A 288,358-nucleotide genomic window follows, 5' to 3' on the forward strand; every position below is an offset into this window, starting at 1 on the left:
TTGCATTCTTTAGCACATACCTTGTCCATATAAAAGCATTTGAGTCAGCAGGAGGACACACGGGCTGATGAGGCGATGACGGTGACAGAAAAACGGGACGCGAGCGCGGCGGCACAAAATGGCGGCCGCTCGCGTCCCGCAGTGGCTGAAGAGAATATAGCGGCAAAAGAAGGTGAAAGCGGCAATTACGAAAGCCGCTTCACCTCGCAACACACGGGGTCCATGTTCCGCCGTGCGGGGATGCCGTCTGCCGGTCTCCGTAAGCAGGAAAGATACGAGATATGTAGCCAGGAGTCCCGCGTCTTCACGGAGCTCACGGAGGAAGCGCCATCACATGCCGGCGCGTAAGCCACGCCCCCCTAATGGGATCTCTTTTTGACCTCGCTAAAATAAAAACATTAGGAACAACCCCTCATGACAAACACGAAACTATTGAGATGAACTGAACTCCACACCATGATGGCTGCAATACAGCTCGGCTCCGCCACCCACCCCCCCCAAAATAACGATAAACTCTATGCAAATATTACAAATATATACAACACACCAGCAAAGTAACAGGGTAAAACATTTTATTAAACAACTATTTACATAACTATTTTATACTTTTTGATGCCCGATCCGGCTAGCTCAATCGATCGAGCATGAAACTCATGCACTCTGATGGTTCAAAGTTTTGAGGAGTGCTTGTAACACTGTCTGAAGCCTATTTGCACTTGCTTCAGCTTCACTATTGTCAAAGTAAAGTGGGGACTGTTTGAGGACGTGACTGCATTTGTGAACAATGTAATGCGGTGCCACCCTGAACCGCTTGACGGAGGCCCCCGAGGGACGGTGTGATGGCGCGGACTCGGAGGGGGCGCTTGGCTCCGGCTCCCTCCCCAAGTCGTGTTCTCCTGGTGTAGCCTGAGATCGCCCCCGACATAGGTGGCCGGCTCCCGGGATCAAGCGGAACTTTTTGCCTTTTGGTAACTCTTCCATTCTTGACCTTGTCCCACAATCCGTTTCACCTAAAGACACGCTGTAGTGGGGCGCCCCTTTACCATTTCAGTTACCATTCCGCCCGCTTTTGCTACACTGTGCCTCTTCCGCTATTCAGCTGTTTACCGCCCGCTCTTTTGACTACAGCATCTCGCTCACCATGTAGTTGAGTTGCTCCCGCTCTTGCGGTGCAGCGATAGCCGGCTGCCACAGTACTCTCAAAATGGCGGCCGGCTCTTCAGATTTGGGCGTGGTCCACTAAAATTGCCCTGCGACACCTTGGAACTCGGACGCTTGTCTGCTAGAGATTGGGCTCCATTCTCGAAAGCGTCCCCTCAGCCTTGAAGATTCTACAAAAGTCTTGGGGGCCCACGACTCCCGCAGGCTTCTGGTGGAGAGCGGCTAGCATTATTGCTCGTCGAATGGCCACGACGCAGCTACGAAATGGTGGTGCTCTCATGCTAACGCCAGCTTCAGTCTGAAACATCCAGAAACACCATAGACTACCAATTCGATCAGTTCCGGTAGCGCCCCAACGTGACCCGGTAGAGAAGAACTAGCCCTCCCCTCTTTCACTGATGGTTCTTGTTGCCTGTCCCTTCTGTTGTCATTTAACAGAACTATTTAGCCTGCTGAAAGGGGTTGTGTTCCGACCGCTGGTTGGTGGAGACATTTTGACTATATTCTAGACCTGCGTTGTCGCGTAATGCGTCATATGACGCGCCGCGTTAGCGCATCCGGAAGTGATCCGGGGCGCGACGCGCAGCGCGTAACGTAAGCATAACAGGTCATATGACTTGTTAATAAAACTTTTCATTGGTTCATTTTACTTTTCTTATTCTAATGATGCTTTCGAACATTATTTTTTCTTAAATATATGTTATAATGTTCCAGGCTAATGTACTTTCCCGGAAAATTTACAACTGTCCTGCAAGTAAAATATATTCCTTTTTCGAGAAAAAGGGCGTTTCTTTGTCCCATGACGGAGCCGTTGAGCAAAAGAGGGTCGGCCTGCTGTCTTAGTCGCCGATACGCCTGAATATCAGATTCTTATCGATCACTTTATGTTGCAGGAGTAGAAAACACAACAGCCCTTGACCATTTATCTTTACTGCGTTCCTGCGTATTATACCTTTTACCCTTCATGTAATTGGACTGCTTTATTTCACTTGCCTTTTACTGATTCGAAAACAGTGACTATTATTAAAAACTTTACCAATGTATATACTACTACCATGTTTTCTTTTAAAAACCTTTATTGTGAAAATGTCATTATACAAATACGGGCCTATAACCACGTGGGCCGGCCACGGAGCAAACTGTAATCGTATATGATGAGTAGACATTTACACTGTAGAGGAACGTAACGGGCGGGCCATTAGGTTGCAAGAACTAAAGTGTCTAACAGTTGCGGAATCGGTGGACGTTCATTTTATAATTAAAATACGACAGGGCCACTTACAATAAAATTATCTAGATATACATTTGTGGGCAAGTACCATGGGTGACGTTAATTCGAACTTTCAATAGTACAGTAATCAATAACACATCAGAACTTAATATCAATAGGGATATCGAAATATTCAATCTATTCTCGTCCCCGCCCGCCATGTGCTTCAAAACTGCATACGTATCTCGTGATATCAAGGTTGTGCAACCAGTACACAACAAGGAGTTACGAGTCCCATTTATTCCGGCGCCATTTTGGGAGAGGACGGGCAGGTCCAGGATATAGTCAAAATGTCTCTACCAACCATCGACTATGATGATGTTCATATGCTGTATTTATTAGAGTAACACTCATCTGTCCACATGAAATTAATTTGCCACAATCTAAACATGTCATTTTAATCTTTCCAAAGTTCTTCTAAATATTTGGGACCGTTTCCCTTGCCTCTGATGCTGTCAGTGCCACTTCTTTGATGAATGTACTGGCAGGTCGGGGGTTCTCCTCCAAATCTCTCTTTTATGCAGCACTATAATTAATCGGTGCCACCTCTCCATATGACGATGCATGGTATAGTTACCATAACTATATATTTTTTTCGGTTCCTCTGGAGAGTACATCGTGGCAGATGAAGCGTGTAACGTACCGGGCATTTACCTTTTTTTGCATGTAGAGGAAAGGAAAAAAAATTCGAGCGTCCGAGTTCTAAGGTGTCCCAGGGCCATTTTAGTGGACCAGGCCCAAATCCAAAGAACAGGCCGCCATTTTGAGAGTCCTCTTGCAGCCGCCTGTCGCTGTAGCATCAAGAGCGGCCAAAACTCAGCTGAATGGCAACTGAAACGGTAAAGGGGCGCCCCACTACAGCAGACGAGCCTCCACCTAGGAAGGCCCGTTCACGCCGCCTTCCCCCCCCCCCTTCGGGCACCCCACGCCGTTATTCGGAGCAGGATTGTAGGATGGCCACACCAGTACGGCAACTTGCTAGACACCACCTCGGTGCCTACCGAATCTCAGCGCCTTGTGGTGTCTTCTATTCAGAAAACATTGTTGTGCTGCCTTCGACCTATTCGCCGCAAGTGCGCACGCAACTCAGCTGCATAGCTTGCTAGACACCACCTCGGTGCTAACCGAATCTCAGCGCCTTGTGGTGTCTTCTATTCCAAAAATATTGTTGGCTGCCTTTGGCCCCATTCGCACATCGGTCTGCTACTGACGCCATCTCACAGGCCAACGGGGCGCCCCACGCCGACTTTCAGCATTGTAGGATGGCCACACCAGTGCGACAACTTACTAGACACCACCTCGGTGCCATCCGGATCTTGGCATCTCAGCGCCTTGTGGTGTCTTCTATTCAGAAAATATTGTTGCGCTGCCTTTGGCCCCATTCGCACATCGGTCCGCTACTGACGGCATCTCACAGGCCAACGGGGCGCCCCACGCCGACTTTCAGCATTGTAGGATGGCCACACCAGTGCAACTTACTAGACACCACCTCAGTGCCATCCGGATCTTGGCATCTCAGCGCCTTGTGGTGTCTTCTATTCAGAAAATATTGTTGCGCTGCCTTTGGCCCCATTCGCACATCGGTCCGCTACTGCCGCCATCTCACAGGCCAACGGGGCGCCCCACGCCGACTTTCAGCATTGTAGGATGGCCACACCAGTGCAACTTACTAGACACCACCTCGGTCCCATCCGGATCTTGGCGCGTTGTGCTACCTTCGGCCTATTCGCACATCGGTCCGCTACTGCCGCCATCTCACAGGCCAACGGGGCGCCCCACGCCGACTTTCAGCATTGTAGGATGGCCACACCAGTGCGACAACTTGCTGGACACCACCTCGGTGCCATCCGGATCTTGGCGCGTTGTGCTGCCTTCGGCCTATTCGCACATCGGTCCGCTACTGACGCCATCTCACAGGCCAACGGGGCGCCCCACGCCGACTTTCAGCATTGTAGGATGGCCACACCAGTGCAACTTACTAGACACCACCTCGGTGCCATCCGGATCTTGGCGCGTTGTGCTGCCTTCGGCCTATTCGCACATCGGTTCGCTACTGACGCCATCTCACAGGCCAACGGGGCGCCCCACGCCGACTTTCAGCATTGTAGGATGGCCACACCAGTGCGACAACTTGCTGGACACCACCTCGGTGCCATCCGGATCTTGGCGCGTTGTGCTGCCTTCGGCCTATTCGCACATCGGTCCGCTACTGACGCCGCCTCACGTGCCAACGGATTTTCTACGCTTTTTATACCCTATGCCGCATAACAGGTCATGTGACTTGTTTATAAAACTTTTCATTGGTTCATTTTACTTTTGGTTTCCTAATGATGGAAGGCTTGATCATATGACCTAAAAATAACACTTTTCATTGGATGAAAACTATTTTTTTTTCCCAAACGATGAAAGCCCCACCTTGTTTCTGGATGTTTCAGACTGAAGCTGGCGTCAGCATGAAAGCACCACCATCTCGTGGCTCCGTCGTGGTCATTCCGCGAGCAATCATGGCAGCCGCTCCCCACCGGAAGCCTACAGGAGTCGGGGGCCCCCAAGACTTTTGTAGAATCCTCAAGGCGGAGGGGACGCTTTCGAGAATGGGGTCCAAGACCTAGCAGACAAGCGTCCGATTTCCAAGGTGTCCCAGGGCCATTTCAGTGGACCAGGCCCAAAAAGGAAAGAGCCTGCCGCCATTTTGAGAGTCCTGTGACAGTCGCCTATCGCTGCACCGCAAGAGTGGGCACAACTCAGCTGAATTGCGGATTTTGACACAGTGGACCAAAAGCGGACGGAATGGCAACTGAAACGGTAAAGGGGCGCCCCACTACAGCAGACGAGGCTCCACCTGGGGAGGCCCGTTCACGCCGCCCCCCCCCCCCGGGGCGCCCCACGCCGTTATTCGGAGGGCGTCAACTCAGCTGAATTGCGGATTTTGACACAGTGGACCAAAAGCGGACGGAATGGCAACTGAAACGGTAAAGGGGCGCCCCACTACAGCAGACGAGGCTCCACCTGGAGAGGCCCGTTCACGCCGCCTCCCCCCCCCCCCCGGGGCGCCCCACGCCGTTATTCGGAGGGCAGCAACTTACTGGACATCACCTTGGTGCCATCGTTCTGCTGCCTTGGAACTATTCGCACAACAGACCGCTACTGATGACCCACCCCCCGCGACGCCCCACGCCGGATACCGAAATCAGTGCGGCACCCAGGCAACATCACCTGGGTGCCGTCCATAAATCTGGACGTTGTGCTGCCTTGGGACTATTCGCACAACCGACCGCTACTTCCTTCTTTTTCCCTAAAAATGTTTAAATGTTTTTACTGTTTTTGTTTTGTTGTATATATTTATAAGTTATTAAAGTTTTATAATCCTACTACTTTGTTGGAGTGCTATATATTTTTAATGTGACACATAATTGTAAAAACTTTGATGTACAAAGAATCTTCCGCTTCAGGCTCGGTCCCCTCCCCAATCACAATACAGGATGGTTTTCAGATAGTAGGAACGCGTGTGGTGTGACGGATCTCATCGGGTGTGGGCCTTGATCTACTATAACTCCTTTGAAGAGGGGTAATTCTTTACAGCTGGGGCCATAAACTACATCTGCAGGGCTAGCTGATAGCCTGGGACCGGCCTGGACAATCGGACACAGAGGAAGAGGAGTGTCAGAGGGTGCGGTAGTGAATAGGGCGAAAGGGAGGTGTCGGGCGGGCACAGGGTGTGATTCTCAGGGAAGAGCAGCGCAGATGGGGGGAGGTTTATTGCCCATGCATAAGACAGAGAGCGGGGGTGACCAGTGCCTGGGGGAGATGCTTGCAAGGGTGGGGAGCCATGCTAAGGATCGACAGCGTGCAGAGAGTGGGTCTGGTCAAGTCATCTAAAATGGCTGCCGTGCACGACAAAAGTGTGGCATTTGAAAAAAGGCAAGATGGCGCAGACAATGTTTTTCAACACTTCCTGATTTCCTTCGAATCGAACGTTAACAGACGTTGGGGCCTATTACCAAAGTTAAGCGATATTTATCCCTAACGATGCTTAGCAACAAATTTTTTACCGCTAAGCATCGTCAGAAATTATCGCAGATAAACCTTGCTATTATCAAGGTTTATCGCAAATGCGATAAAAAACGGCCGCAATGCATTAATATCGCTGAAAAGTCAGCGATATTCATGCATTACCGAGCTAATGCTCTTAGCCATGTTATCCACCTCCCATTGGATAACATGGCTAAGAACTGCTCAGGGCAGGTGTTCCTTTTTGGAGATATTCGCGCTTAGCGCGAATATCTCCAAAAGTTGGTAATAGGAGATAGCGATGTTAGCGACTGTTTCCAGTCGCTAACATCTTGGCATGCCCACTTTGCATGTTATTAGTGATAAATATCACTGACATGCAAAGTGGGGCCCAAGATGGTCGCTATCTCCTACTAGCGGTCGCTAACTGGTGTTAGCGACAGCTAGGTAATACGGAGATAATTTTATCTCCGCTTTCTTGGCTTTTAAAGCCAAAAAAGCGGAGATAAACCCCCTTGATAATATGCCCCGTTATCTCTCCCACACTACCGGTCCCCCTGGGCTTAAACGCCGAGATGGTAGGGACTGCATCCCATGAAGATAGGCCGAGACGTCACTCAGCAGAAAAAAAAGTTAAAAAAAAGTCTATAAACATACAATAAGTTAAAAGTCAATCATTCTTCATTCCTTGTAGTACGCTCCCCAGTCCGCTTCCCGTTACGCTAACCGGGCGCACCCCACCAAAAAAACGGGTCAGGGAGGATCTACTATGCCCCCTTATGGTCATTTTCCCCTTCGCTTTGGCCTCCTCTTGTCTCTCGATCCTACCGAGAGACAAGATGGCGGCCGCTACGGACTGTTTGGAATGTTTACAGACGCCGGAGAACCAATCAGCTTCGCTTCACAAAGCTCTGTAACGCGAAAAGTACGCGAACTGGAGCGCTGCCCGGTCCGCTGTTACAGATATATATCTTTTTTTGAACGTTAATTTCTCAAAATCCACTGGAGCACATATATTGAGACCTAGCAAAGGCACATCGGGCTACCAGTCCCTACAATTTTGCCAAGTTTCGTGCAAATCCATTCAGCCGTTCGGGCTAAAGCTAAAAGTGAGGCCAACCGCCCTATGGAAAACTCAATGTTAAAAACACGTTTTGGGACCCCCCTTTTTTCTCGGCCCCCCCTTGACGAAACCCCCCCAAATTTTTAGGGGCTACTCAGAAACAAAATGTTCCATTTTCCTGAAAATTTCAGCCAATTCCGTCCACAAACGCCAAAGTTATTAGACATAGAATTTTCAAAAATCCCATAGAGAAAAAATCCTAACTATATATGCCTACTGGCGACCGCCAACCGCCAGTAGGTAATATATATATATATATATATTCACTGAAAAAACCATAGGTTATAGACCATATATAGTTAGGAATTAGCATTTAAAAAACCTTATTTTACTCACACAAAACCATTGAAATTCCATATATAGTTAGTTGCACTAACTATATATCGCGCACCCGCAATCCACTGTTGATCATGTCACATATTACATCATTCATGACATGGTCAGTGACATCACTGATGACATCACTGATGACATCTCAAATGACATCACTGATGACAACATCCAGTGACTGTATGTTTCTGTAAAGTTAAAATATGTCTTACATATTGAAGTGAATTTCAATGGTTTTTTAATAGCAAATATCATAAGCTGTCGAATGTCAAGTACGTGGTAAGTAAAAACATTTTCGTGTTTATGCACACTGATCTGCTTTGAATGCTGCCCCCCAACCCTCATTTCTATTAGGAGTACTCTCTCTTTGCAGATAGTGAAGGGTAGTTAACGCAGGCCTTTGCCCCCGTTGTAATCCGTCGTGCCTGCTTCTCTCTCCATTTGATTGATTGTTCTCTTTGGTTCATTCTCTATTTACAAACAAGCACAGAGTCGCAATACTCTGTTTAGTCTTTGCAGATAGCGAAAAATCGTGTAAAAAAAGAAAAGGAATCGAGCAAAATCAGTAGGCCACTAATGGGATCTCTTTTTGACCTCCCTAAAATAGAAACATTAGGAACAACCTGTTGATAATACCAATGTGTATGTACATAAGCGGCGTTCATTTGTGTTCACAGTACCCCTTCTTGATTGTTTGAATCGAGCATTGAATTGTTCGAAGTTGGTTCTCTTAAGAATCTTCTCTGCCTGCAAACGAGGAAGAATAGGAATATTCTCTCTCCCTTTGCAGATAGTGAAGGTTAGGTAACGCAAACCTTTAACACGTCGTGCCTATTTCGTTCCTCATTGATTGATTGTTTCCCCAAACATTGACTGTTTGGGAATTGGTTCTTTTTGGAGGTATTCCCTGTTTGCAAATATACGTAGGAAAATCTTTGCAAATAGTGAAAGGGTACGTAATGCGGACCTTTCTCCCCCGTTGTAATCTGTCATGCCTATCTACTCCCCACTGATTGATGCACCTGTTTCACCCGGACCATTTACTAGAGATACGTCATCTGGCCCGACCAGAGAGCACCCCTAGTGAAAAGGACATATGCAATAATAACGAAGTGATCACTGTATCCTGTTAACAGAAACTTTAGCATGAAACAACCTGGAAAGAAAAGAATAGGAAAACGAAAATCAGTAGGCCACTGATGAACATAAAGTTTTATTAAACAACGAACAAAGAAACGATAACATAACGTAATGATAAAACCTATTAATGTCCTAGAAACAAGAAAACGTTAGAAATATGCCAGTGGTGAGAGACCAGAAAAACAGTAAGAGAAACCAAATCACCCCTCGCTGTCCCACCGCCTGCCACGCCAAAAAAATCGATAGACTAGGGAAAATGCAAGTCAGTAGAACATCCGCCCCCACTCTGGAAACTTCCAAGGTGGGGCAGGGTTGCGGCTACGCCCAGCCGGGAGCAGCCCATATAAGGCGGATCCTGCTGCCACGCCTCGGCCAGGAGATCCTAACGTAGGGTGTAGCCGAAGGAGAGGCCGAGGCCAGCGGGACCCGGCCAGGGGATTGCCTTTACAACGCTGAAGAGTTTCAGGGGGGGGGAATGTCTCCTCGACCCTCCCCTTCTCTCCCAGTCCGGCCGCGGTGGCCCTTGAGAGTTGCAGGTAGTCCCGCCACATGCTCTTCCGGTCCGGCCACCAACGGTCGGGGGGCCGAGGCCGACGGGATCCGGCTGCAGCCGATAAACCAAGAAACCCGTTCATGGGGCCAGAGCCAGGGGCGTCCGGCCGACATCCACCGGAAGCCCGGCCCGAAGTGGACGGGACACTTCTTCTCTCTTGAATAATGGCTGCGACAACACTGGGGGGGATGTCTTGCACATGCCTCCGACCCCCCCCCCCCTCGTCCTCATCGCCTGGTCCGGCCATAACAAATCTCAAGCGAGACGCCGTGGGGTGCACTGGGAGGGAGAGACGATGCGAACAGGCCTCTCCCGCCTCCCCAGTGGAGGCTTCCCACCTGCACCCTCAGCGCTCCAAGCGCCCGGAAAAGGGTTCTTCCACTGTGGCGATGCTGCAACGTCTCGCCCGGCAGGGTGGAGCCCGTCCGCTCATTTGACCCCGCGATCGCCAGTAGCTACCGAACTCTCAAAATGGCGGTCGACCTGGCAAGAGCGGGCCCAGCATAAAGAAATGGCCCGGTCACTGGTTGACTCCACCACCGTAGTCCTCCACGACCTTGAAGATTCTACAGGAGCCGCGGGAGTCTCCGACCCCCGCAGACACCCCCGATGGGGAATGACTGCCATGATCGCCCGTGGAGTGACGAAACTGTATCCGCGGGACGTCGGCGCTCCCATGCTGGCGCCAGCCTCACTTTGAATTACTAGAATCCTGCAGACCTCAGTTCCGGTGAAAGCACAGTGTGACCCGGTAGGAAAAATTGTTGCACCCCCTCCCCTTTTTGACTGATAGTTCAAACCACCGATCCTTTCCTTTGCCCTTTTAACGGAACTTTGGACTGCCTCCCCCTCTTTTACATTTTCTAGAGAAAACAAAACATTAACCACTACATTAGCATAGCAATTGACACCAGAACTGTTTTCAAATTGAAAACCAAGAACATCTTCAACAGAATCCTTTTTGTTTCTGCTGTGACCCTGCTATAGCACAGGCATTGTCCCCAGCAGTAATTCTGCAATGCCGGTAAGAATAGCTGTGGTGCCTACTGGACTCACTCACCCCCGCGGCGCCCCACGCCGTTATTTGCTGGGCGGCAACTTACTAGACATCACCTTCGTGACATCCAGATTTCAGCGCTTTCTGCTGCCTTGGAACTATTCGCACAACAGACCGCTACTGACAATCCACCCCCCGCGGCGCCCCACGCCGTTATTTGCTGGGCGGCAACTTACTAGACATCACTTTCGTGCCATCTAGATTTCAGCGCGTTCTGCTGCCTTGGAACTATTCGCACAACAGACTGCTACTGACGACCCACCCCCAGGCAACATCTTCTGAATTTTCATAATTTGAAAGAACTAGTAACATGTCCTCATCAGGAATTCAAAAGAAATTGCCACGGTCTCTTCGTTGTTTAAATGTTTTTACTGTTTTTGTTTTGTTGTATATATTTATATGTTATTAAAGTTTTATATTCCTACTACTTTGTTGGAGTGCTATATATTTTTAATGTGACACATAATTGTAAAAACTTTGATGTACAAAGAGTCATTCCTGGAATCTTCCGCTTCAGGCTCGGTCCCCTCCCCAATCACAATACAGGATGGTTTTCAGATAGTAGGAACACGTGTGGTGTGACGGATCTCATCGGGTGTGGGCCTAGATCTACTATAACTCCTTTGAAGAGGGGTGATTCTTTACAGCTGGAACCATAAACTACATCTGCAGGGCTAGCTGATAGCCTGGACAATCGGACACAGAGGAAGAGGAGTGTCAGAGGGTGCGGTAGTGAATAGGGCGAAAGGGAGGTGTCGGGCGGGCACAGAGTGTGATTCTCAGGGAAGAGCAGCGCAGATGGGGGGAGGTTTATTGCCCATGCATAAGACAGAGAGCGGGGGTGACCAGTGCCTGGGGAAGATGCTTGCGAGGGTGGGGAGCCATGCTACGAATCGACAGCGTGCAGAGAGTGGGTCTGGTCAAGGCATCTAAAATGGCTGCCGTGCACGACAAAAGTGTGGCATTTCAAAAAAGGCAAGATGGCGCAAACAATGTTTTTCAACACTTCCTCATTTCCTTCGAATCGAACGTTAACAGACGTTGGTGCATATTACCAAAGTTAAGCGATATTTATCGCTAACGATGCTTACCAACAAATTTTTTACCGCTAAGCATCGTCAGAAATTATCGAAGATAAACCTTGCTATTATCAAGGTTTATCGCAAATGCGATAAAAAACGGCCGCAATGCATGAATATCGCTAAAAAGTCAGCGATATTCATGCATTACCGAGCTAATGCTCTTAGCCATGTTATCCACCTCCCATTGGATAACATGGCTAAGAACTGCTCAGGGCAGGTATAACTTTTTGGAGATATTCGCGCTTAGCGCGAATATCTCCAAAAGTTGGTAATAGGAGATAGATATCTTGCATGTTGTAATGCAAATTATTGTGGTATATGGAACTCATACCATAATCTCTCAGGAAAGCAGAAACTGATCCTTTTGGGACCGCCTGAAAAGGCCTACGGGGTGAGGGGTACTCTACTTTGCCCCCTTTTCACGTTCCGAACTATTTTATTTTACTCTCTTCTGTAATTACACAAAATAGCAGCGATAAGATGCATCGGAGACACACAGTGAGAGAAAGGAGGCCGGAGATGAAGAAGAGATGTCAAATACACATTGGAGATAATATAGTGGCAGAAGGGAAGTAAATATGAGTAAACTTACCATGTAACATAAAAATGTTGCACTCTATACTATAAGTCTCATTTTATAATACAATCACTTCGCTACAACCTCATAAATTAAAAATAAAAATGAATAATGTCTCAAACAATTTTTGATTTCTAAATATAAATTTATTCTTCAGAATTTTCTAAATTTGAAAGAACTAGTAACATGTCCTCATCAGCAATTTCCTCATGAAAAGTCTGCAATGATGATTCTTGTAACTCTATGGTCTCCAAACATTCGATAAATTCGCCATCAACAGATTGATCAAAAAAATCATTCAAGTCATCTCCTCCTTGTGACAATATTTCATTATTGGTGCTGTCAATTTCAATCAATGTAGTGGAATCATTCAAGTCATCTCCTCCTTGTGACAATATTTCATTATTGGTGCTGTCAATTTCAATCAATGTAGTGGAATCATTCAAGTCATCTCCTCGTGACAATATTTCATTATTGGTGCTCTCAATTTCAATCAATGTAGTGGAATCATTCAAGTCATCTCCTCCTTGTGACAATATTTCATTATTGGTGCTGTCCATTTCAATCAATCTAATGGAATCATACAAGTCATCTCCTCCTTGTGACAATATTTCATTATTGGTGCTCTCAATTTCAATCAATGTAGTGGAATCATTCAAGTCATCTCCTCCTTGTGACAATATTTCATTATTGGTGCTGTCCATTTCAATCAATCTAATGGAATCATACAAGTCATCTCCTCCATGTGACAATATTTCATTATTGGTGCTCTCAATTTCAATCAATGTAGTGGACAATTCAAAAGAAATTGCCACGGTCTCTTCATTGTGAGCCATTTTATTTTGAAATTGCTTGCTGTAAATTGCAGAAAAAAATAATCACTTTCATTTATCGTTTTTAGTAATACATAATATAAAACTAACTTTATCAAGTATTTAGTATAACAGAAGGACTGCAAATAAATAACAGAAAACATTTTTCAAATTATCTTCAAGTGTACAACATAGTTCCCCTTACAAATTAACAACTCACCTTTTTAAAAGTAGGAGAAGTGTTAGTACTGTGTAAATCAAACACCAGAAATTCACCACCAAAAATTCCTCACAAATGTACCTCAGACAGTAGTATCACAAAATGGCTGTGGTTTCCTCTCATTTGACATATATACATAACCAATTAACTTTCATCACACACAAATACAAAACCAAAGTAACATTTTAATTGGTTCTAAATTTCAACACTTTCAAATGTGTTTTCCCCATGCAATTTTCCATAGGACATTTACATACGTCTACAGCCTGAATGGCTGAACGGAATTACACCAAACTTGGCAAAATGGTACATCAAACCTAAGAGGTCAGGAAGGATCTACTATGCCCCCTTATGGTCATTTCCCCCTTCGCTTTGGCCTCCTCTTGTCTCTCGATCCTACCGAGAGACAAGATGGCGGCCGCTACGGACTGTTTGGAATGTTGACAGACGCCGGAGAACCAATCAGCTTCGCAAAGCTCCGTAACGCGAAAAGTACGCGAAGCGGAGCGCTGTTACAGATATATATCTTTTTTTGAACGTTAATTTCTCAAAATCCACTGGAGCACATATATTGAGACCTAGCAAAGGCACATCGGGCTACCAGTCCCTAATATTTTGCCAAGTTTCGTGCAAATCCATTCAGCCGTTCGATTATTGACATTTAGATACGTCTACAGCCTGAATGGCTGAACGGAATTACACCAAACTTGGCAAAATGGTACATCAAACCTAAGAGGTCAGGGAGGATCTACTATGCCCCCTTATCGTCATTTGCCCCTTCCCTTTCGCCTCCTCTTGTCTCTCGATCCTACCGAGAGACAAGATGGCGGCCGCTACGGACTGTTTGGAATGTTGACAGACGCCGGAGAACCAATCAGCTTCGCTTCACAAAGCTCCGTTGCGCGAAAAGTACGCGAACTGGAGCGCTGCCCGGTCAGCTGTTACAGATATATATCTTTTTTTAAACGTTAATTTCTCAAAATCCACTGGAGCACATATATTGAGACCTACAAAAGGCACATCGGGCTACCAGTCCCTACAATTTTGCCAAGTTTCGTGCAAATCCATTCAGCCGTTCGGGCTAAAAGTGAGGCCAACCGCCCTATGGAAAACTCAATGTTAAAAACACGTTTTGGGACCCCCCTTTTTTCTCGACCCCCCCTGGACGAACCCCCCCCAATTTTCAGGGGCTGCTCAGAAACAAAATGTGCCATTTTCCTGAAAATTTCAGCCAATTCCGTCCACAAACGCCAAAGTTATTAGACATAGAATTTTCAAAAAACCCATAGAGAAAAAATCCTAACTATATATACCTACTGGCGACCGCCAGTAGGTAATTACCTACTCGCCAGTAGGTATATATAGTTAGGATTTTTTCTCTATGGGATTTTTGAAAATTCTATGTCTAATAACTTTGGCGTTTGTGGACGGAATTGGCTGAAATTTTCAGGAAAATGGCACATTTTGTTTCTGAGCAGCCCCTGAAAATTTTGGGGGGGTTCGTCAAGGGGGGGCAGAGAAAAAAGGGGGGTCCCAAAACGCGTTTTTCCCATGTTAATTTCCATAGGGCGGTTGGCCTCACTTTTAGCCCGAACGGCTGAATGGATTTGCACGAAACTTGGCAAAATTGTAGGGACTGGTAGCCCGATGTGCCTTTTGTAGGTCTCAATATATGTGCTCCAGTGGATTTTGAGAAATTAACGTTTAAAAAAAGATATATATCTGTAACAGCGGACCTGGCAGCGGCCCAGGACGCGTACTTTTCGCGCAACGGAGCTTTGTGAAGCGAAGCTGATTGGTTCTCCGGCGTCTGTCAACATTCCAAACAGTCCGTAGCGGCCGCCATCTTGTCTCTCGGTAGGATCGAGAGACAAGAGGAGGCCAAAGCGAAGGGGCAAATGACCATAAGGGGGAATAGTAGATCCTCGGTGACCCCCTACGTTTGATGTGGAGGTTTTAAAAGGGCCCCGCGGGGCAAAAAAAATAAAAATAATAATAATCGAACGGCTGAATGGATTTGCACGAAACTTGGCAAAATTGTAGGGACTGGTAGCCCGATGTGCCTTTGCTAGGTCTCAATATATGTGCTCTAGTGGATTTTGAGAAATTAACGTTCAAAAAAAGATATATATCTGTAACAGCGCTCCGCTTCGCGTACTTTTCGCGTTACGGAGGTTTGTGAAGCTGATTGGTTCTCCGGCGTCTGTCAACATTCCAAACAGTCCGTAACGGCCGCCATCTTGTCTCTCGGTAGGATCGAGAGACAAGAGGAGGCCAAAGCGAAGGGGCAAATGACCATAAGGGGGCATAGTAGATCCTCCCTGACCCCCTAGGTTTGATGTGGAGGCTTTGAAAGGGTCTCGCAGGGCAAAAAAAATATATACCGTTTTTTTAGTTTTTAGTTTTTTTGCGTGGAGTGCGCCCGGTTCGCGAACCGGGAAGCGGTCTGGGGAGCGTACTTTCTTGAAAATTAGTGAAAAAAGTTAGAGTAAAATAATAATTGTGAGTGATCAGATGTAGGGTAGGTCTGAGAAGAGCTTTTGGGTTTATGGTACATTTAGGTACTTATAAGTAGGTACCAATGCACAGTCTTAAATTCAGAGTGAAAACTCTGTTGCCCTCATCTGAGAAGTGAACTCCATCTGCTCTGTAGATATCTTGCATGTAGTAACGCAAGTTATTGTTGTACAGGGAGCCCATTCCATGGTCTCTCATGTAAGCTGAAACAGATTTGTTTACATGCTTCCTCGATTTCTCAATTTGTGGACAAAATTGGTTCGACCACCTCCATTTCTGTCTTTGGCATATATTTGAATATACCAAGGCAGTCTGAGGAAAAAGTGCCATCAATTGCTCAAAGGTGTCCTTTAAAAGCATTTCCAGACCTACCCCAGTCAAAGTGCCCAAATCATTACCTCCACAGTGCACAATTAACAGGTCAGGTTTTGGCAAATGCATAAAGGTTTTCACCAATGGTATCAATTGGTGACATTTTAATCCTCTGTGGCCAAACCACTTAATTTCCACATCTTGTAAATTGAGGTTAGGTAAATTCCTGTTTTCAGCGTACCTTTGAGCCCAATAGATGTAGCTATGTCCAACAATCCAGACAGAAAACATGGCGAGAGAAGGTTCTCCTGCAGTCAGATGAAGTGTGGCAATGAAATGGCAGTTGAAAAAATGAGAGTGTAAAATGAAAAAAACTGAGGAGTTTCTGTGTTAATGAAGCAGTAAGAGTGATTGGTGGATTTTGATTGCTGAAAACAGAAAGTTAGTGTGCATGGATGAGTTTGTTGAAAGATGTATTTTGAGTGGCGAAGAAAAAATCATTAAATGAAAGAATGCTCTGGATATGCAGGTGCACTGAGAGTTCAGAGTTCAATTGCAACATTGTTGTGTGAGAGGTCTTGCAAGAGGTGGTTGCTATGCAGAAAAAGCAGAGAGGGGGCAGAGGGGGGAAGGGTTTTGCTTTGAAAAAAAGTGAGGGAAGAGTTTTGATTGGGTGACATGAGAGATCTGTGTGAGGAATTACAGCATTTCTGTGCTTTTGATAGCTGCAGACTCTGGAGTGCATACCTTTTGCTCTGCTGAAGACAAATTGGTGTGTTTCTGAGACTGTTTTGAAACTCAAAGTATTTGCTAAGGTGAGAAAAAATGTCTTTAATTTAGATAGAAAATAGTGTGCTTTAAGGAGAAAATTATGAAGAAAGTTGTGTTTTTCAAATGTTGCTTTGTCTCAAGTGTTTCACAAATAGATTTTGTTTCTTTGAGAAATTGTAATTGGAGAAAATGTGAAGTATTAGTACTGACAGGGCTTTTATGTGCATAGGAGTTGTGGAGTGTTTTCAAATTATGACTTGTAAATCGTTTTTGAGAAAAAGCAATGGTTTTAATATTGATGAGAAGGACATAATGGTGTCTGCTTCTTTATAAGGTAATTGAGAGTCTCTGATGTTATTTTTCCCATTTCAATGTAAGAAGTTTGTCTGTGGAGCAAATTGCTTGTAAATATGCTCCCACCTGTGCATGGCAAATTTAGATTTTGAAAGTTTCCGTTACATAGGCATGTTAAAGGTGACTGAAATATGCTGCAAAGGCAATCAAAAAATGCTTTTATGTGTCTTAAGGACATTTTAAGTCATTTCCCCATGTGCAGTGTTTTCAAATTATGAGTTGAAAATCGTTTTTGAGGTAAAGGAATGTTTTCAAAATTTATGTGCGCCATATGACCCCAAATTTCTTTTTCAGGGGTGCAGCAGGGTGTTCTTGAGACACCCCTGCACCGTCGGAAAAATTCGTAATTTGCGATGAGGTAATTGCTAATCGCAAATTGCACCTTCATTCCTATGGGCCTCCTGCTGCATGGAAATGAATGGGTAATCTTGCTGAAATGCAAAGTCGAATCTGTATTTAAAAGGGTCTGCACCTCTGTACGGGTGTTCGCTATGTGAAGCACGAAAGTTTCACGGGCCGAACTCAAGGCCACCTCTCTCTGAGACAAAAGAGCTCTTATTCTTGCCATGCCGTTGAAATGTGCTCCCAAGGTTGGTATTTGTGGCCAGATTGAAAACTCCCTATGTTCATGTGTGGGAGGAAATAGAACATTTCTGCAGCAAATAACCCGTTCATTTACTGTTACGATAAAATGAATACTTTTAATTAACCCAGAACAATCTTCATTATTGAGCATCAAATAACTACCATTTTCCAAGAACTTGAACGTGGGGATGATAGCAGGAACTGGTGTGCCTTGCAACACGCAAGCCATATTTGGTCGGTGTTTGTTGCATGAACCGTGTAACTGTATGTGCCTACACATTAGTGAATGATCTGGCGTCTCAGTGCATTCCTCTCCATTCAGATAAAGTTCTTGATCATCTTTGAAAATCTGTATGTGTATGGAAGCGACCAGACCTCATGAAGAAAACCACTACCTAAAGGTTAATAACGACCTATTGGTATATATTTCATACAATTTGAAAACTTATATAAAGCAAAAGGTAGCGTTATTAAACCGTGGATAAGGCACGTTGCCAAAGCAGTCAACCTTTTGGATTTATACTGGAAATGTTAAAGGAAGAATTACGGAGTAGGGCCTGTAAATCTTTAATGGACAACGAGTAAAATTACTCCAACCATCATATTCCTCTAACTCCGGGATAGTAGGGGTGTTTAATTTTTTAGAAGTAGCCAATCCAAAGCATTTGGTCTGGGAAATTGTTTCATTCACAAACAACATATGATTTGGGATGAGACATGCACGGTGGAAAGCCTCAGTGCCTTGTACCTGCCAGGTTCGTGAACCCCAAACTGATGTAGATCCTGGATATTTTTACTCTGTGTTACGTTAGCATGGGCTCATTACTGGTTTAAACGCCATTTTTCCTTTTTTGTAACTTCTGCACACGATACTTAGTTGTTGCTTTAGCTTTCAGCCTACCTGCGTCAAGATCTATGCCTGCTTCAAGCAGGCGCAGGGTTTTGATGTAGCTTTGTCCTATCTGATTGTAAATGCGGCACACCGTGGGTGGCAGAGCAGTGGTGCACGTTAACTGATGCATCCCTGGGGATGTGCTAGTTAATATAAATCTGCCCCTTTACATTTAATTATGTGCAGGGGACACAGAGTAGGTGAGGTTTATCCAAGGTTAAGAAGAGATGAGTCTTGTTCAGTGAAAAATTGGAGATAGGCTTCAGTATATTATATACTTAAGTAGTGTGTTAAGTTTTTGATGACTGTTATTAATTTACTGTTGGGTAATAGTGGTTAATAACATTTTTTATTATATTTTACCACAGATTCAACTGCAGATTATTTCAAGATTTTAGGATGCCTAGCAAAGAAAGAGTAAGAAAGGCTGCAAAACGTCAAAGACAGCAGGACCATGGAATAATGCAGCAGTCCTCTAACAAAAAGATTTGTCAAGTCACCAAGAAAGCACCGGGTAAGAGTCGAAAAACAGTCATAAGAAATATGTGTAGTAAAAAAAATATTACTACAGAAAATGTTTCAGTTCAGAGAAGGAGAAAGAATTCAAATGGTAAGGAAAGGCCAATGTGAAATGTTACTGCTAGAGTAAGAGATAACTCTATGCATGAAAGTAGAAGGAAACAAGAGTTTAGGGAAATTCGTAAACGAATGTTCCGCAACAGGATAATTGGGAATTTGTTAAAAAATATTAAGAAAGGTCAGCAGAAAGTGGTTTTTTATAAGAGAAAAAAAATAGTTGAGAAAGTTATTGATCAGGCATTTGAAATTAAACGTAAGTTATTTATTTTGACAATCAATAGAATTAGGAAGCTAAACAAGGTAATTTATGATTTCAAAAGAAATAGTAGATGGAAGAGAATAGTTAATCGTAGTAATTTTTGTGAAGTTTTTTCTGGAGAATGGATGCATAGTTCAAGCTCTGAGGCATTTTTTAATGAGGAGAGTTATTTCCAGGATAATGATTTGGTGCATGCAGTTGACACCAGTGGTCGAGCTTATGAAGTGAAAGATGGTTGTCCAGTTGAACAAGAAAAACTTGTGAGAACAGAGATAGAAGAGGTGTTAGGTAATGAGGTTTTAGGGAGACGTCCTAAGGGTCCTGTGTACACCTGGAAGTGTAGTAGTATTTGCAGTGTACGACAGGATTCCATCAATTTGCTTTGTGATTTTATACGGTCATTTAGTAAGAACAGTTTGAAGCAGAAAATGAAGTTGTTGCAAGAATTAGATCCTTGCAGAGTGAGAGAAGTGATAGGTTTGCATGGTCATTCACTGGCTTGTCTTTCCAGGAGAGTATGCCAGAGTGTTTTTCATCATTTCAGGATGCTAGCAGTGCATCATAATAAAGTGAGGAAATTAGTTAGAATGTTGTATTATGCTAAGAGTCCAGCAATTATGCTTAAACAATTATGCGCTGCTCTTTTGCATGGTTCTGAAATAGATGTGAAGAATATATGTGAAGAAATTGAGTTTTGTTACTTTGGAAGTAAAGAGGAGAATGTTGAAATTGACCAAGAAGAAGAGAGTAATGTGGAAGATAGTGTACAGGTTTCCAGTACAGATAATTTCCAGAGGGAAATTGCGACGTTTGTGGTGAAATCAAGTGAGAGGCCAAATTTCACTTGTGTGTGTTGTCGACGCACTTATTATAAGAATCAGACTAAGTTAGTGGATTTATATGGAAAAAGTGAAAGGGAAAATAATAGTGAATGGAAGGATTTTACAACATACTTGATGGTAGAAAATTGTTTTGATTTGGGATTGGATCAACGTGTGTGTACTTATTGTTGTAACAAATTAAATCAAAACCAGATGCCTGCTAGAGCAGTTCATAATAATCTGGAATTGGTTGAGATTCCTTCTGAATTGAAGGATTTAAATACTTATGAATCTATTTTGATTCAAAGTATCCATCCCTTTCAGGCTATTGTAAGAATGGAGCCAAAGACAGGGAAATTGCCTCCATCAGATTTACAGAGAGGATTAAAGGGAAGAGTTGTTTATTTGCCTCTAGATTTGAAGAAAAACATTAACACAATTGGAGTAGAAAAAGTGGAAGAGGAACCTCTTGTTATCTTAGTTAATGGGGTTCCGACAAAGAATAAGAAAATATGGCAAGATTTAGTAGATGTTAGGAAAGTCAAAAGGGCAACATTGTATTTGAAAAAATATAATAAGTACTATAAAAATGTATATGTTGCAGAAGAGGAAGTAAGTGAGGAAGAGGATAACGATTTGTGTGCTGGTCAAATTGAGAAAGTAGAACCCTGTACTAGTGAAGAAATATATGAACATTATAGTGTTCATCCTTTGCATTCCAAGGAAGTCATGGGGAATGCTATTGAGTTGTTTCAAATGAAACAAGCGAAAGGGAGTCCCATTAGTGTTTGGGAGGAAAGTTTGGAAGCTCGGTGTTTCCCACAGCTTTTTCCAACAGGTCAGGGAGGAAGATATGATGAGCGACCTCATCAAATTCCTGCTTCTGAATACCGGACTTTGCGATTGTATGGAGGAGATCCTAGGTTTCGACAATGCATTCCTTATTTGTTTCATCTCCTGTTTGAAAGCGATCTGTCTGGACTGTCATATGCAGTGAACCACATCTTGAAAAGTGGTATACACATGCAAAACATCTCGGCAAGTGACTTTATGGATAAAGTCAATGTCCAAGACAGTATTTTGGATTCTCACCTGATTAATCTCATGGCGTGTCAGCGTGGTACTAATGAGTACTGGTACCGTCGTCATGGTGATTTAAAATGTATGCTAAGGAACTTAGGAACTCCCACATGGTTCCTCACTTTGAGCTGTGCTGAGTATGGCTGGGAAGACTTACTTGAATTTCTACGAGAGGCAAATGCTAACGTAGAAAACATCGAATTCAAGACACCCGGAGAACTGTGCTCTTTGGATCCAGTCAATGTATGTAGGTACTTCAATCATAGATTTGAAGGTATGATGTCTTTCATCATGAATAAGAAGAATCCACCTCTTGGAGAGGTGTTGGATTTCTTCTGGAGGAAGGAGTACCAAGCAAGAGGTGCTCCTCATATACATATGTTGCTGTGGATCAAGGATGCACCTAAATTTGGAACGGATGCAGACGACTCAGTGATGAGTTTCATAGAACAGTATTCTACGTGTGCTGTTCCAAACGCAAAGGAGAAAAAAAGCCTAAGAGAAAAAGTTCTACGTTTCCAAAGCCATCGATGTGGAAAGTACTGTCGTCGTAAATTCCGGAACAAAGACAAGTTCTACACCAAATGTCGTTTCGGCTTTCCACGATCGGTGATTTCTAAAGGAAGAGTGAACAGTTTGATGTCTTCGCTGCGACATAATGTGATGAAGAAATCACCTAAAAACACATACAATTTGAAGAGGAACGAAGAGTCTAAGTACATTAACGACTACAACCCGGTGATTTTGTCCATGTGGAATGCTAACATGGATATACAGTTTGTGGCTGATAACTGTATGGCTGTGGCTCGGTATGTGACATCTTACATCACCAAAAAAGAGAAGACAGAATTGAAGGATATGTGGGAGGACATTTCCCATGAAAAGAGCCTCAGCAAGAAGTTGTACAGTTTCAGTCTGAAGATGTTGTCGCATCGAGAAATCGGAGCTTACGAATGTTCTGACCGGTTGTCTTCAGCAAGTCTCTATGCCAAGTCCAGGAGTATCGTTTGGGCGAGTGTTGGTCTTGCTGCAACGCGTAATCGAGTTCTGAAACCTGTGCGGGAAATTGAGTATTTGGCGGAAAAGGAGCCAAACAGTACCGACATTTTGAAGAGCAACATGTTGGATACATATTATCCAAATCGAAGCAGTCACCTCGAGAATGTTTGTCTGTATGAGGTTCTGCAAAATTACATATTCAAGAGGAACATCAAAGAAGATACTGAGAAAGGAGTGTATGCTGTAATAGGAAGTGAGGGATGTCTGGTCAAGCAAAGAAAATGCCACTTGATAAACCATCGAAAATTGAGTGGCGAATCTCCTGAAAAAAAGGAGTTTTTCTATTTAGCACTTTTGCAACTTTTTAAGCCTTGGCGTGCAGAAGAGGAACTGCTTGGAGATTTCCTTTGTTACGAAGACTCATTCAATGCTGCCAAGGAGACCATAGAATGTCCTGCTTTTCCCAAATATGTAGAAATGTTGAATGTGGAAATTGAGCAGGAAGCAACGATTGCAGCCGAGATTGCCAGAGACAGTTCTCAGGACAGTCAGAGTTCTGCTTCATTGAGTCAGGATCCACTAGGAGGACCTCTTATCGAAAATGAAGCTGCCACTGCTATGAATGAAGTGGAAAGAGCCATGGCACATGCTCAGGAGGATGCGGTTAACTTAGAAGAGTTGGAAAGACAACTCAACGTTGAGCAGAGGAAAATATATGACGAACTTACCATGCAAATTGATCATGGATTAAGTCATGACAAGAAAGAGTGCTCATGTACGTCGTTGAAGCCTGTCCGACTGTACGTGAGTGGAGAAGCGGGAACTGGAAAAAGTTTCCTTATTAAAGCAATTTCATGTTATTTGCAGGAAAGGACAGAGTCATCGCTGTCTTGTGTTGTCACCGCTCCAACTGGACTGGCAGCACATAACATTAAAGGGATTACTTTACATCGTTTACTGATGCTGCCAGTGGAGCATGACAACAAATTAGAATATCACAAGCTATCTGGAGATGCTTGTTTTGAAGTTTCAAGAGTCTTGAGGAAAATGAAACTTCTTATCATTGACGAAGTAAGCATGGTTTCCAATGTCATGCTTGCCTTTGTGCATTTGAGAATGCAAGAAGTTCTCAAAACAGAGTATGATGTGTTATTTGGTGGCAAACACATCATTGTTTTCGGAGATCTTCTGCAGCTGACACCAGTGAAAGGGCAACCTGTGTTCAAAATGCTCACGCATGAAGATACCAGGAAGTGCTTAGGGAGTATTGGCAACGTCAATATATGGTTAAACTTCAATTATGCTGAACTGCATGAAAATATGCGTCAGGCAAAGGATGAAGTTTACAAGACTATTCTACAAGATGTTAGAATTGGAAAAGTGACCGAGCATGGGAAAGAAGCTTTACATGCACGATTACTGACAAATTTATATCCAGACGAAGATGTTGTGCCTGAGAATATTTTTCAGAAAGTTACTGAGAAAAAATCTGGAATATGTTTGATGCCAACTCTTGCAGAATGTGCCAAATTCAACAACAAAATGTTGCATTTAGAAAAGCAAGAGATTGTGAAATTGGAAGCTATTGACAGAGTAGAGCATATGGGATCAACAATTATTTTGTCTGAGAATCTGAAAACAAAATTGGATTCATTAGAGAAGAGTATATCTAAAACTGCGGGTTTTGAAAAGACTCTGAATGTGTGCTTGAACTGCCGTATAATTTTAAGAAGGAATTTACATGTTGAAAGAGGTCTGGTAAATGGATCAATGGGTAATGTTGTTGATTTTGTGAAATACAGAAATAGAGATGGAATTGAATTTTTAAAAATTAAATTTGATGGCATTGAGGAAGTACAGCTAATTGCTCGTTGTTCTGCTAGATTTTTGCTTGTAAAAGACTTATATGTTCGTCGTAAGCAGTTTCCTGTTTGCTTGGCATATGCGGTGACAATCCATAAATCGCAAGGTTTAAGTGTAGACTGTGCATTGGTGAATATTGGCAGTTCTGTGTTCAAGGAGGGTATGGCATATGTGGCATTGTCACGAGTTAGGACTTTATCGGGATTGTACTTGATTGAGTGTGATGTCACAAACATTTGTGCGGATCTAGATTGTGTTAAGGAATACAATAGGTTGAGAAGAGAGTATGCGCCACATTTGCCTCAGTATCCTTTGTTTGAGAAACGTGTGGTAGGCCGGAAACGAAGAAATGTGACCAATACTGGGGAGGTTGTAGCAAAAAGACGAAAAGTCGATGAACCTGAAATTATAAGCAGAAACAAAAAGGATTCTGTTGAAGATGTTGTTGGTTTTCAATTTGAAAACAGTTCTGGTGTCAACTGCTATGCTAATGTAGTGATTAATGTTTTGTTTTCTCTACAAAATGTAAAAGAAGAGATTGTGGTCAATTCTGATCAAAGATTTTGCAGTTTGTTAAATTCTGTGTTAGAGAAATGTAGCACTGATAGAACAAACATAGAAAGTGTGTCTGAAATTCGAAATCTGTTAGACAGATGTTCAGGCCAAACACAATTCTCTCAAAATAGTCAGCAAGATTGTCAGGAGTTTTTAATGTATATGCTTGATGTATTGTATGCTGAAGGTGTAGATGTAGATCATCTGTTTGGGCTTTCTTATCAATGGCAGCATGACTGCGAGAACTGTAGGGTATCAAGTAGTACTAGTGTAGACTCAGAAAGATTTATATATTTAACTTTGCCAGACAGTAAATCAGTCTCTTTTAATAAGCTAGTAAAAGCAGCTGATCACAATATGGAGTGTAGGCAATGTAAATCTGAAATGATGTCCACATTATTTATACGAACATATGGCCAGTATGTCATTTTAATGTTCCAACGATGTAGGCCTGATGGAACAAAATTGACAACTTTAATTAAAAATTTTGTGGCTTCACAGTTGTCAATATCAGGAAGGACTTTTGTAACTGTAGCAATTATATATCATGATGGTTCTTCAATAACATCAGGACATTATACAGCTTATTTAAAGTGTAGAAATGGCTGGTCATTCTGCAATGATTCTGTTTTAATTTTCAAAAAAAAATTGCCATATGACCTTAAAAACTCTTACCTGGTGTTTTTAAAACCAAAATTTTAGGGAAAGAATCTCGGGATGTGCTCTGAGGAATTTCAAGAAGTTCTCTGGCTCCTACACTATTTGGCCTTGAAGATAAGTGTAGTACAGAGACATAACTTTTTACCATAACACTGGACGTTATTGAGAAATATGTGCACTTTGAATGAGTTCAGAAAAACTATTTCTTTTCATAAGCTAATTGAAGCAGCGAATCAAAACATGGAGTAGAGGGAATGTAAGTCTGCAATGCTGTCTACTGTTTTACATTGCTTTGTGATTAAAAGTGATGTAGAGAATTAAATAATTGTACTAGTCATAAAGGTAGTGTAAGTCTGCTTCATAGTAAGCAGTATCAGTGTGATAGGAAATGTAGAACATGATTGAGCAAGAAGGGGAAGATATTACTAGTCCAGGATTGTGTAAATGATCTTCAACATTTTAATTCTGAAAGTTGTGGAAATGCGAAAAGACGGGATTGGCTAACAAGAAATCCAAGAGTTATACATGGCTCTGACAAGATTTGTCCTTGTGGAATCTTGTGGTAGAGAGCAAGAAGTCATTTATTGTATGTAACATGTTTTTGAAAACGATGGAGGTTTTCTTTCAGAAAGTGGCGGGTTGAAAGTAATAACAGCACAACAGAGTGTAAGCTGTTCATAGGACATCCTTGGCCGTCATGGAAAGTAAGTTAACTTTAAGGCGTTCTGAATTCTGATTTCTAATGTTGTATGGGTTTTTTAAACACAATCATTTTGATTGTGTTTTTTTTTCCCCGCTGTTATATGATGCTACTTTCTGCGTAGCAAATGAATCCACTGCAATGTACGCAGACTTGTTTTACTTCACGAAATCTCGTTTGTATATTTGGCACCATCTCCCTGCCCTCTGGTCCCGTTACTTCCGGTACAACAGATCTTCTGGCCATAATAGGGAGATTATCTAGGTCGTCCTGTTCCTCTTCTTCCTCTTCTTGCTGAATTATAACTTTAGCAGGTGGTCCACTCTTCCTTGGATGTGGTGGAGGTGGTGGGGAAGCACCAGCTGAAGCTAGTAAAGAAGCCATTGCTCACTGGTAACAAAGGGTCTTTCTCTCACAATGATGAAAGTCAGAGTGAGGAAAGAAGGAGGGATTTTCACCATTTGGGAAAAAAAATAGTTCTCAACCAATGAAAAGTGTTCATTTTAGATCATATGACCTAGTCTTACATCATTAGGAAACCGAAAGTGAAATGAACCAATGAAAAGTGTTATTACCAAGTCACATGACCTGCTGTGTGTATGTTACGCGCTTTGCAGGGCCTCCCGGTTTGCTTCCAGAAACCTGTGCTTTGCGACTCGGTAAGCGTACGAGTTCGCTAACGTAGCACGTCATATGACGTATCACGCGACAACGCGAAACGTCATGCGGACGGGAGGTGTCACGATGTTGTTTTCTAACGCGGCAGTTGCGGTAAAGAAACGTTTACCGGCTCGCGGTCTATTTCGCGGCATCAAGGTCAGCTAACGGGAAGCTTCCCGATTCGCGAAGCGGGAACGAAGAAAAAAATATATAAAAAAAAAAAAGTTATTAATAAACATATAAAATATATTTTGGGATTTAAAGAAGAATACATTTTACAGCTACAGATATTAGCTGTTAAAAAACCAATGAAATTCACTGAAAAAACCATAGGTTATAGACCATATATAGTTAGGAATTAGCATTTACAAAACCTTGAAAATTCACTGAAAAAACCATAGGTTATAGACCATATATAGTTAGGAATTAGCATTTAAAAAACCTTATTTTACTCACACAAAACCATTGAAATTCCATATATAGTTAGTTGCACTAACTATATATCGCGCACCCGCAATCCACTGCTGATCATGTCACATATTACATCATTCATGACATGGTCAGTGACATCACTGATGACATCACTGATGACATCTCAAATGACATCACTGATGACATCTCACTTGACATCAATGATCACATCACTGATGATATCATTCATGTGATAATACAATGCATCTCCTCACACTCTAATATAACCTCCGTTACACCCAGTGTTAAATAGAGAGTATCATTTTTGAAACCATTGACACACCAATACTAGTTACTACATACGCACTCACTGATTCCTATGTCTACACACACATTCACTCATACAATCATTCATACATACAATCACTCATCTTTACAACACTATCATATGCACTCATACACCTATACAGACACTCACACTCTGCCACTCATCCATGGAGTTACTCACACACCTAGTCAGTCCTGAAAAGAATCAATCACATTTCCATTTTCTCATCTATACAGTTAAACACAGAACACCTTACATTTTTGAAACATATACTAACACATAGTTACTCTCTTATAGAATCACTGATACAAGTACACATTGATCTGCACTGAGTCACACACCTCCCAGCCAGCCATACACACACTCAGTCTCCCATACAAATACTTGTGCAACCAATCAATAACCCATATAGCTACTTATATAGCTACTGATTAACACGTGCAGCAGCTTGCACAACAACAGACATACTGATGCACACTTTTAGACAATTTAGTCACTAACCCGTGCATTCAGTAAGACGCATTTAATCACTCACTCATACAGTCAATCACGCACCTACTAAAACCTTTATTCAGACACTTATACATCCACTCATTCTTCAATATGTAAAACATATTTAAACTTTACAGAAACACATAATCACTGGATGTTGTCATCAGTGATGTCATCAGTGATGTCACTGACCATGTCATGAATGATGTAATATGTGACATGATCAGCAGTGGATTGCAGGTGCGCGATATATAGTTAGTGCAACTAACTATATATGGAATTTCAATGGTTTTGTGTGAGTAAAATAAGTTTTTTTAAATGCTAATTCCTAACTATATATGGTCTATAACCTATGGTTTTTTCAGTGAATATATATATATATATATATTACCTACTGGCGGTCGCCAATAGGTAATATATATATATTTATATTTATATAGTTATATATAGTTAGGTCGGTAATATATATATATATATATATTACCTACTGGCGGTCGCCAGTAGGTATATATAGTTAGGATTTTTTCTCTATGGGATTTTTGAAAATTCTATGTCTAATAACTTTGGCGTTTGTGGACGGAATTGGCTGAAATTTTCAGGAAAATGGCACATTTTGTTTCTGAGCAGCCCTTGAAAATTTGGGGGAGGTTCGTCAAGGGGGGGCCGAGAAAAAAGGGGGGTCCCAAAACGTGTTTTTAACATTGAGTTTTCCATAGGGCGGTTGGCCTCACTTTTAGCCCGAACGGCTGAATGGATTTGCACGAAACTTGGCAAAATTGTAGGGACTGGTAGCCCGATGTGCCTTTTGTAGGTCTCAATATATGTGCTCCAGTGGATTTTGAGAAATTAACGTTTAAAAAAAGATATATATCTGTAACAGCGGACCGGGCAGCGTCCCAGGACGCGTACTTTGCGCGCAACGGAGCTTTGTGAAGCGAAGCTGATTGGTTCTCTGGCGTCTGTCAACATTCCAAAAAGTCCGTAGCGGCCGCCATCTTGTCTCTCGGTAGGATCGAGAGACAAGAGGAGGCCAAAACGAAGGGGGAAATGACCATAAGGGGGCATAGTAGATCCTCGCTGACCCCCTAGGTTTGATGTGGAGGTTTTAAAAGGGCCCCGCGGGGCAAAAAAAATTATAATAATAATAATCGAACGGCTGAATGGATTTGCACGAAACTTGGCAAAATATTAGGGACTGGTAGCCCGATGTGCCTTTGCTAGGTCTCAATATATGTGCTCCAGTGGATTTTGAGAAATTAACGTTCAAAAAAAGATATATATCTGTAACAGCGCTCCGCTTCGCGTAACGGAGGTTTGCGAAGCTGATTGGTCATTCTGTCACTGGGCTATAGTTGGGCTACATCTGGCTGATATTTGGGCTACATTTGTTTTTTTGTGTGTCTGGCGGCCATCTTTGGGCTACATTGGGCTACATTGGGCTTCATTGGGCTACATTGGGCTAAATTTGGGCTCCAACATATATATAGGCCAATGTAGCCCAATATATATTTTTCAAAGTTAATTTTCGTAAAAACCACTGGAGCATATATCTTGAGACATAGCAAAGGCACATCGGGCTACCAGTCCCTACAATTTTGCCAAGTTTCGTGGAAATCCATTCAGCCGTTCGAGCTAAAAGTGAGTCCAACCGCCCTATGGAAATGAAGGAAATGAATGGGTAATTTGTAATTAGCAAATAGCTAATCGCAAACTAGGAATGGTAAAGAATCGCTATTTATTCCTTAAAGTTCGCTATTTAGGAAATGCAAAAAACTTTGATGATACATATGGCGGTTCATCTCTAACAAGATAAGAAGCATAGGGATACATTTATGATGACTGGCGCATCACCAGGGATGTGTTAGTCATTCTGTGCCGCTGTTCCGTCATCTATGGTGTGCTGCATTTACAATGCGCCGCATCATGGGGCAAAAACAGCACAGATGCGTGATGTATCTGTGCCGTAAAGGTGGCGCATTGCTGGAGTTGTATCGCAAGTGTGATGAAGCTCCAGCAAGGGTCGGGGGTGCCCCTGTCGCAGGGTTTCTGTTCTCACACAGAACTGTGGACAGAGGATTGGAACCTCGGCGAATTAGGGTGTCCCAAAACTCACGTTAGTAATCAAAAACCCCTTAGCAAGCTAGGTACAGTGTCACATTGGATATAACAAACTCTCAATGTTTAGACAATCCAGAATATGAACTTATAGTACCTCAGGATACGTGGAACTCATGAACAGTCGGTCGTTATATATTTCTTAGAAACCAGAACATGGAGTTAAGAAGAACACATGTGTATTTGAAATGTTTATTTACTAATGCCGTCTTCTCAGGCGTAGTATCTTAGATAATACAAGTACACATATTATCAGTAGCAAAATTACCAGCATAGTTACTAGTACATAAAAAGCGAATGGTGATAGTATGTTAACATGCTGTAAATGAATAAGAGTTAGCAACACTTATAAGCAGCCGCGGGCCGTGGAGGGAGTTACGGTGAGGCAGGGAGGCGGGGAGGGGGAGAAGCAGGGTGGAGAATACAAGTACACATATTATCAGTAGCAAAATTACCAGCATAGTTACTAGTACATAAAAAGCGAATGGTGACAGTATGTTAACATGCTGTAAATGAATAAGAGTTAGCAACACTTATAAGCAGCCGCGGGCCGTGGAGGGAGTTACGGTGGGGCAGGGAGGCGGGGAGGGGGAGGGGCAGGGTAGAGAGGGCTCCACCCTGCTTCTCCCCCTCCCCGCCTCCCTGCCTCACCGTAACTCCCTCCACGGCCCGCGGCTGCTTATATCTCACCCTCCCTAATACACATATTATATTATTTGCTAAGAAGGTCTCTTTGTGTTGGTTTAGGGCGTGCCCATACTTTAGTGTCTTAGATTTGAAGGAATCACATCAGCATACACCAGCTCTCTCTTCATGTGAACCGCATCAACTGTTGTGTATGTGTGTTCGGCAAAGCAATATAAAACCCGCCTCATGCCCAGAATTGGCAGAAGTTGCACTTATGTTATGAGTATGAAGTCGTGGAGATCAGACCTCATAACAATTCTGTATCGTGTTGTTCTTGAAACTTTAGCACTCGCTGTACAGATATAGTTTAACAAGCAAAGCAGATAGTAGAGCAATAACATATTATTCTCATGTAAACCACGATGAACTACTAGGTGGAAAGCTAAAGCAACAACTAAGTGTCGTGTGCAGAAGTTGCAAAAAAGGAAAAATGGCGTTTAAACCGGTAATGAGCCCATGCTAACTTAACACGGTGTAAAGATATCCAGGACCTAGATGACACCTCCCCATGATCCGGAAACGAACTGAATAAGATAATAGAAGTGCCATCTCATGAGAGCAGATTGCAAGTTTATATGTGGACGGTCCGCAAGGTAAAGCATTAAAAACTAGGAAAATTTAATGCTAAAGAAAAATAAAACAGCCAAGTACTTTATCGAGTCTTAAGCCAATAGGCAAGGTAAATAATAAAAACTTGACAAATAAGTCAATGAATTGTCAATGAAATGCTAGTACTCAGCATATCAAACATGAAAAAGGTCTATGACATAACTGTGTATGCAAAATAAGCTGCAACAGCCTCCAATAGGAAGTCACCGTCTTCATCCGAAAACAGTTCAGCCATCCAATTTAAAAGCGGAAAAGAACATACGTGCTCTCCCAGCACCGGATCCTCTATCACCATCAGAGGACAGCTCGGTGGGTTTTCAAGAAAGCTCTGTTCCAAGAAAGACTGTGCTGCCGCCAGTAAATTCCAGGGACCAAGTAGTCCATGCATCAATGCCACAGCCATAATCCTTTCGCCAGGACAAACCAACTCGTGAGTAATGATAGGAGTCATCAGCTGATTAAAGTCGACGTCAGGAGAAACCGGTCCGCAGAGACACAAATCAATGGCCCAATCGAAATCACAGGTCAGGCAGTGAAATACAGGCTGGACACAGGTGAAGTAGGAGAATCGAAAAGATAATCCATATGCCGTGCTTAATATCGCCAACGGCATTGTGCCATAATATTCTAGCATGCGATTGCGGAACAGTGTCAGCAGCTGCAGGGTGGGAGGTTGCATAGGAGGGACATCCATATTTAAAAATGTAAAAAAGCACAAGAGCGTCCGCTGGTAATGCAAGTAAAAATGCCAATCCACGAAGCAGAGTGGAGAAAATAGAATGAAAGAAAGCAGGGATGACTCCAAAGATTTTCTCAAATGAAGTCACGAGACCACTGGTAACAACTTTAAAAAAGTGCGCCAGGGCCTTTGTGGAGGATGCGTTAAAGATAGTCCGAACCATCTTGCTGAAATTGAAAGGCAAATCTGAATTGAGAAGGGTCTGCACCTCTGTACGGGTGTTCGCTATGTGAAGCACGAAAGTTTCACGGGCCGAACTCAAGGCCACCTCTCTCTGAGACAAAAGAGCTCTTATTCTTGCCATGCCGTTGAAATCTCTCCCAAGGTTGGTATTTGTGGCCAGATTGAAAACTCCCTATGTTCATGTGTGGGAGGAAATAGAACATTTCTGCAGCAAATAACCCGTTCACTTACTGTTACCATAAAAGGAATACTTTTAATTAACTCAGAACAATCTTCATTATTGAGCATCAAATAACTACCATTTTCCAACAACTTGAACGTGGGGATGATAGCAGGAACTGGCGTGCCTTGCAACACGCAAGCCATATTTGGTCGGTGTTTGTTGCATGAACCGTGTAACTGTATGTGCCTACACATTAGTGAATGATCTGGCGTCTCAGTGCATTCCTCTCCATTCAGATAAACTTCTTGATCATCTTTGAAACATCTGTATGTGTATGGAAGCGACCAGACCTCATGAAGAAAAGCACTACCTAAAGGTTCATAACGACCTATTGGTATATATTTCATACAATTTGAAAACTTATATAAAGCAAAAGGCAGCGTTATTAAACCGTGGATAAGGCACGTGGTCAAAAAACCCGCAATCCTCTGCTGATGATGTCACTGAGCATGTCATGAATGATGTAATATGTGACATCATCAGCAGTGGATTACGGGTAATAGTATCTCTAGTTTACTCCCCTATAGCTGTCTTTCTTTTAACATAAGTCTCTGTTTCCTTCCCTTGTACTTACTGTTTTTGGTTCGCTTCCGATTCGCGTACCGGCGAGCGAACTGGGAAGCGAACTAAGAGAAATAGAGGTTGGCACAGTTCCAAATATTGTACCAATTTTTTTAATAACGGGGAGGTAGTTCTGAAAAGAACTTTTTTTTTTATTGTTTTTGTTGTTTTATATTTTTTTTATTATTTTTCAGAACATTTTTTTACTTTTTTTGAATTTTTCTGAACAGTTTTATATTTTTGGGGGTTTTTCTTGGAGGGGGCAATGAAAACAATTCATTGTAAAGGGCTCAACAGGAGCAACAAAACAAAAAAAAAGTATTTATTATTTTGGGCGTTTCGTACAAACTTGCATATGATAGTCAATAGCTCTGTTGATCAGAGTGATGCTTCTTTCTCCGTAGCAAATGAATCCATCGCAAAATACGCAGATGTGTTTTACTTCACCAAATCTCATTTGTATATTTGGCACCATCTCCCTGCCCTCTGGTCCCGTTACTTCCGGTACAACAGATCTTCTGGCCATAATAGGGAGATTATCTAGGTCGTTCCGAAACTGTGCAGCACTGTAGTTGTTAGGATGCCACCTAGTCATATGGCGATGCATTGTGTAGTTTCCGAAACTGTATTTTTTCTCGGTTCCTCTGGACAGTCTATCTTGACATATAAGGCAAGTTACGTATCTTGCATTTACTTTTTTCTGACCTTTGGGAATTTTAAAAAATTGCCAAATGAAGTTTTCTTTCCGGAGAGACGTCCTGGGTTCCTCAGGCAAAAACTGCCTCTCTTCGTGCTCTTCCTCCTGTTCCTCTTCTTCCTCTTCTTGCTGAATTATAACTTGAGCAGGTGGTCCACTCTTCCTTGGATGTGGTGGAGGTGGTGGGGAAGCACCAGCTGAAGCTACTAAAGAAGCCATTGCTCAGTGATCACAAAGGGTCTTTCTCTCACAATGATGAAAGTCAGAGTGAGGAAAGAAGGAGGGATTTTCATCATTTGGGAAAAACAAGAGTTCTCAACCAATCAAAAGTGTTCATTTTAGATTATATGACCTAGTCTTACATCATTAGGAAACCAAAAGTGAAATGAACCAATGAAAAGTGTTATTACCAAGTCACATGACTTGCTGTGTTTACGTTAAGCGCTTTGCAGGGCCTCCCGGTTTGCTTCCAGAAACCTGCGCTTTGCGACTCGCTTCGCGTACCAGTTCGCTAACGTAGCACGTCATATGACGTATCACGCGACAACGTGAAACGTCATGCGGACGGGAGGCGTCACGATGTTGTTTTCTAACGCGGCACTTGCGGTAAAGAAACGTTTACCGGCTCGCGGTCTATTTCGCGGCATCAAGGTCAGCTAACGGGAAGCTTCCCGATTCGCGAAGCGGGAACGAAGAAAAAAAAATATTTTAAAAACAAATTATTCATAAACATATAAAATATATTTTTGGATTTAAAGAAGAATACATTTTACAGCTACAGATATTAGCTGTTAAAAAACCAATGAAATTCACTGAAAAAACCATAGGTTATAGACCATATATAGTTAGGAATTAGCATTTACAAAACCTTGAAAATTCACTGAAAAAACCATAGGTTATAGACCATATATAGTTAGGAATTAGCATTTACAAAACCTTATTTTACTCACACAAAACCATTGAAATTCCATATATAGTTAGTTGCACTAACTATATATCGCGCACCCGCAATCCACTGCTGATGATGTCACATATTACATCATTCATGACATGGTCAGTGACATCACTGATGACATCACTGATGACATCTCAAATGACATCACTGATGACATCACTGATGACATCTCAAATGACATCACTGATGACATCATGACACACCAATACCAGTTACTACATACGCACTCACTGATTCCTACGTCTACACACACATTCACTCATTCATTTGGAGAAGTGTGGCTCAGGGGTTAGAGGCAGCAGACCCGGAAGCTGAGATCGGTCCTGGACCAGGGTTCAATTCCCCGCCTCGGCGGGTCTTGGGCTAAAAATTCCACGGACTCGATAATTCTCGCCCCGGTGCCTCCTCGACTCACGGGTTCACACTCTGCGACTCTGGGCAATAGCTTGCTTAATCTCCACAACGGCCCCTCGCGGCGGGATGCCTGACTTTCACCTTGTGGATACCCTGCTATCTCACAGGGGAATACCAGGACGGGTTCCCTAAGCAAGCGCCGGGAAACCCACAGCGGGTAGCTGTGCGCTATATAAGCTCAACTACATTTACATTTACATTTACATTTACATTTACCCATACAATGACTCATACATACAGTCACTTATTATTACAACACTATCATATGCACTCATACACCTATGCAGACAGTCACACACTGCCACTCATCCATGGAGTTACTCACACACCAAGTCAGTCCTGTAAAGAATCAATCACACTTCCATTTCTTCATCTATACAGTTAAACACAGAACACCATACTTCAGTGACATCACTGATGACATCACTAATGACATCTGAAATGACATCACTGATGACATCTCAAATGACATCACTGATGACATCATGACACACCAATACCAGTTACTACATACGCACTCACTGATTCGTACGTCTACACACACATTCACTCATTCACCCATACAATTACTCATACATACAGTCAGTTATTATTAGAACACTATCATATGCACTCATACACCTAGTCAGTCCTGTGAAGAATCAATCACACTTCGATTTCCTCATCTATAGTTAAACACAGAACACCATACTTTTCACACATATACTAACACATACTTACTCTCTTATACAATCACTGATACAAGTACACATTGATATGCACAGAGTCACACACCTCCCAGCCAGCCACACACACACTCAGTCTTCCATACATCCAGTCATTCTTCAATATGTAAAACGTATTTAAACTTTACAAAAACACACAGACACTAGATGATGTCATCAGTGATGTCATTTGAGATGTCATCAGTGATGTCATCAGTGATGTCACTGACCATGTCATGAATGATGTAATATGTGACATGATCAGCAGTGGATTGCGGGTGCGCGATATATAGTTAGTACAACTAACTATATATGGAATTTCAATGGTTTTGTGTGAGTAAAAAAAAGGTTTCTTAAGTGCTAATTCCTAACTATATATGGTCTATAACCTATAGTTTTTTCAGTGAATTTTCAAGGTTTTGTAAATGCTAATTCCTAACTATATATGGTCTATAACCTATGGTTTTTTCTGTGAATTTCAATGGTTTTTTAATAGCAAATATCAAAAGCTTTAAAATGTATTCTTCTTTAAATCAAAAAATATATTTTATATGTTTATTAATAAAAAAAAAAATTATTATTATGTTTTGGTTCGCTCCCAGTCCACGAACCGGGTAGCTTCCCGTTAGCTCAATTTGCGAACCGGTAAACGTTCCGTTTGCGCAACTTCCGCGTTAGAAATCAACATCGTGACGCGTCGCGGAAGCGCGACGTATCGCGTTGTCGCGTAATGCATCTTATGACGCGCCGCGTTAGCGCACCCGGAAGTGCTCCGGTACGCGAACCGAGGCGCGAAGCGCAGCTCCCCGGAAGCGATCCGGGGCGCGTCAAGTAAGCGCGACGTATCGTGTTGCCGCGTAATGCGTCTTATGACGCGCCGCGTTTGCGCACCCGGAAGTGCTCCGGAGCGCGAACCTAGGCACGAAGCGCAGCTCCCCGGAAGCGATCCGGGGCGCGGCCCGCAGCGCGGAACGTAAGCGTAACAGGTCATGTGACTTGTTAATAAAACTTTTTATTGGTTCATTTCACTTTTATTGGTTCATTTCACATTAACAATCAGCTCGCCGCCTTCCTCGAAACAAACAAATCACTCGACTCCTCACAGTCTGGCTTCCGAGCCAAACACAGCACCGAAACCGCCCTCATCGCAGCAACAGACGACATCCGAACACTACTGGACAACGGAGACACAGTCGCCCTTATCCTCCTTGACCTCTCCGCAGCCTTCGACACAGTCTGCCATAGCACCCTAATACAACGCCTCAGAAACATCGGAATTCAAGGAAAAGCACTGGACTGGATCATTTCGTTCCTCGCTGGAAAAACTCAGAGAGTCCGCCTCCCCCCTTTTAAGTCAGAGGCCACCGAAGTCATCTGCGGCATCCCGCAAGGATCATCACTCAGCCCCACCCTCTTCAACGTCTACATGAGCCCCCTCGCAACCATCGCACGTCAACACAACCTCAACATCATCTCCTACGCTGATGACACTCAGCTAATCCTCTCACTCACCAAAGACCCAACCACCGCCAAAACCAACCTACACGAAGGGATGAAAGAAGTAGCCGAGTGGATGAAGCACAGCCGTCTGAAATTGAACTCGGACAAAACGGAAGTCCTCATCTTAGGCTCATCCCCTTCCGCCTGGGACGACTCTTGGTGGCCAACGGCCCTAGGAAAAGCCCCCATACCGACGGACCACGCACGGAACCTGGGCATCATCCTGGACTCCACACTCTCGATGACCAGACAAGTCAACGCCGTCTCATCTTCATGTTTCAACATCCTACGCATGCTCAAAAAAACATTTCACTGGATCCCCAACGAAACAAGAAAAACGGTCACCCACGCACTGGTTACAAGCCGCCTGGACTACGGAAACACCCTTTACGCTGGTTCCACCGCAAAACTACAGAAAAAACTTAAACGCATCCAAAATGCGTCAGCCAGACTCATACTAGACATCCCCCGCACAGACCACATTTCCGCTCACCTGAAAGACCTTCACTGGCTCCCCGTCAACAAGAGAATAACCTTCCGTCTCCTCACCCACGCACACAAAGCCCTATACGAACTCGGACCGGATTGTCTCAACACGCGCCTTTCCTTTTACACCCCCACCCGCCAGCTACGTTCGTCCAACCAAGCCCTCGCCGCTGTTCCGCGCATCCACAAAGCCACCATGGGAGGAAGATCCTTCTCCTACTTAGCGGCCAAGACCTGGAATTCCCTTCCCATCCACCTCCGCCTTACTCAAAACCACCTAGCCTTCATAAAACAACTTAAAACATGGATATTCGATAAGTAAACCTCCCCCCCTCCCTCAAGCGCCTTGAGACCCAATGGGTATGTAGTGCGCTATATACATTTTTTGACTTGACTTGACTTGACTTTTGGTTTCCTAATGATGTAAAGCTAGGTCATGTGACCTAAAAATAACACTTTTCATTGGTTTAGAACTATTTTTTTTCCAAAATGATGAAAGCCCCCACCTTTTTTCTCACTCTGACTTTCAACTTTGTGAAAGGAAGACCTATTTTGCTTACTAGAAAATGGCTTCAGTAGTAGCTGCAGCTGGTGCACCCCCACCACCACCACCACCTCCTAGGAAGAGAGGACCACCTCCACAGTTCCTTCCCAACACAGAGGAGGAAGAGGACGAAGAAGAGGAAGAGGAAGTACAGCCAAGACAGTTTTTACGTGAGGAGCCCCGGATATCTGACCACAAAAATAGTTTTATTTGGCAGTTTTTTTCTTTTCCTCAAGGACAACAAAAAGTGAATGCTCGCTATGTGACATGCCTCATATGCAAAGAAGATTTATCTAGAGGCACAAATAAAAAGTATAGTTTCGGCAACTATACTATGCACCGTCATATGCAGAGGTGGCATCCACTGAATTACAGCGTGGCAGAGATGCGTGACCTCCAAGACAACCCACCAACTCCTGTGGCCAGTACATCGGCACAGGTAACTCTGTCGGGGCCTGAGGCACGGGAAACAGTGCCAAACATTCAACAGAATTTTGTGCACATGAAGATAGTGTGTCTTTATTGTGGTAACCTACTCTCATGGGCAAATATGAGTATCAATTTGATAAACAGAGCATATGAAAACCACAAGTGCTCAAAACGCCCCAAAAAATAAAAAAAATGTTTGCTCCTGTTGAGCCCTTTCTAATGCCTGTTTTTCGTTCTTTCCCCCCCAAAAAACCAAAAAAAACATAAAATTGTTCAAAAAATACAAAAAAAACAAAAATTGTTCAGAAAAATAAAAAAAATATATAAAACAACAAAAACATTAAAAAAAAGTTCTTTTCACAACTACCTCCCCTTTATAAAAAAATTGCTAGAATGTTTAGCACTCTGGCAACCTCTATTTCTTTTGGTTCGCTTCCCGGTTCGCTCCCCGGTACGCGAACCGGGAACGAACCAAACATTTTTTTTTTTTAAAAGAAGAGTAAGTATAAGAGAAGTAAACAGAGAGTAATGTTAAAAGAAAGACAGCTATAGGGACTAAACCAGAGATACTGTTTAATAGATCTATTTACCGAAGAAAAGATGGAAGAGGGTATAATTGTGAAAAACAAAATAGATAAGGAAGTGAAAGAAAAAAAGGAGAGTAGAAGAATAACAAAGAAGAGTTTCTTAGAGAATGTGAGTGAATGTTCAAAATAAGATTAAAACATGTGGAATAACACAGAGAAAACATAGAAAGCAGAAAAGAAGAAGTAACAGAAAAGGAATAATTGAAACAGCAAAGAAATGTAAATAACATAGGGGCATATTATCAACATAGGCGATAAAAGTTTTGCAGCTTTTATCGGTAGAAATGTGTCTCTAAAGCCGCTTTTGCGGCAGAAAACTGCCGCTAAAGCCGCTTTTGCAGCAGTTTTCTGCCGATAAAAGCAGCAATAATTTTATTGGCTGTGTTCATATTATGCCCCTTAGTGTGCTTCAACTACACAGAGAAAGCATAATGAACAAGTAGTGAAAGAGTGATCAGTCAGAGACACTAAGAGTAATAGAGACGGAGTGAGTGAACAAGAGTGAGGAACTATGAGAAGAGAGGGACTGAGAAAAGCAGTGGAAGGAGTAGAGTAAGTAAGTAATAGAGAAAGGAATGAGGGAAGTAGCAAAGGCAGGAAAGTGAGGGTTAAAGAAATGAAGCAGTGGAACTAATAGTAGTTAAATGTGAAAGAAATGTAACGAAAAGAGTACAAAACATTTACCTTATAATTGTCGTTACCTTAGTCACTTGTTATTTTTATACTTTCAATCTGTGAAAGAGAGAACAAACATTTGAAAAATATTAAAACATGTATTTAAAAATTAGAAAAGACAAGGGAAAAGATTGAAGGACAAACAGTTTTTCAACAACTTTGACACTTACAGAAGCCTCTGCTTCTCCAGGCCCCCTACACAGTCCTAAAAATATACATTTTAAACTAACAGTATCTTGATGCAGATGAAGTGAGGCCTATCTTGGAACATGGTGCATCTTTTGCACTGCTGTTGTCTCACAAAAGTGACGCAATGGCAGCGCAAAACAGGTGCACAATCATCATAAAACTGTTCCTAACATTTTAAATGATTGTTTCAGGATGGCAATAAGGTGTGTCCTATCCAGACGTTTGTTTCAGGTGAGGCCTACTCAGGGTTGCAGATGAAATTTAGGCTTGTTGAAGAGTACAGAGGAGATAATACATGTGCAGGCCTACCAATAAATTGAGTCATGTCCTCTGCACTCTTGAACAAAGTTCAGACCTCCTCTGTTTCCCTGGACAGGCCTAAACTTCATCTGCACAATGTGATTCGTAATGTTAGGAAACACAGGTAATGTATTTGAAAAACGTGCAATTTCTTTTGCTCATTTCACAATCACATCACTTGTGTTTCCTTTGGTTAGGTATCTCATTGTGCAGATGTAGTCCAGCATATGAAAGAGTACGCAGAAGTGCAGCACTGCATGCAACAACTTTGACACTTACTGAAGCCTCAGCTTCTGCATGCCCCCTACACAGTCCTAATTATGTACATTTTAAACTGACGGTATCTTGCTGGAAATGAACTGAGGCCTATCTTGCAACATGGTGCATCTTTTACACTGCTGCTGTGTCACAAAAGTGACGGAACAGCGGCGCAAAAGAGGCACACAGCCTTCATAAAACTGCCCTTAACATTTTAAATGATTGTTTCTAGATGCTGATAAGGTGTAGCCTATCCACAGATTTCTTTCAGGTGAGTCCTACTCAGTCAATACTTGAAGGTATTCATCATATAACAGCGGGGAAAAAAAAACACAATCAAAATGATTGTGTTTAAAAAACCCATACAACATGACAAATCAGAAATCAGAACTCCTTAAAATTAACTTACTTTCCATGACGTCGAATGATGTCCTATGAACAGCTTACACTCTGTTGTGCTGTTATTATTTTCAGCCCGCCACTTTCTGAAAGAAAACCTCCATCGTTTTGAAAAATATGTTACATACAATTAATGACTTCTCGCTCTCTACCACACGTTTCCACAAGGCCAAATCGTGTAAGAGCCATTTATAACTCTTGGAATTCTTCTAAGCAAATCCCGTCATTTTGTATTTCCGCAACTTTGAGAAAGAAAACGTTCAAGATCACTTTCACAATCCTGGACTAGTAATATCTTACCCTTCTTGCTCACTCATGTTCTACATTTCCTATGACACTGATACTGCTTACTATGAATCAGACTTACACTACCTCTATGACTACTACAATTATTTAATTCTCTATATCACTTTTAATCACAAAGCAATTTAAAACAGTACATAAAATTATATCAACCCCTAGAATCATTATAGGCCAGTTACCTACCCTAAATTCTCTTTTCTGAAAACAGAAAGTAAAAATATTTTTAAGTAAAAAGGCAACATTGTATCGTAGTCAAATGGGAATCATTTCCGAAACAGCAGCTTTTTTTACATTTTCAATAAGCTGTGTAATAAGAGGATCTTGTCAAAGGACCATCATGTCATATAATAGCTGCAGTTAGAAATGTTCTTTCTAAAATCAACGACTGTGTAGCCACAACATTTGTAATTAAAGTTGAAGACTTACTTTCATCAGGTTTATATAGTTGAAATTTTAAAATGACATGATAACCAAAAGTTTGGTCAAATAATCTAGACAGCATTGCAGACTTACATTACCTCTACTCCATGTTTTTATTGGCTGCTTGAATTAGCTTATAAAAAGAAACAGTTTTTCTGAACTCATTCAAAGTGCAGTTATTTTTCCATGACGTCAAGTGTTATGGTAAGAACGTTTGCTTTCGGAAATACTCTGTTGTCCTTTAACTAATCCGTGACCACCACTTTCTGTAAGAAAACCTTCTTTTTTTCCAGGAACTTTTTAAAACTCAAAAATAACTTTTGACTCTGTACTACACTTATCCTCAAGGCCAAATTGTGTAGGAGCCATTAGAACCTCTTGAAATTCCTCAGAGCAAATCCTGAGATTCCTTCCCTAAAATTTTGGTTTTAAAAACACCAGGTAAGAATTTTTAAGGTCAAAAGGCAATTTTTTTTTTAAAGTTAAAACAGAATCATTGCAGAATGACCAGCCATTTCTAGACTTTAAATAAGCTGTGTAATGTCCTGATGTTATTGAAGGACCGTCATGATATATAATTGCTGCAGTTACAAAAGTCCTTCCTGATATTGACAACTGTGAAGCCACAAAATTTTTAATCAAAGTTGTCAATTTTGTTCCATCAGGCCTACATCGTTGGAACATTAAAATAACATACTGGCCATATGTTCGTATAAATAATGTTGACAACATTTCAGACTTACATTGGCTACACTCCATGTTGTGATCAGCTGCTTTTACTAGCTTATTAAAGGACACTGATTTACTGTCTGGCAAAGTTAAATATATAAATTTTTCTGAGTCTACACTAGTAGTACTTGATACCCTACAGTTCTCGCAGTCATGCTGCCATTGATAAGAAAGCCCAAACAGGTGATCTACATCTACACCTTCATCATGCAATACATCAAGCATATACATTAAAAACTCCTGACAATCTTGCTGAATATTTTGAGAGAACTGTGTTTGACCTGAACATCTGTCTAACAGATTTCGAATTTCAGACAAACTTTCTATTTTTGTTCTATCAGTGCTACATTTCTCTAACACAGAATTCAACAAACTGCAAAATCTCTGATCCGAATTGACCACAATCTCTTGTTTTAAAGTTTCTAGAGAAAACAAAACATTAACCACTACATTAGCATAGCAGTTGACACCAGAACTGTTTTCAAATTGAAAACCAACAACATCTTCAACAAAATCCTTTTCCTTTCTGCTTATAATTTCTGGTTCATCGACTTTTCGTCTTTTTGCTACAACATCCCTACTATTGGTCACATTTCTTCGTTTCCGGCCTACCACACGTTTCTCAAACAAAGGATATTGAGGCAAATGTGGCGCATACTCTCTTCTTAACCTATTGTATTCCTTAACACAGTCTAGATCCGCACAAATGTTTGTGACATCACACTCAATCAAGTACAATCCCGATAAAGTTCTGACTCGTGACAATGCCACATATGCCATACCCTCCTTGAACACAGAACTGCCAATATTCACCAAAGCACTGTCTACACTTAAACCTTGCGATTTATGGATTGTCACCGCATAAGCCAAGCAAACAGGAAACTGCTTACGGCGAACATATAAGTCTTTCACAAGCAAAAACCTAGCAGAGCAACGACCAATTAGCTGTACTTCCTCAATGCCATCAAATGTAATTTTTAAAAATTCAATTTCATCCCTATTTCTGTATTTCACAAAATCAACAACATTACCCATTGATCCATTTACCAGACCTCTTTCAACATGTAAATTCCTTCTTAAAATTATACGGCAATTTAAGCACACATTCAGAGTCTTTTCAAAACCCGCAGTTTTAGATATACTCTTCTCTAATGAATCCAATTTTGATTTCAAATTCTCAGACAAAATAATTGTTGATCCCATATGCTCTACTCTGTCAATAGCTTCCAGTTTCACAATCTCTTGGTTTTCTAAATACAACATTTTGTTGTTGAAGATGGCACATTCTGCAAGAGTTGGCATCAAACATATTCCAGATTTCTTCTCAGTAATTTTCTGAAAAACATTCTCAGGCACAACGTCTTGTTCTGGATACAAATTTGACAGTAATCGTGCATGTAAAGCTTCTTTCCCATGCTCGGTCACTTTTCCAATTCTAACATCTTGTAGAATATTCTTGTAATCTTCATCCTTCACCTGACGCATATTTTCATGCAGTTCAGCATAATTGAAGTTTAACCATATATTAACGTTGCCAATGCTCCCTAGGCACTTCCTGGTATCTTCATGCGTGAGCATTTTGAACACAGGTTGTCCTTTCACTGGTGTCAGCTGCAGAAGATCACCGAAAACAATGATGTGTTTGCCACCAAATAACACATCATACTCTGTTTTGAGAACTTCTTGCATTCTCAAATGCACAAAGGCAAGCATGACATTGGAAACCATGCTTACTTCGTCAATGATAAGAAGTTTCATTTTCTTCAAGACTCTTGAAACATCACAACAAGCATCTCCAGATAACTTGTGGTATTGTAATTTGTTGTCATGCTCCACTGGCAGCATCAGTAGACGATGCAAAGTAATACCTTTAATGTTATGTGCTGCCAGTACAGTTGGAGCGGTGACAACACAAGACAGCGATGACTCAGTCTTTTTCTGCAAATAACATGAAATTGCTTTAATGAGGAAACTTTTTCCAGTTCCCGCTTCTCCACTCACGTACAGTCGGACAGGTTTCAACGACGTACATGAGCACTCTTTCTTCTCATGACTTAATCCATGATCAATTTGGTTGGTAACTTCGTCATATATTTTCCTCTGCTCAACGTTGAGTTTTCTTTCCAAGTCTTCTAAGTTAACCGCATCCTCCTGAGCATGTGCCATGGCTCTTTCCACTTCAATCATGGCAGTGGCAGCTTCATTTTCGATAACTGGTCCTCCTAGTGGATCCTGACTCAATGAAACAGAACTCTGACTGTCCTGAGAACTGTCTCTAGCAATCTCGGCTGCAATCGTTGCTTCCTGCTCGATTTCCGCATTCAACATTTCTAGATATTTGAGAAAAACAGGACATTCTATGGTCTCCTTGGCAGCATTGAAAGAGTCTTTGTAACAGAGGAAATCTCCAAGCAGTTCCTCTTCTGCGCGCCAAGGCTTGAAAAGTTGCAAAAGTGCTAAATAGAAAAACTCTTTTTTTTCAGGAGATTCGCCACTCAATTTTCGATGGTTTACCAAGTGGCATTTTCTTTGCTTGACGAGACATCCCTCACTTCCAATTACAGCATACACTCCTTTATCAATATCTTCTTTGATGTTCCTCTTGAATATGTAATTTTGTAGAACCTCATACAGACAAACATTCTCGAGGTGTCTGCTTCTATTTGGATAATATGTATCCAACATGTTGGTCTTCAAAATATCAGTACTGTTTGGCTCCTTTTCCGCCAAATACTCAATTTCCCGCACAGGTTTCAGAACTCGATTACGCGTTGCAGCAAGACCAAGACTCGCCCAAACGATACTCCTGGATTTGGCATAGAGACTTGCTGAAGACAACCGGTCAGAACATTCGTAAGCTCCGATTTCTCGATGTGACAACATCTTCAGACTGAAACTGTACAACTTCTTACTGAGGCTCTTTTCATGGGAAATGTCCTCCCACATATCCTTCAATTCTGTCTTTTCTTTTTTGGTGATGTAAGATGTCACATACCGAGCCACAGCCATACAGTTATCAGCCACGAACTGTATATCCATGTTAGCATTCCACATGGACAAAATCACTGAGTTGTAGTTGTTGATATACTTGGACTCTTCATTCCTTTTCAAATTGTATGTGTTTTTAGGTGATTTCTTCATCACATTATGTCGCAGCGAAGACATCAAACTGTTCACTCTTCCTTTAGAAATCACCGGTCATGGAGAGGCGAAACGACATTTGGTGTAGAACTTGTCCTTGTTTCTGAATTTACGACGACAGTACTTTCCGCAACGATGGCTTTGGAAGCGTAGAACTTGTTCTCTTAGGCTTTTGTCCTCCTTTGCGTTTGGAACAGCACATGTAGAATACTGTTCTATGAAACTCATCACTAAGTCTTCTGGATCTGTTCCAAATGTAGGTGCATCCTTGATCCACAGCAGCATATGTATATGAGGAGCACCTCTTGCTTGGTACTCCTTTCTCCAGAAGAAATCCAACACCTATCCAAGAGGTGGATTTCTCTTGTTCATGATGAAAGACATCATAGCTTCAAATCTATGATTGAAGTACCTGCATACATTCACTGGATCCAAAGAGCACAGTTCTCCGGGTGTCTTGAATTCGATATTTTCAATGTTTCCATTTGCCTCCCGTAGAAATTCAAGTAAGTCTTCCCAGCCATACTCGGCACAGCTGAGAGTGAGGAACCATGTGGGAGTTCCTAAGTTCCTCAGCATACATTTTAAATCACCATGACGACGGTACCAGTACTCATTAGTACCACGCTGACACGCCATGAGATTAATCAGGTGAGAATCCAAAATACTGTCTTGCACATTGACTTTATCCATAAAGTCACTTGCCGAGATGTTTTGCATATGTATACCACTTTTCAAGATGTGGTTCACTGCATATGACAGTCCAGACAGATCGCTTTCAAACAGGAGATGAAACAAATAGGGAATGCATTGTCGAAACCTAGGATCTTCTGCATACAATCGTAAAGTCCGGTATTCAGAAGCAGGAATTTGATGAGTTCGCTCATCATATCTTCCTCCTTGACCTGTTGGAAATAGCTGTGGGAAACACCGACCTTCCAAACTTTCCTCCCAAACACTAATGGGACTCCCTTTGGCTTGTTTCATTTGAAACAACTCAATAGCATTCCCCATGACTTCCTTGGAATGCAAAGGATGAACACTATAATGTTCATATATTTCTTCACTTTTAGAGGGTTCTACTTTCTCAATTTGACCAGCACACAAATCGCTATCCTCTTCTTCACTTACTTCCTCTTCTGCAACATATACATTCTTATAGTACTTATTGTTTTTTTTTCAAATACAATGTTGCCTTTTTGACTTTCCTACCATCCACTAAATCTTGCCATATTTTCTTACTCTTTGTCGGAACCCCATTAACTAAGATAACCTTAGGTTCCTCTTCCACTTTTTCTACTCCAATTGTATTATTGTTTTTCTTCAAATCTAGAGGCAAATAAACAACTCTTCCCTTTAATCCTCTCTGTAAATCTGATGGAGGCAATTTCCCTGTCTTTGGCTCCATTCTTACAATAGCCTGAAAGGGATGGATACTTTGAATCAAAATAGATTCATAAGTATTTAAATCCTTCAATTCAGAAGGAATCTCAACCAATTCCAGATTATTATGAACCGCTCTAGCAGGCATCTGGTTTTGATTTAATTTGTTACAACAATAAGTACACACACGTTGATCCAATCCCAAATCAAAACAATTTTCTACCATCAAGTATGTTGCAAAATCCTTCCATTCACTATTATTTTCCCTTTCACTTTTTGCATATAAATCCACTAACTTAGTCTGATTCTTATAATAAGTGCGTCGACAACACACACAAGTGAAATTAGGCCTCTCACTTGATTTCACCTGAAACGTGGCAATTTCCTTCCGAAAATTATCTGTACTGGAAACCTGTACACTATCTTCCACATTACCCTCTTCTTCTGGGTCAATTTCAACATTCTCCTCTTTACTTCCAAAGTAACAAAACTCAATTTCTTCACAAATATTCTTCACATCTATTTCAGAACCATGCAAAAGAGCAGTGCATAATTGTTTAAGCATAACTGCTGGACTCTTAGCATAATACAACATTCTAACTAATTTCCTCACTTTATTATGATGCACTGCTAGCATCCTGAAATGATGAAAAACACTCTGGCATACTCTCCTGGAAAGACAAGCCAGTGAATGACCATGCAAACCTGTCACTTCTCTCACTCTGCAAGGATCTAATTCTTGCAACAACTTCATTTTCTGCTTCAAACTTTTCTTATTAAATGTCCGTACAAAATCACAAAGCAAATTGATGGAATCCTGTCGCACACTGCAAATACTACTACACTTCCAGGTGTACACAGGTCCCTTAGGACATCTTCCTAAAACCTCATTACCTAACACCTCTTCTGCCTCTGTTGTCACAAGTTTTTCTTTTTCAACTGGACAACCATCTTTCACCTCATAAGCTCGACCACTGGTGTCAACTGCATGCACCAAATCATTATCCTGGAAATAACTCTCCTCATTAAAAAATGCCTCACAACTTGAACTATGCATCCATTCTCCTGAAAAAACTTCACAAAAATTACTACGATTAACTGTTCTCTTCCATCTATTATTTGTTTTGAAATCATAAATTGCCTTGTTTAGCTTCCTAATTCTATTGATTATCAAAATAAATAACTTTCGCTTAATTTCAAATGCCTGATCAATAACTTTCTCAAATTTTTTTTTCTCTTATAAAAACCACTTTCTGCTGACCTTTCTTAATATTTTTTAACAAATTGCCAATTATCCTGTTGCGGAACATTCGTCTACGAATATCCCTAAACTGATTTTTCTTTCTACTACCATGCACAGAGTTATCTCCTGCTCTAGCAGTAACATATTTGATTGGCCTTCCCTTTCCTTTTAAATTGCTTCTCTTTTTCTGGACTAAAACATTTTCTGTAGTACTACTTTTTTTTCTACAAATGTTTCTTATGAATGATTTCTTTATCTTACCCGGACCTTTCTTGGTGACTTGACAAGTTTTTATTGTAGAGGTCTGCTGCAACAATTTTTTAAGCTGCTGTCTTTGATGTTTGGTAGCCTTTCGCCTTCTGTCCTTCGAAGGCATTCTTTAATTTTGAAATGATCTGCAGTTGAATCTGTGGTAAAATATAATAAAAAATGTTATTAACCACTATTAGCAAACAGTAAATCAATAACAGTCATCAAAAATTTAACACACTACTTGTCATTTTTACATAGAATAATTTTTAGTGCATTGGCAAATTTAGTAATCACAAATAGTAGCAAAGAAATTGAATGCTTCTACATTTGACCTGTGCTGTTTTATATGTGAATCTGAACTAATTTTATGAGCATATTTGACTATTTTATTAAAGACACTACACACAACCTATTTTTGAACTTTTGTTTAATTTTAAATGAAACGGATTACATTTTTATTTTTCATTTCCAGTAACTTTTCAAAATAAATGTTTATAGTTCCATAGGCTCAAGCAGGTCAGCTTCCCATCCTATGTCATACAATTCTGACACATCGGCATCTTCATCATGTTCTTCATCATCCTCAGGATTTAAATCATCCAAGGGATCTACTTCCACTGACGTTTTAATGACAAGTTCAATGATAAGATCGAGAACAACTGATTGCTCATTATCACTCATGGTTGATGTTGTCGTTATCTTTAAAGAAAGAGAACAACAATAAGATGTTGCAGAGTAAGAGATAAATCTCAGAGACTATAGTATTAAAATTGTTTAACAAGAGTAACATTTTGCAATTATTATTTAGCCATGTCCAGCGATGCTGAGGAGGTGAGGCCTATGTCCAAGTTTTCAGTGAACAGGACTCATCTCTTCTTAATCTTCGATAAGCCTCACCAACTCTTTTTACCCTGCTCATACTTAAATGTAAAGGGGCAGATTTATGTTAACTGGCACATCCCCGGGGATGCACCAGTTAACGTGCACCGCTGCTCTGCCACCCATGATGTGCCGCATTTACCATGTGGAGCACCATTGAGCAAAAACAGCACAGATGCGTCACGCATCTGTGCCGCAAAAGCAGCACATTGCAGGAATCACGTCGTAAGCGCGACATGTCTACTGCAATGCACAGGAGGAAGCCTCACATTGCATGGTGCATCACTCCCTATGCCTGTTTCAAACAGGCGTAAGGATTTGATTCAGCAATGCTATAAAGCTGACTCAGTGAAATCTTCTAAATTTCACTGTGTTAGTTTTACAGGGCTTTCATGCAAATGAATGCCCACCCTGCAACAAAACACCTATATGAAACCTGACGCAGGTTTCATGTGGCACAGGACTTTACAGCATGACACATCTGCCTAGATGCATCAAGTTGTAAATATGTCACAACATAGCAAATCTTTTGCACCGCCACTGCATCACAAAAGTGACGCACAGTGGCGCAAAAGAGGCACACACCTATCATAAATCTGTCCCTAACATTTTAAATGATTGATTTAGGATGACGATAAGGTGTGGCCTATCCAGAGGTTTGTTTGAGGTGAGGCCTACTCAGGGTTGCAGATGAAATTTAGGCTTGTTGAAGAATACAGAGGAGATAATACATGTCCAGGCCTACCAATGAAGTGAGTCATGTCCACTTCACTCTTGAACAAAGGCCAGACCTCTTCTGTGTCCGTGGACAGGCCTAAAGCTCATCTGCACAATGTCATTCGTAAAGTTAGAAAACACAGGTGATGTAATTGAAAAATGTGCAGTTTCTTTTCCTCATTTCACAATCACATCACCTGTGTTTCCTTTGCTTAGGTATCTCATAGTGCAGATGGAGTCTAGCATATCAAAGAGTACACAGAAGTTCAGCAGTGTATACAACAATTTTGACATTTACAGAAGATTCAGCTTCTTATCTTGTTGGAGATGAAGTGAGGCCTGTCTTGCAACATGGTGCATCTTTTGCATCACTGCTGCATCGGTTTCATGTGGCACGGGACTTTACAGCATGACACATCTGCCTAGATGCATCAAGTTGTAAATATGTCACCACATAGCAAATCTTTTGCACCGCCGCTGCGTCACAAAAGTGACGCACAGTGATGCAAAAGAGGCATACACCTATCATAAATCTGTCCCTAACATTTTAAATGATTGATTCAGGATGACGATAAGGTGTGGCCTATCCAGAGGTTTGTTTAAGGTGAGGCCTACTCAGGGTTGCAGATGAAATTTACGCTTGTTGAAGAGTACAGAGGAGATAATACATGTGAAGGCCTACCAATGAAGTAAGTCATGTCCACTTCACTCTTGAACAAAGGCCAGACCTCTTCTGTGTCCGTGGACAGGCCTAAAGCTCATCTGCACAATGTCATTCGTAAAGTTAGAAAACACAGGTGATGTAATTGAAAAATGTGGAGTTTCTTTTCCTCATTTCACAATCACATCACCTGTGTTTCCTTTGCTTATGTATCTCATAGTGCAGATGGAGTCTAGCATATCAAAGAGTACACAGAAGTTCAGCAGTGTATACAACAATTTTGACATTTACAGAAGATTCAGCTTCTTATCTTGTTGGAGATGAAGTGAGGCCTGTCTTGCAACATGGTGCATCTTTTGCATCACTGCTGCATCGGTTTCATGTGGCACGGGACTTTACAGCATGACACATCTGCCTAGATGCATCAAGTTGTAAATATGTCACCACATAGCAAATCTTTTGCACCGCCGCTGCGTCACAATAGTGACGCACAGTGACGCAAAAGAGGCATACACCTATCATAAATCTGTCCCTAACATTTTAAATGATTGATTCAGGATGACGATAAGGTGTGGCCTATCCAGAGGTTTGTTTAAGGTGAGGCCTACTCAAGGTTGCAGATGAAATTTACGCTTGTTGAAGAGTACAGAGGAGATAATACATGTGAAGGCCTACCAATGAAGTAAGTCATGTCCACTTCACTCTTGAACAAAGGCCAGACCTCTTCTGTGTCCGTGGACAGGCCTAAACCTCATCTGCACAATGTCATTCGTAAACTTAGAAAACACAGGTGATGTAATTGAAAAATGTGGAGTTTCTTTTCCTCATTTCACAATCACATCACCTGTGTTTTCTTTGCTTAGGTATCTCATAGTGCAGATGGAGTCTAGCATATCAAAGAGTACACAGAAGTTCAGCAGTGTATACAACAATTTTGACATTTACAGAAGATTCAGCTTCTTATCTTGTTGGAGATGAAGTTAGGCCTGTCTTGCAACATGGTGCATCTTTTGCATCACTGCTGCATCGGTTTCATGTCGCACGGGACTTTACAGCATGACACATCTACCTAGATGCATCAAGTTGTAAATATGTCGCCACATAGCAAATCTTTTGCACCGCCGCTGCGTCACAAAAGTGACGCACAGTGACGCAAAAGAGGCATACACCTATCATAAATCTGTCCCTAACATTTTAAATGATTGATTCAGGATGACGATAAGGTGTGGCCTATCCAGAGGTTTGTTTAAGGTGAGGCCTACTCAGGGTTGCAGATTAGATTTACGCTTGTTGAAGAGTACAGAGGAGATAATACATGTGAAGGCCTACCAATGAAGTAAGTCATGTCCACTTCACTCTTGAACAAAGGCCAGACCTCTTCTGTGTCCGTGGACAGGCCTAAACCTCATCTGCACAATGTCATTCGTAAACTTAGGAAACACAGGTGATGTAATTGAAAAATGTGGAATTTCTTTTCCTCAGTTCACAATCACATCATCTGTGTTTCCTTTGCTTACGTATCTCATTGTGCAGATGGAGTGTAGCATATCAAAGACTACGCAGAAGGTGAGAACTGTATGGAACATGGTTATGTAAGTCAAATAATCAAAATCTAAATTTGCCAAGCACACATGGGGGTGTATTTACAAGGACCTTCCACCACGGGGAAATGTCTTTAATTAAAATGGGAAAAATAACATCAAAGGGACTCAAATGCCTTTTAAATATACCCCAAGCAACCTATGAAACTCTAGCACTACATATCAAGAAACCTAATTGATTTCAAAAATCATTTTTAAACACATCATCTAAATCAATTATATACCTACATTCAAGGGGAAATGACTTAAAATGGCCTAAGACACATGAAAGCGTTTTTTTAAGGCCCTTGCACCATTTTTGGGTCGCTTTTAACATGCCTATGTTAGTCAAAGAATTAAAATCTAAATTTGCCAAGCACAGATGGGGGCATATTTATAAGGACCTTGCACCACGGGGAAAGGTCTTAAATTAAAATGGGAAAAATAACATCAGAGAGACTCAAATGCCTTATAAATATGCCCCAAGCAACCTATGAAACTCTAGCACTACATATCCAGAAACCTAATTGATGTCAAAAAACGTTTTAAAACACATCATCTAAATCAATTATATACCTACATTCATCGGGAAGTGACTTAAAATGCCCTAAGACACATGAAAGCGTTTTTTTAAAGCCCTTGCTCCATTTTTGGATCACTTTTAACATGGCTATGTAAGTCAAATAATCAAGATCTAAATTTGCCAAGCACAGATGGGGGCGTATTTACAAGGACCTTGCACCACAGGGAAAGGTCTTAAATTAAAATGGGAAAAATAACATCAGAGAGACTCAAAGGCCTTATAAATATGCCCCAAGCAACCTATGAAACTCTAGCACTAAATATCCAGAAACCTAATTGATGTCAAAAAACGTTTTAAAACACATCATCTAAATCAATTATATACCTACATTCATCGGGAAGTGACTTAAAATGCCCTAAGACACATGAAAGCGTTTTTTTAAAGCCCTTGCTCCATTTTTGGATCACTTTTAACATGGCTATGTAAGTCAAATAATCAAGATCTAAATTTGCCAAGCACAGATGGGGGCGTATTTACAAGGACCTTGCACCACAGGGAAAGGTCTTAAATTAAAATGGGAAAAATAACATCAGAGAGACTCAAAGGCCATATAAATATGCCCCAAGCAACCTATGAAGCTCTAGCAGTACATATCAAGAAACCTAATTGTTTTCAAAAATCGTTTTTAAACACATCATCTAAATCAATTATATACCTACATTCAAGGGGAAATGACTTAAAATGGCCTAAGACACATGAAAGCGTTTTTTTTAAGGCCCTTGCAATATTTTTGGGTCACTTTTAACATGGCTATGTTAGTCAAAGAATTAAAATCTAAATTTGCCAAGCACAGATGGGGGCATATTTACAAGGACCTTGCACCACGGGGAAAGGTCTTAAATTAAAATGGGAAAAATTACATCAAAGGAACTCAAAAGCCTTGAAAATATGCCCCAAGCAACCTATGAAACTCTAGCAGTACATATCAAGAAACCTAATTGATTTCAAAAAACGTTTTTAAACACATCTTGTAAAGCAATTATATTCATACATTCATGGGGAAGTAAGTTAAAATACCCTAAGACACATGAAAGCATTTTTGTAAGACCCTTGCACTATTTTTGCGTCACTTTTAACATGGCTATGTAACACAAAGAAACAAAATCTATTTGTAAAACACTTGACACAAAGCAACATTTTAAATACACAACTTTCTTCATAATTTTCTCCCTAAACCATACTATTCTCTATCTAAATTAAATGAATCTTTTCTCACCTTAGCAAATACTTTATGAGTTTCAAAACAGTCTCAGAAACACACCAATTTGTCTTTAGCAGAGCAAAAGGTATGCACTCCAGAGTCTGCAGCCATAAAAAGCACAGAAAAGCTGTAATTCATCACACATATCTCTCATGTCACCCAATCAAAACTCTTCCCTCACTTTTTTCAAATCAACACCCTTCCCCCCTCTGCCCTTTCTGCCTTTTTTGCATAGCAACCACCTCCTGAAAGACCTCTGATGTTTGCAAGTTCACACAACGTTTCAATTGAACTCTGAACTCTCAGTACACCTGCATATCCAGTGCAATCTTTCATAAAATGATTTTTTCTTGACCATTCAAATTACATCTTTCAAAGAACTCATCCATGCACCCTAACTTTCTGTTTTCAGCAATCAAAATCCACCAATCACTGCTACTGCTTCATTAACACAGAAACTCCACCGTTTTTTTCATGTTAAACTCTTATTTTTTCAACTGCCATTTCATTGCCACACTTCATCTGACTGCTCCTCCTCTCACCATGTTTTCTGTCTGGATTGTTGGACATAGTTACATCTACTGGGCTCAAAGGTATGCTGATAACAGAAATTTACCTAACCTCAATTTACAAAATGTGGAAATTAAGTGGATTGGCCACAGAGGATTAAAATGTCACCAATTGATACCATTGGTGAAAACCTTTTTGCATTTGCCAATACCTGACCTGTTAATTGTGCACTGTGGAGGTAATGACTTGGGCACTTTGACTGGGGTAGGTCTGGAAATGCTTTTAAAGGACACCTTTGAGCAATTGATGGCACTTTTTCCTCAAACTGCCTTGGTATATTCAAATATATGCCAAAGACAGAAATGGAGGTGGTCGAACCAATTTTGTCCACAAATTGAGAAATCGAGGAAGCATGTAAATAAGTCTGTTTCAGCTTACATGAGAGACCATGGAATGGGCTCCATGTACAACAATAACTTGTGTTACTACATGCAAGATATCCACAGAGGAGATGGAGTTCACTTCTCAGATGAGGGGAACAGAATTTTCATCCTCAATTTAAGACTGTGCATTGCTACCTACTTGTAGGTACCTACATCAGCCACAGGACCCAAAAGCTCTTTTCAGAGCTACCCTACATCTGATCACTCACAATTATTATTTTACTCTAACTTTTTTCACTAATTTTCAACAAAGTACGCTCCCCGGAGCGCTACCCGGTACGCGCACCGGACGCTAACCGCGCGAAATTTAAAAAAAAATGTTTTTTTTCGCACATATGGGCCTCCTCAGCCACCCTCAGAAAACCTAGGGGGTCAAGATACGTCTACCGTGCCCCCTTCTACCCATTCTGAACATTATTTGCCCTCCATCTTGTATCTTAATTCGACCGAAACACAAAATGGTGGACTCCCGTAACGCTGCCGGTTCGCGTACCGGGGCGCTCACCGGGAAGCGCTCCATTAACAAAGGTGGGAAAGTAATTTACAGAAAAAACCCTGGAGACATGGTCACCAAATATAGATTAACTCATACTACATACCAATCCCTACCATTTTCACAAATTTGGTTGGAATTCCATTTAGCCATTTAGCCTGTAGACCTCTCTAAATACCCTGAGGTAAATTACTTCACAAAACACATCTGAAGTGTTGGAATTGACAACCAATTAAAATGTTACTTTCATTTTCTACTTTTTTTACCTGACATTTGATTGGTTATGTACCTGAATATATAGAAAAAAAGAGAGAGAAACACAGCCATTTTGACTACTACTTCCTGAACTACATTGCAAGATCATTTTCACTCACAACTTAAACTTGTTTTTAAAAGGTAAGATATTATTTTATAAATTTGAAAACATTTTCAGATAGTTATATACTATCCCTCTGTAAGAGTTAGACATTGAGAAAGGCTTGTTTATTATAATTATGGATTGATTTAGGTTTCTGTGGTATAATTATGAATTTACATAGGCTTTTTCACAGGCACTTTTTAATAGTACTACTTCATGCCTCAAAAGTACCTGTCAGAACTTAAACCCAACAGTGCCCTATCTCTACTGATATATTTATTTTTTATTCAAATTTCAGCACAAAAATGCAAGGAGAACAGAACGTTTCCTTTGAAATTGTCCTAGACATGAACAATGAGGAAATCATTGAACCCATTGACGTGGAATTCATGGATGAATCACGAGACCATGAACTTCTACAATGTGTAGAATCTGTGGATTATTTACTTCATTATGATGACGGTCAAATGTGGGAAGTTATGTTCACTCAACAAGAGGACATATCGGACAGTCAAATGTTAGACGTTCTATTAAATTTTGAAAAAGAATCAGAAAAATAAAATTATATTTAATATTAAAAAATTGTTTGAGTCTTTAATCATTTTTATATGTAATTCATAAACTAGTACCAAATTGATTACAATGTAAAGTCAGACTTATAGTATACTGTGCACAATTCCAAAAATACATTTATATTTAATAATCATTAATACTGCTACTTAAATAAAAAAATTAAAAAAAAACAACAAAAAGAACAATCAATAAACATACAATTTTTCAAAATATCATAGTCTATCATTCTTTTTTCCTTATAGTACGCTCCCCAGAGCGCTTCCCGGTGCGCGTACCGGGCGCTCCCCACGAAAAAAAACAAAAAAAAATTATAATTTTTTTGCCCCGCGGGGCCCTTTTAAAGCCTCCACATCAAACCTAGGGGGTCAGGGAGGATCTACTATGCCCCCTTATGGTCATTTCCCCCTTTGTTTTGGCCTCCTCTTGTCTCTCGATCCTACCGAGAGACAAGATGGCGGCCGCTCCGGACTGTTTAGAATGTTGACAGACACCGGAGAGCCAATCAGCTTCGCTTCGCGAAGTTCCGTTACGCGTCAAGTACGCGAACCGGGGCGCTGCCCGGAGCGCGCTTACAGATATATATATTTTTTTGAACGTTAATTTCTCAAAATCCACTGGAGCTTATATCTTGAGACCTAGCAAAGGCACATCGGCCTAACAGTCCCTACAATTTTGCCAAGTTTCGTGCAAATCCATTCAGCCATTCGGGCTAAAAGTGAGGCCAACCGCCCTATGGAAATTAACATGGGAAAAACGCGTTTTGGGACCCCCCTTTTTTCTCGGCCCCCCCTTGACGACCCCCCCCAAATTTTCAGTGGCTGCTCAGAAACAAAATGATCCATTTTCCTGAAAATTTCAGCCAATTCCGTCCACAAACGCCAAAGTTATTAGACATAGAATTTTCAAAAATCCCATAGAGAAAAAATCCTAACTATATATACCTACTGGCGACCGCCAGTAGGTAATATATATATATATATATATATATATATCTAAGAGCAAAGCGTCCCTGCGCTGTAGAAGGGCTCACCACATCATTCCCCACCATCCGGCTCTGTCAGCAGCACCCGGCAATCTCACTGCTATTCTCCTTAGTTTAGCATGAGTCCGACGCGTTTCGGGGCTGAAAACACCCCTTCTTCATGGACAAAAACATGAGGCATGACTTCTTCACCTGTTGTGTTTCAAATACGGTTTTTATTTGAAAGTACCGCCCTGAGTGGGTGTGGCTCACTGGATGACGTCTGCCAGGATTTCTGGTAGTTGGAGTCCCACCGGTGAAGATAAGTAAAATCCCTTGAGTAGGTCTCATGTCAACATGCGAGTGTGTCTTTAGTTTAACAACCTTGAGTAGGTATGGAGAAAGTTCCTGAGATTGCAATATTGTCTTGGGATGAGGCGCCGAACGGCAGAATGGGGTCATTCCGCCGCAGTCATCACACACATGGTCCTTTCCAATGCGTGTGATGCGGAGCTCCTTCTTCGGTCTAGGACAGACCGCAAACAATGTCTAAGAGCAAAGCGTCCCTGCGCTGTAGAAGGGCTCACCACATCATTCCCCACCATCCGGCTCTGTCAGCAGCACCCGGCAATCTCACTGCTATTCTCCTTAGTTTAGCATGAGTCCGACGCGTTTCGGGGCTGAAAACACCCCTTCTTCATGGACAAAAACATGAGGCATGACTTCTTCACCTGTTGTGTTTCAAATACGGTTTTTATTTGAAAGTACCGCCCTGAGTGGGTGTGGCTCACTGGATGACGTCTGCCAGGATTTCTGGTAGTTGGAGTCCCACCGGTGAAGATAAGTAAAATCCCTTGAGTAGGTTTCATGTCAACATGCGAGTGTGTCTTTAGTTTAACAACCTTGAGTAGGTATGGAGAAAGTTCCTGAGATTGCAATATATATATATATCCAAAACTCCAAAACACTAGCCGGTAGCACTCGCGGGCGGGTGCACGCCAAACGGGGGTGTGCCCGTTACGAAATATCGGCTCCACAAATCCAAGATCTTGTAGCAATATATGTGCAGTTAATAATGATGTATATCGTTCCAACATGGCAGCCGTTCAAGACTAAGATCTTGCAGTCCTACCTTGCTCTTGATTGTATTATGACGTCCTTTTAAGATTATGCGAGTCTATGCTTTTTGCACAACTTGACAAAGCCCCACGGCGAAACGCGTCGTTGCTGTTTAGTTCCACCACGAATAAACTGATTTGGAACTACCCCCTGCGAGTGCTGCTTTCCTTTTTGGATTTAATGTCCTTGGATTTGTGGAGCCGATATATATATATATATTTATGTTTTTCCTTTAATATCTCAAAAGGTACTGAACGGATTTACACCATTTTAGCTAAAACGCACTTTCTGGACCAAGACCTTTCTCCCTGCCAAATATGGCGTAATTCCTTTCAGCAGTTTGACCTGTAGCCTTGTCTAAAATGTCCTATGGAAAATCCATTGAGAAAACATGTTTTTACACCCACTTTTTTCTCAGTCCCTCCTTGACCAATCACCACTAAACTTTCAAGATAGGAGCTGATCAAAAAAGAGAAACGTTTGGGAAAATTTTGTAAAGAATCGTCAAGCGATGCCAAAGTTATAAGCAGATGGAGAGCTCCAGTAGGGAGTCGCACAACCCCCTCCCAACATGAGTGAAGTCCCGAGACTGCAGGGACCCCAGTGGGCACTGCAGCCCCAGCGATCCCCAGCTATTATTTTTTTAAGAAATGCCCCCGGGACCTACCCACCCCTGGGTCTCATTAAAATAAAACACGGGAACCCATGACTCCAGCACGAATTACGCAGATTTTTTAATTTTTTATTTTATTTTTGGGGCCCTGGGGGTCCTTCTGGGATTCCCTGACCCTGCCTAGGGGGTCAGGGAGTTTCTACTCTGTCCCTTCTCTTGTTTTCTATCTTTGTTTCTCTGTTTTCTAGTGACTCGCTTCTACCAAGTCACAAGATGGCTGGCAAAACCTTCTGGTTTGGAGTGTCGGCAGCCAATCACAGTGAAGCTTTAAAATTACGGAATTTATTATGAATTTCAATTTATTCGATAGTCTCACTGTAATGATTTAATAAATTTTTAAACTAAAATGTTATTTATTGTTGTATAATTGTATGGATCTAGTTTTGTATGTACTTGCTTTTATGATTTTTCTAAATGGTGAAAATCGAATAAAGCTTATTGAATTGTATGAGACTTAGGCTCCGCCCAGATATCAAAACTTTTATTTTTCAAATTTCTACTGAACGGATTTACACCATTTCTCAGTCCTTTTCTGACCCGTGTACTACCTTTGTGCCAAATTAGGGGTAAATCCGTTCAGTATTTTCAGGTGTAGCCTTGCACAAAGTTTCCTATGGAAAATTGATTTTGTTACTCTTATTTTTTTAATTTCTCAAAAATTACTGAACGGATTTACACAATTTAAAAAAAAGGTCGCTTCCTGAACCAAGCTCTACCTTTATGCCAAATTTGAGGTAATTTGAGGTAATTCTGTGCAGCAGTTCACGCTGTAGCTTGTCGCACAATTTCCTATGGAAATTAACATGGGGAAAACTCATTTTGAGACCCCGTTTTTCTCAGCCCCTGCTTGACGAATCACCCTCCAAACTTTCAAGATTGGAGCTAACCAAAAAAGTGCAACTTTTTGGAGAATTTCAGGAAGATTCGTCAAACGACGCCAAAGTTATTAGCAAATTAAAAAATGTTTTTCCTATTGAAACAAAGTTGTAACTATAACTACCTACTAGCAACTGCCAGTAGGTGATATATATAGGACCTCGTAAGGAAATCCGCCGAAAGGCAACAAGAGCAGTGGCTGCCGCCAGGGACTGTTCCCAGGTTTGGACTCGAGCAAACTTGAAAATGGTTTGCGAGGGAATCGCGCAAATAAATCATTTTGGCAGAATTCAACATCGCCCACTGAAGGGATATTACTAAGAGGCTGGCTTGACTACAGGTACCAGAAGGCTCGGTATTGCAAGGCATTGTAACACCCACTGGAGGGTAACTATGGATATTTAAATGAGCAGTTACTTGGCACCTGGAAATCCTATCGCAGCTTTGTGATGTTGGCCGTGCTCCTCCTCTGATGAAAGCCTAAGTGGGGCTGAAATACATAAGGACAATTGGAGCGTAGAAGAGCGTAGAAGAAACAAAATAAAGTTTGTAAACTAACCGCGATGTGTGCGGCTCACTTCTTTCCTCTTGGAGAGGTTTTGGTGATATATATATATATGTGTATATATGTGTATATTACCTACTGGCGGTCGCCAGTAGGTATATATAGTTAGGATTTTTTCCCTATGGGATTTTTGAAAATTCTATGTCTAATAACTTTGGCGTTTGTGGACGGAATTGGCTGAAATTTTCTGGAAAATGGAACATTTTGTTTCTGAGCAGCCACTGGAAATTTGGGGGGAGTTGGTCCAGGGGGGGCCGAGAAAAAAGGGGGGTCCCAAAACGTGTTTTTAACATTGAGTTTTCCATAGGGCGGTTAGCCTCACTTTTAGCCCGAACGGCTGAATGGATTTGCACGAAACTTGGCAAAATTGTAGGGACTGGTAGCCCGATGTGCCTTTTGTAGGTCTCAATATATGTGCTGCAGTGGATTTTGAGAAAATAACGTTCAAAAAAAGATATATATCTGTAAGCGCGGACCAGGCAGCGCCCCGGTACGCGTACTTGACGCGTAACGGAACTTCGCGTAGCGAAGTTGATTGGCTCTCCGGTGTCTGTCAACATTCTAAACAGTCCGGAGCGGCCGCCATCTTGTCTCTCGGTAGGATCGAGAGACAAGAGGAGGTCAAAAGCGAAGGGGCAAATGACCTTAAGGGGGCATAGTAGATACTCCCTGACCCCCTAGGTTTGATGTGGAGGCTTTAAAGGGGCCCCGCTAAGCTACGCGAACCGGGAAGCGTACTGGGGAGCGTATCACAATAAAAAATGAATGATAGACTTTTCAAATGCTGTATGTTAATTGATTGTTGGTTTTGTTGATTATTTTTTTTTTTTTTAAACTTTTTTTATTGTGTTTCATAATTTATTAAACTTTCTAACATTTCATTGTCAGAAATTTCATAATCATGGAATATAGATTGTAGTCTCTGAGGTTGTAAAATGTCCTCATTTGCAAGGAGGTTATCTACTGCTTGCACACATTGCAGTAGTTCTTGGTCCCATGTTTCATCCATAAATTCAATCTCATTTGGATCAATGATTTCTGTGTTGGACTCTGGAAGGACAATTTCAAATGAAATGTTTTGTTCACTTTCCATTTTTCCTGAAATTTCCATAAAAAAAATATATATTAGTAGAGGTAGGGCACTGTTGGGATTAATTTTAGATAGGCAGTTTTTATCAGAGAATTTATCTTTGGGCAGTGTATAGTATCAGAGTGGAAGTAGGAATATAAAAAAGTGTATCTAAATTTATAAGTACTACAGAGGGATAGTATATAACTAACAGAAAAAGTTTGCCATATTAACTTAAAGTGCACAATATACTTCAGTTTTAAAAATAACAACTTACCTTTAAAAAGAAGTTGAAGTTATTAATGAAAATCCAAATGAAATGTACACCAGGAAGTAGTAGTCAAAATGGCTGTGTTTCCTTCTCTTCCTTTATATATATTCGGGTAGATAACCAATCAAATGTCAGGTAAAAAAAGTTGAAAATGAAAGTAACATTTTAATTGGTTGTCAATTCCAACACTTCAGATGTGTTTTGTGAAGTTATTTACCTCACGGTATTTAGAGAGGACTACAGGCTAAATGGCTAAATGGAATTCCAATCAAATTTGTGAAAATGGTAGGGATTGGTATGTAGTATGAGCTATTCTATATTTGGTGAAATTGTCTCCAGTGGCTTTTCTGTGAACTACTTTCCCACCTTTTTTGATGGTGCGCTTCCCAGGAAGCGACCCGGTACGCGAACCGGTGAGCGCCCTGGTACGCGAACCTTAAGCGTAACGGGAGTCCACCATTTTGTGTTTCGGTCGAATTATGATACAAGATGGAGGGCAAATAATGTTCAGAATAGGTAGAAGGGGGCATGGTAGACTTATCTTGACCCCCTAGGTTTTGTGAGGGTGGCTGAGGAGGCCCATATGTGCGAAAAAAAAACATTTTTTTTAAAAATTTCGCGAGGTTAGCTCCCGGTAGCGCCCCAGGGAGCGTACTTTGTTGAAAATTAGTAAAAAAAGTTAGAGTAAAATAATAATTGTGAGTGATTAGATGTAGGGTAGCTCTGAGAAGAGCTTTTGGGTTTATGGTACATTTAGGTACTTATAAGTAGGTACCAATGCACATTTTTAAATTCAGAGTGAAAACTCTGTTGCCCTCATCTGAGAAGTGAACTCCATCTCCTCTGTAGATATCTTGCATGTAGTAACGCAAGTTATTGTTGTACAGGGAGCCCATTCCATGGTCTCTCATGTAAGCTGAAACAGATTTGTTTACATGCTTCCTCGACTTCTCAATTTGTGGACAAAATTGGTTTGACCACCTCCATTTCTGTCTTTGGCATATATTTGAATATACCAAGGCAGTCTGAGGAAAAAGTGCCATTAATTGCTCAAAGGTGTCCTTTAAAAGCATTTCCAGACCTACACCAGTCAAAGTGCCCAAGTCATTACCTCCACAGTGCACAATTAACAGGTCAGGTTTTGGCAAATGCATAAAGGTTTTCACCAATGGTATCAATTGGTGACATTTTAATCCTCTCTGGCCAAACCACTTAATTTCCACATCTTGTAAATTGAGGTTAGGTAAATTCCTGCTTTCAACGTACCTTTGAGCCCAGTGAATATAACTATGACCAACAATCCAGACAGAAAACATGGTGAGAGAAGGTTCTCCTGCAGTCAGATGAAGTGTGGCAATGAAATGGCAGTTGAAAAAATGTGAGTTTGAAATGAAAAAAACTGTGGAGTTTCTGTGTTCATGAAGTAGTAACAGTGATTGGTGGATTTTGATTGATGAAAACAGAAAGTTAGGGTGTAGAGATGTGTTCTTTGAAAGATGTATTTTGAGTGGTCAATAAAAAATCATTAAATGAAAGAAAGCACTGGATATGCAGGTGCACTGAGAGTTCAGAGTTCAATTGCAACATTGTTGTGTGAATTTGCAAACACCAGAGTTTCTCCAAGAGGTGGTTGCTATGGAAAATAGGCAGAAAGGGCAGAGGGGGAAGGGTTTTCATTTGAAAAAAAGTGAGGGAAGAGTTTTGATTGGGTGACATGAGAAATATGTGTGAAGAATTACACCATTTCTGTGCTTTTGATAGCTGCAGACTCTGGAGTGCATACCTTTTGCTCTGCTGAAGACAAATTGGTGTGTTTCTTAGACTGTTTTCAAACTCAAAGTATTTGCTAAGGTGAGAAAATATTTCTTTACTTTAGATAGAGAATAGTGTGCTTTAAGGAGAAAATTATGATTTATGTGGCGCAATTTGCTAGTAAATATGCTCTCACATGTGCATGGAAATTTTTGATTTTGAATGTTTTTGTTATATAGCCATGTTAAAAGTGACGCAACCATGCTGGAAAGCCAATCAAAAAATGCTTTCATGTGTTTTAATGACATTTTAAGTCATTTTCTGATGTGCAGTGTTTAGAAATTATGATTTGAAAATCGTTTTTGTGGAAAAGGAATTGTTTTTAAATTCATGACAAGGATATAATGGAGTATGGTTATTTATAAGGCAATTGACTGTCCTTGATTTTATTTTTCTCATTTTAGTGTAAGACCTTTCTCTGTGGCGCAAATTGCTTGTAAATATGCTCTTACATGTGCATGAAAATTTTAATTATCAATGTTTGTGTTACATAGCCATGATAAAAGTGAACCAACCATGCAGGAAAGCCAATAAAAAAACGCTTTCATGTGTTTCAATGACATTTTAAGTCATTTTCTCATGTGCAGTTTTTTGAAATTATGATCTGAAAATCGTTTTTGGGAAAAAGGAATTGTTTTTAAATTCATGAGAAGGACATAATGGTGTATGGTTCTTTATAAGGCAATTGACTGTCCCTGATGTTATTTTTCCCATTTTAATGTCAGACCTTTCTTTGTGGCGCAAATTGCTTGTAAATATGCTCCCACCTGTACATTGAAAATTTTGATTTTGAATGTTTATGTTACATAGCCATGTTAAAAGTGACCCTACCATGCAGGAAAGCCAATCAAAATACGCTTTTATGTGTCTTAAGGACAATTTAAGTAATTTTCCCATGTGTAGTGTTTTGAAGTTATGATTTGAAAATCGTTTTTGAGGTAAAGGAATGTTGTTAAAATTTATGTTCGCCATATGCCCCCAAATTTCTTTCTCAGGGTTGCAGCAGGGTGTTCTTGAGACACCCCTGCACTTTTGGAATAAATTCCTAATTTGTGATGAGCAAATTGTTAATCGCAAATTGCACCTTCATTTATATGAGCCTCCTAGCCCATGGAAATGAATGGGTAATTTGCAATTAGCAATTTTCTCATCGCAAATTTGGAATGGTAAAGAATCGCTATTTATTCCTTAAAATTCGCTTTTTTGGAAATGCAAAATAGTTATATGATACATATGGCGGTTGATGTCTAACAAGATAAGAAGCTTATGGATACATTTATGATGACTGGTGCAATGAAGTAGAAATCACTTACTTCATTGGTAGGCCTTTACAATAAATTATCTCCTCTGTATTCTTCATCAAGCATAACTTTAATCTGCAATCCTGAGTAGGCCTCACCTTAAACAAACCTCTGGATAGGCCACATCTTATTGTCATCCTGATTTAATCATTTATAATTCTAGGGACAGATTTATGATAGGTGTATACCTCTTTTGTGCCACTTAGAAAACATTGTCCATGGGGAAATGACTTAAAATGTCATTAAGACACATGAATGTTTTTTTTTTAAACGTTTGCAATTTTTTTGGGTCACTTTCAACATGGCTATGTGTCTGAAACAGTCAAAATCTAAATTTGCAATGCACTGGTGGGAGCATATTTACAAGGAATGTGCTTCATGGGGAAAGGTCTTATAATGTAATATGGGAAAAATGACATTAGAGATACTGAAATGCCTTATAGAGAAGCATACACCATTATGTCCTTGTCATAAATTTGCAAACCATTACTTTTCCCCAAAAACGATTTTCAAATTATATTTAGAAAACAGTGCACATGTGAAAATTACTTAAAATGTCAATAATTCAAAATTTGTGATTCCTTAAATGCAATGTATAAAAAAAAATATGTAAAAAATGATATTAAGGATTTGGAAACTACCACCAACTTGTAGTTTGTGGTAATTTGCGAATTCTTTTCAAAAAGCATTTTTTTTTTAAAAAAAAAAAGGTCCCATATGACGCCCATACATGCCATTAGGGCATGTAGGTGTGCCATGTGCTCCCAAATTTCTTTTTCAGGGGTGCAGCAGGGTGTTCTTGAGATACCCCTGCACGCTTGAAAAAAATCCTATTTTGTGATGAGCTAATTGCTAATCACAACTTGCAACATTAATTCCTATGAGCCTCCTAGCCTATGGAAATGAATGGGTAATTTGCAATTAGCAATTTTCTCATCGCAAATTTGGAATGGTAAAGAATCGCTATTTATTCCTTAAAATTCGCTTTTTTTGAAATGCAAAATAGTTATATGATACATATGGCGGTTGATGTCTAACAAGATAAGAAGCTTATGGATACATTTATGATGACTGGTGCAATGAAGTAGAAATCACTTACTTCATTGGTAGGCCTTTACAATAAATTATCTCCTCTGTATTCTTCATCAAGCATAACTTTAATCTGCAATCCTGAGTAGGCCTCACCTTAAACAAACCTCTGGATAGGCCACATCTTATTGTCATCCTGATTTAATCATTTATAATTCTAGGGACAGATTTATGATAGGTGTATACCTCTTTTGTGCCACTTAGAAAACATTGTCCATGGGGAAATGACTTAAAATGTCATTAAGACACATGAATGTTTTTTTTTTAAACGTTTGCAATTTTTTTGGGTCACTTTCAACATGGCTATGTGTCTGAAACAGTCAAAATCTAAATTTGCAATGCACTGGTGGGAGCATATTTACAAGGAATGTGCTTCATGGGGAAAGGTCTTATAATGTAATATGGGAAAAATGACATTAGAGATACTGAAATGCCTTATAGAGAAGCATACACCATTATGTCCTTGTCATAAATTTGCAAACCATTACTTTTCCCCAAAAACGATTTTCAAATTATATTTAGAAAACAGTGCACATGTGGAAATTACTTAAAATGTCAATAATTCAAAATTTGTGATTCCTTAAATGCAATGTATAAAAAAAAATATGTAAAAAATGATATTAAGGATTTGGAAACTACCACCAACTTGTAGTTTGTGGTAATTTGCGAATTCTTTTCAAAAAGCATTTTTTTTTAAAAAAAAAAAAGGTCCCATATGACGCCCATACATGCCATTAGGGCATGTAGGTGTGCCATGTGCTCCCAAATTTCTTTTTCAGGGGTGCAGCAGGGTGTTCTTGAGATACCCCTGCACGCTTGAAAAAAATCCTATTTTGTGATGAGCTAATTGCTAATCACAACTTGCAACATGAATTCCTATGAGCCTCCTAGCCTATGGAAATGAATGGGTAATTTGCAATTAGCAATTTGCTCATTGCAAATTAGGAATAGTAAAGAATCGCTATTTATTCCTTAAAATTTGCTATTTATAATATGTAAAATATTTTGATGATACATATGGCAGTTCATCTGTAATAAGATAAGAAGCTTAGGGATAGATTTATGATGAGTGGCGCATCCCCAGGGATGTGACAGTCATCCTGCGCCACTGTTCCGCCACCCATGGTGTGCTGCATTTACAATGCGGCGCAGCATGGGGCAAAAAAGGGACAGATGCGTGACGCATCTGTGCTGTAAAGGTGGCGCATTGCTGGAGTTGTATCGTAAGTGCGATGCAGCTCCAGCAAGGATCAGGGGTGCCCCATCTATACAATGCTGCGTCAAGACCTATGCCAGCTTCAAGCAGGCGCAGGGTTTTGAAGCAGCTTTCTCCTATCTGATTGTAAATGCGGCACACCATGGGTGGTAAAGCAGTGGTGCACATTAACTGGTGCATGCCTGGGGATGTGCCATTTAATATAAATCTGCACTTTAACATTTGAGTATGTGCAGGGGACACAGAGTCGTTGAGGCTTATCCAAGGTTAAGAACAGATGAGTCCTGTTCAGTGAAAAATTAGACATAGGCTTCACCTGCTCAGCATCGCTGGACATGGCTAAATAATAGCTGCAAAATGTTACTCTTGTTAAATAATTTTACTATTATAATCTGTGAGATTTGTCTCTTACTCTGCAACATCTCATTGTTGTTGTCTTTCTTTAAAGATAAAGACAACCTCAACATGAGCGACAATCTGCAATCAGTTGATTTTGACCTCATCATTGAACTTGTAATTGAAACATCAGTGGATGTTGATCCATTGGATGATTTAAATCCTGAGGATGAAGAAGAGCGTGATGAGGATGCAGATTTGTCCGAATTATATGATATAGGATGGGAAGCTGACCTGCTTGAGCCTTTGGAATTATAAACATTTATTTTTAAAATTTATAATCAATAAAAAGTAAAAAGGTAAACCGTTTAATTTAAAAATAAAGACACCTTCAAAAACAGGTTATGTGTAGTGTCTTCAATAAAATATTAAAATATGCTCATAAAATTAGATCAGATTCACATATAAAATAGCGTAGGTAACATAAATATAAATCTCATTTCTTTTCTGCTATTTCTGTATTGTAAATTTGCAAGGACTAAAAAATCTTCTATTTAAAATGTCAAGTAGTGTGTTATGTTTTTGATCACTATTACTGATTTACTGTTTGATAATAATGTTTAATAACATTTTTATTATATTTTTCCTCAGATTCAACTATGCCTACAAAAATAAGAGAGATGAAGGCTGCAAAACGTCAAAGACAGCAGGAGAAAAAAAAAATGCAGCAGTCCTCTAACAAAAAGATTTCTCAAGCGATGAAGAAAGCACCGGGTAAGAGCTCTAAATATTTCATAAAAAATATTTCTAATAAAAAAAATATTAGTACAGAAAATGTTTCAATCCATAACAACACAAGTAAATCAAATGGAAAGAAAAGGACAAATGAAAATGTTACTGCTAGAGCAAGAGATAAATCTGTGCATGATAGTAGAAGGAAACAACAGTTTACGGAGATTCGTAAACGAATGTTCCGTAACAGGATAATTGGCAATTTGTTAAAAAATATTAAGAAAGGTCAACAGAAATTAGTTTTTTATAGGAGAAAAAAAAAAGTTGAGAAAGTTATTGATCAGGCTTTTGAAATTAAACGTAAGTTATTTATTTTGATAATCAATAGAATTAGGAAGCTAAACAAGGCAATTTTTGATTTCAAAAGAAATAGTAGATGGAAGAGAATAGTTAATCGTAGTAATTTTTGTGAAGTTTTTTCTGGAGAATGGATACATAGTTCAAGCTGTGAGGCATTTTTTAATGAAGAGAGTTATTTCCAGGATAATGATTTGGTGCATGCAGTTGACATCAGTGGTCGTGCTTATGAAGTGAAAGATGGTTGTCCAGTTGAAAAAGAAAAACTTGTGACAACAGAGGCAGAAGAGTTGTTAGGTAATGAGGTTTTAGGAAGACGTGCTAAGGGTCCTGTGTACACCTGGAAGTGTAGTAGTATTTGCAGTGTGCGACAGGATTCCATCAATTTGCTTTGTGATTTTGTACGGTCATTTAACAAGAAAAGTTTGAAGCAGAAAATGAGGTTGTTGCAAGAATTAGATCCTTGCAGAGTGAGAGAAGTGACAGGTTTGCATGGTCATTCACTGGCTTGTCTTTCCAGGAGAGTATGCCAGAGTGTTTTTCATCATTTCAGGATGCTAGCAGTGCATCATAACAAAGTGAGGAAGTTAGTTAGACTGTTGTATTATGCTAAGAGTCCAGCAATTATGCTGAAACAATTATGCGCTGCTCTTTTGCATGGTTCTGAAATAGATGTGAGGAATATATGTGAAGAAATTGAGTTTTGTTACTTTGGAAGTAAAGAGGAGAATGTTGAAATTGAGCAAGAAATAGAGGGTCATTTGGAAGATACTGTACATGTTTCCAGTACAGATAATTTCCAGAGGGAAATTGCGACGTTTGACATGAAATCAAGTGAGAGGCCTAATTTCACTTGTGTGTGTTGTCGACGCACTTATTATAAGAATCAGACTAAGTTAGTGGATTTATATGCAAAAAGTGAAAGGGAAAATAATAGTGAATGGAAGGATTTTGCAACATACTTGATGGTAGAAAATTGTTTTGATTTGGGATTGGATCAACGTGTGTGTACTTATTGTTGTAACAAATTAAAACAAAACCAGATGCCTGCTAGAGCAGTTCATAATAATCTGGAATTGGTTGAGATTCCTTCTGAATTGAAGGATTTAAATACTTATGAATCTATTTTGATTCAAAGTATCCATCCCTTTCAGGCTATTGTAAGAATGGAGCCAAAGACAGGGAAATTGCCTCCATCAGATTTACAGAGAGGATTAAAGGGAAGAGTTGTTTATTTGCCTCTAGATTTGAAGAAAAACATTAACACAATTGGAGTAGAAAAAGTGGAAGAGGAACCTCTGGTTATCTTAGTTAATGGGGTTCCGACAAAGAATAAGAAAATATGGCAAGATTTAGTAGATGTTAGGAAAGTTAAAAAGGCAACATTGTATTTGAAAAAAAATAATAAATACTATAAGAATGTATATGTTGCAGAAGAGGAAGTAAGTGAGGAAGAGGATAGCGATTTGTGTGCTGGTCAAATTGAGAAAGTAGAACCCTCTACTAGTGAGGAAATATATGAACATTATAGTGTTCATCCTTTGCATTCAAAGGAAGTCATGGGGAATGCTATTGAGTTGTTTCAAATGAAACAAGCCAAAGGGAGTCCCATTAGTGTTTGGGAGGAAAGTTTGGAAGCTCGGTGTTTCCCACAGCTTTTTCCAACAGGTCAGGGAGGAAGATATGATGAGCGACCTCATCAAATTCCTGCTTCTGAATACCGGACTTTGCGATTGTATGCAGGAGATGCTAGGTTTCGACAATGCATTCCTTATTTGTTTCATCTCCTGTTTGAAAGCGATCTGTCTGGACTGTCATATGCAGTGAACCACATCTTGAAAAGTGGTATACACATGCAAAACATCTCGGCAAGTGATTTTATGGATAAAGTGAATGTCCAAGATAGTATTTTGGATTCTCACCTGATTAATCTCATGGCGTGTCAGCGTGGTACTAATGAGTACTGGTACCGTCGTCATGGTGATTTAAAATGTATGCTGAGGAACTTAGGTACTCCCACATGGTTCCTCACTCTGAGCTGTGCCGAGTATGGCTGGGAAGACTTACTTGAATTTCTACGAGAGGCAAATGCTAACGTAGAAAACATCGAATTCAAGACACCCGGAGAACTGTGCTCTTTGGATCCAGTCAATGTATGTAGGTACTTCAATCATAGATTTGAAGCTATGATGTCTTTCATCATGAATAAGAAGAATCCACCTCTTGGAGAGGTGTTGGATTTCTTCTGGAGAAAGGAGTACCAAGCAAGAGGTGCTCCTCATATACATATGTTGCTGTGGATCAAGGATGCACCTAAATTTGGAACGGATCCAGATGACTCAGTGATGAGTTTCATCCAACAGTATTCTACGTGTGCTGTTCCAAACGCAAAGGAGAAGAAAAGCCTAAGAGAAAAAGTTCTGCGTTTCCAAAGCCATCGATGTGGAAAGTACTGCCGTCGTAAATTCCGAAACAAGGACAAGTTCTACACTAAATGTCGTTTCGGCTTTCCACGACCGGTGATTTCTAAAGGAAGAGTAAACAGTTTGATGTCTTCGCTGCGACACAATGTCATGAAGAAATCACCTAAAAACACTTACAATTTGAAGAGGAACGAAGAGTCCAAGTACATCAACGACTACAACCCGGTGATTTTGTCCATGTGGAATGCTAACATGGATATACAGTTTGTGGCTGATAACTGTATGGCTGTGGCTCGGTATGTGACGTCTTACATCACCAAAAAAGAGAAGACAGAATTGAAGGATATGTGGGAGGACATTTCCCATGAAAAGAGCCTCAGCAAGAAGTTGTACAGTTTCAGTCTGAAGATGTTGTCGCATCGAGAAATCGGAGCGTACGAATGTTCTGACCGGTTGTCTTCAGCAAGTCTCTATGCCAAGTCCAGGAGTATCGTTTGGGCGAGTCTTGGTCTTGCTGCAACGCGTAATCGAGTTCTCAAACCTGTGCGGGAAATTGAGTATTTGGCGGAAAAGGAGCCAAACAGTACCGACATTTTGAAGACAAACATGTTGGATACATATTATCCAAATCGAAGCAGTCACCTAGAGAATGTTTGTCTGTATGAGGTTCTGCAAAATTACATGTTCAAGAGGAACATCAAAGAAGATACTGAGAAAGGAGTGTATGCTGTAATAGGAAGTGAGGGATGTCTGGTGAAGCAAAGAAAATGCCACTTGATAAACCATCGAAAATTGAGTGGCGAATCTCCTGAAAAAAAGGAGTTTTTCTATTTAGCACTTTTGCAACTTTTCAAGCCTTGGCGTGCAGAAGAGGAACTGCTTGGAGATTTCCTCTGTTATGAAGACTCTTTCAATGCCGCCAAGGAGACCATAGAATGTCCTGCTTTTCCCAAATATGTAGAAATGTTGAATGCGGAAATTGAGCAGGAAGCAACGATTGCAGCCGAGATTGCCAGAGACAGTTCTCAGGACAGTCAGAGTTCTGCTTCATTGAGTCAGGATCCACTAGGAGGACCTCTTATTGAAAATGAAGCTGCCACTGCTATGAATGAGGTGGAAAGAGCCATGGCACATGCTCAAGAGGATGCGGTTAACTTAGAAGAGTTGGAAAGGCAACTCAACGTTGAGCAGAGGAAAATATATGACGAAGTTACCATGCAAATTGATCATGGATTAAGTCATGATAAGAAAGAGTGCTCATGTACGTCGTTGAAGCCTGTCCGACTGTACGTGAGTGGAGAAGCGGGAACTGGAAAAAGTTTCCTCATTAAAGCAATTTCATGCTATTTGCAGGAAAGGACAGAGTCATCGCTGTCTTGTGTTGTCACTGCTCCAACTGGACTGGCAGCACATAATATTAAAGGGATTACTTTACATCGTTTACTGATGCTGCCAGTGGAGCATGACAACAAATTAGAATATCACAAGCTATCTGGAGATGCTTGTTTTGAAGTTTCAAGAATCTTGAGGAAAATGAAACTTCTTATCATTGATGAAGTAAGCATGGTTTCCAATGTCATGCTTGCCTTTGTGCATTTGAGGATGCAAGAAGTTCTCAAAACAGAGTATGATGTGTTATTTGGTGGCAAACACATCATTGTTTTCGGAGATCTTCTGCAGCTGACACCAGTGAAAGGGCAACCTGTGTTCAAAATGCTCACGCATGAAGATACCAGGAAGTGCCTAGGCAGCATTGGCAACGTCAATATATGGTTAAACTTCAATTATGCTGAACTGCATGAAAATATGCGTCAGGCAAAGGATGAAGTTTACAAGACTATTCTACAAGATGTTAGAATTGGAAAAGTGACCGAGCATGGGAAAGAAGCTTTACATGCACGATTACTGTCAAATTTATATCCAGAACAAGATGTTGTGCCTGAGAATATTTTTCAGAAAATTACTGAAAAGAAATCTGGAATATGTTTGATGCCAACTCTTGCAGAATGTGCCAAATTTAACAACAAAATGTTGCATTTAGAAAAGCAAGAGATTGTGAAAGTGGAAGCTATTGATAGAGTAGAGCATATGGGATCAACAATTATTTTGTCTGAGAATCTGAAATCAAAATTGGATTCATTAGAGAAGACTATATCTAAAACTGCAGGTTTTGAAAAGACTCTGAATGTGTGCTTGAACTGCCGTATAATTTTAAGAAGGAATTTACATGTTGAAAGAGGTCTGGTAAATGGATCAATGGGTAATGTTGTTGATTTTGTGAAATACAGAAATAGAGATGGAATTGAATTTTTAAAAATTAAATTTGATGGCATTGAGGAAGTACAGCTAATTGCTCGTTGTTCTGCTAGATTTTTGCTTGTAAAAGACTTATATGTTCGCCGTAAGCAGTTCCCTGTTTGCTTGGCATATGCGGTGACAATTCATAAATCGCAAGGTTTAAGTGTAGACACTGCATTGGTGAATATTGGCAGTTCTGTGTTCAAGGAGGGTATGGCATATGTGGCATTGTCACGAGTTAGAACTTTATCGGGATTGTACTTGATTGAGTGTGATGTCAGAAACATTTGTGCAGATCTAGATTGTGTTAAGGAATACAATAGGTTAAGAAGAGAGTATGCGCCACATTTGCCTCAGTTTCCTTTGTTTGAGAAACGTCTGGTAGGCCGGAAACGAAGAAATGAGAACAATACTGGGGAGGTTGTAGCAAAAAGACAAAAAGTGAATGAACCTAAAATTACAAGCAGAAACAAAGAGGATTCTGTTGAAGATGTTGTTGGTTTTCAGTTTGAAAACAGTTCTGGTGTCAACTGCTATGCTAATGTAGTAATGAATGTTTTGTTTTCTCTAAAAAATGTAAAAGAAGAGATTGTGGTCAATTCTGATCAAAGATTTTGCAGTTTGTTGAATTCTGTGTTAGAGAAATGTAGCACAGATAGAACAAAAATAGAAAGTGTGTCTGAAATTCGAAACCTGTTAGACAGATGTTCAGGGCAAACACAATTCTCTCAAAATATTCAGCAAGATTGTCAGGAGTTTTTAATGTATATGCTTGATGTATTACATGCTGAAGGTGTAGATGTAGATCAGCTGTTTGGGCTTTCTTATCAATGGCAGCATGACTGCGAGAACTGTATGGTATCAAGTACTACTAGTGTAGACTCAGAAAGATTTATATATTTAACTTTGCCAGACAGTAAATCAGTCTCCTTTAATAAGCTAGTAAAAGCTGCTAATCACAGCATGGAGTGTAGCCAATGTAAATCTGAAATGATGTCCACATTATTTATACGAACATATGGCCAGTACGTCATTTTAATGTTCCAACGATGTAGGCCTGATGGAACAAAATTGACAACTTTAATAAAAAATTTTGTAGCTTCGCAGTTGTCAATATCAGGAAGGACTTTTGTAACTACAGCAATTATATATCATGACGGCCCTTCAATATCATCAGGACATTACACAGCTTATTTAAAGTCTAGAAATGGCTGGTCATTCTGCAATGATTCTGTTTTAATTTTCAAAAAAAAATTGCCATATGACCTTAAAAACTCTTACCTGGTGTTTTTAAAACCAAAATTTTAGGAAAATAATCTCGGGATATGATCTGTGGAATTTCAAGAAGTTCTAATGGCTCCTACACAATTTGGCCTTGAGGATAAGTGTAGTTCAGAGACATAACTTCTAATCAAAGGATTGGACATCATGGAGATGTATGTGCACTTTAAATGAGTTCAGAAAAACTATTTCTTTTCATAAGCTAATTGAAGCAGCCAATCAAAACATGGAGTAGAGGGAATGTAAGTCTGCAATGCTGTCTACTGTTTTACATTGCTTTGTGATTAAAAGTGATGTAGAGAATTAAATAATTGTAGTACTCATAGAGGTAGTGTAAGTCTGCTTCATATTAAGCAGTATCAGTGTCATAGGAAATGTAGAACATGACTGACCAAGAAGGGGAAGATATTACTATTCCAGGATTGTGAAAATGATCTTCAACATTTTAATTCTGAAAGTTGCGGAAATGCCAAATGATGGGATTGGCTTACAAGAAATCCAAGAGTTATAAATATCTCTGACTAGATTTGGCCTTGTGGAAAATAGTGGTAGAGAGCAAGAAGTCATTTATTGCATGTAACGTGTTTTTAAAAACGATGGAGGTTTTCTTTCAGAAAGTGGCGGGCTGAAAGTAATAACAGCACAAAAGAGTGTAAGCTGTTCATAGGACATCCTTGGACGTCATGGAAAGTAAGTTAACTTTAAGGAGTTCTGAATTTTATTTTCTGATGTTGTATGGGTTTTTTAAACACAATCATTTTGATTGTGTTTTTTTTTCCCCGCTGTTACATGATGAATACCTTCAAGTCACTGTTTTTAGTGAATTTTGATACATTCTGAGAACAGCAAAAATAAACCATTTAACATGTATAATTAATTCTGTACTGTTTGCATTTATGATGTATATGTAGAACTGTGTAGGAGGCATGGAGAAGGTGAGTTTTCTGTAAGTGTTAAATTTATTGTATGCAGTGCTGCACTTCTACGTATTCTTTCATATGCTGGACTACATCTGCACAATGAGATACCTAAGCAAAGGAAACACAAGTGATGTGATTGTGAAATGAGCAAAATAAATTGCACATATTTCAATTACATCACCTGAGTTTCCTATCATTACGAATCACATTGTGCAGATCAAGTTTAGGTCTGTCCAGGGAAACATAGGAGGTTTCTACTTTGTTGAAGAGTGCAGTGGACATGACTCACTTCATTAGTAGACTTTCACAGATATTATCTCCTCTGTACACTTCAACAAGTGTAAATCTCATCTTGAACTCTGAGTAGGCCTCACCTCAAACAAATCTCTGGATAGGAGACATGTTATTGGCATACTGAAGCGACACTTTTCTGAAACAAGAGCAATGCAAAAGATGCACCATGTTTTAAGATAGGCCTCACTTCATCTGCATCAAGATACTGTTAGTTTAAAATGTATATCTTTAGCATTGTGTAGAGGACCTGGAGAAGCAGAAGCTTCTGTCAGTGTCAAAGTTGTTGAAAAACTATTTGTCCTTCAATATTTTCCCTTGTCTTTTGTAATTTTTAAATACATATTTTAATTTTTTTCAAATGTTGGTTCTCTCTTTCACAGATTGAAAGTATAGAAATAAAATGTGATTAATTTAACGGCAATTACAAGGTAAATAGTTGTACTCTTTTCGTTACATTTCTATCACATTCACCTACTATTAGATCCACTGCTTCACTTCTTTAATCCTCAGTTTCCTGCCTTTGCTACTTTCCTCATTCCTTTCTCTATTACCTATTTACTCAACTCCTTCCACTCTTTTTCTCAGTCCCTCTGTTCTCATAGTTCCTCAGTCTTGTTCACTCACTCCATCTCTATTACTCTTAGTGTCTGTGAATTACTTTCCCAACTTTTTTTTTTTTGGGACCGCTTCCTGGGAAGTTGCCCGGTTCGCAAACCAGCAGCGTTATGGCAGTCCACCATTTTGTGTTTCGTTCGAATCAAGATACAAGATGGAGGGCAAATAATGTTCAGAATAGGTAGAAGGGGGCACGGTAGATGTATCTTGACCCCCTTGGTTTTCTGAGGGTGGCTGAGGAGGACCATAGTTCTTCACTCTTGTTCACTCTCTCTGTTTCTATTAATGTCACTGTTTATGACTGATCACAAAAATGTTTTTTAAAAAAGAACAGTAACTATAAGGGAAGGAAATAGACAGTTATGTTAAAAGAAAGACAGCTATAGGGAGTAAACTAACGATACTGTTACCTACAATCCACTGCTGTTGATGTTACTGACCATGTCATGAATGATGTAATATGTGAAATCATCAACAGTGGATTGTAGGTAACAGTATCCTTAGTTTACTCCCTAGAGCTGTCTTTCTTTTAACATAACTGTGTATTTCCTTCCCTTATAGTTACTGTTCTTTTTTAAAAAATATTTTTTTGGTTAGCTTCCGGTACGCGTACCGGGTAGCGCTCCGGGAGCGAACTAAGAGAAATACAGGTTGGCAGAGTTCCAAATATTCTACCAATTTTTTTATAATGGGGAGTTAGTTCTGAAAAGAACTTTTTTTTTTATGTTTTTGTTGTTTTATATTTTTTTTAGTATTTTTTGAACATTTTTTTACTTTTTTTGTATTTTCTGAACGTTTTTAAAAATTTTTTGGTTTTTTGGGGGGGGGGGAAACAAAAACGATCCATTATAAAGGGCTCAACAGGAGCAAAAAAAAAAAAAGAATTTATTTTTTGGTGCGTCTTGTGCAAACATTAATATGATTTTGAATTGCTCGCAAAATCAAAGTGATGCTACTTTCTCTGTAGCAGATGAAAGCGCCACATTCCACGCACACTTGTTTTACGTGCCCAAACAACATTTGGATGTTTGCAATCACCTCCCTCGCCTCTGGTCCCGACACCTCTGGAACCACCGATCTTCTTGCCATTTGGAGGGGATTTTGTTGTTGGTCACGTAGCTGGGCAGCACTATAGTTATTTGGGTGCCACCTACTCATATGGCGATGCATAGTATGATTGCCATAACTATATTTTTTATCAGTGCCCCTTGACAATCTGTCACCGCATATGCGGCAAAACACGTAACGAGCATTCACTTTCTTTTGCCCCTCAGGAATTCTGTAGAATTGCCAGATATAATTCTCCTGTCGATTGTACCTCCTGGGCTCCTCTGGCAAAAACTCATGCTCTTCCTCCTCTTCCTCCTCTTCCTGTTCTTCCTCTTCTTGCAGAATTACTTCTGCAGGTGGTCCTCTCTTTCTTGGATTTGGTGGAGGTGGTGGGCTAGCACCAGCTGAAGCTACTAATGAAGCCATCACAAAGTCTCAATAAAGGGTCTTTCTCTCACCAAGATGAAAGTCAGAGTGATGAAAGAAGGAGGGGTTTTCATCATTTGGGAAAAACAAAAGTTCTAAACCAATGAAAAGTGTCCATTTTAGATCACATGACCTTGTATTACATCATTAGGAAACCAAAAGTGAAATGAACCAATGAAAAGTGTTATTATCGAGTCACATGACCTGCTATGTTTACATTACGCGGTCGGCGCCGCGCCGCGGATCGCTTCCGGTTCGCGTACCGCTGCGCTTCCGGGTACGCGAACGTAGCACGTAATATGACGTATTACGCGAGAACGCGAAACGTCATGCTGACGCGAAGCGTCGCGATGTTGTTTTGTAACGCGAGAGGTGCGCTAAAGGAACGTTTACCAGTTCGCGTACCGGGTCGCGCCTCCGGATTGAGCTAACGGGAAGCTAACTGGTACGCGTACTGGGAGCGAAACAAAAAAAAATTAAAAAAAAATTGTATAAAAAACATGTAAAAAATATTTTTCTTTTTAAAGAATAATACATTGTAAAGGTTTTGATATTAGCTATTAAAAAACCAATGAAATTCACTGAAAAAACCATAGGTTATAGACCATATATAGTTAGGAATTAGCATTTACAAAACCTTAAAAATTCACTGAAAAAACCATAGGTTATAGACCATATATAGTTAGGGATTAGCATTTAAAAAACCTTATTTTACTCACACAAAACCATTGAAATTCCATATATAGTTAGTTGTACTAACTATATATCACGCACCCGCAATCCACTGCTGATGATGTCACATATTACATCATTCATGACATGGTCAGTGACATCACTGATGACATCACTGATGACATCTCAAATGACATCACTGATGACATCACTGATGACATCTCAAATGACATCACTGATGACATCACTGATGACATCTCAAATGATATTACTGATGACATCACTGTTGTGATAATACGATGAACCTCTTCAGACTCTAATATAACCTTAGATACACTCAGTGTAAACACAGACTCACAGATTGTCACTCATCCATGAAGTTACACACACACCTAGACAGTCATGCAAACAATCAATCACACCTCCATTTCCTTAACTATACAGTTAAACACACCTTACTTACTTATTCAAACAAATACTAAAACATATTTACTCACTTATACAATCCTGGATACAAGTTCACAATGATCCATACAGCCACTCACACATTCACTGGCTCTTATGCACAGTTATTTATATATGTCAACTCTCACATGTACTGTATTTTACATATGTACTTAATTTGACATGTAGCACTGAGATATCTATTCACTCACCAATACAGTCATGCACACAGTCAACCGCCCATACAGCTGTTTCCAACATGCACTTTTGAACCCATACATCTATGCACAGAGTCATACACTTCCCAGCCACTCACACACACACTCAGTCTCCCATACAAATGCTTGGGCAACCAATCAATAACCTATATAGTTACTCATATAGCTACTGATCAACACATGCAGCAGTTTACAGAACAACAGACATAATGATGCACAAATTAAGACAGTTTAGTCACTAACCCATGCACTCAGTGAGACACATTTAATCACTCACTCATACAGTCAGTCACGCACCTACTAAATCCTTCATCCAGACACTTCTACATCTACTCATTCTTCAATATGTAAAACATATTTAAACTTTACAGAAACACACAGTCACTGGATGATGTCATCAGTGATGTCATCAGTGATGTCATTTGAGATGTCATCAGTGATGTCATCAGTGATGTCATTTGAGATGTCATCAGTGATGTCATCAGTGATGTCACTGACCATGTCATGAATGATGTAATATGTGACATCATCAGCAGTGGATTGCGGGTGCGTGATATATAGTTAGTACAACTAACTATATATGGAATTTCAATGGTTTTGTGTGAGTAAAATAAGGTTTTTTAAATGCTAATCCCTAACTATATATGGTCTATAACCTATGGTTTTTTCAGTGAATATATATATATATATATTTTACTGGAACTTCGTTTCTCTTGTTGCTTGCCGCAGAAGAACGAAACAGACCCAAACAGGTAGAATTTCTTAATTTATTCGATTATGTGCACCACTCCGTACGCCATGACGCGTTTCGGGCCCTGAATTCCTTGATCACAACATATATATATATTGACCCGTGAGCAAGAAGTTTAGGCTTCGAAACTCGTAGGGTTTGTTTTTCCGTGTGACAATAAATACAGCACTTGAACATCATTGGGGCCCCGGTTCTGGTCTCTTTTTTTGAAATACAGACTGTTTGTACCAGGAGTGTGTTATTTGGAGGGGGTGGCGATCCCGCTGGGAGCCCGCTGCCTAAAGTGGCTCGAGCACGCCAAACTAGTGTGTTGCATATATTACCTACTGGCGGTCGCCAGTAGGTATATATAGTTAGGATTTTTTCCCTATGGGATTTTTTAAAATTCTATGTCTAATAACTTTGGCGTTTGTGGACGGAATTGGCTGAAATTTTCAGGAAAATGGAACATTTTGTTTCTGAGCAGCCCCTGGAAATTTGGGGGGGGTTCGTCAAGGGGGGGCCGAGAAAAAAGGGGGGTCCCAAAACGTGTTTTTCCCATGTTAATTTCCATAGGGCGGTTGGCCTCACTTTTAGGCCGAACGGCTGAATGGATTTGCACGAAACTTGGCAAAATTGTAGGGACTGTTAGCCCGATGTGCCTTTGCTAGGTCTCAATATATGTGCTCCAGTGGATTTTGAGAAATTAACGTTCAAAAAAAGATATATATCTGTAAGCGCGCTCCAGGCAGCGCTCCGGTTCGCGTACTTGACGCGTAACGGAATTTCGCGTAGCGAAGCTGATTGGCTCTCCGGTGTCTGTCAACATTCTAAACAGTCCGGAGCAGCCGCCATCTTGTCTCTCGGTAGGATCGAGAGACAAGAGGAGGCCAAAACAAAGGGGGAAATGACCATAAGGGGGCATAGTAGATCCTCCCTGACCCCCTAGGTTTGATGTGGAGGCTTTAAAAGGGCCCCGCAGGGCAAAAAAAACAAAAAACATTTTTTTTGTTTTTTTGCGTGGGAAGCGCCCGGTCCGCGAACCGGGAAGCGTTCTGGGGAGCGTACTATAAGGAAAAAAGAATGATAGACTTTTCAAATACTGTATGTTAATTGATTGTTGGTTTTGTTAATTATTTTTTAATTTCTTTATTTTTTAAGCAATTATTTATTATTGTGATTGTGTTTCAAAATTTTATAACATTTCTAACATTTCACTGTCTGAAATGTTGTCATTTTCATTGAACATAGCTTGTAATCTCTGAGTGTGTAAAATGTCCTCATTTTGAAGGAGGTCATCTACTGCTTGCACACATTGCAGTAGTTCTTGGTCCCAAGTTTCATCCATAAATTCTATATAATGTGGATCAATTAATTCTTGGCTGCTCTTTTGCAGGACAATTTGAAATGAAACTTTCTGTTCGCCTTCCATGTTGCCTGAAATTTGGATTAAAAAAATATATATTAGTAGAGATAGGGCACTGTTGGGATTAATTTTGGGCAGTGTATAGTATCAGAGTGGAAGTAGGAATATAAAAAAGTGTATGTGATTTAACGTAAGTAAATTCATAATTATACAAGAGAAACCTAACTCCATCCATAACTATAACAGAGAAGTCTATCTAAATCTATAACTACTACAGAGGGATAGTATATAACTATCAGAAAAAGTTTACCATATTAACTGATAGTGCACAATATACTTCAGTTTTTAAAATAACAACTTACCTTTACAAAGAGGTTGAAGTGATTAGTGAAAATCCAATTGAAATGTACACCAGGAAGTAGTAGTCAAAATGGCTGTGTTTCCTTCTCTTCCTTTATATATATTCAGGTATATAACCAATCAAATGTCAGGTAAAAAAAGTAGAAAATGAAAGTAACATTTTCATTGGTTGTCAATTCCAACACTTCAGATGTGTTTTGTGAAGTAATTTACCTCACGGTATTTAGAGAGGTCTACAGGCTAAATGGCTAAATGGAATTTCAATCAAATTTGTGAAAATGATAGGGATTGGTATGTAGTATGAGCTAATCTATATTTGGTGAAAGTGTCTCCAGTCGTTTTTCTGTAAATTACTTTCCCACCTTTTTTGATGGAGCGCTTCCCGGGGAGCGCCCCAGTACGCGAACTGGCGAGCGCCCCGGTACGCGAACCTGAAGCGTTACAGGAGTCCACCATTTTGTGTTTCGGTCGAATTAAGATACAAGATGGAGGGCAACTAATGTTCAGAATGGGTAGAAGGGGGCACGGTAGACTTATCTTGACCCCCTAGGTTTTCTGAGGGTGGCTGAGGAGGCCCATATGTGCGGAAAAAAAAACATTTTTTTAAAAAAGTTCCCGAGGTTAGCTTCCGGTCCGCGTACCGGGTAGCGCCCCGGGGAGCATACTTTGTTGAAAATTAGTGAAAAAAGTTAGAGTAAAATAATAATTGTGAGTGATCAGATGTAGGGTAGCTCTGAGAAGAGCTTTTGGGTTTATGGTACATTTAGGTACTTATAAGTAGGTACCAATGCAGAGTCTTAAATTCAGAATGAAAACTCTGTTCCCTTCATCTGAGAAGTGAACTCCATCTCCTCTGTAGATATCTTGCATGTAGTAACGCAAGTTATTGTTGTACACGGAGCCCATTCCATGGTCTCTCATGTAAGCTGAAACAGATTTGTTTACATGCTTCCTCGACTTCTCAATTTGTGGACAAAATTGGTTCGACCACCTCCATTTCTGTCTTTGGCATATTTTGAATATACCAAGGCAGTCTGAGGAAAAAGTGCCATTAATTGCTCAAAGGTGTCCTTTAAAAGCATTTCCAGACCTACCCCAGTCAAAGTGCCCAAGTCATTACCTCCACAGTGCACAATTAACAGGTCAGGTTTTGGCAAATGCATAAAGGTTTTCACCAATGGTATCAATTGGTGACATTTTAATCCTCTGTGGCCAAACCACTTAATTTCCACAACTTGTAAATTGAGGTTAGGTAAATTTCTGTTATAAGCATACCTCTGAGCCCAGTAGATGTAACTATGTCCAACAATCCAGACAGAAAACATGGTGAGAGAAGGTTCTGCTGCAGTCAGATGAAGTGTGGCAATGAAATGGCAGTTGAAAAAATAAGAGTTTAAAATGAAAAAAACTGTGGAGTTTCTGTGTTAATGAAGCAGTAACAGTGATTGGTGGATTTTGATTGCTGAAAACAGAAAGTTAGGGTGCATGGATGAGTTCTTTGAAAGATGTATTTTGAGTGGTCAAGAAAAAATCATTAAATGAAAGATTGCACTGGATATGCAGGTGCACTGAGAGTTCAGAGTTCAATTGAAACATTGTTGTGTGAACTTGCAAACACCAGAGGTCTTCCAAGAGGTGGTTGCTATGCAAAAAAGGCAGAGAGGGCAGAGGGGGGAAGGGTTTTGATTTGAAAAAAGTGAGGGAAGAGTTTTGATTGGGTGACATGAGAGATATGTGTGAAGAATTACAGCATTTCTGTGCTTTTGATAGCTGCAGACTCTGGAGTGCATACCTTTTGCTCTGCTAAAGACAAAGTGGTGTGTTTCTGAGACTGTTTTGAAACTCATAAAGTATTTGCTAAGGTGAGAAAAGATTTATTTAATTTAGATAGAGAATAGTGTGCTTTAAGGAGAAAATTATGAAGAAAGTTGTGTTTTTAAAATGTTGCTTTGCCTCAAGTGTTTTACAAATAGATTTTGTTTCTTTGAGAAATTGTAATTGGAGAAAATGTGAAGTATTAGTACTGACAGGGTGTTTTTGTGCATAGGAGCTGTGCAGTGTTTTCAAATTATGACTTGAAAATCGTTTTTGAGGAAAAGGAATGCTTTTAACATTTATGAGAAGGACATAATGGTGTCTGCTTCTTTATAAGGCATTGGAGTGTCTGATGTTATTTTTCCCATTTAAATGTAAGACCTTTCCCCGTGGTGCAAATTCCTTGTAAATATGCTCCCACCTGTGCTTGGCAAATTTAGATTTTGAATGTTTGAGTTACATAGCCATGTTAAAAGTGACCCTAAAATGCTGCAAAGGCAATCAAAAAACGCTTCCATGTGTCTTAAGGACATTTTAAGTCATTTCCCGATGTGCAGTGTTTTCAAATTATGACTTGAAAATCGTTTTTGAGGTAAAGGAATGCTTTTAACATTTATGAGAAGGACATAATGGTGTCGGCTTCTTTATAAGGCATTGGAGTGTCTCTGATGTTATTTTTCCCATTTTAATGTAAGACCTTTCCCCGTGGTGCAAATTCCTTGTAAATATGCTCCCACCTGTGCTTGGCAAATTTAGATTTTGAATGTTTGAGTTACATAGCCATGTTAAAAGTGACCCTAAAATGCTGCAAAGGCAATCAAAAAACGCTTCCATGTGTCTTAAGGACATTTTAAGTCATTTCCCCATGTGCAGTGTTTTCAAATTATGATTTGAAAATCGTTTTTGAGGTAAAGGAATGCTTTTCACATTTATGAGAAGGACATAATGGTGTCTGCTTCTTTATAAGGCATTGGAGTGTCTCTGATGTTATTTTTCCCATTTTAATGTAAGACCTTTCCCCGTGGTGCAAATTCCTTGTAAATATGCTCCCACCTGTGCTTGGCAAATTTACATTTTGATAGTTTGAGTTACATAGCCATGTTAAAAGTGACCCAAAAATGCTGCAAAGGCAATCAAAGAACGCTTTCATGTGTCTTAAGGACATTTTAAGTCATTTCCCCATGTGCAGTGTTTTCAAATTAAGACTTGAAAATCGTTTTTGAGGAAAAGGAATGCTTTTAACATTTATGACTAGGACATAATGGTGTATGCTTCTTTATAAGGCATTTGAGTATGTCTGATGTTGTTTTTACATTTTAATGTAAGACCTTTCCCCGTGGTGCAAATTCCTTGTAAATATGCTCCCACCTGTGCTTGGCAAATTTAGATTTTGATTGCTTAAGTTACATAGCCATGTTAAAAGTGACCCAAAAATGCTGCAAAGGCTTTAAAAAAACGCTTTCATGTGTCTTAAGGACATTTTAATTCATTTCCCCATGAATGTAGGTAGGCCTCACCTTAAACAAACCTTTGGATAGGCCACACCTTATCGTCATCCTGAATTAATCATTTAAAATGCTAGGGACAGATTTATGATAGGTGTATGCCTCTTTTGCGCCACTGTGCGTCACTTTTGTGACGCAGTGGCGGTGCAAAAGGTTTGCTATGTGGCGACAAAATTACAAATTGATGCATCTAGGCAGATGTGTCATGCTGTAAAAAAAACGTGCCACATGAAACCGATGCAGCAGTGATGCAAAAGATGGACCATGTTGCAAGACAGGCCTCACTTCATCTCCAACAAGATAAGAAGCTTAGGGATAGATTTATGATGACTGGTGCATCCCCAAGGATGTGCCAGTCATCCTGCGCCGCTGTTCCGCCACCCATGGTGCGCTGCATTTACAATGCGGCGCACCATGGGGAAAAAACAGCACAGATGCGTGACGCATCTGTGCCGTAAAGGTGGCGCATTGCTGGAGCTGCATCGCAAGTGCCATGCAGCTCCAGCAAGGCTTAGGGGTGCCCCATCTCCATTTAATCTGCAACCCTGAGTAGGCCTCACCTTAAACAAACCTCTGGATAGGCCACACCTTATCGTCATCCTGAATCAATCATTTAACATGTTAGGGACAGATTTATAATAGCCGTGTGCCTCTTTTGTGCCGCTGTGCGTCACTTTTGTGACGCAGTGGCGGTGCAAAAGATTTGCTATGTGGCGACATATTTAAAAATTGATGCATCTAGGCAGATGTGTCATGCTGTAAAGTCCTGTGCCACATGAAACCTGCGTCAGTTTTCATATAGGTGTTTTGTTGCAAGGTATGCATTAATTTGCAAGAAAGCCCTGTAAAACTAACACAGTGAAATTTAGAAGATATCACTGACTCAGCTTTATAGCATTGCTGAATCAAATCATTACGCCTGTTTGAAACAGGCATAAGGAGTGATGCACCATGCAATGTGTGGCTTGCTCCTGTGCATTGCAGTAGACATGTTGCGCTTACGACGTGATTCCTGCAATGTGCTGCTTTTGCGGCACAGATGCGTGGCGCATCTGTGCTGTTTTCACTCAATGGTGCTCCACATTGTAAATGCAGCACACCATGGGTGGCAGAGCAGCGGTGCACATTAACTGGTGCATCCCTGGGAATGCGTCAGTTAACATAAATCTGCCACTTTACATTTAAGTATGAGCAGGGGACACAGAGTTGGTGAGGCTTATCCAAGGTTAAGAAGAGATGAGTCCTGTTCACTGAAAACTTGGACATAGGCCTTACCTCCTCAGCATCGCTGGTCATGGCTAAATAATAGCTGCAAAATGTTACTCTTGTTAAACAATTTTAATATTATAGTCTCTGAGATTTGTGCCTTACTCTGCAACATCTCATTGTTGTTCTCTTTCTTTAAAGATAACGACAACATCAACATGAGCGACAATCAGCAATCAGTTGATCTCGACCTCATAATTGAACTCGTAATTGAAACATCAGTGGAAGTAGATCCCTTGGATGATTTAAATCCTGAGGATGAAGAAGAACATGATGAGGATGCAGATTTGTCAGAATTGTATGACATAGGGTGGGAAGCTGACGTGCTTGAGCCTATGGAACTATAAACATTTATTTTTAAAAATTTATAATAAATGAAAAGTAAAAATGTAAACCGTTTCATTTAAAAATAAAGACACCTTCAAAAACAGGTTATGTGTAGTGTCTTCAATAAAATATTAAAATATGCTCATAAAATTAGATCAGATTCACATATAAAACAGCACAGGTAAAATTAATATGAATTCCATTTCTTTTCTGCTATTTCTGTATTCTAAATTTGCCAAGCACTAAAAATGTCAAGTAGTGTGTTAAGTTTTTGATGACTGTTATTGATTTACTGTTTGGTAATAGTGGTTAATAACATTTTTTATTATATTTTACCACAGATTCAACTGCAGATCATTTCAAGATTTCAGCATGCCAACTAAAGAAAGACTTAGAAAGGCTGCAAAACGTCAAAGACAGCAGGTAAATGATATAATGCAGCAGTCCTCTAAGAAAAAAACTTGTCAAGTCACCAAGAAAGCACCGGGTAAGAGCACAAAAACATTTATAAGAAATATTTGTAGTAAAAAAAATATTACTACAGAAAATGTTTCAGTCCAGAAAAAGAGAAGCATTTTAAACGGAAAGGAGAGGCCAATCAAAAATGTTACTGCTAGAGCAAGAGATAACTCTGTGCATGATAGTAGAAGGAAACAACAGTTTAGGGACATTCGTAAACGAATGTTCCGCAACAGAATAATTGGCAATTTGTTAAAAAATATTAAGAAAGGTCAACAGAAAGTGGTTTTTTATAAGAGAAAAAAAAAGTTGAGAAAGTTATTGATCAGGCATTTGAAATTAAACGTAAGTTATTTATTTTGATAATCAATAGAATTAGGAAGCTAAACAAGGCAATTTATGATTTCAAAAGAAATAGTAGATGGAAGAGAATAGTTAATCGTAGTAATTTTTGTGAAGTTTTTTCCGGAGAATGGATGCATAGTTCAAGTTGTGAGGCATTTTTTAATGAGGAGAGTTTTTTCCAGGATAATGATTTGGTGCATGCAGTTGACACCAGTGGTCGAGCTTATGAAGTGAAAGATGGTTGTCCAGTTGAAAAAGAAAAACTTGTGACAACAGAGACAGAAGAGGTGTTAGGTAATGAGGTTTTAGGAAGACGTCCTAAGGGTCCTGTGTACACCTGGAAGTGTAGTAGTATTTGCAGTGTGCGACAGGATTCCATCAATTTGCAATGTGATTTTGTACGGACATTTAATAAGAAAAGTTTGAAGCAGAAAATGAAGTTGTTGCAAGAATTAGATCCTTGCAGAGTAAGAGAAGTGACAGGTTTGCATGGTCATTCACTGGCTTGTCTTTCCAGGAGAGTATGCCAGAGTGTTTTTCATCATTTCAGGATGCTAGCAGTGCATCATAATAAAGTGAGGAAATTAGTTAGAATGTTGTATTATGCTAAGAGTCCAGCAATTATGCTTAAACAATTATGCGCTGCTCTTTTGCATGGTTCAGAAGTAGATGTGAAGAATATTTGTGCAGAAATTGAGTTTGGTTACTTTGGAAGTAAAGAGGAGAATGTTGAAATTGACCAAGAAGAAGAGGGTAATGTGGAAGATAGAGTACAGGTTTCCAGTACAGATAATTTTCAGAGGGAAATTGCGACATTTCAGGTGAAATCAAGTGAGAGGCCTAATTTCACTTGTGTGTGTTGTCGACGCACTTATTATAAGAATCAGACTAAGTTAGTGGATTTATATGCAAAAAGTGAAAGGGAAAATAATAGTGAATGGAAGGATTTCACAACATACTTGATGGTAGAAAATTGTTTTGATTTGGGATTGGATCAACGTGTGTGTACTTATTGTTGTAGCAAATTAAATCAAAACCAGATGCCTGCTAGAGCAGTTCATAATAATCTGGAATTGGTTGAGATTCCTTCTGAATTGAAGGATTTAAATACTTATGAATCTATTTTGATTCAAAGTATCCATCCCTTTCAGGCTATTGTAAGAATGGAGCCAAAGACAGGGAAATTGCCTCCATCAGATTTACAGAGAGGATTAAAGGGAAGAGTTGTTTATTTGCCTCTAGATTTGAAGAAAAACATTAACACAATTGGAGTAGAAAAAGTGGAAGAGGAACCTCTGGTTATCTTAGTTAATGGGGTTCCGACAAAGAATAAGAAAATATGGCAAGATTTAGTGGATGTTAGGAAAGTCAAAAAGGCAACATTGTATTTGAAAAATAATAATAAGTACTATAAGAATGTTTATGTTGCAGAAGAGGAAGTAAGTGAGGAAGAGGATAGCGATTTGTGTGCTGGTCAAATTGAGAAAGTAGAACCCTCTACTAGTGAAGAAATATATGAACATTATAGAGTTCATCCTTTGCATTCCAAGGAAGTCATGGGGAATGCTATTGAGTTGTTTCAAATGAAACAAGCCAAAGGGAGTCCCATTAGTGTTTGGGAGGAAAGTTTGGAAGCTCGGTGTTTCCCACAGCTTTTTCCAACAGGTCAGGGAGGAAGATATGATGAGCGACCTCATCAAATTCCTGCTTCTGAATACCGGACTTTGCGATTGTATGCAGGAGATGCTAGGTTTCGACAATGTATTCCCTATTTGTTTCATCTCCTGTTTGAAAGTGATCTGTCTGGACTGTCATATGCAGTGAACCACATCTTGAAAAGTGGTATACACATGCAAAACATCTCGGCAAGTGACTTTATGGATAAAGTCAATGTCCAAGACAGTATTTTGGATTCTCACCTGATTAATCTCATGGCGTGTCAGCGTGGTACTAATGAGTACTGGTACCGTCGTCATGGTGATTTAAAATGTATGCTGAGGAACTTAGGAACTCCCACATGGTTCCTCACTCTGAGCTGTGCCGAGTATGGCTGGGAAGACTTACTTGAATTTCTACGAGAGGCAAATGGAAACATCGAAAACATCGAATTCAAGACACCCGGAGAACTGTGCTCTTTGGATCCAGTCAATGTATGCCGGTACTTCAATCATAGATTTGAAGCTATGATGTCTTTCATCATGAATAAGAAGAATCCACCTCTTGGAGAGGTGTTGGATTTCTTCTGGAGAAAGGAGTACCAAGCAAGAGGCGCTCCTCACATACATATGCTGTTGTGGATCAAGGATGCACCTAAATTTGGAACAGATCCAGAAGACTCAGTGATGAGTTTCATACAACAGTATTCTACGTGTGCTGTTCCAAACGCAAAGGAGAAGAAAAGCCTAAGAGAAAAAGTTCTACGTTTCCAAAGCCATCGTTGTGGAAAGTACTGTCGTCGTAAATTCCGAAACAAGGACAAGTTCTACACCAAATGTCGTTTCGGCTTTCCACGACCGGTGATTTCTAAAGGAAGAGTAAACAGTTTGATGTCTTCGCTGCAACATAATGTGATGAAGAAATCACCTAAAAACACATACAATTTGAAGAGGAACGAAGAGTCCAAGTACATCAATGACTACAACCCAGTGATTTTGTCCATGTGGAATGCTAACATGGATATACAGTTTGTGGCTGATAACTGTATGGCTGTGGCTCGGTATGTGACATCTTACATCACCAAAAACGAGAAGACAGAATTGAAGGATATGTGGGAGGACATTTCCCATGAAAAGAGCCTCAGCAAGAAGTTGTACAGTTTCAGTCTGAAGATGTTGTCGCATCGAGAAATCGGAGCTTACGAATGTTCTGACCGGTTGTCTTCAGCAAGTCTCTATGCCAAATCCAGGAGTATCGTTTGGGCGAGTCTTGGTCTTGCTGCAACGCTTAATCGAGTTCTGAAACCTGTGCGGGAAATTGAGTATTTGGCGGAAAAGGAGCCAAACAGTACCGACATTTTGAAGAGCAACATGTTGGATACATATTATCCAAATCGAAGCAGTCACCTCGAGAATGTTTGTCTGTATGAGGTTCTTCAAAATTACATATTCAAGAGGAACATCAAAGAAGATACTGAGAAAGGAGTGTATGCTGTAATTGGAAGTGAGGGATGTCTGGTCAAGCAAAGAAAATGCCACTTGGTAAACCATCGAAAATTGAGTGGCGAATCTCCTGAAAAAAAGGAGTTTTTCTATTTAGCACTTTTGCAACTTTTCAAGCCTTGGCGTGCAGAAGAGGAACTGCTTGGAGATTTCCTCTGTTACGAAGACTCTTTCACTGCCGCCAAGGAGACCATAGAATGTCCTGCTTTTCCCAAATATGTAGAAATGTTGAATGCGGAAATCGAGCAGGAAGCAACGATTGCAGCCGAGATTGCCAGAGACAGTTCTCAGGACAGTCAGAGTTCTGCTTCATTGAGTCAGGATCCACTAGGAGGACCTGTTATTGAAAATGAGGCTGCCACTGCTATGAATGAAGTGGAAAGAGCCATGGCACATGCTCAGGAGGATGCGGTTAACTTAGAAGAGTTGGAAAGACAACTCAACGTTGAGCAGAGGAAAATATATGACGAAGTTACCATGCAAATTGATCATGGATTAAGTCATGAGAAGAAAGAGTGCTCATGTACGTCGTTGAAGCCTGTCCGACTCTACGTGAGTGGAGAAGCGGGAACTGGAAAAAGTTTCCTTATTAAAGCAATTTCATGTTATTTGCAGGAAAGGACTGAGTCATCGCTGTCTTGTGTTGTCACCGCTCCAACTGGACTGGCAGCACATAACATTAAAGGGATTACTTTACATCGTTTACTGATGCTGCCAGTGGAGCATGACAACAAATTACAATATCACAAGCTATCTGGAGATGCTTGTTGTGAAGTTTCAAGAATCTTGAGGAAAATGAAACTTCTTATCATTGACGAAGTAAGCATGGTTTCCAATGTCATGCTTGCCTTTGTGCATTTGAGAATGCAAGAAGTTCTCAAAACAGAGTATGATGTGTTATTTGATGGCAAACACATCATTGTTTTCGGAGATCTTCTGCAGCTGACACCAGTGAAAGGGCAACCTGTGTTCAAAATGCTCACGCATGAAGATACCAGGAAGTGCCTAGGGAGCATTGGCAATGTCAATATATGGTTAAACTTCAATTATGCTGAACTGCATGAAAATATGCGTCAGGCGAAGGATGAAGTTTACAAGAATATTCTACAAGATGTTAGAATTGGAAAAGTGACCGAGCATGGGAAAGAAGCTTTACATGCACGATTACTGTCAAATTTATATCCAGAACAAGATGTTGTGCCTGAGAATATTTTTCAGAAAATTACTGAGAAGAAATCTGGAATATGTTTGATGCCAACTCTTGCAGAATGTGCCATCTTCAACAGCAAAATGTTGAATTTAGAAAAGCAAGAGATTGTGAAACCGCCCGGACTCGCTCCTGACCGGTTGCTCCCTCCTTGCTCCTCTCCCAGTACTGCTGCTGCTGTCTTCTTGGGGATCTCCGCACTGCTGATTTACATCACGGTATCGCCTGCATTCTGTAATCTAGAGGCATCGCCTGCATTTGACCAATTTGCGCTGTATTTCAAATCTCATAACTCACAGTGATTGTAGCGCCGCCCGCCCTGCTTTGCATGTGTTTGTAGCGTCGCCCGCCCTGCACTGCATTTAACTATATTTGCCCACCTGGCAGCAACGTGCATTATTGTATTGTATTAATTTGCGCTGTCCCAGACGACCTACTGCCCCTGCCTCGCCTCCCCTCTGACCTCCATCTTGTTTGCTGTTGTTGTTTTCCCTGCCCCTCCTCCCCGCTACCGCCTCCCAGCTGCTGACCCTCCCACCCTCCGCCCCCTCCACCATCCATTTATGGCCAATGCCTCCACGCGCAGCGTCCACGCGCTACGGACACGCCGAAGGTGCGCCAAAGGTAAGCCCGTCTACGCCCGTCCGCGCCTGGACTGCGCCCAGCGCCAGACCCCCTGCCCCTCACGCCGCCCAGCCCCCCCGCATTACCTACGATGCCGCATCCCTCCTAGCCCTTAACTCCGGTCGCGCCCCGAACTGCGTCCAAGCCGCCCCTGGACACACCCATGGACCCTTCTCCTGCTACTCCTGCAAATTCTGCGGCACAGACAACATCACCACTACGACCACACCACAGACTCCCAACCCCAACCACCTACAATGCATCCTTCTCAACACCCGATCAGTCCACAGGCACGCCATTGACCTATGGAACCTACTAGACACCATCTCTCCAGACGTCGCCTTCCTTACGGAAACATGGATGAACGCTTCCTCCGCACCAGACATCACCATTGCCATCCCTGAAGACTATAAGATCACTCGAAAAGACCGTACCAGCCACACAGGAGGAGGAATCGCTATCGTCCATAAGAAATCAATCCGCATATCAACCAACTCTGACGCCAACCTCGCCAACTCCGAACACCTTCACTTCCAGATCCACATCGACCCCAAAACCACACTCCGAGGCACTCTCCTCTACAGGCCACCAGGACCTCGCGCAAAATTCAGTGAAGACATCACGGACTTCATCACCCCACACGCGCTCCCCTCCAAAGACTACATCCTTCTGGGAGACCTCAACTTTCACCTTGAAAAGAACAACGACCGCAACACCGCCACCCTTTTGGACAACCTCGCCAACCTCGGACTTAAACAACTGGTCACCTCCCCCACCCACATCGCAGGTCACACACTCGACCCCATCTTCACTTCCAGCAACCATGTGTCCTTCAGCCACACCACAGACCTCCTCTGGACTGACCACAGCTGCGTTCACTTCTCCTACAACAAACCAAAACCCAGCATCCACCTCCAACCCACCCTGCAAAGAAACTGGAACAAAATCACCACGGACCAAATCTCCGCTTCGCTCCTTCAAAACACGCCAGCCCTCTCCTCCAACACTAACGAAGCCGCCGCCAACCTCACCAGTTGGCTATCCAAAACCGCTGACACCCTAGCACCACTGAAAAAACGTCAAAACAAACCTGGCAGCAAGAAGGCCTCATGGTTCAACGATGATCTTAAGAAGTCCAAGAAACTCTGCCGCACCCTTGAAAAGACATGGAAAAATGACCCAGCCACCAGCACCAAGGACGCCTTCAAAAACGCCACCCGCATTCACCACCAACTAATCCGAAAAGCCAAGAAAACAGCATTCAAGGATCGACTTGACAACAACGCTCACAACAGCAAGGAACTTTTCAACATCGTCAAGGAATTTTCCAATCCCTCGGCCAACTCCAACGACATCACCCCCTCTCAAACCCTCTGCGACTCCCTAGCCTCATTTTTCCACAACAAGATTGCAGACATCCATAACAGCTTTGACAACCAACCCGGAAACCAACCCACCCTACCAATTGCTGATCACCCTCCCCCCGCGAACACCCTTAACGACTGGAACCCAATCTCCACTGAGGACACCATCCGCCTGATGAATTCCATCCACTCAGGATCCCCCACAGACCCATGTCCTCACCACATCTTCAACAAAGCAGACTCCGTCATAGCACCGCACCTCCGAGACGTCATCAACTGCTCCTTCAACTCCGCCACCTTCCCGGAAGACTGGAAACACGCTGAACTCACCGCCCTTCTGAAAAAACCCACAGTGGACCCCACCAAACTCAAAAATTACCGCCCCATCTCACTTCTTCCATTCCCGGCCAAAGTCATCGAGAAAGCTGTCAACAACCAGCTCGCCGCCTTCCTCGAAGCCAACAAATCCCTCGACCCCTCACAATCCGGATTCCGAGCAAAACACAGCACTGAGACCGCCCTCATCGCAGCTACAGACGACATTCGAACTCTACTGGATAATGGTGACACTGTCGCCCTCATCCTCCTTGACCTCTCTGCAGCATTCGACACAGTCTGCCACAAAACACTTTTACATCTTCTCAATAACATCGGAATCCAAGGAAAAGCACTTGAATGGATCACCTCGTTCCTCACCGGAAGAACCCAGAGAGTCCGTCTTCCACCATTCACGTCAGAGGCCTCTGAAGTCATCTGCGGCGTACCACAAGGATCCTCACTCAGCCCCACCCTCTTCAACGTATACATGAGCCCCCTTGCGGCCATCGCACGCCAACACAACCTCAACATCATCTCCTACGCGGATGACACGCAACTGATCCTTTCTCTCACCAATGACCCCAGCACCGCCAAAACTAACCTACACGAAGGAATGAAAGAAGTTGCCGAATGGATGAAACTAAGCCGCCTGAAACTGAACTCAGACAAAACAGAAGTCCTCATCCTAGGTACATCCTCATCTGCATGGGACGACTCCTGGTGGCCGGAAGCCCTCGGAAAAGCACCCATCCCGACAGACCACGCACGGAACCTAGGCGTCATCCTGGACTTCCTGCTTCAACATTCTTCGCATGCTCAAAAAAACATTTCGCTGGATCCCCTCCGACACAAGGAAAACAGTCACCCACGCTCTGGTCACGAGCCGACTGGACTATGGAAACACCCTCTACGCAGGTACTACCGCAAAACTCCAGAAGAAACTCCAACGAATCCAAAACGCCTCAGCCAGAATCATATTAGACATCCCACGCAACGAACACATCTCTGGTCACCTTAAAGACCTCCACTGGCTACCCGTCAATAAGAGGATCACTTTCAGACTGCTTACCCACGCACACAAATCACTCTACGACATCGGTCCAGAATGCCTCAACTCACGACTATCCTTCTACACCCCCTCCCGCCAACTACGTTCTTCCAGCCAAGCCCTCGCCACTGTACCCCGCATCAACAAGACCACCATGGGAGGCAGATCCTTTTCATACCTGGCTGCTAGAACATGGAACTCACTCCCCGCTTACCTTCGCCTTACCCAGAACCACCTAGCATTCAGAAAGCAACTTAAAACTTGGATATTTGACAAGTAATCCTCCCCCCTTCCTAAGCGCCTTGAAACCCTCTGGGTATGTAGTGCGCTATACAAATTCTCTGACTTGACTTGACTTGACTTGAAACTGGAAGCTATTGACAGAGTAGAGCATATGGGATCAACAATTATTTTGTCTGAGAATTTGAAAACAAAATTGGATTCATTAGAGAAGACTATATCTAAAACTGCAGGTTTTGAAAAGACTCTGAATGTGTGCTTGAACTGCCGTATAATTTTAAGAAGGAATTTACATGTTGAAAGAGGTCTGGTAAATGGATCAATGGGTAATGTTGTTGATTTTGTGAAATACAGAAATAGAGATGGAATTGAATTTTTAAAAATTTAATTTGATGGCATTGAGGAAGTACAGCTAATTGGTCGTTGTTCTGCTAGATTTTTGCTTGTAAAAGACTTATATGTTCGCCGTAAGCAGTTTCCTGTTTGCTTGGCATATGCGGTGACAATCCATAAATCGCAAGGTTTAAGTGTAGACAGTGCATTGGTGAATATTGGCAGTTCTGTGTTCAAGGAGGGTATGGCATATGTGGCATTGTCAAGAGTTAGAACTTTATCGGGATTGTAGTGTGATGTCACAAACATTTGTGCGGATCTAGATTGTGTTAAGGAATACAATAGGTTGAGAAGAGAGTATGCGCCACATTTGCCTCAATATCCTTTGTTTGAGAAACGTGTGGTAGGCCGGAAATGAAGAAATGTGACCAATACTGGTGAGGTTGTAGCAAAAAGACGAAAAGTCGATGAACCTGAAATTATAAGCAGAAACAAAAAGGATTCTGTTGAAGATGTTGTTGGTTTTCAATTTGAAAACAGTTCTGGTGTCAACTGCTATGCTAATGTAGTGGTTAATGTTTTGTTTTCTCTAGAAAATGTAAAAGAAGAGATTGTGGTCAATTCTGATCAAAGATTATGCAGTTTGTTAAATTCTGTGTTAGAGAAATGTAGCACTGATAGAACAAAAATAGAAAGTGTGTCTGAAATTCGAAATCTGTTAGACAGATGTTCAGGCCAAACACAATTCTCTCAAAATATTCAGCAAGATTGTCAGGAGTTTTTAATGTATATGCTTGATGTATTGCATGCTGAAGGTGTAGATGTAGATCACCTGTTTGGGCTTTCTTATCAATGGCAGCATGACTGCGAGAACTGTAGGGTATCAAGTACTACTAGTGTAGACTCAGAAAGATTTCTATATTTAACTTTGCCAGACAGTAAATCAGTCTCCTTTAATAAGCTAGTAAAAGCAGCTGATCACAACATGGAATGTAGCCAATGTAAATCTGAAATGATGTCAACCTTATTTATACGAACATATGGCCAGTATGTCATTTTGATGTTCCAACGATGTAGGTCTGATGGAACAAAATTGACAACTTTAATTAAATGTTTTGTGGCTTCACAGTTGTCAATATCAGGAAGGACTTTTGTAACTGTAGCAATTATATATCATGACGGTCCTTCAATAACATCAGGACATTACACAGCTTATTTAAAGTCTAGAAATGGCTGGTCATTCTGCAACGATTCTGTTTTAATTTTCACAAAAAAAATTGCCGTATGACCTTAAAAATTCTTACCTGGTGTTTTTAAAACCAAAGTTTTAGGGAAAGAATCTCGGGATGTGCTCTGAGGAATTTCAAGAAGTTCTAATGGCTCCTACACAATTTGGCCTTGAGGATAAGTGTAGTACAGAGACATAACTTCTTACCATAACATGGAAAAATAAGTGCACTTTGAATGAGTTCAGAAAAACTATTTCTTTTTATAAGCTAATTCAAGCAGCCAATCAAAACATGGAGTAGAGGGAATGTAAGTCTGCAATGCTGTCTACTGTTTTATATTGCTTTGTGATTAAAAGTGATGTAGAGAATTAAATAATTGTAGTAGTCATACAGGTAGTGTAAGTCTGCTTCATAGTAAGCAGTATCAGTGTCATAGGAAATGTAGAACATGAGTGAGCAAGAAGGGTAAGATATTAGTAATCCAGGATTGTGAAAATGATCTTCAACATTTTAATTCTGAAAGTTGCGGAAATACAACATGACGGGATTGGCTTACAAGAATTCCAAGAGTTATAAATGGCTCTGACATGATTTGGCCTTGTGGAAACATGTGGTAGAGAGCGAGAAGTCATTTATTGTATGTAACATATTTTTCAAAACGATGGAGGTTTTCTTTCAGAAAGTGGCGGGCTGAAAGTAATAACAGCACAACAGAGTGTAAGCTGTTCATAGGACATCCTTCGACGTCATGGAAAGTAAGTTAACTTTAAGGAGTTCTGAATTCTGATTTGTTATGTTGTATGGGTTTTTTAAACACAATCATTTTGTTTGTGTTTTTTTCCCCGCTGTTATATGATGAATACCTTCAAGTCACTGTTTTTAGTGAAATTTGATACATTCTGAGAACAGCAAAAATAAACCATTTAACATGTATAATTAATTCTGTACTGTTTGCATTTATGATGTACATGTAGAACTGTGTAGGAGGCATGGAGAAGGTGAGGCTTCTGTAAGTGTCAAAGTTGTTGCATACGGTGCTCATATTCTACGTAGTCTTTCATATGATAGACTACATTTCCACAATGAGATACCTAAGCAAAGGAAACACAGGTGATATGATTGTGGAATGAGCAAAAAAAATTGCACGTTTTTCAATTATATTACCTGTGTTTCCTAACATTACACATCACATTGTGTAGATGAGGTTTAGGCCTGTTCCTGGAGACAGAGGAGGTCTGACATTTGTTCAAGAGTGCAGTGGACATGACACACTTGGTTGGTAGGCCTGCACATGTATTATCTCCTCTGTATTCTTCAACAAACCTAAATTTCATCTGCAACTCTGAGTAGGACTTACCTGAAACAAATCTGTGGATAGGTTACACCTTATCGGCATCTTGAAACAATGATTTAAAATGTTAGGGTCAGATTTATGATGGCCGTGCGCCTCTTTTGCTCCGCTGTGGGTCACTTTTGTGTAAAAGATGCACCATGTTGCAAGATAGGTTTCAGTTCATCTCCAGCAAGATACCATCAGTTTGAAATGTATATAATTAGCACTGTGTAGGGGGCATGCAGAAGCTGAAGCTTTTGTATGTGTCAAAATTGTTGTATACACTGCTCAACTTCTGTGTACTGTTTGATATGCTAGACTCCATCTGCACTATGAGATACCTAAGCAAAGGCAACACAGGTGATGTGATTGTGAAATGAGGAAAATAAACTCCACATTTTTCAATTACATCACCTGTGTTTCCTAAGTTTACGAATGACATTGTGCAGATGAAGTTTAGGTCTGTCCACGGACACAGAAGAGGTCTGGCCTTTGTTCAAGAGTGAAGTGGACATGACTTACTTCATTAGTAGGCCTTCACATGTATTATCTCCTCTGTATTCTTCAACAAGTGTAAATTTGATCTGCAACCCTGAGTAGGCCTCACCTTAAACAAACCTCTGGATAGGCCACACCTTATCGTCATCCTGAATCAATCATTTAACATGTTAGGGACAGATTTATGATAGGTGTATGCCTCTTTTGCGCCACTGTGCGTCACTTTTGTGACGCAGTGGCGGTTGAAAAGATTTGCTATGAGGCGACAAAATTACAAAATGATGCATCTAGGCAGATGTGTCATGCTGTAAAAAAACAATGCCACATGAAACCGATGCAGCAGTGATGCAAAAGATGCACCATGTTGCAAGATAGGACTCACTTCATCTGCATCAAGATACTGTTAGTTTAAAATGTATATTTTTAGGACTGTGTAGGGGCATGGAGAAGCAGAGGCTTCTGTAAGTGTCAACGTTGTTGAAAAACTGTTTGTCCTTCAATCTTTTCCCTTGTCTTTTCTAATTTATTAAAAACATGTTTTAATATTTTTCAAATGTTTGTTCTCTCTTTCACAGATTGAAAGTATAAAAATAACAAATGACTAACTTAACGACAATTACAAGGTAAATGTTTTGTACTCTTTTCGTTACATTTCTATCACATTTAACTTCTATTAGTTTCACTGCTTCATTTCTTTAACCATCACTTTCCTGCCTATGCTACTTCCCTCATTCCTTTCTCTATTACTTAATTACTCTACTCCTTCCACTATTTTTCTTAGTCCCTCTCTTCTCATACTTCTTCCCTCTTGGTCACTCACTCTGTCTCTATTACTGTCACTGTTTCTGACTGATCAAAATGTTTTTTTTAAAAAGAACAGTAAGTATAAGGGAAGGAAACAGACAGTTATGTTAAAAGAAAGACAGCTATAGGGAGTAAACTAGGGATACTGTTACCCGCAATCCTCTGCTGATGATGTCACTGACCATGTCATGAATGATGTAATATGTGACATCATCAGCAGTGGATTGCGGGTAACAGTATCTCTAGTTTACTCCCCTATAGCTGTCTTTCTTTTAACATAACTGTCTCTTTTCTTCCCTTATACTTACTGTTCTTTTTTTTAAAAAAAATTTTGGGGTTCGCTCCCGGTTCGCGTACCGGCGAGCGAACCGGGAAGCGAACCAAGAGAAATAGAGGTTGGCAGAGTTCCAAATATTCTACCAATTTTTTTATAACGGGGAGGTAGTTCTGAAAAGAACTTTTTTTTTATTGTTTTTGTTGTTTTATATATATATATTTTTTTTTCTGAACATTTTTTTACTGTTTTTGAATTTTTCTGAACAGTTTTATATTTTTTTGGTTTTTTGGGGGGGGGAAACGAAAACGATTCATTGTAAAGGGCTCAACAGGAGCAACAAAAAAAAATTATTTATTGTGTGGGGCGTTTCGGACAAACATGATTGTCGATAGCTCTGTTGATTAACGTGATGCTACTTTCTCTGTAGCAAATGAACTGATTACAAAGTACGCAGACTTGTTTTACTTCCCCAAATCTCATTTGTATATTTGGGACCATCTCCCTCCCCTCTGGTCCCGTCACTTCCGGTACAACAGATCTTGCTCGTTACGTAACTGTGCAGCACTGTAGTTGTTTGGATGCCACCTACTCATATGGCGATGCATTGTGTAGTTTCCGTAACTGTATTTCTTCTCGGTTCCTCTGGACAGTCTATCTTGACATATAAGGCAAGTTACGTACCTTGCATTGACTTTTTTCTGGCCTCGGGGAAATTAAAAAAATTGCCAAATAAAGTTTTCTTTCAGGTGAGACCTCCTGGGCTCCTCAGGCAAAAACTGCCTCTCTTCCTGCTCTTCCTCCTCTTCCTCTTCTTCCTCTTCTTGCTGAATTATAACTTCAGCAGGTGGTCCTCTCTTCCTTGGATGTGGTGGAGGTGGTGGGGAAGCACCAGCTGAAGCTACTAATGAAGCCATTGCTCACTGGTAACAAAGGGTCTTTCTCTCACAAAGATGAAAGTCAGAGTGAGGAAAGAAGGAGGGGTTTTCATCATTTGGGAAAAACAATAGTTCTAAACCAATGAAAAGTGTTAATTTTAGATCACATGACCTAGTCTTACATCATTAGGAAACCAAAAGTGAAATGAACCAATGAAAAGTGTTATTACCAAGTCACATGACCTGCTGTGTTTACGTTACGCGCTTTGCGCCGCGTCCCGGTTCGCTTCCGGGAAGCTGCGCTTCGCGCCTCGCTTCGCGTACCGGTTTGCTTCCGGGTACGCTAACGTGGCACGTCATATGACGTATCACGCGACAACGCGGAACGTCATGCTGACGCGACGCGTCACGATGTTGTTTTCTAACGCGACAGTTGCGCAAACGGAACGTTTACCGGTTCGCGGACCGGGTCGCGGCTCCGAATTGAGCTAACGGGAAGCTAACCGGTTCGCGGACCGGGAGCGAAACAATAAAAATAATTTTAAAAAAATTGTATTAAAAACATGTAAAAAATATTTTTCGATTTAAAGAAGAATACATTGTAAAGGTTTTGATATTTGCTATTAAAAAACCATTGAAATTCACTGAAAAAACCATAGGTTATAGACCATATATAGTTAGGAATTAGCATTTACAAAACCTTGAAAATTCACTGAAAAAACCATAGGTTATAGACCATATATAGTTAGGGATTAGCATTTAAAAAACCTTATTTTACTCACACAAAACCATTGAAATTCCATATATAGTTAGTTGTACTAACTATATATCGCGCACCAGCAATCCACTGCTGATCATGTCACATATTACATCATTCATGACATGGTCAGTGACATCACTGATGACATCACTGATGACATCTCAAATGACATCACTGATGACATCACTGATGACATCTCAAATGACATGACTGATGACATCACTGATGACATCTCAAATGACATCACTGATGACATCTCATTTGACATTACTGATGACATCACTGATGACATCATTCATGTGATAATACGATGAACTTCTTCAGACTCTAAAATAACCTTAGATACACTCAGTGTAAACAGACACTCACAGACTGTCACTCATCCATGGAGTTACTCACACACCTACTCAGTCATGCAAAGAATCAATTACACGTCCATTTCCTCAACTATACAGTTATACATACCTTACTTATTCAAACATATACTAACACATATTTACTCACTTATACAATCCTGGATACAAGTTCACAATGATCCATACAGCCACTCACACATTCACTGACTCTTATGCACAGTTATTTATATATGTCAACTCTCACATGTACTGTGTTTTACATATGTACTTACTTTGACATGTAGCACTGAGATATCCATTCACTCACCAATGCACTCAGTCAACCGCCCATACAGCTGTTTCCACATGCACTTTTGAACCCATATATCTAGTGAATCAACTGCTTACACATCTATGCACAGAGTCATACACCTCCCAGCCACCCACACACACACTCAGTCTCCCATACAAATACTTGGGCAACCAATCAAAAACCCATATACTTACTCATATAGCTACTGATCAACACATGCAGCAGTTTACAGAACAACAGACATAATGATGCACAAATTAAGACAGTTTACTCACTAACCCATGCACTCAGTGACACACATTTAATCACTCACTCATACAGTCAGTCACGCACCTACTAAATCCTTCATCCAGACACTTATACATCCACTCATTCTTCAATATGTAAGACATTTGAGATGTCATCAGTGATGTCATCAGTGATGTCATTTGAGATGTCATCAGTGATGTCATCAGTGATGTCACTGACCATGTCATGAATGATGTAATATGTGACATGATCAGCAGTGGATTGCGGGTGCGCGATATATAGTTAGTACAACTAACTATATATGGAATTTCAATGGTTTTGTGTGAGTAAAATAAGGTTTTTTAAATGCTAATCCCTAACTATATATGGTCTATAACCTATGGTTTTTTCAGTGAATATATATATATATATACATATATATATATATAAATATGAGGCAGAAAACGTCTTAAATAGTCAGTTTTGACAAGACTAGACAAACCCAATACTGGAGCAAATATTCTTTTACTGCAGCCCAAACACCAAGTCCACCATGACGCATTTCAGCCCGCGAAAGGCCTTGATCACATGACATCGCTGAGAAGGCAGAGTGACCTATTTAAAGTGCTAGCGTGCTGACAGTAATGCATAAACACAGAAGACATACTTTAGTCTCATTCTTGCGGACAAAAAAAAACATAATGGTAATGTGCAATAAATATGACTGAAGAATAATTGTAAAATACAATGAGTAGCGAAGCTAAAATGCATGAGTATGATGACGCAATGTATAAAAACATGTAAAAACAATTCTCGAATGAATTCAAGAAATAAAATGATACTATATCTGTATCCTATATACATGTCTATTACATTTACTACTACTCAATAATTTATCATGCAACAGGCTCGCCTGGGAAAACTGGAGAAAACAGGGGACCAAATTGAAATTAAAACTGAACCCAATTATAAAATATTCATTCCAGCAGACCTGTTGTGTCCCATTCAAACAATCATATACATGCATTTACCAGAATATATATATATATTGTAGTGTAGTTCCTATATTCCCAATAGGCTCTGTGCATTGGAATAACATAAACGATAGTTTAGACGTAGGACAGAGGTCGACTAGGTCTCTATTGAATATGTTAGACTTAATTATGAATGCCAGCTAGCTCAGAGGTCACTAGAAACTTTCTCGAATGAACAGGAAGGAGTTAACTTTCCTGATTAAACAAGAAGGGATTCGTTTCTGACAACCGGATAAACATGACAACTTTCCTCCCCCCAGAATATGGAGTATATCTCCAGAGTCGTGTGAAAACAATAGACAGCTATTTCACTCAGTCAATCGTGCATGCTTAGTTTCACCAGGAGTGCAGAGAAATAGAGAGACGGGCGTTTTCAATAAAAGTTGTTATTTATTGAGCAGTCCTCTTTCTGATGCAAGAGAAGTGAATTGCCACAATTGCAATACTTGTCATAAATTAAAGTACGTACAGTAAAAGGAGTATTATGAAATAATACTGTAAAGGCATTGATATGGTTTCTGAGTCATATGATACTTAAAATGGACAAAATACATACAATGATAAAAGTTGACTAAACGTGCTCAACTGGTGTTTCTAAAATATGCCTACCCCGGTGTACCTGACCTAAGCCTAATATGTGGGAAGGAGTAAGTGAGTTAAGATGTTTTGCCAAGAATCTGTATCAAGAATTCTCTAAGGATTTAATCAGCTCCGTACCTTGGTTTATAGAATGAAGGAGGTCTTGTATCTCTCTCTCAGGACTCGATCTCCCAGCAACCCGCAAGGGTGACTGGAAACACTGGAGCTGGATTTCTCGGCAGGAGAAAAGACAGCGTCTCTCTCAGTGCGTCAAATGGGAGGGTCGGCTTCCTTCAGCATTCGCATCAGCTGGGCGTCGGGCAAGTAGATAGCCGCTCTGCTCCAAACCACTGTGTGTTTGCTTAAGGCAAATGCTGGTATATTTAAACCTGAAAGGTGCCGAGTTTGACGTAAGGTTGGACATAAGACGTCACTAAGAAGTTACAGTTCTTTCTGGACTCCAGGAGTTCTTGTGCAAATCAAAACAAAAGCAGGGGGAATTCCAGGGCTGCTGGAGGCTTGGTTTGTTTAAAGAACGCGTTGTACTTTCTAGGAGTCTATGGGAGTAGCCTTGCCGTATTTGGACTGCATGGGCTATGACTAAATATGTATATGATTCTTATGCCTTTATAAGGATATGATTTGTTATAACCACATAAGGGCATAAATCGGGAATATCGAATTAGGGTCCTAGATACGATTACAACAATATAAATTCACTGAAATGGTTTCAGGGGCGTTATAGTTAGCTGCACATTTCACTCGTACAAAACCTTTGAAATTCCCCCGTTATAGTTAGTACAGCTAACTATAACTTGTGCGCCCGCAATGCACTGCTGATGACATCACATTTTACGTCACTCATGACATGGTCAGTGACATCACTCATGACATCACTGATAATGTCCCTGAAACCTATGGCTTTTTCAGTGAATTTCTAAGGTTTTTTAAATGTTAATTTCTAACTTTAACTTATCTGAAACCTATGGTTTTTTTAGTGAATGTTTTATAAATGCTAGTTTCTAACTATGCCTACAGAGGTAGGACATGTGAATAAAGAAAAAAATTAAATGCATAAAGAAGCAACAGAAGTCCTCAAAGATGAAGAAAAGTACAGGAAGAATCAAGACATGTGCATAAAGAACCAACAGAGGAGCAGAAAGAGGCCTTGTTACAAAATCATCCTGTGCCCACCACTTTTTCAGAGGGGTACTGGTGTTAACTGACTCTGACTAACCAGGCCTAGAGCCAGTGGTATGCAAAAGACACGTACAATACAGTAAAAACACCTACATAAACTAGGGAACACTATGTTTAGGGGTACCCCTGTGATTAGCATGACCTCCTCTGTAAGCCCCTAGTACATAATAGGGCAGAGTGAATAAAACCACCTCTTGAAACGTGCGACAGGAGGCGTTTTCACACTGATGAAGGGATGGGGAGAGCCTGAGGTGTCATGTGTGCAAACACACCCTGTGGGCGTTTTACGTTGGGGGATCTACTAGTCCACTAGGTACCTCCAGTAAGCGCCACAGAGCTGAGTTGCAGAGATATGTAAAAAGGGGCACGGCCTAGACCACCTCTCTGTAATGCAGCGCAGTGGCGCTTACTGGAAGCAGCTGGTGGACTAGTTGGCCCCCAGGGTCCCTCTGGATAGAAGTGGAATTATTTCCCCAACTTAAAGGGCGCCACAGGGCATGTTTGCACACGTCACCTCAGGCCCCTTCCCCTCACTTCACCTCTGTGTAAACGCACCCTCTGGCCATTTTAAGTTGAGAGATTAAGTCTATGCTCGGCTGTGCATAGAGAGTGAAATGGGCTGAATCCACCCTCTGCATTTGGGGGCCATCTTGGAATGGGCAAACTGACAGTATCTCACATATCTAGTTCAGGAATTCCCCTCTTAACATCATCCATGTGCCACTGATAAAACATTACCATCGGACAATAATTCAAGTGCAGCAACAGCGTGGGCAGCTGCAATGTTTCTACCTATCTATTTAAAGGGCACATTGAGTGGCCACATCTACAGCTATGCAGCAAGTAGTGCCAGCTGCGCCATTTAGGCCTTTTACAGCTGCGCAGCAAGTAGTGCCAGCTGCATCGTTTAGGCCTTTTACAGCTGCGCAGCAAGTAGTGCCAGCTGCACTGTTTAGGCCTTTTACAGTTGCACAGCAAGTAGTGCCAGCTGCACCGTTTGGGCCATTAACAGCTTTGCAGCAAGTAGTGCCTGCTACATTGTTTAGGCCTTTTATAGCTGTGCAGCAAGTAGTACCAGCTGCACTGTTTAGGCCTTTTACAGCTGCGCAGCAAGTAGTGCCAGCTGCACAGTTTAGGCCTTTTTACAGCTGCGCAGCAAGTAGTGCCAGCTGCACTGTTTAGGCCTTTTACAGTTGCGCACCAGGTAGTGCCAGCTGCACCGTTTAGGCCATTAACAGCTGTGCAGCAAGTAGTGCCTGCTACATTGTTTAGGCCTTTTACAGCTGTGCAGCAAGTAGTACCAGCTGCACTGTTTAGGCCTTTTACAGCTGCACAGCAAGTAGTGCCAGCTGCACCGTTTAGGCCACTTTATCCGTGGGGACAGTTCTGATTGAGTTCGGACTCCAGCTGCCTTGGCAGCAGCCTTGACATTATGGATTCAGAGCATTTGAGCCCCCCTCTGAGATAGTCAGTTGGCCAGGGAGATTGCGACGTTTGTAGGGCAGCAGGCCCTTGTACGTATATGTGGTGCTAGGAAATGTTTTTCATGTAGTATGATTTATGCACCCTGTTCTGAGGTTGTCGTGCATTTTGGGATTTTGCTAGTCAGATTTTGTTCACCCAACATCTGGAATATATGTCCCCGTTATGCCCTTTTACCTCTCCTCACCACCGCTTTCCTAGTAACACCCTTCTCATATCCCCCCAACCCTATTCCGCCTCATTTTCCCAACATGAATGAATGAATGAATGAATGAATGAATGAATGAATGAATGAATGAATGTGAGTCTTATAATGCGCAAAAACTTAACCCCAAAGGGCATCAAGGCACAGGTAACAGACAGAAAATCATAAGAAAGAGAGAAGGTGATGTAGTCATAATTAATTAATTTAGTACGCCAGAGAAAAAAGCCATGTCTTCAAACGTTTATGACAAACCATGGCCACCACTCAAGTTAAGGCTGGAATTAATTGCTACAAAATCATTTATCCTCCCAACCAGACTAAAGCTGCAGTAAAACGATTGATGCATAACACTGTTGAACGCTTCCCCGACTCCCTTATTGTTGAACAATCTTACAATGGTCGTTTTGGGAGACTCAAAAATTATTTCATTTTCTTCACTCACGACACACCCCTCCATCCACCAGCTTATATAATTCCCTTAACGTCACCTACTCCTCCTCTATCCCTCATGGGAAACAACTAAAAATGTCCCCCTTTGCGAGTTTCAACGACTACCTCACTATCTCACTCTATCACAACCGTACTGTGATGATCCAAGGCAAAGACACCTGTCTCTCGCTCTTTGACCACCTCTTCCCCTCCCTACTTCCCTCCTCTGCGACCGGGTTATCCCCTGATTCTTCTTCTAGCTCCACCCATTACTCCCTTTCTCCTCCCCTGACCCCCCTACACTCCAATAGGCTGCACCCTCGAGAAGCACAGGTCGGCCCTCTTCCCTCCCCCTCCGCTGCACCCTCCTCTCTTATTCCTTCCCCCTCACAGTATGCCCCCCTTCATCACTTCAGCCTTACCACTAGCTAATAAGCTCCTCGTCCAATCTGCACCATCTCGGTACTCCAATCTCTTCTCCTCCCCCATATTCCTACCTGCCATCCCCCTTTTTAGTCCACCTCGCCTCAAACCTTCTCCCCCAGTTAACTTACCCTACGCTCCCCTCATTCCTCCCTCCCTCCTCTTCTCTACCCCCTCACCCATTGCATCTCCCCCCTTCCTCCCACTCCTCTAGCAATGCTGTGCTACCCCCTTTCCACCTTTGGTAACCCTTTCCATTTCCCTCCCTCGGGCCCAGCAGAACCACTTCTTTTCTTCAACTTCCCTTTTTCCCAACCCCCCTCACTCTTCCAGATGCCCGTTCCCTCACAGCCACCACTTATAGCTGACAGGACCTCTTCAACTACCTCCCCTCTTTTCCTCCCAAACCTCCTACTTTCCCATGACCCACACAGTCCTCCCCTCTCCTTCTACCCTACCGCCTTGATCCGCACCCATCTCCCCCTAAATATGTCCTTAATTCCTTTCCTTCTTGCAACACCAACAAAGACAACTCTTCCTTCACCTCTGATTTACCAACTCCCGCTCTCAACCTCCACCTTTCCCCACTTTTGAACCCTATACCCCAACTTTCCTCCTGTCCCGCCCAACCTCTCCCTGCCTTCCACCACCAATTCCACCCACTCCTATTTCCTTCGAGCCACCCAACCTTCCGTGCTCTGCCTTACTCTCTCTGGAAAACAAGCTAGGCTCTCTTATCACCTCCATCTCCCAGCTTGTAGCTGACATTTCACTTTTAAGCGCCAAGATTTCCACCTTTCCCTACACCTCTACTCCTTTGGAAAACCCTCACCTTCCCACGAGATGCACCTCGCCCCCTCACCCCGCTATAGCCAAGCTCAACCTGCCGTCTGCAAAGTTCGTTAACTCACACAAGCCCTTGAATGCCACCCTTCTTCAACCTGCATCTCCTAGTAACCCTACTATCTACACTATTTCGTCCATCTCTTCTGTCAGAACCAAGCATCCACCTAAACCCTCCCGAGCACCCCCTTCTAAGTACAATATCCCAATCACCCTTCAGAGCCCAAGTGCCTAGGTCACCAAAACAGTCTTTACAGAGCTGCACTGTCTACTCCACAACTGCAGATCTGCAGTAAAACACAAACTTGAAATCTCAGATACCATCACCCTTCACAATATTGACATGCTCTTCCTCACAGAGACCTGGTTCAACGATACCTCTCTATGTTTGATCTCCTATTACCCACAGGCTATTCTATATTTAGGAATGACAGTATTGACAATGTTGGGGAAGGTGTTGCAGTCATATTTAGAATCTCCCTTCAACTTAAGGCTTTTCCTATCAGCTCCTTCCACACTTTTGAATGCCTTTCTCTTGAGCTTCAAGTGCACCACCGATCACCCCTCAGATTCCATGTCATCTACCGCCCACCTTGTAGTGCCCCTGCGTTTATGGAGGAACTCACTGACTTCATCAGCGACCAATACTCACAAAGTGACCATCAGACCTTTGTGGGTGACTTCAATCTCCACTGGGGCTTACCACAAGACTCTTCTGCGAAATCGCTGGCCACCTTCCTCTCTGCAAACGTTATTATCCAACACTGCACATAATCAACACACTCTAAGGGCTTAATCCTGGACCTTGTTATTTCTAAAGCAGGCATGCTTTCTATCACTTACCCTATTTATGTAGACTTGTCTGACCACCTCCTCATCCCATTCTCTCTTCAACTATCACACTCTATAACTCTTGGCCAACCTAAGAGGGATACCTCCTAGTTCCGTGATGCTAAACATATTCATGTTGGTTCCCTCTGTGAATCAGCTTTGTTATCACTTCCAAGGCTAGACCCAAACCTAGATGTTAATGAACTCACCTCTCACTGCCTCAAAGTCCTTGCAGTCGAAATCAACAACGTTGCTCCTCTCCAAAGCAAAAAGATAAGGCCCAAGCCCTCAGCACCTTGGTTCAACAAATCCCTATATGAAGAAAAGAAGCACCTAAGATTCCTGGAGAAACAATGGAGGCAAGCGCCCGCCACCCATAATTTGGCCATGCTTCATTCAGCAAGATCCAAGTACCACAAGCACATCTTCCTTTGGGAAAGCGTTGCACTTCAGAACCCTCCTTGACTCAGCAAAAAATAGACCCAAAAAACTATTCAATCTCATCAAGATTCCTAACTGCTCTCCCCCAATCTCCAAGTTGGAGGATTCCCCAAAGAAAGCAGCGGATTACGCTATATTCTTTGACAAAAAAGTGAAATCCCTTGTGGATCAGGTCGCTCATCCTACCCCTCCAGAGGAGCGCAAATCCTTAGCCATTTGGCAGAAATTTGACCCCATCTCTGAAGATGCCCTTCTCAATTGCATCCTCGAAACAAAGCCCTCCAACCATTCTCTTGACCCCATCCCCAGTGCCATTGCCATTGACTTCTATTCCCATTCTCTTTCTTATTGAACCACTCTGGTAAACCTCTCCCTCTGTCAAGGCTCCCTTCCTGTCGCCTTCAAAACTGGACAGGTCACACTTCTGCTTAAAAAAACCACTGCTGATGCGAATGACCTCAACAACTTCTGCCCCATCACTAACCTACCCTTACTTGTGAAGATCACAGAAAGATGTGTAGCAAAACAACTCTCTCGTCATATCAAGGACAATGATCCTCTTGACAATTGTCAGTCCGGGCTTCATCCAAAACTGCAGCACTGAAACAGCCCTACTGCAAGTGGTTGATGACGCGCTGAGGATACTCGATTCGGGGGGGTCCTGTCTTCTAATTCTCCTTGACCTTTCTGCAGCCTTTGACACTGTCAATCACAACACTCTCTTCAACACTCTTTTTTTTTTTTTTTTATCCAGATTTGTATAGCGCGCGGCTGCCCCAGCCAAGGGGCGTCCCGGCGCTGCGAACTGACCAGAGTGCAAAATGAAGGTGCACAAAAGAACGGATTATTGGAAAAGATGGGTTTTGATGGCTTTCCTAAAGGCTAAAAGATCATGCATCCCCCGTATGATTACAGGCAGGCTGTTCCATAGCTTGGCAACAAGGAGGCTGAAAGAGCGTCCCCCAACTCTAGCAAGTCTGGTGCGTGGGATGGTCATTAGATGTTGTCCCTCTGAGCGGAGAGATCTGCTGGGTGTGTACTCAGACAGGAGGGGGCTCAGCAGTGGGGGGGAGGCGGTTTTAAGGATCTTGAAGGCCAAGCACAGAGCCTTAAACTGGATCCTTCTTCCCACCGGGAGCCAATGCAGTTTCCTTAAAGTTCCTGAAACAGAAGAGTGGCGAGGGAGGCCAACCAGAGCTCTGGCAGCCGCATTCTGGACTCTCTGCAGTCTGGTGATTTCGGCCAGGTTCGCTCCCAAAAGGAGAGAGCTGGCATAGTCCAGTCTTGAAAGGATCGTCGCCTGGACGATGAGCTGGCGGGTGCGGCAGTCAAAGAACTTCAGGATGGGCCTGATGTTGCGTAAAATGCCGAAGCATGTGGCGGCCACTTTCTTGGTGTGGATGGTGTATTTTAGAGCCGGGTCGATCCAGACGCCTAGATTTTTAACACAGTCTTTTGGCTTGGGGGGAGAGCCCAAAATATCAGGCCACCAGTTATCTCCCCAGGAAGCGGTGTTTTTTCCCAAGAGGAGAATCTCGGTTTTACCGGCATTTAGTTGGAGAAAGTTCGCCGTCATCCAGTTGGTGATGTCGATGAGTGTCTGTTTAAAATGACGGGCTTCCAGACCACTGTTGTTATTCAAAGCCACCACCAACTGGGTATCATCTGCATATGATACTAAAGCCGAGAATGGGCATTGAGGGCACTGTGCTTAAATGGTTTGCTTCCTTCCTCTCTGATAGATCCCAAATGATCAAAATAGCAAACAGTCTTTCATCTCCTTTGGCGGTAGGTCAAGGTGTTCCTCAAGGCTCTATACTTGCACCCACATTGTTCAATTTCTATTTAGAACTGCTGGGAAATCTCCGAAGTAAATCCGGGATCCACTATCATCTCTATGCAGATGACACTCAAATCTACCTCAAGGTTGCTTCCACTCACGATCTCGCCATCCTAAGCTCTACTCTTGACTCAATTCAAAACTGGATGTCAGCTCATCAACTGATTCTGAATCCCTCTAAAACTGAATTCCTCCTCCTCACTTTCTCCTCCCCCGGTTCAATCATGGATGAATCAGATGAATCTACTTAACAATAAACCTATCATTGTCGACAGCGCAAAATCCCTTGGTGTCATACTCAACAAAAAACTCAATCTAATCTCCCACATCAATTCCATTGCAAAGTCTGCTCGATACCAACTGCGCCTTCTTTGGGGAATTCGTCGCTTTTTCCCGGAACAAGACCTTAAAACCCTGGTGCAATCGCTGGTCTTCTCCAGACTGGACTACAGCAATTCTCTTCTTACTGGCCTCCCCAAATCCTACCTGCCCCCCCTTAAATCTGTTCTCCATTCAGCAGCTCGTTTCATTTATGGGACCAAAAGAAACGACCACATCACACCGATGTTATCCACCCTCCGCTGGCTTCCCATCGAGGCTAGAGCTATCTACAAGACTGCCTGTATCACCCACAAAGCCTTGCACTCCTCCTCTCCTCGCTACTTGGCGAATAAATTGAAACTCTCTGGAAGCTCTAGACCATCTTGTAATGCGGAAAATTTACTGCTTGAACCTCCCACTTTCAAGAAGGAAAGATCGATGGCCCAATCCTTTTCATGCAACGCAGTGAGAATCTGGAACTCACTTACGTCTCAGCTCCGGACCACCACCTCCTCCCAGGCCTTCAAAATGGACCTCAAAGTTCTCCTCCTCCAAAGACACCTCCATCTTTAAATCACGCCTTCTCTACTATCTGAAGAAAAAACTCCCATTATTGAAAATTCTATTCTACATCACTATGGAAGTGCCTTCCCAGTGTGTTCTTGTGGTTGGATTGTTTGCCATTTATTGCAGTATTATCCTTGTACCTGTGTTTGGTACTCTTTTGTAACATGCACATGCCACTTTTCTCTTGTAACACACTTTTTGCTACCTCTCACATTGGGTTTGCTCTAGATACTTGCACAAATGCCACCATTGCCTATGTAACGGTTGGTCTTGTGCTTGAGTGTCTGCCATATATTGCAGTATTATACCTCTAATTGCACTTTGTTTTCTCTTGTAACCTGCACACATGTCACTTTTTCCTCCTGTATTACACCGGTTGATACCTCATGTATTTTGTTTGCTCACAATTGTCACTTTTTCCTCATGTAACTTAACGTTTGCTTTTGTAATTTGTTCACTTGTAATTTTCTCCTCTTGTATCATTACTGCGCCTATTGTGAAGCGCTCTGACGCCTTTGGGTAAAGTCTGCGCTGTATAAAAATGCATAAATAAGGGTCCGTAGGCTCAAACTAGCTTACCAGGTACCTCCAGTAAGTGCCACAGAGCTGCGTTACAGAGAGATGTAAATAGGGGCACAACCTAGACCACCTCTCTGCAACGCCGCAGAGTGGTGCTTACTGGATGCACCTGGTGGGCTAGTTGTCCCCCAGCTGCCCTCAGGATTGATGGGGAATTATTTTCCCAACTTAAAACGTGCCACAGGGCGTGTTTGCACACGTCATCTCATGACCCGTCCCCGCCTTCACCACTGTGTAAACGTACCCTGTGGCCGTTCTAAGTTTAGAGATTAAGTCCCCTTGAATCCTAAGGGTCCCTAGGTTCAAACTGGCCCACTAGGTACCTTGAGTAAGCACCACAGTGCTGTGTTGCAGAGAAGTGTAAAAAGGGGCATGGCCTCTGAACACCTGTCAGCAACGCAGCTCCCTGGCGCATACTGGAGATTCCTTTTGGGCTAATTGGCCCTTAGGGACCCTCAGTATTGAAAGAGACTTAATTCCCCAACTTTCAACTTACCACGGGGCGAGTTTGCACAATGGTGAAGGAAGGGGGCATGGCCTGAGGTGATATGTCTGCAAACATGCCCTGTGGTGCATTTTAAGTTGGAGAATTAATTCCTCCTCAATCCTGAGGGTCCCTGGGGGCCAACTAGCCCACCAGGTACCTCCAGTATGCGCAGTAGTCTGATTTGTTCTTTACATGTATTTATGTGTGGAGCGACAGAGAATTTGTGCCATTCCTAGTTCCATTCTTGATGAAATTGGTGCTTTACATGTACTATGTTACAAAGAATTAATTGTATGCGTGTGTGACATTTGAAATCTGGATAACAACTCTAAAGGTCAGTTAGAAATGAACAAGGTGTGTTTTGTGTTCTGTAGTAGTGATTTGAGGTGATGTTTTTAATTTTGAAAGTATTTTTTTATTTCAAAGTAATATAGTGTTAGTAAAGTGTGGTGTTTGATATTGGTTATAAGATATGCATACAATCTGAGCTTTTGTTAAATAAGTACTTTATATATGTTTAGGAATTTTTTACAAAGAAGAAGTGTAGTTTGTCATCTTTATAGGACTGTATGGTTTTGAAAATGAAGTACAGCATTAATTTGGGTCTGTAATGTATTCGGGGAGATAAATTAAGTTCTGCAAATGATACTTTTTGTGGAAATAGTGGGGTGGGGGGTGGTGGTAGAAGATGTATGTGTTATTAAGTCAAAAGCGATAAAACCAAACCCAGAAATGTTATGTGGGCAGGTTGTGGTCGCATTTTTAACACTGAGAGGTAGATTTGAATATAAGTCGAGGTGGGTTGTTGTACTCTGGGGCGGTCTACAGTGTTTGGAGATTACATGGAGAGGAGATGGAGATAGGAAAAGTGATATGTTCCTTTTATATGTACACATAGTTTGAATCATGTGATCCTAGGTTGATATATAATATGAACATGGTTTCTGGTTTGCATTTGGGTATAGTTAATAGTTTTTGTAGTTTCTTACTAGTGATTATTGAAAAGGCAGATATACTAAAATATATGATAGTAAACGTATTAATTGTTGTCTGTTCTTATGGAATAGAAGTGGTTGGGGAGTGCTTCTTTAGAAGAGATGTTTTATAAATGTGTGAGATATAAAAAAGAAATGAAAATGTGCGGTATATTTTCTGTATGACTTTGTTGACATTAGAGAACTACATGTTACTTTAAGTGACACTATTTGTTCAGCTGAGTTGCTGTGCTGGATATATGTAGGTGTTGAAGTGGCCCGGGTTTTTCCGATGCTGAGCTTCACTATCCCTTTTGAGACGCTCGTCAATGTATTCATTCCATTTAATATCTTTAATATAGATACAGTAAAGGAGTGGTATATTCAAAGTTTGGGAATTAGAACTTTGTTTACTCTCCCCATCCCCTGCTATACACTCTACAGAGTGTTTAAACAACTTTCATAACATATAGATGTCTAGCTAGTAAAGGTGGTGTAGTTAAACGGGGCCCATTTATAAACCGTGCTATGGGATGGTTAATGTTTTACCCTCCAATTTGGATGTTTGAATACTTTTTGCTCATAAGTGTTCCGGCAGACACATGTTAAAATTAACGTTGTATATGGGTATAGTGGCGCTACTGGGAATGGTGGGGGTTTCTGTTTGATTTTGTACGGTTAACCAAGGGCAGGGTGGGTGTGGGGGAGGTGGTTATGTTGCTGATTGAAACACAGAATATAGTAACGTGCAGATGTCGAGCTACTATAGGTGATATGGTACCAATGGGAGCACTTATAAAGCGCCACAATAAGTTTTGCTGATGACCGTGTCGGGAGACATCTGTTGAAATTAATCCTCCGTATGGCTATAGTGGCGCTTATACGTTTGCTGGAGCTCTTTGTTTTATTGCGTAAAGTTAAGCAAGGGTGGTTGTTGAGGTGGTGTAGTGGTACTGTGACTATATATAAACCGTCTTATGGTATGGTGTATGTTTGAGTAGCAAAATTGCAGGTTTTAATAGTTTTGCTGATGAGCATTCCGACAGACACTTATTGACATTAAGTCTATGTATGGCTATAGTGGCGGTAACAGGAGTGCTGGGCATCGTTGTTTGATTTCGTAAGGTTAAGCAAGGGCTTGGGTGGGGGTGGGGAGGTGCGTATGTTGCTGATTATAAGACAGATATTTGTAACGTGGGCATGTGTAGCTAATAAAGGTAATGTAGTTTCACTGGGCCGATTTATAAACCGTGCTATGGGATGGTTTATGTTTTACCTGCCAATATGCATGTTTGAATAGTTTTTTCTGATAAGTGTTCCGGCAGACACTTGGTAAAATTAATGTCGTATATGGGTATAGTGGCGTTACTGGGATTGGTGGTGGTTTCTGTTTGATTTTGTACGGTTAACCAAGGGCGGGATGGGTTTGGGGGAGGTGGTTATGTTGCTGATTGAAACACAGAACATAGTAACGCGCAGATATTGAGCTACTGTAGGTGATATAGTACCAATGGGAGCACTTATAAAGCACTGTATGGCATGGGATATGTTTTAGTCGCAAATTTGCATGTTTTAATACGTTTTGCTGATGAGCGTGTCTGGAGACATCTGTTGAACTTAAACCTCTGTATGGCTATAGTGGTGCTTATTGCTTAAAGTTAAGCAAGGGTGGGTGTTGAGGAGGTGTAGTGGTACTGTGAAAATGTATAAACCGTCTTATGGTATGGTGTATGTTTGAGTTGCAAAATTGCATTTTTTAATAGCTTTTGCTGATGAGCGATCTGGCAGACACCTGTTGCCATTAAGTCTATGTATGGCTGTAGTGGCGGTAACAGGAGTGCTGGGGCTCGTTGTTTGATTTTGTAAGGTTAACCACATCAATGCTACAGCAATTCATCCTCTGTGCTACAGATCCTTCTTTCCCATTTGTTCATGACGAGCTCAGCTCGTCATGAGCACACAAGCAGTGTACTGCATGACAAGCTGAGCTCGTCATGAGCATGGAAGGGGTTAAGCATGGGCATGGGTGGGGGTGGAGGGGATGCGTATATTGCTGATTATAAGATGGACATTTTTAACGTGGACATGTGTAGTTAGTAAAGGTACTGTAGTTTCACTGGGCCCATTTATTAACTGTGCTATGGGATGGTTTATGTTTTACCGCCAATTTGCATGTTTGAATACTTTTTGTTGATAAGACGCATGGAGGAACCTATATCCGACACTTGCAGGTTATACATACTATTCTGCCCCTCACCAAATGTGCTCCCGCATTAATATGGCCTGGACGACAGATCGGGTTTTAGAGGGCAGTAAAATGGAGATCTGCCCAAAAGTAACTTCGGATCATAATCCCATCATACTACGGTTTAATATATTATGTCCTAAACCGGCTGCCAGGCTGTTTTCTTTTCCAAGGTACCTGCTAATAGATACCTTTTTTGTTTCTCAACTGAAGAAACATATCAAAGAATTCTTAGAACTTAACTTAGATTCAACACACCTCATTTATGTATGGGACGCATGTAAAGCGAGTATCAGAGGGTTTGCACAACAATTTATTATGAGACAAAACAAAGAACGAAAAAATGAGACTTTGGAAATGACCTCTAGAATACGAGCACTAGAAGAACACCTGGCTGAGGCTATCATACAAGAGAACTTAGGGGGACGAATTTCGAAAAACAAACCTTTACTGGAACTAAAACTAACTACCCTTCGGTCTAAAATTAAAACTTTTTTAAGAGAAAAAGTGAGCCGAAACTACACAAATACAAACAGTACCCCTACTGAAGAAAACATGCAAAGATACTTAACTAAGAATTGGTCACTAGATAGGGAACCTGACTTAATGGAACCACTTGAAGGACATTTTTTATTATCCGAAATACAAATGGCTATTTCTTCTCTCCCACAGGGGAAATCCGCTGGGGATGATACACTTCCAATGGAAATTTATAAATGCTGCAGCGAGGAAGTGCTACCTACACTTTGCTCAGTGATTAACCAAATTGGAAACACAGGCAAAATTCCTAAATCTTGGAAAACTGCTAAAATAATCTTGTTTTTAAAGAAGGGTAAATCACCTGTGGAGTGTGGGTCTTATCGGCCCATCTCCTTGATAAATGCTGATGCTAAGGTTTATTCAAAACTACTAGCCATGAGATTAGCCCCGCTAATGCCTAAATTAGTTAGTCAACACCAGCACGGCTTTGTGATGGGTAGAGACACGACAGCACATGTTAACACTGCTATTACTGCATTTGACGTTGCCAATACTAATACCTCCCCACTCGGTATGGTGCTATTAGATGCAGAAAAAGCCTTCGACCGAGTGGGGTGGGATTATCTTTGGGCTTTATTAAGGAGGATGGGCTTTGGTAAACTTTCTTACCAGGATTCAAGCCTTGTATGATTCACCCAACGCAAAAATAGGTTAAGCCAATTTAATTTCTAATAGTTTCCCGGTTTTAAGAGGCACACGTCAAGGGTGCCCCCTGTCGCCCCTTTTGTTTGTTCTCGCAATGGAGCCTTTTATTAATTCAATATTGACCCAAGAATGTATTATCCCATTTACGCATGGTAATAATTCCCTCAAAATTACTGCCTATGCAGACGATCTTGCAATTTATACAACCGATGTACCTAAAGCCATAGCTGGGATCATTAAGGAAGCTGACGAATTCGGCTTGGTTTCGGGATACAAACTAAATTTAAACAAAACACAAATCGTTGTTAACTATAAGCTCCCGGCTCCAGTTCTGGGGGTTTGCCACACTGCGAATTACTTGGGTAATAGAATAACATCCAACTTAAAAGAAATTATGACCCTTAACTATGATACTTTATTGAAGCAGACAACAGGGACCCTTAAAAAATGGCATAAGGTTCCCTTAAATTTAATAGGACGAATCAACCTTATAAAAATGAATATTCTACCAACATTTCTGTATTTGTTTAGGTCCATCCCGCTTTATGTAAACAACTTATTTTTTTTTAAACTGGATGGTATTTTAGGAAGCTACATTTGGGGCTACAAGAAAAATCGCAGAGCTTTGTCTCTTCTCAAACTAACAGCTACTAAGGGCGGCCTTGACTTCCCCGACTTTAAATTTTACTTTTACACTTCTTTCATGGGTCGGATATGCAGCCTTTTTTCTTCTAACTACCCTTATTTTTATCACCAATTTATGCTAGGAGCAAATTCTGTACAATTCATAGCTAGAACAACGACCCGAACTACTTTAAACGAGTGAAGTTTAAGACCGCGAAAGATGTAGTTCATATATGGTATACTATTATGGCTATTAATAAAACGACGTTCTTTCACCCAAAGCTAAGCATGTGGTATAACCCGGGCTTACCTCAGATTTTTAGCGATCCAATAGTTAGAATATGGGCTAATCACGGTATAAACCACCTCTCCGATTTATACGGATCATCAGGCTTTTTAACATTTGATACCTAAAGAACACCTTATAAACTACCTGTAAATGCTCTTTTCAAGTACACACAGATATGCGATTTCTTTATGAATAGAATGAAACTAAGGGAAATTTTATACTCAGAAATATGGATTCGCATTTACGGGGAAACAAACAGTGATTTAATTAGCCTGGGGTACAAATGTCTCTGTCAACCTAAACCTGATGATTGCATCAAAATCGCACAGAAGTGGACTACTACTTTAGGAATGCCCATCTCTTCAAATAACATTTCCACTTTTCTTCATAACAGTAACTCTTTAACTAATTCTTCTAGCTTAAAACTTCAATCTTACAAGACTGTATGCCAGCTATACTACACGCCGCTTCACTTCTTTAAGTGGTCAGGGACTAATGCATCACCCGAACGTATAAAATGCCCAAAATGCGACCTACTAGCAGCAGATATAGTACATATAATTTTTTTATGCCCGGCTTTGCAAACATTTTGGGAAGAAATAGAAAAAGTGCTGAAACTGAATAAATTATTCTTTGGTAAATTCTCCGCCGAGATGATACTTTTGGGAATACAACCAAATACTGCTACTTACAAGGACCTAATGTTTATTCTAATTTCTTGTGCAAGATTGATAATCACTAGGGCTTGGATCTCTGAAAAACCACCTTTAGTAACCGAATGGTGGCTTCTGGTAAACGAGATATACGATATGGAATTTTCAACTGCCAAAATTCGAGGGATTGGCTCTTTGAAGAAAGTAGATAAAATTTGGGGTAATTTGTTCTCTATTCACGAACGAATGACTTCATCTTCGCAGTACTAGTTTTGTGAATAGTTCCTATTTTTTTTTATGGTCAGAAGCGTATTTGATGCAGAAGAAACTGATGTATTTTTCTTTAATATACTGTAAATCTCTATGCCTATTTTATATTTGATTAAGTTTTCAAGGAATTCATGTATTATAATTTTCTTCTTAATTTTACTCTTGTTGTAAAATGCTTTATTTTTGAAATGTAAGTCTGCTTGTGCTGTCAATAAAAAAGTTATAAAAAAAAAAGATAAGTGTTCCGGCAGACACTTGTTAAAATTAACACTGTATATGGGTATAGTGGCGCTACTGGGAATGGTGAGGGTTTCTGTTTGATTTCGTACAGTTACCCAAGGGCGGGGTGGGTGTGGGGGAGGTGGTTATGGTGCTGATTTAAACACAGAATTTTGTAACGTGCTGATGTCGAGCTACTGAAGGTGATGTAGTACCACTGGAAGCACTTATAAAATTTGCATGTTTTAATACGCTTTGCTCATGAGTGTTCCGGCAGACACTTATTGAAATTAAGTTCCTGTATTGCTATAGTGTGTCTACTAGGTTTGGTGTGGCTCTTTCTTTGATTTTGTAAGGTTAAGGAAGGATGGGGAAGAGGATGGTGCAGTGGCAGTGTGCCCATTTATGAATCGCTTTATGGTATGGTATATGTTTTTCTGGCAAATTCCCATGTTTTAATACCTTTTGGTGATGAGTGTTCCAGCAGACAGGTAAACAAATTACACAACATTTCTGCGGATAAGAAATCTTCGTGCTGATAGACACTCTTGTACTGTGGTAGAAGGCTGATAGCATTGATGGAAAATTATGAAACTTGGTGCCATTGTAGATTTCAATGGAAGCTTATACTGTTTCTTTATTACTATGGTGTAGTTAGGGTTCTAAGTGGGAGAACAACAACTGGGGGTGCTCTAAAAGGGAGGGATAAAGCTCTTACAGGGGTGTGGGCTATGCAAGTTGGGCCGTGGTCTAAATCAAGATAAGTATCATTGTGTGCTTTAGAAAATCCCCTCCAATCATCCTACGTTCAGAAAAAAACATTCTTTAAAGGATTTCACTTCCTTCTACAACGTGGGTGACCTAGCGTGATGTCTCCAGTTCTCAGTAGTGAGCAAAATAAGAATGCGTACAGCGATGTGCAAACTCTCACTGCAGTCTAATAAAAAAGAAATTGAGTATCTTTGAGAGGGCGAAAATAGAGCACGACATAGAGAGGTTGTGAAGCTCCCTAAAAATAAGTGCGCTTATCTTAAGCATCTATGAGCGCAATAACCTATAGTAAGCACTGTGCCATTCATGCAGCCATACGCCTATATATGCATAGATACATCTGTCTCAGAACCAATCCTAAGCATCTATCAGCCCACCCATATATAGTAAGTACTGATCCATGCATTCATTCATCCTTCCATCCATCCATACATTGATACATCCATCTATGTATCTGTGCATTGATGCATCTGGCCATGCATCAACTCGTCCTTTATTCAACTATAAATTCTTATTTCCGTGCATCCTCCGCCCCGATCCTAAATACGACGTATTATACTCATCTACCCACCCTCTTAAGGCGTCAAAAAGGCTTGCAAAAAGCATTGACAGGCCGATTTTTTATAAAGATTAACAAAGCTTTGAGTTGCTCTTTGTGGAGCATACTTCACCACCCTTCTCTGTTGGTGTTTTAAACAAGGGTACATCTAGAGAAAGAAATTAATGTAAAGGAGCTTTTAAGTGTAGGACGTTAATTTAGAAACATAACGTTTTGTCGGGTTGTTTATAAGCACACTGTTCTAAAGTAGCGTGACTGACAGATACTGAATACCTGTACTTCTTACATTTGAGAAAGTATACCAGAGGGTTAATTTGGGGTGGTGAGAACCTTGAGTTCTTCCATGTGAAGCACAGTATAGGAATATAAAAGTAATTGGAAAGCTTTTATGTTCATATTAAAGAGGGGGTCTGACAACTAAGTGAGGCAGGCAAAGTGTGTGTTTTCGTAGCACTAAAACCAGACCGTGTGTAAGGTGAGAGCAGGTTCGTGCTGTAGTTGCCTGCTTGTGGTCGTTTGCAGATGCGCAACCAGAGCAAAATTTTGGGGAGCCTAATTCTTTCAGCAATAGGTAGAGTGGGGATGTAGGGGCTGTAAAAAGGGGTGAAAAAGAACAGAGTATCCTTTACAAAAAAATGTTCTATTGAAGACCTGTGAAGTACTTGGGTGCGGCTCTGTGTGTGCGCCCTGGAAGCTGTCTTCACTCAGTGAGTATATTTGCATTATGCGATAGGGCTCCGCCTGGTCTGAGCCGATGCGCTGTACTTTCAGGCAATAATCTTTCCAGGCAGTGCATAACACCTCGACCCCAGCTTCCATGAGGCTCGCAATTTTGCGTTTTAAGTAAGCTATGTGTTCTTATCTTCTCTGTACCAACAGTTTTTCTTCCTTTCACGCCATTACAAACATGCATGTTTTTATGTTTGATCTAACGCACTCACGGAGTGGTGTGAGAGCGTAGCCATCCGCACTTTTGAAACTTAATAAGTGTGGATGATTTAGGTGTTCATAGTAGGAGTACCACCTGGGAGTTAATGTATGAATGATGCAATTACACTCCTCCTGACTAGTCATGGTTCTGTAAGAGCAAGCAGACACTCACTGTTTTACTGTGTTCAGTGTTTTGTAATGCATGATGACAGACAGTTGTCCTTCTGATTATGCACACCAGTGCCGCAGAGATTTTGTGGCACGATAGGTGTGAATACCACTTGGTAGTCATTGGACAATACACGGTTATACCCACCTGGTTAAGCATGGATATTGAATAGAGGAGCTCCTTTTTTTTCCTGAGACAGCCGTTATACAATTGATTTTTTTGTGTATTTGCTGACTGTTTGTTTTTACAGATTCCTCTCTTTCAACAATTGAGAAAGGGAACACCTAACTGTAAGTAGACGGTTTGGATTCACAGTGACCAAGGTTAGGGTACACCTTAACGCGTGTAGAATGCCCTGGTCACTTCCACTGGTCCTGACGAAAACCTGGAATCTTCCTCCTAGAGGTTAAAACAAGTAGTCACTTTTTTCTATATACAGATACCGAAGGTCAATCACATCTAATACGGTATCGTTGGAGTCTTTTTATATTGTTCAGTTGCTCCAGAATATGTTATGTTATGTTATTCAAACTTATACCGCGCACAGCTGCCCCAGCAAAGGGGCATCCTGGCGCTTAACAAGGTACGCAAAACATAACACAATTAAAGCAGAGAGGAGAAAGATACAGAAGCTGCAGGCTAAATAAATAGAATAGTCTTAATGGCACGTCTGAACTGCAAGAGGTCATCCAGCGCCCGTAGGTGAGGGGGAAGATAATTCCACCATTGTGCTGCTAGCACCCGAAAGGAGCGACCACCGACTCTACTCAACCTGAAGCGCGGAACAACTGCCAAGTTTTGGCCCAAAGATCTAAGGGTTCGCAAGGGTACATATGGTACCAGCAAGTTCTCCACTATTTGAGGGGTTAAGCCCTTGAAAATCTTAAAGGCAAGGCATAGTACCTTAAATTTGATCCTCTGGCTCACAGGGAGCCAGTGAAGAGAACGCAGCATGTTGGAAACCGAGCACTGCCTTTGCAGACCTATCACCACTCTGGCTGCAGCATTTTGAGCTCGCTGCAGCCGGGTGAGTTCCGACTGATTAATTCCTGCCAAAAGCGAGCTGGCATAATCCAGCCGGGACAACACTGACGCTTGAACCACTAGTTGCCTGGTGGGTGTGTCAAAAAATTTCAGGATAGGTCTTAACCCTCTGATAATACCGTAACAGGTGGCCGCAACCTTCTTGGTGTGGCAGATGAAACTAAGGTTTGGATCAAGCCAAACCCCTAGGTTTTTTATCTCCGCTGCCGGAGAGGGGGGCACACCCAATTCAGGAGGCCACCACCGATCACCCCATAACTCCGCCTGCTTGCCGACCACCATCACCTCGGTCTTTTTGGCGTTTAACTGGAGACAGTTGGAATTCATCCAGTTAGCCACTGCCCGTAGTCCATCTCGGAACCTTGGGGCTTCCACATCAGAATCCCCACTCAGCGTGACCGCCAGCTGTGTATCGTCCGCGTATGATACCATCGTCAAGCCCCATTGCTTGACGACCACAGCCAGCCGCCTCACATACAGATTGAATAGAGTGGGACTCAACGAGGAGCCTTGTGGGACCCCCAGATCCAAAGGTGGAAAATAGACTGGCCGGGAGGGATTGCCACCTTAAAAGACCGTTCGGCAAGAAAGGAACGGAACCAGCATAGGGCAGAGTCCGTGACCCCCACTTCTTCAAGGCGTTGGAGCAAAATCCTGTGCGAGACAGTGTCGAAGGCGGCACTAAGATCTAATAATAGCAGTGCCGCCGTCCGACCCTTATCAAGCACAGAACGCAGATGTTCGACCATAGAAAGAAGGGCCGTCTCCGTGCTGTGGCCCGCACGGAAACCGTTCTGAGTGGGGTCAAGGATGTTAGCCCTAGTGAGATGGTTAGAAAGGATTCCGTTAACATGGGCCTCGGCAACTTTCGCTGCCCAAGGAAGCAACGAGACAGGTCGGTAGTTCTCAGGTTTGAGGGGATCAAGGGTAGCCTTCTTCAAGATAGGTGTAACTAAAGCCTGTTTCCACCTAACAGGGACTACCCCTGAAGACAGAGACAGGTTGATCAAGGAAAGCACCGGAGTACGGCATAGCGGTGACATATTCCTGAGCTGAGCCGGTTTCATCCGGTCTGTAGGAGATCCTGATTTAATTTTGAGGCTCAAGGTGTCAAAGGCCTCTATGGATAAGGGAGGCAGAGTGGTATGAGGCTCACGTCCTCCCAGACTACCCCGAACCTGCTCCAGGCCAGAGGAGTCCTTTGGAAATGAGCGATAAATGGCTTGAACTTTCTCCAGAAAAAAAGAGGCCAGATCCTCACAGTGGGCGTTAGAGCAGATCTCCGCCATCGTTGCCCTCTTAGCCGTCAAGGCCTTTAACACTTTAAAGATAAGTTTCGAAGGGTTCCCGCTGTTCTGAAATTCTTGGGCATAAAATGCTGCTCGTGTTCTGCAGACCGCCCTATGGTAAATTTTAATTTTAGCGAGATAGGAGGCCTTCCTTGTGGGATCGAACGATTTACGCCACACCCTCTCAGCCTGTTTACAAGCTTTTTTCAGAAGCGCTAAAGAGTTGTCATACCAAGAACTAGGCTCTTTCGTGCGACACTTGGACCGTACCAAGGGAATCAAAGAGTCGAGAGCCTGAGTAATCCACTCGCAGAAGAGATCGTATCCGCGTTCAACATCAGTGAAAGGGTCCAGCGGAGCCTCTTCCAGCAGCTGATAAAATTCCTCAAGTCTCAGTTTGCTCCAGTGTCGCCTCGGTACCATTCTATCCTTAGGAGCATAAGGAGTCTCGTGTATGGGACATAGCATTTTTACCAGCATATGGTCTGTCCAAGCGATCTGCATAGGGGATAGGGCTCTAGCTCCCTCCAAGTTGGTAAAAAAAGGATCGATAATATGCCCACCCCTATGTGTCGGAGATGTGACCAGCTGAGTAAGTTGCAAGGCCTCTAAATCAGCCAAAATACTGTTGATAGCAGGGGAAGTCGGACAGTCAAAATGGAGATTGAGGTCTCCAAGAATATTAAAATTCGCACATCCCAGAGCCTCAGTGCTGATTACGTCCGGGAGAACTGCCCTGAACGCAGAATCACAGCCTGGAGGGCGATATATCAGTATACCAGAAAAGGTAAAATGATGGCTGATTGAGATTTTAAAAAGAGCACTCTCACATCCTGGGAGTTTTAAGACCTTCCACTCACACGGGTAACATGACTTAACTGCCATTGCAATACCTCCCCCCCTAGTAACACGGTTAAGCGTGAAGATGGAATATTCAGGGGGGAAGGCCAAGTTAAGGATGGAGGTATCCGTGTCCTGCAGCCAAGTTTCAGTCAGGAAGAACACGTCCGGAGGTTCATCCTTAATGAGATCATGAACCTCCAAGTGATGTTTGACCAGTGATCTGACATTTAGGTTCCAGAGGTTGGGATCACGCTGTCCTACCGTTCTTCTTTGTGAAGCTGACAGTCCCTGAGATCGAATAAGGGTAGGAGTGTCCTAAGACCAACCTCCGCATATACAACGATACGGACCACATAACGGGTTCAATGGTGGGTGGTCGCAGTTAGTAGACCGACCTCGGATACGCAAGAGATCCTCCCCTAAGTAAGTAATAGTTGGTGACGACATGGCATGAAGACTAGGACCTAGAGTCCTGCAGCGACCCGCGCCTCCTAAGCGCTGACGGGCGCAGACGGGCAGGACTCTGGCACGACTCAGGCGCAGGGAAGGCGCTCCCGCTGCGCGTCACCGCTGCGCTCTGAGAAGTGCGACTTAAATAGGCATATCCCGCCTCGCCCAAGCGCTAGACCGCTCGTAAACCGTCCCCCAACAATGACCTCCTCGCTCCAAGATGGCGAGCGAAGATGACTATCTCCCGGGACCGGACCCGCTCAAATGGCGGTGATTTCACCAAAATTATGATGTAGGTAAGTGGGTGGGGAGGAACGCGAACACACGATTAAAAACAGGGCAAAATAGAAAGAATATAAAAGTAAATACAGAACAGGAAAATTAAAAATCTACACGCTAGCGCAGCAGCGCCGGTATAGTGCTAGTAATGTTACCTTGTCAGGGCAGAGCGTTCTAATGCAGACGCCTTAAATAGGCGAATCCCGCCTTGCCCGAGCGCTAGACCGCTCGAAAACTGTCCCCCAATAATGACCTGCTCACTCCAAGATGGAGAGCGAAGATGACTATCTCCCGGGACCGGACCCGCTCAAACGGCGGTGATTTCACTAAAATTATGATGTAGGTTAGTGGGCGGGGAGGAACGCGAACACACGATCAAAAACAGGGCAAAATAGAAAGAATATAAAAGTAAATACAGAACAGGAAAATTAAAAATCTACACGTTAGCGCAGCAGCGCCGGTATGGTGCTAGTAATGTTACCTTGTCAGGGCAGAGCGTTCTAATGCAGACGCCTTAAATAGGCGTATCCTGCCTCGCCCGAGCACTAGACCGCTCGAAAAATGTCCCCCAACAATTACCTCCTCGCTCCAAGATGGCAAGCGAAGATGACTATCTCCCGGGACCGGACCCGCTCAAACGGCGGTGATTTCACCAAAATTATGATGTAGGTAAGTGGGCGGGGAGGCCTGCGAACACACTATTAAAAACAAGGCAAAATAGAAAGAATATAAAAGTAAATACAAAACAGGAAAATTAAAAATCTACACGCTAGCGCAGCAGCGCCGGTATAGTGCTAGTAATGTTACCTTGTCATAAATAAATGAATAAATAGTTCTTATCTAGGAGATAAACCTTGCCAATTTTTTATTCAATCACCCTTTTTTTCACTCAATCAAAAAAGACCAGTTCCACTGTAATCAGGTGTCGCAGCACACTCGAACATCACTCAGCTGTTTGGGTGGTATCGCAATGATGAAGCATGTCACCAACTAGGTTGGTGAGAGAGGGGTCTTCTAAAAAAGGAGAATTTTCCTTTTTTGTGTGCTCCTCTTGTCTGACTTCAGCGACATTGCCATGTCTCTAGGGAGTACCCCTCCTAGTGTTTTGACTATACTTTTCTAAGGGGACCAGAGGTATTCCCGCTTAAATACCCTTTCTCTCTACTTTGTTCGCAATCGATGTTAGCAGTACACCATTCAGAAATGCTGAAGTTTGTAAAGAAACTGTACTATGTAAAAAGTCCTGCATTAAGTTTAAGTGAACTAAATACAAGTCTTTCATATGGTTCTTTATCAGATGTTCAAAAAAAGTGTGATGATATTGAAATGTGATATTTTGGTTCAGAAGAGAAGTTCATAGAAAGTGAAAGTTTGACAATTACAGATGTTGGAGTAATTGAGAAAGTGATTAGCACTGATCAGTTTGAAGAAGAAATTGGAAAGTTTAATGTAGTGTGCTCTGAAATACCAAACTTTGTTTGTGTTTGTTGTCAACGTACTCATTATAAAAGTCAAAGTAGGAATGTTGATTTGTATTTGAAAAGTGAAAAGGAGAACAATGGTAAGTGGGAAGAATTTGCAACCTACTTGTTTGTTGGAGGTCGATTTGAGTTAGGTAGTGATCAACGTATATGTAAATATTGTTACAACAAGTTAGAAGAGAATAAAATGCCTGCAAGAGCAGTATATAATAACTTGGAATTAGTAGCTATTCCGGAGGAGCTGGCCAAATTGAATACATATGAGTCGATTCTAATTCAATCTGTTCATCCTTTTCAAACTATAATTCGGATGGAGCCTAAAACAGGTAAACTGCCACCAACAGACTTGCAAAGAGGGCTGAAAGGAAGAATGGTGTACTTACCTTTGGATTTTAAGAAAAACATTGAAACTATTGCAGGAGAGAAAGGGGAAAATTAGGCAGTAGTTTTTTTAGTAAATGGTGTACCAACAAATATGGCAGGAATTTGTGAATGTTAATAAAGTTGAAAAGGCTACCTTATATCTTATAGATAACAATATTTATTACAAAAATGTAAATGTGGAGGAACAGGTAATATGTTTAGTAGATGAATCTGAAATTTCAAGTGGTCAAATAGAGAAACGGGACAAGTCAAGGACTGAAGAGATTTATGAACATTACACAATATGTCCTTTACATTCAAAAGAAATGCTAGGAAGTAACATTGAGTTATTTCAAATGGAAAAAGCACTGGGAACTCCAATGAGTGTATGGGAGAAAAGCTTGGAAGCTCGTTGTTTTCCACAGTTGTTTCCTACCGGAGAAGCTGGATGATATGTTGACCGACCTGGATGGATTCCAGCTTTAGAATATCGTCAACAAGATTATATTCTGAAGATCCTAGATTTTAACAGTGCATTCCATACATCTTTCACCTTTTGTTTGAAAGAGATGTGGTATCCTGGTTACCTGTCTCCAGGCAACTGGATGCCACTGCCTTGGTTCTAGAATGTTTTCTAAGAGTCAGTCGTATGCTGGCTGTGGACAAGTGTGGTCGCACCTGCCTGTTCTTCAATAAAGCTTATTTCTACAAACCTATGTTGGATCTTCACTACAATTGGCGACGTTTGGGATACGATTACTACCTTGTTCCACCATACTCCTCATCCTCAACAGGCAGACTACAGAGGAGATCGTTTTTTTCTCAATCCTCAAACTGTGGGAACCTCTTCGGAAAATTTCTACATTCTGCATTCTGCAACCTGTCTTCCTTACGTATTTTAAGGAGAAAATACGGACTTCACAAGGTACTGTGTTGATTTGTTACTTACTGTAGGCTTCAGTGACCATTGGCGTTTGAGGTGGCTGCTCGAGACTACTTTACGCTCGAGGAAACTAATGCGTGCTGTGTACACGTAGCAAGCTGCCGTGACACGTCAGTGTTATGAAGTATTGATGGTCTGACGCCAACGCGCTGTACGTGATCTTACGTGCCGCCATTTTCAATTCAAAAGACGCGTTAGTATCCGTAAGTCTGCATACTTATGTTACACGACTCTGGGTACCTACACGGTGATACGCACACCTCAGGATAACGCGTGTCACTGAGAGATCCGTACATGGCTTCATAGATCTCCCTACATGTTATGCAGCATAATTACTGTTTGAATTGAATATTTGCTGATCGGAAGGTAAAGTCTTCTGAAGAATTACTTATGGTGTGGAATTTATTTTTTATTTACATTTAATTTTGCAGACTATATTTACCTGTTACATCTTTTGGGTTTGTGGCTTAAATTCAAACTTTTCAAATAGTCGTTTCTCTACATTTCATTGGAGCGTCAGCAACATTTCACTTTGGCTCTATTACTTCATATTTACTTGCAAGACTACTACTTACTGAAATGAGCACAGCCAATTCTGGTAATACGGCTTCAGTGCCATTCCTGTCTCATCCTGGTGAGCCTGTTTTGAAGTGGCCAGAATGGAAAGACTATTTTCTTAACTATATATCAGATCTTGAAGAGGAAAGTGAGGATTCTTATTCTTCCGCACGGAAAAAAAAGTTATTGTTACATAATCTTTGTCCTGAAGGATTACGCGTTTATTACCAAATGGAAAAGAAAGTTAGAGCCAGCAGCACTGATGTGTTTTTAGAAGCGTTGGAAGATCTAGATTTACACTACCACCCTACCTTTTGTGTGGGTATTGACAGGTTTTCTTTTTTCAAAGGAAGCAAGGTCAAAATAAATCTGTAGAGGACTATGTTGCAGCACTAATTGGCGATTACTTGGAAATTGGGCAATTGCATGATGATCTCATTAGAGATCAACTTGTTATGCATTCCTCCAATTAAGGTATTCAGGAGAAACTGTGGGTTGTAGGGGATGCTCCTTTAGCTGAAGTTACTGCTCTGATAAACAAAAGCTGAAATGTCTAAAAGGTGCGCCAAAGCTGCTTTAAAGAAAGACAATGAAGTCGTGGGTAAAGTGGCATGCACCCAGAAAAGCGAGTATAAAAAAATGGATAGGCAAAGTCTTAAAGAACCTTTTAAACAAAATATGCCACAGTTTGACAAAGGTCACAGCGACAGAATGCCTACTTGTTTCAGATGTGGTAATAAAGGGCCTTGGTTCTAGAATGTATTCTAAGAGTCAGTGGTATGCTGGCTGTGGACAAGTGTGGTCGCACCTGCCTGTTCTTCAATAAAGCTTATTTCTACAAACCTACGTTGGATCTTCACTACAAGTGATCTGTCTTTTCTCTCGTATGCAGTGAATCATGTACTTAAAACTGGAGTTCATGAATCACTTCTTTCTGTGAAAGAATTTGTGGAGAAAGTTCAAGAAACAGATGAAAATTCAGAAGCACAGTTAATTAATTTGATTGCATGTCAACGTGGAACAAATTAGTATTGGTATCGTTGTCATAGAGAACTCAAGTGTATGTTACGGAACCTAGGTACAGCAACATGGTTTGTCACACTTAGCTGTGCAGCGTATGCATGGGAAGATTTGCTTGAGTTTTTAAGAGAAGCAAATTCCAATATAAAAAATGTGGATCATGTAAATGTGTGCAGATATTTTAATCATATGTTTCATGCTATGATGTCTTTTATCTGTAATAAAAAGAATCCACCTTTTGAAGCATTTACCGACTTATTTTGGAGAAAGGAGTATCAAGAAAGAGGTGCACCTCATATACATATGCTACTATGGATCAAGGATGTACCTAAATTTGGAAATTATTCTGATGAAACAGTATTGTCTTTCATCGAACAGTATGTGACATATGAGATTCTAAGAGAAGGAGGAGATAGAAGCTTGAGACAGCAAGTTTTACATTTCCAAAGTCATCGTTGTGGAAAGTATTGCAGAAGAAAATACAAGTGTAAAGGAAAAATTGACATTCAAATGTCGGTTTGGTTTTCCCCGTCCAGTAATTCCTAAAGGAAGAGTACATTTTGTTTTTCTTCTGTAAGGCACACAATAACTTGGACATCTTCAAAGAATACCTACAAATTAAAAAGAACAGAAGTGTCAAAGTATATCAATGACTACAAGCCAGTCATTTTAAAAATGTGGAATGCGAACATTGACATCCAGTATGTTGCAGATAACTCAATTGCTGTTGCATGTTATGTTACATCGTACATTACAAAATCTGAAAAAACAGTAATGAAACAAATATGGGAAGAAATTGCAGAAGAGAATAGCCTTAATAAAAAATTGTATAGCTATAGTTTGATAATGCTTTCCCACCGAGAAATTGGATTGTATGAGAAGGAAAGTTTACAGTAGTTGGATGTCATGGTTGTTTAGTAAAACATGCAAAGGGTAATCTTATAAACCACAAGACACTTAGGCCTAGATGTAGGTAAATGTGAATTACCGATTCATAAATACCGAATTTTACCGATTCATGAATAGGTAATTCAAATGTAGGTAGAAATTTGGTAACAAATACCGAATCGGTGTGATTCAGTATTTACCGATTCTGTAATTACAGAATCGGTATCTGCCATTGATTCCTATGGGCCTTGAAGCCCATAGGATTCAATGGCAGATACCGATTCGGTAATTACCGAATCGGTAAAAATACTGAATTTACAAGGGGGACAGGGTGTCACTTTGACACCCTGTTGCACCCCTGTTACTGGCTTGTGTGCCATGTGAAACACAGACATGCCCTTAGGGCATGTCTGTGTGCCACATGGCACAAGTGAACATGCACAGATGTGCATGTACACAGGAATTCGTTATTTACCATGGAATGGTATTCCATGGTAAATAACGATTCGGTAATGGCCTGTGGCACTGATTACAGTGCCACCTACATATTGATTTACAGAATCGGTAAATTTACCCATTCGGTATTTTACCAACTCTGTATATTTACTGAATCGGTAAAATTACCGATTCTGTAAATCAATGGCCCCCTACATTACAAATCCCAAATACCGGTCGGTAACAGCCGAAATCGGCCGTTACCGACCGGTAATTGCCGAGCTACATCTGGCCCCAAGTTGTGAAACTCCAGATATGAGCATATTTTACTGTTTAGAACTTCTGCAACTGTTTAAACCATGGTGTTGTGAAAGTGAATTACTTGGAGAGTTTGACTGCTACGAAGATTGTTTTAATGCTTGTAAAGATAGCATTTGATGTCCAATTTTCCCTACATATTTAAAAATGTTGAATGATGAAGTTGAACAGGAAAAGACTATTATAGCTGAAATAGCTCATGAAAGTTCTCAAGATAGTCAAAGTAGTGGTCCATGGAGTCAAGATCCTCTTGGACAACCAATGCTGGTAAATGAAGCAGCGATTGCTATGCATAAAGTCGTATTTGCAATGCAACAAGCACACAAGGAGAATATTACTTTGGAAAAGTTAGAAAAACAATTAAATGTTGAACAGAAAGAAATATATGTGCAAGTGAGAGAACAGATAGAACATGGTTTGTTGCATGAAAAAAAGAATGTATGTGTTCATCTTTTAAACCTCTTCTGATGTACATCAGTGGTCAAGCTGGGACAGGTAAAAGTGTTTTAATTAAAGTTTTGACCAGTTATCTTCGAAAAACTACTGGTTCACATTTATGTTATTTGGTAGACACTCCAACTGGATTAGCTGAACACAATGTTCCAGGAGTTACTTTGCATATATTATTGATGTTACTAATGGAGCATGACAATAAATCAGAATATAAGAAGTTGTCTGAAGAAGCTTCTTACGAAGTGTCAATAGTGCTGAAGAAAATGAAACTTTTAATTATTGACGAGGTGAGCATGGTCTCAAACTTAATGCTTGCTTTTGTACACTTAAGAATGCAACAGGTATTAAAAACAGATTACGACGTTCTCTTTGGGGGAAAACATTTAATTGTATTTGGAGATCTGCTACAACTAACCCCTGTAAAAGGAGAATCCGTTTTTAAAACTCTTCTACATGAAGACACTAAGAAATCTTTGGAAAGTATTGGAAATGTGAATCTGTGGTTACATTTTGAATATAAAGAACTCACTCAGAATATGCGACAAGCAAAAGGTGAAGATTATGCAAAATATTCTAAAAGATGTAAGAATTGGTGCTCTAAGCGAACAAGGTAAACAAGCTTTTCTACTAAAGAACTTGTTTAGAAATGAAAACTCACCAGCTGAAGTAATGTACAAGAAAATGAAAGATAAAAAGTCTATATATATATATGTATTACCTACTAGGGGTCGCCAGTAGGTAGTTATAGTTAGGACCAAGTTTCCAGAGGAAGAACATTTTTTGTTTTGCCTATAACTTTGGAGTCGTTTGATGAATCTTCATGACATTTTCCAAACTAATTCTTTGTTCATATCAGCTCCTATGTTGAAAGTTTTGGGGTGACTGGTCAAGGGGGGCCGAGAATAAAGGGGGTCCGAGAAAAAAGGGAGTCCCAAAACGTGTTTTCTCCATGCAATTTCCATTGGAAACTTTAGACAAGGCTACAGGTCAAACGGGTGAAGGGAATTACACCACATTTGGCAGGGAGAAGGGTCTTGGTGTAGAAAGCACACGTTTATTTATTTTGTGTAAATCCTTTCAGTAGTTTTGGCGAAATATCAAAATGTACAGAAATCGATATTTGGGAATTCTGCCATCTTATTGGCTGAGGCGTTATGAGCGCAAGATTGCTGCTTATTGGCTGCGAGCAGTGCGAGCGGTTGCAACTAGGAAGTGTTGGCCACCATTTTGTGATTCTGTTGAAGTGAGTAATGTAAAAAAGGGTGAAAATAGTAGGAAAGAGGAGGATAGGAGCACTGTACCCTCTGTGGGGGAGTGCAAAGCGAAGTAGTCACTTCTACTGGACTGAAAGTGCGGTGTTGTTCAGAGTGACATGGTGCTGAGATGAGATGCTGCTACACTCGGGTATGAAACTGAGAACCTTAACTGTGAGATCATTGCTGTAAAGTGATGTGCTTTGGTCTTTGTAGCATTCGTGTGCAAGTAGTGTTAGTAGGCGTTTATACAATACAGGGAGTGGGAAACAAACTACTGACCGCTACCGTGCGTTTATAGTATATTGAAAGTAAAGTGCTCATGCCTACCAATGTGAAGACTCGGTGAACAAACCGAGCTGATTGGTGTAAAGTGATGGGCTCTGGGCTCTGCAGCATTCTGGCCGCTGTATTATAACTGTGTAAGTAGTGTTAGTATGCGTTTATAGTATACAGGGAGTGGGAAGCAAACTGATCACCCCTACTGGTCTGAATGCTCGGGGATTAAACCGTTAGCCTAAATTGTGAGCCCATTGCTGTAAAGTGATGTTTTTCTGGGCGGTGTAGCATACCTTTTGGATTTGGATTTGGATAGTATTGTTTGCATGTATACACTACAGGGAGTGGGAAGCGAACTACTCACCCCTACCGGTCTCAAGACTCGTGGATAAAACAATGAGCTCATTGCTGTAAAGTCATGTGCTCTGTGTAGTATTGCAATGTAAGTCATAGTAGAATGTTAGTATGTTATGCTACTAGAATGTAAGTATGTAATGTTAGAATGTAGGGCTGTCATGAGGGGAATCTTGGGGAGTTTGTACATGGTGCGGGGACGTGCGCTGTGTGTGTGAATTGCTGATACTGATGCAGGCTAATTGCCAATCTGTCACTGAAACCTTTTAAAAATTGCTAAAATTGTAAATCGCCGTACTTGATTTTAAATCACTGCACGCCTAGGACTCACCCTGCACTCTTGCACCCTCTGATTCCTAATCCCCCGCATACTCCCCGTTCCATCGCAGGAATTAATCCCAATTGTTGTGGAGGGAGGCGCGGGAAAGACACCACTTCCGGGATAGAGGGGAGGAGCGCAGAGCCTCTGGTCTCAGACAGCATAAAAGGGCAGGCCAGTCACCTCGCGCTGTGGACATGCGCCCTGTGTGTGAATTGCTGATACTGATGCAGACTAATTGCCGATCTGTCACTGACATCTTTTAAAAATTGCTAAAATTGTAAATGGCCGTACTTGATTTTAAATCACTGCATGCCTAGGACTCACCCTGCACTCTTGCACCCTCTGATTCCTGATCCCCTGCATACTCCCCGTTCCACCACGGGAATTAATCCCGATTGTTGTGGAGGGAGGCGCGGGAAAGACACCACTTCCGGGACAGAGGGGAGGAGCGCAGAGCATCTGGTCTCAGACAGCATAAAAAGCCATGCCATTCACCACGCGCAGCGGACGCGCGCAGCGGGCGCGCCGCCGGTGCGCCGAAGGTGCGCCAAAGGCAAGCCTGTCTGCGCCCGGCCGCGCCCAGCCAGGACCAGGGGCCACAAAACCCCTGGCCGCGCACAGACCATTACCGACAGTTCTAGTTCCCTACTGGAGTTGCAAGGCACAACCTCTGCACCCTGTCTCTCCTCATGGAACCCGAATGTGAAAAATTTCATTTTCCCACATTGCGCATATCAGCCCGACCCCCGACACTCTGTCACGGCCCATCACATGCTCCTTGTAAATTGCAGGTCGCTCCCTAAACACTCCTTAGAGATCTCACTACTTCTATCGGAAGTGGAACCAGATGCGTTGTTCCTCACGGAAACGTGGTTACATGTAGGTTCTGATCCTGATATCATCCAAGCACTACCCAAAAGATATCAGATCCTTCGAGAAGATCGTCCAACCGGAAAAGGTGGAGGTCTAGCTATTATATACAAAGAATGCTATAACTGTCGCAGCTCCCCCAACCATCTGTCTAGCTGCGAAAACCTCTCTTTCTCATTAGAAATTTCCCCTACTTGTACCTTCTCAGGGATCCTCATCTACCGACCCCCCGGTTCTCCGAGCCAATTTATTAACAATCTGCTGCCCGCCATAGCCAGCGGAGCTTGCAGTCTACCTAACTACACCCTGCTAGGGGATCTTAACATCCATCTAGACGGCCCTTCAGACCATACAGCTATGGAAATGTTAAATAGCCTCGAAGCACTAGAGTTATCTCAGCGGGTACTGGATCCAACCCATTCCAGGGGACACCTTCTAGAGCTTATATTTAGCAACTGCACGGATCTCATAATAGGCACACCCACCCCCCTCCCTTGGTCCGATCACTTTCTGATCCCTTTTACCTGGATATCCTCGCTCCCGCATCCCGCCCTACCCACGGTATCTCGGAGAGACCACTAGTGGTCAAAACGTAGCCACACACAGTGGGCAGCCACTCTAGAATCCTCCACCCCCCTATACAACCCTGATCCTATCATAAGTAATGAGAATTTTAACAGATGGATCACCCAGTCTTTAGATTGCATTCTCCCAATGACAGACTTTGAACCAAAACACAGTCCAAGAAACACGCCTTGGTTCTCCCTGGACTTGCGCAACATGAAGAGGGAATGCAAAAAACTTGAAAGGAAATGGCTTACTGACTACTCATATGCAAGTAAAACTGCATATCGATCCTCCATAAAACTCTACAAAAACAATATAAAAAGTGCGCAATCTATCTTCTTTGAAAATAAAATAAACGCAGCAGCGTCAAAACCGAAAGAGATATATCAAATTGCGAAAACCCTGCTAAAATTACCAGATAAACCGCCAGATCCACACAGCGCTCAAACACGCTGTAATGACCTGGCCGAGTACTTTCACAGTAAAATTGCCACGATTTACTCTTCCTTCTCTCACGTTCCTGTCCACGCCGTCCAAACTGGTCATAAAGACAAGGGTGTTCTTCCATCAGTCTCTCTGGAAACTTTCCCAAAATTGGATCCCACCACCCTTGAAACCATTATGACCCAGGTGAAGTCTGGCTCCCCTACTGATCCAGCACCAGCCCAGTCCCTTCGGACAGTTGCCTCTTCTATTCTGCCCACCATTTTGGACCTGATTAACACCTCCCTTTCTTCAGGCATCGTACCACCGAGCTGGAAACAGGCAACGGTGAGAGCCCTCCTGAAAAAGGCTAATCTAGATCAGAAAAACCCAGGAAACTATCGTCCCATTTCCCTGTTGCCCTGGATAAGTAAAATCACGGAGAAATACGTTAATAACATCCTCACAGAGTTCCTGGAAACAAATAATCTACTGGACATCTCACAGACCGGGTTTCGTCCCATGCATGGGACAGAAACCGCGCTTCTTGCTGTGACTGAGCGAGCTAGGATGATTGCGGATCAGGGCGGTACTGCGGCCATTATTCTATTGGACCTCAGTGCCGCCTTCGACACCGTCAACCACAACATCCTTCTAAACAGGATTTCGGATCTAGGAATAACCGCCAAAGCAATTGCCTGGCTCCAATCCTTTCTATAAGACCCTCCTTCCGAGTCTGTGAGGGCAACGCCACGTCGCCCAGCAAACCACTCAGTTGTGGGGTACCCCAGGGCTCCTCCCTGAGCCCCACACTATTCAACATATATATGCGCCCCCTTGCTGAGGTCGTCCGCCCCTTGGGAGTGCAAATTATATCCTACGCCGACGACACTCAGCTGGTGGTGACATTGAACCCTCCCCTAACCCAGCCGAGTGATCTAAGGGGCTGCCTGGAAGTAGTCTTCTCCTGGATGACTCTGTCTTATTTAAAGCTAAATGCAGACAAGACGGAGTTAATGGTGCTATGCAAATCCCCTCAAAGAACTATTGACTCCATATTGCCAACTTCGCTGGGACCCGCCCCCGAAGCTAAAGACACGATCAAGAGCCTGGGAATTTGGATGGACAAGACACTCACATTCAACTACCAAGCAGTTAAACTCTCAGCTACCTGCTTTGGTATTCTCAGGCTCACCCGCAAGATTCTTCCTCTCCTCCCATTTAAAGCAAGACAGATCATGATCCAGGGCCTAATTCTCTCCCGGTTGGACTTCGGGAACGCCCTCTACCTGGTAGTCCCTCAATCGACCCTTAAAAGGCTCCAGGTGATTCAGAACTGCGCTGCCCGCACCCTCCTACGGATCCCCCATCGTCAACCCATAAAATCTGAACTTAGAGACCTTCACTGGCTACCCATCAGGGAAAGAATTGAGTTCAAAAGTATGTGCATTGCCCACCTTGCTTTCTGGAGAACAGGAGCAACTATCAGTCACCCTCTGATCACCCCCTACCATCCAAGCAGGCAGCTTAGGTCTGCGTATGCCTTCCGAGCTATAAACCCCAGGATTCGGAGAGCGAGGTATGGAGGTCGAACTTTTTCTTCTAACTCGGCAAGTCTCTGGAACTCCCTTCCCCTCTCCTTCCGTTCGGAGCCCAACCTTTTGCCTTCCTGGAAAAAGCTAAAAACCCTGCTATTCAACAGATAACCTCAGTCTCTCCCCTCACTCACACATGCCAATCCTTAGCGCTAAGACCCTCCGGGTAGCTATCGTGCTCTAAAAAAACCCCAATCAATCAATCAATTAATCAAGATGGTTGCCTTGCTGTCTGGTCCTGTTGGTGGCTGTTTAAGCTGTCTTGTTTTCACTGTAATAAATCCACTGCTGTCTGCCTCTTCAGTACATACATTTGGCGACGAGCGGGAGAAGGTAAAAAGAAGGCAGAACTCACCAATGTTTCGAGCTTGCTTGTGTTGTGCTGAAGACCCGTTTTCTTTGTGAAGCTGTTTTTACTCCTCCCAGGGTCGTCGGCTCATTGAACTATGTCATCCCACGTCTGGTAGGATTTATATTTTTAGATTTTGGCCTTCCTCTGCCTCTTCAGTAGACTCTGGTCACTGTACTACACTTGTGCAAGTGCTAGTATGCGTTTGTACTAATTCTGTAGTTATACAGTAACCAATGCATCATGGCCCTAGGGAGCGCCACGTCAAAGGCGCAGCTCATACAATGTCCTGGGATGTGCATCCGTAAGACATTTATGTTTGCTATTACAGGGCGGGACCATGGCTTTCACCCTGTGATAGCAAATCCTTGTTTGGCTAGTTGAAATGAGAGGAGGAAAACCTCCTATTGCTGCAATAAAACAGATACGGATGGTAAAAATGGAGAAAAAAAATGAAGCAGGGTCTCACCTGTTCATTTAAATGAGCCCCTTGGTGGGTAATGTTCCGGGACTAATCCTAATATTATATTGCGTGGTCTGTGCAGGACTGGGGACCTTAATCTCACATATAAATTAGGCGCGGGAGGGCACACAGACGTTTTGCAGCCTAGGGGACCACCTCCCCGGGTATTGTTTACAAATTGTTCGGGGGCCTTCGAGGCCAACTGAAGTCCGGGAATCGCCACCCTTCGGGGCTTTACTTAAATATGCTTGGTGGGCCTCACCAGTCCTCGAAGCCCTGGTGGTCCTAGGCACTGCCTTATTGTTTTGTAATCACATGGGCAGTACTCATGGTGTTGTAATAAAGTGATACATGTATAGAACCATTGCAGTTGTAGAATTCCTAAGGCTTCATTTATGTAATAGTCTGTTGGTTTATAATTGGTAGGTGCACCACAAAATTACAAATGTTTTCTCCCATAGCCTCCTATAAACAGATGATTTTCAAAATAAACTACAGACAAGTGTTGTCAGAAAAACAACACCCTTTATTAAAACAACACAAATAAATGGAAAGGCAACTTTATTTGAACAAATACAATTAAATAAGTGGCTGGGACTCCTCCGGAAGCAGGGTACAAAACCTGCAAGATAAAAATGAAACATAAGTATGTGTGCTATGTCCAAGAGAAAAAGAAAGGTAGTCAGAATGAAAGGAAGATAGTGAGAATGGGACAGAGAGGGAGGGAGTGGAAGGGAGAAGGGGAAGGAGAGCCAAAAGAACAGAGGGAGGAGGAGACAGAGCATTGGTCTACTGCACCCAGCCCTCACTATTTACCTCCTGTCACCTGTGTGTTTAGGATGCTGTGGTCCCCGAGAAAGAGTGCGGTCGAGCAAGTCCTTAAAACGAAACAGGTATGAATGAGGCCAGAGAATACATTATTAGCTACAGGAACATCGCTTGACTTTTACCTGTGCACCCAGGCTGCTGCACCCCAGCCCCTTCCCCGGCACTGTGCTCAATTGTAGTTCCTGCACACTGAGGCTTCACTGCTCACCTGCCACCATCGGTGTGTCCAACGACATGCCCGTGCAAGCTCCGACTCCGGGGTGCCTCTGTAGGGTGGCACAGCAGGTCTCCGGTCGGGGAAGGTGCCTTGATACCACAATGGAAGGCGTCAGAATGCCCAGGACATCATCACAGGGTGAGCACCCGCTCTGCCCAATTCGGCGCAACAAATTCAGTGTCTGAAAAGGAAAAAAATATATAATGGTGGAAACGTCTGAAGGTAAATGAAGGTTTATTTGAAGCTTAATAGAGAACACCAGTTGAGTGCATCCTTCCTTCTTGAAGTATGATCTACCAACTGTTAGCGGTAATCGTGGTTCACTTCAAAGAGGAGTTGGAGTGCACAAGAATACACAAGGTTAAATATTTGGATATTTGGAGGGGTATTTATAAAGCGCTGCGTTCGCTCCGAAAGGAGCATCATGGCGCTGAGTAATCCTTGAGGCCAGGTCGCAGAGGGTAAGGGGGGAGGCTAAATGGAAGCTTTGGACCATTCGTCGGGGAGATTGAAAATCCATGTTTTGAGAAGTTTTCTAAACGGTTTCTCGAGAGTCTGATGTCTTAGGTGTGTGGGCATGCTGTTCCAGGCTTTTATAGCCAGGGAGCTTAGGGTTTTACCTCCTTTAGACTTCAGGTTAAACCTGGTAGAGACCATGAGATTTTCTTGGGCAGAGCGGAGGGAACGACTCGGGTTGTAGTGTGGGAAGCGTCTAGTGAGGTAAACAGGGCCTGTTTTGTTGTAGGCCCGAAAGGCAACGATGAGAATTTTGAAAAGTATTTTATGCCAACGTTTACATATAAAGGAACAGAGTGCATGCTAGAAGCATATTTGCGCGTGTAATGCAGTGGCGCAAGCCTGTGTGCATGTACACTTAGTAATCAGCTCACTACAGTGCTCTAAAAGGCAACGCCACGTGTCTGGAGGGCAGCACTGCCCGCTGGCTCAGGCCTACAGTACAGTCCAGCAGGTCCTTAAACTGAGACAGTGATGTGACTGTGCTCAATGAGGTCAGAGATCACATCATTACGCACAGCAAAATCGCTTGTTCGCACCTGCGCAGGCAGGCTGATGCACCCCACCCTTCCCGTAGCACAAGTGTCTGTCGGGCAGCACTGCCCGCAGGCTCAGGCCTACAGTACGGTGCAGCAGGTCCTTAAAATGAGACAGATATGTGACTGTGCTCAATTACAGCCCCTGTGCACTCAGGCCCCACTGCTCACCTGCTTTCATTTTTTTGTGTCTAAACACGACTGGTAGCAGTGTTCACAATTCAGATGCAGTGTTGATTTCAGGATGGTGCACAGCTCATGGATCCCTTTCGAAACACGACGTCCAGTAGGGTTCACAATTGATGTCCAGTGTTGATTGCCAGGATGGCGTACGCCTTATGGATCCCTTTTTTTATTGCACATTGTAATATGTGAGGTGGATGCGGCCATATCACCTTAGGCAGTGTGGAAAAACTTGGACATGTGGCATTCTCGTTATCCTATTCATACATATGCAAAGTGGGCTGGGCTTGCATACGCCAGTCCAGCGTAGGGGTGTGAATAATTGTTATGGGGACCTGGGCATTGTCCAGTTCCTGCCTGGGCAGGAAGTGTACTTATGTGTGTTTCTGTTGCAGTTTTGACATCGCAGAATGGGCAGTTTACATTAATGTAGCATGTACCGGGAGGGCGGCAATTATCGCTAATGAGATGCTGTCCAAAACTTTGAATGGCCAACATCACATGTCGTCGTCAAGGTTGCTGATATGCACAGAGACGCTTGTAAGTGGTTTCCGGTATTATTGAAAGTGTTGCTATCGCACACATGTGAATGTGCTCGGATGGAGGATCAGCAGTGAGGCTACATCATACATAGTGATAACGTTCATTACATTCAAGCAATGCCTGTCAAATGCGAATCTGAATGTCTCACATATGACACACTACTATACTGGTGAAGCCTGACAACAGCATACAGCAATACAAATCTACACATTACTGTTTACTGTTTGTCACATGTGATCTAAAATGCGCACTCTGCCCGTGGCTAATGATACCCCTTTTGAGCCAACAATACCCAGGCTGAAAGGCAGCACAATAATGTGCATGCACACACACCATTGTGTAACACACATTTGTTTTCTGATGTAACGTTTGAGATGCATGCCCTTGACACATGGAAGTCTAATGAACAGACCATGAATATTGATCAAGATGATCATTGCATGTTGTCTGTAGTATAAGATATGTGTATACAACATAAAATACTTTTCAAAAAAGCTCTCTAAGCAGCAGGGGTGTGTCTCATCAAATGGGGTAGAGAGAATGGGTGGGGTCCTCTAACTGTTGCAATGGGAAATGTTATGAACTGATCAAATGCTTTTTATAAGGTAACGTGGCAATCGCATATCGAGGGCACAAGGAGGCTGCACTTGACGCGATTTTGAGAACATATATTTATCATAATAAAAGTATATTACAGTTAGAAATATATAAATGTTTAAAATATTTTAGATTATCACTCGCTCTCATATACAGTTTAAAGTTATTTAGATTTAGTTTTGAGACATAAAAAACCGAGGGAATGACGTATTCAGCGCGACACCATATGTCTATGGCATAACACAGGGCCTGGTAGTGTGCACTCGTTGCATACGCAATGCGCAGGGGCCGTGATCCCATACGTACATGATGTAATGCGTGGCTTGGTACTGCGTACCCGTCGGATACCAAAATTACAGCTGGTGCAACCTCATACGTATTTGATGTTACACGGGACGCGGTGCCACAAACCCTTCAGATACGAAATATGCATCATTTACAAGTTTAGAAATATGGCGGATAGGATTTGCATGGTGATGGAGCTTGGTACACTACTGGTATAGGAGTGCAGTTTTGTAAACAAAAAAAGATATACATATTTTTTGGGGTAGATATAAAACATTATATAATTTTTGAAGTTAAAAAAAAGAAGAATAGTAGAGTTCCAAAATATTACAACAAAAAAAGAAAAAATATAGGTTTTATAAACTTTAAAATATGAAATCAGCATTTAAAAAACCTTTGAAATTCACTGAAAAAAACATCGGTTTTACAGACGTGATAGTTAGTTTGACATTTGACTCATATAAAACCAGAGAAATTCGCCTGTTATAGTTAGTTGAGCTAACTATAACTCACGCGCCTGCAATGCATTGCTGAAGATGTCACATATTACATCACTCATGACATGGTCAGTAACATCACTGATAACATCTCAAATGACATCACTGATGACATCACTCATGACTTCATCCACGTGATAATCTGATACACATACTGATGCTCTAATATAAACTTTGATACACCCATTCTAAAATGTAGACTGCTATTTTTGAAACCATATACAGAAGAATGCCACATACTACATACCACTCACTAGTTTCTAGGTCTACACACACATCTAGTCACTTATGCATGTTGTTACTCATTAATTAATACAGGACTATAATATGCACTCATACATCTATACATGCAGTCACACTCTGCCACTCATCAAGAGAGTTACACTTATGCCTAGCCAGTAATGCAAAGAATCAATCACATACCCATTTACTCATGTATACAGTACTACACACCAACTCCATTATTTATATACATACCAGATCAATTATTTATACAGATACTAACACATATTTACTGTCTTATACAATAACTGATAGAAGCAGACACGTATTTATACACCCACTCTTCAAATAACTTAGTCTCACGTATAGTCATGTATATACTCCAGCACTCACATAAAGTGCCTTAAACATATGTAGTTAGTCACAGATATACCACTGAGACATTCATTTACTCACCAACACACTCATACACACACTAACTCACCCATACAGCCCTTTCCAGATGTACTTTTTAATCCACACAACCAGTGAATCACCCACTCAGACATCTATGCACAGACTCATATACCCCCACCCACCCACCCAGGGACCCAGGGACCCAGGGACCCATACAGATACTCAGACAACAAATCCATAACCTATATAGACACTCATATAGCTATTCAGCAACCCATGCAGTTGCTTACACACCAACTGAGGGACCAATACAGACTTGCACACAGTTTAGTCAGTACCCATGCATTCAGTAAGACACGTTCAATCACTCACTTATACAGTCAGTCACGCACCTACAAAATAATCAATGAAGGCAGTTGTAAATGCATTCATTCTTCAATACACCTTGGAATATATATATATATAAAATATATTTAAACTTTACAGAAACACACATTCACTGGATGATGTCATGAATGATGTCATGAATGATGTCATCAGTGATGTCATCAGTGATATCACTGACTATGTCATGAGTGAAGTCATATGTGATATCATCAGCAGTGCAATGCATGAGTTATAGTTAGCTCAACTAACTATAACAGGTGAATTTTCAGGCATTACATGAGTCAAATGTCCAACTAACTATAACATCCCTGAAACCTATATTTTTTTGTGAATGTCAAAGGTTTTTTAAATGCTAATTCCTATCTATAATGTCTGTAAAACCGATGTTTTTTTCAGTAAATATATATATATATATTACCTACTGGCGGTCGCCAGTAGGTAGTTATAGTTAGGATCTACTTTCCATAGGAAATCCGCAACATTCTATTGGGAATAACTTTGGCGCCGGTGGACGCATCTTCGCGAATTTCTCAAAGAAGATGGCCCTCTCTGCTCTGCTCCTACCCTAAAAGTTTGGTGGGGATTCGTCAAGCGGGGGCCTAGATAAAAGAGGGGTCCCAAAACGTGTTTTCCCCATGTTAATTTCCATAGGGCGGTTGGACTCACTTTTAGCCCAAACGGCCGAATGGATTTTCACCAAACTTGGCAAAATTGTAGGGACTGGTAGCCCGATGTGCCTTTGCTATGTCTCAAGATATGTGCTACAGTGGATTATGAGTAATTTAGGTTAAAAAAAATATATATATCTATAAGCGCGCCCCGGTAAGCGCACTGGGGCGCGTCCCAGCGCGCTACGTGAGTTTGCGAGCGGAAAGCTAATTGGCTCTCGGGTGTCTTGTCAACATTCCAAACAGTTCAGAGCGGCCGCCATCTTGTGTCTCGGTAGGATCGAGACACAAGAGGTGGCAAAAACAAAGTGGGAAATGACTAAAAGGGGGTAGGGTAGACCCCCCTGACCCCCTAGGTTTGATGTGGGGGCCATAAAAGGGCCCCGCGGGGGCAAAAAAAACCCAACAAAATTCCGATTTTCACGGGGGGAGCGCCCGGGACGCGCACCGGGAAGCGTACCGGGAGCGTACTTTGGTGAAAAACAGTGAAAAAAGTTAGAGTAAAGTAATCATTTTGAGTGATCAGAGGTAGGGTAGCCCTGAACAGAGCTTTTGGGTTCTGTGGCTGATTTAGGTACCTACAAGTAGGTTCCAATGCACAGTCTTAAATTCAGGAGGAATATTCTATTCCCCTCATCTGAGAAGTGCACACCATCTCCTCTGTAGATATCTTGCATGTTGTAACGCAATTTATTGTTGTATATTGAACCCATTCCATAGTCTCTCATGTAAGCAGAAACAGATTTATTCACATGTTTCCGTGCTTTCTCAAATTGTGGACAAAATTGGTTGGACCACTTCATTTCTGTCTTTGGCATATATTGGAATATACCAAGGCAGTTTGTGGAAAAAGTGTCATCAATTGCCCAAAGGTGTCCTTTAAAACCATTTCCAGACCTACCCCAGTCAAAGTGCCTAGGTCATTTCCACCACAGTGCAAAATTATAAGGTCAGGGTGTGGCAGATGTTGAAAGGTTTTCACCAATGGTATCAATTGATGACATCTCAATCCTCTTTGGCCAATCCACTTGATGTACACATTTGGTAAATCAAGGTTGTGAAAATTTCTGAGAGCTGCATACCTTTGAGCCCAGTGGATGTAGCTATGTCCAATAATCCAGACAGAATACATGGTGAGAGGAGGTTCTGGTGCAGTCAGATGAAGTGTAGGAATAAAATGGCAGTTGGAAAAGTAGGAGTTTGCAACAACAAAAAAACGTGGAGTTTCAGTGCTCTTGAATCACAAGCAAAGATTGGTGGATTCAGATAGTTGAAAACTGAAAGTTAGGGTGCATGGTTCTGTTCTGTGAAAGAAGTACTTTGAATGGTTAAGAAAAGTCATTTAAAGAAACATTGCACCTGATAAGCTGGTGTATTGAGAGGTCAAACATCCTTGCTGAGTTCATTTGCAACATTGTAGAATAAACTTTTAACCCTGAGAGCTCACTGAGGAGGGAGTTGCTATGGTAACAGGTAGAAAGGGCTGAGGGGGGGAAGGGTGTTGGTTTGAAAATAGAGAGGGAAGAGTTTTGATTGGTTAACATGAGGGATATGTGTGTAGAATTAGAGGTTTTCTGTGCCATTCATAGTTGCAGTGTCTGGAGTCCATACCTTTTGCTCTGCTAAAGAAATATTGGTGTGTGTATCTGACACTGTTCTCAATCTCACAAAGCATTTGTAAAGGTGAGTTATGATTAATTTAATATAGATATAGAGTTCAGATTAGGAAGCACATTGAGCTTCTTTGCTGTTGGTTTGTGTCATGGTTTTTGAAAATGCATGGTATCAATATTTGCAAGATAGAGGATTTGTATTTTGTGAAATAGTAAGTTTCTAAAATGTTATTTAAAAAACGATTTTAGGGCAAATCAATGGGTTCCAGTAGTGAAATTGAATGCTTGTACATAGGACCTGCGCTCTGTTTCTAAAATGTTATTTAAAAAACGATTTTAGGGCAAATCAATGGGTTTCAGTAGTGAAATTTAATGCTTGTACATAGGACCTGCGCTCTGTTTCTAAAATGTTATTTAAAAAACAATTTGGGGGCAAATCAATGTTTTTTATATTTTTGAGAAGGAGTAAATGTGTGTGCATGATTAAAAAAAAATATTTGAACCTTTCACAATCATGTCACCTGTGTTACCTCAGATTAGGAGGCACACCGACCTTCTTTGATGTTGGTTTGTGTCATGTTTTTTGATAATGCTTGGTATCTACATTTGCAAGATAGAGGATTTGTATTTTGTGAAATAGTGAGGTTTCAGTAGTGAAATTGAATGCTTGTACATAGGACCTGCGCTCTGTTTCTAAAATGTTATTTAAAAAACGATTTTAGGGCAAATCAATGGCTTTTACATTTTTGAGAAGGAATAAATAGTGTGTGCATGATTACATCAAAATATTTGAACCTTTCACAATCATGTCAACTGTGTTACCTCAGATTAGGAAGCACACTGACCTTCTTTGCTGTTGGTTTGTGTAATTTTTTTGATAATGCTTGGTAGGAATGTTTGGAAGAGAGAGGAAATGTACTTTGTAAAATAGTGAGGTTTCAGTAGTGAAATTGAATGCTTGTACATAGGACCCGCGCTCTGTTTCTAAAATGTTATTTAAAAAACGATTTTAGGGCAAATCAATGGCTTTTACATTTTTGAGAAGGAATAAATAGTGTGTGCATGATTAAATAAAAATATTTGAACCTTTCACAATCATGTCACCTGTGTTACCTCAGAATAGGAAGCACACTGAGCTTCTTTGCTATTGGTTTGTGTCATTTTTTTGGTAATGCTTGGTAGGAATGTTTGCAAGAGAGAGGAAATGTATTTTGTAAAATAGTGAGTTTTCAGTACTGAAATGGAATGCTTGTCCATAGGACATGTGCTCTGTTTCTAAAATGTTATTTAAAAAACGATTTTAGGGCAAATCAATGGCTTTTACATTTTTGAGAAGGAATAAATAGTGTGTGCATGATTAAATAAAAATATTTGAACATTTCACAATCATGTCACCTTTGTTACCTCAGATTAGGAAGCACACTGACCTTCTTTGCTGTTGGTTTGTGTCATTTTTTTGGTAATGCTTGGTAGGAATGTTTGCAAGAGAGAGGAAATGAATTTTGTAAAATAGTGAGGTTTCAGTAGTGAAATTGAATGCTTGTACATAGGACCTGCGCTCTGTTTCTAAAATGTTATTCAAAAAACGATTTTAGGGCAAATCAATGGGTTTGAGTAGTGAAATTGAATGCTTGTACATAGGACATGCGCTCTGTTTCTAAAATGTTATTTAAAAAACGATTTTGGGGTAAATCAATGGTTTATTTATTTTTGAGAAGGAATAAATAGTGTTTGCATGATTAAATACATATTTTTGAACCTTTCACAATTATGTCACCTGTGTTACCTCAGATTAGGAAGCAGATTGAAATTCTTTCTTGTTGGTTTCTGTCATGTTTGTTGATAATGCTTGGTATCTACATTTGCAAGATAGAGGATTTGTATTTTGTGAAATAGTGAGGTTTCAGTAGGGAAATTGAATGCGTGTACATCGGACCTGTGCTCTGTTTCTAAAATGTTATTAAAAAACGATTTTGGGGCAAATCAATGGCTTTTACATTTGTGAGAAGGAATAAATAGTGTGTGCAAGATTACATAAAAATATTTGAACCTTTCACAATCATGTAACCTGTGTTACCTCAGATTAGGAAGCACACTGACCTTCTTTGCTGTTGGTTTGTGTCATTTTTTGGTAATGCTTGGTAGGAATGTTTGCAAGAGAGAGGAAATGTATTTTGTAAAATAGTGAGGTTTCAGTAGTGAAATGGTATGCTTGTACATAGGACCTGCGCTCCGTTTCTAAAATGTTATTCAAAAGACGATTTTAGGGCAAATCAATGGCTTTTACATTTGTGAGAAGGAATAAATAGTGTGGCAAGATTACATAAAAATATTTGAACCTTTCACAATCATGTAACCTGTGTTACCTCAGATTAGGAAGCACACTGACCTTCTTTGCTGTTGGTTTGTGTCATTTTTTGGTAATGCTTGGTAGGAATGTTTGCAAGAGAGAGGAAATGTATTTTGTAAAATAGTGAGGTTTCAGTAGTGAAATGGTATGCTTGTACATAGGACCTGCGCTCCGTTTCTAAAATGTTATTCAAAAGACGATTTTAGGGCAAATCAATGGCTTTTACATTTTTGAGAAGGAATAAATAGTGTGTGCATGATTAAATAAAAATATTTGAACCTTTCACAATCATGTCACCTGTGTTACCTCAGATTAGGAAGGACACTGAGCTTCTTTGCTGTTGGTTTGTGTTATTTTTTTGGTAATGCTTGGTAGGAATGTTTGCAAGAGAGTGGAAATGTATGTTACCTGTGTTTCCTCAAATTAGGAAGTGAATTGTGCAGATGAGGTGAGGCATGTCCAGGGGTGCAAAGGAGTTGAGGCCTGTGTCCATGAGTGCAATGGAGAGGACTTACCTCCTCTGACCCTTAGACAAGCATTATCTAATCTGTACCCCTTGGACAGGCCTCAATACATTGAGTATAATTGATGGTAACAGGGTGCAGATGAGATGAGGCGTGTCCAGGGGTGTAGATGAACTGAGGCCTGTCTAATGGTGCTGATGAGTTGAGGTCTATTCAGGGTTGCGGATGAGGTGAGGATTGTCCAGGGGTGCATAGGAGGTGATGCCTGTGTTGAAGAGTGTAGTGGAAGAGAGGTCTGTCCAGGGATGGAAAGGAGGTGAGGGCTCTGTCTAAGAGTGCAGTGGGGGATAGGCTTCATGAAGTGCAGTCCAGTGCACTCTTAGACACCGGCCTCACCACCTAGGCTCCCCAGGACAGGCCTTACCTCATGTGTACAATCTGTTTACTAATCTGAGGAAACACAGGTGATATGATTGTGAAATGTGCTAATATATTTTTTTAATCATGCAGATACTATCTAATCCTTGTCAATAATGTAAAACCAATTCATGTGCCCGAAATATTTTTTTAGAATAACATTTAACAAACAGAGATAAGGTCATATGTATAAGCATTATAGTGTTTATATTGTTTACTTACTGTCATTGCTTTGTTGTTTGGTAATAGTGGTCTATAATGTGTTTTTTATTTCTTTTTGTTTACCACAGATTGAAATCAAATATGCCCTCAAGGCAGAGGAGAATGAAAGATGCTAAGCAGAAAAAAATAAAAACAGCAACGGAATTAAAGCAGTCTCCTACAACAAATACTTCAAAAAACGCGAAAAAAGCTCCTGGTAAGACAACTAAGTCTTTTTTTCGGAACATATGTAGATTAAAAAAAAAAGATAATATACATGTGAATTTACAGAAGGAGAGAGCAAATTTGAAGAGAAAGGAGAGGCCACCCAAAAATGTTACTACTGCAGCAGGAGACAATAATATGTATAGGAATAGAAGGCAAAATCAATTTAGGGACATTCGTAAACGAATGTTTCGCAATAGGGTAGTTTTAAATTTGTTAAAAAACATTAAGAAAGGTAAACAGAGAGCTGCTTTTTACAAGAAAAAGAAAAATGTAGAGAAGATTGTTGATCAAGCTTTTGAAGTTAAGAAAAAATTATTTATTTTAGTAATTAATAGAATTAGGACACTTAACAAGACAGTTGATGTTTTCAAATCAAACAGTAGATGCAAAAGAGTAATTAATCGAACTAATTTTTGTAAAGTTTTTTCTGGAGAATGGATGCATAGTTCAAGTTGTGAGCCATTTTTTAATGAGGAGAGTTACTTCCAGGAGAATGATTTGGTGCATGCAGTTGACACCAGTGGTCGAGCATATGAGGTGAAAGATGGTTGTCCGATTGAAAAAGAGAAACTTGTGTCTAGAGATGCAGAAGAGGTGTTAACTGATGAAGTTTTAGGGAGACGTACTAAGGGTCCAGTGTACACTTGGAAGTGTAGTAGTATTTGTAGTGTGCGACAGGATTCAATCGATGTGCTTCGTAATTTCTTACGTACATATAGTAAGAAAAGTCTAAAAAAGAAAATGAAGATGTTGCAAGACTTAGATCCTTGTAGAGTGAGAGAAAACACAGGTTTGCATGGACATTCACTGGCTTGTCTTTCAAGAAAAGTATGTCAGAGTGTTTTTCATCATTTTAGGATGTTAGTAGTGCATCATAACAAAATGAGGAAATTAGTGAGAAGGTTGTATTATGCAAAAAGTCCAGCACTTAAGCTTAAACAGTTAAATAGTGCTCTTTTGCATGGAACTGAATTAGACAGTGTAGAAATTGACACAGTAATACAAGGTAATGTGGAAGACAATGTACAGATTTCAAGTACAGAAAAGTTTGACCAGGAAATTACCAAGTTTAAGGAGAAATCAAGTGAAAGGCCTAATTTTACTTGTGTGTGTTGTCGACGGACTCATTATAAGATTCAGACTAGGTTAGTTGATTTATATGCAAAAAGTGAAATGAAAAATAATAGTGAATGGACGAATTTTGCAACTTATTTGTTGGTGGAGAATTCTTTTGATTTGAGTTCTGATCAGAGTATTTGTAAATATTGTTAGAATAAATTAAATGAAAACAGAATGCCTGCTAGAGCTGTTCATAATAATCTTGAGTTGGTAGACATTCCTGCTGAATTGATAGATTTAAATACATATGAATCTATTTTGATTTAATGTGTCCATCCTTTTCAGGCTATTGTTCGCATGGAGCCTAAAATAGGGAAATTGCCTCCTTCAGATTTACAGAGAGGATTAAAGGGAAGAGTTGTTTATTTGCCTCTAGATTTCAAGAAAAATATTGATACAATTGGTGTAGAAAAAGTGGAAGAGGAACCTTTAGTTATTCTAGTTAATGGGGTTCCGACAAAGAGTAAGAAAATTTGGCAAGATTTAGTGGATGTTAGGAAAGTCAAAAAGGCAACGTTGTATTTAGTCAAAAACAATGAGTACTACAAACTTGTATGTGTTGGAGCAGAGGAAATAGCTGCAGAAGAAGACAGTGATTGTTCAGGCGGCCAAATTGAAAAAGTTGATGTGTGTAGAAGTGAAGAAATATATGAACATTATACTGTTCATCCTTTGCATTCCGAAGAAGTAATGGGGAATGCAATTGAATCGTTTCAAATGAAAGCAGCAAAAGGAAGTCCCATTAGTGTATGGGAAGAAAGTTTGGAAGCTCGTTCTTTTCCACAGCTATTTCCAACAGGTCGAGGTGGACGATATGACGATCGACCACTTCAAATTCCTGCATCTGAATACCGGACTTTAAGATTATATGCTGAAGATCCAAGGTTTCGTCAATGCATTCCATATTTTTTTCATCTACTGTATGAAAGTGACTTGTCTGGGCTTTCATATGCAGTAAATCATATACTAAAAAGTGGAGCACATCTGCAATATGTTTCGGCGAGGGACTTTATGGAGAAAGTGAATCTGCAAGATAATATTTTGGAATCTCATCTAATCAATCTCATGGCATGTCAGCGTGGTACAAACGAGTATTCTTACCGTCGTCATGGGGAATTGAAATGTATGCTAAGAAACTTAGGAACTCCTACATGGTTCCTCACTCTTAGCTGTGCCGAGTATGCATGGGACGACTTACTTCAATTTATACACGAGGCAAATGCAAATATACAAAATATAGAATTCAAAACACCTGGAGAACTGTGTTCTTTGGATCCAGTGAATGTATGCAGATATTTTAATAATAGATTTGAAGCTATGATGTCTTTTATTACCAACAAAAAAATCCTCCCCTTGGAGAGGTTTTAGATTTCTTTTGGAGAAAGGAGTATCAAGCGAGAGGTGCTCCTCACATACATATGTTGTTGTGGATTAAAGATGCACCCAAATTTGGAACAGATTTGGATGAAACAGTGATGAGTTTCATTGAAGAGTATTCAACATGTGCTGTTCCGAAAACTACCGAGGAAAACAGTTTAAGGCAACAAGTTTTACGCTTTCAATCCCATCGTTGTGGGAAGTATTGTCGTCGAAAATTCAAAAACAAGGAAAAGTTCTACACAAAATGTCGTTTCGGCTTTCCACGACCAGTGATTTCTAAAGGAAGAGTAAATAATTTGATGTCTTCTCTACGACATACTGTGACGAGGAAATCACCTAAAAATACATACAATTTAAAAAGAAACAAAGAATCCAAGTACATTAACGACTACAACCCAGTGATTTTGTCCATGTGGAATGCTAACATGGATATTCAATTCGTTGCTGACAACTCTATTGCTGTGGCTCGATATGTGACGTCTTACATCACAAAAAAAGAAAAGTCAGAACTGAAGGAAATGTGGAAGGATATTTCACATGAAAAGAGTCTAAGCAAGAAATTATACAGTTACAGTCTGAAGATGTTGTCGCATCGAGAAATTGGAGCATATGAATGTTCTGATCAATTGTCATCAGCAAGTCTATATGCCAAATCTAGAACCATCCTTTGGGTGAGTCTAGGTCTTGCTGCAACACGAAACCGAGTTTTGAAATCTGTACAAGAAATAGAGTATTTGGCGGAGAAAGAACCAGAAAGTACAGATATTTTGAAGACAAACATGTTGGATACATACTATCCAAATAGAAGTCCTCACCTTGAGAAAGCTTGTCTCTTTGAAGTCCTGCAAAGCTATATTTATAAGAGGAACATCAGAGAAGATATCAATAATGGAAAATATGCTGTCATTGGATGTGAAGGATGTCTAGTGAAACAGAGAAAAGGTCATTTGATTAATCATCGAAAATTGAGTTGCAAAAATCCAGACAAAAGGGAATTTTACTATTTGGCTCTTTTGCAACTCTTTAAACCATGGCGTACAGAAGAGGAACTACTTGGAGATTTTCTCTGTTACAAAGATTCTTTTAATGCAACCAAGAATACCATAGAATGTCCTGTTTTTCCAAATTATCTGCAAATGTTGAACGAAGAAATAGAGCAAGAAGCAACAATTGCTGCAGAGATTGCTAGAGACAGTTCTCAAGACAGTCAGAGTTCTACTTCATTGAGTCAGGATCCACTAGGAGGACCAATTATTCAAAATGAGGCTGCCACTGCCATGGATGAGGTGGAAAGAGCTATGGAACAAGCTGAAGAGGATGTAATTAACCTAGAAGATTTGGTGAAACAACTAAACATTGAGCAGAAACAGATATATGACGAAGTCACAGAACAGATTGAACATGGATTCAGTAATGAGAAAAAAGAGTGCTCATATACATCATTTAAGCCTGTCCGACTGTACGTGAGTGGAGAAGCGGGAACTGGAAAAAGTTTTCTGATTAAAGCAATTGCAACTTATTTGCTGTCTTGTGTTGTAACCGCTCCAACTAGGCTGGCTGCACATACCATTAAAGGGATTACTGTACATCGTTTACTGATGCTACCAGTTGAGCATGATAATAAATTGCAATACCACAAGTTATCTGGAGATGCGTGTTCTGAAGTTTCGAGAATCCTGAAGAAAATGAAACTTCTTATCATTGATGAAGTAAGCATGGTCTCAAATCTAATGCTTGCTTTTGTGCATTTGAGAATGCAAGAAATTCTTAGAACAGACTATGATGTGTTATTTGGAGGAAAACACATTATTGTTTTTGGAGATCTACTGCAGTTGACTCCAGTGAAAGGACAACCTGTGTTTAAAATGCTCACGCATGAAGATACCAGGAAGTGCCTAGGAAGCATTGGAAACGTTAATATATGGTTAAACTTCAAATATGCAGAACTGCTTCAAAATATGCGACAGGCAAAGGATGAAGATTATATAAATATTCTACAAGAAGTAAGAATCGGAAAACTAAGTGAGCATGGGAAGGAAGCTTTACATGCACGATTAATTTCAAACTTGTATCCAAATGAAAACATTCTTCCAGAGGATATTTTTAAGAAAATTACTGACAACAAATCTGGGATATGTTTGATGCCAACTGTGAAAGAATGTTTCATGTTCAACAACAAAATGTTAAAGTTAGAAAATGAAGAGATTGTGAAACTGGAAGCTATAGATAAAATAGAGCATATGGGAGCAACAATTATTTTGTCTGAAAATTTGAAATAAAAATTGGATTCATTAGAGAAGAGTATATCTAAAACTGCTGGTTTTGAAAAGACTCTGAATGTGTGTTTAAATTGTCGTATCATTTTGAGAAGGAATTTAAATATTGAAAGAGGTCTGGTAAATGGAGCAATGGGTCATGTTGTTGATTTTGTGAATTACAGAAATAGAGATGGAATTGAATTTTTAAAAATCAAATTTGATGGCAATGAGGAAGTACAACAAATCAGTCGTTGTTCTGCTAGATTTTTGCTTGTAAAAGACTTATATGTTCGCAGAAAACAGTTTCCTGTTTGTTTGTCATATGCGGTGACAATTCATAAATCTCAAGGTTTAAGTGTAGATAGTGCTTTGGTGAACATTGGAAGTTCTGTGTTTAAAGAGGGTATGGCATATGTGGCATTATCGCGAGTCAGAACTTTATCTGGATTGTACTTGGTTGAGTGTGATGAGACAAAGATTTGTGCAGATCTAGATTGTGTTAAAGAATACAATAGGTTAAGAAGAGAGTATGCTCCACATTTGCCTCAATATCCTCTGTTTGAAAAACGTGTAGTAGGCCGAAAAAGAAGAAATGAGAATAATTGCAGTGAGGTACTAGCAAAAAGACAAAAATTAGATGAAACTGCAATTGTAAGCAGAAAGAAAAAGGATTCTGTTGAAGATGTTGTTGGATTTCAATTTGAAAACAGTTCTGGTGTCAACTGCTATGCTAATGTAGTGGTTAATATTGTTTTTTTTCTTCAAAATCTACAAGAACAGATTGTTGAAAATCGAGATCAAACATTCTGCTGTTTATTGAATTCTGTGTTTGAGAAATGTAACAGTGATAGAGCAAAAATAGAAAGTGTTTCAGAAATTCGAAATCTTTTAGACATATGTTCTGGTCAAAATCAATTTTCACAGAATATTCAGCAGGATTGTCTGGAATTTTTAATGTATATGTTTGGTGTATTAGAAGATGAAGGTGTAGATGTAGAAAATCTATTTGGCCTTTCTTATCAATGGCAGTATGACTGTGACAATTGTAGTTTATCAAGTAGTACTAGAATAGACACTGAAAGATTTATATATTTGACTTTACCAGACTGCAAATCAGTCTCTTACAATAATCTAGTTAAAGCAGCTGGTCACAATATGGTATGTACCCAATGTAAGTCTGCAATGCTGTCCACATTATTTCTACAAAGTTATGGTCACTATGTCATTTTAATGTTCCAACGATGTAGACCTGATGGAACGAAATTGACAACTTCTACTAAAAATTTTGTGGCTTCTCAGTTATCAATTTCAGGAAGAACCTTTGCAACTGTAGCTATTATTTATCATGACGGTCCATCGACAAGATCAGGGCATTACACATGCTATTTAAAATGTCAAAAAGGGTGGAAGTTGTGTAATGATACTCATTTCACTTTCAAACAACGTTCGCCTTTTGACTTAAAAAAACTCATACCTAGTGTTTTTAGAACCAAAATTTAAGTAAAGGTAATTGGCCTATGAAGACGGGAGCAGTTAATAAAAGTTAGTTTATTGTTTAAAATTATATTCTGAGTAAAATTGATCAAGATAATATAAAAAATTGAGTTGTCATGTAGGTACTGTAAGTGCATCTCATAGTAAGTGATATTAGTATCATACGAAATGTTGAACATGAGTGAGCCAGAGATGGAATTATGAACATTTAAATATTGTGAAAATGTTGTATAAGCCTTTCTTTCAGAACGTCGGGAAAACGGTAATTTCAGAGTTTGTTTTAAGAAATTTGAAAATATACTGATACATCTGACACTATTTGGCCTTGTGGAAAAGTGAAGGAATGAGCAAAGAGTCATGACTGAAAAAAAGGAGTATATGAAAATATTGAAACATATTTCAGATGTTCTTGGAGCTTTTCTTCTAGAAAGTCGATGAAATGGATTTTTTAGTGAACAGCAGAGTACTTTCCAACGAAAAGGACCTTCATGATTTACTATTTGGCCTAAAGGAAAAGTAAGTGAATCAAAGATTAGGGTACATTTGTGATTTTTAAGTTTATATGGTTTTTTTTAAAACACAATTTTTTTTAATGTGTTTTTTTTCCCGCTGTCATATGATGAGTAGTTTGAACTCACTGTTTTAAGTGAAATTCAATATATTCTGAGAACAGCAAAAATAAACTATGTAACATGTTGTACAAGTTATTCTATAGATTGTATTGTGTAATTTAAATTGTACTCCCATTGTCTCACACTCACTTTCCTTTTTGCACCCTCTTTCAGCTCTTTTTACTCACTTATAATGTCTTTCTCTCACTCTGTTTCACCCCTGTTCCTTTACTCCACTTCTTTCACAACCTCTTATTCCCATTTCAACTGTCTGCATACCCTCTCTCCCTTGCATCAGTTTTCAACTTTCAGTCTCTCTGTTTTATTTCCCTTTTCCGTGTTTTCCTTCTTTCCTGTTTTAGTAATTCCTCTTTACTCATTCAGCTCTTTTGTCGTAGTCTGTCACTATAACTCACCCACTCTCCCTGACTTATCTTTCTATGCTCTTTTCTTTTGTCCTCTTCTCTTTCTTTTTCCTTCACTACCTCTATGTCCTCAGTCCCTGGCTCTCCTTGTGTTATGCTCACTTATGTTTATCTAGTCTCTATCATTTCTCTTAATACAAATTCACTGCTCCTCTCTCACAGTTCTTCATCTCCTTTTTTTTTTACTCCGGTTCCATTACTACTTCTCATTTCCTATTATTCAGTGTCCTTCTCTTTACTTTCATCCCCGAATCACATTCTCTCTGTTCCATTGCTTTACTCCTCTTACCCTCTCTTTCCTTCTTTTGCTCCCTTACTCATTTTCCTTTCCTCACTCATTGTATTCCACTTCACTCAGTCCTTCCCTTAGTCTCTCTGTGTACTAACTTCCTCACTGCTTTTCCCTCAATCCTTCTATATTATCCTCTCTCCCTTCATCCCTTCACTCTATGACTCTCCTTCACTTACTCTCAGTTATCTTCCATTCCTCATTCTTCTAAATGCATCCTTAATTAGACTCCTTTCCCTCTCAGTCATTGTCTTTTTACTTACTCCTGTTTCCTGATTTAGTTTTACTAACTCACATTCTTTTAGTATATTTCTTACCTTCAGTTCATTTCTCTCTTCTTATCTTCCTCTCTGTCAGTGAATCTATATGCCTTACTCTTAGTAATTTGCTCTCCTTCTATTTCTTTTACCCTCTTTTTGTCCTTCTACATTACTTTATTTCCCTTTCTGTGTCTTTCACTCGTACTTCATTTCTTAATACACTGTTATGATTTTTAACCTCTTCATTTGTATCTTTTATTTTAAAATATATATTTTACTAATTATAACTTATTTTTTCTTCTCTCTTTCACAGATACAAAGTGCAGTAAAAAAATGTAATTAAAGTTACATTAATTATATGGTAAGTGTGACTAAAAAAATGTAGTTTGTCATCACCCTTTGCTTTAAACTCACTATTATTCTTATCCTCCATGTTTACTCCCCTTTCCCTAACTCCCTTTCCACATTCAACTTCTTTCATTCCCCCTGCTTTACTTCCCTTACCCTCTGTTCCCTTCCTTTGCTCCCTCACTCATTCCCTTTCCCTTAATCATTTACTTCACTCCTGTCACTCCTTCTCTCAGTCCGTCTGTCCTCACAGTTCCTCACTTCTGTTCCCTCAGTCTGTCTCTCTTACCGTCGCTGTCTCTGTCCCCTCATTCTGTCAATACTCTTTTGTCATGCTCACTCCCTACAACTCACCCACACTCCTTCACTTACCTTTCTTTGCTGCTTCACTTAATCATTTTCAGTCACTCCTTCCTTTACTCTCTCCTTTCTCTCTGTCACTCCCCATGTCTTACCCTTATTCACTTGTATCCACCCTCTTTCACCCCTCTTTACTTAGAGTCACTGCTCTTTTCTAATCCTCCCTCACTGTTTTACTATCTAATACACAGTTCCTTTGTGTTGCTCCCTCTAGCTCTCTTTCTCTTAACATCACTCTCTCTGTCCCTTTCCCTCATGCTCACTCCTTGGTGCGCGCCCCGGTACGCGTACCGGGGAGCGTACCGTTACACGTACCGTGGAGAAAAAAGAATGACAGAGTTTTTTTTAAATGTTTTTTTTTATAAATTAGAGGTAGTTCTAAAAAGAACTGTTTTTTTATTCTTTTTGTTGTTTTATATTTTTTTATTGTTTTTTTGAACATTTTTTACTTTTTTTGGCTTTTCTGAACAGTTTTATATTTTTTTTGTATTTTTTATGGGGAGGAGCAAAAAACAGGGAATTGAAAACTGCTCAACTGGAGCAAAAAAAATCTGGAAAAATTAAGGTTTCTTGGGGCATTTGTGGTTATCACCTGCAACATTGATGAGGGTAATGCTTTGCTCACCATAACTAATTGTTTTGTTACAAGATATACACACAATTTTGTATCCCCCAAACTTTGTTTGTATATTTGGAATCATCTGACTTGCCTCTGGACCCGATGAAGTGGGTTCTTTGGTTGTTGAGGTTCGGGAAGATGATTGGGGTAGGTTTCTGCAGAGTTCTCTCACCTCTGCTGCAAAATAGTTATTTGGGTGCAAACGCTGCATGTGCCGAATCATTGTATGATTCCCAAAGGAATATTTTTTGGCAGGGTTCCCCCTGGATAGCACAGCACCACAGATGAGACAAGTCACCTTTGCAGCGTTTACTTTTTTGGAACCCCTTGGGATTTTATAAAACTCCCATATGAAGTGCTCCCTAGGTTTGTATGGGGTTGTGTCTTCAGGCAGGAACTGCCTTCTCTATTCCTCCTCTTCCTCCTCCTCCTCCTCCTCCTCCTCTTCTTGACCACCAATGTGATGTTCTGGTGGTCCTTGTGGTGGTGGTGGTGGTGGTGGTGGTGGTGGGGCAGATGCTCCAGCTGCTGATAGTACTGTAGCCATATCTGTAAGCAAAAAGCAGGTCTTCCTCACTCAAAGAACAAAGTGAGAATGAGGAAAAAATCAACATTTGGAAAACAAAACTGTTCTGAACCAATGAAAAGTGTTATTTTCAAGTCACATGATCCGAGCTTTCATCATTTGGAAACCAAAACTGATCTGAACCAATGAAAAGTGTTATTTTCAGGTCACATGACCCAACGCGCTTACGCTATGCGCCCGGTGCGCTCCCGGGGGCGCGCCCCGGGGCGCACCCGGCGGCGCTTACGTTGCGCGATTGTATGCGCTCGGGCGCTTCCGGGTGCGCTTACGCCGTGTGTCATAAGACGCATCACGCGGCTACGCAATACGTCACGATGTTGTTTTCGTTCGCGGCAATAGCGCTAACGGGAAGCTCATCGGTACGCGCAACGGGACGTGTAACGCTGCGCTTACCGGTGAGCGCATCGGTACGCGCCCCGAAGCGCACCAAGGCAAAAAAAAAGGGGAAAATTTACATTAAAAAAGTATTATATAAATATGCAATATAGGATGTATTATAAAAACTATTATATATCATAGCTATAGATATTAGCTATTAAAAAACATATGAAATTCACTGAAAAAAACTTAGGTTTGAGGCCCTATATAGAGTTAGGAATTAGCATTTACAAAACCTATGAAATTCACTGAAAAAACCATAGGTTTCACACCAGTTATAGTTAGGAATTAGCATTTAAAAAACCTATTAAATTCACTGAAAAAACCATAGGTTTGACACCAGTTATAGTTAGCTGGAAATTTTACTCGCATAAAACCAATGAAATTCCCACGTTATAGTTAGTTGGACTCACTATAACTTGCGCGTGCAATGCACTGCTGATGACGTCACATATTACATCACTCATGACATGGTCTGTGACATCACTCATGACATCACTGATGACACCATCCTTGTGATAGAGTGACAGACCTCCTTTCACTGTAATGTAACCCTGGAAACACATATTCAAAAATAGAACCTAAAATTTTCAAAAAAATGGAGATACCCATACCACTTACAACAACCAATTCAATGATTCCACCATCTATATACACATCCACTCATTGACCAACAGTTCTATATAGTCACTCATACATATACTCACTCATCATATGTAGTGATACACCTATACATCCTGTTACACACCGACAGTCATCCAAAAGATACTCTCACACATACTCACACATGCAAATAAACTATTGAACATCCATTTATTTGCATATACAGCTATACACACACTACCACCTTACTTCTAAGGAAACTTACACATACTTACTCTCTTAAACAATCACTTATAGAAACACATACTTATTTAAACAGGAACTCTTACAATCCCTCACTCTCACATATACTCAGTTATATACATCAATATTCACATATATTAGATTAAATCATATGTAGTTATTGATAAAGACACAAGTGAGACAGTCATTCACTCACTAACACACACATACACACACTCATCCACCCATACAGTCCTGCACATATGCTGTCTTCAAAACACAAACAAAGAGAGAGTCAGTCATTCATGCATCTATGTGCTAAGAAATACCCCCACCAAACCATACAAACACTCATACTGATACTAAGAAAAACATCTAATAACCCATATACATACACATGTAGCTACTCACCAACCCATGCAGCCACTTATACACAAAGTGAAACACTAATACATATATTTAAATATTTAAACATGACTCTCTAATATATGTATTCACTAAGATACACTTAATAAACCAGTTAACCAATCAATTTGTTTTTTAAAAAACATCCATGTAAACACTTATTTAAACATTTATTCTTCCATCAACTTTTACATATACATATATAACACATATTTATTTTTTTCAGAAAGACACACATTCACTGGATGGTGTCATCAGTGATGTCATGAGTGATGTCACTGACCATGTCATGAGTGATGTAATATGTGACGTCATCAGCAGTGCATTGCACGTGCAAGTTATAGTGAGTCCAACTAACTATAACGTGGGAATTTCATTGGTTTTATGCAAGTAAAATTTCCAGCTAACTATAACTGGTGTCAAACCTATGGTTTTTTCAGTGAATATATATATATATGTATATATATTAAATATATGTAAACTTTACAGAAACACGCAGTCACTGTATGATGTAATCAGTGATGTCATTTGAGATGTCATCAGAGATATAACGGCCAAATTTCTCTGGTTTTGTACAAGTGAAATGTCCAACTAACTACAACGTCCCTGAAACCTGTGGTTTTAACAGTTAACTTCTAAGGTTTTTTAAATACTAATTTCTAACTTTAACTTGTATAAAAATATATGGGCACTAACACAAATCCGAATCTACGAATAATATTTAAGCTGTGCAACATGCACAGCATACCCAATTCCAAAATTGAGACACAAATGATCATAGAAACCACATCTAGGGTCTTCTTCATTGATGGATAGCAAGCCTCAAAATTCCTAAGAAGCACAATCACATTATATGGGTCGAGTAGCTTAAAGCTATAGAGCTCGTTCTAAGATGCTCTCCCCTCTCCAGGTAAGGCAACAGTCCCTCTCCCTGGTGTCAGTCCCTATCCTTAATACAAAAGGCAAAAATCACATCCCAAATGCATCACATGACCTTTTTGACCAATTAAACACCACCTTGTAGGTAACTTTCCATAAAGCAATAGTATATCCAGGTTCTTGCTCTACGACCTTGGTTCCCAGGCATTTTCAGACATGGAAGAATTTCTCCTTTATTACCAGCTGTGTTTGTTCAAAGGCATACTCTCCTCCCTATGCCTGCCTAAGTCCTAAACAAAGACATTATTTTAACTTATAGGGCCAACTTCCAGTACCTGCAACAGGGACGTGAAAGAAACCTTTGCAGAAACACTTAACTTCAATTACCACATTTATTTAGGGCAAACAGGGAGAAATTAAAGTTAGGCCTATCGAATTCAGCTAACTTTTAAAATTCAAACAAATATCAGTCATTAAGATGCACACATCAAATGAGCCTGTATATGAAATATTAATTAGTCATGAATACAATTCACACATATATAATTCACCTAAACACGTGCATTTACTACTTTAATACTTTGATTACATGAAGAAAATAGCTAACACTTCACTTACATGTTATTACAATTCACAATCTAATACATTAATGTTAATACAACAATAGATTATATGTGGATGCAGACTAACCATGATTACAAAGATGTAACTTGATATCCTGGTGGATTGAGGTGAATTGAAACTCATTTTTCATTTGGGTGAATCTGTATAAAATGATATGTAGGATCTTATATCTATTACGTTTTTGTAATCTGGGGATTTTAGTTATGGGTACTAGCTTTATTCTATTCTCTATTACTATGTGCTGGAGATAAAAAATTCAATCCATAGTCTTATGTAAATGTAAATGTAGTATACTTGTAAAGCGCACAGCTGCCCCAGCAACGGGGCGTCCCGGCGCTGTATAACTCTGGGGAACCCGTCCTGGCTTTCCCTGTGGGATGGTCCCTTGCTGGGAGTCCCCAAGGTGGAGCCAGGCATCCCTGGAATTGGTGGGGCCGTTGTGGAGATTAGGCAAGCTAATGCCCAGAGTTGCCGAGTGGAACCCCTGATTAGAGTAAGCACCGAAGCGAGAATTATCGAGTCCGCTGACCAAGGTCCACGACCCTGCCGCGTCGGGAATTGAACCCTGGTCCCAGGCTGACTTCTGCTCTTAGGCCTGCCGCCTCTAACCAGTGAGCCACACTACTCCACTAGCTGACGTAGCTGCGCGTCCACACCAATCCATAAATGAAGCCTGGAAATATTTATTAATACGGGCTAGCCGGAGCCCACCTTCTTCCAAGCTCAGCTATAGAGTTTCTAGTTTAGTGCAAGTTTTATTGCCTGTCCAGGTGAATTTATTAAAAACTTGTCCTACTTCCAAGAAGTGGCTTAGAGGAACCTTAATACGGACATTTGAGAAAATGAAAAAAAAATAACAGAAGTATCATCATTTTTAGCAGAATGGTTCTCCCAATTATAGAGAGTGGCAAACCTCGTAAATTGCTTACAATATTCTTAAATTTGATTGAAGTTGATACATAATTTAGTGAGAAAAGCTTTAAAAAGTCATGCAAAACCAAAGTACCCTGATAGCGAAAAGTACTAATTGTGCCAAAGGTATGCTTGAGCTTAAATAATCTGCTGTCAAATACAAAATTAGGTCGTCCGCAAACAACTTGAGTTTTGGTGCCCCAACTACTAGTACTTTAATTAAGAGATTCTGATGTATCAATGAAGCTATTGGTTCAATAAATAAAGCAAAAAAAAGCGGGGACATCAGACACCCTTGACGGGTGCCTCTATAAATCTTGACTGACCCAGCAGTATGCACTTTAATTATACCTTTTGCTTCTGCTTTGTCATATAATTTCTGTAACATATTGACAAAGCCCAATTGATAATTACATTTTGTTAAAATGGTAAACAAAATATCCCAATTAAATACATCAAAAAGCTTTTTTTCTGCATCAATCATGATAATTATTTGAAAAGTAATCTTTCACCTGAACTTAAAAATGCGTATTGTTAGCATGAACCCCCCTGGCAAAAAAATCACATTGATCCTCATTCACCAGCTTTTGTGCAGGTATAGTTATTCTAGCTGAAATTATTTTAGTAAACAATTTATAATCATTATTCAATAAAAGAATTTGGTGATAATACCCAGGGTTGTCAGAGATCGTGCCCTTTTTTAGGAAGCTAGCAATAACTGCTTCGGAAAAGGTTTTTGAGTCTGTCACCCCTCCAAGATCGCAGTAATCTGTGGAATGAATATTTGATAGATTTCTATAGGTAGTCCATCACTGCCACAGGCGTGTCCGCTTGGAGTGTTTTTTATTGCCCCCTGGACATATCAGAAATTGGCTACAAAATCTGAGTCTTTAGGGTACAAGAGTATAGGCAGCTTCAACGTGTTACGGAATGTATTGACCAATTTGAGAGATGTTGATACAGTGGAGTAGCCTGTTAAAATGTGACAGAAAAACCTTATCAATTTCCGCCATTTGCTGTACTACTTGACCTTTATTCTCATTGAAAATAGATGTAATGGCAGCATTATTACATCTTTTTTTTGCTGACCAGGCCAAAAATTTGTTTGCCTCATACCACTGTTGTACACATGTGCTCTGGTTAGCTATTGCCTGGAGATTATAAACATTTCTAATGCTCCGTCTAGCTTTTCCTAATCTAGCTTCAGTTGTTTGCGAGTAGACTCTTAAGTGGAGTTGGCTTGCCTGGTCTAGCTATTGTTGTTTTTGTCAGGCCATTTCCTTACTAACTTTGATGATGTAAGCATTACGAGCTATAGCTCTCCTCTAATGAAGGCCTTACAGGAATCCTAGACCGGAAGGGGTGGGTCTGATCCCACATACCACTGGGAAAAATCAATAAGAAAAGTTTGCATATTTTTAACCCAGCTCTCTTCAGTCAAAAGGGTTTCACCCAACATCCACCTAGGCTGTTCCCCTAGAATTGCCTTTATTCTAACCTAAAAAGGGTGTGTAGTAATCCAGGACTTGCCATTTTCCAATTGATGGGAAACTAAAAAAATAGATTTGTGATGCAGTATTATGTGTTTCGAGAAACAAGTGAGTTCACTTGAGTACGAATGCTGGCCTCTACATGGAGGCGAGTAGTTCAAAGTTTCAAATCATTTTCCCAAATTTATTTTCATTATTTTTTAGAAGAATAGTCTAGCCCTAAATTCTGAATAAAATTAAAATCTACTCCTAAAATACCTAGCCCATTTAATTAAATTAAGATATTGCCTACTTTTTCAAAGACCACCGTCTCATCCTATATAGGGTCGTAGTAGCTGACAAAATGGAGAACCTGTTTCTTGCTCTTGAGACTTGCCATCACCCATCTAGCTTGAAGGTCACGCAGAGTCTGGAGAAATTCCCCTTGAAAGTATCATGTAAGTAATATTTCTACACCCCTGACAGCTTCATCGGCTGAAGCCAAGAGAGCTTGATATATGAAATTGGGCAATTAAGGTGGAGACGAATGGTATTTGAAATGGGTCTCCTGTAAAAGGATAACTTGTGGCTGATTTTTCATTAGCCATTAAAGTGAAGCTTTCAATGTTGTTTAATTGTTCTCCCCATTTATATTACATGAGGCTACACATAGAGGGATAGGCTCAAGAACGTGCGATAATCATCGCCAAAATAGGCTAACGTAATTTTTCGTCTATGTCATGGGAAAATAACTCTGTGTCAACGTCGTATTCACAACACAGGGGAAACATGCAATAGTTTCCCAATAACGTGTCAAATGTCCTCGATAAAGTCACTGGGACGGTGATAAAAATCTAAACCCGAACGTGAAAAAAATTGAGATGGGCCCAACTGCGATAAAAAAATCCAGAGATAAGCAGCGCCACGCCTGCAAGTCCCAAAAGTCAGGCGGGAAAAATCATTATAAAAGTGGCAACAAAAAACAGAAACAAAACACGAACAACAGCAAAGAACCCTTGGAGGTAGCTGGGACAAGCACAGAGGACAACCGGAACCCCCCAAGCCCCAGGGAGAACCAGCCTGGGATCATCAATGGGGAGACTGTGGCAGGAGTTGAGGGACCAGACTCTGCACAACATGAGCTGAGCCAACAGCAACAGGGTGAGTAACAACAAGAGACTGGGGGGACAGGGGGAGACGGGCACAATGACACACATGCACAATTAAATATTAGCACATCTGAGGACAAACCATGCCCAAGAATCACAACTTTGACCAATAGCCCAATTTACTCATGTCTGCAACATCTCACCACTGTATAAGCACAGACGTGTAAGGCACACCGCCTGAAAGGGATAAGGGCCAGCCAAATCAGAGCTTAAGGGACAACTCACCCACAATGCAGTACACACACATAAGAATCAGAGCACCTCAACATTGACAACAATGTGGTACAAACTGCAACACTTTCACAACAGAACAGAGGACACAACTGCTGCCGCTTGTGTGCTGAAAATGGCCATGGAGAGCTTGGAGCGGATGCAGGCGGAAATAAGGTTTGCCATGGCTGCACACCAGCGAGATGTAGCTGTGATCTTCCATGCCCTGTAGATACTCTTCATGGCATTGCCACCACACAGCTTGAATGCTGCTGCTTCCACTCCATCCACAGCTCCACCCCGGAAGTGTTAGTGCCACACAGTGCAGCAGACATTCCACCACCGGACCCTGATGTGTCATTGCCACACAGTGATGCAGACAAAACACCACCACCCACATGTGAGGTGCCTGACACATCAGAGAACGAAGATGATGATGAATCTGGCTTTGTGGTAAGAATGAAGTGGTTCTATTCATTTCCGCCATATGGCAGGTTTCAGCTTGGTTCTGCCTTGGAATAACACGTTCCACTGTCCTCCACGGGGAAACAATGTAAAGTGGGGATTGCATGGCCCTGTACTGGTCCACCTTCAACACACCACTGAATGTGAATAAAACATTCTAATTCACACAGATGTGTCATGGCTATGGTCAAGTATGTAAGTATGGTGAAAGTAGGGACAGTGATTCAGCAAAAATGTACTCACTGGGTAAACCTATCAATGCACAAGTATGGCCGTGACCCAGATTCAAATCAACAAATCAACAAATCAACACTCATCACAGTTGAATACAAGTGAAAGTGCGTAGACTTTATTAGCACATGTGTGTCAGTATGGGCAAAATAAGTGACACAACATGCAGACCAATGTAGGAATATGTCAGAATGAGGAACATTGCCAAGCACCACTGACCACTCCGGGGGAGTGCCTTAACTTTCACAGGTGTGTGTTAACCTGCGTTGTTTTCCAGTCATGTATTCTGTTGGACTTGGCCCATTTTCCCCCGTTTTTGCTTTTTGCCCCCCTATTTTAGAGCGTCTCCATCATGGTAGAAAGTGGTATAGGCCATGTGTGGTATGAGACGCCCTGTTTAATGCAAAAATGTACTGTAATGGTGTGTGCACTTATTAACCCCCCATTGGAGAAATGTACCCTGGTAAAATGACGCATTTTAAATGGATGCCATGGCTGTGTGTGGTGCCACCTAACGGTAGTGGGTTAGCGGTCTAGTTGTCTGGTACGCAGCCATCCCAGAATTTGGAGGGAAAGCCTGGCACCCAGTGTGCTCTACTCCTCCCCCTGAGCCAGTTAGAACTAGTTCCCCTGAGAATTCCAGAAGCTTCTGGCGCTGACTGGTAGGTGGGGTGAGGGGCATATAAATAAAGGGGCTGTGCCACCATGTGCTAAGTCAGAGCAGGGACATGGTCGTGAGGGGACCTCCTGTCACTGGAAAACGCCACTTGGGCCTGTGTTCTTGGACCCTGCACCCATCTATCACCCCTCCACTGTCTCCAGGGCTAGTGGAAGCCCCACTGCTGGAGTTCAGTTGGCTATTCAGGTGGAGGGCCACGCTGCAGTGGAGGATGGTGAAAGCCTACTGCCCTGTTTTGATGAGTTCCCACTGACTGTTGACCTGGCCCAGTATTGCCTGCTGCTCTGCCACCCGGCCCCTGGAGGAGGAACCTTGGCCCCTAGTGCCTCGTGAGTGCTGCAAGTGAGGCATTAGATTTTCATTGCCCAGGAGGTGAGAAGCGCTGTGTAGCCCTGGATGAATGCTGCCTGCTAAGCATTTTACTGCACGATCCCACAACGCTGTGTTAAAAGAACTGCACCCACCTGCACGCAGAACTGTGCCTTCCAAGCGCTGGGCTGATCCCAGGTTGTTGGCAGCATTGCAGCTGCAAGGGGCTGCTATTGGTGCCCCACCACGTTGTACTGGTCTAGGAACTGTGGGCCCCTTTGAAGTGCTATTGACTCTGCATGCGCTGTTGTCGATCATGCCGCAGCCCGGGAGCAGGAGGAAGGAGAGTGCCGTGTCTGCATCCTGCAGGAGCCTACCTGTGTTTTGGCGCCCTTCTGCCATCCTAGATCACAGCGGCTGCCCACCCCGTGTTTGCCTGCATCAGGAGCGCTGCTACCAAGCTCACCGCCGCGGCCCAAGTGCCGCCGAAGGAGGAATCACCACCGCGGCCCTGGCGCTTGCGTGAAGATGCCCCTGCTGCTGCCTTCATCGTTGCGGCAGCCCCTGGCACCAGGAGAGGGCCGCCGTAGGGTCGCAGTAGGCCAAGCTAGGCCCCAGAGGTCCAGAACACCTGCCTCATGTGATGGGGCGCCCGGCCGCGTCATCGGCCACGCCCCCGCCCTTTGTGCGCCGTCATAGGCCGACCCGGCCGCACCCCCTCACCGGCCGCGCTGTGATTGGCGGGTGGCGTCACACCCTGCAAAAGCCGCGCACTGAGTGGTTTGAGGGCCGTTTTGTGAAATCTCTCTCTGCAGTTGCTAGGGAGAGGCACAGGGATTACCTGTGTTATTTGTCAACTCCATTCTGCCTTCGGTCTCTTGGGGAAGGTTATAGCCAGTTCTTTCCAATGGTGATGGGGATGGAGTTGAATGGTTCAATGTCTTAGATTGCTTTTCTCAATTAGTTTTTTGTCTAAGTTTCTTGCTTATGATACACTTTTTCACTGATGGATCTCTTGAAATGTGCTTCATTAAGTAATTATTTGTTCTGATGGTATATGATTCCATGGGGATGTTGAGACAGGGGAACGCCAGAGTAATCGCAAGTCAGCAGCATGCTGCATCCACAGTACACAACCTGCTTCTGCAACTGTTTGCTCTACCTCCTCTTGTGGGGAGTCCTAGCGCTCCCTCTCAAGCTGTTTCAACCCCTGGTTTCAACCCCTCCAGGTTGAATTAACCAAGCCAGATCGAATCCTCTAACCTGTTGCTGTCTTTTGACTTATCACACTATGTGGCAAGCTACATTGGCCCATCTTCCCAAGGTTGTAGCATGGAAGGAGACCCCGTTCCTTTTTCTTCTCTGAAGCAGTACAATTCATTAATTAACCCGGCAAAGCTCATCTTTTCTCTCTCTCCATGCTTAACACTGCATCCTCGTCGACCTAAGGGGATGCCTGAGCACTCCACGAAAACCCACTGGCTATTGCCCTTAACCAACACACTATCAATGAACACGCATGCACATGGAGCATGGAGTGAACCTGAGAGAAACAGTGGAAGGCAACAGACTTACCAGCAAGTCCCCTGTTCTGAGCATCAACGGTCCCCAGCTACCGCTTCTTTGTGGCCCCTCCTTGTGGCAAGCTAAACACAATGTGTCAGCCAACCAGGGGCCCTCTCAGCCCTTGACAGGGCTCACAAAATGTAGAGTCTATATTTGAACCTCACTTGTTTCTCTTATTTCTCGTAGCCCGCTTCAAGAGATCCTTTTCTTTCACTGCCGCTGCAGTTCTCAGCTACCGTGAGCAAGACCACAATGAGTGAAATGTGTTGGTAGCTTTTTGGTCAAGTATCTGTTGCCAATTTTGAAGCCGCTAGGAATGCAACCTTGTCCATTTTTCTTGAATAAATTAAAATTTCTATATAGAATGTCATAGGTTATGTAATAGATCTTTGGTACAGGCCCCCAGGTTTATCTCAAGTGTTAATTCCAAGGGCAGATGTATCACAGCTTCTCTTAAAACCAGACTGTCACCCCTGCATCATCCTTCAGGGTGCCCCAAGACATTTCACTGTCTATGAATGACAACTATTGTTTATCATCCACTGCTGGGAAAGAGACGCTGCAGGGATGGGTAAGAATGGGTGTGGCACTTCTCGTAAGTTCTCTTTCCCTCTTCAAACTTTTCCTGCTTGACTTGTTTTTTATTCTATTTTGTAGCTTTGTAGAAATGTCACATTGTGTCTTTCTTGTGCACAGTTGAATGACTCACCAAACTGCAATGAAACAATCCACACCTCAGGGCATTCCCTTTTGACACACATTTTCAAAATATCCTTTTCAGACTTCTTAATAATGCAATTTTAATTAAGTCTTTTTTTTGTAAGAAGTTTTTTTTTAAAGGGTAATAGTACCAACATGCTGGTAGTGGTCAGCAGAGACATACATGTAACAAATTAATCCTATTTCTTAATTCTGGCTAAATTAACATTTTAGTTCTCAAGTCTGAGCCTGGCAACAGGTTCAAAAATACAAATTCCTAGACCTAGGTCTCAAGATCAGGCAGATTCTCCCCTTGTTGAAAATTCCTACACTGGATTCAACTGATCTTCCCAACTTTTGTCCTGTAAACCACCTACCGCTTGTTAGAAAAACGCTTGAGGAGGCAGTTGCCCCTGCTACCAGAGAACATCAGAAAGAATAACCTAATAACCTACTTTAAAGTAACCAATCAAGATCCAAACCACACTGCGGTATTACCATCAACCATGCTCTAGGTAGTTGGCAATGGCCGCTTCCTCAACAATAAAAAAAACTTACTTTAGACCTCTTAGGAGCTTTCAAGACCGTCAACCACCCAATACTATCCCCTACCTTTAAAACTTCCAAGGGCCTGCCCAGCATGATCTTACAATGATTCATATCCTATCTCACCAACGAGTGGCAATTAATTCAGATAGGCATGTCCATATACCGGACGCTCCATATCACCTGTGGAGCCCCTTGGTCCCCATCATGCTCAACTCTTCTTTATTTTATTTTATTTTTTCACATTTTTAGAGCGCACTGTTACCCGGAGGTGTCCTGGCGCTGACTGTCTGACCATAGTGCGTGGGAGCTTAGAGCTTAGTGCGTAAAGAGCCAAGTCTTTAAAGCTCTTCTGAAAGATAAAAGGTCTGACGTCTGTCTGAGGTTTAGTGGCAGTCTGTTCCATGCTATTGCAGCGCCCAGGGAGAAGCTCCTGCCACCCCAACGCGCTTTCCTAACTCTTGGGACTGTCACCAGCGCCTGCTCAGCTGACCTTAGGGATCTTACAGGCTTGTACCAATGGAAGAGCAGCTTCATACATTGGGGTCCGAGGCCGTGCAGTGCTTTGAAGACTATTCTTTTACAAACTGGTAACCAGTGTAGCTTCACCAGATCCTGTGCTACCGAGGCAAACTTAGGGGTACCCGTAATCAGGCAAGCAGCTGCATTCTGCCGGATCTGGAGTTTGTTTAATAGACCCTGTTGGGCATTCAGCATGAGGCCGTTGCAGTAATCTAGTCGGGACAGCACCAATCCTGTTACCACGGTTTTCCTGTGTTCTTTCGCCAGGAATAACAGAACTTTACAAATGGCTTTTAGCACATAGTGCGTTGTTGAGGATAGTGCATTAATTTGTGGTTTAAAGGACATCAATTTGTCCATAAGTACGTCCAGGTTTTTAACCTTCGCCACTGGGGAGGGGGGGGTCCCCATTTCTTCTGGCCACCAACGTGGGGACCAGAAGTTGTCCTTGGAACCAAAAAAGAAGCACTTCCGTCTTTGCTGAATTGAGCTTAAGACAGTTTTGTGCCATCCAGTTGTCGACCTCTCGCATACAGCCTCTAAAACTGCCTGCCGTGCTTTCTGTTTCACCCGGAAGCAGCAACACCACAATCTGCGTGTCGTCTGCGTATGCTGTGAGATTAAAACCAAAGGAACGAATCACTGGCGCTAGGGTGGAGACATACACATTAAAAAGAGTCGGACTCAGGGAAGACCCTTGGGGAACTCTGCATGGAAGCACAAATGGACGTGATTCAAAGTCCCCTAGGGCCACCGTCTGAGTCCTGCTGGACAGGAAGGCCTGCAAGATCTTCAGTGCCTTTCCTTGAATTCCGCAGGCCCCCAACCAGTCCACCAATAACTTATGATGGACCGTGTCGAAGGCAGCGGACAAATCCAGCAGGATCAGAGCGGATCTGCCTCCTGCATCCATCACTCTTCTTATGTCTTCCGCAGACTTGATCAGATCCGATTCCGTGCTGTGCCCTGCCCGGAATCCGTGCTAAGATGGATCTAGATGTTCTCCTATCCTCAAGAAGGTACTCAGCTGCGTGTTTAGGATGCCCTCCATGATTTTGGCTGGGAGGGGTAATCTGGCAATAGGTCGATAGTTGGTCATCTCGGTTATATCCAGGTTGGATTTTTTAGAAGCCTTGGGCACCATCCTTGCAAAGAGCAACATGAAGATCCACCAGTATACTGACAACAACCAACGCTATCCCAAGATCTCCTCAGCCAATGACACACAGAGACTGAAGCCTGCCTCAAATATATATATAACTGGATATTAACCGAGTACCTAATGCTAAACCCATGACGACTCAACTCATCATCCTTTTTGGTAACAACTCCAAACATTCTCTGATACAGTCATGGATGTCTGATTTCATCCTAATGGGCTTCAAATGGCTGGCATAAGAGGACACATTCCTCAGATTTTCCTTTGACTTGAACCGTTCTCTCAAAGAACAGATTGCCGAAAGGTCTAAAACAGCCGGTCCATCCTTCTAACCATGAAAAAAGTGAAATCTTTTCTCCCAAGATGAGATTTCAAAATTACATTTTCAGAGTTTAGTCCTCTAGCACCTAGATGGAGGTAATGCCCTGCTCACTGGTATCCATGTGATCACCTTGCTCCCCTGAAAGGCATGCTTCATGCAGCAGCATGCATTAGAAAGAGGCTGAGGAAGTCTGACCACATCACTCTCATGGTAAAGGGCCTTTATTGGCTCCCCCTGCATGTCTGTATCATCTTAAATATCAGCTAAAATACTTCAAAGCCCTCTTCAACAGCACACCTATCTACCTGGCTTACAAACTAGTACTCTGGATGTCAACTCCAGCCAAGGATCTCTGATTTTGCCAGATTGAGACTAAACACAGAAGACAGAGATGACAAGAAGAAAAGCCTACTCAGCCTTGAATCAGTCAAGAGCATTTGTAAAGCACAACACGCTCATTCCCAGGGGTATCTAGATACTGCGTCTCTGTCAAATAGCCAGGTCTTGAGTTCCTTTTTGAAATATGCCAGCGAGGAATCTTTACAGAGCTGTAGAGTAAGGTCATTCCAGGTCTTGGCAGCAATGTAGGAGAAGTAGCGACCACAACTGCAGCTGTGATGTATGCTGAGAACGGTGTGCGAGGGCGAGTGAGGAGAAGCATAGATGTCTAGACGGTTGGTGGAAGTTCAGTCGATGGTTGAGGTTGGCAGGTCCCTGACCATGGAGGGCTTTTTAGGTGAGTGTGAAGATCTTGAAATACCATCTCTTCTGGATGAGGAGGCAGTGGAGGTCTCTCAGGTGGGGGGCGATATGGGTTCATTTGGTGAAGTCCAGAATGAATCTAGCTGCCGCGTTATGTATGATCTGGAGTCGTCTGAGGAGCTGAGTAGAGATACTGGTGTAGAAGGTGTTGCTGTAATCGAGTTGGATGGTGACGACTGGCTGAGTAGTGGTTGTCTGGTAAAGATCCTGTGTAGCATGCAAAGTAGGTGGAAGCAGGCAGAGTAGACTGCATTGACCTGTCATTTGATCCAACTTCTGCAGGCTACCCGCGTGGTCCCATGTGGAGGTGTTCTTCCTGAAGATTAGTACTTCAGCTTTGTCAGACTTTGGTTGGAGGCAGTTGTTTCTCATCCATCTGTCTACGCTAGTCATGGTGTTGCAAAGTTGGTTTTGATGTTGGAGGGATCCTCAGTGAGTGAGAAAATCAGCTAAGTGTCAACTGCGTATGAGATTATGTTGAGTCATGTAAATATAGAACAGAGTGGGGCTGAGGGATGATCCTTGTGGGAAGGGAGGAAGTCTGATGCTCTGTATGCATCCTGTAAGGAAGAAGGAGATCCAATTGAGGGCATCTTGCTGCATGCCTATGTTGTTGAGTATGTTGATGAGGGTGTTGTGGGAGACAGTGTTGAATGCCACAAAGTTGTTGAGGAGGATCAGCACCACAGTATTTCTGTGTCCAGGAGTGTTCTAATGTAGTCTGTGAGGGCAATCAGCACACTCTCTCTGCTCTGTTTTTCATGTAATCCTGATCGTGAGGTAACCAGTTGGTGGTTCCGTTCCAGGATTTTGGTGAGATGCTGGCTGAAGGTTTTCTCAAGAACTTTGGCTGGGTAGGAAAGCAGGATTATCAGACGATTATTTTGAGCGGGCTGGGGTCTGACATCTGTGTGTTTCCATCTGTCTGAGTGGATTGCTAAGGAGAAGGAGGTGTTAAGGATGCTGGTGAGTTACATGCAAATTTGCGAGGTTGTAGAGGTGGTCGTGACAGGGGTCGGTGGGCACCCGGAGTGGATGGAAGACTTGAAGACTGAGGTGGCCTTGGAGGTGAGCAGAGACCAGGTGGTAATGTTTTGACTGTTGTTTGCAGGTTGGTTGAGGTTGTTGGGGTTGAGGGTGGCAGGTTGGTGGGTGAAATTGTTGTAGATATTGGTGATAAGGAATCGGGACAGCAGGCAGTGCAGGGATAGTGCAGGACCAGCAGGCAGCTTAGGGGCAGGAGGGTTGGGCACAGCACCTTAAGCTGGGGTCAGATTAAAGAGTTCTCCAGGCTGTCCTGGGTGCTCTTTATGGGCACCGGGAGGCATGAAAAGTGGATGCACCCGCTGGCACCACTTCTGTGGCAGCTGGGATGTGTAGTCCAGTTGTGGGAGGGGGTCTGAGGTGCTGTCTAGTGAGGCCGTGGCTGGAGAGGAAGGGCAGTCAAGGGGCTTCCCACAAGCATCTGTAACAACATTTACGTTTACTGAAAATGCATCTCCACAAGGGAGACTAACTCAGATAGGCTGATGTCTCACCTGATCCACTAACCATAATGCATCCCTCTGTCTCCTCCCCCAAACGTAACCCCACTGGGGCTTGGCCCTGTGTAGTGTTTCATAATATTTCCAAGAGGCCTTTGTTAGTGAATCAGTCAAGGGAATTAGCATACCAGTGTCACAATAAATGCACTGTTCCATGTGTCTTTAGGAGATAAAGCATGGACAGACACATTTGTTCTATAGCAATCACTCATATTAATAGTAGTAAAAAGGGCTAAACACAGAAAGGGCCACAAGCATCTTTAATAGCCTGGTTTAACATAAATGTGCAATCCTAAAATGTTACTTGCACAGCACCAATCACCTTAATATTTTGAAATATTCATAGTTGTGTTGACTAACAGTGCATATCATTTGTTATCAATGAAAAACACAATGGAAATCAATGAACAGCTTTTGCGCATAAATAACATTGACTTGTTAACACAGGTTTAGCCGAGTGCCCTTGCATGGTTACAACCTAAAACGTCCATTCACATGGAAACAAGTGGAACATTATTTTGTACATACAAATGGAGACCATAGTTTGCAGATGTATCAAAAGGATTTACTGAAACAGAATAAGTCCATGGCCATGCAGTGCTTGTGCACACAAATAAAGAAACATGCTTGTAAATGTTGCAGCTTGATGGAGTCCAGTCATCTCAACCAAAGCCAACTCTAGAGTAGGCACAGTATTTTAATATGACAACATGCTCCCATACTTGCTTTATGTTATAATGGAGATGTGGGTGGAGTTCCCAATATGCCTTCCATTATTTGTTACCAGAAGCCCAATGAAAGTTTCATAACTTGCTTTCAGGAAGCCTGTTGCCTCTGATGGCATGGAATGTTTCAGGAGACAGTGAAATGTGGGAGGACTTGTGGCTGAAGCTTTCAATCCCTCTTCTGAATCCTGGGCACTGGAAACAAATACGGCTTATACATTGGGGTGGCAGAAATGGGTTTGTTGATTTTTACAAAGACGTTGCAATCCTTTTTTAACTCATACTGTTATTTTGGTAACCTTTTTGTCAGAATTATTTGAGTCAGGATTGTCATTCAGGTGAATTTGTAGCTGGTCATGAATTGGAGAATGGGGTTCCTGTAGGGCAGAGCTAGCAAGACAGATGCATGTTTATGACATTGTCATGCAGTGCAGTGTAGCAAGTCACCTTGTTTTGCTGCACTGTGTGACAGGGAAAAGGCAGGCATGCACCTATTTAAAAGAATACAGGGCATTCCTGCGTTTTCCCCTGCACTGGCAATGTTTTGGCTGCCTAGCGTCAATGCAGGCACCCTTGCACCATAGTACAAGGGTGGCTGTGTTGCAGGTAGGATTGTTGTTGTGCAGGAAGGGGCACTTTCCTGCACAGAAACACTCCTGAAGAGCATATTCCTCTATCTATGTGTACTGCAAAATGGAGCGCTCACAGAAAGAGGAAGTAACAAGGAGAAATCAAGATATTTCTCCTTGTTATGCCTCTCCTGCGTAGGCGGATCTTATTGGCGCATTCTCAAGTCTACCAATTTTTGTAAATCTGTTAATTCGTCAAAAACAATGGAAGCTGCGCTGGAGCCCCAATGCCCCCGCGGTCCCTGCCGGCTCCCCGCCTCCTGCAAAACCGGCATTGCTTTTGTACAAGGGGACCTACTGACATGCAGCTCCCCTAGTCCAAAAGCCATACTGAAAGAATGTTCAGAGCACCACTACAAAAGGACGTATCAAGGTCCGTAGCTCTAATGGGTCCTTTCAATTATGTTCAGCAGCATATTGTCATGAGTACAATATGACAAATGGATAATTCCATATTCTTTAGTCCAAAAATTCAAACTTGGGCAACAGCCAACACGTGTTTCCCACTGAAATGACTTTTTCAAGGCTTTTGAAATTAGTTCTAGAAGAGTTGTCACAAGGTAGTACACAAAACAATTCTTCAGTTAATAAAAGTTAGTCCAATGTGCCGTAGGTAGGGACACAACTTAGTGTAAGGATCAGTATTTTCCATCCATGGAAGAGTAGGAAATTCAAAGCCAGGACCTTGATAAGTCACTAGCACTCTCAAATAGGCGAGAAACAAGATGTCCGTCCCGATGCGAGGTCGGAGGTCCCTTCTGGTGCCTCCTGTAAGTCCTATGCAGTGGAAATCCTAAGAGCTGGTCGGAGGCCCAGACCCTTTCTCTACTACTCTGCAAACATGACTGCTAGTTAAAAAACCTTAGACATTCAACAAAAAAAAACAAAGGTTACAGGGACTTTAATAGTTAGGGTCAGATTTTACTCATAGAAAACCAGATATACAGCCGTTATGTTTACCTGAGTTCCCTGTAACTCACGCCCCCGGAATGCACTGTTTATGGCCTAACATATTACATCACTGATGACATGGTCAGTAACATCACTGATGATATCTCAAATGACATCACTGATGACATCATCCACAGCATCTCTGACAAACCCTTTCACACCCCTATAGGATCTTTTATACACCTACTGCCACTCCCACATACCCATTCACAAACCCATTCACAGAGCCATACCAGTACTTGCACACCCATTAACTGCTTTATATATCTACACACATCCACTCGCTCACCCAAACAGCCACTCTTATACCACTCACTCACTAATACCACCATTGCCATATGCACTTATACACCCATACAAATACTCACACACTGAGTGAGCACCCATAGAACTAATCAAACACCTAGACACTAACTCATACAGTCAATCACACATCCACTTACTCACCCAAACAGTTATATACACACCCACTTATTTACTCATACAAATAGTAACACATTGTCACTCACCTATACAGTCACTGACAGAAGCATGCATTCATCCATATAGCCGCTCTCATATTCACTCACTCATGCATACAGTCACCCATATACACAGACACCCATACAACCATAGAGGTAGTTAGATAACCAATCAATCACCCATATAGCTATTCACATACCGACTAACACATTCATGCTCCCACTTAGGTGGATGTCGACTGAAATACAGATACACAAAACCAGTCACTCACCCATACATTCACTGAGACACCTAATCACTCACTTATACAATTAGTCATGCACCTACTCACTCATCCATACAGTCACTCATACACCCACTGATTCACCAATACACCTTGGTATATATATTTAACTCTCATAAACGTTTTTAAAATACTCACAGTCACTGGATGATGTAATCACTGATGTCATCAGTGATGACATTAGAGATGTTATAAGTGGTGTATCTGACCATGTCATGAATGATGTAATATGTGAAGTCATAAGTAGTGCAAGTTATAGTTAACTCAGGTAACTATAACGGCTGATCTTCTCTTGTTTTATATGAATAAAATCTGAACCTAACTATAATGTCCTTGTAACCTTTGTTTTTTTTTAGTAAATATATGACATATATACTTCATGTAATAGCAAGCCTCTGGTCCTCTTTTTTTTGGTGCAGCCCCCATTCCGCCCAGGTTTATCTCAAGTGTTAATTCCAAGGGCAGATGCATCAAAGCTTCTATTAAAACCAGGCTTGACTGTCCCCCTGCATCATCCTCAATGTGACCAAGGACAGTTCACTGCCTATGAATGACAACTATTTTTTACAATCCACTGCTGGGAAAGTAACGCTGCAGGGCTGTGCAGGGATGGGTGTGGCACTTCTTGTAAGTTCTCTTTCTCTATTAAAACATTTCCTGCTTGACATGTTTTTACTGTAATTTGCATATTTGCAGAAATGCCACATTTTGTTGGTCTTGGGCACAGTTGAATGACTCACCAAACTGCAATGAAACAATCCACACTTCAGAGCGTTCCTTTTTGAGACACATTTTCAGAACATCCTTTTCATACTTCTTATTAATGCAATTTTAATAAAGTTCAGGTTTTGGTAAAAAAAAAATTTTTAGAAAGGGTAATATTACCAATGTGCTGGCAGTGTTCAGCAGAGACATACATGAAACAATTTAATTCTACTTCTTGACTCTGGCTAAAATAGCATTTTACACCCAGTTTTTAAATCTGAGCTGTCAACAGGTTCAAAAATACTAATTCCTAGCCCTAGGTCTCAAGATCAGGCATTTTCTCCCCATGCTCAAAATGTTTACACCTGATCGTACTGATCTTCCCAACCTTCAGTCTAATAAACCATCTACCATTTGTTAGAAAAACCCTTAGGAAGGCAGTTGCTAACCAGCTACCGAAGCCCATAAGCAAGAATAACCTAGTTCAAAGTAACCAATCAAGATCCAGACCATACTGCAGTATTACCATAAACATGCTCTTAGTTGTTGACAATGCCATCTTCCTAAACAATAAAAAAGCTTACCATAGTCTTGTGTGAGCTCTCTGGAGCTTTCAAGACTGTCAACCATCCAACATTGATCCTTACCATAAAAACTTCCAGGGGCTTCTCCAGCACATTCTTACAATGGTTCACATCCTATTTCACCAACCAGTGGCAATTCATTCACATAGACACTTCCAGATACTGGACTCTCCACATCACCTGTGGAGTCCTATGGGTCCCCATCGTGCTCAACCTTTCTTTAGAAGCCTTGGGCACCATCCTTGCAAAGGGCAACATCAAGATAAACCAGAATGCTGACAAACACCCAAAGCTATCTCAAGATCTCCTCAACCAACGACCTTCAGAAAGTACAACCTGCCTCAAATGCATATAAAACTGGATATCAACAAACTACCTAATGCTAAACCCATGAAGAATCAATTCATTATCCATTCGGCAACAACGCCAAATATTCTCTGATTCTGTCATGGATCTCTGATGTAACCCTGACAGGCTTCAGATTACAGCTGGCATAGCAGGCCACATCCCTCAGATTTACCTTTGAGTTGAACCGTTCACTCAAAGTACAGATTGCCAAGAGGACCAAAGCAGCCTGGTCCCTCCTCTCAACCATGAAAAATCTTTTCTCCCAAGATAAGGTTTCAAAATTACATTCCAGTGTCACGTCCTCTTGCACCGAGATGGAGGCAATGCCCTGGTCACTGGTATCGATGTGACCTCCTACTTGCTCCCCTGAAAGGCATACTTCATGAAGCAGCACAAATTAGAAAGAGGCTGACGAAGTCTGACCACATCACCCTCACTATAGAGGGCCTTTATTGGCTCCCCCTGCATGTCTGTATCATCTTAAATATCAGCTAAAATACTTAAAAGCCCCCTTCAACAGCACATCTATCTACCTGGCTTACAAACTAGTACTCAGGATGTCAACTCCAGCCAAGGATCTCTGGTTCTGCCAGTTTAGAGACTAAACACTGCAGGAAGGAGATGACAAGAAAGCAAGCCTACTCATCCTTCAATCAATCAATCAATCAACAGCATTTGTAAAGCACAACACTGTCACCCCTATGGGTATCCGAATACTGTGTCTCTGTCAAAGATCCAGGTCTTGTGTCTTTTATTTTTTTTTAAATATGCCAGCAAGGAATCCTTACGGAGCTGTAGGGGAAGGTCATTCCAGGACTTGGCAGCAAGGTAGGAGAAGGAGGGACCACCCCTGCATCTGTGATGAGAGTGTGGTAGTTCAGTCGATGATTGATATTGGCAGGTCCCAGGCCATAGAGGGCTTTCTAGGATCTTGAATTACCATCTCTTCTGGATGTGGAGCCAGTGGAGGTCTCTCAGGTGGGGGGGCGATGTGGGTTCATTTGAAGAAGTCCAGGATGAGTCTGGCTGCGGCGTTCTGTATTGTCTGGAGTCTTCTGAGGAGCTGGGTGGAGATACTGGCATAGAGGGAGTTGCCGTAGTTGAGGTGGCCGGTGACGACAGCATGAGTGGTGGTTTTCTGGTGATGAGCCTGAGAAGCATGTAAAGTGTGTGGAAGCAGGTGTAGGAGACTGAATTTACCTGTTGTTTGATAGTCAGTTGACTGTGGAGGATGTTGCTGAGGATGCGTGCATGGTCGTTCTGTGTGGGTGTAGGTCCGACTTCTGCCGGTCACCAGCGTGGTCCATTGCGGAGGTGTTCTTCCTAAAGATTTTTACTTCAACTTTGTCAGACTTGAGTTGACGGCAGTTGTTTCTCATCCATTTGGCTACGCTAGTCATGGTGTTGCAAAAGTTGGCTTCGATTTTTTAGGTACCCTCTGTGAGTGAGAGAATCATCTGAGTGTCATCTGTGTAGGTGATTATGATAAGTCTGCGGGATCTGACAATGTCTGCATGAGGGTCATGTAGATATAGAACCGAGTAGGGCTGACTGATGATCCTTGTGGTACGCCGCATATGATGTCTTTGGGGCCTGAGGGGAAGGGAAGAAGTCTGATGCAGTGTATGCATCCTGTAAGGAAGAAGAAGATCGACTTGAGGACATCTTGCTGCATGCCTATGTTGTAGAGTGTGTTGATGAGGGTGTTGTGGGAGACGGTGTTGAATGCCGCAAAGTTGTTGAGGAGGATCAGCACAATAGTTTTTCTGTGGTCAAGGAGTGTTCTAGTGTTTTCTGTGCTGGCAATCAGCGCGGTCTCAGTGCTGTGTTTGGCATGTATTAATGATTGTGAGGTACCCAGTTGGTGGTTCTGTTCCAGGAATTTCGTGAGCTATAGCAACAATATAACAATAGTAAATAGGGCTAAATTCAGAGAGGGCCACACACATCTGGCCCTCTCTTGACAGCAAGCTGAACTCTGCCAATTTCTCAAAATTCACGTCTTACTATAATGCTTTAGAATAGAAAGTGCACAATTTTAATAGCCTGACTTAACGTAAACTTGCAGTCCTAAAATGTTACTTGCACAGCACCAATCAACTTATTATATTGAAATACTCATAGTTGTATTAGCTAAGAGTGCACTTAATTTATTATAATGGAAAACACAATGAAAACCAATGAGCAACTTTTGCAGATAAATAATATTGACGTGTTAACAGAGGTTTAGCAGAGTGGCATTGAAAGGTTGCCACATAAAACATCCTTTCATATGATTGCCAGTGTGTTGGAAGTGGAGGTCCTTGTTGTTTACCTCCGCCACCCAATACTGGAGGTGTGCATCCCTGTTCGCTCGCTTCGTTAGGGTACGTAGGGGTGGGCGGAATTTTCATAGTTGCATTACACAAAATACCGCAAAATGGTAAAGAATCTCTGTGAGCTATACATAATTCCGTGAGCACGCGGATTTGCTTGTTCTGACCATTCGCAATGCATTTTTCCTGTTCGGGGATGGTATTTGCATGCTCGGGGGGAAATATCTTGTGAACTTGCCCATGTGGTCGCAGCAATCTTGTTTCAATTGTCCCACCAACTCGCGATGCATGTTTCCTGTTTGCGAACACGGATGTCCGATGGCACGTCCGAATGATGTGTTCGGGATCACGCGGCCAGCTACCAAAAACTCTTGGCGCGCGCAAATAGATAGGAAAACTCGTTGGCGAACGCAGAGATCACCACATGCACGAACACGGAATTGCAAAATTTCTGCTAATTCTACGAGCGGAGCGGAATTTACCGCCCAGGCCTATAAGTAAGGACACCGACTAAGATAGCCCTATTCACCCCCTTAGTAGCTTGGCAGGAGCAGCGAGATTCATCTCCAAGGCACGAGTGTTCAGTATATGCAACCACGCTCACAGTAACCCCATGATATCATCACAAATAGACTCCACTCAAGTATTGATAAAATTAGTATAATCTTTATATAAGCAATTATATGATATGACCATACAACACAAAGTCAACATATAAGAATGGGTATTATTCTTTCCGGTGAGTTGATAGGCTCTAATCCCAACCACCACTCCTAACCAACAGTTAAGCTTACTCCTAACCCTTTCCCAAAAGGTTAGGCCAGTCGTATTGCTAGAATCACACATGTTGCAAAAGGAAATCAATACTGCAATGCGTAACAATAGTCTCTTATACTGTGCAACAGAGAAACATTGCCATACATAGCGCCACAGTCATGTACTTTGCAATTGAAGGAACAATGCAATGCGTATCAGCACCAGTATGCCCTGTACCAGGAAGAAACAAAGCAATGCACCACGCTGAAATCCTGTATGGTACAATTAATAAATAATACACTGTTCTACGTTATACTCAGATACTGTGCATTGAAGAAATAATGCAATGTGCCACGTTACAATCAGGTAATATGTAAGGGAGAAATAACATAGTGCGTAACACATCAAGCTTAAAGTTCGTCAGGCACAAAACCAGAAAGTACTGCTCCCACTCTGGCCCCAGTACTACTCTGTCTCGGGTCAGCACTGGCCGGGATCCGAGCCAAAGCAATGGCTCGCACAGCTAACTGAAGCAGGAGGCCGAGCGAATGTCCCTCCAGGCACACAGCCAACCCCAGTTGTGGATCCACGTTACCATGGGGACGCGATCCCACTCTCCTCCCCGTCAGTGACTTGGGCCTTGATCCAGAACTCTGTCACGGGCTGCGGTGGACTCTGGTTGTCGGCTCAGTTCTTTTGTGACTGCCAGTCTGGGCCACTGCTGATTGACTCCAAGGGCCCCGATCACTTGGCCCTCACTCCGGCGATCTCAGTGCACACCGAGACCCGCCCTCAGCACTGTGGAGACTTCACTTCACTCTGATGCACACCCTCACCAGGTCCTCCTCACTAGCACCTCAGGTTGTACTTTGACACGCACAACGCGTGTCTGAGACACACCTCTTCTCTGGTGCTCACGACGATCCGGCACTCTTCACCTACGCTTGCCCCCCAACACGCACCCTGCGGGTTCATGCCTCTCCTCTTCTCCCGGTGAAGACGACATCCAGGCACTCTTCCCTAACACCCTGGCTGCACAACAGCACGCACTCCTGCACATCGGAGACTCACTTCTTCTTTTAGTGCAGTTGAGGCCTAGGCACTCTTCACCAACAGCCTGGCTGCACCATGACATGCACCCAGTGCGTCCGAGACTCACTTCTTCCTTTACTGCACATGAGGCCCAGGCGCTCTTCACCAACTCCCGGGCTGCAGCATGACACGCTCCCAGCGCATCCGAGTTTCCCTTGAAACTCCTGGTACCCAAGATCACAGGGCACAACTTGCGAAGGTCTCAGGCTAAATAGAGCACACACACCCAAACTGGGAGCAAGCTCACCTCAGGCCCTTGGGATTACAAGACACAGCACAAAGCACAGTCTTCTTCAAGCAGGGGGGGCCAGGTGCCTCCAAGCACAGTCCTAACAGCCTCTTCCTTAGTTAGAAGACCAAACTGCAGACCAGCCCCAGATCACAAAGCAAGGATTGGTCTATCCACAGCAGTCTCTTCAGCTGCTCCTTCTTTAGCAGAGGTTCCTCTTGACCACAGAATGGGTCCAAGCCTTTTCCTTCTGAATCCATTTCTGTTTTCATCCCGCGTTCATGGGTTTCAACTTTCATAGTTATACCCCTTGATGTTTTTGAAGTTTCTATGTGCTAAGGGTCCCTGACCCCTCCCTAAATCAGTTCTGGGTGTCTCCCTCCCAGTGTCAGCTCTCTCCCTTTGATACTGGGGGTCTGGACTCTTAATCACTCAGCAGGAGATGGGTCAATTGGTTTATACCACCAGCCCAGGCCTTTTCACCTCCTGGGCTTATCTTCCCCACTACCCTCCAGATGCAGGGCGGCCTGGTGCCATCTCAACCCATCCCTGGGTCAATAGCTCTCCCAGCTCCTCTCACCTTTCAATTCCTGACAGACAATCAACATTTCAGAGACACACAGAAATGCTCAGAGCACAAACTCAACCACTTTCTAAAAGAGTGGTTTATAAACACACAGGGACAACACCACCTTCCCAGAAAGAAGCATGTTGACACTGTTAGTACACACATATCAAACGTCACTTCTCCAGTATAAACTGACAGGATACCAGGCTAACAAACAAAACACCTACCCCCCCCCCCCCCATTCTGTCAGAATGGGCAGAATGGCCTTTCAGCAGTGAAAAACAAAATGGAAAGTTGTTCACTGCCAGAGCACAACACACTCCTCAGTTTCTGTTCTGCATTTTACTTACACTGCACCCTGCCCAGGGGTTACCTGCTGCCTACCACAGGGGTGCCCCATTTGTATGTAAAAGTGAAAGTCAGGCCTGACAATTGGTTGCACTTGTCAGGACTACATGCTAACTTAGCATTCTGCGTGCAGGCCCTACATTGAAGGTCTGAGTTCCCTTCTCTGCGCTCCCTTGAATTACTGGCCCTTGCACACACAGTGCACATCACTAGGGACTTTTACTAGTAAGGCAGACATACCAATCATGGCCAACCAATCACCATTACATTTTACACAGGGAACTTCTGTATGGCAAAGTACCCAAAGCATCTAAATTGGCATCTCTAGGTCAGGAAAATGGTCCAGGGGGGGAAAGCAAAAATGTTAGGGAACTTTAACCAAAAAGGTAAAATCCTACACAGTGTAACAGTATTTTTTACATGCAAGCAGAGACCATAGTTTGCGGCTGTATTAAAAGGATTTACTGAAACAGAATAAGTACATCACCAAGCAGTGCTTGCGCACACAAATAAATATGATTATAAATGCTGCAGCAAAATCCTAAACTTACTACTTTTGGTATTCACAGAAGGTATTTAGTAGACTTAAGTTAGGATTGTGTTTTAAGTTAGGATTTTGTCTTAAATTTGGATTTTGTCTTAAGTTAGGATATTGTCTTAAATTAGCATTTTGTCTTAAATTAGGATTTTGTTCTAAGTTAGGATTTTGTCTTACATTAGCATTTTGTCTTAAATTAGGATTTTGTCTTAAATTAGGATTTTGTCTTAAATTAGGACTGTGTCTTAAGTTAGGATTATGTCTTAAATTAAACTTAAGTTTAACTGAAGTTTGTCTTAAGTTTAACTTAAGACAAAATCCTAATTTAAGACAAAATCCTAACTTGGGACAAAATCCTAATTTAAGACAAAATCCTAATTTAAGACAAAATCCTAATTTCAGACAAAATCCTAATTTAGGACAAGATCCTAATTTAGGACAAACTCCTAATTTAAGACAGAATCCTTACTTAAGACTACTAAATGCCTTCTGTGAAAACCAAAAGTAGTACGTTTAGGATTTTGTCGTAAGTTAGTTCTGTGAATTGTCCCAAGTGTTTTAATATAAAAACATGCTCCCATATTTGGTTTATGTTATGATGGAGATGTCGGTGTATTTCTCAATATGCCTTCCATTGTTCGTTACCAGGAGCCCAATGGGAGTTTCATAACTTGATTTTGTGATGCCTGTTACCTCTGAAGGCATGGAATGTTTCAGGAGACAGTGAAAAGTGGGAGGCCTTTGGGGGGAAGTGTTCAGTACTTCTTCTGGATCCTGGCCACTGGGAACAAGACAGACACACACATTGGTGTGGCAGAAAGGGTTTGCTGGGTCTTAGGAAGGAGTTGCAATCCTTTTTTTACCCCATACTGTTAATTTGGTAAACTTTTTGTCAGAATTATTTGAGTCAGGATTGTTATTCAGGTGAATTTGTAGCTGGTCATGAATTGGTGAATGGAGTTCCTGTGGGGCAGAGCTAGCATGACAGATCCATGGTTATGACATTGTCACTCAGTGCAGTGTAGCAAAACACCTTGTTTTGCTGCACTGCTTGACAGGGAAAAGGTAGGAATGCACCTATTTAAAAGAATACTGGGCATTCCTGATTTGCGATGAGTTTCTTTACTCGAGATGTATGGAGCCACGCAGTACCAGGAAAACTCAGCTTGCGTGCCTTCATAAGTATTATTTTTCAGCTACGTCGTGCATGTATCACCTGTGCATGGTGGAAGCACTGCACAACTGGGATCATAAATATGGCCCATAGTATGAGGGTTTGAAGAACGAAACGAGATTCTAGAACAATTTGTTATCAGCATTATCAGAATAATGTGAGGTTGTTGGTGGTAAATTGCCTGAAGGAGTATGAGAAGAAGACATTAGATTTAAGAGACCGTGGAGTTACAGAATTATTTGTATCATGCAGACCTCCACATAATCCAGTTTAATCAGCAACTTTGTCAAGATTGGTTTAAGAAGTCATGAGAGAGGCTGGTGTGGATATCAGTGGTTTTGGAGCACATTCAGTATGGGGAAATCTGCCTCAAAAGCATTTGTGTTGTGGGGAAGTTTACAATATATTTTGAGATCTGCAGATTTGGTCAAATGAAAGTTTAATTACAAACATTTATGTTAAACCTGTGCCGAATGCAATAAATAATACCTTAGTAGGGCAATGAACTTGCATCATGATAGCCTCTATGGCTTGACTTAAAATGTAGAATTTCAACACCTTTTTGAGCAGAAAAGCTGGATGTTATTAAAGACACAGAGGTTAAGATTATCACACTACAAGTTTGATATTATGATGGGTTTTTTTTCAGGCTGAAGAGGCACTCCCGGTGGATAAGATCTAGAGGAAAAATATCAACAGATACATCTAACTGTTTAAAAAGACTCTTTAAGTGATAACCGTTCACAGTATTTACCTTCTTAAGTGTGAAGAATGATCCATTGATGTCAATAGGTTTCTCTCAGCACTCAAAAAGAAAATGCTTCTGTTTTTTAAATCAGAAGAATTTTCAATCTCCAAATCAAAGTCGGGACAAAAGGCAACAACATGTCCAGAGTTTGACTTTTTTTGTGTGGCTGTAATTCCAGAACTTAAAGAGTACTAATGCCACCGGAAAGCAAAACGCAAAGAATACCACACAAAAAATGTGGTGTTTGATGACTTTAGATGGGTGCCGAGGACATTGCTCTGCCCCCTAGGCACCAAGCATCATAGGAGAGGGGGCTCTGCAAAGGGGACAATGTCTCATTTTCTGCACCACCTTGCAAAAAGTAGAGTGGCACAGACAGAAGTAGGGTAGAATTAAATGGGTTAATGTAGAGAAGCATTGAATATAGTGGTGTATAGTACAGTGGCATAGAGTGAAGTGGAGTAGAGAAGAGTGGCGTAGAGTACAGTAGCATGGGGTGCAGTGATGTAAAGTGGCATCGAGGAAAGTGGTGTACAGTGGCATAGAGTGGCATAGAGTAGAGTGGCATACAATGGAGTGATGTAGAGTAAACCTGGGTACTGTGAAGTGGGTTAGAGTGAAGTTGTATAAAGTACAGCAGCATAGAGTAGAGTGGAACACAGCACGGTGGCATAGAGTGAAGTGGGGGAGGGGTTAGTGGAGTAGAGTAAATTGTTGTAGAGTAGTGTGGTATGGAATGGGGTGGGCTATAGTGATGTGGGGTAGACTGAAGTGGGGAGAATGATGTGGGGTAGAGTAGAGAGGCAGAGAGTAGAGTGGCAGAGAGTAGAGTGGCATAGAGTACAGTGGCATAGAGTGAAATGGGGTAGAGTAGAGTGGCATAGAATAGAGAAGTATAGAGTAGTGTAAACTACAGTGCTACAGATTAGAATAGTGTACATTAAAGTGGTGTAGAGTAAAGTGGGGTAGAGTGACATTGGGTAGAGTACAGTGGAGAGAGTAGAGTGCCATAGAATGAAGTGGGTTGAGTGAAGTAGAGTTCAGAGAAGTGTTGTAGATTAGAGTGGCATAGAGTGTAGCTTTATAGACTGAAGTGGGATAGAGTAATGTTGGGTACTGTGAAGTGGAGAACTGTAGAGTGGCGTGGAGTGAAGTGTGGTAGAGTGATGTGTGGTAGAGTACAGTTACATAGAGTGCAGTGGTGTATAGTGACTTAGAGTAGAGTGGTGTAGAGTGGTATAGAGTGGCAAAGAGTAGAGTGGTGTACAGAAGGGTGATGTAGAATAAAGTGGGTTATAGTGAAGTGGGTTAGAGTAAAGTTGGATAGAGTACAGTGGTATAAAGTGGAGTGGAAAATAATAGGGTGGCATAGAGTGAAGTGGAGGTGGGTTTAGTGGAATAGAGCACAGTGTTGTAGAGTGGTGTGGCATAGAATGAGGTTGGCTGTTGTGAAGTGGGGAGAATGAGGTAGACTGGAATAGATTAGAGTGCCATAAAGTACAGTGGTATAGAGTGAAGGGAATAGAGTAAAGTGCGGTAGAGTAAAGTGGCGTAGAGTAAAGTGGCGTAGAGTAAAGTGGCATAGAGTAGAGTAGCGCAGAGTGCAGTGGTGCAGAGTAGAATAGTGTACAGTAGAGTGGTGTTGAGTAAAGTGGGATAATTTGAAGTGGGGCAGAGTGACATTCGGTGAGTACAGTGGCATATAGTGGAGAGGCATAGCGTGAAGTAGGGTAAAGTGATGTTGGGTACTGTAAAGTGGCGGAAGAGTAGAGTGGAATAGAGTGAAGTGTGGTAGAGTAGAGTGCTTGGAGTAGAGTGGCTTAGTTTAGAGTTGCGTAAAGTGAAGTGGGTTACAGTGAAGTGGGTATAGTGCAGTAAGGTAGATTAGACTGTCAGAGCAGAGTGGAGTAGAGTAAAATTAGGTAGATTGAAGTGGTGTAGAATGAGGTGGGTTATAGTAGAGTATAGTAGAGTAGAGTGGTGTAAAGTGAGGTGGGGTTTTTGCGACATGGAGTACAGTGGTGTGGAGAAGGAGAGTGAAGCGGGGTAGAGTAGAGTGCCGTAGAGTATAGTGGCACAGAGTGAAGTGGGGTAGAGTGAGGTGGAGTAGAGTAGAGTGGCATATAGGTGAGTGGTATAGATTAGTGAGCAGTGGTAAAAATTTTGTTGTATGGAGTGGAGTGATGTAGGAGTAGCAGTAGCGGCTCGTGGTGGGAATGCTATGGGGCGGTGGGGTGGGGCGGGGGTAGAGCAGGGTGGGGGTAGTAAGCTACGGAATACAGCCCAATGGACGAAAGTAAACAAATAACTAAAACTAATTTTGTGGCACACGCTGCATCACATTTGGCTATGCTGCACGCGCAATGACATTTGTTTTATTTATTTATTTGTTTATTTACCTTAGTTCGGCTGGATGCCATAGTTTACTACCCACCACCCTGCTCCACCCCCACCCCACCTCACAGCCCTGCAGCATGCCCACCATGAGCCGCTACTCAAGAGTAGAGTAGAGTGGAGTAGCATAGAGAGGATTGGAATCCAGTGTTTTGGACTAGCATACAGTAGTGTGGCGTAGAGAAGAGTGATGAACATTAGAGGGAGATGGAGTGAAGTGGGGTGAAATGAAGTTGGGTAGAGTCATGTGGCTTAGGCCAAGGTGGCATAAAGTAGAGATGCATAAATTGAAGTGGAGTACAGTGAAATGGGGTAGAGTAAACTGGCACACAGTAGAGTGGCGTAGAGTGAAATGGTGGTGAGTGCAGATGGGTACACTGAAGTAGGGAAAAGCCATGTAAGTTAGAGAAAATTGGGGTCAAGAAGTGAGGTGTAGAGAAGAGTGGCGTAGAGTGAAGTGTGGTAGAGTGAAATGGAGTAGAGTAGAGTTGCGAAGAGTGAATTATGTTACAGTAGGGTAGCAAAGAGTGGAGTGGAGTAGGGTGTTTTCAGGTGGCCTACTGTTTTCTGGCATACAGTACAGTTGTGTAGAGTCCAGTGGGCAGAGTGAAGTGGGCTAAAGTACAGTGGTTTAAACTAGAGTTGCGTAGAGTACAGCTGTGCACACTAGATTGCAGTGACTTAGAGTGCAGTGGCTTAGAGTGGATTTCAGTGGCGTACAGCTCAGTGGCTTAGACTGCAGTGGTACAGAGTTGAATATAGTGGCATAGAGTACAGCGGTGCTGAGTACCGTGCAGAGGCATAGAGTAAAATAAAATTCAGTGGAGTGGCTTAGCATAGAGTACAGTGGAGTGGCATGCAGTACAATGATATGGGAGTGCAATGTAATAGAGTAGAGGGGCATAGACTACAGTTGCATACAGTGCACTGCCGTATAGTACTGTGTCATAGAGTGCAGTGGAAAAGAGTGTAGTGATGTAGAGTGCAGTGGTGTAGAGTATAATGGCATAGAGTATGTGGCCCACACTGCTGTGGTATATAGTTCAGTGGTATGGAGTGCAGTGGTGTAGAGTGCAGTGGCGTGCAGTGCAGAGGTGTACAGTGCAGTGGTATACAGGGAGAGAATGTGGCCTTACGGCTAGAGCTGTCAACCTCAAAGCTGGGGAATGGTGTTCGAGGCTCATCAGGGAAGCTCAACATCCTGTGATTCTGGGCAAAAAATGTATTCTCCTCGTGCCTAACAAAGTCATTGGGTCCTTCTGTAACATAACTGATGCTCATATAGAGCACTCTGATAGCTTCAAGTGAAGCTCGAGCTATATATAACCCCCCCAAAAAAGTATGTTATATATCGGCAACCCACTACTTGCATGCCGTAGCTTATTTTATTTAACATTTCTATGTACAGTGCTACATTTGAGACATCTCAAATGACATCATTGATGACACCACTGATTACATCACAGATGACATCACCCAATGAGTGTACCAGTTTGTTTTATAATTTACATAGTGGTGGGTAGCTGTCATATTACTTTTCTACCTAATTTTGTTCAGTTTGGATTTAGGTGATGTGTGTAAGTGTTTACAAATTGAATTTGTTCCTAATGCACCATAACTTTGTAGCGGTATTGAACACATTATCAATCTTTTTATTCAAGAGTAACTCTGTGTGAAGGTCACAGTTAACTTGTGATTGTTATGCTCCACACAAGTTTTTTTGGTTCTACAGAAAAAAAATTCCTACAGTAAAACTTGTACATAGTAGATATTAACTTTTGTAAGCTGCCTTGATGTATTAGAGAGAATGTTGTTAGCATGAAAATGTATGCTTTTTTTAAAATCACTTTTATAGCCATACATTATGTCAAATGCAAAAGAAACAATTGATGAACGGAATGCTGGATAATGCAAACATTCACCCCCAGTCAAAAGGATCTGTTTTTATTCCACCATTCTTTTGCTCACCACACCACCCCAGTTTGGACCCAGCCATATGCAAATCAGTCTTGACCCTGTTCCTTATGGGAATAGTCCAGCCCAAAATTGCCAAGTCAGGTCCCCCCTGGACCAGAAACAAGCATCCTGGGACCAGTTTTGTGGCTTCACCCCTCATCAGCCAGGCTCTCCATGCCACTGGAGTCCAGCTAGCCTGGCTGATGAGGGGACAACACATTATGGGGCAAGTAAGCACGGTGTGATTTTCATGCATCTATGTAGTATGGTTTGACATTTCCATTGTCTAATAGGCTTCTGATCTATGTTGGCAGACTTAGGGAAGTTGTCAGCACCTCTAAGTAGGTGCAATGAACTGATCTGGGAGCATCGCTAGCCTTAAGAACACATCAGGGTGAGTCAGATGTGTCCTCGTTCCTCACGTCACCCATTTTGTGAAGGGGGCCCACATGCTAAGGGCATCAACTCCCAAAAGACTGATAGTTGCTCTTGACAATAAGGTATATCATGGATCCATGCATCAATTGAGGGAGCCATGATAGTGCCTCAGTATATTGCGAGTCTGCGTTTAGCCAATAAAAGCATCATGGAGGGTAGGCGGCACGAGGCAGGTGGGATTTTTTTTACGTATCCCAGTAGGGCTAAGCATGGGTGGATTTTGCGAATCGGAAATCCGTGAAATTGCATATTTACGGATTCGCAATCCGCAAAATCCGCGAACTCTCGCGAATTTTGCGGATTCCTTTTTTTTTGTGTTCGCAAGTGTTTCTGCCATTTCGCGAGGGTTTTTTACCAGTTCGCAAACGCGAACTTACTTGTCGGTTAGCAACGATCGCGAACAAGTTGTTTCTACGTCTGGTTCATCACAGCACCCTCTTTTTCACCACTGCCACCCTCTGTTTCACCACTGCCACCCTCTGGCTCACCCATGCCACCCTCTGGCTCACCCATGCCATTATGGGTGGAAAAGCACACCTGCCCTGCCTCAACTGACATGAATGAATTAGGGGCTGATTAATGTGTCACTGAATTTGAACTTCCAGGCTGGCACCTGCTTCCTTATCTGTAATTGCTTTCTGTTGCAGTGTAATTTTTTTAACAGGACCTTTGTGGTATAATTGTAGCTATTCTCTGAGCCTGCTGTGAGGGTCAGAGCAGGGTCATAGAATAGTTGCAAGTAGGCAACTGAACTCTGAAGGGGCCCCTCAGGAAGCACTACAGGGAATGGTTACTAATGATAAGATTTAACTTTTGCACCTGCTGAGTGCTTTCAGTTTTGCAAAAATCCAAATATCCAGCAGCATCCACAAAAAGTAATCCTTCCAGGCAGTAGAGGGAATGGTTACTAATGATAAGATTGAACTTTTGCACCTGCTGAGTGCTTTCAGTTTTGCAAAAGTCCAAATATCCAGCAGAATCCACAAAAAGTAATCCTTCCAGGTCAAGATCCAAATCAAAGTGACCAGCACATGAAGAAAGCACTGGGAGGACCCTGCTGGACAGGAACAGGAAGTTGGAGACTGTGGGGCACTTCCTTCCTCCCACCCCCGCCCAAAATGGACTCCTTGCAAAAAAAGTGCAGGCAAATGTCAACCTGAGGAGTTATTCTGATGAAAATAATTTTTAAGGTTTATGCTGCCTGCTGGTGGATTTTTTGTATAGTATTCTAGTTGGCAAGTGCGACCAAGCAAAAAATCCGCTTCGCACGGATTTACGGATTTTCGGCAAGTTCGCGATCGTTCGCGGGTTGCGAATTTACCGAAAATCCGCAAAATCCGCGAGCGGAACGGATTTTACGCTCGTGCTTAAGTAGGGCCCTCATTGGTTTGTGCTCCAGATTTGAACTCATGTAGTATATCATAGACCCTGTCCCAGAAATTGGAGAAGTGTGGCTCAGGGGTTAGAGGCAGCAGACCCGGAAGCTGAGATCGGTCCTGGACCAGGGTTCAATCCCCTGCCTCGGCGGGGTCTTGGGCTAAAAATTCCACCGACTCGATAATTCTCGCCCCGGTGCCTCCTCGACTCACGGGTTCACACTCTGCGACTCTGGGCAATAGCTTGCCTAATCTCCACAACGGCCCCTCGCGGCGGGATGCCTGACTTTCACCTTGTGGATACCCTGCTATCTCACAGGGGAATACCAGGAAGGGTTCCCTAAGCAAGCGCCGGGAAACCCACTGCGGGTAGCTGTGCGCTATATAAGCTCAACTACATCTACATCTACAATTGACAATAGGGTGGCACTGCACGCTAGGTGCAGAAATGTAGTCTGCGGCTGTTTACATCTCCAACACTTAACTTCTGGCCGGAGACCCATTTTTAGCATCTGTAGTGGGGTGCAGTAGATGGGATGGAGGAATTTAAAATGGATTCACATTAATTTGTAGTTGGGGAAAAGGAGCTCAAGCTGGGTGCAGCAGATGTTCCATTGCTCATCAGTGAGGGGCTGGTGTAGGTCTGTGCGCCATTGGGCTTGTGCCTTGGATGTAGTCACTGCATAGGAGCATTGTGTGGTAATATAGAGGCATCTGATGAGCGTCCAGGCTGAGGGATCAGTATTCCTAATTTGGTAATATGAGAGCATGATGGACATGGAGAGGGGGCAGTCCCTCAGTGTCTCCGATGGGGCCAGGGTATAGATCTGCAAACGTGGTAAAACTGAGGCGTTGTGCTCTCTCTGTCGACCCACTGTTTTCTAAAGGGGGAGTAGGGTATTACATGTCTGTGGGATAGATGGAGCATAGAGCATGGGTAGGTTTGCCTATCTGTGCAGTCCCTCCCATGCCCATCTCAGAGATGTTACAGTATTTATTTCTCCTCTGTGGCATCAACCTGCAGTGGGGTGGGGACAACCCTATATTTTTCCACAGAAATGTGGGGTTGGGATTGAAATGGGTAGAGCCAGTAATGTAAAAACTGGGCTTGTGCACGATAAACATATAGTGTGAGGTCCGATACGCCTTGGCCTCTCTGTTTGAGTGGCAGTGTCATTACTTCCCAAGTTATACAAGGTTGTTTGCCCGCCCACGCCAGGGTCACCATAAGGGAGCGAAGCCTCTTGAAGAATGCGTGATTGAGTGGCTGGGGTAGGTTTACAAATAGATATAGGAACTTTGGCAGCACCAACATCTTCACTATGGCAATCATGCCAGCTATTGACATGGGAAGTCCAGCCCAGGTCAAGATCTTCTTTTCAAGCCAGTCTACAGCACCGCTGCAATTCATGCTCCAGAGTTCATGCATCGGGCCTGTTGCCCAAGTTGAGGGATATTCTAGTACAAAGGGGAGCCTGGCATTGGTTAGAGGAAAAAGAACTGACGGACCAAATTATGTTCACTCAGGACAGTAACTGTGTGATTTCCCTCAACACAGGTTTGAGGTTCTCCTCAGGGTTGTGTAAATAAAGGGTGAGGTCATCTGCGTAAAGTGAGACGATCAGTCCTCTAGCTGTGAACCCCAGTACTCCGGTCGTATGGTGCTGGCGCAATCCTGCCACCAGGAGTTCCATAGCTATGACGCAGAGGAGGGGAGGAAAGAGGGTAACCTTGTTGAGTGCCTCAGGTAACTGGAAATGGATCAGAAATCAGGTCATTAGTTATCAGTCTTGCAGTGGGGTTTCTGTAGAGTAAGCAGAATACATTTAGTGAATGTTGTGCCAAAGCCCATTCTGGATAGGATGGTGAACACATGATTTGCATGAGACCAACATTGCTACATAGCACACATTGATACTCATTTAATTACTTTAAGTTTATTTAAGTTTATTTATTATTAACTTACTCACTACTTTTTTCATGATCCTGTGAGAGTCTCACAAGATTGAAAATGTTTTATTAGAGGAAACATTTACACTTTCCTTCAATACAGTACTTATGCCTTATTGTCCCCATTAGTAAGATATGGGAAGAAAGTAGAGGCAGTATAACACCAGTGCTGAGTAAGGTATAAGGAGACATTGGGATGTCACTGACACCTCTCCGCAGTCTTACAACTGTGTATAGTAGACTAAGGGGAGAGGCTGACCTTTCTGTTGAGACCTTGCATGAAGGTAACCAGTGTGTAGAGTAGGGTGTAAAGAGACATTACTTCTCCACTCACACCTTTACCCAGGCTCAGCACTATGCATAGCAGGGTAGGGAAGGTACACACCCTCAAATTTAGGACCTTACTATTCCACATTAAGTGTAAGTACTGACCTCTCCGCTGCGACCTCTCTCCCAGAAAATAACCATATGTATTAGGGTGTGGGAATAAATTTGACTTTCCTGTCACAGCTCTCCCCAGGATGACAGACATATACAGTAATATGTAAGGAGACATTCTCCTCTCCACTAACACCTATATCCAGACCAAAATTGATGTGCTGTATTATGTTGGCAGGGAGTGGTCTTGTGAAGAAGTAGGAGCTCATACACAGAAACCGGCAAGCTTTATCCAGGAATGCCTCATTCAAGTTCAAAGAAGCGGAATTGTTCCAAAATAATTTGCTGAAGCCAGCAATATGAGCGTAATTCCTTTGAAGTTTCTAATGGCTTTAACAGTTATTTTGCTGCGCTAAATGCCTTTGAGTCCAGAATACAATGAATTGTGTTGAGATCTTGATTTCGCCTCCAACCTGAAGTTGTAGCACGTAGGTGTAGTGGGTTGAATCATCTCGTCATCGTCACCAATGTGAAGAAGTAGGAGCTCATACACATTTAGATAACTTCTTTATTGGGATAAAGGTAATACACGATCCCATCCACAGCAGACAGCAACTCCAACTGTCTTGTAGAATCAGCCAAGCATTACATCACTTACATTCTGCATTACATTACCTACGTTCTACATTCTGCACTAACACTCTAATGATCACAGGATAAGAATGTAAATGAGAAGGATACCACAGGGCTCTCTGCTGACACCTCTCCCTAAGCCAACGTGGGTACGCAGTGGTCTCTGGAAGGGAGTGATTAGTCCTCTAATACATCTTACCAGGGTGAGAGGTATCTGTAGTAGGAGTTGAGAAAAATGCATCTCTCTGCTCCTACCTCTTTCTATGCTGACAGGTATGCATAGTACACTGTGAAGAGGAAGTGCACTGTTTCCTGACACATCTGTCTTGCATGATAAATCTGCATAATACTTTGTGGGGATGGACTGACCCTTCTCCTGTGACCTGTGTCTTGGATGATGAATATGCAAATGACTGTATGCAAAGGGTCTTACCTCTATGGTCACAGCTACCCCCAGGATGACAGATGTCCAAGTAAGGTTTAGGGATGAAATTAACTCTATACCGAGAATTCTGTGTTGCATGGCAACTATACAGACTATAGTATGGAAACACACTGCCCGGTTAGCTGCAAAATCTCTCCAGAATAACATATGTGTAAAGTAGACCATGTGTATAGACTGTTCTCTCTGTGCATACCTCTCTTTAAAGTGATGAATGTCCATAGAAGAGTAGAATATGTAGTATCCTCTCCGTTGAAAACTGCTTCTTGCACAACTGGTGTCGATATTTGATTCTGGGGACATACTCGCCTCTCGTTCCGATATCTCCCAATGGCCACAATCCTATGTAATACTGTGTGCACAGCAGCTGACAGGAGTGCGTATTAGAGTGTGAAGATGCACTGCACACAGTGCCAAGACCTCTTTCTTGTGTCAGAAGTCTCTATACTACAGCATGGACAAGGACTGCTCTATCAGCTGACACCTTACACTTTCATGACATTTCGCCACAGAAGCATAACAAAATAATTTGCTTCTCCGTTACTAAGTCTCTGTAGGATAAAATATGTGCATAGTACCATAGAGATACATATACATGTAGAACCATATTTACAGTCCCTGAAGATGAAACTGCCAGTTTCAGTGTAAATTGCAATACTATAATAACATTGAAATTTATAATAAGTACTAAGCAAAGAAATCAAAATTAACTTAACACTTTTTTCTTACAGCAAAACAATTTAACATCAATACAAAAATACAACACCTCCATTAACAAACTATATGAACAACTAGTATACAACACAAATAATATATACAAATTTTCTCTGAAATCAATCAGCAGGCGCTAATGTCTTACCCCTTTTTGCTTCATTTGACGATGGATTTTGATTTATGTAGCACATCATTTGCAGTCTTTTAGCCACTGTAGCCTTCCAAAGAGTCTTTAGATTCCTAGTAGATCATAGCAGGCTAGGTGGTGAGTAAGTTCAGCAAAGCAGCATATCTATAAATTAAAGTTTACAAAGCCTAACTTGTGTAAAGGTAGCTTGTGCTGCTGACCTACAAAACTGTTCAGGTACTTTTTGTAGAGGTAGTTATTGCTAAAAAGCAGAATATGCCTAATTGTGTTAACAAGATTCTTTTTTGCTGCTAATGTAGGCAGGTAATTATTCCCACAGAGATAAGTTTTTATTTTCCTCCTAAAAAACACAAGATAACAGAAAAGTTAAATGTTACATACTGAATAATAATTCATACCAGTGATGCATCACTATATTATCTAAGGTTTACTACATTTTATACCCACAATCACATATTTATATTTAGTGCACCAGTAACTTGTTATTACTTTCTCCATACAAATTCCACAACTTCAACACATTTTGTTTATATTTTTTCAATTAAATTATAACATGCCATGAATTCTGCTTCCATAGTAGTTTATAAGGTAACACATTCATCTTGGCACACCTTTGCAAACACTCTCCACAGTTTTTCACTCTAGTAATGACAATTTCACCTCTAAAACATCTCATAGGTCTAAAATAAATATACAATGATGTTCATAAGAACTGTAGAGTTTATATTATTACATTCTTTGTTTTAAATACGTAAGAAACAGGACTTTGCCTACTTACAAATATATTCAGTATAAACACTAGGGGGGCCGATTCACAGAACTAATCAAGATAAAATCCTAAACGTACTACTTTTAGTGTTCACAGAAGGCATTTAGTAGTAGTAAAGGTAAGACTCCTATCTTTACTACTACTAAATTGAGACAAAATCCTAACTTTACGACTTTCGGTATTTACAAAAGGCATTTAGTAGTAGTACAGTTGTGTGTCTGTACTTTGCCGATGTGATTGTTACTTGAGCGTCTTCAACAAATAACTTTACACGGTGGAACTGCAGAGAAAACACATTTATATGATTTGTACATTACATAAGTAGCTGCTTATTTGTTTGGTGGAGATGAGATTGTTTTCCTAGGCATCAAGAACCCGTCTCCAAAATTGTTGGGAAAAGCGCAGTCGGGGCCTTTTAGTAAGCTGGCAATCATCCTGAGAAAAGTGTTGGAAAATGCTGCATTCAAGCTGGGTTTATAGGCAAGCTTATATACTTTTTGAAAGCTTGGAACACGATCTCTGGTCTCAGCAGGAGATGACAAGAAAGAACTCCCTCATCACAGAAACTACATGAGATATTGTGTTCAAGAAAAGCAAGGATGCAAATACCTCCTTCACAAAATACAGATAACTTTTCACCTTGGAAATGCTGAGAAAAAACAATTGGATGATTTTGTTCTTTACATAAAAAGTGCTTCTTTCTTTTATTGTAGGTGGGGGGGGGGGCACGCTGTTCTGGAGACCTCATCCCCGGGACTTGGCCACGTTACCTGGGAGCCTCTAGGGTATCCAGTGTGCAATGGGACTGTGGGAAGTACCTCAAGCCCCATTGGTCCCAACCAGCTCCCTGCCTCCTGCTGGAGCGGGAATTGCTTTGACAGATGGGGACCTGCTGAAAGGCAGCTTACTGTCTGTCAGAGCAATGCTTTATTCTCATTATTTGCACGCACATTTACCTGCAGCAAAACAGATGAAAACTCTGCTTTCTACAAACCGGAGCAGTTCTGACAGGAGGTAGCAGGAGCCGGCACTGGGGGGGGCGGTGGTCACCAAAGCCATAGATGGCTCCACGAGGGAGGCAGTCCAACCCCCCCATCAATTGTAGAAGTCAGCCCTGGAGAGGTGGTGGCCCCCGGGCCTGGGAGTTCATACATGATTTTAAATACCCCAAGGAGGTGGCAATCTCTGGGGCTGTGAGGGGGCCACCAGATCCCCCACATTAATTTCAGAGGTGGAAGTCCCTGGGCTTTAATAAGCCTGAGGCAGAGGCCGATGTGTCCCCCTCCTATTTTAATGTTATTCTCCTGTGACCTGGTCCACCAGAGGGTTATTTCAAATCAAGCACGGGAGGCTGCATTTTTTTTCCCTGAATTTGCGAATATCACAACACTTAAATGGTGTCACATGGAAGAGACTCAGGGGCACAGGTCCGTCCGCCACCATAGAGTAGGAGGGAACCGCCGCATGGCCTGCGGAGGTCCCTCCAGTGCAATTAGGATGTGACCGCCACCCTGGCGGTCACATCCTCTATTTTTAACATTGCGGCGGGTGCGGCTTCAAGCTGCACCCGCAGCAATGTTAAAAATGCACGCTTTGCATTTGTATGTAGAAAGTGGCAGGCACCGCGCGGTGCCTGCTGCTTTCTGCATACAAATGCAGGGGGGTACCATAGGTACCCCCCATGTGCACCCCCCACCCCCCCTTCACCTAGGGGGCCCGCAACGGGCCCCCGCAGTGAAGTTACACATGCTTTTCCACGGCGGAAAAGCCGCAGCGGAAAAGCATGTTTCTGAGCCCATCCTAATCTGGCTGACGGTGTCTGAGAGACACCGTCACCATATTAGTGCTTTTCCGCCGCGGTTGTAAGCCAACCGCGGCGGAAAAGCAGCAGACGGAAACCAGGACACACCAGCCATCCTAATGTGGCGGTGGGTCTTTGGTGGGTCCGCAGAGGATTTTCCACATCCTCCGGGCCGGCGGTGGCTTCCGCCGGCCCGGAGGATGCGGAAAATCCTCCATCATAATGAGGCCCTCAGTCTGGCATATCACACACAACATCCGGTCGAGATCAGGGGAGATTTCACATTTGTGTGACATTTACTTTTAGTGCAGTGATGCATTATTTATACTCCTGATGAGTGACGCTTGGCAAGGCAGGAGACAATTCAAGTATGTGGTGCTTGCATAGACAGCAGTTGCCAGCAACAGCTAAATATAAATCCACAAACAGCTGAAGACAAATCCCCTCAGCAAAACAGTACCTCCACACCTCTCTGGAGCATCACGTTTCAGAATGGCTAATCAATAATGCACTGAAGGAGACATTTCATCCAATATATTTATTTCATCATTTGAATGTTTTTAAAAAGCAATTATGCATCCCAGCAAGTTCTCTGCTGACAGGTGTTTGGAAATTGTAAAAGGGCGGGCTCACACCCTTAAAAGCCCCCAAAGACAGGTGCAGCCGATTGGATTAATCGAGGTCAACACGCCAATAGTGGGCACATCATTTGTTTTTTTTTGGGTTTCCCACGTCAGCAATGATTGGTTGCCTGGGGGGCAATGGGTCGCCTGGGCAGTCAACAGGGGTGGCAGAACAGCTGAAAAAGGGGCAACCTTTCCCCATCAGACACAATTCTGCCTGCCTACCTGCCCGAGGCTCACTGCCCATGATTAATGAAGAAACGTTCTTTTGCTTAGACCTCTTCAGAGCTTTGCCTGTCGCCTACTCTCCCCTAGTACAGCTCTTGCCCTCACTGGAATTTGCAGGACTGTTGCCTCTGCCTGAGGTTTCAGCTGGTGGTGGTGGCATTGCCCCCCCTATAATTTGCAGGAGGATCTGTGTGCACAGCTGGTCTAATTGTTGAATCCTCAGGTGTGAGGCTGCTGTGCATGGAAGCGAGTTAAGGTGAGGAGGCCCGAGGTAGAAGGAGGGGCACACAAGCCAGTAACTGTTTTGTTTTTTAAAGGGGTGGGCGCGAGCCAAGGCTTCACTTTTTAGGTTTCGTCTACACAGCATGTGCGCTGTGCTTGTGAAATCTGTTGTATTTAATATATCTTAAAAGGGGCTCTTATCAGTTCCTGTAACCCAATTCTGTGTTCATCCAATTAAGTGTGGAACTTTTTTTATGCGAGACTGCTTGCTGCTTGTTTAAAATTTCTGTTGTAGCACTCCATGAGAGTGCATGTTTTTGCAGGAGGTCTCCGCTCCTCTGTTCTTGCTTGTACTCACCTGCCCCACCACTATCATGTCCGGCTGCTTCCGCCCACCATCTGTCTCCATCGTAGCACTTCAAACGCCTGTATATATTGGCAGGTGTAAAATTAATATTTAAGACGAGAGACACAAGAGGCTAGTCCATGCTTCCAGTCCAGGGTCTTGGGCTCAATGTCCACGGACTCGATAATTCTCGCCTCGGTGCCTACTCTATTCATGGGTCCCACTCTGCAACTCTGGGCAAGAGCTTGCTTAATCTCCACAACGGCCTCGAAAATGCTAGGATGCCTGGCTTCACCTCGGGGGTGCCCAGTAGGGGGCATCTTACAGGGAAAGCCAGGAAGGGTTCCACAGCGGTATGCAGCACCAGGATGCCTGAAAGGTGATAGTGCGCTTTACAAGTATACACACATTTACACATTTACACACATGCTCACAGGTGGTGAAAAAGCCGTAGGCATGACAAGCCCCCGAATCGGATGCCTGTGGTCGTCCCTCCTCTACCCTTTTGACTGTTTGCTCCTAATACACACAGTCCTGTGGCTTAATCTTACAGCACCAGTGACCCTACATTTCAGAAAAAAATCAAATAAAATATAAGAGCGTGTCAGGCAAAACAATTAGCATGCCAAAGCGTCTTTAAAGTTTTTACTATTGGATGCAGTTCATGTGACCCTGATTTGGCACCTGTAAGAGAGCAATTTTTGCTCACACTTTCATTTCTTAAAATGCATTATTTCTCTACACACCCTGGACTACACCAAAGTTACCTGTGGCAACCACCCAAAGCCATAATTTACAATCATGCATAAGGCTTACAAATCTCTTTGCAGACTATTATGTCACAGCATCTGCACTGAAGATGGGTCATCCGTTTCTCCTTTTCACTTCCATTTTCTTCTCTGTTGTGGTCTAGTGCTGTGTAGGTGTTTTCTTCATCCTCTGGTATCACCTATAGGCCTAGAATTCTTTCCTAAACTGCCACATTGTCTCCAAACAAAACCTTCAGTAGGTACGACAGCCTTTGCAGGCACACACAATTCAAAGGCCAGCTCCTGCACTGTGTGTTGCTTTAGAGTTTCAGGTTCCAAACAAGCACCTCTGTTTGAGTTTGCTGGGACACATAGCAGGCAGATGGTGACATTCAGCAAACTTAAAAAAATCAGGGTGGGGAGAAAGAAGCAGTGATTACTTCAGCCTCCATGCATAGTAGTAATAAATCAAGGGAGAATGAACCATGTGTCTGGGAATGCCTGGGTCTATGAGTGCTGCACAAAGGCCCTCATACACTCTAACTAGTTTGTAGTGGTATATCTTGTGGTTGAAGTGGTTTCATCATTGGGTCCTTTTCTGCCTGAGTTTCTTGTTCTCCAGGCAGTCAACTTTCCTCCTCCTAGTTCTGAGACAGCAGTGATTATTACATGAAAATTAGCTGAAAAATGTGTGAAGTTAAAACTACCTCCTTTCTTGTAAAAAGCATTTTATTAATCAGGGTGGGGTAAGATTAAAAACAGCGACAGGAGCTGTAGTGGATGTGTAAGTGGTCCACTGCACCTCTATAGTATTGATATCGGTGGTTGACATGGTTCACTCCTTAAATGTTTCTATAGATCGGTGGAATTTCACCGGGAAAGTGGGAAAAACAGTGATAAATTAGACCGCTCTGTGGTAGGTAAGTGTAGGTCACTTCCCTATCTTCGTCACTGGGTTCGTTGACTTGATTTATGATGTTGTTATAGGTTAAGATACTACCTATAACTCAATAGTTTTTAAACTCTTGCGGGTACAGGGGAAAGCTCTTGAAGCTGCTTTTTGCGCCTCATTTGTGTAGCTTCCTACCATGATCCAGTAGTTGACATGTTCTGGGTCACGGTAGGAAGCTGCACAAAACTACACAAAGCTAGGCAGTATATGTGGGTGTTGGAGTATATAAATGACTATATGTGAGAGTGAGTGATTGTGAGAGTGGCTGTATGAATGAGTGTGTGCTTGTGTCAGTGATTGTAAAAGAGAGCAGTATGTGTTAGTATCTCTATGAATAGTTGAGGTGGTGTGTGTATAACTGTATAGGTGTGATTGATTCTTTACATGACTGACTAGGTGTGTGAGTAACTCTATGGGTGAGTGGTGGTGTGTGAGTGTCTGTATGGGTGTATGAGTACATATGAAAGCAATGTATTGATGAGTGACTGCATGTATGACTGTATGGGTGAATGAGTGGATTTGTGTGTAGACCTAGGAATCAGTGAGTTAGTATGTAGTAACTGATGTTGGTGTGTCTATGGTTTCGAAAATGGCAGTCTGTATTTTAGAGTGGGTTATATTAGAGTGTAAGGAGGTACATCAGATTATCTTGTGGATGATGTCATCAGTGATGTCATTTGAGATGTCATCAGTGATGTCACTGACCATATCATGAATGATGTAATATGTGACATCATCAGCATTGCATTGCGGGGGCACGAGAAATAGTTAACAGAACTAACTATAATGGCCGAATTTTACTGGTTTTGTCAAATGAGTCAAATGTCCTACTAACTATAATGTCCCTGAAACCTGCGTTTCTTTCAGTGAATTTCTAAAGTTTTTTAAATGCTAATTCCTAACTATAAGGACCCTGAAATCTATGGTTTTTACAGAATATTTCAAAGATTTTTGTGATATTTTGTAACTATAACATCCCAAAAATAATTTTTGTTCGTTTTTTTTATATTTTTTTTAAATTATGTAATGTTTTGTGTTTTCTAAAATATAAATATAGTTTTTGGATTTTTTTTTAGAAAAAAGTGGAGTTGTGTACCGATTGTGTACCTTTCTCGCTGGGCATTCAAATTTAAGCAGCCATATTGCTAAAGTCGTGAAGAATGCATGTTTGGTATGCGACGGGTGCGTGGTTTCCGTATGTAACGTCAGATTGTGTCAGGTGCGCGACGCCCGTAATTTGTTTTGTTTTAAAACAATATGTAATTGTAATATGTATATTAGAGCAATACATTAGCTAAACTAATTATAAAAATCATATATTTGTATTTCCAATAAAGTTATTGTTAAATACATATTGCGGAAGTCGCATTGTGTTAGCATTTGGTATGACATTTATCCATAATTTGCCAATCTTGTACAACACTGCATCAAATGCAAGGTTTTTGTGTGCTTTGGAGAGCAGTCTGTAGATGCTGTGGTTTCTGCTGCAAGGAACCACCATTGTTATGTTTGTTTTGTTGCAATGACAGTTTAATTGCAAAGTTTGATAGCTTCCTTTGTTTATTTTTCCAGTTTTAAAAAAAAGACACCAAAAAACCACACAAAATAGTTTAAAAAAAGAAAAAAACAAAGAAAAAAACAGTCCTGTACAGAAACACCTTATCTGTTTAAAAAAGAAAAATAACTACATTGTAATACCTCTGTGATTGCATGAGTACATGTGTAGAGTTTGAGGGATTGAAAGAGTGCATGGCTAGTGCGTGGATTATTGGAGGATTACATGGGCACTGCTTAGGTGATTGCATAAGTGCATGGTTAGTGCCTGGGTGATTGGAAGAGTGCATGGGTAGTGCTTGGGTGATTGAATAGTACATGGGTAGTGCCTGGGTAATTGGAGGAGTGCATGAGTAGTGCATGGGTGATTAGAGTAGTGTATAAGTAGTGCCTGGGTGATTCCATGAGTGCACGGGTAGTGCTTTGGTGATTTGAGGACTGCATAGGTACTGCTTGGGTGTGCTTTGGAGAGCATTCTGTAGATGCTGTGGTTTCTGCTGTAAGAAACCACCATTGTTATTGTTGTTGTTGTTGCAATGACAGGTTAATTGCAAGGTTTAATAGATTCCTTTGTTATTTTTCTAGTTTAAAAAAACCACCAAAAACACATAAACAAAAATTTAAAAAAATTAAAAAAGAAAAAAACAGTTCTGTTCAGAACATCTTTATCTGTTTAAAAAAGAGAAATAACTGCATGGTGATGCTGCCGTGATTGCAGGAGTACATGCGTAGAGCTTGAGTGATTGAAAGAGTGCATGGGTAGTGAGTGGGTTATTGGAGTATTGCATGGGTACTGCTTGGGGGATTGCATGAGTGCATGGGTAGTGCCTGGGTGATTGGAAGATAACATGGGTAGTGTCTTGGTAATTGGAGGCGTGTATAAGTAGTGCATGGGTGATTAGAGTAGTGTATAAGTAGTGGCTGGGTGATCCTATGAGTGCATGGGTAGTTCTTGGGTGATCCTATGAGTTCATGGGTAGTGCTTGGGTGATTTTATAAGTGCTTGGGTAGTGGCAGAGTGATTACATGAGCGATTGGGTACTAACTTGGTGTTTAGAGGATTGTATGGGTACTGCATGAATGATTGCATGGGTAATGCTTGTGTTATTCTATAAGTACATGGGTAGTGCTTAGGTGATTGGAAGAGTACATGGGTAGTGGCTGGGTAATTGGAGGAGTGCATAAGTAGTGCATGAGTGATTAGAGTAGTGCATAAGTAGTGCCTGGGTGATCCTATGAGTGCATGGGTATTTATTGGGTGATTGGAGGAGTGCATGGGTAGTGCTTGGGTGATTATATGAGTGCTTGGGTAGTGGCAGAGCGATTACATGAGCGATTGGGTACTAACTTGGTGTTTAGAGGATTGTATGGGTACTGCATTAATGATTGCATGGGTAATGCTTGTGTTATTCTATAAGTACATGGGTAGTGCTTGGGTGATTGGAAGAGTACATGGGTAGTAGCTGTGTAATTGGAGGAGTGCATAAGTAGTGCATGAGTGATTAGAGTAGTGCATAAGTAGTGCCTGGGTGATCCTATGAGTGCATGGGTATTTATTGGGTGATTGGAGGAGTGCATGGGTAGTGCTTGGGTGATTATATGAGTGCTTGGGTAGTGACAGAGTGATTACATGAGCGATTGGGTACTGACTTGGTGTTTAGAGGATTGTATGGGTACTGCATGAATGAATGATTGCATGGGTAATGCTTGTGTTATTCTATAAGTACATGGGTAGTGCTTGGGTGATTGGAAGAGTACATGGGTAGTAGCTGGGTAATTGGAGGAGTGCATAAGTAGTGCATGAGTGATTAGAGTAGTGCATGAGTAGTGCCTGGGTGATCCTATGAGTGCATGGGTATTTATTGGGTGATTGGAGGAGTGCATGGGTAGTGCTTGGGTGAATATATGAGTGCTTGGGTAGTGGCAGAGTGATTACATGAGCGATTGGGTACTAACTTGGTGTTTAGAGGATTGTATGGGTACTGCATGAATGATTGCATAGGCAATGCTTGTGTTATTCTATAAGTACATGGGTAGTGCCTGGGTTATTAGAGGAGTGCATGGGTAGTGACATGGTGATTGCTGGACTGCATGGGTATTACCTGAGTAATTTAATGTGTGAATGAGTATGTCTAGGTGATTATAATAATAATAATAACAACTCTTTATTCGGTTTATCACAAAGACAACCATAAAAGACACAATCAAAAGTACAAATCCATAAGAATACAGGTTTTAAAAAAATAAAAAAAAAGATTTCATAGACAGCGATATGCAATAAGTACAAACCGACACTTTGTAATGACATTGCATTTAAAGGTTGTTATTTTTTCATGAACACATTTCTAAAGATTTTTTCTGTGGTTCATGATGGATTTTAAAAAGTTTAAAACAAAATAGCACACTTCTTCAGACTCTAAAGATTGTAATCGGTAAAAAGCCGGTCGGCACTGTCTGAGGCCCCACCGCCTACACAGCGGAAGAATCCAAAGTTTTCTGTGGGGGTGGTAACATTTACAAAACATAATCACGTGGATATTAGATTGTGTGGATTTCCCATCACAGGGACATAAGGGCAAACTTGGTTCCCAGGCCTTGTTCGTTGGAAAAACCACCAGTCTGAAGAAAAGGTCCAGTCTGAGCCTAGTCAGCAGCATCCTCTCATATGTTTTGAGCTGCAGAGTTAAATAAGGTTGAATGCCGTATGTTATCTGGACTATATTCGCGTGGATAACTGAAGGTTTTGCAGCGTCAGATGTCAATCTCAGCGTTTCCAGATGTTGTAGAGCTAATTGCTTAAGGTCCTTTTTTGACAGGCCAACTATCGTCTCTGGTTGAAGGTAATAATTCTCAAGTCCGAGATCGATAAGAAAGTTTCTGACGTAGGAGAGCCACTTTAGACTACAGGAATGGTCAAGTGACATAGTATCAGCCAGTATTGACTGTGTTAGCGTGTTCATGTCAGATGACCAGACACGCCTCCACAGCATCAATGGCTGGATTTTGAGTAGGTCCTGCAAATATGGAATTCCCAGTTTCACGTGGGAAGCATAAGTTGAGGTGCCCTTTGGGGTGGCCAAAAGAAATCTTATGAAGGTGTTTTCAATAGTCTGTAGGGCTCTGACGTCAGTGTGACCCCACACTCCTGCTCCATAAAGGGCAATGGCCTGACACTTGGCGTTGTAAATTTTCAACAGCTCTACTGGGGCCCTCCTCCCTAGCCTCCGTGAAAATGTTTGCAGGGCCGCTATCGAGCGCTTAAATAGATGACATCTCGTTTCCACTGCCGGTTTCCATGTTAGTCTGTCGTCTACCATGATCCCAAGGTATGGATATTGTTTGGTGGTCTCTAATGCTTGGTCTTCAAGGTAGATCTTTTTGGTACCTTTCTTCGCCCCCTCCCCCCCCGTGATCATGACAAACGTTTTTTTACGTTGACCTTGAGATCCAGGCTGTTCATAAAGGTCGTGTATCTGTTTAATGAGTTCTGGAGTTCGCGCGGAGTTCGAGCCAAGATGACGGCGTCATCCGCGTAGAGTAGTGCTGGGATCAGGCGCTGCTCTACTATTGGGAGGTCCTGGGCCCCCCTCAACATCTCCCCCTCCAAGCCATTGGTATAGAGTGAGAAGAGGAAGGGGGCCAGGACACAGCCCTGCCTGACTCCCCGCTCCACTCCAAACGACGCCGTCATCTCGCCGTTTCTCCCGAAGCGGACTCTCGCCGAAGCCCCTGAATACAGCTCTCTCAAAAAATCTAACAGGGAGGGATCCACGTCCATTTGTTTTAAGACTGTCCAAAGTTTGGAGTGCGAGACGCAGTCGAACGCGGCAGACAGGTCCACATAGACCATGTATACCGTGCTCTTCTTTGCCTGCATGTACTTGCCCATTATCAGACTGAGGTTGAGTGCCTGCTCTACCGTCCCAAAACCTTCACGGAACCCGAATTGCAGGTCCGATATAATAGCTCTTTCCTCGGCCCACTGTTGAAGTCTTCCCAAGATGACCCACCCCACCACTTTGCCTAGAGAATCCAAGAGTGAGATGGGGCGGTAGCACTTCACGTCCTGGCGGTCCCCTTTCTTGAAAATGGGGACCATAATTGACCTAGTCCAAGAATCTAATAGGCCCTCACTAGCTGCAGCTACACATACTCTTGTTAAAATAGGGGCCCAAAGGTCCTGGTTAAATTTAAAAAGGTCAACTGGGATGCCATCTGGGCCGGGAGCTTTTCCTTTCTTACTTTTATCCAGGGCTGCTAAGACTTCGGAGATGTCAAAGGACAATGGAATTGGATATTGTACCTCATTATGAATATTCAATGGGGAGTCTGGACGCCCTTGGTCTTTGAAGATATTTCTAAAGTGGGCTACCCAGGTATCCTCGTCAATGGCCACCTCTATCTTAGGGGAGTTGTTGTCTGTAAGATATGGGGATCTGACCGTTCTCCAGAAGGCCTTACTATTTTTCAAGAAAGCACTCTTGTTTAGATCTTCCCAGAGTTTCTCTTTCAGTTGTTGCACTCTTAACTTACGTTCCTGGATGTATTTCTGTCTCAACAGTTGGATAAGGGCCGCATCTCTTGGTTTATTGTGAAGGGCGGATTTTAGATCAGATAAAGCTCTCGTGCATTTGTGGTCGAACCATCCTTTCTTGGTGGGGGGATTGTTTGTTGTTTTTGCCGTAAGCAGTCCCTTAATTATTTCCAAAATTTCTTTAACATTATTCAGTACCTCAGCGTTGTTTAACGTTGGATCTAGGCATTTAATTATGTTTGAATAGGCCTGGTCCACTAACTTTTTTGTGAGCTCATGCGGGTTAATCTTTTCCCATTTTATAATAAACCCATTATGTTTTGCTAATTCTAGTTTATCTTGGGGGAGCGCGTTTACTATGTCAGTGACCTTGGATTTAAATTCTGTTATATGAAGTTCCATCTTTAAAGCAGAATGATCGCTTAATAGGTTATCCATAACTTGATGGGCTTTGGCCATCGAGAGAAGTCCTGGAGACAGCAGAATATAATCCACTGTTGTGTGGTGGCCTCTGCCAACATAAATTGGGTTAAACAAATTTTTTCAAAAATTTGGGGAATTAGCGATTACTAGGTCGAAATCAGAGAGCGTGTTGTTCATTGCGGTTCCCGATTTATTGTGGACGAAGTGGGCTAAAGGTGCCTCGTGTTCGTCCACAAACCCACAGCGTTGGGAATCTATCATGGGGTATGGATGAAGATTAAAATCGCCTCCCCATAGGAGGTGGATCATTCTGGAGTGGTCCTCCCTCTGTAGTAGACTTCTTAGTCTCTCCTGCATATTACTAACAAAGGTCAAAAAATCGTTTTCAGCTAGATTATTGTACGAGTTAACTAGAATAATATTGTCTCTGTTTACAAGAGAAAGAGATAGAATCTGGCAATTAGAGTCAGTAAATAAGTTGGACACTTTTAGAGAAGGAAGGGTGTTAGCAATATATATAGTCAGTCCTCCCTTAGGTCTGCCTGATGTGCTACGGGCGGCTAGAGATGAATAGGTTTTGTAACCCAGAAGATGAAGCTCTGTCGTTATCCAAGTCTCTTGGAGACAAATTATTTCTCCTTGTTGCAAAAAGTTCAGGGCCGTAGGGTCTTCGAGCTTTGTTCGTAGACCCGCCACGTTCCAAAAAAGAAGGGGTATAATTCGAACTTTTGCTTTAGGAGTTGATGGTACTGGAGCCTGCGTCATATTATCACTACGGGGCGGGGAGTGTGGTAAGTTAGTGCTAGTATGCTCCATATCCCTTGATGGTCAATCGACCATTTCCAAGGCATTATATCTATTGGCTAATGGGATATTGTACCAGGGGTCCCATCGAGGCGGTTCTCTGTGGACCATCCTCTGCAGTTGGTGTCCCCCTTCCCCCCAATTCGCTCCCTTGTGGCGTGGTCTTACAATGTGCCAGGGGTTCTCGTACTCGCGGGAACGGGGGGGTCCGTATTGTCTATCATCATAAAATGTAGCCTGACGGGGATGTGGTTCAGCCCAGGGAAAGACGGGGTCGTCAAAGAAGTCCTTATTATTAAATTCAATTATGGGATAAAAAAAGGACAAGGGTTTGATTCTAATTCCTCCGTTTACGTTAGATTGGTCCCAGGAGCTGATATAATCTGCCGCCCAGGAATCCTCGAAGGTAATGACGATGCAGTCCCCTGGAGACTGTTTACAACCTTTACCCACCCAAGGAGTCCTACGCAATGAAGAAATCCTTCCATGGCAATTTGGTGGCATGGGGCGGTTTGTCTGTAGCCAATGATGTACTTTGTTTTTTAAGGACCAGGGAGGTTCCACTGTATTGGGAGCTAACTCGGGTACACCAATCATAACCGCTACATAGGGTGCGGCCTCAGGCGGTAGCTCTAAGTGAGCTCTCGCCTATCCGGGACCTCTTAGTGTGTTTCTTTGGGTAGGTTGAAAAAAGCGATTATGTGCCGGAGTTTTGGGAGGTGCGGTTTTCCTTGGCGCTGGAGGTTGCGACAAGGTAGTTGTAGGTGCCACTATGTTGCCTTGTTTTGATGTAGCTGTTGTGGTAGTTGTTGGGTTTGGTGTGGTTAGACTGGTCGTTACTGTAGTTTTTGGAATGAGGGGCAATGGTATAGATACTACTGTCTGTGGAGTGATCGTTTGGGAAGTTGTAAGTTGAATTGTAGGTTTTGGAGTAGCACCCAAAGTATTCGGGAGCGGAATCTGCGGAGGGTTTGTTCCCCCTTTCGTCCGTAGGACAGGACCCTGTTTATGTTCTGACATAGTAATAAGCTTCAGCATCTGGGTCTCTAATTTTACCAGTTTTTGTTCTATTGGATGTAAAAACTGTTTTAGAACTTCGGCGAGTTTGTTAAGCGTGATAGGATTGTCATAGTCAGTCGGGCCCTTATTTGTAAGTACTAGTATTGGTGAGTCCAGTACTCTGGGAGTAACAGCTTCCTGATGGTCGTGATGTATCAATACAGTGGCAACTTGTTGATCTGGTCTTGGGGGAGGGGTGTGTGGGGCATTGGGAAGGGGTAGCGTTGTGAGTCTATTGGGGTTTACGTGGGTAGTCTTATTTTTACTTATTGCACCTTCTCTCCTTCCCCTAGCTTGAGTTTCCTCCAAGGTTAATGTTTGAATGGGGGATTGAGGGGGTAGCTCAGGGTTTTTTTCTAAGTCTGAAGCTAAGGGTGAATCTGCAAGCTCGGACACTGACAGATCCACATTATTTGGCAAGCTACATCTCCCCTCTCCCGCAGGCCTTGGTCCATCTTTGTTGTTACTCGGGAGGGGTGTTCTTGCTTCAGCAAGATTTCCCAAGGAGGATCTTTTAGCAAAGTCTAGATCCAAAGAGACCCTATTCTCCATTAAGGATATACTTTGGTCAATGAACGAATTTGCTTTTGTAATAAAATCGTCCATGGGGCCCAAAAGATTTCCTACACTCCCCGGGGCCAATGTCTTCTTTCCTCTCGTGACTACCATAATGGGAGGTTAAAAGTCGCGAAATAATGTTGGTGGTAGTGGGTCTCGAGCAATCCTACTTGAGTAGTGGATATTTAGGGGATTAAAGCTTTGCTTACAAAAGGGGTGGGCCAGTCCAGTCTCTCTCAGTCTCGAACGGCCTCAAACGGCCCGCTCTTTGCCCGGTCTTCGCTCCAGACTGCGACCCGCGCGCGTCCCGCGATGCGCGTTGTGGAACCAGATTAAATCCGGTTTAGGAGGGTAGAGGCAGGCACTGGGAGGGGGCGCGGCTCACGCGGGAAGAGGACCCAGCTGTTGATGGTGAATGCTGGTCCTCGCAGTCCCGGGGCCGCGCCTCTCACCTCCTCTGCGGCCACGCAGTTGGTCTTCTCCTCAGCTGCTGCAGGACGGCAAAAAGCAGGTCAGGAAAGCTACTCCAGTAGCGGAGACAGGGTCACAAGGCAATGAACCTCTATGCGAGCGGCGCCCGCGAAGCGGGGGCCGCGAGAGGTATTAAAGGGCAGAGTCAGCTGGAGGCGGGCACTGGGAGGGGGCGCGGCTCACGCGGGAAGAGGACCCAGCTGTTGATGGTGAATGCTGGTCCTCGCAGTCCCGGGGCCGCGCCTCTCACCTCCTCTGCGGCCACGCAGTTGGTCTTCTCCTGAGCTGCTGCAGGACGGCAAAAAGCAGGTCAGGAAAGCTACTCCAGTAGCGGAAACAGGGTCACAAGGCAATGAACCTCTATGCGAGCGGCTCCCGCGAAGCGGGGGCCGCGAGAGGTATTAAAGGGCAGAGTCAGCTGGGGGCGGGCACTGGGAGGGGGCGCGGCTCACGCGGGAAGAGCACCCAGCTGTTGATGGTGAATGCTGGTCCTCGCAGTCCCGGGGCCGCGCCTCTCACCTCCTCTGCGGCCACACAGTTGGTCTTCTCCTCAGCTGCTGCAGGACGGCAAAAAGCAGGTCAGGAAAGCTACTCCAGTAGCGGAAACAGGGTCACAAGGCAATGAACCTCTATGCGAGCGGCACCCCAGGTGATTAGAGGATTGTATGGGTAGTGCACAGGTGATTGTAGCAGTGCATGTGTTAGTGTCTGGGTCATTGCACGAGCACATGAGTACTCACTGGATGACTGGAGATTACAGATTTCAGATTTGTATGGGTAGTGTACAGGTGATTGTAGAAGTGCATGTGTTTGTGCCTGGGTCGTTGCATGAGTACATGGGCACTGACTGGATGATTAGAGTACTGCAAGGAGAGTGTATGGTGAATGTATAAGTGCTTGGGTATTGGCAGAGTGATTGGATAACTACATGGTGCTGGCTGGGTTATTGGAGGAGTGCATGGGTAGTGTCAAGGTGATTGCTGGAGTGCATGGGTACTACCTGGGTCATTGAAGGAGTAAATGAGTAGTGTGTAGGTGATTAGAGAACTGAATGGGTATTTCACATGTGATTGTAGCACTGCATGGTTAGTGCCTGGGTCATTTCATGCATACAAGGGTACTGACTGGATGATTAGCGTACTGTAAGGATAGTGCATGGTGAATTTATAAGTGCTTGGGTATTTGCGGAGTGATTGGATTAGTACATGGTACTGGGTTGGTGATCAGAGAAGTACATGGGTAGTGACAGGGTGATTGGAGCAGTGGATGGGTACTACCTGGTTAATTGAAGGAGTAAATGAGTAGCGTCTAAGTGATCAGTGTTTTGCATTGGTAGTGCACAGGTGAGTGTAGCACTGCATGGGTAGTGCTTGGGTGACTTAATCTTACCTTTTTTGAAGTAGATAAGAAACTCATTTAAAAAAATTTTCTGTTGTTTTGTTATAATCTAATTTAAAATATTTTCAGACTTTATAATTAGAGTCTCTAAAAGAGAAACAAAATACTGCTATTACATATAATATTATTGTTTTAAGAACACATCATAATTTTACAATTACATAACATATTCAGTTTTCCTTTTTTGCTGTTTTCAGATTCTATTGAATTTCACCATACACAGTGATTTTAATGTTGGTCATCATGTGACAGCGGGAAAAAAATACAATCAATAACATTGTTAAAAAAGTATATGAACTGCTTCTTTCGAAAAAAAAATTCTAAATACAATATCAAAAAACAGAAACAAGAATAAAAACAGTAATTGTTGACCTATGGGCTGGATTAAGTTTCCGAAATCGTTTACATTGAAAATATCCAAAATAAACTTCTTAATTCATATTGACATCTTCTCAATAGGCTGGATGATGTTTCTGAAATTGTTTGTATTGAAAATATCCAAAATAAACTCATTAATTAATGTTGACATCTTCCCAATAGGCTGATTAATGTTTTCAGAAATTTGGGATAAAAAATATTAGATATGAATTTGGTAATGTATAAGTCAAGCGATATTTGAATTGCAAATGGGCATTAGTACAGTGTGTTTATCCTTTATTGCATCTTAAATACACAGTATAGTGTCCAAATGTTGTAGAAAATATTTGCTACAGCTTTGTAAGTTCTTCCTGACATTGACAGTTGACTTGCCACAAAATTTGTATTTTAGTTTCCAATTTTCTTCCATCTGCTCTACAACATTGTAGCATTAACATTAAATATTGTCCAAAGTGGGGGGCGGGGCTAGCCGTGCTTGGAAATGGCCGCGCCGTAGGCGAGCTCTCCCGATCAAGCCACACTCCTTTAATTTATCCTGGGTTTCAACGTACCACGTCTGTCTGCAACCACATGCCTGTGAAGCGGGCAGACTAAGCTATCGTTTGATACCATCCTTGTGGAAAACGGCTGTCATCACCGTACCGACATCGATTTGCCCGGGAGCGACCCGTCGCCCTGCCTAGCTTTGCGTAACCACGTTCGGGCTACGCGAGCCCGTGGCTGCACTGGTGTGCTATAGGCCGCGCCGACTGAGACGGTGCTGCAACAGCTGGTCTCTGGAGTGCGCCACCACTTGGGCCTTACAGAATTTGCTGTGACTGGCTGGGTTCTCACCCACGCACCTCCACCTCATCCCCAGCGCTGGACCCTCGCCGCAGGGCGATCCGATTCCGGCCTGCGGCCCGCTTGAATTTCCTTGGCCGACAGCCACCCCTTGCTGTTGGAACATGTAGACTGTATAAGCAACCGCCACCATGGGCAAGCCGGAGAAGACACAGACAAAAATCCAATTTGAGAACCAGCGGAAACTGCCCTTATCGTCCACAGACCGCCAAACACCACCCCGTGACTCCGCGCCCTCTTCTGCGACCCAGACGACATTGGACGTACAAGCAATGTTCACGGCCATTCAGTCTACCCTGACCAACATTGATGGGAAAATTGATTCACTCACTTATGGAGTGGACCGAATGTCGGAGCGCCTGGATAAGCAGACGGAACGCATGGACATGGCAGAACGTAGAATATGAGACGCCGAAGATGCCACGCAACAGCTTGAGCTCAAAAATAAGAAGGTGGACGCACTGTTACAAACCCTTGCGGCCAAGACGGAAGATTTAGAAGCACGCACGCGCCGCTGTAACCTGCGCATACTGGGCATTGCAGAAACTACTCATATTAAAAACATGGAAGCTTATGTTGAGACTTTGCTGACCACCATTTTAGGTAAGGACACTTTCTCAACGGTTTTCATCGTGGAGCGGGCACATCGAACATTGGCGCCAAAACCGGCGGTTGGAGCTAAACCGCGCCCAATCATCGCCAAGCTTTTAAACTATAGGGATAGAGACGCCGCGCTCCGGAAATTCCGTGAACTTGGATCTCTCACACATGAAGGCATGCAGATATCCATATACCCAGACTTTACTTCCCAGGTGCAGGAGGCCAGCAAACAATATGTGGACATCAAACGGAAACTGAGGGACAATGGTATTCCGTATGCAATGCTCTACCCAGCACACCTCAAGGTTACTCTGGATGACACCAGCGTTATATGCAACACGCCACGTGAAGTTGTTAAATACTTGCAGGCCAATCATCCACATGTCCTGAGACGCAAATCACCATGCGGACAGAACCAGGATCAAGATCCTCCTTCCGATGCAGAATAACGGCTATGTGACCTGCACGATTCGCTGAAAGGTTTGTGACTGTATGCCTGAACTATGTTCGCTGAAGTCTATATGACCGGTATTTTGAGCTACTGCTCCTTAATGACACTGGCTGGAACTAATGACATTACTGCACGATGTGGACACTGAAACCCAAAAATTCACCGACTCGTGCTCCCGCGAGTGGCTTGATCACCTGGCATTTTTATGCTGGGCGTTGAGCGGGCGGCTACCGTCCCCCTCCTGTGTAAACCACACTTTTTGCTTAGTTTAAGAAGCTATGTTTGAAAGCACCTTATTCGGGATGCTTGCTAGATGTTGTTGTTGTTCTAGGCTGACTAACTTGGGTTTCGGCTTTGTCATGATTGGGATGGCGAAGTGGGTGGTGGGTGGTGGGGGGGATTGACGATAGATACTGTTGTCGTGATTTGCTTCTACTATGATGATGTTCCTGGTTGCTGGACTACACACTTCAGATCCACTGACACAATGCACTTACATGTAAGTTAGATGGTACGAATGATTATGGGTAGATGCTTTAAGTTGCTGACATGGAATGTCAGAGGCCTCAATAGTCCTAAAAAAATCAGGCAGATCTTTGCATATTTAGACCACGCTATAGATCTGGCACTTCTGCAAGAAACACACCTTCTCCCTGGTAAGGCCAAGACACTGGGGTATCGCTGGGCTGAACACTCTGTCTCTGCCACCTACTCCTCATATGCTCGAGGAGTGTCGATATTGGTCCGTCGTGGGGTACAGTTCTGTTTAGAACACACAGACATAGATCTAAATGGCAGATACCTCATACTAACTGGCACATTATATGGTGCTAAAGTGGGTATTGTTGATATATACGGACCGAACGTTGATGACCCTGAATTCTATTTCTCATTATTTACTAAATTACGAGACTATCCCCCAATGGAATGGATCTGGGGCGGGGATTTAAATATAGCACTTGACTCTGCTCTGGACAGATCGCAAGACACATTTGAACACCATAAGCGCGCAGCGGACGCTCTCCTCCATGGCATTACAGAATTTGGCATGCGTGATGTCTGGAGGGGCCGTTACCCTACCGAGCGAGAAAGCACACACTCCTCTGCGGCACACGCCAGTTGGTCGAGATTGGATTACTGGTTGCTCTCGGAGCGAGCCTCTACATGGGCCACTGAGGTCACGCATCTCCCCAAAACACTGTCGGACCACAACCCAGTGTTGCTCTCTTTGGCTGTTCCACTTTACACCCCTCCCCCGTTCACATGGCGATTCAATGCCATAGCACTTATCGACCCCCTCTACAGAGACACACTACACAAAGCGATAGAAGACTTTTTTGCGATCAACAGCAACTCCGTAGACAGTGCGGGTACACTATGGGAGGCTTTCAAATCAACACTTCGAGGGGTATGCATTTCAACCACTGTGGGTATCCTGAAAGATATAAGAACACAATTGCAAAACTGTGAGGCCGATATCCGTCTCCTGGAATCAGAGTTCGAATCCACACAAGATTCCGCGGTGTTAGCAGATATTCGCGAGGTCATCACCAAATATAACACGCTGGCGGATGACGAAATCAAATACTCGTCCCGTAGGTCCAGAGCGCGTAGGTTGGGGGAGGGGGGTCGTCCTGGCCGGGTGCTGGCGCAGAAACTATGCGTACAACATAAACGACAACTAATCACACAATTTACAGACGAGCAGGGACACTCGCACTTTGACACCCCTAATATCTTAAGCACATTTGTATCCACGTACCGGGACTTCTATACCACACAACACACTGCCACTGAATCGGACATCTTCGACTACATAGAAGATTTGACGCTGGTGTGGTTATCAGACTCCCACCGAGATTTTTTAGCCTCGCCTATAACGGAGGAGGAAACTCTTACTGCCATCAAATCCTTGCCGAATGGGAAGGCCCCAGGCCCTGACGGGTTTACGGCGGCATATGCAGATGACCTTATCCCACATCTTCTTGAAATGTACGATGAGGCCCACACCGAAGGCATCCTACCGCAATCACTATGAGAGGCGGTTATAGTGACACTCCTTAAACCCGACAAAGACGCCACTAGAGCAGACTCTTACCGACCCCTATCATTAATAAACACAGACGTGAAAATCCTTGCGAAAATTATTGCCACAAGACTACAACCGCTGATGCCAACCATTGTATTGCCAGATCAATCTGGCTTCATCCCTGATAGGTCCACCACATACAACCTACGGACGATCTTTGCCCTGATGTACCAATTGAGACCAGATCTCCGTGCTGTGGCGGTGCTGTTAGATGCAGCCAAAGCATTTGACTCAGTGGAGTGGCCATACATGTTCGCGATACTGGGTTGAATCGGCCTGCCCATACGTCTGCTAACCTGGATTAAACTATTGTACACAAACCCAACGGCCCGTGTGAGGGTAAACGGTTTTGTCTCAGATGCCATACCTATACAGCGTGGCACTAGGCAGGGATGCCCTCTATCCCCCTTACTCTTCTTGATTGTGCTGGAACCTCTGGCCTGTAAAATTCGTCAGAAATACGCTCACACTGCCCTCGGATTCCGCCTCCGGCCTATCAGCATTTCGCTATACGCGGATGACATGGTCCTCTACCTTCGTGACCCTGACACTAACTTATCCCCTGTTCTACGGGAATATGTGAAATTTGGCAGACACTCTGGCCTCACCATCAATTGGTCCAAATCTGCAGTGATTCCCCTAACTACCAGTACGCAACCTCCGCAATTGGACTTCCCCCTCGTATGGCAAGATGACCCCATTAAATACCTAGGGGTGTGGATACACCGTGATATGGAACTGGTAATTCGTTATAATTATGGCACAGTAGTGGACCGCATCGAAACACAGATACAGAGATGGATCACGCTCCCACTATCTCTTGCTGACAGAATCTCCCTACTGAAAATGGTAGTGCTCCCCAAGTTGCTATATCTCTTTGTTAATATTCCACTCCTCCCTCCCCCCTCGGTTTTTTCCAGACTACGCACAGCGTTCATACAGCTTATTTGGGCAGGGAAGCAAGCCAGGATTAGTCTTCGTACACTCACCCTACCATATAGCGCAGGCTGCTTCACTGTACCTGATGCCTACCTCTACTATTTATGTGCGCAAGCACAATTTGCCTACTACTGGCATCATCCGGTACGCTACATGCCACACTTAGCGGTCGAAAAAGGGGATGCACATCCAATACCACTCACGAGTATTCTATCGCACACTAGACCACATCTAGCTGAAACGGAGATAAACACGATACGCACCACTACTAATGCATGGACACGGCTGAGCACACTGGCTCGTAAATCCCCTATTTATGCTCCGAGTCTCCCTTTGGCATGGCATTCCGACCTCTCCGTTACGGGGGAACGGAATAACATGACCATACTTGAACAAGCAGGCTTTTCGACGCTAGGGGACCTTTATCCCAATGGCTCCTTCATTACACACGACGATCTGGCCTATATCAGTAACCAAACCTTACTTTTCCATTTTCTCTATCATAGACTGCGGGCTGCGGTTAGAGAATTATATCCCACCTTTCCCGAGGAGCCCCCCACTCTCCACTCTCTACAAATGCTAATTGCCTCGCCAACGCATGCTCACATGTTGTCCAAATTGTACAGACAAGCGCAGGCTGACATTGGCGCCGATACTATCCCGATGAGAGATAAATGGTCCAGAATGCTGGATACTCCCCTTACAGAAGAAGACTGGACAGTTGCCTGCACATTGACCTCACCTCTCACCCCTAACGGGAATCTGCGAATCATACACTATAAATATATACACCAGGTATACCACACCCCTCTTAAACTGTATAAACTTAAGCTACGTGATGATGCTAAATGTAAAAAATGTGCGATGGATGACGCAGACTTTGCACACCTGGCATGGAACGGTGTGAAAATACAGCAATACTGGACGAGTGTCACTGCTCATCTCACGAAACTACTGTCATGTGATATTCCCTGTACTCCTAGAGTGTGTCTGCTGGGCTTAGACACCCCGCTCAGGGCAAATGGCAAGAAACTCATGGCATTGTTGCTGCTGCTGGCAAAACGTAGAATCTCTATACATTGGGGTAGTAAACGCCCCCCACTAATCAAAGACTGGCTGATAGATTCTGCCTACTGCAGGGACAACTTTATGATATATGCGGAGGAACTGCCTGTGGCCTCCAAACCCTCTGACATCTGGGGCCCACTCTCTGAATATCTGCGTACTGTCCCGGATCCTAGCGAAGAGGCTTCCGCAACTAACGTTCATCCCTAGTTATTTACCTGTATAAATCTTGATGATACAATGTGATTGTAAGATGTAATGTGCATATTGTCTATTTGGGTCCATACTATCAGCAAATTTGTATTTTTTGATGTATCTCTTTGCAAATCTGTGGCGTAAGCCTCTGTTTGAAGCATGACATGTATCTGTCGTCGGCGTTTTTTGATAAAACTGATAAATAAAAAATAAAAAAAATTAAAAATATTGTCCAAAGTTTTTTATAAATAATGTTGATAACATTTCATATTTGTACTAAGTACATTCCATATTTCAATTAGCTGATTTTACTAATTTGGTAAAAGACATTGTTTTGCAATCTGATATTGTCTAATATATGGTTCTTTCACTGTCTTTTTCAGTTGTTGAAGAAAACGAACAATTTTCACATTTATGATCCCATCTGTAACGATGTCCAAACCGATTTTCTATTTGTATTCCTTCATCTTCCCATACTGCAGGCATAAACATAGGAAATTCTTGAGAATGTTGTAGTACATTAAGTGTAAATTGTGAAGAACCAGAACATATATCCAGAAGATGCCGAATGCCAGAAGCACTTTGCATTTAAGTTTTTTATCGGATGTCAAGTTTTCAAAAACTAGAATGCAAGAAAGTACAAACATTTTTTTTATCGATTCTCCATAATGTGTTTTTGAAGATTTTCTAGACAAAATATGACATACACAGCTACATTAGCATAGCAGTTGATACCTGAACTATTTTCTAACTGGTAGCCTACAATATCATCAACAGTGTCCGTTTTATTTTTGTTTGGAGCCTCAACCTTATCTTAATTCTTTTCTTATGTCCAACCTCACTACAGAGTTTCTCATGTGTTCAATTTTGACATACTACACGCTTTCCATATATAGGAAATTCACCTAAATTGGGAGCATACATTCTTCTTAACCGATTATACTCTCTTACTTGATTTGTATTTGCAGTAATATTTCTCTCAACAAAATCAATCAAATACAATCCAGATAAAGTTCTGACTCAGGACAATGCGACATACGCCATACCCTCTTTAAACACAGTACTTCCAATGTTTACCAAAGCATTGTCTACACTTCAACCTTGAGATTTTTGAATGGTCACCGCATGTGCTAAAGAAAGAGGAAACTGTTTTCTATGAACATCCAAGTCTTTAATAAGCAAAAACTGAACAGCACAATATCCAATCTGTTTTACCTCTGCAGTCTGATCAAATGTAATCATTAAAAATTCAATTCCATCTCTATATGGATGATTATCAAAATCAACAACTTTTCCCATTGCTTCATTTACTAAACCTGTTTCCACATTCAAATTACGTTGTAAAATTACCGAACAGTTTTCACATACATATAAATTCGTTTCTAAACCATCAGTCTTAGAAATACATTTTTCCAAAGAATCCAATTTTGTTTTTAATTTTTCTGACAAAATAATAGTAATTCCTTCATGTTCTAATTCATCAATTGCTTCCATTTTAATTTTTTGTTGTTTTTACAACTGTAAAAGTTATTGATTGAATGTAGAAAACTCTAGCAGTGTTGGCATTAGGCAAATTATAGATGTTTTTTTCCTCAAATGTTTCAGTTAATGATTTCTGGAATAATATTTTCATTTGGAAACAAGTTTGTAAGTAGCCGATTTTGCAAAGCTTCTTCACCATGTTCTGTCAATACACCAATTCTTATATCTTGAAGAATCCTTCCATGATCTTGATCAATTGCCCGTCGCATATTTTTAATAAGTTGTATTCAATAAGTTGTATTCAAGAACACTAACATTGAAGGTTTAAGGCGGGAGAACATGGCGGCAGATGGCTGAGCTGCCGTGGTGCTCCGTGTAGCGGGCTCCTGTTGTGTTCCACCCGAGGACCCGACCCAACGGGAAATGCGTGAAATTGAAGCCGGAATATCGGATTATGCTGTGCGCTCCTAAAAAACTGAATTTTACCGTGATTTGAGGCTTTTCGCGCTAACATTTTGTTTCCCCACGCATCTCCCATGGGCGGAGAGTCTTTCCACCATATCTATGCCTGGATGTTGCGGCCGCGCTTCAGTGGCGTTTCTCGGCGTTCCTGGTCCCGAACCTGGTTACAGAGCGGAGGAGGTGGTGAGCGTATCGTCGAGCTGCAAGAATTCTCCGTTGGTGTTGCGGCAGTGGTCTTCAGCCGCCATGGAGCTGAGGAGGGGTAGGAGAGCACGCAATCTAGTGCGCATGTCGAGCGGTGTCTCTACGAGGGACTGTGGGGAGTTGGCCCCCATCGTGACAGTGGCTGATAAGGAGGTTGAAGGGGGTCCCAGAAACGTGTTGGAGAAGCGGGTAGCCCAGAACCAAACTCTTCCCCCAAGGCTAAACATAGATCTAAGGGGAATAGTGTTCGAAAAAGGGGGAAGACCCTAGCTTAGACGCTATCTAAGACACAGGCTGCCCCCTTAATGGATAAGGGACCCTCTTCCTTTCTATCAACAGAGATTAAGTCGAATTGCACACGCTCAAACAGCGTTAAAACAAGGGCGAAGGCCAAAAGTATTAACACTGCAGCAGAAGCAGGCTCTAAAATTACACCATCTTTACGTTCCTACTTCAAGGTTTTACCACAAGTGTTGCACCTTTCAAAAAATCAGGATACGGCTGCTCTTAACGACGGGGTATGCACAGACAATACAGTTAGTACAGATATCTCAGATGATATAGCTCCAGTTACAGCTTCTAACCCCGTCCCTACCAAGGCTTTGACCCCTGCCTCGGTCCCGGATTTGGTTCTGGGTATTGCCTCAGCCCCCAGTGATAATGGGTTGGCACCTACACCATCTCCTGCTGATACTCCTGCTGATACCTCAGTGTTCCCAGGGTCTATGGCTGTCCCCTTAACATCAGACAGATCATTACTAGTGCTAGATGATGAGAGGCAGGTTATGAGTGGTTCCTGCAGCCTGGTGGGGGGTATGAGTTTGGAGGAGGCAGCGCAGGTAGAGTCAGGACTTCCTCTCAGTGCGATAGCGGTCTCTGTGACTTCAGATGATTGCAACGTAGGGTCGATATCTGGAGGAAGGGAGGAAGATTTTACAGAGAAAGAAGGTAAAAAAGAAGAGCGCTTGCTCTTGGATACTATACAGCCGCAGTGTGATGTGCCTCCCTCTGCTAGTTTGATACTAGGGGATCCTACAGCCGGTATCGCGGCCGCATCACTGATGGCAATGTTTTCCACTCTCTCCCAGGATATAAAGAGGGGGTTTGAGGAGTCTTCAGCTAAACAGGCAGCGATAAGGAGCTATTATGAATCTTTAGATACCAAATTGGATGGCCTGGCATCAAGAACTGGGGCATTGGAAGAGAATATGGCGGTGTTGTCACTTCACGTGGATAAAGTCGAAGAGGACATTGTTAAGCTGAAGAGAGAGGATCAGGCCCTTTTGGACAGGATGGAAGTGTTGGAAAACAACGCCAGACGCAGTAACATTTGTGTCCTTAATGTGCCTGAAGGGACAGAAGGATCAGAGATCAAACAGTTTGTTACTCGAATTCTGAAAGACTCGTTAAGCCTTGATTGCTCAGTGGAGGAGCTGGCCACAGACATTCAAAGGGTACATAGAGACCCTTTTAGACGTAATCCACAAAGGTCTAAACCGCGTAAAATCTTGGTAAATTTCCATACATATGCTCTTAAAGAGCAAATTCTCAACCTAGCCCTGAAACAGAAATCTTTATCAGGGAAGGGGTTTTCTTTACTTATAAGATCGGATCTGGCCAGGGTCACACTCGAGAGGCAGTGGGAGTTCGGTAGGCGATTAGATGCCTTCAAGAAGGTGGGAGCAACAGCTCAGATTTCCCCCTGCACTAAAAGTGATGCACAATAATAAAATGTAGCGGATGAGCTTTTGTTGGAGTTGGGTAACAAGGCCTCTTCGTTATAGGGGAAGTTAGTGCCTCCAGGAAAGGGAGAAAGTAGGGGTTTCTTCCTCATTTAATCACAGCATTTAGATATAAAGAAGATGCTTGATGAGAAAAACTTATCCCAAAAAATAAATACTTAATTGACAAAATTAATTATAAAAATGAAACATAAAAACTTAGCATCTAGTTGCACACTATATGTTCGTACATATTGTAGGTCACAAGGGTATTTAAAATTCGTTTTTGGGTTGTGTCCGGGTGGGTCAGCGGGGGTCCGTATTGGGGTGCCATCTACTGGATTTGATCTGGTTAGATACATCAAGGGTTCTCCACAGGAGGGGGGGAAGGCAGTGTGGGGAGAGAGGGGGTTGGGGGGTTAAAAGCAAAAAAGTTCCTCATTTGTCATTACAGTATGTTTTTTTATTATGAAGTTCAGTTGGTGCTTCATGACTTACAGCTGAGCTTGTCTTGGTTAGAACGGCATAACGGCATCCCTTGTCACCTGTGTCATCATTGGGTAAAATTCTGGTTGGTCTCCCTTTGCTATGGCTGATTTAAAAATATTTTCCTGGAATATTAATGGCCTGCGGACCAAATCCAGGGCTAGAAAATTGTTTCAGTATCTTCGAGATATAGATGCACAGGTCATTTTGCTCCAGGAAATTCACTTGATTCAGCCTGAAATAGAGATGGTGGTAAAGAAAAATAGGTGGATTGACTTTGCGGTTTCCACTTCCCAATCCACGAATACTAGGGGAGTGTCTTTGATCCTTAAAAAACAAATAAAGGCCAGATTGATAACTTTTATGGCGGACCCAGGTGGCAGATGGGTTATAGCCTTACTAAATATGTCGGGGGTCCAATTCACATTCAGTATTAGAGACAATCTTCTTTCACCTTTTGTCTTTCCCCGATCCAGTTATATTTGCGGGAGATTTCAACATTGTACTTGACCCAATTTTAGACAAGTCACAAAACAACTGCTCCCGTACCCCTTCAAAATCCAGGACTTTTCTGCTTAATGCAATGAAGCAGTTTGGGTACGTGGACATTTGGAGGGAAAGGTCAGGGACCCAGCAGGGAGTTTCATTTAGAAACTACAAGTACCACCATCAATCTCGGATTGACTTGGTATTGATCAGCCATAGCTTAGTTGAAGGAGTAAAGAATATTCATTATCTTCCCATACATCTATCCGATCATGCAGCCGTAGTATTGGAGCTCTCAGTGGCTTTCAATGCTTCAACTAGGAACTGGACATTTGATCGCTCTTTGCTTTCCCATGCCGATGATGTTTTGTTCCTCAAAACTGAAGTCCAGCACTTTCTTAAGGAAAATGTTGGGTCAGCTGATAGTGGTATTGTCTGGGACTCTCTAAAGGCTTTTTTATGAGGCCTTATTACCTCTAAGGTGTCCTACAGAAGGAAGGAGTATAGGGAGGCGGTGGCCTCAGTCGAAGCTGATATAGTTAAAACCCAGCGCGACATTGACACGAACTTGGCTTCCCCGGCAACCCTCTTGTCAGACCTCCATAATAAGTTACTTTCTTTAAAGGGCCAATTAAGTTCAGTTTTAAACCAGCGTATTCAAGAAAGATGGGACGCTAGTGAGATCGCTCATTTTGAATACGGCGAAGGCGCAGGGAAGTTATTGGCCTGGAAAGCCAAAACGGATCAAGTTCCTAATAATATAGATTTGATCATGGTCAATAATGTTCCACAGTCCTCAGACTTGGACATAAGACAGGCTTTTAGAGAGCTCTTTCAGGATATATATCAGGAGGATAAAACTGCCGACCCTGATCAAATCAGGAAATGGCTGAATCAAATTGTCCTTCCGGCTCTATCAATAGAACAGAGCGAGTTCTTAGATAGTAAAATTTCAGAGGGAGAAGTTAGAAAGGCCATCAAAAATGCAAAAAAAGGGGAAAGGGACTGGGCCTGACGGTCTGCCAGTCGAAATTTATAGAGCATTAGAGAAAGAACTAGTCTCCTTTTTGACAATTTTAATTAATCAAATCTTACAGGATGGTATTCGCCCTCCAGTATCCTGGGACAGCGCCTCTATAACTCTGATATTAAAGCCCGGAAAGTCACCTACATCATGTGGTTCGTATAGACCCATATCGATCTTAAATGTGGACTGTTGGACCTGCGATGGGCAAGCCCAGCACAAAGGGGGTAGCTTGGCTCAAGTGACAAGGCAAGTGAAGGCTGTAGTGTTAAGCCGGCTCTGACCCAATAATAACCCCCTGCGCAGTCACACCAAAAAGAAGGACACCACACCACTGCTGTAGAAAAATACGATTCCTTTACGGAAAAGTTCTCTGTTGTGAATAGGGTTGATTGGGAAAGCACATACACATTTCTTTTGGTCACACAGTTCTGGGTTTCAATTCTGTAATAAGTAATACTATAAATAATATCAGGAATAAATAGCATCAATAAATAGAATAAATATCAGGAATGAGTATCACAAATAAATAGAATGAATATCACTTTTGCATAGCAGAATAAATACTGATTCATTTAACTAAACAAACACATGTTCATTCTGGTATCGCTGCCACCAATTAAATACTTCAGGAACATTACACTTGTAATACGTTTCAGTTTGGAAAGATAACTCTTACAGTTTGTGTTGGTTTCAATGGTAATGCATACGGGCTTCTCTGGGCACAGAATGAGTTTTGGGACTCTTTGAGGTTCATTCAGGGAGTATGCGTGTGTAACTAAAAGGCAAGGAAACACAGTGCACTCGGCTGCCACCGGGATGAGATCTCTGCTTGCCGGTGGAGTCCATGCGCGCCTACGGGCTTTGTCACCGCTAGCACTCAGGCGGCACCAGTTCAAAGTCTTTAGACTGACGAACGGGCTGCCGGAGAGGTCACACAACCTTCGCGCTTAGTCAAATCAATGCCGGTTCACAGTTCCTTCACAACGCTGCACCCCACCTGAAGAAACGGGCCCACCTCGCATCGGCTGCAATCGGGAAGTGATTCAGTCAGGGCTCAGCACTTCTCACGCCAGCGACGGGGTTCTCAGGGGCTCCACGGACCTCCCTCCGACTTCCGCATACAGGGTGGTTCCCGCCCACAGCTACAGCTCCCGGGTCACTGGGGAGTGGCAGAGACGCTAGTCCCGCCCAACGAAGGCCGGCCTTACCCCGCCCCGGCGCACCACCTCACCTTCAGTCCGCGCAGGAAGCGCTCTACGCTGGTGGGGCTCGGAGACGCCCGCGCTCCCCCCTAGAGGCGCCTGTCGCGAAGGGGGCACTGTTGACGATCGCGGTCGCGGCGAACTTGCTCTCGCCTCACGACTCGTAAAATCTGTCGCAATTCACCACCGGGAGGGGCGGGGAGGCACACGAATTTGGCCACAGTCTTTGGGGGTAATGAGGCACTCGCTGGGCAGGCGCTATAGGCGCAAGGTCACCGCTCCTGCAGTTGACTGGAACGCCAGTCAGAATCAATGCCAATGACCTTTGCTACTCTACTGCCTGCGCTACCAGCCACCTCAGGGGTCAACAGGGCAGGTGTCAATGTCAATCTGGTGTCAAGTCTGGAATCTCATCTAATCTAATCTAATCTAATCTAAAATGGCCGCCAGGGATTGGGCCTTATATAGCCAGTGCCCTGGGGTGCTGGCACGAGCCAGAAGGTTCTAGAACCTTCTCTGGCTGTGACAATGACATGGTACTTTTGAGGTGTATTTAGGACACTAACAGCCACCGTACTGTGGTTCTAGAGCAGCCATTTTGTGTACCTGAGGGAAATAAAGGAATTCCTGTCAGGAATGCGTGCCAAACAAAAGGCGCCAAAACCTCAAAAGGCCAGAGTTCATGGAGGCTCCAATGGGAGTCACTCACATGAGGGAAAAGGGTGTCCACCATTTTAGGGCCATATTTTCAGGTTGACAACCCCAGTTTGTAATGCCACAGGTTTCGCCAGGTGCCTTGTAAATAGGTGCCACAACCTTGTGAGCAACTGGGTGTCAAGGAACATCTAACCCCATGAAACAACACATAAAAAGTCCTGGCAGACAAAGAAAAGCTACAAATTTTGGGAGGTACAGGGGAACAAAAGAAATCATAGTGGTGAGGGGACTCTCAGAAGCAGACAGGTCTAACACGGACTATAAAATCTTTACCACAGTACTTGCTAAGAGATTCGCATTGGTGGCTCCTGAAATTCTTCATTCCGATCAGAAGGGTTTCGTGAAGGGACAACAGTTATATGAGTTAACTTATGACTTAATAGGCGCGATCGATATGGCCTTACTGGAGTCCCTCCCCTTGGCGGTCCTCACGTTGGACGCAACCAAGGCCTTTGACAGTTTGAACTGGGTTTACCTGTCGGAGGCCTTGGCCAAGTTCAACGTGGGAGGGAGAAAGCGGCGGGCAATTGATCTCTTATATCAGAACCCCAATGCCCGTATTCTGGTAAACGGTGCCCTAACTGAGCCACTGAACATCTCAAGGGGAACAAAGCAGGGCTGCCCTCTCTCCCCGCTCTTGCTCGATCTATACATCAAACCATTTGCCCAGTGCTTAAGAGACAATGTCAACATCAGATCGTTCATGTATAAGGGGTGGAAGAGAAAGGTGGCCCTATACACCGATGATATCTTGGTGTATACATCGGAGGTACACACCGCACTCCCTGCAGTCCTTAAGGTGGCTTCTGAGTTTGGCGAAATCTCCGGGTACGAGATTAACGCTTCTAAGACGGAGATGATGATATGGAATGTAGATCAGATTCCAGCAAATATTACAATACGCCCTGGTAATAAGATGAGATATCTGAGTGTTAATATCGTTAAGGATATCAATCAGATTGCCAATATAAACTTTGTAGCTGTAGCTAAGGAATGCCGTAAATTGTTACAGTCATGGGCACAACTTCCTTTATCATTTTTAGGAAGGGTCAATATAATTAAGATGTCTATTTTACCTAAAATTTCTTTTCTCTTTAACACAATCCCGTTATATTGTGATCCTTCATTAATAAATAAATTACAGTCTGACATTAGTTCTTTCATTTGGAGTAAGCGCCTTTCGAAGATCTCCTGGAAGAAGCTTAGGAGGCGTAGAGATAAGGGGGGAATCACAGCCCCAGATTTTCAGACATATGCATGGGCATTCCAACTGTCTCATGCCAGAATGCTTTTAAAAAATCTATCTGAGTATGGGGCAGGGTTTTTTGTATTCCACCCTTCTTACAGGAGAAGGTGTCTGCCAAACAGGGTTTCTGTTTAAATTTGGGGACCCTGAGTTTAAAAAAAAAATTAAGCTGAAGATTCTGCAGGGAATGGCTAAAATGTGGGCACAGCTAACCAAAACCATTAAAGTAGGGTATTACGGTAGTAGGACCCCGCTATGGGATCTTCCCGAGAGTCCGGCTTGGTTGAGTGACAGTCTTGCGGCTCCGATCAAGGATGCTGGGTTGACTGTAGGGGGCGATTTATTCATGGAGGGGGAATTGCTACCGTGGGAATGCCTGAGAAACATCATTTTTTTTTAAAGAAAACAAGGGGGACCCTAAAGGTAGCTGTGGACCAAGGGTGTAAGTCAATTAAAGGGAACAAAGGTCCTAAGCAGTTTCAGAGATATAGGGCAATGATATATAGACCATAATAGGCTGCTATACATTTATCCATGTCCAGTCGGACAAGGAGTTCATTTTGAAAACAATCATGGAATTATAACATCTCAATACATGAACAACAATTCATAAACGTAGGGCACAGTCCTGTACCATACTCGAAAGTGAAACACAGTGGAGAAGGAGAATAGTTTGGTGAGAAAGAAGGACATTTTCAGGCAAAAGAAAAGTGAGCAATCTGGACACTTTTTAGATCAGTGTTAGAAGTGTTTGCCAGAGTAGTACATACACAAAATAATACACATTGCTTTAACTGTTTGACTACTTTAAAAAGGTCGACGTTTCGATCCCGTGCTCTGATTACAAAGGGATCATCATCAGGACTGAACAAGATTATTATGCCTGGGTAAAACAATAGTGCGCCTCCTTAAGGGAGGAACAGGGAGAAAAAGAAATTTAAAGAATTAAGGAGATTTAAGAAGAAACTTTTTAGAAACATCAGCGTGTGCACATTTAATAATACTTGTCAAAATCGGAATCGCAGTGAGCACCAGAAGGATGCATAGTTAGGGGTGATCGGCGTGAAGGTAATATCGAGGAGACTGTTAAAGTGCGGAACATCCCAAAAAACCTTTAGGTGTAAACATTTCAAATCGGAATCGCAGTGAGTAAAGTTGCGTTGTAAAAATAGGGATAAGAACCGTAAGCGTGACAATGTTTGTAGTCTCCCACCTTTAGTCCGGACTGATTAGTGCAAGAATAACCGGCGATTCAATTGTTCTGCTAACAAGTATTGTGAGCTTGCGAAGGTACATGCACTATCAGATGGAGAAGCGCGATGGTCAGGGCATGTGGACATGCTTGCATGTGGGGTATCACGCTTACCTCGAATAAGCGGGCTCTGTAGCTCAGGGTAGAGTACGTGTCCACTGTGGGTAGTGAGTGTTCTCATATCGGGCTCGGAGCTCTTGTTGGTTCAGTTAATTGAGCAACCATCATACGTTAATTGTGGAGTTTACTGTGGAGAAATCAAGGGGTCAGACGGGCAATTTGGAGTGAGCGTGTAAACGGGGCTAGGACCGTGATTCAGTACATACCAGGATTTAGATGGAACTTGCACGGATTGCAGGCAGGATTTAGTAGTCCCAGAGTGTTGCCTGCGGTCTTTGTCGATACTTGGATCCGGTAAAAATCGGGGCAGTGGGAACAATTAGTGGAGGAATGAGGTAATAAATGAAGGGCCCAATGCGGCGCTGTGGCAGGGAACTTACCAGGGCAATAGAGCAATGTAAATGCGTACTGGGTGAGCGGGAGCTTGGAGCCACTTCTGGTCAGTTGCTGTGATACAAGCCGGGCGTGGGCCCTGATGTTTACATCTCATTACTACATCGTCACATGACAGCGAGCACGAGTCACATGGCAGGGGTGTATCAATCAATCAATCAATCATGGACATTTATATAGCGCACTACTTACCCGGAGGGTCTCAAGGCGCTTGGGGGGGGGGGGGGTGCTGCTACTGCTCGAACAGCCAGGTCTTGAGCTTCTTCCTGAAGGTGAGGTGGTCTTGGGTCAGGCGCAGGTCGGTCGGGAGGGAGTTCCAGGTCTTGGCGGCCAGGTGGGAGAAGGACCTTCCTCCTGTTGTCGATCTTCGGATGCGGGGGACGGCGGCGAGGGCGTGACTGGCTGATCGGAGGTGGCGTTTGGGAGCGTAGAAGTTGATGCGGTTGTTGAGGTAGCTCGGGCCTTGGTCGTGTAGGGCTTTGTGTGCGTGGGTGAGGAGATGTAGGTGTAAACTGTCTGATAAGGAGGCCCGACGGGGCGGCCATCTTAAAGTGGTGAGAGTGGCAGGAAAGTGAGTGATGTGATCATGGTATGCTATGGAATGAGCAATTGAGGTGAATTTAAAAATGACGCGAGTGAAATGGTGACATTAAAATTGCATACATTTGTGAACTCAATCACGTTTGAGAAATATTGCAATACATTTGTGAGAGTACACATTTACATTCAGGCTTCGCATTAGGACTAGGTTTAAAGGCCAGGTTATATTTCAATTGTCCGGGTTTCAAAGACATTCTTTAGTAACATATTGAGTAGATCCTATTGTAAGGAATAAAACCAATGGTGTACAATTCAGTTCATTAAACAGTTGGCTATAGAAGGGTTGTCCAGTCTTCACTTCTGTTGAGCCCAGTCCGTATGGTGTCAAATTGAATTATGCTTTTTAACTCCTCTCGATTTGGGTTAGGTTGCCGCCCCTTTGTGGCAATTTGACCACCTTTAGAATTGTCCATCTCAGGTCATCCTCGGTGTGATTTGCTGCAGAGAAATGCTCGACCAGAGCGCGTTAGGGGTCCTACACCTGATGCGGCTCCTCTGTTGGCAGATGCGGGTCTTGGACTTTTGGGTAGTCTGTCTCACGTACATTTTAGGACAAGGGCAAAGTATTGCATAAATAATATTAGTGTTACAGTTAAAGAGGAATTTCATTGAAACTGTTATTCCATTGTGACTAAAATCTCGTGCCTCAATTGTGTATTCACAAACATTGCAACTACCGCATTTTACATGACCAAGCAAAGGTGGAATACCCCAGTTTGATTCAATGGTTGATTTGAGTGTGGGAACAGGGAGGGCAGCCCTGACCAGGTGGTCTTTTAAATTTTTGCTTTTACGAAAGGCAAAAAGCGGTCTTTCTAGGTTGATGGTGCCTGCATTAATTGTGGGCCAATGCTTTAAAATGGATTTTCTGATCTTATTTGACACAGGGGAGAAAGTGGTAACACATGCTATCCTTTCGGTTTTGTCGCGAGTTCTTGGTGTCAGTAAGACTTCTCGCGGGCAGTACCATGCCCTTTTAGTAGCAGTCTTGACAAGTCTTCGTGGGTAGCCACGGTTTTTCAATTTGTTGGCAAGGATGGTGGCCTCTTTAAAGTAGTCTATTTTAGAGGAGCAATTCCGCCTAATCCTTAAAAACTGGGAGTATGGAAGGGAGTCTTTAAGGGCCCTAAGGTGATTGCTCTCGTAATTAAGGAGCGTGTTCCGTTCCGTGGGCTTTCTGTAGAGCCGTGTTAATAGTTCCCCTTCATTGTGGTAAATTGTGAGATCCAAAAAGGCAATTTGTGATTTGTCGTGTGCCAGTGTGAATTTCAGATCAGCACAATTATTATTAAGCCAGTGGAGGAACTGGTGTAGCGTGTTGACGGATTAAACCCAGATCTGTTGACAGGGTGTGAGTGTTTGATTGGGTCAGATGCTCCGTCCATCACCACCCCCTTTTGTACAGCCCTATTCTCAAACACGAATCACAGGTAAAATAAGCATTTGGGGGAGGAAGAATAATGGAGTAGGAGGAGAGAGGAGAGACTGACGGTAGTACTAGTAAAGTAGTAGGACAATTGAATTCACTAACTCTTTGAGTGGCACTTACTTTTGTAAACATTTGGGCGATTACTTAGACACTTTGAATCAAGCAGCCAGTTAAGTTTCAGGAAAACAAACGTACAGTTAACCCCCCCCCACCTCCCAAGCAAAACAGTTAAAACGCATATGCTATGTTTAAGTTGAAAGTAAATAATTATTTTTATCCCTAACAAAAATAAACTATCCCACAAGACCTGACCCACCCCCCCACCTAACCCCAAAAAATGTCCATGAAATAAAAAGTCCCCAAAGTCCAAAAAACCCAACTCCCAATTCCCACCCCCCAAAAGTCTTTTAAAAAGGGGCAAGGGACAGTCTCTCCTCCTCTACTGCCGCCGGCGGTGTCCTTTGGCCAGGTGGTCCCGTTGCTCCCTGCGGAGGGTCTTGAGCAGGGTTTTAACTCTCTCCGTCTCCTGCTCAAGGTTGGACACACTGAGGGTTAGGCGGTGGATGCGTGCCTTGTACCTGCTGTGGGGGGGCAGATGATTTTTTGGCTGCTTGGCGGTGGCGGGTGGCTGCGGTACCACGGCTCTGTACCGCTGGAGGCTTGTGTTGACTGGCTGACCCAGGGTGTGCGGAGGAGGATGCAGCTGTCGTGCTGTTGTGGACTGAGACTGCGTGTCCTCCTCCTGGGCCACCAGCCGCCGATATTCGGCAACAATCGCCTCCAGCTTCCTTTGCCGGGCCTGTCTAGCCAGCTCCTTCCGTGTTGGTTTGGAAGGAGCATCTATATGAAGAAAGAAAAACATACTGTAACCAATGCTCTTTAAGATTAACACAAAATAATTCAGCAGAAAGTTGTGTCACAGTAGCACTAGCAACTTGCAAGCACAGTACATAACATTTGTGGCCTGTATCTATCTAATGTCCCACTTCGTCGGGCTCTGCTCTAACATTAGTGAGAGTTTCAGGAATCAATTCTACTAGCACTATATGGACTCACTACATTAGACTCAGACAGGACACCAGTCTTCTTCTTCTTCTTCTCTCTTGTTTGGTATGTAAACTTCTGGAAGCCGGTATAATGCCAGCGCAGTCAACTTGCACCCGAGAAAAACAGACACAAGCCATGATGGCACAGACTTGCGTTACTGTACCACTCTAGTACATGCACGTGGTGAAGCTCTTACTTTTCTATTACGGGTGGCACTGGCCATACTCTGTTACAAGGCCTCCTGCTTCATTAATTTAACTTTCACCCTGCAGTGCCAATGACTACTAGAAAAGGAAAATGAAGAAGATAAATACATTTATGATTATTTTTCACTTCACTGGATATTTGCTTACATATGGGATGACTTTAGTTGCTTTGTTTTTTATTGAGTGAACACTGATAGGCCACACATGAATGACAGAGTTGTAATAAAAATATTAACAGAGGTAGTGGGTGGCCCCCGTAATCGCAGGATATATGCGCTGCTTGCAAACTACTGTTACTAGTCATGGTAGTATTATGAAAAATTACAACTTCTTTTCCTCGCCTTTGCTACACTGGAACAGACGTGCGGGTGCTGTGTTACATGCTCTTTCAATTAACACTTACTTCATCCAGTGACCGTCTACTCTGTCTACATACACCTATGCTATCTATGAGTAAGATAGTACCATGATCCAGGCATCCATCCATTCAAAGTGAATGTCAATCATTCTTCTTAATATTTCAACTGGACAAACCTTAGTGCTATTCACAGAAAAACGACCTTTTTATTTTATTTTGGAAACTGTCAGCCATGCATTCGTGCTTGACTTGCATTTGAATTTGAACCAAAGGATATATTGTGCACACATACAGTTTCTGTGTCACCCACCAGTCCTCTTCCCTTTCTCCTTCCACCCATCCTTGCTTCAGCCTTCAACCGGCCATGCATCATATTCCCAGCCACCTCGGGCAGCATTCAAAAACATGTTTCATTCTTTGCCTGTCATTACTTTTAACTCGCTCGTCCTTCCTTACACCCTTCTTTCCCTTTCCCTTTTCGTTCATCCCATCCATCAAGTTCATCTCTGATCTGACTTGGCTTCTCGATAAAACTTTCACAGCTGAGTTAAAGTCAATTTTAGAGGAGGCCATTGGTTACTCGTCAACTGCTGCCGCTAATGCTATTGCTAATGCGAGGTCAAGGGTGAATGTCTTCTACCGGGTTGACAAAAACGTATACACCTGTGCAGAGGGCACACTCTGCAGTCTGCAATCTCAATAGGAATATAATAGCTTACCAATGCCGCCACTACCGTGGCATCCCCCACAGCTGTTCCCGCTGGCTGTGGCTCCGCCCCAGGAGTGCCCACCTCTGCGCTGGCACCGGCACTGGTGGATGGTTGTGCCGATGTTCCGCCTAGAAAATACATTTCATATTCTTAGATGCCATAAACACCACTCCCTATTTTGTCTAAGAATGAAAAAATGTTACTAGTACTACATAAACACATTTAATAATGTGTGACTCTAAACTACAAATTTCCCTTTCTTCAGGGCAGGGTGTTTTTTTATTTATGCTTAGCCGTAACATGTCTTGCTACACTTTTTGGCACAACTGATGAATGCTTGCTTTTTAACACGCACCATTTTTCTCATAACAGACAGAAGCTTCCCTTCTAAGAACAAGAGCAAGATCAGATCATCATCACTTGGACGGAGTCAGCAATGATTCATCCCCACAAAGAAGACTTGAAGTTCCAACCAGGTGAGGGCTCTCCCACAATTAATTCGTGAAATCAACCACTTTTCAGTTTTGAATCCTTCACCATTTATCTTATATGATGAAGTTGATTTTAATAAATGTTTTTACTTTTAATAAACCTTTAAAACTTACATAGACTCTGTGGTTTTTGGTCACGAGTGAGTGAGCGAAAGGGTTTGCAATGTGCAAGCATGAGTCCGTGGCTCAGAGAGGTCGGGACTCTGACTCCGTAGTCTTATGTCCTGGGTTGAATAATCATTGGGGATCAATCATCGCTGCATTCGAGAGCTAAATAATGACTCTGACACACTAGCTAGTCAGTAAGGAGATTGGGGGTTCAACTTCTGTTATGACTGAGGTATGTGGAAAGTCTAACTGCGCCTAATATAATTTGTAATCAATGCACTATTTCTTGTCCATAGTTCTGTTTGTGCAGAATAGTCCCTGCAACAGTCTTAGTATGGATTGTCCTCCTATCCAATCAAACATTAAAGTAGTATCTTGTTCTTGGTGGCCATTGACATTTTATTGTTGGGAATTGTCAAAGCATAAACATTTAGAAGACTTCAATAGACATTATGGACAACCCAGAGGACTGCACTCAGTGCATAGAGCTATTGCTGAATAGAATAGGAGTTTTGTTTAACACCTTCTGCCAAATGTGCAAGCTTAGTTAGTGACACAGACAGACTAATAATAATCTAGTAGTACCACAGGGAGTCATAGTAGAGGCAGGATAAGAATTTAGAAACAGTCTACAAGAAGATCAAAGACGATTTAGGAAAAAATAGAATGAGGAACGCTTGGAAAAAATACAGGTGCTGTAAAAGATAGGGAAGTATAATTAATAATATTAACAGGAAAACTTACTGGGGCCAGCAGAGGAGCCCTCGCCGGACCGATACTGGCCTTCCTGCTGTTGTCCCTGCTCCGCCGGCGCCGCTACCTCCTCCTGTGTCCCCTTGCCCCTGGGGGGAGCAGCTGATGTACAACATGAAAGAAAGACACAAACATGGATGATTGTTGTCAACCACATCAAACATTTAAAAAACCCAAAAACAAATTATTTCTGGGAAATAGACAACAATTGCACTAAATTTATTGACCCATATCTGATGTGGTCTACTAGGTTATAGTATTGCTGGATTCGTGGACGGTCTACTTGGAAAGTTATGTAACTCACTAAACCAACTACAAAAAGGTTCTACTAGGACTGGCAGGCAGCACTATGCTGCACGCGAAGTGACAGACACAGTCCGTCATGATCACCACCACTATCTCTTCTTAGTGGCAGGAGTACAAAGGAAGGACTGGACTTGAGTCTCTAATGTCTTGCATTACGCAGTTCTGTAAAGTACACTGATACATAATCATCACCCAGGCCAAATGAGCACACAATTTAAAACAAGAAAGCATAGTAGCACCGCCAGTGAGCAGGCAAGCACCTGCAATCACAGAAGCTTTTGAAACATAATTTACCTGCAATCTAATCAGCAGCATTCTTGCTCTTCGGAAAAAGAAAATATTTGCAATATCATAATAACACAGAGCAGGAGAAAACAAAGTAGTGATTAAATAGCTTCTACTACACACCAAGCCCAGGGATCTCCACACCAAGCAGGTCGAGCAGGTCGTGTTCCCGGTCCAGGATGTCGGACCAAAGGTGCGTCGCCTGGTTGTAGGTGCGCCGGACTCCAGACTCCCGATACATGGGCCGGCACACCTTCTCCCATAGCTTACGATGCTCCCAGAGCCCGTACCCGCAAATGGTCTTGGGCGAAAAAAAACAGTGCGGCCACCTCCACCACTCTGAAAATCTCCCGGGCTATTACTGCCACCCCCCTTAAGCACCCGCATGGGAGCCGGGTACGGGGTGCGGGACCCTTCCCCTTGCTCTTCCCGGCTCCCTTTGCCATGGTCCTGGACAGGAAAGTTAAATAAAAAATAGGAAAGAACAGGGAAAAAGTTAATAAAATAAAAGAGGTAAAAAAAGTAACGAAAAGTTGAACAAAACACAACATATAGATGTAGAAAAATAGAGGGATAGATAATGAGTAAAAAAGATCAAATGAAAGTTCAAAGAAACAAAGGATTGCAAAGATTAAAAGAGGATAGAAAATGCATGCCCAGAACCATAGCAATGAATGAAAAACAAGATGGCCACGCCCATAGAGGACGGCGTGAGTAAGTTTGTGCGATATTTCCCCCGTGAGCACGCAAAAACGCCCACAACCACATAATCGCGCCCCGCGCACAACGCAAGCATGCAACTAGTGCTCGGAAATGGAAATACGCAACGCGGACAAGATGGCCAGGCCCATGTCCGACCGCATGGGTAACTTCGTGGTCGGTGTGCTGCAAGAGGCCCGTAAACACGCAAAGCGCCCTGCGAACACGCAAAAAAAAATAATCCGCAAATTCGTGCATTTCGCCCATACTAATTCAAATCTGCAGATTAGGGTGGAGATGATGAATTATGTGGCTAATGCAGGAAATGTATAATTATGCGAAAGTTGGTGCAGCCAAACAGTCACATAATTCCAGTGGCCCTGCTCATACTTCTGACTAGGTCCACAAGTGCTTCTCACTGATTCCATCTTTTTTTGTGTCACCGAGTTCATAGTTGGGTTTCTATGGAAACGAGGACGACTAAACCTGAGGTTACCACTCCGCAACACAGACTACCATACCACAAAATTACTCTCCATAACACATAATCCCAGTCTACATAATTACTATACTCTAAATACCACACACTTTCTATTCACATATATTTCACTGCACAACATATCACATAATTCCACTACACACAGCGTACCTCCATTCCACACCAAAAAAATTGTAAACTGTAGCTCTAATACTAAATGCAAAACCTATTACATGGCAAACGCTTCTTTAACTAGTAGTCGCATTTGCAGAGTGGTGGAGAAAGGGGGCTGGGCCTCAGACCAGCGCTCAGGAATTTAGGTGCGTAGGGCTTTTTGGAGGTACCAGTAGGGCTTCTTGGCCTGCAAAGTCCCTCAGGAGTAAATTGGACTTCATCCCCATCCCGTAGTCTGCCAGGAGGAATGTTTGCAGAATGGTGGAGAAAGCGGGACATGGCCTCCAAAGACGTCTTAGCAATCCCACTGTGAGGGACTTACTGGAGGTAACAAGAGGGGTAGTTGGCAGCCAAGGATATCCGTGGGGGTCAACTAATCCTCCTATTACCTCCAGTAAGACCCACACAGCAGCATTGCTAAGTTTGAAGAGCAGGCCATGTCCCCTCTTCCAACCACGTTCCCTGGCACACTCTTGGATGGGGATTGAAGTCCCCTTTGCTGCTGGGGTTCCTTTAGGGGTCAGCTAGCCTACCTCCTACCTCCAGTAAGCCCCACTCTGGGATTGCTGAGAGGTAGACAAAGGCCACTCCCCCTTTTTCCACCACTCTGCAAACACGCCCCCTGGCGCATTCTAAGTTGGGCGATTAAGTCCCCTTGAATACTGAGGGTCACTTGGGGCCAAGTAGCCCACCAGGTACATCCAGTAAGCGGTTCATGCAAACAAAGAGATTCTATCAATGTGTAGAGGTGCAGAATATTTTATAATTTTTTGTGTTTGGTGAAATGATAGGCTCTCTCTTATGAATGGAAAGATGAGAGCACAATGTGCTTGTTAAAATACCCCTCACACACTAAAAAAATCCTTAGTGTCATGCTTCATCATAGGGGTCTTCCCGTCCCTATAACGGGGCGGGGCGTGCTACGACCAAACGAACTACGCGGGAGCACTATAAGTGACAGTAAGCGCCACACAGCTGGGTTGCAGAGAGGTGGTCCAAGGCCACGCTCTTTTTCACACCACTCTGAAAACACAGCTTCTGGTGCACTGCTGCTCGGAGGATGAAGTCCACTTGTGTCCTGAGGTCCTCATCCACAAACGTACAATGTGCCAGGGGGCGCGTTTGCAGAGCGGTGGAGATAGGAGGCATGGCCTACCAGTCGGATGCAGCATTTATTTAATATTTGCTTTTTAGAAGGGGGGCTGTGTGGTCCCCCTTCTTCTGGCATATTTTTGGCCCTGGGGACCCCATTCCCCAGCACCTGACTGCTTTTTTTTAAAAAAAAAGTGGATTTGCTTCTGCCAGGAGGATGTTTCAATAGTCCTGACATGAGCAAATTAGGGCAACTGCTACTGATGTCCTTGTGGTGAGTGGGATTAAATAGAATATTTTTTTTCAGGGATTTAAAAAGGCTGAAACAAGTCCCTGCCAATGCCATTGAATGTGGATGGAAAGAGAGAGCAGTATCGAAATACACTTTCACTGTGTCAGGGAGAGGTGACGCGTCCTCTGGAGGGGGTCCGCGTGGCCCCCCTCCCTTCATTTTCAAAGCAGAACGAAATTACAACAAATTTGGCAGTAAGGTAGCTCCTGGTTCAGAAAGTGACCTTTTTTATAAATGATGTAAATCCGTTCATTAATTCCAGAGAAATAAAAAAACGAAAACTTTCAATATCTGAGCACCGAGGAGGAGTCTCGACTCCCCAGAGCACAAGCTTCATTCTGATTGGCTGCCAACACTCCAAACCAATAAGTGTTGGCAGCAATCTTGTGACGCAGTAACCAAGTCACAAGAAATCACTGAAAAAAAAGGTTAAAAACAAGAAAAGAGGGACCGATAGAAACACCCTGACCCCCTAGGCCTGCCCACAAGGACCCACAGGCCGAACAAAAACATATTTTTTATTTTTATATTGCACAGTTTGCGCTGGGTGCGCAAATCCATTTGAGAAAATATAAAAACTAGGGGGCAATGCCAAATTATAAAGACCATGTCATGAATGATGTAATATGTTGCAGGGGCACTAGTTATAGTTAGCGTATCTAACAATAATGCCCAAATTTCTCTGGTTTTGTACTGGTGAAATGTGAAACTAACTATAAAATTCCTGAAACGTGTGTTTTTTAAAGTAATATATATATCAGAGGCATCAAAACTTCTTGAATTTCACTCCAGCATCATCCTTCAGGGTCCCCCCCAGGACAGATTACTGCCCATGAATGATGACTATTTTTTTCATCCACTGCTGGGAAAGAGACGGCGCAGGGCTTGTCATCTAAGAAACCATTTCCCGCTTGACTTGTTTTTACTGTAATTTGCAGCTTCGTAAAAATGTCACAATTTGTCATCCTTTGACACAGTCAAGTATCTCACCAAACTGCAGTGAAAGAATTCATATGTCAGGGCATTCCTCTGTGAGCCACATTTTCAAAATAGCCTTTTCAGATTTCTTACAAATGTGATTTTTTTAAGTTTATTTTTTGGTAAGGAGTCTTTTTGTAGAAAGGGTGATAGTGCCAACTTGTTCAGCAGAGATACATTACATATAGCAAATTAATTATATTTCTTTCTTTGGTCTAAATTAGCATTTTAAACTCAGTTTTCAAATCAGAGTCTGGCAACAGGTTTGAAAATTCTCATTCCTGAGGGCCTCAAGATCAGGCAGATTCTCCCCTTGCTGAAATCGCTTACACTAGATCCAACTGATCTTCCCAACTTCTGTCCAGTATTACCACGACCATACTCCAAGAAGTTGACAATGCCCTCTTCCTCAATAATAAAAAAACACAAAACTTACCTTAGTCTCAGGTGAGCTCTCAGGAGCTTTCAAGACCATCAACCATCCAACATTGAACCATAGCGTAAAAACTTCCAAGGGCTTCTCTGACATGATCTTACAATGGTTCACATCCTATTTCACCAACCAGTGGCAATTCATTCAGATAGGCATTACCAGATCCTGGAATCTCCATATCACCAGTGGAGCACCCTGGGTCCCCATCATGCTCAAACTTTATTTATAAGCCTTGGGCACCATACCTGCAAAGAGTAACATCACCAGGGCAATTCATTCACATAGGCACTTCCTGATACTGAACTCTTCCCATCACCTGTGAGTCAGCTGGGTCTTCATCATGCTCAACCTTTCTTTAGAAGCCTTTGGCATCATCCTTGCAAAGAGCAAAGTGAAGATCCACCAGTATGCAGACAACATCCAACGCTATCTCAAAAGACTCAACTCACTATCCTTGTGGCCAAAAATGACACACATTTTCCGATTCAGTCATGGATCTTTGATTTCATCCTAATGGGCTTCAGATCCCAGATGGCATAAGAGCCCACATTCCTCAGATTTTCCTTTGACTTGAACCGTTCACTCAAAGAACAAATTGGCGAGAGGTCCAAAACTGTCTGGTTTCTCCACTCAACCACGAAAATAGTGAAATCTTTTTTTACAAGAGAAGAATACAAAATTAAATTTCAGAGTCTAGTCTTCTTGCATGGAGATGGCAATGCTCTGCTTCTTGGTATCCATGTGACCAGCCTCGCTCCCCTGAAAGGCCCACTTCATGAAGTAGCACACATTAGAAGAGGAAGTCTGACCCCCTCACCCTCATGGTAAAGGGGATTTATCGGCTCCCCCTGCATGTCTGCATCATCCTCAAGATCAGCTAAATCACTTTAAAGTCATCTTCAAGAGCACACCTATCTACATGCTTTACAATGTACTACTGCCTGGATGTCAACTCCAGCCAAGGATCTCTGATTTTGCCAGATTAGAGATTAAACACTGCAGAAGGAGATGGCAAAAGAACAAGACTGCAAAGCCTTATCCCCCAGTATATGGAACAACATCCCCTTTGACTGAAAACTCATCTCTACAAGGGAGACTACCTCAGGTAGGCTGACTTCTCAAAATTTCCACTGACCCTACCTCCTTCCTCTGGCCCCTCCCCCACATGTAACCTCACTGAGTCTTGGCCCTGTACAGTGCTTCATAATATCTCCTGGAGTCAAATGTTAGTTAATCAATCAAGGGAATTAGCATGCTGGTACCATAATAACAAACTTTTAATGGTATATACTGGAAACACAACGTATTCACCAACTGCCTTACCAAAAATGTGATCTATGTGGTCACATGTCCATGCCCTAAATTGTATATAGGGAAGACCACCCAGGAGATCCGTCATTGGATTACACAACACAAATCTAGAATTAGGAAAGAGACACCGAATGCGCCTTTAGTACATCACTGGATTACACATCAACACAAGGAAGAAGACCTGCGCTGGACCATAATTTCGAAAATTGAGAATGACGTCTGTGGAGGCGATATCGAAGGAAGATTAAACCCACTTGAAGCTATGCTGATAATGAAATTCAATACTGTGGTCACGGGACTCAACGAGATCTCAGAGATTATGAGGGTAGATATGTAAAATTACACTAACATCCCATCTCCGGATTTTGTTTGCCCTTTAGGGGTATCCTCTGGAAACTCATTGTACATTATTCGGGTTGCAGCTTTTAAGATTCTAAGCATTGGTGTTAAGGACTGTGCAGAAATGGCTACAATAGAGCACACTATTCAGAAGCTACAGTGACATCTGATTAGCTCCTGATTATATTTTAGCGTTCAACTATATGTGAGCTTTACACCTAATATATGTCCGTTAAGTGGCAGCATAACTAGGGTTCATATGTGACCCCGTGAAATTTTATGGTGCTCTACACTAAACAGAAATGTAAACTCCCCACAAGGATATTTATTTTATGAGTGCATAAATAAAAAACGTGGTGTCATTTGACCTTGGCCACTCTTTATTCGCAATTATGCTGACCATGAGTATAAGTGCATGAGAACTATGTTCACGATCTATAAAGTTTTGTGAACTGCTATGTTGAGCAGCACTATCACTTTAAACTTTCCCGCAGTCTCACGGAGCTCGCAATCATGTGACAGCCTAATCATCCAATAACAGTGCTTGTTTCATAGCACGGGTCTACCGCAGATCACGAAAGTCCATTACGGAGGAGAAAAGTTGTTTATGCCGGTAAGCGAGTATTCCGCTTTTGTTACCAATTACACACGGCTCAGACCAGGCGGCACACTTGGTTTAACTCGCGATTGTCTTTCCTTCTCTCCAAGGTGAGAGTGATTTATTCGTGCATACATGCCGGTCAAATCAGTTTCGAATTTGAACGCTTCAAGTATACGGTGAGCATTCTGTTGTTCTATCGGTACCTTGTCTTTATAAATGAGGGTTGAATCCAAATCCTTATATATATTTCTTTCCCGCAGACAAGGGGATGAAAGCTCTTGTATAGGTAAGTGTTCATTCCCTTACCTTTGTACATTAGAGACTAAGTATGCAAGATGGACCTAGGGGCAGCCAATTCTAAAATGTATGTCATGTCTTCCTACTTACAGTTGTCTATCGTCTATATGCCATCTACTAGTGGAGTGCTTTGCTCACTACATTAAGGTACGATGAGAGGTTGTCAACAGGAGGTGTCACTGTTATTTAGAGAATGGGTTTCGTAACCGAACATTTTTTAATAAGTGTTTGTTTGTTTTTGTAGATTGTTGGTTCTGAGGAGAACTCCGCATTGGGGAGTTCGAAACGCGTCGACCTGTTTTTGGGTCCTTCTGTCAAACTGAAATAATACTATAAATAGGGTTCTTTAAGTAGGATTAACTCCCCTGAAATTACATTCATCACATTAAATATCAACTTTAGGATGTGAAATTGTATATATGTACATAGGAACCTATACTTTTGACATTAGGCTCTAAGGATTTGTGCTTTTGTTTGTATGATTGTAGATGGATGAAAGGTTTGGCCAGTGTGAAAGTTTGGATGTATTGTAAATTTTGTAAATTGTTTTGTATATTATGAATCATTTGTAAATGCTGTATTGTATTTTCTTCTTTGTTTGTACATAAACTAAAAATTAAGTTGTTTGTTCATGAAAGTAAATCTTGATCCACTAGTGTTAAAATAAATAAATAAACTAGTGTCGCAAATTAAAAAACGGACCATTATGCTTTTTTCATATAGGTCATCTTAAAAATAGTTAAGCAATATCCGGTACTGGCAGTTGTTTTGTTGTTTAGGTACCATAATAATGCACCGATCCATGAGCCTTTAGGAGATTAAACAAGCACAGACACAAATGTGCTCTGGAAATCAATCATATTCATAATACTAAATAGGGCTAAATACAGAAAGGGGCACAAGCATCTGGCCCTCTCTTGGCAGCAAGCTTAACTATGCCAGTATCTCAAACTTCACTTTTTCTTTAATGTTTTGGAAAAGAAAGTGTACAATTTTAATAGCCTGACTTAACTTAAATGTGCAGTCCTAAAATGTTACTTGCCCAGTATCAATCACATTATCATTTTAAAATACTCACAGTTGTGTTGGCTAACAGTGCACTTAATTTACTATAATGGTAAACACATTGAAAAGCCATGAACAGCTTTTGCACTTAAATAACATTGGCCTGTTACATTTAGCGAGGTGCCTTGCAATGTTGCAACATAAAACGTCCATTCACATGGAAGCCATGGTAACATAATATTTTACATAGAAGTGGAGAACGTGGTTTGCAGTTGTATTAAAATATTAAAATGATTTTCCAAAACAGAATAAAACCATGAACATTCAGGGCTAATGTACACAAATAGGTTTATAAATGTATGAGCTTGATGGAGTCTCGTCGCTTGTATGATGGAACCATACATGCGATTAGCAATGTGGTCTTAACAATGACCACGTCTTTACCATGCATGCCTTTATGACAAATATTGCTGTAAAGGCATGACTGGGAAAGGCATATACCCCAGCCCGGCCTGCCTAGAGTCCTAAAACCCAGGCCTCCAGCCCTGTAATCCACCCCACCCTAGCCCCCTCACAATAAGCCCTAAAATCCGACTCCCAGCCCTAAAAACTACCCAGACCCCAGCCCCCTTGCCCTAAACCCTAATCCCATCCACCAGATCAGAAAATGGCCCCTTCCCCCTGACCTGAGCCCTAAAACCCGGACCACAGCCCTAAAAACTACTCTGCTCCAGCCCCCGCCCTGACCCTGAAAAACGTCCCCCAGACCTAAAAACTACCCCAAGCCCCCCCTCCCCGGCCAAGAACCCTAAACGCAGCCTTGGTCATACTTACCAAGCCATGCCCTGATCTTTCCTGTCCCAATTCTTCCTGTTCCTCTGTGCAATCTCCCCGCACATCCACTCTGAAGCTAGAGCGCTGACTGCCTTACCAATCATGTGCCTGGTTAAGGCTTATGCGTGGTAAAGACACGCATGGTAACCCTTGTGGGGTAATGGAGCACTGGGTTCGCCCAACGTTGTAAAGGCTATTCCCATTCTAGTCAAGTCTATCATACTTGGTTTCCCATACTGATGGAAATGTTGGTGGATTTTTCAATATGCCTATAATTATTTGTTACCTGGAGCCCAATGGGAGTTCCACAACTTGATTTTGGGAGAGCTGTTACTTGGTATGGTATATTTCAGGAGGCCTTTAGGAATAAGCGTTCACTCCTTCCTCTGAATCCTTTGTGCAAGGGAGCCTGTATTCAATGCAAGATTGTTTTTCTGCAGGAAGGATCACATAATTGCAACACATTTGTATGCGTGATTTAGAACCATTTCTTTCATGAGACAATTTATACAAACGTACATAATACGAAAACGTCATGTGTGACAAAAATATATACAGCAAACCAAGGTGATTTACTAATGTGGTGTTTCCTTTTACAAGACATGTTCAATTGATTTATGAATGTCTTCTTTGAAGTATCAAAACTCAGCAGAATAAATGCTCAAAAACCTCAGAATTAGTGGTCTCAGGTTTATCGCGAATATTTAAAATAAACCTCGATTGACACCTTTCTGTGATTTCAATAGTTGGGTGGTCTAGTCTGGGGGTACATGATCCAAGCCTTTCCTGTTTTCACTATAACGTTTGTGGTAGCGCATAACTAATCAGGTAACCCCAAAAACTCCACATGAGCCTTGAGCTCCACTTCCTTCCAGATCGTGTGCTCAAGGTCATTACCAAGCAAACAGTTCACAGGCATGGGAAGGATCACACCCTTGAACAACCTTTAGTTAAATAGTCAGTTCCAATGCCTTCATAGAACTTACCCCCACATGCATCAACATTTTTTGCATTCGCAAACGGTGCGATTCGGAAAAATCGGCCGTTTGCGAATGCAAAATCCGTTTTTGGGATGCATCAAACTTTTGTGCATAATTCGCTATTTTTAGCATTTCTAACAATTGCGAATGCATTTAAGGAATCGCATTTGTGCGATTCCTTAAATGCAATGCATAATTTTTTTTAAAATAGCGAATTTGAAAATTGGAAGTGCAAATTAACACGAGGTTGACCCTCGTGTTAATTTGCGAAAATTGTTAAAAAAGCAAAAAAAAGCATTTTTAAAACTTGCATGTTACAGACACACATGTCCATAGGACATGTGTGTGTGAAACATCCACTTAAAAATACATTTCAGGGGTGCAGGGGGGGGTCCTTTGGACCCCCCCCTGCACCCATGGAATGCATGAAGATTATGCGAATTCTAATTTGCTAATTCGCAATTCCCATTGATTCCTATGGGCCTTTTGGCCCATAGGAATCAATGGTAAATGTAAATTAGCAAATTAGAATTCGCATAATATTAGCGATTCGGAAAAAAATGCGAATGTTACCGATTCGCTATTAGTATTAGAAAATATTCATGCATCCCGTTTTGCGAATTCTAAATTGCGAATCGTTATTTTTCGCAATTTAGAAATCGCAAAAGCCGAGATTGATGCATGTGGGGGTTAGACCATAGCAATATCCAACCAATTTGTCAAGCAGTATCACTTCATTGAAAACCTGCTTTTATTCTGCGTACACCATAATGCAAAACTCAGCGCACAGTTGTATCCAACTGGTGGAAATTGAATAAACTGTCTACCTAGAGTTTGTTCAGGGGTGTTCAGGCGGTACGATCCTTCCTCTCTCACACCATTTATAGTGGTGTTACGCTAACCATGATCAGAAATTAATCCAGACCTTCATTCTAGGCAGAGAACAACCCTTCCAGAGGGCTGCACATTTAGAGAAGTAAATTATGATATGATTTAGCTTTTGTACAAAATTAAATGACTGGCAACCTCTTGTGATCTGATATTGCGACTGTGTGCCCAGCTTTAAAGATTAACAGCCTGTTTGCCCAGTTGGTTCTGTTTCTTATGTAACTATCTCCAGTGTAAGATTCAGAGAGTTGTGTCATTGCTTTTGTAATGTTGTAGAAAGAGGCTCCAAATATTCTGCAGCATTGGGGTATCCTGAAGTCACCAAGGCTAAGACAAGATATGAACACAAAATCCAATAGGATCAGGGGAAGACTCCTGAGGAAGGCCACAGTCACCATGAGCAATGAAGTCTGGAGAGAACTCTGTTGCCTGTACAAGGCAGCCGCTATTGCTCAAACGCAAACCTCAGCGTGGCCAACATGGCATTCACAAGACTGGGTCTTTAGAAGAATCAGGGGATGAAGCTTGCCAAGAGTAATGTTAATTATACCTGCTCATTGTTTTCCTCAAGCCAGTACGTAGATTTCCTCATTATGCCACAGCTCTGTACCTGGTCCCTGCCAAGTTTGAAACCACCAAGCTGCCATTTTCTTCACTCTAGTGCTCCAGGAAGAAGGGTTCTCTTTGCATGAAATTGAGAAGCAAGGGCAAAGTTAGACTTGGCTACAGATTTTTTTAATGTGTGATCAGTGTTAGGGAAAGTTTTTTAACAAGGATTGATAGGAATTTCAATAACATGGAACTGCTCTGTCATTAAGGGTGCCCTTGTGCAATTTAAGGGTCTAAATGTTATGTTTGTAGTTCCTCATCTCATGAGGAAAGTTGCCACAGGTATGACTGTCGTTATGGCTGTGGGAGCCTGCCTAGTTTCTACTGTACGACCATCCTCATCATAGCAGTGGAAAAAAGGGCCCCAAACTATAGCTCTGAGCCACACCAGTGGATCTTTCTAGAAGTAACTGGGGGTGAAGGTTGTCATGACCAGCAGAGGATGGATGGTGTGAAGGCATGCGCATTTTAACCACATGTACTGGAAGCTATCTCTGGGAGGCAGATTACAAGAAAGCAGGGTGTTCACAAACATTCTTGAAAAACACAAGCAGTAACTGGGTTGTTCCTCTTCATAACTTCTGTTTCTTTGAAAAGCATGCTCATGGGCAAGTAGATGAATTATACTTTTACAGATCCGCATACCACTGATAGGTAAACGGTAGGTGCGTGTATGAAATTATGTGGTTTTTCAAGATTCCACCTGTAGCAACCACATAGCAAGATGAACCTTTTTATAGTCCAAAAACCCCAGCACAACACTTCCTCCAGTCCTTACACCCAGCATTTCAGCAGGTTTGTCTTCCCCCAGCCTCACACTGCCCTCAGCTGCTATCCACTCCAACCATAACATGCCATAAATTCACACAGGCCGGTGGTAGACCTAACCACAAATGGATGAGAAGCATGAAAGAGTCTGCTCTTATATATTCATAGTTTTTGATATTATTCTACTTACCAAAAGTGCACGGGCCATATTATCAAGAAAGGGCGATACATTATCGCCGCTTTTATCGGCAGGAAACTGCCGCTAAAGCGGTGATAAGGGGCTTGATAATATGCCCTTGTCAATTCCCATAGATGTATTAACGATATACAGTGCATTTCTGTCCTTTCCCACTGCTCTGGTGCCGATTTGGCTGGGATGCACCAATGCAAGCACCCTAGTACCATTGTCTGCCTTGGAGGAATGAATGTCTTTATGCAGAAAGGTGCAAAGTAGGGCTGTGGGATACCCACAGTCTAGGTAGTGCACAGCTGAAGGACAATAATGTCTCTAGAAATTTTGAATAAAGTTTAAACACAGTTGAAAAGATGCTCAAGGCAAAAGTTTTTTTTGTGTATGTACACGTTTACAATTTTCAAATCATCATTCAGAAAAAATAACATCGATACTTGGTTATCAACATTGTATGCATGCCAATAAACATATGTACCTTTACATCAATATTCAATTTTGCAAATAATAAAGTATCATTACAATAGATTTGTATGCGTGAAAAAATAATATTATTGTCTCCAAAAAGTTCCAAAGTCCCAATGCATTTCGGGTTCGAAAAACTGAGCCCTTCGTCAGGGGAATTCAACTTTGTCAATTGCGATGTCTTCTCAGTTTTGGTAAAACTCCACAGTAATCTATAACACAACAAAATGCAGTGAATATACTGCATTCAAAATATAGGATTTGCACTCAAGAGTAAAGTGGATGCTCATTAACGAAAGGAAAGGTGAACTATCAGTGGAGATGGAAGCTGTTTAACATATTAAAGGTCACCCCAGCGTGTAGATTGAAAAAATTATACATAGTGTGCATGCATTCACCCCTAATAACTAAGAAAAAGTATGAAGTTCGCTTGCCTTCTAGGAGACACTCAGGGTATGAGATCTTGAATGCATACTGGCCTCGCTACTAGTCGTCAAATGTTCTAGATCATAAGGACGCAACAGTTTAGGTGAAATCAAATCAAATGTGCCTTCAGCTGTGCACTACCTAGACTGTGGGTATCCCACAGCCCTACTTTGCAGTTTTCTAATTGAGAAACTATTTGGGTCCTTTCTCAACATAGGCAGTAGCACACAATTTCTTAACTAAACACACATTAAATCTTAACATTGGTTTGAACCATACATAGACTGTCTAAGGCAGGTGTGCAATCACATACTCATTCTAGTATTTATGCAGAAAGGGACACCTTCCTGCACAAAAACTATCAATGGAGGCATTTTTCTACTTCTATGCATGTTGCAGAATAATGCAGAGCACATAGAAAGAGACAAACATGAGGAAAAATCTATTTATTTCTCCTCATTACGACTCCCCTGGGGAGGCGTAAGCTTTTGATGCATCGCCAGGTTTACAAGTCCTTGTACATCTGGGAATGCGTCAAAATACCTCATAGATATGGGGTCTCCACTCTACACCACCACATCAAAACAAGTGACCCACCTGCAGCGCAATGGGCTTGTAAATAAGCCTGTCAGTTTTGGGCTATATGACCGGGGTAACATAGAGCGGGGTTGTGTACCAGGTGGGGCTGACTTCAAGGGTGGACAGGTGAGGGGTGAGTCAGAAAATTGTGATTTTATCGAGAGGAGAACAATGTCTTCCCCTCTACAGAAGTCACCTGGGTCGAGAAATGGAGTCCATTACACTTGGCCAGCCTGAGTGTGAAGGTGAGCTGAGACAAACTGTCAAAAAAGTGGAGTGAGATAAAAGTCGTTAAATTGAAGGTGGTTTAGACAAGACAAATATGGAGGTCCAGAGTGGACCAATTTGAAGTGGTAGTTTGCTAGGCCCAGGGGTTAATTAAGCTTTAACTGGTGTACTCTTGCATATAATCTGGTAATTGACATTATAATTGTTATGCAAGATTAAAACATCACACCATGTTACATAATAGAGATTTTGTTCTAGTCAATTTCCTATCGCTGGAGCACTTGAACAATGTGAACAAACCAGATGCAAGTGGCACATCTGATTTTGCACTTTTTTTGACCGAAGGACACATTTCATGCAAAAGTTTGCAAAATATCCAAGCTCACGTTATACATTGTGATTATGTTGAGCATTTCCCATAATTAACAGAAAGGAAACTACACACATTACACCCAGGCTTGTTGCCCGTTCATTGTGCGAGTTGGTCAAAGACACCAAGTCACATTGAGATAAAATTCAGGATGCATCTCAGGTGAAAAAGTAATGTCAATGCAGGGGGGTGAAGCAGATTGTGGTCATATTATTATGCTGAGCCAGCAATTAACTCAAGCAGTGGATTCTGCCAGAGTAGATGGATCCCCTTTGTTACTCAAAGACTGTTAACTGCACATTTTTCAGACTGTTCACAAAGGTAAACATACACATGAATAAATCTACATGTTTAAATGGTTACTCACTATTTGTAGTAACTTTACTACTTGTGGCTATTTATTGTTTACAAGTGTACAGTAGGTGTTATGCTTACAGGTCTCCACCATCTGCATTCAAGAGGGAGTAGCAACATTTACTAATATAAAGTACTTGTAACTATTCACATGTAAAGTGGTAAAAATGTGAAAATGAAACCAAAATAATAGTAAAAATATTTTATTGTAAATTGTAATGTAAATTAGTTATATGTTGGTTTTAAATGTGCATCAAAATAAGAATCAAATTACAATTATGTTTATTGATTTAAAAAACTACAACCAACCCCATCAAAGTAAATCTTTATATTTACTATGTGCGAAGATGTGCTAAACGTTATTTATGGAGTAACATTTATTATTTTAATATTTATAAAATTAAAGTTGCATTTATTTTTAATTAAAAAATATTATGAACACATTTTATTACAGTAAGAAATTGGGTTATTGGACGGGAGGGGAAATACTAGTCGGGGTGAACCACAAAAGTCAATAAATTAACCTGTTTATAACCCTCTGGTAGCTTGGCACAAAGGCCGTCAGACTTTACTGAGATGCAATGTGTAAAGTAGCACTCAAACAGTATTAAAGTGAAAGCACACCACAAGAAAAATCCCAAACCAATTTAGGAAAATAGAGTACATTTTGATAAATAAAATGAGAGCAAAATGACACTACTCCATGCAATAGAACCGGAGATGTACAGGTAAGTATAGCACCTAAAAGCACAAAGTGCCACGCAGGGTAATCTGATCATGCTAGACCAGGAAAAGTCACAATTTCAGGCAGACTTTGAGGGAGCATGAGGTCAAACAGGGATCATTTTGGTCCTGCTGAAAAAGTTACCCGGAGCAAAGAGTTCAAAACTTCAGGATTTCACAAGAATAGCTCAACAGATGCCTGCCAAGGGTCGAGGACCAGGGGAGGCAACTCTTGGGGATTTGGAACGCACTCCAACAGGGGGCAGCAGGGAAAAAAGCAGGCCTCAACTAGCATGGCTGTCCTGTGGGCTAAAAGCATTCCTTCTTCTATAATGTCCGTAGACTCAGCAATATATTGAGAAGGTGTTCTGAGGGTCCAACATTTATTTGTTAGGCAGTCCTTTGAACTGGGGGAATTTTCTAGGCTTCCCCTCATCTGGTTCTGGAAAGTTCCTCGTCAACACAAATGAGGGGAGAGGGCCAATACTGTTTAAACTTCAATACCCCAGGCCCCCTAGTACAAACCAATGATCCCACAAAAGGGGTATATAGAGTACACAACAAAGGAACATTTTCCAATTTGAAGAAAACTGCCCTCACTCACATTCCAAGGTATGTGACATGCTTCATCATAGGCCCTGCTACAGACGCCCTGGTGTAGCCACATCCAGGGCGGAGCATTAGGGAGGGGGAAAAATAATTAATTCCACACTAGAAGACGTACAGCCAGATAAATCCATACGTACAACGAGTAACTCACATGAGTAATAGAACGTGCAGTGAACACCTGGTGGATTAACTGATAGTGTGACAAAAGAGTGCAGTAAGGATGTGGTTAAAACTGATTAAGAATTACTTTATTAGACACAGTTTGATACCCCTATCAGGATTAAAATAAAGAAAAGGATGGGAAAATGTCTTATTGAGAAAATGAGGTTCCTCAAGACTTCCCTCCTACCACTGCTGAAGTCAACATGTTTCGACCGCTTGAATTGTGCCTCGAATGGTCACCTCGGTCTTCATCAGGACTTTCGCGATCAGAACCACTTTTCGCCCTGCCGTAATTCGGTCACAGGGCCTCCAGACTAGAGTAGGTCTTACAGATCCATACTCCTCCAGATCTTCTGATCACTCAGTGGAGATTAGACCCTATAATGCGGGGAAAACATTCACTAGAAAAGAGCAAAAGAGTGATGATAGAGACACACATTCTATCCCCCTTCACTCAACTAGCCCCTTTAGAATTTCTGCTTCTCTAAATAGGGTGTTACCCAAAATGAATGAAATATGCTCACAAAGGTTCCAGTGTTAACCTTATTTTTATGGTGTTACATCCCGGTTTTCTTTACTACAAATACTCCAGATGATTGACTACAATCACTTCATCTTCATTCATGACCTTTGATTAGTGATTTTATAATGATATGTGCAACACACTCCTGCTACCATGACCATTCCTTGGACTCCCGTGAACCCACACACACCCCCCACGAGAGGACCATTCTATAAAACAGGCACGTCGTTAAAAAGCCATCGTTTAGGCTAATGACCCACTCGTAGATAAAACTAACCGAGTTTATGTAATACACAAACTCGAACTGGTGTCCGCCAGGAGGGTCTACCTAAGAACACAATCTACGGAGGAATAGAATGTAGAGCGTGTTTAGTATCAATCCGGTCACCCTCAGGTGACTCTTCAGCTGTACCGGCATCACTCAAGTGTCAAATCAAGGAGCCAATCAATGTATCCCACACCCAACCTCCTTACCGTTCTCTGGGGCTAGCAAAGGTTCCTGTCCCTTTGAGACACCGCGTAGATGGAGAACGCGGTGTCTGGTTGAGTATTTACCGAAAAACTGATAATTTCCTACTCCGCCCCTGTTGTCGGACGTAACGTGCGTCAAGACGTCATGACGTGATTCGTGGGGCATTAAGGTACTGTCGGGTAATGTAGTTCCCGACTCAATTGTATTTGATCTCTGGAAAGTTCCTCCCTTCTCCTGCCATGCTCCCAGGAGTTTAGTTTGACAAAAGGCTAGTGTCAGGTTCTTTTGTGTGGGCTGGACACTGCATTTTGATGTGTTTGTGGAGTAAGGAACAGCTCTGGGTGCACTTATTGAATGTAGGCAACTCAATGTTCTCAGTACCAGTACATGTAAAACTTACATGTCGTATGTTTAAAATACAACACAGTCTATTCCAATGTGCTTTTTATGGACTACCTCAGGGGTGACCTATATGCAGACCTCTGAAATTATGTGATTGTGCGGCTGTGGCATTTTTTGCTTAATTAGAGATCTGCCGCATATAATACACCATCCGTTATCTAGTGCATAATCTGCAGATTGTAACCCCCCAAAAATTTAGTTTTGAACTCAAATGCTTCAAAAGGTACGAAAAACAAATATATGACTTTACGACGCATACCATTACAGTGCATACTTTTACATCGCAGTTTTTATAATGCAACTACCATTACATTGCATGTTTTTACAACGCATACCATTACAACGCATGTTCATTGAGATATATTAAAACTACTATTACAACGCATTCCATTACAATGCATGCTAATAATACGCATACCATTTCATTGTATAATATGTTTTCTTTATTTATTTTTAAAATGTCAATTTTTTTTTTCTATAACCATCCCCTGGAATGGGATGCGAGAGAAATAGGGGTTATGGGTGGGGGAGATTATTAATACCTAGGTATTAATTTGTTTTCCCGCAGCTAAGGTGTTGGATGGTGGTGGGGGCAAATTTACTATTCTTACTCCAACAGGTGCTTGTCTCAGGGAAAGTGCTGGATGGTAGAGGGGGCAAATTTATTAATCCTACTCCGACAGGTGCTTGGCTAAGGCAAAGTGTTGGATGGTGGTGGGGGAAAATTTACTATTCCTAATTCATACCTGTGCTTGCATCAGGGAAAGTGTTGGATGGTGGTGGTGGCTAACATACTATTAGCCACTACTATTAATATTCATAACACATGTGTTGTAATAGTTGCGTTGTGAAGGCATTGCAATGTAATGCCTGCGTTGTAATGGACATTGCCCCTAAAAATACAGTGACATCTTTTGCTGTTCAGTGGACGGTCCTTTGAAAAGCTCGAGTTGTCACATTTCTCTTGCTATGTTTGGTAATAAAACTGGTAATAATGAGGTGCAACCTAGGCTCAGATGGGGTAACAAGTGTGAAAAATTCTAAATTAATGAAATAATACTATCAGAAAATGTGCTGCATTATTCTTCATAATTTGCCTTTTCTTGCTGCAAAATGTAGTCAACCCTGCCACAAAGCTTAGCACTCCAGTGCTGCATACCTCCATTGGCCCTGCTTATATGTATAAAAAAGGGAGGTTTAAGCCTTGGAAAAGGTTTCTTTTGCCAGGTCACAATGGCAGTTTAAAACTGCATTACAGGCTGCAAGGGAAGAGTTGAAGTCAGTGGTTGAGGTACGCAGGTCCGGTGTTGTGGCGGGCTTTGTAGGCATGGAGGAGCAGCTGGAACTAGCAGCATTTCTGCATGCCAGTGTACTTCTGTGAGGTAGGGGGTGCTCTGAGCACATCCTGGGACATCTAGGATCGGTCTAGCAACAGTGTTTTGGATGATATGCAGTCTTTGAGTGACCTGCTTGGAGATACCGGCTTAGAGCGCGTTGCCGTAGTGTGGGTGATGTCTTTTCTAAAGACCATCTACAGCATAACAGGTGAGGGTTTTGTCTTTACAATAGACTACAAAGAGCCTAACGGATGTGGGTGGTGTCTTTACTGTTAACTACCATCAGCATAACATGTGTGGGGGGCATCTTTACTATAGACTACCAGGAGCATAACATGTGTGGGTGGCGTCTTTACTATAGACTACCAGCCGCATAATGGGTATTGATGGTGTCTTGACTATAGACTACCAGCAGCATAACAGGTGTGGGTGGCATCTTTACTATAGTCTACCAGCAGCATAACAGGTGCGGGTGGCATCCTTACAATAGACTACCAGCAGCATAACAGGTACGGGTGGTGTCTTTACTATAGACTACCAGCAGCATAACAGATGTGGGTGGTGTCTTTACTATAGACTACCAGCAGCATAACGGGTGTGGGTGGCGTCTTTACTATAGACTACCAGCAGCATAACAGGTGTGGGTGGAGTCTTTACTATAGACTACCAGCAGCATAACATGTGTGGGTGGTGTCTTTACTATAGACTACCAACAGCATAACGTGTGTGGGTGGTGTCTTTACGATAGACTACCAGCAGCATAACGGGTGTGGGTAGCATCTTTACTCTAGACTATCAGCAGCATAACAAGAGTGGGTGGCATCTTTACTATAGACTACCAGCAACATAAAGAGTGTGGGTGGCGTCTTTACTATAGACTACCAGCAGCATAACAGGTGGGGTGGTGTCTTTACTATAGACTACCAGCAGCATAACAGATGTGGGTGGTGTCTTTACTATAGACTACCAGCAGCATAACGGTTGTGGGTGGTGTCTTTACAATAGACTGCAAGCATTGTAACAGGTGTCGGTGGTGTTTTTACTGTAGACTACCAGCAGCAAAATGGGTGAGGGTAATGTCTTTACTGTAGACTACCACCAGTATAACAGGTATGGATGATGTCCTTAATGCAGACTACCAGCAGGGTGGTGTCTTTACGGTAGACTACCAGCAGCATAACATGTGTTGGTGGTGTCTTTACCATAGAATAACAGCAGAACTACGGGAGTGAGTTGTGTCTTTACTATAGACTACCAGCTGCATAACGGGTGTGGGTGGCGTCTTTACTTTAGACTACCACCAGCATAACAGGTGTGGGTGGTGTCTTTACTATAGACTACCAGCAGCATAACGGGTGTAGGCGGTGTCTTTACCATAGACTACCAGCAGCATAACGGGTGTGGGTGGCACCTTTACCATAGACTACAAGCAGTGTAACAGGTGTGGGTTGTGTGTTTACTGTAGACTACAAGCAGCATACCGGTTGAGGGTAATGTCTTTACTATAGACTACCAGCAGGGTGGTGTCTTTACTGTTGACTACCAGCATTATAACGGGTGTGGATGATGTGTTTAATGTAGGCTACCAGCAGGGCGGTGTCTTTAAGGTAGACTACCAGCAGTACAACAGGTGTGGGTGGTGTCTTTAAAGTTGACTATCACCAGCATAGCAGGTGTGGGTGGCATCTTTACTATAGACTACCAGCAGCATAACATGTGTGGGTGGTGTCTTTACCATACAATACCAGCAGCACTACAGGTGTGAGTGGTGTCTTTACTATAGACTGCAAGTTGGACAACATGTGTGGGAGAAATTATAGCATAGACTACCAGCAGTTCAAGTAGTGTGGGTGGTGTCATTAACATAGACTACCAGCAGCAGAACAGGTGTGGGTGGTTTCATTACTGTAGACTACAAGCAGCATAAAGGGTGTGAGGGGTGTCTTTACTGTAGACTACCAGCAGCATAACTGGTGTCAGTGGTGTCTTAACAATGGAGTACCAGCAGCCTAACGGGTGTTGGTGGTGTTTTTACTGTCAACAACTAGCAGCATAACAGGTGTGGTGGGTGTACTTACCATATCCTACCAGTAGCATGATCCAGTCTCTAAGAGGTATAGCATGGTGTGACATGTGGGTCCTGCTGGACTCGAGCTACTGAAGCAGACCCAGCCTCTGGGAGCCACAAACGTGCATGGGATGTGGGCCCAGCTGGAATCTTTGAGCTACAGAAACAGATCCTGCCTCTGGGAGCTACAGCAGGGCATGGGATGTAGGCCTTGCTGGCCTCTTTGAGCTACGGAAGACGTTCCAGCCTCTGGGTGCTACAGCAGGATGTAGGGTGTGGGCTCTGCCGGCCTCTGAGCTACAGAAGCCGATCTAGCCTCTTAGAGTTATGGCAGGGTGTGGGATGAGGGCTCTGTGGGCCTCTAAGCTACAGAAGCAGTTCCAGCTTCTAGGAGCTACTGCAGGGCAAGTGATGTGTGCCCTGTCGGCCTCTGAGCTACAGAAGCAGATGCATACTCTAAGAGCTACATCAGGGCATGGGATGTGGGCCCTGTAGCCAGTTTGAGCAACAGAAGCTGATCCAGCCTCTAAGAGCTACAGCAGAGTGTGGAATGGGGGCCCTGCTGTCCTCTGAGCTGCAGAAGCAGTTCCAGCCTCTGGGAGCTACAGTAAAGGTGTTGTGTGTGGGCCCTGCCGGCCTCTGAACTACAGAAACATATCCAGCCTCTAGGATTACAAAAGGTCATGGGATGTGGGCCCTTCTGGCCTCTAGCTACAGAAGCTGTTCCAGACTCTAGGAGCTAAAGACAACCTGCAAAAAGTGCGCTGAATCAATCCTTATGCCTGGTCTGAGCAGCCGTATTAATTTTGACTCAGTTGAGTCATAGAGTGACAGAGTGAAATACTGTAAATTTCACTGCCACACTTCTACATGTCTTTTTCCATGGGAATGCCTACCCTGCATACATTATACCCGGCACAGGTATAATGTGACGCAGGGCTCTACAAACTGCCACATTAAACTCAATTTGTCAGTTTGTAAATATAGAGCAGTGTGGCGCACTGAATGTGCCACCGCTGCATCAAAATAAAGTGATGCAACAGCAGCTCAAGAGGCTCATAAATAAGGCCCTAGATTCTTTACTAATGTAAATGCTGCATAAGTATTTGTGTTGTGTCATAGTTACAATGTACTATTCATGCAAACAAAACCAGTGGGCAAGTTACACATCCCCATTTGTGGCAGTGAGTGTGTCAGTCCATTGTCCAAACCAATGACTTACTTGGGCTCACCCCTTAGCCCACATTTATCATGATATGTGGGATCTGCCATCCAACATCATGGGTACCTGCGCATCCCTCAGAATATTTGTGAAATGTTAGATGGGGTGAAATAGGAGCAATTGACACAATAGCATGGTGGTATAAAAATGCTGTTACAAAACTCGATTGGGAGGGATGAACTTCAATCAGCCTGGCTGATGCACATTGCTAGTGCATGCGTGTGCAGCGGAATGTATGGTCAGTTTTGATTGGCTGGTTCACACAAGCTGTGGTGGTTCCTACTTCAATGCAGATTGAATAGGTAGGATTCAATGGAGGACCTGACTCTAATACACACATGCAAATGCTGCTCCCTTCCTGACTAATGCCCTCATGTACCCAATGCCCTAAAATAGACAAGTTCCCATACCTTTGCAATGTTTTGTGAGGAATAAGACAAATGTGTTAAGAACCATGGGTATGGATGCAATGGATGTAATGCACTGTATTGTAAGCACACAGGCCATCTCACTGTCCACCAACTGCTGGTGTATCCCATACTGTATCCTCAGAACAAGTCACCGTCGAAAATGTTCGGTCAATTACCTGCGAGATACAGCACAATATACTCAAATAGCTGAGATCTACAGCATGTATGCACACACTCATCACATGGAGTAAATATGAGTTGATGTGCATCTATGTAATAATACAGACATGTCTGTACAGACTATTGCGTATGTCAAGGAGCACATGCTCTTGTCTGATTTTCATTAGGTGCTCAATGTTAAATTGTCCCAGGTATGTCCATGCGTCAATCCTGAAAAAGTATCCAACAGGTCTGTTGATTTGGAGGTAGCTAACAACACTCTGTCTACGTTCCACCTACCTGCACAGAGTCAATCTGTGCTGCTTTGTGTGTTGCCTTGTGTATATACCATAACAGTGAAGCATTGCTGAGACACAATGCATGTCCGTGCTACACATCAATCACTCCATATAGGTGACTGGCCAAAGATTTAACCCATTTGCATGTTGCAAAACAATCCATAGGGAGTACCTAGATGGACCATGTGTACCATTCCATGTGTACACAACATCATTGCTCAGAATCTGTCTCCATATGCTTCAATTCTATCACAAGATGGCTGACAGATGAGGAGCTCCGGCCGGGAGCTCTCTGGCTAGGGATTGCCTTTTTGGCTCTTATCCCCAGGAATCTATCCCCTCTCTGGACCTTCTCACCCCTGGGGATCTATTGACAGCGGTCCTTTAACTCTCTGTTTCCGGTGATCGAATTCTAAGCCTGCTTCAGCAATTTCTGAAGAACCTTCCCTCCAGAGGAGCTGCCTTGGCAGCTATGGAGGAGATCGGCTGTGGATCAATCCCACAGTCATCACCTACCCTCTGGACATGGTCACAGTTTCTTGTCCCTCCGCTCCAACTTTACCTCCGTCGCCTTCCGAAGAATCTCAGAAAATCCGCTAAATAGAGGAGCAAATTCAACTCGGCCGATGCCTGGTGGAGCTGCCTTGGCAGCTGTAGAGGAGATAGGCTGGGGATCACCCCTCCGGCCGTCACCTGCGTACTGGCCTTAAAAATGGTTGATTGACCTCCTTTCCTCACCTTTCCAGAATCAGCGACTGGGTCACATGAGTGTTGTTTTTCCTCAGACAATGCCTCATTGAGAAAGCTGCTACGCTGCTGCCCTGTGCCTCCAAGCCTGTTTTTACTTTTCGAGGAGGAGGAAGCGGTCCTTCTGACCCCACTGCTGCCTCCCTCTTCCGGGGCTGCTTCCTGGGCACACAAGATGACTTCTCCCGACATTTCAACATGCTGATTAAGCCACTGCTGTAGCCCCGAGTGCTTATACTTGTCGACCCAAATGAAATCGGAGATCTCCAACCTTTCCTCCCACATCAATCCTGTGGTTGCCTCCCCCTTCCAGTCCTGCTCCGTGGAGTCGGTGTCCTTGTGGCTTTCTGGATTCAATTTTTTTTTTGTTCCTCTTCAAGCCCATCATCTTGCGATGATGTGTCCGGTATCCGCAACCTGGGTCCTCCATCTTGGCGGCTTCGACCGATTCTCGGTCTGATGAATGCCGCTGGTATTCTCCCTGTGTCACCTGACGGACCTTTGCCTTCAAGTCGACTCCTCCCTGAGACACCTACACCCCTCTCATCTTGTTTAGTGTCTGCGAAGTACCCTTTTGCACCTACCCTCAGACCCACTCCATATCTTATGCGATTTGACGCAATGAGGGAATCCGGCACTGGATGTTTGTGTTTCTTGACCCCAACTGGTTCGTTGTCTCTTCAACTCTGCATATTTTTGTTTATGTATTTATTTGAAGAGTTTTATGTAGCGCTGGCTAGACCTGGATGTATCGGAGCCTTTTACATGAGGAACAAAAATAAATAATATAAAACAGAGTTAAAAAGTTACATTAATAAATAGAGCATTGCAAAAATACATAGATAAGTCCATGGAGAATAGAAGGTAGTGGGGAGAATCAAGGGGCGGAATGTCAATCAGGTCTGGCAGACCGGCAATGAAAGATAAAATATAAATATACATATATATATATATATATATATATATATATATATACTGTTCCAAAAAGTGCCCAAAGGGTTAGAGAGCACTCCAAAGCCAGAGTCAGCTGAAAGCTTTTATTGGTATAAATGATTCTCGGCAAGTCGATTCATATTGCAGCTCACACGTCCTCCAATGCCTGATGCGTTTCGGTGTCCCTTTCTCAAAGGCTGTCAGCTTTGAAATGAGTGCTCTGTTTGACCTCTGTCCTTAAAGTCATCATAACACGCCCTCTGATGGGCTGCTCCATTGACCCTGTGCATACTGAGACTTGTAGTCAATAAAATGCGCCAATGCTACTGCGGCTAAAAATTTGGTATGATGGTGGCATTGCACCTCCTGCAATTAAAACGTATTACTGGGCCTCGCAGCTAGTGGTCCTCAATCACTGGGCCCACCGCCCCATTACTGATCCAACGTACAGAATGGACCACTTTAACTTGACAGCGGGCAATTACATGAGGGCGCTGAATGGTGGATCTAAGCACTTCTCTGTATTTCCACCCACCTCCACTACAGTCTCGATCTGGCACGCGGCTACAGCCGCGCTGGGCTGGAAGGGTAAAATCTCACGAGTTACTCCATTATTGGAATCCAGCCACCTTGGGATGCTGTCGAGTTTCTCCGATTTTGATAAATAGACATGATTGGTCTCCAAGCAGTAGGCAACATGTAGGTGAAGGGGGCGGTGGTTTCATTTGCTGTATTGCGGGCAAAATACCAACTACACAATGGGGAAATATTCTGTTACCTACAAGCGTGTATCGTACTTACCAAAGCAATCTCCGTCTCATCACCTTTAGAAGACAGGCACCCAGATGACTACCTTCTGGACAAGGCTACTTCCTTAACTTACAGTAAGATACTTAACAACCTACCGGATACTTAACATCCTACCGGAACCACTTGATAAAATCCGCATGTAATCGGTGGACGACGTGGGGGAACTGACGAAGGAGGACTGGGGGGAGGCCTTGGCATCTCCCAGGGAGGTGGCAATCCGATCCCGCTTTAAACTTAAACACCTGAAAATACTACAAAGGGCCTATTATACTTCCACTGCTTTGGTTAAAATGTGATTAACAACATTCCCACTTTGTCCCCACGATTGTGGCGCCTTGGGTACTTTTCTACACCAGTGGTGGAGCTGTCCGATTCGCCAACACTATTGGAACGGGATTGTATCCACTAAGTCCCAAATATGTCAGAAAGTGATAGAACCCTCCCCCAGGCTCTGCCTCCTGAACATCTGGGATGCTACCCATCTTAACCGCACTGAACAACTGTGGGTCTCTTTGGGATGTATCATAGCTAAGCGGAACATTGCAAGAACATGGAAGGGGGAAGTCAAGCCTCGACGTACGGATGGGCTGGAGACATGGACTGGTGCATGCAAGCTGAAAGGGTGGTATACGAAGGCAGATGTTGCCCAGGCAAATGGACTAAAATATGAGGTCCATGGAACAATCAGAGAACACTTTTATGTACCCCTTTTGCGGAGGACAACGCATATAATGTCGATAGGGAGTCCTCTTGAGGATTTACTATCATTCTGTGCCTGTATGTCATTGTTATTGTTTACTGTAATTTCATTAGTCATATATCTGATGCATTTATTTTATATGCTTTGCTATCCCAGACGATTGCTCCCTTTTAGGTTGTTTTTTTGTTGTATCGTTATTTTGTGTTTTTCAATAAAAAGATTAAAAAAATTAAAAGCCCTCAATGGGCCTCGGCATTGTGGAAAAGTCATCCCATAACGCTCCTGATGCCCAGGCTGCTGGCGCAAGACGCCTCTTAGTTCCCATCTTGAATAATTACCAAATAAAGAGACGGGCGCTGGGAACAGGAAAACAAGAACAGAGTTTTATTTCTCATGAGGAGAGCCTGTCATTTCGGACACTCGCATAGTGTCTTCAGGAGGTGCTCTAACTAGCCTCTCTGAGGCCTGGTCTTTTATACACTGGTTTAAGACATGTGAACGCTCTTTATTACAATAAAGACATTGTGAAGTATGAAGATGACATCCCCGGCACCCCCCCAGTTCCGGCTCATTCCAACACGTGGCTACAGTAGAGGCCCTTACCCCCCATACAATAGGAGGGGGCTATCACGCAGCTGAGTGTTCTGCCGAGTCCTTTGGAATGTGTGCGCCTGATCGAATCCCAGGGGGTGGGAAGGTCATGATCAATAGTAGCTCCTTAGAAGAGGGGCGAGTGCATACAGTAGTGGGCAATAAACTGTATCCTCGGGCTAAGGGATGACCAGCGGTCCGTGCAAACAATCGGGCTCAGAGGAAGGGGTCATCAAAGGAGAGATATTCATGAAAGGAAGGATCGGTGTGGACAATCGAGCGTAGAGGAAGGGTTTATCAAAAGAGGGGTATTCATGGAAGGAAAGGAGGTGTTGGTCAGGCGCGGGGTGTGATTCCCAGTGACAGAGTCATGCAGAAGGGGGAGGGTTCATGACTTGTGCATGTGAGAGTGGGGGCGGTCGGGGTGCATGGGGGATGCTTGCAGGGTCAGGGAAGGGCGCTGATGATCGATCGCGAACAGGGAGACCATGGCACCTAAAATGGCTGTTGTATATATGTGTGCATGGGTCTATGCTGACGGGATAACACAGTCAGTGTTTTGCAATATCCGTTCTGCTTACGACAAGAGGTACAGTGACCACAAATGAACGCCGCTTATGTGTATATACATTGCCAATTTCAACAGTCGCCGCTTTTTAACATACGCTAGTTCATTTGTGTTTACCCCAACTGATGGAGTGTACATATAGTCATGTGTGGCCAATGAAATAGCGTTCGTCAAATGCTAGCAAATTGCGTGTAACCATATGCAGTCGATACAATTGGCGGAATGCGGTACATATGAATTTACATTCGTTGGGTTATTTATACAAATCTAGAGATCGGCATAATACTTAGTCGGGGTCAACCAAGGAATCAGGTTCTGACTTTTTCTCCGATGACATCAACATACAGTAAAAAGTGCTCTGATACTTTCGGGTCTTATCAGTGCTATATGAGACTTTTTGGAAGACTAAATACATGAGTGACCGATGACAAAAATGGCTGAGGGAGGAATACAGCTTGATACAAGCAATTAGTCAGGGGGTGGGTAGAAAGTTCAGGAAGGGGGGGTCTTTGTCGCAATGTCTTTTTAACAGCGAGCCATCATTGGTAGGCTCTGGTAGTCAGTCTTCTTTTGTTGGCGCTGTTGAGCACCGGCGGTGGAGCTATAAGTCCAGCTCGGATCCATCCTTACGCGTTGCAGGGTGTGATCAGTCCTCTGCTGTTAGATCACAGTCCTGTTTCCTAACTGATCTTCTTAGGGGTGCCTCATGCTGGGCACCTGCGTGTTTTTCTTCTTCCGTGGCAAAACCTTATTCTATCTAGATGCTGCTCTTCTTTTCTGAGTCAAAAGTTTATGCGAAAAGGGTGATGTTGTTGAATAATCGAGGGAGGAGAGGGCGGAGTGGGATCAGATCTTTGAACACACCAAGGGACCAAAAGGAGTAAAGGACGTCGAGCAGGCAGGCCCATCAGTCGGGCTCGAAAAGGACGGGGACTTCAGGCACGAGTGGGTCAGCGAATCGAGGGCTTCAAGGCAGCCCTTCATTCCTTCATCTGCCGAGTTTGAGAGTGGTGCCTAGTCCCGCGTCTCGTTGCTCTGCGACTCCATCTTTGGTCGAGGTCACACGTGCTTCATGATCTGTGGCCAGGCTGTGCGTCACGTCCAGCTCCTCTCCTCCAGCGATTGTATCTTTGAATGAGTACAAAACAAGTTTTAGAAAAAACTGGCAGGAGAAGACATTTATACATTTAAATTCCGTCCCCAATCCTAAGTAGGTGGGGAATAGGTTCATTGGTCACAGTCAGAAGTCATCACTTATGGAGTATGTAGGAGAGCATTTCCACTGAATTCGTAAGCCTATTTGGCGTTCATTCGTGACGTACGTGGAGAGAAATCAGACTCCCATCGACAGTGTAGTCTATCAAACTCGAAATCGAGTCCTTAGGTAGAGACTCGCCCTTTTTTTTTTAACCCAAGTACTGACATCTTACATTTCCCTTCAGGGTCGGCTAATTCTTGCAAGCAGGGGGGGTTATCATCATGAGAGGGGGGGGGCAGAGGTTAAAACATGCTATTCTTGGGGAGCGATGGTTAATCAAGGTCATCAATTACGCTTCGGGGATAGCTGATATGGAGTCGGGGTCAATCGGGAGAAGCGAAGACGCTTTGGACAGGGAGCTGGGGTCAATCGGGAGAAGCGAGGACGCTTTGGACATCCGCACTTAAGTGCAGAGGGGTGGGGCAATCTGGGCATTGGGGATTGCATTTCTAACGAACTGAAAAACAGAAGACCATTGACGTTATAGTCCCCCTACAAAAAGGCCAGATTAGGGGACATCAGTCGTCTTACTGTCCTTTCTTTCATTACCAACTCGGGTTCTATCGTTTTGCAGAAAGGAGAGGTAGTAATATGGCAAGTTACGATCGTTTTAGTTCCTGTCAATTTTGCCGAACACCTCTGTGTTCGAAGAGACCCAATTAGGTTTGTGCCGGTGGGGCACAACGTTACCACAAGGGAGGAGGGAACAGGGGGACCCTCAGAGAGAGAGAGAGTCGCCCGCACTCAAAACGAGCCATTTGGTACGCGTATGATGTGGAGAGAGAGAGAGAGAGAGAGAGAGAGAGAGAGGGAGAGAGAGAGAGAGAAACGTGTACAATAATGGTCCATTCAGTGCGCACACAACACAGAACAGCAGGGGTTAAGTAATACGGAAACACAGGCAGAGGGATGACGTAGATCCATACATCACGTACACACAAACTCAGACGGGGGAGACAGTACATGTATTATATACAAAAATCCAAGACAAAACATAGAACAGTTATTGGCCAAAATTATCTTTTCCTGTATGCTGTGCATCCTTAGCATCCTAAGCTCTTTTTACCTTTTTCTTCTCTTTTATTCGTCGGCTGCCTTCACTGGTGGCTTTGATTGTACACACTTACGCCTTTGGCAATTGGTCAAGAACTAACCTGATCGGGCTAAGGTGTTTCCAGCCTGAGGCAACAGTGGGTTTCAGTTGGGAGAACAATGGGGTAGCTTTGAGTTTCATGTCTATGAAGGTGCGAAGAAGGATGTAGTAGATTTTAAATGTAAACCTCACCTCAAAATATTCCTTAAACTTTCCCTATTTAGTTAATTGTAGGATGCTCATTCATTAGTGCACGTCATTTTAGTTGTACTATTCGGGGTGCCAAGCAAAGTTATATTTTGTGGTTTCCCCTTCAGGCTGTCCTCCCAGGCGCTAAGTTCAGGGAGAGAAATAGTCATCGTTTGCATGTTCTGCGTAGGCACCATAATCAAATCCCTTTTTCCCATCTCTTCGTCCACTAGACCACTATTTTTTTTCCGTGCTTTTTACTCGACGTTCCGATGTGACCTGCGGAAAGAGGGAAAAGAAGGGGGGCGGGGGCAGCATTTAAACAACAGGTTAGCGCGCATAAACCCGAAAAGGCTTTTACTTACTACATACTCGGCCTATCTCCACAGGATGCAGTCCCTGCCAACTTGGCGTTTAAGCCCAGGTGGACCCTTTAGCGTGGGAGAGATTTTTATCGGAAGCTTGTGGATAGCATAGGTCGCCCAGGTGTGGTATTACGGATCGTGTGCAGGGGGGGAGTCAAGTGGCACTCCTTCGGGGTGACTTAGGGGTATTTTGAAACAATTTTTCTGATACAGGTAGCATATAAAGTATAGGCTAAATACCAGGATCTTTTAGCGGTTGTTTTAGGCTGTACAAAAATGCAAATCACATATAATCAAAAAACCCTGGACCGTTCAAATTTGCAACATTTCTGCATACTATATTTATCAACCCTTAACTAATTGAGCTGCGCCATTCCACCTGTAATTTAGTTACATCGGAAATAGTAGTCATTTATTTGAAACTTACCAATTTACGCGTGACAACTGCGTTTGCTTTTTCAAAAAAAAAAAATCTTTAATAAGAATGTCGGTGCACACATATGGGCCTACAACCTCGTGGGCCGGCCACTGAGCAGGCTGGAACTGTACATGTGGGAATACTTAGTAGTGGAAAACTTAATGGAGTCGGTGGTCGTTAATTTCATAAAAAGTGCGACAAGTGCAATAAAAATCATATCGAAACTTTAGTGTGAGCGAGTATCATAAGCATTGAAATTCGAACTTTCAATAATCATGATGCGCCAAAACTTAACAACAATTCATTGCCCGAATGTTCAATCGGTACCCATCTCATGTCAATTCATTGTCCTTCATTGTCCGAACACATAATCAGTACCCATCCCATATCAATTCATTGTCCGAACTGACAGTATACATCCTATATCAATGTGGATGTCTTCCAATTGCCTGAGGCTTAACTCGGATAAAACCGAGGTTATGACCTTTGGTAATCTTTCCCCAGAATGGTCCTCCACATGGTGGCCCAACCAACTCGGCCTTCCACCTGTCCCAGTTGAAAAAGCGAGGAATCTTGGAGTCATCTTTGACAGCAAACTAACATTCAACCTCCATGTCAACAAGGTTGTCTCCTCTGCCTTCTTTATTCTAAAGAAAATTAAGAAACTGTTACCTTACCTTCCCATCTCAGCAGGGAAGACCCTAGTCACCACCTTGGTTTTCTCTAAAACGGACTATGGAAATGCTCTTTTTCTGAATTCCCGGAAATCTGTCCTGTCCAAACTACAGTCAGTGCAGAATGCGGCTGCCAGAATTCTCTTACACATCCCTCGCCGCCAGCCCACCACTCTCGCCATTCGCCAGCTTCATTGGCTCAGAGTGGAGAGTCGAATTAAATTCAAGGCCCTCTGCATTGCCTATAAAGCAGTGCACGGTGTTGGACCCAAGTTTTTGACCGAGGCCTTTCAGTTGTACATCCCCACAAGGTCCCTTAGATCTGCTAACACCTGCCTTTTACCAGTACCTCGCACTAGGACGGTAACCTGGGGAGACAGACGTTTCCTGGTTGCTACACCAAAACTCTGGAACCTACTGCCATTAGATATCAAACATGCCCCCAACCTGATGAGTTTCCGGAGACTCCTAAAGACATGGTTGTTTAACCAGTGAATTTTGTTGCTGCGGTCCTGCTAGCCCACACCTGCGCCGAGACACCTTCGGGTATTTGTTTGCGCATTAAAAATGTTATAAATAAATACATTTTATAAATAAAAATCCATTGTCCGAACATATAATCAGTACACATCCTATATCAGTCCATATGTTTAAAAACTACATACATATCCCATGATACCAAGGCTGAGCAATCGGGGTACAACAAGGAGTTGAAAGTTTCATTTGTACCGGCGCCATTTTGGGTGCAACCAGGCAGATCCAGGCATAGTCTAAATCTCCACTAACTCGTGTTTGGCCCAGAGCCTCTTTCTGCAGTCCAAAAGTTCCGTTAAAGGGCAAAAGAAAGGATCGGTGGTCTGAACCATCAGTCAAAGGGGGAGGGAGGCAACGATTTTCCTACCGGGTCATACTGGGTTTTCACCGGAACTGATCCGAACTGTAGTCTGCAGGATTCTAGTCATTCAAACTGAGGCTGGCGCCAGCATGGGAGCGCCGACGTCTCGCGGCTACATTTTCATCGTTCCGTGGGCAATCATGGCAGTCATTCCCCATCGGGGGTGTCTGCGGGGGTCGGGGACTCCCGTGGCTCCTATAGAATCTTCAAGGTCGAGGAGAACTTTTATGATGGTGGGACTCGTTTCTTAATCAACAAGCAGCCGGGCCATCTCTTCACCCCGGGCCCGCTCCAGCAGGATCGTCCGCCATTTCACGAGTGGGCGAACCCATATCGGGTGAGTGGAGCATTGGGGGTGCCGCTGGGGGCCTCCACCTGGGGAGGTGGAAGAGGCTCGTTCGCGCCGCCTCTCCCTCCCAGCGCACCCCACGCCGTTTTCCTCGGTGCTAATATACATGATGGCCGGACCAGGCGATGAGAGAGGGGGAGGGGGTCTGAGGCATAGGCAAGACATCCCCCCCCAGGTTGTCGCAGCCATTATTGAAGAAGGGGCGCCCAGTACGTTTCGGGCCGGGCCTCCGGTTGATGGCGGCCGGACGCTCTTCGTCACGGCCCCAGGAACGGGTCCCTGGGTTCATCCTGGGGACAGACCTTGGCGCGTGGTGCCGCCTCCGGGCTATTCGCGTAGTGGTCTCTCCACCCCCAGGCCTCTTATGGAAGCCGGACCAGGCGATTAAGAGGGGGGGGTCGGAGGCATGAGCAAGACATCCCCCCCCCAGTGTTGTCGCAGCCATTATTGAAGAAGTGGGGACGGCCGGACCCCGTCGGCCTCGGCTCTTCTTCGGGACTACCTTACTCGATGACCTCCGGCCGACGGCTGGCAGCAGGACCCGCCCTACACGTGTTGAAGATCTCGTCTTCCGGATGGGCGTAGCCGCGAACCTGTTGCACTTCGGGAGTTTTCAGAATGGGGGTAGGTATCTGTTGACTTGTATCTATCTCATGTTACCGTTATTGGGGCGTGGCGGGCGGTGGGACAGGCATGTTTGGAGCAGTGAGGGGTGGCGAAGCCTAATTGCCTCGTGGCCGTCGTGATGTCAAGCTTGGCTTCTCTCACCATTTTCATGTTTCTTATTACGGGCTTATTCCTAACGTTTCTCATTTCTAGCGAAATCATGTATTTTATCGTGAGCTATTTCTAACGTTTTCTTATTTGTAGCGAAAATCAAAAACTCATCAGTGGCCTACTGACTTTACTTGATTCCTTTTGTTTTCCCTAACGATTTTTATATATATATATTTTTTTATCTGCTAGCACGATACAGCGGCTAATCCACATTTTTCTTTATATTTGTCCTTTTTATTGGGGGTGTCCTCCGGGCTGAGCCGGATGACCTACCTCCAATAAATGGTCCGGGTGGGACTAGTTTACCGATCAGTGGGGAGTAGATAGGCATGAAAGATTACAACGGGGGACAAAAAGGTCCACATTACCTACCCTTCACTATTTGCAAAGACTAGACGGAATATTTCTATTCCACGTTATTTGCAAACAGAGAATACCTCCAAAGAGAACCAATTCCAAACAATCAATGTTCGGACAAACAATCAATCAATGAGGAATGAAATAGGCACGACGGGTTACAATGGGGGCAAAAGCCTGCGTTACCTACCCTTCACTATCTGCAAAGGGAGAGAGAATATTCCTATTCTTCCCCGTTTGTAGGCAGAGAAGATCCTTAAGAGAACCAACTTCGAACAATTCAATGCTCGATCAAACAATCAATCAATGGGGAGAAAAACAGGCATGACGGATTACAATAGGGGACAAATGTCTGCATTACCTATCCTTTACTATCTGCAAAGAGAGAAAAAAACGTTCCTATTCATCACTGTTTGCAAATAGTAAATATCTCAAAGAGAACCAATACTTCAATTACAATCAAGACTAAATGAACCAATCAATGAACAATACCAGTATTTAAATACCGATTGCAATATAAACAATCAATCAATCAATCAGATGGATAAAGCCATCCTACCAATCGGACGTAAAGACGTCCTTCTTAACCTTACCGGGACTGACCGTGTGGGCAATTCTTCGCCTTCCTTTTTCCAGCGCCCGATCGTTCTCTTTCTCCATGTTTTTACCGCAGAATTCCTGTGGGATTCCAGTCAGGACAGTAGGTCACTTGAGAGAGAGGTCCGTTCGGAATCGGTGAAGTTCATTCAATCGGCAGCAGGACGAGGGCCCTCTCAAGGCAGGTATACTCCAATCGTTTAGATGTTCACCCCATCGTCTGGTCCTCTCTTACCGGACCTTATGTCGCTGATGGACCCCGCGTTGGGACGCCAATTGTGGAAAAGTCAGCCCATAACGCTCCTGATGCCCAGGCTGCTGGCGCAAGACGCCTCTTAGTTCCCATCTTGAATAATTACCAAATAAAGAGACGGGCGCTGGGAACAGGAAAACAAGAACAGAGTTTTATTTCTCATGAGGAGAGCCTGTCATTTCGGACACTCGCATAGTGTCTTCAGGAGGTGCTCTAACTAGCCTCTCTGAGGCCTGGTCTTTTATACACTGGTTTAAGACATGTGAACGCTCTTTATTACAATAAAGACATTGTGAAGTATGAAGATGACATCCCCGGCACCCCCCCAGTTCCGGCTCATTCCAACACGTGGCTACAGTAGAGGCCCTTACCCCCCATACAATAGGAGGGGGCTATCACGCAGCTGAGTGTTCTGCCGATTCCTTTGGAATGTGTGCGCCTGATCGAATCCCAGGGGGTGGGAAGGTCATGATCAATAGTAGCTCCTTTGAAGAGGGGCGAGTGCATACAGTAGTGGGCAATAAACTGTATCCTCGGGCTAAGGGATGACCAGCGGTCCGTGCAAACAATCGGGCTCAGAGGAAGGGGTCATCAAAGGAGAGATATTCATGAAAGGAAGGATCGGTGTGGACAATCGAGCGTAGAGGAAGGGTTTATCAAAAGAGGGGTATTCATGGAAAGAAAGGAGGTGTTGGTCAGGCGCGGGGTGTGAGTCCCAGTGACAGAGTCATGCAGAAGGGGGAGGGTTCATGACTTGTGCATGTGAGAGTGGGGGCGGTCGGGGTGCATGGGGGATGCTTGCAGGGTCAGGGAAGGGCGCTGATGATCGATCGCGAACAGGGAGACCATGGCACCTAAAATGGCTGTTGTATATATGTGTGCATGGGTCTATGCTGACGGGATAACACAGTCAGTGTTTTGCAATATCCGTTCTGCTTACGACAAGAGGTACAGTGACCACAAATGAACGCCGCTTATGTGTATATACATTGCCAATTTCAACAGCATGACGTCCTCATTCTCGATCCTGCTTGGCTAGTCCGCTGGCTTTGGAGTGCTCTCTCACCGCTTTGGGCCCTTTTTGGAGCAGTATATTTTGGCAGCAGCCTCGCCTCCCGGAGAGCACCACCCTGGTGTCCTTGGGGGCCGCTCAGTTTGGGATTCACTGTGTTCGCGGACTAGCCAAGCAGGATTGAGAAGTCAGTTCCTAGAGGCTTAGGTAGAAAGTGCACCAAAAACCTCATTATGTCATCTCCTTCTTCAGTATCCGGCAGGACATAAAGATTTACATTATCCTCATACTGGGATCTTTTATTTCATTAACTTTTTTGTTAGATTCCATAATTGAGATCGCTGATCGGGAGGTTCTAACACACTATTCTCCAAATCAGTTAGACTCTTTCCAGATGTGTATAGCTTTAGCTTATACGCACGCATACATTTGTACATACTTGGGCCCAGATTCACAAAGGTTTAGCATCAGGTTATAGTAACTTTTTTAACTCACACCCCACGCTAAACCTGTTTGGGGATTAACAAACCAAAGCAAATTGGAATTTACTTTGGTTTGTATGGAAAAGTAACACACAGCAGCGAGAAACGGTGCTTTGCATTGCTTTGCGTTAAGGGGGCCTTACATAAGTGATACATGGACGTTCCATGCAACCACCCATCCTTTCTGAGGCAAAACCACATCTACTAACATTAGTAGACAGGGATAAGCACCTAAAATGAACGCCGTTGAAAAGGAGGCGCTAAAAGGAGAAATTGTTTTCATTTTTCCGTGCTTTTCCAACTGTGCATGTATACTGTACTGTACAGCGCACATACAACGTGGAGAAAGGTTTTAAACTTGTCTAGCCATTGCATTTTGTACAAGAAGGGCTCCCTCCCTGTACAAAACCGATGGTAGACTCAGGCAGGCACCAAAGCACTATGGCGCTGGCGAATGCAGCTGGAATCAGTGCCAGCACTGGGGAGAGTGGAGGAGAGAGACATAGCTCTGTGAATATGGTGCTCTGCTGCTCTCTCCCTCACACAGCGCAGCCTCTTTGGGCGCTGCACTGTGTGACACCTTTGTGGATCTGGGCCATAGTTTTCAGCTCTCCTTTGGTCTCTGTTGAAGCCATTTCCACAGAGGTTGTTGCGGATTTATTTTCATCTACTTCCTGCATGAGGGTGTCTAGAGTTATGCTTGCCATGCCTTTTTCTGGGGTCATAGATTGCTCTTTATTCCCCCTTTTGTGCTATCCAAGGCCTGCGAGAATAAGAGCTGCCCTGGAGCCTTTTTCCAGATTTTCATTAATATTCTAGATAAACAGTGTAATCCTCTAGTGTGTATTCTGCTTTAAGTTATGGCAGCAGTGTTTGTGGAGTTAAAGTCTTACATGGTAAACTGGTCCTTCATTTAAGTGCTGTTGAAGAGGATGCTGTGCTGTATTGTGGCCTCTAGATGTCAGTATTCCCATCTGGGTCTTACACGACTGACAAGAATGGATCCGCGTTTCTACATTGTATCCTTAAGCCTCCAGGCTGGTAAACCTCCTGTGTCAGGGCAGCAGCATCCCTGCAGATCAAACTGCTGAAGAGGGTGTGATGACGCCATGACGCCTGTAGATGGGGCTATTCCATTAACGTTTTTTAAAGCTGGGAAAGGCCAAAGAAATAGATGATGTGTGGAGGCACCTGGGTCTTGTAGAAAGGTTGAAGCATCATCGACTCTGCAGGTGGGGGCCACTGCTCCCCTTCGGGATACCCGGTCACCGCCCTGGAGGGCTGCACCCACCCCCACAGCTGGAGTGTCTCCATACACAGCCCCTCTCATGCAGGGCTTTCGACCCAGCGCTGGGGGCACCATCAGGGCAAGGGGTCTGTGGCTGGGAACAGCCTGGCAGGAGGGGGCTGCACAGGCGCTATCTTGCAGCATCAGACCCACGTCATCGAGCAGACACACACAGGTGTAGGAACAGCCACTGGCAAGGATCAGATATCTCTGCTCTGCCTCTCCATATTTCCTCAGTGCCTCGATGCTTCAAGGAAACTTGTACGGATGGTCCTAACGTGAAACAACATCCCTTTCGTTTGGGACGTATGTTTTATAGTTTCTCGGTGACGGCTGCTCGGAGGTTGGGGTCCTTGCTAGCCTTCCTTTCGCTCGGTGAATTGTGGGCCTCTTCCTTTCCGCTCCGGAACCTGAAGCTGACACGATGGTTGAGTCCGGGCTCCCGGTGGTTTTCTAATTGTTTAATCGTATGCGGAGAAGTATTGTATGGTGTTTGTCTGAGGAGTGGACATTGGGTCTTCCTGGGGGCATGGACGCCGGTGGGGGCACGTGCTAATGGCCCTCACCAAGGGTGTTCAGCTCTGAGCCGTCATGCGGCTATGGTGTGACTGGTGGGTGGTCAAAGCATTTCAGGTGTGCGCAACACAGCCCACTTTCCGACTCCTGCCGTGCTGGATGTTCTCAGCCGGCTCCTGGCTGCAAGGTGATTTATGGGCAGCGCGGACACTAAGCCTTTCATCTCTGACCTTTGCCCCCCCCTCCTTCGGTCCGGAGGCCCTGCACGTGTGCTGCACAGCTGAGCAGTCGGTGTAACCTGCACGGACAGGTCTACAAAGCCAAACGGTGACACTGAAAGGTGCCCCCTCGACGTGCCCTGGGAGAGGCCTTTCTGACAGAAGGAACCACCGGCCTCCCCTACAAGCCCCCCACAATGCTAGACAACCCTGCAGAACACAAGTTTACGACTGAGATTTTAGGTGCAGAGGGCAGGGGTGAACACACGGGGTGTGTGTGTGGCTCTGGGTGTGTGTGTGTGTGTATGGCTCTGGGTGTGTGTGGCTGGCTCTGGGTGTGTGTGGCTGGCTCTGGGTGTATGTGTGTGGCTCTGGGTGTGTGTGCGTGGCTCTGGGTGTGTGTGTGTGGTAGTAAATGCTGTCTGCTGAGCTCGTTCATAGGGTACAATAGGTCTCACATTTGCGAGAGATTAAGCTATTGGCAATGTAAATGACGATGCCATTTATTTATCTGTTTTCAAAACCAACACATAAATACAAATTTTGTCATTTACAATGCCAATAGCTCTAACTTTTCCAAAGGCGAAACCGTTGTATTGTAAATGCTTGTTTTGACTTGCGACAGATGGATGTCATTTTTTGAGTAATTAATAATTTTCCAATATTTTGCCACGATTGATACTTACTCTCCTTGTCTGCTGATGATTTTTGCATTACTTCATATGTGCTCATTTCTTCAGTGAGTTTAACTTGTTTCTTTTTTGAAGACTTTTTGTCATTTTGTCTCACATTACTTCCGTCGCTGCTTTCTGACGTAGTGCGTTGTTCCACTACTAACTCATATTGTCAGCACCTGTTTTCTTACACTTTGAGGAGGTATATTTTTCCCTTCAGTCATCATGGCGATGTCACGTACAATATGGAATAACACCCAAACTCGCACTACGACCAATCCATCTTTGGAAGATGCAAATCCTTTCAGTATTTTGCAGGACGTTTCAGAGGACACCTCAACTGATTCGCAAAGTGCACAAGGCTCCTCCGCCTCTCACAATACATCAAAATCTTCCACCAAGATGACCTCTGTACCTCCTTCTTCGACAGGGAAAAGAATAAAAACTAATCCTCCATCCCCTACCAATTCAGCTTCATGTTTATCTATGGAAATATTGTTGGAGGAAATCCGTGCTCTTAAACCGTACATGACTGAGACTAATTCCCGCCTTCACAATTTGGAAGTTAACTGGTCCCACACGGAAAAAAGGGTAGACACTCTTGAAAGACAGTTCGCTTCAGCTCAACCAGTTATTGACCAAGTACCCTTTGTTCACAAAGAAATTTGGAAAACAGGAACATGTGCTACAATCTACGCATTTATGGCCTTGTGGAAGGCCTTGAGGGGTCTAATCCCATTTCTTTTTTTCAAACTTTTTTGCCTACTCTTCTTGGCCTTCCCCCTTCCCCCACTTTGAACATTCAACGGGCCCATCAATTAGGTCCACCTGCTCGCTCCTCTGTCTCATCCTCCAACTCAGCAGAACCCAGAGGCGTCATTCTATACTTCTTGGAGTATATTGATCTTCTTAAGGTTCTTCACGCAGCCAAACAGAAGGGAAAGATTAATTTGAATGGCTCTAATCTTTTCTTTGCCCAAGATTACGCCAAATCAACTGCTGATCGTCGCTAAAAATTCTTGGAGATGAGGCCCGCTCTTCGTTCCCTGAATGCTCGATATGGCCTGTTCCATCCATGTCTCTTCAAGGTGACCTACAATAATCGAACAACGAATTACGAAGACCCAGCGTTGCTTCAACATTTTCTGGATTCCTGCGGAGCAAGTTCAATGGACGTTCCTCAAACATGATTCCTGATTATTTGCATTTTTACTGATTATTAAGGTGGCTATTCGCCACTGTTATTGTCCTCCCTCTCCCTATTGTTGTATTGTTATACGTGCTCTGTAGAATATTGTAATGGGATTTTTGTTTTAATGTGATCTTAATGACTCAAATTGTCTCCTTTTGATTCCCCCTTTAGATGCCGCCTCGTGGTCTTCTGTTCTCTGTGTCATATTTGTTCTGCCTGGAGATATGTTTCCTTCCGCCGCGTCCTTGTGGATTTACCGGTCTGACCTGCTGCCTCCCTTCTGTGGTTCCACCACCCCCAGTCTTCTTGTTGGTTTGTGATGTATTTCTCTGACTTATTTCTTTATTTTCAATGTATGGTTATGTCTTGTTTCCTCCTTCATCCCTCTATCTCTCTTCAGCTTATTCTTTCCCCTACTTGTTTTATTCTTCTTCTTTTGTTTTCTTCCTCCTTCTTTTCTGTCCCCTTTCTATTTCTTTCTTTTCTCTGCTCTTTTACCCTTTTTTATCTTTCTGTCATCTTTTATTCCATTTTACATCTTTACCTCAATTATCTTCCATATTTCCTTTTTATGCTCTTCTCTACTCTTGTTGTATTGCTTCTAATTGTTTTGGTTGTATTTTTTACTTGTTAATTATGCTAATGTTGCTTGGTTTCATATTTTTAGATGTTTCTAAAAATGTAGATGTCTATTAATGTAATTTCTTGGAATATTAAAGCTTTGGGGTCTCCTATTAAGAGACAACGTGTTCTTTCCCATTTAGCTCATTTAAAGGGGGACATAGTGTTATTACAAGAAATTCATGTCTAAGATGCTGAAATCTCTAAGTTACGTCGTAACTGGGTAGGCCATGTTTTTGCTTCACCTGGCTCAGGGAAACGTAATGGGGTTGCAAACCTTTGTCATAAACGTTTAAACATTCAACTTATCACTCAGGATGTAGATACAGAGGGTATATGGGCGGTTGTATCGTTGTTGGTCAAAAAAATTCCTTTAACTATTTTTAACTTATATGCCCCCACTGTACAGGATACATTATATTGGCCTCAAATCCTCTCTTCTTCAATGCAATACACTGATGATTACTTTATTCTTGGTGGGGACTGTAATATGATTATGGATCCGTTTCTAGACAGGAAATCCAACTTACGTTTTTCTCCATCTCATGCTCATACCCAATTCACATCTACTATATCTCAAAGATCTCTGGTTGACTCATGGAGGCTTTGCAATCCTACTTTACAAGAATATACATATTTCTCACCTGTTCATTCTTCCCAGTCACGAATTGATTACCTTTTTATTTTCAAGGCTTTGACACAACACATCACTCATTCAGACATTGGTTCTATATTAATCTCTGATCATGCTCCTGTCTCCTTAAGTCTAGACATACTTCCTCCTGTTAAAGGAACACGAAGGTGGCGGTTTAATAATTCCCTTCTTTTGGACAAAGCATTTACACCTGCTTTCTTTGAATTTGCTTCCCACTTTTTTACAGACAATGAATCTCCACACTCACCACCGCGAATAATTTGGGACACTTTTAAAGCTGCCTCTAGAGATGTCATTATTTCCTATGTTGCCAAGAAACAACGCCTCACAAATGAATCTTTATCTTCCTTAACCTCTCAAATTAAACAATTAGAACATTCTTATTATTCGACCAATTCTGTCCTTACTCAACCTATTGACGCTAAACTTTCTTTTAATAAATTGTCTACTAATTCTGCCAATTTGAAGAAACGTGGAGGCAGCACCAGTTAGATAGTAAACAGCTGAAGCATCTGGTTGTAAAACGTTTTTTTTTATTTTTCTTTTTTTCATAAGTGCACAAGACAGCCAACGCGTTTTGCTCCCATCCAGGGAGCTTCGTCAGGGCAAAGTACAATTAAAGTTTGGATGAAGTATCCCAGAAACTGTAAAACAGTGCGGCCTCAGGTTCAACTTCAGATATATCGGTATATCAGCGTAAAGATTCAAATAATGGCCGATGTGGTGTATAGCTGGGGGTGAATACTGATATGTACTGAAGATATGTGGATCAAAGCACCAATCTCGGAAGGATATGTAAATGGTGGCAAAAAGGTAAATTTTTCATTTGCCAGTTGGTCATTATAATCATTCAATCACCAGGTATCCATATGTGAATAAGTAACTAATTATCATGGATAAATAGTTCCTGTCCGTGGTCCGATGGTGGTGACCCAAAAGTTAAAGGCAGGCCATAATAAGCTGCCAAGGTGTCTCGTTCTGCAGGCTGAATATAGCCGATGTTGTCCCCCGTGTAGCAGGACGCCAGATGCCAATTTGGTTTTGCTTAAACCTAGTGCTAAATGTTACTCTACACAAAATAAAGCTGGAAATATGCTTGCTAATTATATCAAGGTTAAAAAAGAACGAACAAAAATTGAATCGATTGTCTCCTCTTCCAATATTACTCTTCACAAAGATGAAGATATTTTGACTGAATTTACCAAAATTTACCAAAATCTCTACACTCCGGAAGCTCCTCCATTAACCTCTGACATTGATCATTATTTATCTCCAACCCCCCCCCCCCACACACACTGTCTGATGTGGACTTTTCATCTTAGACAAGGATATTCTTCTCAAAGATATTTCGGAGGCCATTCAAGTTCTTAAAAAAGGCAAAGCCCTGGTCCCGATGGATTCTCCATAGACTTTTATTCTCATTTGTCCCCTTTTCTTGTTCCTAATCTTCACCAATTATTTTCATTCTTTATAGCTTCTCAGCAATCTGAAGGCTCCTTTCAGTAAGCTCTAATTTGTCTTCTTCCCAAAGATAACAAGTACCATACTTTACGTAAAAACTATAGGCCTATCTATTTAATCAATTTAGATTACAACATTTTTGCCAAAATCTTAGCGCTACGTTTGGATAAAATTCTTCCACAGCTCATTGGTAGAGAACAATGTGGTTTCATCAAAGGACGTCATCTCTCGGATAATACTCGCCTTTTCTTTAATGTTCTTAATCAGCATTGGATGCTGAAAAAGCTTTCGATAGAGTTAATTAGTCGTTTATGCTTTCCGCTCTTTCTTGGTTTGGTTTTGGCTCCAAATTCATTTCCTATATCCCTTTATTATATTCTTTTCCTAGATCTTTTATTTTTGCTAATGGTCTTGTGTTTTCTTCTTTTCCTCTTTTTCGAGGTGTTCGTCAAGGATGTCCTCTTTCTCCTCTTCTTTTTATTTTAGCGTTAGAACCGTTTTTGTCAAAGATTAGATTGAATAAAGATAATATGGGTTTTCCTTATGGGGAGAATCATCTAAAGCTTTCTGCTTATGCAGATGACATTCGTTTATTTATCTCTCATCCTCAGACCTCTATTCCAGCTTTCTTATCTGAAGTTTCATCTTTTGCAGCGGTCTCGGGTTATAAACTTAATGTAGATAAATGTGAAATTCTCCCTCTTAATAAATATTGTTTTCACGCTTACTTTTTGGTTTCTTCTTTTCACTGGAGTCCCTCTAGGATAAAGTATTTAGGTATCTGGTTTACTCCCTCCATTAAAGATACGGTAGCCTTAAATATTAAAAATTTGCAAACAACTTTATCAGAATGCACGACTAGATGGCATCCTCTATTTCTGTCTTGGTGGGGTAGGTTGGACTCTATTAAAATGATGTTGGTCCCTATAGTTTTATTTTTTCTTTCTAATCTTCCATTCCACCTTCCAAAATCTTGTTATAAGAACATTTATTCTATCCTTTCTCGATTTTTGTGGCTAAACAAAAGGGCGAGGATGTCCTTTTCCAAACTTAAACGTCCTAAACATTCAGGTGAAGTTAATTTTCCAGACTTTTCCTCTTATCATACTTCATTTTTTCTTTCCCATTCAGTTCCTTTTTTGTCGGATTCTACGTCAGATATTCCCTCTTCTCCGTTATGGGTTCAGGTTGAATCCTCCTTCTTTCATCCTTTTACCTTTAATGAATTTATTTCTCTATCACATATTCCACAAAAGATGTCTCTTCCTATTCTTAAAAACGCTAGGAGGCTCTTTCTTCCTCTTTTCTTGAATAGTTTTGATGATCAGACTCGATTTTTACAATCTCCCATCTGGTACAATCCTCTTATTAAAAACAAAAACAGGACTTTTTCTGGGAAGATTGGCACTCTCTTGGTATCTCTTGGACTCATCAACTTTTCAAGATGGTCTTTGTATTCCTTTCTCATCTCTCAAGTCTCGTTTTTCTCTTCCTCCCTCCTTCTTTCCTAAATAGAATCTATTGCGCTCTTCTGTTAAAACTAGTTATAATTCCTTGTCTGACTCCTCTTCTCCCACTACGTCTTCTCCTCTTACCACTCCTTTTTTTTAATTTTCTTCCTCAGCTTCACAAATTTACAAAAAGTCACAAGACGTACCGATTACTAGAGATTATTGTAAAATAGAACAAGATTGGGAAACGGATTTGGATGATTCTTTTCCTATTTCATTATGGCATAATATATGGAATAAGTTAAGGAAATCTTCTAGAGCAGCTAATACTACTCAAACTTTATTTTTTGTTTATAATAGACTTGTAACCACTCCCTCCAAATTGCATACTATAGATCCTTCTAACCCTTCTACATGTTGGTCCTGCTCTAATACAAATGCTGACCTCAAACATATGCTTTTCACATGTCCTTTGATTCATATTTTTTGGTCCAAAGTATGGCATACAATTAATACTATTTTTTCCACCCACTTTCCATTTTCACTCACTCACATTTTGCTAGGTAGTCTGTCTGACATATGGTCTTCCCTTACTTCTAACACCTCCATTGTCGACCTTCTCTTAGCAGTGGCATTTCAACAAATCACTAAATCTTGGAAAAATGCATCAAACGTTTCTTTTCAAGCTTGGTGGTATGGTGTTTGCTTCAATCATAGACTTGATAGAGCATATGTATATCCCATTACACATGCTATTAAACGTGATTTGTTATTGTTACCGATTACTACCTTCTTAGACAAATCTGCTCAATCTCGTCCAATACTGAAGAAGTATCCAAACCTCCAGGATATAGTTCTCATAATATTGCTTAATTGTTGTAGATAACCGTTTCTTTCTTATTATATGATGTTTTTCTTGGACGCTTTACATTGTTTTATGCTTTGTATGCATTTTTATATAAAGATGTTCTATTTATTGCTTTCCCCCCCTTTTTTCTCTTTCCTTCCCTCTTTCTCATTTTCTCTTTCTTTTTCTCCTCTTTTTCTTTTTCTCTTTTCTTCCTATAATGCAGTATATTATTTCTAGTTTGATTGCATTTGAATGTATTGGCATTGTACCGTAAGTTTTTTTATTGCAATCTTTATCTTCAATAAAATTTCTTTAAACTTAAAGAGTAGGCAGTGGTCTGTGGGGCCACTACCTGCTCTTAAAAAATGTTTTCCATACATTGACGAAGTGAAAGGCATCCACAGGGGACCCCTTCCCATTTACGGATGGGGTACCAAGAAATTGACGCCAGCTTTACTACGCCATACAGAGCCATGCAAGTTGGCTCTGGAAGGCTTAGTAAATGTGACTTCATACCTGGGGGCAGATTTATGAAGGCCTTGCACCGCGGATGCGTCATTTTTAACATGATAAAAAGTGACGCACCGGCGGCGCAAGGCCTTCATAAATCTGCCCCCTGGTATTTAGTCCTAGGCAGTAAACTCTGCTCCGCCGGTGGAGTTCGCAGAGTTTTTACCCTCCTCACTGTGTTTTGATAGCGGAGTTCCGCAATAACTCCACCAACTGCCGACAGAGCAGAGTTTACCAGAACCACCCACCCCTGCATGTTCATCATTCACTTGAGTCAATTGTTGAGAGTAAATGTTATTTTCCAAGTATGACCACTGGAGGGCAGGAGAGGATAAGAATTTAACTTAAAAAGCCTCAAACATTGTGAACAGTATTTTCAATACAGTTCATGTATATTTTCTTTTTCTTTCTCAAATTGTCCCGCTTTTAAAAGCTGAAGCAAGCATTGCGCAAGCGAATGTGGAATTTATAAACAAAATTCCATTGCTAAAGCCTAATAAAATGTGGAGCAAGGTGTTTGCAGAATCTAAACACAAACACGTTCCCATAGGGGTACACTAACTATGGACCTCATTTACGGGTATTTTGCCGTAGGGCAATACAGCAGGCCTTGCTGCTGCGCTGCCCTATGGCAAAAGAAAAGGGCAGGTATGCGCCATATCTAATAGATATGACGCAGGCACTTTTCCACAATGGTGCAAGGGTGTCTGCATTGTGGGGATGATTATTTTTAAGCAGGAAGGGAAGCCACTGCATTGCTCTCCGGTAATACTTTCATCGTTGTTTTATTGAACCAGCACGGCATGCCTTTTCTGTTTTGCTAGAAGCAAGGTTTTCTGTAAAGAGGGCTGTAAATTGAGGTCTTATCTCTTCCTTCAAAGTGAGAGAATTTCCCCATCCCTTACCCCCCTCCCACCTCACTGCTTCTGCCACCCACTCCCTCCCTTTCCATGTTTATCTAGGCTTATGCACCCATTCACTGTAGATATGCAATGCAGGAAATGACCGAAGCTGCCTCCCATCCTGAGCGAGCCTACAGTATGTCAGGGCTCCCTCCCCTCCTCCCAACGCACAATAGCACATGTCCCACACTCAAAGTGGACCGGCGGCAGCTCGTCTTCTTCCTGCACCCCATGGCTGCTGGACATTGCTGATTTGTATTTGAAATCCGTAACTAATCATGTCACCAGATTAGTATCATAAACACATTCAGCCATCTCATGCAAATTAGACCTGTGAGCGTGTCTCTGAGACTAGCTGTGTCCTCTGCCTTCATTGCGATATGTCTCCCAAAGTGTCAACAGCCATCCCGGGGTATATTATTATTCAAATAATAATAATAATAATCCACATTTGTAAAGCGCACAATCACCCGAAAGGGTCTCTAGGCGCTGGGGGCCGTCGGGAAGATTAAGCAAGCTATTGCCCAGAGTCACATGGTGCTGGGCTAACCTGCCGCCGGGGATCGAACCCTGATACCCAGATTCCAGCGTCAGTCGCCCTGGCCGCGGCGCCACACCTCGCCATAAGGAATATGGGGGCATATTTAAAAGCCCCTATCTCTACTAAGTATGGGCAAAATGCGCGAATTTGCGGTACGCGAATTAGTGCGAAAGCGAATTTGCGATCAGCATAATCCGCAAATTCGTGTGAATGTTCTTTTTTTGAGTGGTCGCGGGGTTTTTTGCGTATTCGCGGACCGCTTGCAGCGCACCGACCGTGAAGTTGCCCATGCGGTCGTACATGGGTCCGGCCATCTTGTGCGCATTGCGTATTTCCATTTCCGGGCGCCATTGGCAATCTCGCTGTGTGTGCGGCGCTCTATTACGAGTTTGCGCGTGTTTTTGCGGGCTCGCGGGGGAAATATCGCGCGAACGTACCCACGCGGTCTTCAATGGGCGCAGCCATCTTGTTTTTCATTCATTACTATGGTTCTGGGCCTGGCTTTTCTATCCTCTTTTAATCTTTGAAATCCTTTGTTTCTTTGAACTTTTTTTTGCTCTTTTTTCTCATTATCTATCTCTCTATGTGTCTAGATCTATATTTTGTGTTGTTTTTTTCAACTTTTTGTTAGTTTAATAACTACTTTTTTTGTTTAGCTCTTTCTTTTCTTTTATTTATTTTCCTCCCCTATTCTTTTCTTCTTTTGGCCAGGACCATGGCAAAGGGAGCCGGCAAGTCAAAGGGGAAGGGTCCCGCACCCGTAGCCGGCTCCCTTGCGGGCGATTGAGAAGAGTGGATGTAGTGGCCAGGGAGGTTTTTACCGCGGTGGAGGTGGCCCCCTGATATTTTTTGTTCAGCGCCACCTCCCTATGACCCTGGCAGCAGGGGGCAGGCCCGGTCAAGGGTATGGCCTCAGGGAGCGTCAGCAGCAGTGGGATAAGGTGTGCCGGGTCATGCGGAGGGAGTCGGGGTCCGGCGCACCTACGACCAAGCGACGCACCGGTGGGCCGACGTCCTCGACCGGGAGCAGGACCTGCTCCACCTGCTAGGTGTGGATCCCTGGCCTTGGTGAATAGCTATTTAATAACTACTTTCTATTCTTCTGCTCTGTGTTATATTGCTAATACATGTTTTTCCCGAAGAGCAAGAATGCTGCCTATTCGATTACATTGCAGGTAAAATAGTGTTTAAATAGCTTCTGTGATTGCAGGGGCTCACCTCCTCAGTGGCGTTGTTAATATGCTTACTTGTTTGCAATTTTGTGCTCATTTGGCCTGAGAATATGTATGAGTGTAGTACTTTACAGAACTGCGTAATGCTAGAGAGACTAGAGACTCAAGTCTAGTCCTTCCTTTGTACTCCTGCTGCCAGTAAGAAGAAAAGATAGTGATGGATTGATAGGTTGAGTATATTATGACTTGTTATTAGTAGTAGTAGGACATTTTTTAGTGCTCTGCAATCATGATGACGGACTGTGTCTGTCACGTCGCGTGCTGCTGAGTGCTGGCAGTCGTAGTAGAACCTTTTTGTTGTTGGTGTAGTTAGTGATTTACATAACTTTCCTAGTAGACGATCTGCGAATCCAGCAATACTGTACTATCCTCCTAGTTGACCACATCAGATAGGTCAATACATGTAGTGCAATTGTTGCAAATTTGTTTCCCCGAGATAATTTTAGATTGTGGTCAAAGAAATCAAATATTTCAAAAAAACAATCATCCATGTTGTGTTTCTTTATTTCATGATAATCAGCACCTCCCAGGGGCAAGGCGACTAGCACCATTGAGACTCCGGTGGAAGAAGGTGGTCAGTCACAGGTTCTGTCCCTTGCAGGCTCTTCTGCTTGCCCCAGTAAGTTGTTCTATTGTTATATTAATACTTCTACTTCCCTAACTTTCACAGCTCCTATTCATTACAAACTGTTTCCTAATTCTATTTTTCACAAAATAGTCTTTGATCTTCTTCTAATCTAGACTACTTTCTACATTCTAATCCTGCCTCTACCATCACTCTCTAT

This window comes from Lissotriton helveticus, chromosome 4_1, assembly GCF_964261635.1.
Source record: "Lissotriton helveticus chromosome 4_1, aLisHel1.1, whole genome shotgun sequence".
Classification (NCBI taxonomy): Eukaryota; Metazoa; Chordata; class Amphibia; order Caudata; family Salamandridae; genus Lissotriton; species Lissotriton helveticus.